Source organism: Oncorhynchus kisutch, linkage group LG5 (assembly GCF_002021735.2).
Source record: "Oncorhynchus kisutch isolate 150728-3 linkage group LG5, Okis_V2, whole genome shotgun sequence".
Lineage (NCBI taxonomy): Eukaryota > Metazoa > Chordata > Actinopteri > Salmoniformes > Salmonidae > Oncorhynchus > Oncorhynchus kisutch.
Window position 1 is genome coordinate 24,601,302 of NC_034178.2, and position 212,249 is coordinate 24,813,550.

A 212,249-nucleotide genomic window follows, 5' to 3' on the forward strand; every position below is an offset into this window, starting at 1 on the left:
GCCACCTACACCGGCAGTTCAACCCCCCCCACCAGAGCCGGATTCCCAGCTAGAGCCACGGCTACCGACACCAGAGGGTTATTCAGGTGATCCTGACTATTGCAGAGCTTTTATTACGAGATGTTCCATGCAATTCTCGTTGCAGCCACGGACCTTCAACCGTGAACAGTCTAAGGTAGCATTCGTACTCACACTGCTATCAGGCAAAGCGGCTCTTTGGGGAACGGCGGTGTGGGCGAACCAGGACCCATGCTGCACCTCTTTCCAGACACTCTCCGAGGAGATGAGAAGGGTCTTCGATCGGGCCGTGGCGGGTAGGGAGGCGGCCAGACTACTCGCTGACCTTCGCCAAGGAGACCGTTCAGTATCGGAATACTCCATCCAATTCCGCACTCTGGCCGCAGAGTGTCAGTGGAACGAGGAGGCGCAGTGGGACATGTTCCTGCATGGGCTGGAGGACCGGATCCAGAAGGAGATTTATGTTCTGGACCTTCCCAGGAATTTAAATGGACTAGTGGAACTAGCCTTGAGGGTCGACGCTCGTCTGAGTCGTATTGGCCGCCGAGCATGCCCTAACAGACCGTATAACGACACGGAGGGCTGGCATGCCAGCGGCGGGAACACGGCCAGTTCAGCCTCCGCTCACGAACCCATGCAGCTGGGGAGAGCTCGCCTCTCCCGGGAAGAGAGGGAGAGGCGGAGATCCCAAGGACTCTGTCTCTACTGTGGTAGAGCGGGCCACTTTATCCACTCCTGCCCGGTAAAAGATCAGGCCCGGTAGTAAGCATGAGGTGGTGTCACCACAGAGAAGACCTCATCTACTCTCCTCCCGGTAAGACTAAGATGGGCCACCCACACGCACGACACCCAAGCCTTACTGGACTCAGGAGCAGAGGGTAATTTCATGGACTTCAAGCTCGCTCACAAACTCCAGATTCCTATCACCTCACTCTCGCACAAGATATCCGTCAACGCTCTCAATGGTCAAGAACTCCCCAACATTTCTCACACCACTGAACCTATCACACTCATCACTTCTGGCAATCACACTGAGACACTATCATTTCTACTCATGGACTCACCCCTTGCACCATTAGTTCTCGGCCACCCTTGGCTCACCCAACACAACCCCAGAGTTGACTGGGGTCATAACTCTATAGCCATGTGGAGTAACAAGTGCCTTGAGTCCTGTTTGGTGTCTGCTTGCTCGTCTGTGTCTGATTCTGTGTTTCTAGAGAAGGCAGTGGATTTGTCTAACGTGCCCGTTGAATACCTCGACCTGAAGGAGGTGTTCAGTAAGTCCCGTGCTGCTTCTCTTCCTCCGCATCGTCCCTATGACTGTGCAATAGAATTATTGCCAGGTGAGTCTCCGCCTAAAGGCAAGTTATATTCACTCTCTGTTCCTGAGAGCGAGGCTATGGAGAGATACATCTCTGATTCTCTGGCATCTGGATTCATTCGTCCTTCCTCTTCTCCAGCGGGGGCGGGGTTCTTCTTTGTGGGGAAGAAGGACGGTTCTCTGCGTCCTTGCATTGATTACCGTGGGTTGAATAACATCACAGTGAAGAATACCTATCCCTTACCGTTGATGTCCTCAGCCTTTGAAAGGTTACAGGGAGCATCCGTGTTCACTAAGTTGGATTTACGGAATGCATATCATTTGGTTCGCATAAGGGGGGGGGGCGAATGGAAGACCGCGTTTAACACCCCCAGAGGGCACTTCGAATATTTGGTCATGCCTTTTGGGCTATCCAACTCCCCAGCGGTTTTCCAGGCACTCGTCAATGACGTGCTGGGAGATATGATTGATCAGTTCATATATGTTTACCTGGATGACATACTGATTTTTTCTTCTTCTCTCCAGGAACACGTTCAGCACGTCAGACGAGTGCTTCAGAGGTTGTTGGAGAATGGACTTTTTGTCAAGGCGGAGAAATGCATTTTTCATGCACAATCCGTTCCATTCCTAGGTTACATCGTCTCGACTGAAGGTATTCGCATGGATCCTGACAAGGTTAAGGCTGTGGTGGATTGGCCAAGCCCAGATTCCCGTAAGGCCCTACAGAGGTTTCTGGGATTCGCCAATTTCTACCGGCGTTTCGTTCGCAACTTTAGCCAGATAGTCGCTCCTCTTACCGCCTTAACCTCCCCCAGAGTGACGTTCAGGTGGTCCGATACAGCCGAGGCTGCATTCGCCAAACTCAAGAGCTGCTTTGTTTCGGCTCCCATCCTCATAGCTCCCGATCCCTCGCGTCAGTTCGTGGTGGAGGTGGACGCTTCAGAGGTGGGGGTAGGTGCGGTACTTTCCCAACGTTCCTCTTCTGACGACAAGATGCACCCTTGCGCGTTCCTTTCCCATCGGTTATCACCTGCGGAACGCAACCACGACATTGGCAACAGAGAGTTGTTGGCAGTGAAGTTAGCACTGGAGGAGTGGCGCCATTGGTTAGAGGGTTCGGGGGTACCTTTTATAGTTTGGAAATTTAGAATATATCAGAACCGCCAAGCGACTCAACTCCAGGCAGGCGCGGTGGGCACTCTTTTTCGGACGTTTTGACTTCTCTCTCTCGTATCGCCCGGGTTCCAAGAATGTCAAACCCGATTCCCTTTCTCGCATTTTTGACCATTCCGAACGCCCATCCACTCCCGAGTGCATCCTACCCGGGACCCTAGTGGTCTCCACACTCACATGGGAGGTTGAATCGAGGGTCAAAACGGCCTTAGAAGGGGTAACGCCTCCGCCCGGTTGCCCGCCTAATCGGTTGTTTGTGCCGGAGGGGTGTCGGTCCGATGTTATTCGGTGGGGGCATTGCTCCAACGTAGCGTGTCATCTAGGAGTCAGCCGCACTAGCTTTTTGGTTAAGCAACACTTTTGGTGGCCACTGATGGCTCGTGACATTCACAGTTTTGTCTTGGCTTGCTCGGTTTGTGCCACTGGGAAGACTTCTAATCGACCCCCAGATGGGCAACGCTGTCATCAAGGAAAAGGGTGGCTACTTTGAAGAATCTAAAATAAAAAATATAATTTGATTTATTTTTAGACTTTTTTTGGTTACTACATGATTCTATATAAGTTATTTCATAGTTTTAATGTCTTCACTATTATTCTACAATGTAGAAAATAGTCAAAAATAAATAAAAACCCTGGAATGAGTATGTCTTGTCCAAATGTTTGACTGGTACATTATATATACAGTACCTGTCAAAAGATTGGACACACCTACTCATTCAAGGTAAAAAAATAATAATAATAATAATAATTCTACATTGTAGAGGTTGGGTGATTGTGGAGGCCAGGTCATCTGATGCAGCATTCCATCACTCTCCTTCTTGGTCAAATAGCCATTACACAGCCTGGAGGTGTGTTTTGGGTCATTGCTCTGTTGAAAAACAAATTATAGTCACACTTAAGCGCAAGAGATCATCCGTTCACCTACTCTGCATCTCACAAAGATACAACGGTTGAAACCAAAAATATCAAATTTGGACCCATCAGACCAAAGGACAAATTTCTACCGGTCTAGTGTCCATTGATTGTGTTTCTTTGTTTCTTGGCCCAAGCAAGTCTCTTCTTATTAATGGTGTCCTTTAGTAGTGGTTTCTTTGCAGCAATTCGACCATGAATTCCTGATTCACACAATCTCCTCTGAACAGTTGATGTTGAGATGTGTCTGTTACTTGAACTCTGTAAAGCATTTATTTGGGCTGCAATCTGAGGTGCAGTTAACTCTATTGAACTTATCCTCTGCAGCAGAGGTAACTCCTTTCCTGTGGTGGTCCTCATGAGAGCCAGTTTCATCATAGAGCTTGATGGTTTTTGCGATTGCACTTGAAGAAACTTTCAAGTGGACTGTCGTTTCTCTTTGCTTATTTGAGCTGTTCTTTCCATAATATCAAATCAAATCAAATTCATTTATATAGCCCTTCGTACATCAGCTGATATCTCAAAGTGCTGTACAGAAACCCAGCCTAAAACCCCAAACAGCAAGCAATGCAGGTGTAGAAGCACGGTGGCTAGGAAAAACTCCCTAGAAAGGCCAATACCTAGGAAGAAACCTAGAGAGGAACCAGGCTATGTGGGGTGGCCATTCCTCTTCTGGCTGTGCCGGGTGGAGATTATAACAGAACATGGCCAAGATGTTCAAATGTTCATAAATGACCAGCATGGTCGAATAATAATAAGGCAGAACAGTTGAAACTAGAGCAGCAGCACAGTCAGGTGGAAGTTGAAACTGGAGCAGCAGCATGGCCAGGTGGACTGGGGACAGCAAGGAGTCATCATGTCAGGTAGTCCTGGGGCATGGTCCTAGGGCTCAGGTCCTCCGAGAGAGAGAAAGAAAGAGAGAAGGAGAGAATTAGAGAACGCACACTTAGATTCACACAGGACACCGAATAGGACAGGAGAAGTACTCCAGATATAACAAACTGACCCCAGCCCCCCGACACATAAACTACTGCAGCATAAATACTGGAGGCTGAGACAGGAGGGGTCAGGAGACACTGTGGCCCCATTGAATATGGACTTCAATTAAGAAGCAACTAAGAAGGAAAGAAATTCCACAAATGAAGTTTTAACAAGGCACACCTGTTAATTGAAAAGCATTCCAGGTGACTTACTTTTGAAGCTTTTGAAACTTTTGAAGCTGGTTGAGAGAGTGCCAAGAGTATTCAAAGCTGTCATCAAGGTGGCTACTTTGAAGAATCTCCAATGTAAACTATATTTTGATTTGTTTAACACTTTTTTGGTTACTACATGATTCTATATGTGTTGTTTCATAGTTTTGATGTCTTCACTATTATTCTACAATGTAGAAAATAGTTTTTTTTAAATAAAGAAAAAACCTGTAATGTAGGTGTGTCCAAACTTTTGACTGGTACTGAAACCTAGTGTAGGTTTGGGTGCTGACATGTAAAGTGTGAAATCATCTGCATACATAGTAATTCTATCTTCGTGTAAGACCAGTGGCAAATCATTTGTAAAAATAGAGAACAGTAACCACCCAAAGCAACTGCCCAGAGGGACACAGCACTGTATATATCTGATGCTAGAGAAGCTTCCATTGAAGAACACTCTCTGGGTTCTATTGGATAAATAACTCCAACCATGAGATGGCAATAGATTTTTTTAAATTAACAATTTATGATCATTAACATCTAAGGCTGCACTAAAATCTGACAAACAGCTTCAACTATAATTGTATTATTCATGTCTTTAAACCAATCATCAGTCATCAGTACAGTAGGACAAGTTGAGTGCCCTTCCCTATATGCATGCTGAAAGTCAGTAGTTGTCTTGATCTCTGAGAAATAGCATTGTGTTTGGTCAAACAAATTGGGGGTCTTTGTGTCTGTGGACATCATGTACTTATTTGTGTGTGTGTGTGTGTGTGTGTGTGTGTGTGTGTGTGTGTGTGTGTGTGTGCACCTACAAAATGTGAGGGGGCACAAAGTACATTAATATCCTGGTCAAGGACTGTCTTTACCCTTAACCAGGATAAGCTTAGATATTCTGAAAAATTGACATTCTTTACATAGAATTATACATAATGATTATGGCTCTAGATCGCATGAAAAAATCTGTTTGAAAAGTGCAAAAATTTCCGGACCACCCCCCCAGCCATCGACACATGCAGATGCACACATGGTGTCCACAGACACACAAAGACACCCAAACTGTACTGCCCACATGCCTGCACACAGACATTGTCCACACACACACTGTCCACACACAGCCATGCCCAGTGAATAAGATAGCTGATGTTCTGAAAGAGCTGCAAAAGGAGTACTTCAGTCTGTAATAAAGCCCTGGCCAGGCTCCACATTGGGTGGGTCTATGCCCTCACAGGCCCACCCATGGCTGCACACCTACCCAGTCATGTGAAATCCATAGATTAGGGCCTAATTTATTTATTTAAATTGACTGATTACTTATATGAACTGTAAAATCTTTGAAATTGTTGCATTTGCATTTTATATTTTTCTGTATATAAATATCTTTCTCTCTTGCCCCCCCCCACCCTCTCTCTCTCTCTCTTCCTCCCCCAGAGTGATGGAGCACGCTAAATCCAACCGGATGTCGACCCAGAACATCGGCATAGTGTTTGGTCCCACCCTGATGCGTCCGGAGCTGGACAACGCTAACATGGCCATCAACATGGTGTATCAGAACCAGGCTGTGGAGCTCATACTCAATGAGTTCGACCGCATCTTCGAACCCAACAACTCAACATCCCTCTGACACCCAGCCAGCCCAGAACACCGAACCCACCCAGCCCCAAGGAACCATTCGAGAGCTAAACCAATCTCCTAGCCCATCCAGCCCCCATCCCAACCAGTCTGAGCCCCGGGCCCATCCAGCCCTAAGTCCAACCAGTCTGAACCCAACTCAGTGACCTGAACCATCTTGGGGCCCAACCCCTATGGTACCCTGTAACACCTTGCATTGAACCCACCCAAACTCAGCCTGAACCAAACACCAAAACCAATAAAACCAACAGAACCAGTACACTGTGAAACTGCACCAGCATCTCCTCATGATGTCTCCTTAGCCCCTGTAGTAGCAACACCAGCCTAGTTTACCTCACCTCACGGAAAGGAGAAAAGCATGGGTAGAGATGGGAACAGGAGGAAAAGCCAGTATGGATGATATGTCTCCACAGCTCCTTTCAGTAGTGTAGTAGGACTGACTCTTCCAAACACAAGCAACAGCAGCAAGACTGTTGACTCTATGTGCCACTATCTATAAACGGTCTACAACAAAGTTAATGCAACGTTTTCAAATTCTATCCTTGTTGTACTAGACTTGTGTCGAACTTGTGTCGTGGCTGGAAAATGCATCCAGACTTCAAACTTCAAAGGACTTCGATTTTGTTATAATGGCAAAGCAATATAACTGAAATACTTACGTTATGTACTTACCTTTACTGAATAGTCTGTGTAGACCTTTGAATCCCCCTGGTGTTATATATATACTATTTGATTTGTATGTTTCAATTTTCATTCAAACGTACTGATTTATTTTGTGAAAGTTTGTACATAAGTGTAATATTCTGCCATCAACTTTCACTTTGGAATGTCCCTACCAGATGAACCTGAGGTAAAGCAAGAACTGTTGCTGTTAAAACTGTTAGAACTGTTAAAGTAAGAACTGTTGTGAAGTAGACAGTTAAGCAACGTAAAACATAGCTTTATTGTAGTAGTTCCTTCAATAAAGAATGTGGAGTAAATGACTTGAGTGCTATGTGATACTTCTTCAGCTTATTAATCAGTCAGTCATGGTTTTGGGTTGTCTGTTGTCGAACACCAGGCCTGCTTTAAAATACTATTTGAAATCATTTCAAATACTTTATCTGTGCTTGATTGAGATTTCCTGGTTTAATGGACCAATAGAATAGTTCAAAAAGAGAAAACCCTGCCCACCTGGCACTCCAGGCAGGCTAATGCAAATGCTAAAGCATTTAAAATGATTTAAAATAGTATTTGAACTGACCTAGGTCTGTTGAGGAGCAATGGGTTGTGTCAGCATGAGAGATACAGGAAGTGTGGAGGTATGTAACACCTCTGTAGAGACAGCTAGGGAAAACATCTCCCCTGTAATTGGTGGAAACACTGTTTTTAATAAATAGAACAAAAGAGGAACTAGAAATGCATATGTTTTTAAAAATGTGGACTTTCCGCAAACAAACTGCCTATGCAGGTTGGATACTTTTATATTGACTGGTTTGGCAGGAGAAGACAGAAACGAACAAGAAGGAAAATAAGAAAAGTAGAAGAAAATAGTGTGCGTTAGATTTTGATGTTTTATATGTTATATTTATTCATTTTAAGTATTATTGCAAGTCTCATGGGAGAGAGGGGAAGGGGGAAATAGTTTTGTGACATCAGAGAAGATTTGACTCAAGTAGGGTCTGTCACGGTTCATGAATCCACTGCCTCTCTCTTTCTCTCTCTCTCTCTCTCTCTCTCTCTCTCTCTCTCTCTCTCTCTCTCTCTCTCCCGTGTTTGTGTGGGCGTGGTTCCCAATCTCGGCCTGATTGTCTGTGGAATCACTTATCTTCCCTTTATATGTTCTGTAACCAGTGTTTCTTGTTGTCAGATCGTTGTTACTTCTCTGAGGTTGTGTCGTGTGTCCGTGCTCATCTCTCACCGCCCTTGTGTGGATTATCTGCTGTGCTCCCTCCTACCCATCCGGACACACTCCCCTGGATTTCTCAGCACGCTATCATCGGAAGATGCGCCCTAGTCCCTGGGTCGGATTCCGTCTGAGTACAGTCTGTCTGTCCTGTTGCTGCTGTAAACTGTATTCATTAAACCATCGTTGCTTGCATCTTGCATCCGCCTCTGTATTGTCACAGGGTCGTTATAACTTTTGAAAATGGGAAGAAAATTCTCCATTCCGTTTCAGTGCTGATTCTATTTTTTGGATAGTACATCTGAAGATGCTCCACATACTATCTACAGACCGTAACATTTCAACTACATACTAACCTTAACCCTTATTCTAACCCTAACACTTATTCCTAAACCCTAACTGCAACCTTAGCAAGCAGTTGATAGATAGTTTGTTGATAGTATGACCATCTGTAGAGCATCTAGATGGACAATCCAGACTCCAAATGAAGTGTGACCCTATTTTTTGATTGCATTGAGGACCACAACCATTTTGGAGTTTGGCAACGTATAGATTATGTAGGTTATTTAGGCCTATAGATTTACTTTATAACTTTACCTAGATTATTGACTTGCCTGCCTGCCTCTAATATCTGGCTTCTACACTCCACCCAAAGTTAGTGTTATATGTAAATATTATACATTTTTTAAACCTATTTCTAGAAGTTTGTGTTTTATTCCTAAAATGAGTTAATATATTAAACAGTGAACTCCAACAGTAATGGTACAGTTGTCACACCCAGTTGACCATAGTTTGCTTTGTATTTTTCTATGTTTTGTTTGGTCAGGGTGTGATCTGAGTGGGCATTCTATGTTGTGTGTCTAGTTTGTCTGTTTCTGTGTTTGGCCTGAGTCATTGACAATCAGTCATTGTCTCTGATTGGGAACCATATTTAGGTAGCCTGTTTGGTGTTGGGGTTTGTGGGTGATTGTTCCTGTCTTTGTGTTTGTTACACCAGATAGGGCTGTATTCAGTTTTTCACGGTTTCTTGTTTTCTTGTATATTGTTCTATTTTCATCTTTATTAAAGATGTATCACAATAACCACGCTGCGTTTTGGTCCACCTCTCCTTCAACAGAAGAAGCCCGTTACAATAGTGACCCGTTTTTTTGTTTTATCGAAGTACTACAGAACTTTGGATTTTAACTGATACAATAACTATGAGGTTAAAGTGCAGACTGTCAGCTTTAATTTTAGGGTACCCATATCAAGATTGGGAGACTGTCATATGGTCAGATGAAACCAAAATATAACTTTTTGGTAAAAACTCAACTCGTCGTGTTTGGAGGACAAAGAATGCTGAGTTGCATCCAAAGAACACCATACCTACTGTGAAGCATGGGGGTGGAAACATGCTTTGGGGCTGTTTTTCTGCAAAGGGACCAGAACGACTGAAGGGACCAGAACGACCCCATTCAAGGAAAGAATGAATGGGGCCATGTATCGTGAGATTTTGAGTGAAAACCTCCTTCCATCAGCAAGGGCATTGAAGATGAAACGTGGCTGGGTCTTTCAGCATGACAATGATCCCAAACACACCGCCCGGGCAACGAAGGAGTGGCTTCATAAGAAGCATTTCAAGGTCCTGGAGTGGCCTAGCCAGTCTAGCCCCATGGAAAATCTTTGGAGGGAGTTGAAAGTCTGTGTTGCCCAGCAACAGCCCCAAAACATCACTGCTCTAGAGGAGATCTGCATGGAGGAATGGGCCAAAATACCAGCAACAGTGTGTGAAAACCTTGTGAAGACTTAGAGAAAATGTTTGACCTCTGTCATTGCCAACAAAGGGTATATAACAAAGTATTGAGATAAACTTTTGTTATTGACCAAATACTTATTTTCCACCATAATTTGCAAATAAATTCATAAAAAATCCTACAATGTGATTTTCTGGATTTTTTTTCTCATTTTGTCTGTCATAGTTGAAGTGTACCTATGATGAAAATTACAGGCCTCTCTCATCTTTTTAAGTGGGAGAACTTGCACAATTGGTGACTGACTAAATACTTTTTTGCCCCAATGTATGTGCAGATGAGGATGTGCAAGTAGAAATACTGGTGTGCAAAAGAGCAGAAAAACAAAAACAAATATGGGGATGAGGTGGGTAATTGGTTGGATAGGCTATTTACAGATGGGCTGTGTACAGCTGCAGCGATCGGTAAGCTGCTTTGACAGCTGATGCTTAAAGTTATTGAGGGAGATATAAGTCTCCAACTACAGTGATTTTTGCAATTCATTCCAATCATTGGCAGCAGAGAACTGGAAGGAAAGGCGACCAAAGTAGGTGTTGGCTTTGGGGATGACCAGTGAAATATACCTGCTGGAGCGCATGGGTGTTACTATGGTGACCAGTAATATTCCTAGCATGCAATGATTACATAAACCTTGTGACTCTACAAACTTGTTTGCTGTTTGTTTTGCCCAAAATAAATTAATGGTAAATAACGCATTGTGTCATTTTGGAGTCACTTTTATTGTAAATAAGAATAGAATATGTTTCTAAACACTTCTACATTAATGTGGATGCTACAATGATTACAGATAGTCCTGACTTAATCATGAATAATGATGAGTGAGAACGTTACAGACTCACAAATATTATATCCTGAAGACATACTAACATCTCACCATTACAATAACAAGGAGGTTTGCGTTTTGAGGGGGGGGGGGATGATATTTGTGCATCTGTAACTTTCTTACTCGTCATTGTGTGCCCCTTTCCCACAGTGAAGTGTATGAAATACTGCACCGTAATGCAGAATTTAAGTTGTGTGGCCTTATAACTTGAAGGGATGAATCTTGAAGACGCAAGCCAAATTAGATGACAAGCCAAATCTGTGCATAATGATAGTCGGGCCAAATTTTAGGCCACATTTTTTGTGCTATACAATGTTTAAATTTCAGGCCGGAATTTGTGTCATGTTATATATTAGCCACTATTGGTAGCCACCATCAGTAATACCCACACACATTTTTGACTGTCACTTAAGTGTTAGTTCCCTTCAATTTGTAGGCTACATTTGGCATCATTCCATGACACCGTTGGTTTCCCTTTCTTTACTATGTCATGTCCGTGTGGTTGATCCTGAGGGTTGCTAGCAACAGTGGATAGTATTTAACGTATAACAAGTTGTTCAATAATTTGGGACATGTAGCCCACTTCATGGAATCATCATGGAATACAGACCAAGCCTGGCAGTTTGAACCTGGAGCCTGGCGCATGGTTTACGACGACTGGATCATTGTCATATCAGTTACATGATCAGTGAGGATTAGGGTAGATTTAAAGGACTATTGGTCAACTTTGATTGTTTTCTCCCTTTCCAATATTTAATATTCAATGGATTGAACATCTGAATGGCAACTTTCAGGATTAATCAAACCACTGTATTTTTGATGTACTAATATATTTTGTACGTAAAGGCTATCCAAACCTGTTTTTTAATGAATTGGTAGAGTACTGAATACATTCCTAACCCTAGTCTACAAGATCAGATCATTTTTAAATCTACCAATTGGTGCTGAAACGGAGATATTAATTATATTATAGGCCTATGTTTTGATGGCATTCTTTTCTTGATCCTTATTACTCTGATCCCATTCTCTCTATATATTACAGTGAGTATGTTGATAAAATTCTAATGAAACTGTATTTAAAGGGATGACTTTAGATAAATGTACTGAAAACCCTGTGAATTAAAAATCCATGGGGAAATCTGTTAGCCAGAAAGTGGGAAGGTTTTCAGTGGTTGAATTACATTTCAAACTATTACAGACTACAAAGGGAAGCACAGCCACTAGCTGCTCAGTGACACAAGCCTACCAGATGAGCTAAATCACTTCTATGCTCGCTTCGAGGCAAGCAACACTGAGGCATGCATGAGAGCATCAGCTGTCCCGGACAACTCCAATTTGCATACCGCCCAAACAGATCCACAGATGATGCAATCTCTTTTGCATTCCACACTCCCCTTTCCCACCTGGACAAAAATAACACTTACGTGAGAATGCTATTCATTGACTACAGATCAGCGTTCAACACCATAGTACCCTCAAACCTCATCACTAAGCTAAGGATCCTGAACCTAAACACCTCCCTCTGCAACTGGATCCTGGACTTCCTGACGGGCCACCCCCAGGTGGTGAGGGTAGGTAGCAACAGATCTGCCACGCTGATCCTCAACACTGGAGCTCCCCAGGAGTGCCTGCTCAGTCCCCTCCTTTATTCCGTTCACCCACGACTGCATGGCCAGGCACGACTCCAACACCATCATTAAGTTTGCAGACGACATAGCAGTGGTAGGCCTGATCACCGACAATGACGAGACAGCCTATAGGGAGGTCAGAGACCTGGCCGGGTGGTGCTAGAATAACAACCTATCCCTCAACGTAACAAAGACTAAGGAGATGATTGTGGACTACAGGAAAAGGATGACCGAGCACTCCCCCATTCTCATCGACGGGGCTGTAGTGGAGCAGGTTGTGAGCTTCAAGTTCCTTGGTGTCCACATCAACAACAATCTAGAATGGTTCAAACACACCAAGACAGTCGTGAAAAGGGCATGACAAACCTATTCCCCCTCAGGAAACTAAAAAGATTTGGCATGGGTCCTGAGATTCTCAAAAGGTTCTACAGCTGCAACATCGAGAGCATGGTTGCATCACTGCCTGGTACGGCAATTGCTCGGCCTCTGACTGCAAGGCACTACAGAGGGTAGTGCGTACGGCCCAGTACATCACTGGGGCAAAGCTGCCTGCCATCCAGGACCTCTTCAGCAGGCGGTGTCAGAGGAAGGACCTAAAAATTGTCAAAGACCCCAGCTACCCCAGTCTCTACTACCGCATGGCAAGCAGTACCGGAGTGCCAAGCCTAGGACAAAAAGGCTTCTCAACAGTTTTTACCCCCAAGCCATAAGACTCCTGAACAGGTAATCAAATGGTTATCCGGACTATTTGCATTGTGTGCCCCCCCCCCAACCCCTCTTGTTACGCTGCTGCTACTCTCTGTTTGTTATATATGCATAGTCACTTTAACTATACATTCATGTACATACTACCTCAACTGGGCCGACCAACCAGTGCTCCCACATATTGGCTAACCGGGCTATCTGCATTGTGTCCCACCCACCACCCGCCAACACCACTTTTACGCTACTGCTACTCTCTGTTCATCGTATATGCATAGTCACTTTAACTATATCTACATGTACATACTACCTCAATCAGCCTGACTAACCGGTGTCTCACTACTTTTATAGCCTCGCTACTGTACGTATATAGCCTGTCTTTTTACTGTTGTTTTATTTCTATACCTACCTATTGTTCACCTAATACATTTTTTGCACTATTGGTTAGAGCCTGTAAGTAAGCATTTCACTGTGATTCAGAGCTGGTGGAGATGTTTTACCCGGAAACATGTGGCTATGGCTGTGCCATGCAGACAAGACAGTGCTCAGTAACTGTTTTAACTCACAGATAGCTTAGTCATCAGTCCTTAGTGTTGCACACCTGTTGTATTTGGCACACGTGACAAATAAACTTTGATTTGATTTGTTCAGGGGAGCAACTCCCAAATAGTGAGATGTGCTTAAATAAAAATCCATAGGAAAGGCATACATTTCCTAAGTCTGAATCAAATGTATCTATGTACTATTTAGTTTTTTGTTTTTAGTACTGTTGAATGAAATATGTCCCTGCTGTCTTTCTAGTTACACTAGAGGAGTGACTAAGGCCTGATGACTAAGCTATCTGTGAGTTAAAACAGTTACTGAGCAGTTACTGTCTTGTCTGCATGGCACAGCCATAGCCACATGTTTCCGGGTAAAACATCTCCACCAATTCTGTACATTTAGTCCCCTTGAGCAGAGAATTGAGGCGGTGAGGTTACCATATACCGTAAGAGGGAACTGAGGTATTTTACCAAAACCACATAGGCCTACTGTGAACATTTTGATTGGTTTATCCCTGAAGCTGATAATGTGTGGTCCTATCCAGTGATGCAGTTTGGGAAATAATTAATCAAAGGGTAAAGCAAAATGTACATTTTTATTACAAATATATCCACAGGTTAAAAAACAATACTAAATGTAATTCAATACAAAAGGCATAGCTGAGTTGATTAAAAAAATACAGCCTGATAAAAGTATTTTTGTGCAGATATAAATATAATAAAATTAACAACAGCTGGTGGCATGAGGCAGTTGTAGGCTTGCAGTTCAATACTACAAAATCGGATCATCTTGAAGTTGGTTGACTGGATATATGACTACACTCTCTGTTACTAAATATAGACAAGCCCATGATGGGCTTTCAATTCATAGTGATAGAGTAAGTGTCAGGCATATTCAATTTGTACAACACAAATTCAGAACTATTGAACTCAAATTCACTTTCTGAATACAAAATTCAAAATTATTGTATTAAAATCTCATTTCTTTTGGCACTAGTATGGCTCCACACAGGTACCCTGGCTGACATGACTGACTTGACAGAGTCCAGGAAGAGCTGTGACACCAGTGGTGTCAGTTCAGCTAAACCTAAGGATATGGCAAAGTATTATTTTTTTTAGGAGGTTGAAGCTCATTTATTACATTTCTACACAATTGAAAAACTCTAAAATGCTATTTCGAGAACAGCAACAAAACAAAAAAACAACAACAAAATAGGCTGCAATGTCAACCACTACTCAACCTCATCATGAATTTAAACATTTACTAGTGGAACAGCGAATACAGTGAACATGAAATAGAGGCATAATACACAATATCAAGTCACTGCAAGGCCGACTTAAAATGCCAACATCAACGTGAAAGTAACCTGTGCATAAAACAGCTGACCGCAAATGCAAACTATGCCAGATAAATCCTACCCTGCAATTGAAAGAAAAGGCATAGCCTACATCAAAGGACCTACTTAGGCCTACAATCGACAACGACGCATGAAGACAAACAACACTTGACCAAAGAATGACGAAAATAACGAAACACAAAAGGAAAATCTACAAATGCATAACACTAGAGAGCTAGCTGATGTTAGCCACCTAGCTAAAATTCATAACATATCATTTGTTTGCAAATTCGTGACATATTTTGTACGTTTTGCAAATTTGTAACATATAATACAAATTATAATCACTAAAATATCATACGAAATGGGTGGTGGACATCCACAAATGAATACATACCATACAAAACACAGTGATGTAAAGTACATAAGTAAAAATACTTTAAAGTACTACTTAAGTCGTTTTTTGGGTTATCTGCACTTTATTTGACTATTTATATTTTTGCCAACTTTTACTTCACTACATTCCTAAAGAAAATAATGTACTTATTACCCCATACATTTACCCTGACAGGAAAATGGTCCAATTCACACACTTATCAAGATAACATCCAATTGCCATCCCTACTGCCTCTGATCTGGTGGACTACCTAAACACAAGTGCTTCATTTGTAAATTATGTCTGAGTGTTGGTGTGCCCCTGGCTATCCGTCAATAAAAAATTCTAAAATAATTGTGCCTTCTGGTTTGCTTAATATAAGGAATTTTAAATGTTTTATACTTTACCTTTTGACTCTTAAGTACATTTTAGCAATTCAATTTACTTTCGATACTTAAGTATATTTAAAACCAAAAACTTTGAGACTTTATTTAATCAAGAGGTATTTTACTGGGTGACTTTCACTTCTACTTGAGTCATTTTTTATTAATCGGGTATCTTTACCATCCTACCATTTCTAAAGAGCTGCGTGCCAGTTATGATTTTCAATAATGTATTGTAGGCTACCTAACCGTGCCCAAAAATGTCTAACTGCCCACCAACTGGAGATGGAAACCCGCACACTGTTGAAAAAAATGAATAAATCAAAAACTGAGGCTTGAATGCAAAATAAAGATATTTATTAAAACATCATGGTGCCCAAAAAACTGCCCACAAACGAAATAATTAAATTAGCTGGCCCTCTAGACAGAGGGCTGTCCATTCAGCACCAAGCCATGGAGCTCCACTATGCCTTTCTGTACCGAGTTGCAAAGTAGCTAAATGTAGTTAAAAAGTTGCTAATTAGGTAAAATGCTAAAAATGTCCGTGATGAGATTCAAACTCGCAGAAATTATTTGATATTGCAATAAAAACGGTTGCATTGGACCTTTAAAAATTATCTTGGTCCTGTGCAGTTATTAACCAAACAAATAAACGTGTGAACATGAAACTATTTTCAATTTCACCTTATTTGAGAAGAAATAGTGAATCGTGCAAGGGTGCTAATATATTCGAGGGCAACTGTAGTAGAACCTACACTGTGGTACAAGTATAATACTGCACTTATATTTCATAGAGCGAGACAATGTATTTGCGTTTTTCTAATAGAGACAAAGCAACTCCACATGTCTGTTAAGAGATATGGAACATTTTGTGAGGCAGTACAAGTTTCATTTATTTGCTCCTTCTTCAAAGAAAACAAAATAAAACCATTTTAATTTTGACTCTCGTTTTTCTGTTGTGTGTAGAAATATGGTAAGGTATGGATAAATCAATTGACTTTACCAGGCTTAGGGTGGCTACCCAACATTCAACTTCCTAATGGCTCAGTGTAAAAGTCAGTGAGCATTTGTAGTGACCGGCTTCCCCGTTGATCTTTTAGACAGTATATTAGCCATTCATTAGTCACCATGGAAACCCAATGGTAAATCTGTGAAACCCAATGGTAAATCTGTGAAACCCAATGGTAAATCTGTGAAACCCAATGGTAAATCTGTATGGAGATACAGTATATTAGTGCCAATATAACTAATTTACATAATTTGGCACTAATCTATCTGCATACTAATGTCCATAATTAATGCACAGCTGACCACAGTCATAATGGATATATCCTAAACCAATTTGTAGCTTTGGCAAAAAATAATACATCTTTAATCCTTTATTCTAATTTGAATAATAGTTATTATTTATTGCTTATTCATTTTAAAGCACAGAGGTCAATTGTTTGATTTACAGTAGAGACCTCTTGGTCTTTGGAGAATATGATGTCAAATCTGATATAAAAACCTTCAAAAGTGAATACTTGTATTGCCAAATAAAAAATACTGTATTATACTGATAAGGCAACTGGAAACACATTGAACAACACTGCTTGCTACAGAACAACATGACCAACATCACCTTGCAGTCCATACTCCTTTACCTTAAACCAGGCATAAGTGGTCAACTGGTAGCTGTGATGACAGATATGTAGTGGTCAACATTGCGCATGCTAACATACCGACCAGCGTGAATATCATACCCCATGGCTCTTACTATGCACTTTGTGTTATGCTGTCAGTTCATGTGGTTCTTATTTTGGTTGTGTTCATATGGCTTTGCATTGGAAGTCACTTCCTGTACTTGTACAGTATAAGTTTTGCTATATTTTGAACAGTGCATTTTTAAAATATATTTTCACACAGCTCTTAATCCTTATTTGTACATGTAGCTATATGCATTGTTTTGGCACACTTGTCCACTGTTGTGACACTGGAGCTTCCGGGCTCAGCTCGTATGTGTCTGTGTTCTGGTCTCCATTTCGTTCCAATGTGTCTTTGTCCCAGTGATGGTTGGTCTCTAGTCCGTGAGTCCCTAGACCAGCACTCTCTCTCTCTTCATTGTGTCTGTCGACCTGCTCTGTGCCTCTCTCCCTCTGTTCTCTCTCTCTGTCCCTCCCCACAGTGGACCCCTGTACCAGACTGGGGCTCGGCCCCAATCCCTCACCAGACCTTGACCCTGACAAACTACGTGCCTCCTTCATACGTTCGCCTTCAGTCTCTTCTGTCTCGTGCTCCTCTTCTTCCTCCTCTTCATCTACTCTCCCTTCTATCCCCCCATCTAGACTGGAGTCACTAAGAAATGTTGGGTTGTCCTCCATGGAAAGGGGGGTGTCCACGGCCATGTGGCCCACATCGGTGGGCCCTCCTGGGGTTAGAGGAAGCTCCTCACCCCCCTCCTGGTCCTGGTGCAGGCTGCAGTAGGCATACCGATGGTTCATGTGTTGGGAGTAGGAGCCCGAGTGGGAGAAGCGCTTGCCACACTTGTCACACTGGTAGGGCTTCTCTCCAGAGTGCAGGCGGCTGTGTTCAATTAGATGGTGCTTGTGCTTGAAGGCCTTCTTGCAGATCTTGCACTCGTGAGGACGCTTACCTGTGGGAATAGGACAAAACAGAGGCAGATGTGTAACTGTGGCAATTTCTTGATCTAGTACATTTGGTTTTTGTTTTGTTGCAATTGTTGAAGATCCTTTATGTGTATGCAGTTCAGTTCCTTGTTCTGGTTTGGATCATATCTGCCTGATCATGGAACACTCTGCTCACTTTAGCAACGCAACAGAAACATGATCTATCAATATCAATCACATGCTTCAAAATACATTGAGTAAGATAGTTACAGCAGACTCTGTATTTACCTGTGTGTTCGTACTTGTGTCGGAGCAGAGAGCTGCTCTTCTGGAAGGTTTTGTCACAGATGTCACAAGCGTACAGGCCTTCGTCTGTCTTCTGTAGTCTCTTCCTCCCCGGTCCCCCCTCGCCCTCTCCTCCCTCCTGTATCAGAGAGAGGTAGTCCAGACCCCCGCGGCCAATCACCTCACCCTGCAGGACACACACAGACTTACAGATGGAGAGGTCTCTACCCAACGGGCAAATGTTTGGCAAACCTTTGGCACATGACATCTTGATGATGTTATTTTCTAGTTGTATACTTGTTCTGACTGAGAAGACATCAACCAACTGGTCTCTATTAACTAGGTTAAGCCCTGTTTTTCATGACAAGATCCATGTAAAATCCATTGTTTGGAATATCTACACTTGGAGGTGACATGAAATACAGTTGCACTGTTGGAAGTGTACAGTATTTGTCAGCCCATCTAAGAAAAAACATCAATTTTACCATTAATGCTCGTCTCTCCTGGTGGATCCTCTTCAGCACAGCGTCTGTGTCTGACTCCATCATGTAGGTCATGGGTGAGAGGAATCCCTGGTTGCTAACTGGACGGCTGAGGGGCAGGGAGGGAACCCCATCATGCTCTGAGCCAGCTAGCCCAGCAGGCATCATAGGGTTAAACAGAGGGTAGGCACTGTAGATGGAACCTCCGACAATATGAGCGCCGCTGTAGACTGCATGATGCTGGTGGGATTAGAGTAGATTACTGTAGATTGTAGTTTAAGGAGGCAATTCTTACCAGTGCTCACACATTAAATACATAAACTGCATAGAAACACAGCACGAAACAAACAACAGTCCATAGTCAGACATAAACAGTACCCCCTCTTCCTGCCCCACATCTGCACACGCACATGGTTTACTTTATTAGGATCCCCATTAGCTACTGCACATGTAGCAGCTACTCTACCTGGTGAGGAGGTGGACTGAGATTGACACTCAGCCTCCGGTGGTGCTGGTTCTCTGCCTGGTCTCTCTGGGTCTTCTGTCTCTTCTCTTCCCAGTGAGGGTGTCCATTATAGGGCTTGCTGTCCTCTATGGCTTTCCCCTCCTGGGACTTGGGGAGGGAGAGATCCAGGGGTTGGTCATTCTCAGAGCTATATGACCGGTGGGTCCTTCCCTGGGGGGCGGCTCGGCTTGCAGGAGTGTTGAGGATGGCAGAGGACAGGTCCAGGCAGAGGTGCGAGCCGAACCCTGAAGAGGGGACCCGTCTTCGCCCCAATGGGGGAGGGGATGACATGTCTGTAGCAGGGCTGGTTGGTGCTGGTTGGCCAGGGCTGCCGTCACTCCTGCCACTCTCCTGGCTGGACCAATGGGACCTCATGGCAAGTGAGTCTGGGCTGGGCGGGAAGGGGGAGTGCATGGCAACCAGCAGCTGCTGAGGGACAGAGTTCCAGCTGGGTCTCTGGAGAGGAGACTTGTCTTTCGGGAAACCGTTGGTCATCGCTGGGGGTTTGTGGTTATCTGGTGATGGTGGTGGGTGGAGAGGGGGTCTGGTGGAGAAGTAGAGGGGGGAGAGGTGTTTTTTACTGTGAGGATCCTCAGACACCTCCATGGCCTCTCGGTAAATCTTACAGAGGTAGCGCTCGTGCTGGAGTAAGATGGCGGGGCTGGGAAAGAGCTGGGAGCACCAACGACATGTTACCCCTCCACTTACCCCCTGGCCATCACCCGAGCCGGCACGGTGGCGTTTTAGTTTCAACGGAGCCTCCGGTGATGCCTTCCCATCTCTCCCGCCATTGTGAACCCCCAGTCTTCCTTCTTCCCTGGCTGAGCCTGACCCTCCCTCCTCCCTGTGCAGCATCGCCTGCAGCATCTGCTCAAACTTTTCCCCGGTGCCGGCGTGGAGGTACGGCAGCAGGGTGGACTCCTTGAACACACTGGCCCGGAGAAAGCGTTCCGGCGTGGGGTCCCACCGCCGGCCCAACTCCCAGCCTAGCTCCTGGCCCCGGAGGAGACGCGTACCATGGTCTCTAGGGAGATACAGGTTCCTCTCTAACCCCATTGGAGGACGTTCCTCCTGGGTGTGGGGAGGGTAGGGAGAGCCCATCCTACTGCTGTTCCTTCCACTACCTGCAGAGGGCGACGCAAGGGAGGAGTAGTAAGCCCCATGGTGGCCATGTCCGTTGTTATAGCTCCCTTCTCCTCCTCCTCCGCTGCCTCCTCCTCCTCCGGTCAGGCACTTCTTACTGCTGAGGTGTGAGCTGTAGGAGCCAGAGTGAGAGAAACGCTTCTTGCAATTGGAGCACTCGTACGGTTTCTCACCTAAAGGAAGCAGCGCAGACAGGGAATATCAATCCAAGATACTACAGTTCAGAAAACATTTAATCGTAAAAAAAAACTGATTAGACTTCATAGAGGAGATCATGCTCTTCTGCTCTTGATTCTACCCTCTTAACCACCTATCCTTAATAATAAACCTGTTGTACATAAGGCACTACCTATATAAGATTCTACTGAACCTACAGTACCTTATCTGACACGACGTAAAGTTGACGGGATTGATTTGGATTGTCCATTTCCTTACCACTGTGGATGCGGAGGTGCTCCTTGAGATGGTGTTTGTACTTGAAGGCTTTCCCACACTGAAGACACTTGAACTTCCTGCTCTCTATGCCATGGTCGGACCCAGGGTGCTGTACCAATCACACACAGACATAACCATACATACAGTCAAATCAGTAGGCCTGCCTACAAGAGATTAAGAATTCACATGAGATCGGCATTACATGTTCAACAGTCAAACTAAATGAACTAACACAACACTCTTTTCGGAGTCATTTTCGGAGCTGGTTCATATCCAGCTCAAAATACCATTAAAAAGAGTGTCACCTTATAGTAGATGGACTCCAAAATAATTATTTTATATTTCTTCCAGTGTCTCACCTTATCCTCTACCTGACTGTGCAGTGCCATGTGTTGTTCCATCTGTGCCCTATAGCGGGGAGTGTACCCACAGACCGGGCACACCATGTGCCCCCCGTCCCGCTCATGGCAGAACTTGATGTGCTCGCGTAGAGACGCACCAAGGTGGTAGGTGCGCTGGCAGAAAGGACATGCCTGAAGGTTCCTCATAGCATCCGGACTCAGAGGGATGCCATCTAGGGTGCACACACACCAGAGAGAGAGAGGGTGAACTAAACCTTCAGGAAGATACAATGTCCAGTCCTCAAACTATATCTACATTCAGTTCAAGTCCGAAGTTTACATACACTTATGTTGAAGACATTAAAACTCGTTTTTCAACAACTCCGCAAATGTCTTGTTAACAAACTATAGTTTTAGGAAGTCGGTTAGGACATCTACTTTGTGCATGACACAAATAATTTTTCCAACAATTGTTTACAGACAGATTATTTCACTTATAATTCACTGTATCACAATTCCAGTGGGTCAGAAGTTTACATACACTAAATTGACTGTGCCTTTAAACAGCTTGCTTTAGAAGCTAGTGATAGGCTAATTTACATACTTTGAGTCAATTGGAGGTGTACCTGTGGATGTATTTCAAGGCCTACCTTCAAATACAGTGCCTCTTTTCTTGACATCATGGGAAAATCAAAAGAAATCAGCCAAGACTGACCTCCACAAGTCTGGTTCATTCTTAGGAGCAATTTACAAATGCCTGAAGGTACCACGTTCATCTGTACAAACAATAGTATGCAAGTATAAACACCATGAGACCATGCAGCTGTCATACCGCTCAGGAAGGAGACGCGTTCTGTCTCTTAGAGATGAACGTACTTTGGGGAAAAAAGTGCAAATCAATCCCAGAACAACAGCAAAGGACCTTGTGAAGATGCTGAAGGAAACAGGTACAAAACTATCTATATCCACAGTACAACGAGTCCTATATTGACATAACCTGAAAGACTGCTCAGCAAGGAAGAAGCCACTGCTCCAAAACTGCCATAAAGAAGGCAGACTACAGTTTGCAACTGCACATGGGGACAAAGATCGTACTTTTTGGAAATATGTCCTCTGGTCTGATGAAACAAAAATGGAACTGTTTGGCCATAATGACCATTGTTATGTTTGGAGGAAAAAGGGGGAGGCTTGCAAGCCGAAGAACACCAACCCAACCGTGAAGCATAGGGGTGGCAGCATCATGTTGTGGGGGTGCTTTGCTGCAGGAGGGACTGGTGTGCTTCACAAAATAGATGGCATCATGAGGTAGGAAAATTATGTATATATATATTGAAGCAACATCTCAAGACATCAGTCAGGAAGTTAAATGGGTCTTCCAAATGGACCCTAAGCATACTTCCAAAGTTGTTGCAAAATGGCTTAGGGACAACAAAGTCAAGGTATTGGAGTGGCCATCACAAACCTCAATCCCATAGAAATTGTGTGGGCAGAACTGAAAAAGTGTGTGCGAGCAAGGAGGCCTACAAACCAACTTATTGTGGGAAGCTTGTGGAAGGCTTCGCGAAATGTTTGACCCAAGTGGGAATGTGATGAAAGAAATAAAAGCTGTAAAAGCTGAAATAAATAATTCTCTCTACTATTATTCTGACATTTCACATTCTTAAAATAAAGTGGTGATCCTAACTGACCTAAAACGGGATTTTTTACTGGGATTAAATGTCAGGAATTGTGAATAACTGAGTTGAAATGTATTTGGCTAAGGTGTATGTAAACTTCTGACTTCAACTGCACGTATATCTATAGGCCTCTAAAGATAGGCATCACATTTCCCCCCCCTGCCATTTTGAAAAAAAGTAGCTCTATGAATCTTGTAGCAAGCCTTAGTTTGCTTAGTTTGCAGTAGATAGAGACATGCAGTGTGTTTGCGTCAAAGCAGGCAGAGAGTAGCCTACAGTACCTTGTCCCTCAGGTGAGCGCTGCGTCCCAGGAGACCAGATGGGAAGGGGGTCATCGTGAAGGTTCAGGCTGCCAGGGTGATACATGGCTGGGGCTGTAGCGCTGCCGTTAGGGGGCTGATGGTGCTGGTGGTAGTGGTGGGAGGCAGGGTGGTGGGAGGATGCCTTTCTCAGCTGCACCAGGAAGTCATAGTGGGCCATGTCCTCCAGGGCCTGACTGTCTGACCTGTGACCTGCTGGGAAAAAGAGGGATAGGGGATAAAAACGTGTGCTGTGCCTAAGGACACCCAACAAATAAACCATAGGCTCTCATGCCCTATTGCTTAAATATGATGTAATGATATGAAATGAACAGAGACTGTGAGCAAATCCCAAATTACAGTATTTTATGTGTAGTGAATTTAATTAATAGTCAACTGGTCTGGTTCCAGATAGTAAACAAAATAGAACAGATAGAGAGGGCACATTCACAATGACACTATTTTCTATGAAGGGCACTACTCTGGTCGAATGTAGTGCACTATCTAGAGAATATTTCACCCTTGTGCTTGCAATGTTTTAGTCATTGTTTAACACTCTTAGATAAAATACATAGTTATACTGTGTTTTGAATTTTATGAACAACTATGAAAGAGAGAAGTTGTCTGCTCTGGGCATCCGCGGGAATAGCCAAGAAGCTTTTGTCATTGACCTTGAGTGCTGTAACAGGCAGCGAAACCCACAGACGTAATGTCATGTGAAGAGAAGACGAGAGACGAGAGGGCGCTTTGCTTTCTATCACAATCAGAGTGCTCTGCTCTGCACTGAGTTGCCTGCCTGTGACAGACTTTGAGGAAGTTTTTTCAAATGTTTGCAGATGTTGGCATATTTTGATCCGTTCTTCATGTGGCGAGGGAAGAGCCTGTGTGGTTGAGTGTTGTAAAAATTGGGCATTGCATTCATCAGGCACAGCCAAATCACATGAGGTGAGAGAGGAGAGAGGGAAAGAAAGGGAGAGAGAGAGAGATAGAGAGTGTGTGTGTGTGTGTGTGTGTGATAGAGAGAGAGAGAGAGGGAAAGAGAGGGGGAGAGAGAGAGAGGGAAAGAGAGGGAAAGAGAGGGGGAGAGAGAGAGAGAGAGAGAGAGAGAGAGAGAGAGAGAGAGAGAGAGAGAGAGAGAGAGAGAGAGAGAAAGAAAGAAAGAGAAAAGGTAGCAACAAGTGATTGTTAGGAGGCGAGCTGTGTGAGCCTTTGATCTCCTATCTAAATAAAAGGGAAGTGTGTGTGAGCGTGTGTGTCTCTGAGCAAAATGAAAGGGAAAGCCTCTCAGATTCTGCTCCGTTCTGATTTCGGTACGGTAACATCACTTCTTTGGTACATGGAAATATTGCGACATTGTGGTGGGATGACTCTTTTGTCATGCTGCAGCATATTCAAAGACTATGCTTGTATCTTAAATGACATTTAATACCTTATATATACTGAACAACTATCTAAAAACAACATGCAGCACTTTCAATGATTTTACTCAGTTACAGTTCTTATAAGGGGATCAGTCAATTGAAATAAATGTATTAGGCCTTAATCTATGGATTTCATATGACTGGGAATACAGATGTGCATCTGTTGGTCACAGATGCCTTAAAAAAAGGTATGGGAGTGGTTCAGAAAACCAGTCGGTTTCTGGTGTGATCACCATTTTCCTCATGCAGCGTGACCCATCTCCTTTGCATAGAGTTGATCAGCCTGGAATGTTCTTCAATGGCTGTGTGAAGTTGCTGGATATTGGCTGGAATTGGAACACACTGTTGTACATGTAAATCCAGAGCATCCCAAACATGCTCAATGGGTGACATGTCTGGTGTGTATGCAGGCCATGGAAGAACTGGGACATTTTCAGCTTCCAGGAATTGTGTACAGATCCTTGTGACATGGGGCCATGCAATATCATGCTGAAACATGAGGTGATGGCGGAAGATGAATGGCATGACAATGGGCCTCAGGACCTTGTCACTGTATCGCTGTGCATTAAAATTGCAATCAATAAAAATGCACTTGTGTTTGTTCTCCATAGCTTATACCTGCCCATACTAAAAGCCTACCACCACCATGGGGCATCTGTTCACCATGTTGACATTAGCAAACCGCTAGCCCACACAACGCCAAAAACGTGGTCTGCGGTTGTGAGGCCAGTTGAACATACTGCCAAATTCTCTAAAATGATGTTGGAGGTGGCTTATGGTAGAGAAATTAACATTAAATTCTCTGGCAACAGCTCTGGTGGACATTCCTGCAGTCAGCATGCTAATTGCACAAACTTGAGACATTTGTGGCATCGTGTTGTGTTACAAAACTGCACATTTTAGAGTGGCCTTTTATTGCACAAGGGGTACCGTTGTAATGATCATGCTGTTGAATAAGCTTTTTGATATGCCACACCTGTCAGGTGGATGGTTTATCTTGGCAAAGGATATCTTGGCACTAACAGGGATGTAAACAAATTTGTGCAAAACAGTTTTGAGAAATAAGCTTTTTGTGCACATGGGACATTTCTGGGATCTTTCAATTCAGCTCAAGGAACACTTTACATGTTGCGTTTATATTTTTGTTCAGTATAGTACACTACTTTTGACCAAAGCTCTATGGTAGTAGTGCACTATAGGGTGCCATTTGGGATATATGGGACAAACAAATCTTGGTTAACCCAGAACTAAAGTCTTGCATAATTGGTCAGATGCTCAATTAAGTTCTGGATCATATGTGTTAAGAGAAGGCATAGAACGAGTATCGGAACCGGAACGAAAAGCTCCACCCTTTTTCTTTCTAGTTGCAGGTAAGTCTATAGGCCAAATGTCCCCTCCCCTTCCAAAATTCGAAAGATACAAAAACCTGCGAAATCGTGATTTGTCCAAAGCACCGGAAACTAATACTGCTCGTTATCTCGCGCATCCCGTTGTATCATGACAGATCTATGGTACCATCCTTGTTTAAGTAGTCTGTCCATAAGAGAATAGGGACAAACCAAGACTGAAGAAGAAAAAGTGTGACCTTTGTTGATAAGCTTACTATAGGTCTTGAGTGATCCCTGCTCCCTCTCTCCATCCTTGTCCTCCATGGTTAGCCCACTCCCAGGGCTCTCCTCCTCCTCGGCCCCCTCTGCCCAGTGGCCCCCTCTGGGGCTGGGGCTGAGGCTTAGGTTGTGGGGCCGAGTTGAGAGGCCCCTAGGGCTGGGGCTGCCTGCTGGCTCAGTCCCCTCCCCATCACCCTCTCCCTCGCTGGGGGTCAGACTGGTCTTGTCCAGGCTGTCCTGATAGTCCTGGACCTCTAGGCTCCACAAACCCACCGTATCATCATCCTTCCCCTCCGAGCCCAGCGAACTGGCCTGCTCAATGTCCACTGTCGAGAGAGAGAGAGAGAGAGAGAGAGAGAGAGAGAGAGAGAGAGAGAGAGAGAGAGAGAGAGAGAGAGAGAGAGAGAGAGAGAGAGAGAGAGAGAGAGAGAGAGTGGAAAGAAGGTTTCTAAGTTACATATTAGGTCATTTTATTTCACTCTCGTTAGAATCTAAATTAATTAAGAGTCTACTTAAATAAAGTACAAAAACAATTACATTATAAAAGAAACCTTACATTTAAAACCTTGCAATCATGTAATTACCCTCAATTCCCCTCAATTATTAGTTCAAGTGGTGACTATTTTCACAGGGTTAATAGAACTCTCCTCTCATTTTTGACATTGCGTTACTGACATATCTAACACAGTGAGAGAACATTTTAAAAGGCAAAATGCACAGACATAACTGGAGAGTGTATAAAACAGCAGAGTACAACACATCAAAGTGTGAGAGTGCTATTGTATCCAGGGCCACTTTTTCCCACCGTGGAGACAATGAATGATTATCAAACACACACACATGCAAGTACACACACACACATGCAAGTACACACACACACACATGCAAGTACACACACACACACATCTGAGAGGGACCGTATAAGCCACTTTTTTCCCATCGTGAAGACAATTCATGTGGATCACAAACACATGCAGGGGATTTCAACTGTAGACTCTTATTTCCCAAACTCTTCTGAGGTCTCTCTCTTTCTATCTCTTTCCCCTCACTCTGATTAGCAATATCTAATCCTTACTACATAGAACCATGCATTCACTTTGATGGGTTAATATAGAACTTTACTTTTTAACGGGGCAGCTCTTTTAGGCACAGGGTTGGCACATGAAAATATGTGTTTATGTTTCTCTATGTAAAACAGTGTAAGTCACTTCAAACAAAGCCAAACAGAAACACAACAGTTCATAAACTATAAAATTCAGCTCTGCAACTTTGACTGGGTATGGCGGGGACATTTCCACATTCTGAAATGGCATTTTTGACCCCCCAGTTGTTTCATTAGAATGTGATACAAAACGTGGCAACTTGTGCTTTAGGACCATGTGGACACCTCCTAGCTGTCGGGTAGGCTGTTTGGAGTGTTTATCCGGCTGGATATTTAAAAAAATAAATAATAATATTTAGTTATGTCCCCCTCAATTCTAAAGCAAATTTACGTCCCTGTTAAAATTAGAACTCGCACATACGGTTTTGTAGAGCATGTATGTGTACAGACATTGAACGAAAGTATTGCGTCTGAATTATGAATTGTAGCTCAGTTGGTAGAGTGTGGTGCTTGTAATGCTAGGGTACTAGGTGCAATTCCTGGGCCCACCCATATTTAAAATATATGCAGGCGTGACTTTCAGATGCTATGGATAAAAGCGTCTGCTAAATGGCATTGATATATAAAGTGGGAAACATTTTCAGCTTCGCTCTGACCGCATTGGCAATATCTAATCATTACCACATAGAACCATACATTCACTTTGATGTGTGTAGCACTGCACAGAACCATTCACTTTGATGGGTTTATATACAGTACATCATTGCATATAACCCTTCACTAAAGACGAGGCTCTGATGTGTGTGTGACTTTGACAATATTTTCCACTAGATACAGTATGTGCTGAATTGGCACTGATAGGAGCAGTGTTGGCAAAGTAAAAATGTCATCCTACAGTTTGTTTCCTCGTGTATTGATTGTTTAAAACTCCTACTGTTCATGTGACATCAAATGAAGGCAAACACACAAGCTGCATATGAAATATCCGTGAAATAAACACAAACATACAACCTAAACACAGACGTCGATACCTTAGCAAATGAGAACTCGGAGAGGGATGTGTACAGTACAGCATGTGTACACACTTTTGAATGAGATGTTTTTGTGATGTATTTACTGTTATGAAGTCATGGAATTAATCACTGGCCTGTATTCAGTTCATAGGCATGTGAATTACTTGCAGCTTTGCTACGAGTACATCGTAAATGGCTATTTATGAAGCCGTTTTACATTTACATCTCCAAGGAATGACTCTAGGCATGACTGGATTTCTATTCTCTTCTCATTTAAAAATAAATAAATTGAAATGACCCCCTAGGTTTTTGTCTTACGTTATGTGATTGTGTTCACACACGGTGAGAAAGCAGATTGAGTTCATGTTTGGGGAACCCACTGCCATTTTAGAAGAAAAAACATGTATTGGTCAAATGAGTAATCAAGATGGGACACACTTGTATCATTCTCACTGACTGCATATACAGAAGAGCTGAGGTGAGTAAATTCAGACGTGACCTTTATAGTTATGACTGTGATGCTTTGACTGTCGTGGAGAGGTGGGCTGGTGGGCTCGAGGGGCAGCCCAGAAATGCAGCTATTTCATTTCCAGCATCCTCAGTTTCGCTCTGCTCTCTCACAGTAAATGCATGCTCCGGCTGACTTGCAGGGAGCGTGGTTCACAACGCCCCATGCTAAATTCACTAGTCATCAACTCCGTATTAAACAAGATTACTCTTCACTGCCGTACCAGATATTAGAAGCACAGAGGGAGCTATTTTTCTGCTCTGCTTATGAGCTGAGAGTGTGAGATAACTCCGATAAAGACTTTGAAGAGCCAAAATGAGGATGTGCTGGGCGAGTTGTTAGGCATCTCCTCTGTCTGTCTAATCACTGAAGTTGGTGTCAGCACAGTGATGTAGATATTAATATGGTGAGTGTTCTTGTTCTCAGACAGTCCTCCAAACAGTCCCCTGAGGACTCACTGATCGACAGCCTCAACCATGTGATGCAGCAGAGTAGCGCGATTAAAGGTTACAATCCCATCCCATGAAACATGCAAAATGACAGTTGTCCTGTGTTCTCACTTGTGTTCTTACTCTCCAATTCCTCTCCTCTCCTTCTCTCTTTTTCTCCTTCTCTCCTGTCTCCTCCTTCCTAGCCCCTGCACTGTTCAGCCTCTCTTGGATTTATTGGTTCTTACCCAATATAAAAGAGTTTGTGAAGAATGCACTTGCTATCCAAATAAATAAATCAAGTGTGCAGATAATGAAAGCAATCCCCAGGCCAGGTTGTGTGATGCTGCTTTAATGACAGCACATGCCGTACAGTGTCAATCACTGTTATAGGAGAGAAAAATGTAATCCAATTTGGGAGGTAATGTGGACCAGACCAAAGTTCTCTCTCTCACTGGTAGATTGGGACTGACTGTATGGCTGAGCCCAAATGGCACCCTACTCCCTACATAGTGCACTACGTTTGGCCAGAGCCTTATGGGCCCTGGTCAAAAGTAGTGCACTTATATAGCGAGTTGGGTGTGATTTGGGGTGTACTATATGTCTTACAGAGAAATCCCAGCAGGAATTAGAGTCTCGTCTCAACAACATGCTGCAACATGGGCCATATAGTTGTACCTCTCTATCTCCCGTCGTTTCAGGAAACAGATTGGATCACAATTTCATCCCATGTAAAAGGAACGTAATGTAGTCTCTCTGTCTTTCCACAGTTCAGCTAGATCTCAGTGAAGGGAGACAAAGTAGGAGCGACCAAGCCTAACTCTGGAGCCATATACTGTACTGAAGCAAGATATTATACCATGTGGTGTGGCAACAAAGTTGACGTTAAATTGGACAATAAAATAGATTAAAATAAGAGTTTAAATATAAAGCAATTCTGCAGCCTACTCCATTCTCTGTCAGTCCATCATTACAAAGCTATATAAATGCAATATTAGCAAAACTTTTGATAAGTCAATTATGCCATTAATCATTCATATTGGTAAAAGTCCTAATTAAATTGGTACCTTTCATAAATTAGATCAATAATAATAATATATAATATAATAATACACCTGCTCAGAGAAAGAGATTTCGTTTAAGAAGTCATTATTTACAAATCTAAAAAAGATAGGGCTAACAATGATTAGCACCCCTGTTTTCAGTACTACAGCACCCTACCCTTGCGAGGATAACGACAACAATACTTTTCCTAAAATGTTTTATGAGATTGGAGAACAAAATAGCCCAATAACATCAAATATGCACCACCATATTTTACCATAATTGATGAAAAAAATATATATATATGTATATATTTGACCATATTTGGTGGTAAAATACGGTGGTGGATCTTCGATGTTATGGGGCTATTTTGCTTCTACTGTCGTGGGGCCCTTTTCAAGGTCAACGGCATCATGAACTATACCAAGATGGCCGCAAGTGGATCTTTCAGCAAGACAATAACTACAAGCACTAATCAACATCCACAAAGAAATAGTTAATTGACCACAAAATCAACGTTTTGCAAGGGCGATCTCAAGTCTCCGGACATGAACCCTATTGAAAACCTGTGGTTTGAATTGAAGAGGGCTGTCCATAAGTGCAGATGAAGGATATAAAGGATCTGGAAAAATTCTGTATGAAGGAATGGTCTAACATCCCTCCCAATGTGTGCTCCAATCTCATAAAACATTTATAAAACAAGGCCAGTGTCATTATCCTCGCAAGGGGAGGATGCTAGAGTACTGAAAACAGGGGTGCCAATCATTTTGACCACAACATTTTTGAGATTTTGTTTTATATAACTTGTTCAAACAAATCTCTTTCTCTGAGCAATTGTATTTGTACAAAATAATATCATTTCCCAAAATGTTTTACAGTCTTTTTTGCTCATCTATATCAAGGGTGGCAATTATGTGAATTTCTCAAAATACTTTTAGTTCCCTAAAATGGGGGACTATGTACAAAAAGTGATGCAATTTGCAAGTGCCACCCGATATCGATGGAAGTCTGCACTTTAACTTCATAGTCATTATTGTATCAGTTAAAATCCTAAATTCTGGAGTACAGAGCCAAAACACCGGCATGTGTCACTGTCCAATTACTTTTGGAACTCGCTGTATATATTTCAAACTCTATTATTAAAATGTCATTCTAAAAGTGAAATTGGTTCACTCAAACATTTTCATTTTTATTATAAACCTAAATTATACTCTGACAATATTTGAGGTACCGAGATTTGCATAGACTTGATGACTTCCAAGGAAATAAAATACCAATCTACGAAAAGGAGAAGAAACCATGTGGGCCCCATATTACAGTAAATTAATTCATCACTACAGCTAAAAAGATCAATGAAAAAAAGAGGGAATTATGCATATTTTGTTGATTTCAAATGGTGGAGGGGAAAAGGAGTCACTCACTATTATTGATCTTGAGGAATCTGACATGCAACGCAATGATAAAACAACAAGGAAATGCTAATCAAATGGCTACTATTTGGCTACCCGGACACACTCTTTTACGCTGCTACTACGCTCTGTTTATTATCTATGCATAGTCACTTTACCTCTACCTACATGTACATATTACCTCAATTAACCTGTGCTCCCTGCACATTGACTCTGACATTGTCTCGGTACCCCCTGTATATAACCTCGCTACTGTTATTTTACTGCTGCTCTTTAATTATTATAAAAAAAAATTTTGTTCGATTTTTACTTCACACTTGTTTTTCTTAAAACTGCATTGTTGGTTAAGGGCTTGTAAGTAAGCATTTCACTGAAAGGTATTTGGTACACCTGTTGTATTCGGCGCATGTGAGAAATACAATTTGATTTGAAGGCAACAGTAAACATGCCGTACCCCACAAATTATGCAGCGCCCCCCATGGGTCAATTGAGATTTGCATGTGACTACCACATTTGTGTTAATTACTATAGGTCCCACCTTGGGCCATTCAGTGTAATTTTGGAAAGGCCAAATCTCTGTGGCTAAACGCATCATTCACCCAAGTATCGTCCTAATCAGGCCAGTGGTGTCTGAGATATCACGTGTGACTAACGTCCTAACGGAGAGAGGCAGATCCACTGTCACCTCCCCGATTTCCTCGTGGGGGACAGTTAAATTAGTCAAATGGCTAAGTATTTTTAAACGTATTTCAGATTAATTAAAGGGGTGATGCTAAAGGGGTGAACGATTTGGATAAAATGTCAAATGTACACTTTTCAAAATATCTGAATGCCTTTACTTAGCAACAATCAGACATGGCAAAGATGCCATTGGGGCAGTCGTAAACAAGCACTTTCACACGGCCAACTGTTGTTCAACATAACGTCCAGAAAATCCGTATGTTTCTCAACTTTCTGAAGAAATAGAAATGAAATTCACAATTTTACAGCCGTGTTACCACATGAAGGTATAGGAGAGGAGGCAGGAATTGACAGGAATGGCAGCAGCATTTCTCAAGACACAGAGGAAATTGTAATGGTGGGGCGAGCAAAACACACGCTTGTGCAGTATAGAACTAAAACTCATAAAAGCCATCTACATGAATGTACTTTTCTTGTGCAAGTTCAATAAAAAAACATCTTATTGATACAGGGAACGTATTAGAAGAAATGCGCGAGTTACTTTAAAATATATATATATAATGTTTTGAAAAACAAACAAACTCCCTAATAGACAAGATACCATTTCTCTCACAATAACCAAAATGTGAAATGCTATGTTTACACAAGACACATATTTAGACAGAGACACACATGCAGGAGCAAGCAGGAAATAGTTACAGTAGCCTACCTATGATGACTGTAGCACAGGCAGAATATCCATACTGTATTAATCTTCAAGTTCCACAATGATGATGATGATGATGAAGATGATTTATTTAGGACATTTTAGAGATCAACTAGCCCAAAACACTAACGCAACGCAATGTCTGAATTATAGCAAATACCAAAGCAGCTATTTGACATTCTTGCAATGAGTCAGAGGCACCACATCTAAGAACAAACACCTCCCACTCCAACGCTTCTATCAACACTGTCAGTCTGTCAGGGAGGCAGGCAGGTCCATCGCTCTCTCTGCCCTCGTTTGGCCTGGTCTGATAGCACACAGAGAGAGCAAGGCCACATTGCAGAGAGGGAACCAGGACATTATAGCAAAGCATTCAGTATATCAAAGATGCCTATTTGCCTCTAAATTATTAACTGGTAATAGATTAGACATCAACTACGGTACTGGCCACGCATATTCAACTAATATGCAGAACAACCATTCGTATTGTTCAATTGATTGGTGGTAGAATAAATCCTTAATAATTACTCTGCATCAAATGCATGTCGATAAAGCTTTTAAAACAGCCTTATATTTAGCTGCAGCTTTACAACATTCTTACTGTAGAGTAAAGGGTAGAACAAGTGTCTGTCTAATTGATGGTCAAATAAATAACCTACAGGTTATTAACAGGACAGATACTGTACAGTAAGTGTGTACATTTTAGGCCCACTACCGTAAGTGTGTGTATTTTAGGCACACTACCGTCAGACTTGCAGAGACACTTGCCCTGATGTACTGTGCAGTAGGCCACACTGTTGTATTGCTGCAGAAGAGTGAACGTTCATGCTATAAAACTGTGCTACTGGGATGGACTCCCTGGAGGCGAAAGAAAGGCAACACCTGTTCAGGCCTGGTGCTGGCATGCAGAGAAGAACAATTGAAAAAAAAGAAGATGAGAAGAGCTGAACACTCTGGGAGCTCAGATGCAATAATTTTATAAGCAATGTTTCGACAGCTAAGACCTTTGCTCCCTTCGGTCTCAGTGTAGAGATCCATGTGAAGCCAGTCGTGTGATTAATGTCTTTATTGCTATCCATTGTAAATCATGTTTGCAGGCCTATGTAGCCAAATTGTATTTATGATCTAATGTTATCCATTCATGCTTTTTTTAATATGTTCTATTTATATCACTAAATCAACCAATGAAATCAAGCCACAGCCAGCCATGATTACACACACCTGTGTGTCCTTTCAGACTACATAATGTTTCGAACATTATATGTTTGTCATTATACCCTGATGAAGACGGCTTGTCTGTCGAAACATTGGTTCTAAAAATCTGTGCTCCTAGAGTGCGCGGGTCTCCTTTTCTTTTTCTGCTGGGAGGGCCAACATGTGTCATATCAGTTTCATGCATGATGGGGTGGAGAGCATAAGTTACCATTAGTAATACGTGGGTGTTGATCAGTAAATGTCTTTGTGGAGTGTGTGGCTTCTCTCTGCAACTGCGTAGGCGTGAATGTGTTTGTGGAAGAAAGAGATAATGAGATAGAGAGACAGAGAGAGAGAGATATATACAGTGGGGCAAAAAAGTATTTAGTCAGCCACCAATTGTGAAAGTTCTCCCACTTAAAAAGACGAGAGAGGCCTGTAATTTTCATCATAGGTACACTTCAACTATGACAGACAAAATTATTTTTAAAAATCCAGAAAATCACATTGTAGGATTTTTAATGAATTTATTTGCAAATTATGGTGGAAAATAAGTATTTGGTCAATAACAAAAGTTTATCTCAATACTTTGTTATATACCCTTTGTTGGCAATGACAGAGGTCAAATGTTTTCTGTAAGTCTTCACAAGGTTTTCACACACTGTTGCTGGTATTTTGGCCCATTCCTCCATGCAGATCTCCTCTAGAGCAGTGATGTTTTGGGGCTGTTGCTGGGCAACACAGACTTTTAACTCCCTCCAAAGATTTTCTATGGGGTTGAGATCTGGAGACTGGCTAGGCCACTCCAGGAACTTGAAATGCTTCTTACGAAGCCACTCCTTCGTTCCCCGGGAGGTGTGTTTGGGATCATTGTCATGCTGAAAGACCCAGCCACGTTTCATCTTCAATGCCCTTGCTGATGGAAGCAGGTTTTCACTCAAAATCTCACGATACATGGCCCCATTCATTCTTTCCTTTACACGGATCAGTCGTCCTGGTCCCTTTGCAGAAAAACAGCCCCAAAGCATGATGTTTCCACCCCCATGCTTCACAGTAGGTATGGTGTTCTTTGGATGCAACTTCAAACACGACAAGTTGAGTTTTTACCAAAAAGTTATATTTTGGTTTCATCTGACCATATGACATTCTCCCAATCTTCTTCTGGATCATCCAAATGCTCTCTAGCAAACTTCAGACGGGCCTGGACATGTACTGGCTTAAGCAGGGGGACACGTCTGGCACTGCAGGATTTGAGTCCCTGGTGGCGTAGTGTGTTACTGATGGTAGGCTTTTGTTACTTTGGTCCCAGCTCTCTGCAGGGCATTCACTAGGTCCCCCCGTGTGGTTCTGGGATTTTTGCTCACCGTTCTTGTGATCATTTAGACCCCACGGGGTGAGATCTTGCGTGGAGCCCCAGAGAGAGGGAGATTATCAGTGGTCTTGTATGTCTTCCATTTCCTAATAATTGCTCCCACAGTTGATTTCTTCAAGCCAAGCTGCTTACCTATTGCAGATTCAGTCTTCCCAGATTCAGTCTTCCTATTTCAGATTCAAGTCTTTGACAGCTCTTGGGTCTTGGCCATAGTGGAGTTTGGAGTGTGATAATTTGCAAATCATTTCATTAAAAAATCCCACAATGTGATTTTCTGGATTTTTTTTCTTCTCATTTTGTCTGTCATAGTTCCTATGTGTTCCTATGATGAAAAGGAACACATAGGAGAACTTGCACAATTGGTGGCTGACTAAATACTTTTTTGCCCCACTGTATATAAAGAGAGACAGAGAGAGAGACAGAGAGAGCGAGAGAGAGAGAGAGCGAGAGAGAGAGAGAGACAGAGAGAGACAGAGAGAGAGAGAGAGAGAGAGAGAGAGAGAACAAGAGAGAGAGAGAGAACAAGAGATAGTGTGTCACGCTGCCCCTGTCTCAGATCCTCTGTTGGATATTGAAACAAAAAAATATAGCAGGGGAAATTCCCTGAGCTCTCTCAAGTCAGCTAGAGACCAGACCTACTGCATCAAAAGACACAGTGCAGCATCACAGATCAGTCACTCCTTCTCTCTTTTGATGTCCTCAGAAAAGCATGATGTAATAATTAAAAAGACATCACCCTATCAAGTAATCCACACACAGATTGCTGTGTCAGAGATGAAGAGATGAACATAGAAAGAGAGAAAACTAGAAAGAAGGGAGCTGCAGGGAGGAATTGAGCACCTTGTATCTCCCCTGCCAGTCATGTTTAGCCCATAGGTTTAGTCTGTGCAGAGCAGTGTCTAAGTATGAGTTCATGCCCACATAGTCGACGATGTTACTCACTAAACCCAGTACAGGAAGCAGAGTCGGCACCAGAAAGAATGAGTTGGACAGGCCTTTGATTTCCATAGGCTGTCAGGTTTTTTCGCAGGACTTCCTATGTGTGTACGTGCTTGCTTGTTCACAACTTGTTAAAATGGGCTTTGTATTAAAGACCGTAGGTAGCTCGTGAGTTTCAAGTTTGGGGAAGTTTATAATTTATCCAACCATTTCTCCCGATCAGCGTGCCAGTTACGTTTTCGTTTCTTATAATCATTATCACATGGTTAATCATAAAAATCATAAAAGTTCAAATTCAACTAAGGCGAGAGCACCAGCCTCTGCCATATGGACACATTGATACACTGTGATCGATTGGCGGCTAAAGAAATTAGTGCATAGAACTCAGAGATAGCCTTATAGGCCAATGCAGCAGTAAGCCTATAACTTCATCGTCAACTAAGTAAAATATGTAAATAGGCCTAAAGTCGACAAATAAAAACAGTCGAAAATATTTCACATTCATCTCTCTACTCCGCCTGTCTGCCTTCATCTATATCTGTCTTGACTTGAGCTATTAATTGTGAAGTGCAACATTGTATCAAATCATCAACTGGAAGCTGTAGCTGTAGCTAGTGAACTTGCAACATTCCATCAACTCACCTGTTCCGGGCCCTCAGAGTTTCCCGCACCAGTGAGCTCAGGACAGACCGTCGGGACAGACAGCTCTTTTTTTAATGACGTTTCCACTGGATATATGGAATCATCAGATCATTATGCTCTTTCACACCAAGGCTTGGTGATTATCGAAGCCGAGAGTGTTGCTAAAAAATATATTTCAAATACTTAAGAACTATCATTCACAATGGATGTTAAAAACTTGACTGGCCTGCACAGATCCCTGACCTCAACCCCATCGAACACCTTTGGGATGAATTGGAACGCGAGTCAGGCCTAATCGGCCAACATCACTAATGCTCTTGTGGCTGAATGGAAGCAAGTCTCCGCAGCAATGTTCCAACATCTAATGGAAAGCCTTCCCAGAACAATGGAGACTGTTATATCTCCATATTAATACCCATGATTTTGGAATGAGATGTTCGATGAGCAGGTGTCCACATACGTTGGGTCATGTAGTGTTTGTCACCAGAGAAAGCATCTGAGTGAGTGAAACATGTACAGTAACAGTCAATATTTTGGACACCTGCTCATTTCAACGGTTTTATTTTTTTTTATATGAAGTTAATGTATCTGATGCTGTCTGGACAGAAATAGTATGACTCTTCTGGTCCAGACAGTATCAGATACAGGTGAAGTCGAAAGTTGACATACACCTTAGCCAAATACATTTAAACTCAGTTTTTCACAATTCCATTTAATCCTAGTAAAACAATGAATTCTAGTAAAAATCCCCTGTCTTGGGTCAGTTAGGATCTTTATTTTATCTTAAGAACGTGAAATGTCAGAATAATAGTAGAGAGTGACTTATTTCAGCTTTTATATCTTTCATCACATTCCCAGTGGGTCAAAAGCTTCAGGTAGCCTTCCACAAGCTTACCACAATAAGTTTGATTTTCCCATGATGTCAAGCAAAGAGGCACAGAGTTTGAAGGTAGGCCTTGAAATACAGGCACAATTACACCTCCAATTGACTCAAATTATGTCATTTAGCCTATCAGAAGCTTCTAAAGCCATGACATCATTTTCTGCAATTTTCCAAGCTGTTTAAAGGAGCAGTCAACTTAGTGTATGTAAACTTCTGACCCACTGGATAAGTGAAATAATCGGTCTGTAAACAATTGTTGGAAAATGTACTTGTGTCATGCACAAAGTAGATGTCCTAACCGATATGCCAAAATTACAGTTTGTTAACAAGAAAATGTGTGGAGTGCTTGAAAAACGAGTTTTAAAGACTCCAACATAAGTGTATGTAAACTTCCGACTTCAACTGTACATGGTCTACACAGACTGAAACAGAGGTGCACTGTTGCGTCTTTCTGTAGGCGCGTGTCTTGCTCAAATGAACTGTTAATATTTCTATATTTTATTTGGACAGGCAAGGTGGTGCGGTAGGGTGGACCAGGCCTCCTAAGGCCCACCCATAACGCCGGACCTGACAGGAAGAGGCTTTAATAATTGTCTGAACAAACCAGAGCTCTCCTCTGGTTGGCTCTGGTGGGACAATATTATATGGTTGCGACTGTATGTATGCTTTGGCGTATGCAGGCAAGGGAATGTCATAAGGATTTGTTTTTGTTAGCGGCTATTGCAATGAGAATTGTAGGGATGTAAAGTTGAAACAAAAAAGTGTGAAAACTCGCTCTTAAAAAATCCTATTGACTACAGTTAAGTTAGCCTCTCATGTACCACTGGAAGGTTTTAAATATACAACAACAACGAAAAGTCAAAAAGTCCACACGCATAGCCTACAAATGGAAAGAGACCCGCAGTGCACGATATTGATGTTGGGGATGCTGTCCCTACTAAACAACGTTTTTATCGTGACTCATTGGAGAAGCTACGTAACTTGGACTCAGAGATGTAGTACATGCTAGTTAATGATATGGTTCTGGTTTTTGATCAGTTGTATTTGTGTACTTGTGTGGTGTGATTGTAGGTTTTGTTTTCGGGTCCTTGTTAGTCCCCGATTTTTATGGGACGGTGTGTTATGCCCCCCTCGCTCTCCCTGCCTCCTTCTCCTTGTTTGTGTTTTTATTTTCAGATTGGGGACAGGTGGAGCTGATTGGGTCGTTAAGGTGACAAGTTGCACCTGGATTTGAGATCAAATAGGAGATAAAAGTTTATGGTGCCCAGGCATCTCTACCAGCACCATTTTGTTTTGTGATCTGGTTGATTATGGTTTTTTGATTAGGTGCACCCTTCAACACTTACCCACATTTTACCTCATGCATCTCCATCCATCCATGCATCTCCATCACACCCCTCACATGCCTACTTTCACACTTCACAGGTTAGTTTTCCTTTGTAGTTTTATACTTCGTTAGTTATTTAATATTTTTGTTTCTCCTTAATTGCCAACGTGTGGACTCCCTTGTCTGTCACCATCTAAGAGCCAGGTCTGTTGGCATCGACAGCATGCAACATATTTCAACCAGATCTTCTTCAGGCAAATGCAACATGACTGTGAGCAGGAGGTCTAGAGGATTAGAAAGTGCAGAGCACCAATCTACTGTATCTATCTATCTACATCAGTGATAGGGGATCGGGGTCTCATGAAGGAAATGCACAGCAACAGTCCAAACCACAGAAAGGGTTAACAACGGATGTACCTTTACTGTTGTTCAGTCTCATATTGACTCATTTCACTCACTGTGTTGTGAAGCGAGGGGAGGCTGAGAACAGAATGAGAAGGACAATAGGAGAAGGAGAAGATATGCAAATACAGTGGGGCAAAAAAGTATTTAGTCAGCCACCAATTGTGCAGGTTCTCCCACTTAAAAAGATGAGAGAGGCCTGTAATTTGCATCATAGGTACACTTCAACTATGACAGACAATGAGAGAAAAAAATCCAGAAAATCACATTGTAGGATTTTTTATGAATTTATTTGCAAATTAAACTTGCACAATTGGTGGCTGACTAAATACTTGTTTTGCCCCACTGTAGATAGAGTGAAGAGTTTTGGCTTAAACTCCCAGTTTGATTTTAAACTGAAACCTTTTTTCATCTTTGTCTTTCCAAGTCTTCGACAGGGACTTCACATTAGGTGGTTACAGTGTAACACCTGATCGTATGGCAACGTACACAAACAACAATTATCCAAAATCATCTAGATAGAAAGCCAAGAAAACCTCACTTTCTTCCCACCATTTCCCCTAATATTCTACATTTGGAGAAATGGAGAGATATGGTGTGAGAGATTAGCCTATAAGGATCTGTTTGTGTGTGTGTACTTGGGTGAATGCATGCACTTGTGTATACAGCGCAGTCGGAAAGTATTCAGACCCCTTGACTTTTTCCACATTTTGTTAGGTTACCCCTTTTTTCTAAATCTACATACAATACCCGATAATGACGAAGCAAAAACAGGTTTTTAGAAATGTTTGCTACAGAAATATCACACTTACATAAGTATTCAGACCCTTTACGCAGTACTTTATTGAAGTACCTTAGGCAGTAATTACAGCCTCGAGTCTTCTTGGGTATGACACTACATGCTTGGCACACCTGCATTTGGGGAGTTTCTCCCATTCTTCTCTGCAGATCCTCTCAAGCTTTGTTAGGTTGGATGTGGAGCATTGCTGAATAGCTTAATTCAATGTCTCTCCTGAGATGTTCGATCGGGTTCAAGTACAGGCTCTGGCTGGGCCACTCAAGGACATTCAGAGACTTGTACCGAAGCCACTCCAGGTCATTGTCCTGTTGAAGTTTGAACCGTCGCCCCAGTCTAAGGTCCTGAGCACTCTAGAGCAGGTTTTCATCAAGGATCTCTCTGATGAGTCCAAATGTTCGATTTTTGGTTCCAACCGCCATGTCTTTGTGAGACGCTGAGTTGGTGAACAGATGATCTCTGCATGTGTGGTCCACCATGAAGCAAGGAGGAGGAGGTGTGATGTTGTGGGGATGCTTTGCTGGTGACACTGTCTGTGATTTATTTAGAATTCAAGGCACACTTAACCAGCATGGCTATCACAGCATTCTGTAGCGATACGCCATCCCATCTGGTTTGCGCATAGTGGGACTATCATTTGTTTTTCAAAATTACAATGACCACAAGCACACCTCCAGGCAGTGTAAGGGCTATTTGACCAAGAAGGAGAGTGATGGAGTGCTGCATCAGATGACCTGGCCTCCACAACCACCCGAACTCAACCCAATTGAGATGGTTTGGGAGGAGTTGGACCACAGAGTGAAGGAAAAGTATCCAACAAGTGCTCAGCATATGTGGGAAATCCTTCAAAACTGTTGGAAAAGCATTCCAGGTGAATATGGTTGAGAGAATGCCAGGAGTGTACAAAGCTGTCATCAAGCCAAAGGGTGGCTTCTTTGAATAATCATAACATTTAAAATATATTTAGATTTGTTTAAAACTTTTTGGGTTACTTCAAGATTCTATGTTGTGTTATTTCATAGTTTTGATGTCTTCACTGTTATTCTACAATGTAGGAAATAGTTCAAATAAATAAAGACCCTTGAAAGAGTAGGTGTTCTAAAACTTTGACTGGTACTGTATGTATGTGTGTGTGTGTGTGTGCATGCATGTGTCTGTGTGTGTAATGAGAAATGGGATACCTAGTCAGTTGCACCACTGAATGCATTCAACCCAACCACTCTGAATCAGAGAGTTGCGGGGGACTGCTTTAATCAACACCCACGTAATCCGGGGTGCAGTTGTTGTTGGGTTTTAACTGCCTTGCTCAAGGGCAGAACGGCAGATTTTTCCACCTTGCCAGCTCTGGGATTCAAACCAGTGCCCTTTCGGTTACTGTCCCAATACCTGCCGCCCCTCAAATGTCAGTGAGTGGAGTTGTGCACATTATTTTGAGGTGTCTTGCTCTATCCCTGTGCAGCTGTGCCTTGCCTGAGCTCTGTTCTATTCCGTGTAGAGTGGTGGGATGTTGGGTTGGGTAGGAATGCAAGGACACATGGAGGGACCAGTCCCACACACTCACCACACACATACACACAAACATACACCACACCGCATATGAATCAAAAACCCAACTCCAGTTCAGTTCATTAACTGCTCTGTCATCTCAAAAGTCTCTCACACCACTCTATAAATACCTTACTTTCCCCCAAAAATTTGTTTTCCCTTTTTTTCAGCACATGAAAATGCTTCACTGCATCTTCCAGTTCTTTCTGATGTGGGCTCTTTATTTTGTACATTTGAACAAAACCACACAATGGTGGTTCTGAGTCTAGAATATTAAAACATTCTCCTGGGGGAAGACAAAAGGTTTGAAGTTTTAATAGGGTAGTCTTAAATAAAACTCCTCTTTGAGTTTAACAGCTATATAATGTGGGACAGTTATGGGTTTAGTTTCTAGTTGAATTGCAACTTCTTTTCTGTTACGGTCCGAGAGATCAGGGGGCTGAGGTCTGACTGGTATGCCTGGTATCCACAACACTGGGTGAATCCCAAATGGCTCCCTATTCCCTATAGAAACCTTTTGTCTCTCTACAACATCTTTATGATCTAAGACATCTTTATGAGATTAGGAATGAGGTGTTTTCACAGCAATACAAACACAGACACAAAGGAATAAACACAATGGGATGAAATGTTGCATTAAAATCATCAAAAGCCTTTGCTTTATCGACCAAAACTAAATCTAGGCAACAGAAGGATCAGATTTAAACATAAAGTAAACATCTATAAAGGTTGTTTCTCTGAGTTGTTCTTTGCTGCATGGTACTCTTGGGTGACTCAGCACATCAGCAAGGAGAAAAGGAAACACTGGACATTGTTGGTCACCGCCTTTCAAATTGTGTTGCTTTATGGGGGAAAATGGTCTAACTTGCACCTACATGTGACTACATGAACTTTACAGAAATCATGTGATCAAAGTTCGACTGCAAGTTGACTGCAAGTTTCTGCAGTTGCTCTTCACCAACTTCACAATAGAGCCTGTGGGAGGCTCTATTGTGAAGCAGTCATTAGGGTATTTTGTTTGACTCAAGCGAACGTGACCAAAGAAGTGACTGAAACAGGAACCAACTTTGCCGCAATTCATGTATACAGTGGATATGCTCTAATGATGATATTTGGGGCTTTATCTCTCACCATTTGATTGATATTTTCCGTTTATGAGACTGTGATCTGGGGGTTGGAGACATGTTTATTCCGACATTAAAAATAACACCTTTTATAAACAATGGCAACACTGCTATGTTGCACTGAGCCTTGCTGTTGGAAAACCACATCAGTGTCCGACTTTTCGGCTGTCGCAGACGCACCTCCCCCGACTTCACTCCTCTACAGCCGGTTGCTTTCGCCTTACCACTCAAACGAGCCCCATGACTCTTCCACTCTTTCCCTCCTTTTACACACATACTGGGCACACCCCTCTGGTACATACTGGTATTACATTGTTTCAATAGACCATCTTTCACAGTCATGACACAACTCAGCCTCTGTTTATCATTTTTCTTGGTGATGCCGCCCAGGTGAATATATGAAGAGATTTTTCACAATTCATCTTTCCTAGATGCATCCTCTCTCCTCTCCATCTCAAAACGCATTGGAGAAGAAAGTCTGAGGGGCGGGACCATGGACCTTCTCCTTCAATACGGTTGAAGGAGGAAAAAAAGAGAATGCAAGGAATCGTCACAAGACGAATTGAGCCATGGACTATCTGGCTGATGTTGTACTTAATTTAACACCAATATATAGGGCCTTGCTATAGATATGACCACACACACACGCACGCGCACGCGCACACACACACACACACACAAGCACACATGCACGTTGTTGGTAGGATCTCACACACACTCTGATAGGATACAGTGTAAACTGAGTCATGTGCTTTCTGCTCTATGAGAAAACGGCAGTTTAGTGAGCTGCTGAAGTGTTGAAGTGCTTTCTAGAATTTTGAGTTGATGTCTAATAAAACGACATTAAGGACTTTTAACCTCCCAAACAACCTGGCGTGTTTGTGTGTGTGAGTGCGTGTGTGTGTGTGCATACGTGCATGCATGTGTGTGTAGTCATGTGTGATTGCGATTGTGAGCGTCTGCCATATGTGAGCATGCTAGCAACTGTGTGTATGTGGGGGCATGTGTCTGTCTGTATGTGTGTGTGTGTTCTAGCAACAGTGCATTTATGTGTGTGTATTTGTATGTGTGTGGTGATGTGCGTGTGAAACAGAGCCAACACCTTAAAAAATCTACTAATTAAACTGTGTGAAAAGTGCAGAACCACCGCACCAGAGAGAGAATATGTGCATGTCATTACTGCTTGCATTGCTGACACTGACCCAGATCGAAAAAAAAAAGAACAGAACAAAGAAAGAGTGAGAGAGAGAGAGCGGGAGAGAGTGTGTGTGCATGTGTCCATGCACGCGTGTGTGTGGCAAGGGATAAAAAAAAAATATTTAAAAAAATCTATGGAATAAAAACTCAAATTCAACTAGAAAAAAAGGGTTCGGTTTAAAAAGCAAACTGGGAGTTTAAGAGTATCTTTGAAGTATATCACAAGCCCTGTGACTGGGATTAGAGCTGTGTTAAGTCGAAGCAGAAGTTGTGTGCCTGGCCATGGGGCTTTGATGGCTGTGCTGTGGTGTTTGAAGTGGTTAGCAGAGGGATGGGAGCAGCGTGTGGCGTCAGTGGGACAGACGGGAGGCAGGGGGGGGGGGGGGCAGGTGGGAGACATGGGAGAGTTAGGGAGGGGGAGGGAGGGGGAGGGAGGGGGGGAGAGGCAGGGTGGCGACAGCACAGGGCTGGGGAGCGGGGGGTGGAGGAGAGGTAGAGTGTGGGGAGACCCAACCATGGGGCAGGGAGAGAGAGAAGGAGGAGGAGAGAGAGTGTGTGACAGAGTAGCTCCGGGGGGGAGCCAGGGTGGCGACAGCACCGGCTGAGGGGGATTCAACCAGGGTGGAAGGAGACTGAAGGAGGGAAGGGGAGTGAGAGAAAAGGGATAGAGAGAAGGAGGGAGGAGGAGAAGGAATGCTAGAGAAGAAGAAGAAGAAGGCTGAGTGTGCGTGCCACTGCCGGCTGGGTGGTTTTCAGATCCAGGATCTGGGACCAGGCACAGTCAGAGCTCTGATATCATCCACACACACATACTGTGATGATGCAACCATCCTCAGATACACGTCCAATACGTGGTAGAACCCTTCCCCTCCAATGTGTGTGTGTGTGTGTGTGTGAGTGAGTGAGACCACTGCTCCATGACCACCGTGACAAGAGCCTGAAGAAAATTCATTATAGGTTTCAATATGTGTTCTCTCTACCTATGACGGAAAATCCTGCTATTAGGTACCATGACGAGTGCATTAAAAAAGTAATTTGGGGTTTCATATTCATGTTAGCTATACTGCAACTATACATTTAGCTTACGTTGAACACCCCTGTGAGCTCTCTCGAATTTGTTTGATTTCTCAATAAAAATCAATAAAGATAACTGTTTTACGTAAGCAATTCAATTCCTCAAATGTCAGATAATCCTGTTATTTCACAGTGATAACCAGAGGTTCCCTTTCAGTCAGTCGGTCAACTCGGTACAACAGCTATGGGGAGTTTGCTCGCTAGCGCCCTCTACGGAAAAACATTAGAATCATGCCTGACAATGCCAATGAACACCGTGCATCGCCTGAAGTCTTCCACAGCTGGTACAGTATTTTTTTGTGCACGTGCACGGGATCACTTTTCACAGCGTGGTAGCCAGGGGTGCCCTGGCCATACACCAAAAGAGCAGAGAAGTTGAGCTTCGCGCATTAATGCTCTTAGTTGTTGTGGAAATCGACACACTATGCTGTTTGTTTTCTGCATCTAAGTCATATCGCTGAGTCAATCTTTACAGAGGGTCAATTTGTTAGTTATTCTTCTGCCTGTTTAGCCTCGCTAACTTGTTGTAAGTAAAATGACTAGCAGGCTGTTAAGTTCAGGACCTTGCCCACAGTCACCTGGTTTCACAGTGTCTTTGAATGGTACTCACGAGTGTTGCTTTGTATTTCTCATCTCAGGCTTCCCTGGATCAAACTAGCTCGTGCGACAACTGTTGCTGGCTGCGTCCAAGCTCACTCGATAGGCATGTGGCCTTCCTTAGAAGGCTTGGTGGGACTGAAGTTGACTGAAGTTGACCTTCCTCTCCTGAGTGCCTGTAACTCTGTGGAGCTGGCTGACATCTTGTTCTCCTTCAGTGTTACACAGGACTCATGTTCGGATGACAACGCGTTTGTTTTCTGAGACAGGCTTCGGGGTCGCTCATTGAGCTATGTCGCCGAGCGGCTGTTTCCGCCCCCTAAGGCAGAATGTGTCTTGGTTTGGTGGGAAATAACTGCCACCGGTGCAGGCCGCAGTCAAATCAAATCAAATTGTATTTGTCACATGACCCGAATACAGGTATTACCTTACCGTGAAATCCTTACTTACTTACAAGCCCTTAACCAACAATGCAGTTCAAGAAATAGAGTTAAAAAAAGATGTACTAAATACATGAAAGTAAATAAAATAACAATAGCAAGGCCATATACAGGGGGTGCTGGTACCAAGTCAATGTGCAGGGGGTACAGGTTAGTCAAGGCAATTTGTACATGTAGGTAGGGGTAAAAAGGGACTATGCATAGATAATAAACAGTGAGTAGCAGCAGTGTAAAAACAAAGCGACTATAAATAGTCCGGGAGGCCATTTGGTTAACTGTTCAGCAGTCTTATGGCTTGGAGGTAGAAGCTGTTAAGGAGCCTTTTGGACCTAGCTCTGGTACCACCTGCCATGCGGTAGCAAAGAGAACAGTCTATGACTTGGGTGACTGGGGTCAAGTTTTTGGGCACTGCTTAGCTCCGCTTGTCTCTTTTTCCAGACTTTGTCGATGAGCTAAAGACCTTAATGGGGCCCAGCCGCATTCAGCAAACCTGATGTTGCATGGGTCTCCCACTTCATGGATGTGGAGGGGATGGAGGGGGCTTGTCTACACGTCTCCGGTGGAAGGGAAGCTAGCTGGCTACCTAGCTCCGTTGGCTAATATAGGGATGGCTAACCATAACCCGTCACTGCCGAATAAGCGTAGTCGTTTTTCGGGGGAGCAGCACTGGGCCCGGGGGGGTGGTGACCGAGTCCCTGAACATGGTCACAATGCTGCATGTTTGCCAGACTGAGCTGTTGGCTGACCTGGCCATGGTTCTGGCTGCCCCATGCTGAGCTCCTAGATGTTCCGTTGCGCATGTCCCTTGGCATGGGGGCTAACGTGGATGGGGCAGCGGCAACTTTGATTGACTTTGTTGCAGGTTACGCCCAAGGGTGAAGTGAAAGCTGGTCCCTGCGAGGAGCTGGGAAGGCAGCAGCCCTTGCTCAGCTGTCGCAATGAGAGTGGAGGTGGCACGGACTGGAGCTCCCCTTTTCCCCCCTCCCCAGATGTCCGCTGTGACAATAGTAAAAAAAGGATCCTATGTCTAGCATATTTAAGCCTTAATTTCTCACACACAGTTTCCGGCCTCAAGGATCCTGTTCCCCCTATCATACCTGAACTACACTGATCATTAGCAATGATTATCTAATCAAAATGTCTCGTCTTAATTCTGTAGAAAGCTGAAAAAAGACCTCCTTCTGCAGTTCATTCCATTCACAACATTACTGTTTGTATTGCTCTCTGCTATTGATTAGCAGTTAGAACTTCTTTGGTTAAAACATATCCTTAACCACAGATCTAGGGTCAGATTATCCCTAACCAGATTATCTGACTCTGTATCAGTGATTATGAGCAGCAACTTCGACCTATTTAGTTAGAATCAAGCAAAATGTAACAACGTAGCACAAGAGTTGAAGCGCTTTTCAATATATAAAGAAATATGTGTGACATTGTGGTTGGGAACAGCAACTTCTACCTACCTAACTTCTAAAAACTTTATTTAACTAGGCAAGTCAGTTAAGAACAAATTCCTATTTACAATGATGGCCTGATGGCTCTACATAAATACAAATGTGTTGTTCAGGTAAGCCCGCTGAATTGCACAACATAAAGTGCAAGAGTTTTGACCATGGCTCTGGCCAAAAGTAACACCCTATATATTGAATAGAGTGCCATTTGCGATGCACAAAGTCTTCCTTTATCAGTAATACCACAGGTGAAGGGCAGCTGATGGAATGTGTTCTCTCCCTGTAGGTGGGAGTGAGGGCATGGTAGAGCAGCTGGTCTACAGGGCAGCTAGTGTACAGAGCATATCTAGGTGGTACCTGTTGATCACAGGTACTGAGAGGTAGGAGTAAAGTACACCCAACAGTCAAGTCTCTGCCAATGCCACGCTCTCTCACTGTCAGCTCTGAGTTCACCTGAACTGCACTGTAGCAAAACCTCAGAAACTGGTGTGTTTGTATGTGCATGTGTAAGTGAGAGTGCGAGAGAAAACTGATGAATAGGTAAAGAGGGAGAAGAGGGAGGAGAGAGGGAACAAGCGATAGTGGGAACAATGACAGAGAAGGATTGAGGGAGAGAGAGACAGACAGGGCCATAGAGGGAGACACCAAGCAGCAAACATTCACAGGGCCAGATTAACAAATCATATGTGCCTGTTTTTTTTGGGGTGGGGGTGGGGGGGGGGACTCAGTCAGGCTCTCAACCTACTGTTGACAGTTAGAATACACAAGGTGCATTTTTAAATGCTGTTACGCATCAGCAGTTTCAGTGTCACTCAATTAGCCATGTCAGCTAAAATTGATAAATGAGTCTAGCCAGCTATCTAAACTTGTAGTAAAAATGGCTGAATACCGACCGGGCCCCCATTCATTTTTTTGTAAGTCATTCTCACTCCATAATGTCACAGTGGAATTATGTTTTTTGATTTTTTTTTGATTACAAATGGAAAGTTGAAATGTCTTCAGTCAATAAGTATTCAATCCCATTATGGCAAGCCTAAATAGATAGGTTCAAGAGTAAACGTAAAAATGTGCTTAACAAGTCACATAATACGTTCCATGGACTCACTGTGTGCAATAATAGTTAACATGATTTTTGAATGACTACCTAATCTCTGGACCCCACACATACAGATAATTGTAAGGTCCCTCAGTCAAGAAGTGGATTTTAAACAAAAACCATAATGACCAGGGACGTTTTCCAATGCCTTGCAAAGAAGGTGTTACACGGAGTGGAACAGGGGAACCCAAGAGCAGACTCAGATGAGGAGACTGGGATGAAGCAACCAAGGTATTTATTGAAACACAGGAAGAAGATGGAGTGCAGGCCAGGGGAAGCTTGGGTGGGTTGCATGAAACCAGGTGCGAAGGCTAAGGCTGGAGCGAGAGGAAAACAGCGTCAGGGCAAGGGAAAACAGGCCCAACAGGATCTTAACAGGAACAAACGGCTAGAAACATAGACTGACTGAGCAGAGATTACGATCTGGCAGCGTGGAAGTGGCAGGAATGAGTATTTGTGGAGGTCTTGATTATGGAACAGGTTGCAGTTGGTGGGGATCTGCTCTGACTCCAGCACACCTGTCTCCACCCACACAATCACACAGAGAGGGAGAGAGTACTGGGGGAGTGGCGGCAGGTCAAGGAGACACATGACGAGCAGCAGAGCAGATGTGACAGAAGGGTACCTATTGGTGGATGGGTAAAAAAAGCAGACATTGAATATATTTTTTTTTAAATTTTTACCTTTATTTAACTAGGCAAGCCAGACTTCTTAAGGCTAGGCTTCCTGCTAGTGGGACAACTTCCGGTGAAACTGGAGGGCGCACAATTCAAATACAAATCATACAATTTATGGATATTAAACATGTAGGTACATACAAGTGTCTTAAAGCAGTTAAACACTTAAATTCTTGTTAATCTAACTGCACTGTGTTACGTGGAGCAGCACAGGGGAACACAAGAGCAGACTCAGACCAGGAAACAGGGATGAATGAACCAAGATATTTATTGTAACACGGGGAGAGATGAAGTGCAGGTCCAGGGAAGCTTGGATGAGTTGTAGGAAACCCGATGTGGAGGCTGAGGTTGGACTGAGCTGGGTTGGGACAGGGTAAACAGGTCTGGAGGGGAATCCAAGGGAGTGATGATGAGTTGAATTCAGAACAGGGTAGCAGAGTGGTGAGATGTGGAACAGGAGACAGGAACCAGAGTCAGAGCAGCAAAACTGAAGTGAGATGAGAAACAGCGTCAGGCAAGGAAATAGGCACAGCAGGATACAGGATCTTAAAAAACAACAAATAGCTAGAAGCAGGACTGACTGAATGGAGATTACGATCTGGCAGAGTGGAAGTGGCAGGACTGAGTATTTATAGAGGTCTTGATTATGGAACGGGTTGCAGCTGGTGGGGAACTGCTCTGACTCCAGCACACCTGTCTCTAACCACACAATCACACACAGAGAGAGAAGAAGAGGGAGAGAACTGGGGGAATGGATGCAGGTCAAGGAGACACCGGATGTCCACTAGGGGGCGTAGCAGGATCAGATGTGACACACCATCCGATTTACAGTAGACTTTAAAGCGAAAGCACGCCATGCGATTGTTTGAGGATGGCGCCCCACATCGAAATATTTTTCCACCAGTACAGGTTTCATAAATTCACAAATAGTGAATAAATATTCACTTACTTAAGAAAAAATATTCCTCTGATTTGTAATCCAAAGGGTCCCAGCTACAGCATGTAGTGTCGTTTTGTTAAAATCCTTCTTTATATCCCTAAAAGTCTGTTTAGTTGGCGCCATCGATTTGAGTATTCCACTCGTTCAACATGCAGAGAAAGGAATCCAAAAAGCTACCGCTAAACTTTGTTAAAACAAGTCAAAATACGTTTCTATATAATCCTTAGATACCCTAAAATGTAAATAAACTATAATGTTTCAATACGGAAAGAAATATGTTCAATAGGAAAACGATATTAGCAGGTGTGTGTCCTCTTCGTTTCGCGTGCATACACTAATTTACATTGATCAGCCCTACGTTTTGGAAGAAACAAGCCTGAAACCTTGAACTACTGACACCCAGTGGAAGCTATAGGAATTGCATACTGGGAGTGTCACGTTCTGACCTTAGTTATTTTGTTATGTATTTGTTTTAGTATGGTCAGGGCGTGAGTTGGGTGGGTTGTCTATGTTCGGTTTTCTATGTTGTACTTTGAGTTTGGCCTGGTATGGTTCTCAATCAGAGGCAGGTGTCGTTAGTTGTCTCTGATTGAGAATCATACTTAGGTAGTCTTTTTCCACCTGTGTTTCGTGGGTGTTTATTTTCTGTTCTGTGTTTTGTATTTCACCGTTCAGGACTGTTTCGTTTCGTTCTCGTTGTTTTTGTTTTGTGTTCATATAATAAATACAATATGGACACTTACCACGCTGCGCATTGGTCCTCCGATCCTTCTTACTACTCCTCCTCAGAAGAAGAGGACGAGAATCGTTACATGGAGCTAGATTGGGGTCTCAAAAAAGATCTGGTTGTTTTTCTTTGGATTTTCTCCTACCATATCTATTGTGTTATAGTCCCCTACATTATTTAAAAATTTCTACAAACTTCAGAGTGTTTTCTTTCCAATGGTACCAATTATATGCATATCCTGGATTCAGGGCCTGAGCAACAGGCAGTTTACTTTGGGCACGTTAGTCGGGTGGAAATTGAGAAAAATAGACCCTAGGCTGAAGAAGTTTTAAGAACATATTCTTATTTACAATGGCGGCCTACACCGGCCAAACCCGGACAACAACCAGTTGTGATACAGCCTGGATTCAAACCAGGGTGTCTGGCACTAAGATGCAGTGCCTTAGACCAATGGGCCACTCCCTTCGAGCATGGTGAAGATATTAAAGAAGCTTTGGATGTTACCTTCAATACACCCAGGCACTACAAAGATACAGGTGTCCTCCCAAACTCAGTTGCTGGATAGGAAGACAACCGCTCAGGGGCCATGAGGCCAAAGGTGACTTTAAAACAGTTAAGAGTTTAATGGCTGTGATAGGAGAAAATTGAAGATGGATAAACAGACATTGTGTTTACTCCACAATACTAACCTAAATGACAGAAAAGAAGGAAGCTTGTACAGAATAAAAAATATTCCAAAGCATGCATCCTGTTTGCAACAAGGCAATAAAGTAATACTGCAGAAAATGTGGCAAAGCAGTTTAACTTCTGTCCTGAATAGAAAGTGCTATGTTTGGGGCAAATCCAATGGAACACATTACCGAGTACCGCTTTCCATATTTTCAAGCACAGTGGTGGCTGCATCATGTTATGGATATGCTTGTAATTGTTAAGAACTGGGGAGTGTTTCAGGATAAAAAATAAATGGAATGGAGTTTTCCTAGAGGAAAACCAAAATCAGTCTTTTTTACACCAGACACTGGGAGGACAATAACCTAAAACACAAGGTTAAACCTACGCTGGAGGTGCTTACCAAGAAGTCAACGAATGTTCCTGTGTGGCCATGTTCCAGTTTTAACTTAATCTGCTTCAAAATCTATGGAAAGACTTGAAAATGGTTGTCGAGCAACCAAATCTCGCTTAAGTGCCCCCAAAAGGCTTGGGCCGGCCCTGAATAAAAAGGCTAGGTCTGGCCCTGTCTCTCCCTCAGTTACACACATAGGGACCTCTTCTCCTCCCCCATCTGATGATTAGCAGAGCGGCATCAGGCAGCAACAGGCTGTCTACACTCATTGAGAGCGGCCTCCTAAGTCCTCCTGTGGTTGGCAGTTGCAGTAAAAAAAAATATATATATACACTAAGTTGACTGTGCCTTTAAACTGCTTGGAAAATTCCAGAAAATGATTCCATGGCTTTAGAAGCTTCTGATAGGCTAATTGACATAATTTCAGTCAATTGGCGGTGCACCTGTGGATGTATTTCAAGGCCTACCTTCAAACTCAGTGCCTCTTTGCTTGCCATCATGGGAAAATCAAAAGAAATCAGAAAAGACCTCTTGTAGACTTCCACAAGTCTGGTTCATCATTGGGATCAATTTCCAAATGTCTGAAGGTACCATGTTCATCTGTACAAACAATAGTACGCAAGTATAAACACCAGCTGTCATACCGCTCAGGAAGGAGATGCGTTCTGTCTACTTGAGACAAACGTACTTTGGTGCGAAAAGTGCAAATTAATCTCAGAACAACAGCAAAGGACCTTGTGAAGACACTGTAGGAAACAGGTTCAAAGGTATCTATTACCACAGTGGAACGAGTCCTATAACCTGAAAGGCCGCTCAGCAAAGAAGAAGCCACTGCTTAAAAACCACAATAAAAAATACAGACTATGGTTTGCAACTGCACATGGGGACAAAGATCGTACTTTTTGGAGAAATGTCCTCTGGTCTGATGAAACAAAAATAGAACAGTTTGCCCATAATGATCATTGTTATGTTTAAAGGAAAAAGGGGGAGGCTTGCAAGCCGAAGAACAGCATCCCAACCTTGAAGCACTGAGGTGGCAGCATCATGTTGTGGGGGTGCTTTGCTGCAGGATGGACTGGCGCACTTCACAAAATAGATGGCATCATGAGGCAGGAAAATTATGTGGATATATTGAAGCAACATCTCAAGTCATCAGTGAGGAAGTTAAAGCTTGGTCGCAAATGGGTCTTCCAAATGGACAATGACCCCAAGCATACTTCCAAAGTTGTGGCAAAACTGTGGCAAAAAGCAAAAAACTTCTGACCCACTGGAAATGTGATGAAAGAAATAAAAGCTGAAATAAATCATTCTCTCTATTATTATTCTGACATTTCACATTCTTAAAATAAAGTGGTGATCCTAACTGACCTAAGACATGGAATTTTTACTAGGATTAAATGTCAGGAATTGTGAAAAACTGAGTTTAAATGTATTTGGCTAAGGTGTTTGTAAACTTCCGACTTCAACTGTATATAATATATACTATGTTTTATTTATATATATATATGTATATATATATATACAATGCCTCTTGGGGCACCTATGGGCCTGGCCCCAGGGGCTTCACCCACTGTAAACCCCTGCATTAATCTGGCCCGGTACATCCATGTCCACTCCTAGCAGGTGTAATGTTTACAGCACTGTTGGGGTGATCAAGACAAACGTCCTGAGCAAATGCCCACCTGCTGCTCTCTCTGTTTATACAGTCTAGATCAGAGCAAGATCCTACTCACAACATGCCCATCCAACCTCTAGTTCAACATCTAGTTCCCTTGCTAGTCAACACTGACATCAGCTTAGTAAACAAGTCAGTTAGGTGAAGTTTGGTTAGTTAGGTGAAGTGTTCACCTCTCATTCTCTCTCTCTCTTTGTTCTTCTCTGTCTCTCTCTCTAGCTCTCTCTCTCTCTAGCTCTCTCTCTCTAGCTCTCTCTCTCTCTTTGTTCTTCTCTGTCTCTCTCTAGCTCTCTCTCTAGCTCTCTCTCTCTAGCTCTCTCTCTCTCTAGCTCTCTCTCTCTCTCTTTGTTCTTCTCTGTCTCTCTCTCTAGCTCTCTCTCTCTCTAGCTCTCTCTCTCTAGCTCTCTCTCTCTCTAGCTCTCTCTCCCTCTGTCTGTATCTGTGTCTCTCTCTGTCTCTTAATTCAATTAAATTCAAATGGGCTTTAATGACATGGGAAATATGTTTACATTGCCAAAGAAAGTGAAATAAACAAGAAAAGAAATAGAAGAAAAATAAATAAATAAATAAATTAACAGTTTACGTTGCAATCACAAAGGTTTGAATAATATAAAGGTATTTCAAATGTTTTGTTAACAGCTTTGTCTCTCTGTCTTTCTTTCTCTATTTCTCTCTCTCTCTCTCTCGCTCTCTCCCTCTCTCCTGCACCCATCTGGGTCTTGTAACACATGACAGCTGAAGTAGGGTTTCCATGTTTAATTTGAGGTGTGATTAAACGGCACATATCTATAAATTGCCAGTCAGCTAGTCAGCCAGCCAACCCTAGCCGGCTGGCTGTTTGAAAAGCCTCTCTCTGCTAAACACATGTACATGAAACACAGTCTGCAAAGTTAATGCAGATTATTTTCACCTGCATGGGGCATTCAGGATGGAGCATCCAAAATAGCAACCCCAAATGGGACGTGTTGGCAAAGTTGTGTCATTGCAGTGGTAGCAATTGTCCAATGTGTGCAAATGTATCAATATGATGTGGATTTTTTATCTTCATACTGAATGAAAATAGCTACATCTAAATGAGTGAGAGACCACAGGAAATACAGTTGAAGACTTGAAGGTGTGAATATTGCCTATGACAGTACACACACCTCCCCAGTTATGTTATCTGTGAGATCTACTGGTCCCTGCTACAAAAAAAAGAAAGAGAATAAATGCTGCTCTAGTTGGTCTTCAGTTCTATCCAATTCTGCTCTGTTCCCACCAAACCCCCTCCACCCCTCCTGCGCTCCTTCACTCCATCCCTCACCCTGACCACAGCACTTGATCCTCTCTTATCTTCCTCCTCTCCCTCCATCCCTCTCGCTCACTGGGTCTGATGCCTGTGTCGAGCCTCGTGAAGAGGGCTAGTAAATAGGGCCTGGTGCCAGGGCTTGTTGCTGTCTCACTCTCCCCTGGTCTTGCCTTCCTACCACTGTGGGAATCTGGCCTAACTCAGTGCTGCAGCTACGCAATTTGAGAGTATCTTACAAGCAGCTTAGTGATGAGTAAAAGTCTGTATTTCATATTACAGCACACCTACTGTAATAGAAATACATTATCAAAGCAAGTACTGTGTGATGACAAACAGTACAATACCTTAGTATTGACTGTATTATACTGTAAAAAGGTCAATGCTAGCATAATCAGAATGAAAGGATGAGGGGAGGGGTTTGTATTTCACAGTATTTTACTGTAATTACAAGGGATTGGTGCAAGCAGGTTGGCTGCTAAGGTAAGGTGTTTACACATTACAACATATTATTGAATATTTGGTGTTTTATATCACCTTAACAAAGGCTTCCAAATTTCTAAAATAAAATTGTATTGGTCACATACACATATTTTAGCAGACGTTATTGCGGTTGTAGCGAAATGCTTGTGTTCCTAGCTCCAACAGTATAGTAATATCTAACAATTCACAACAATACTCACAAATCTAAAAGTAAAAGAAGAATCTATAGCAGTCTATAAGGTGCATGGTTGAGTAGCCAGGTGCTAGCCGGCTAGTGATGGCTATTTAACAGTCTGGTGGCCTTGAGATAGAAGCTGTTTTTCAGTCTCTCGGTCCAAGCTTTGACGCACCTGTACTGACCTCGCCTTCTGGTTGATAACAGGGTGAACAGGCCATGGGTTGGGTGGTTGATATCCTGTGACAGGATGGCCTTCCTGTGACATCGGGTGTTGTGGATGTCCTGGAGGGCGGGCAGTGTGCCCCCGGTGATGTTTTAGGCAGACCACACCACCCTCTGGAGAGCCCTGCGTTTGCGGGCGGTGCAGTTGCAGTACCAGGCGGTGATATAGCCCGGCAGGATGTTTTCGATTGTGCATCTGTAAAAGTTTTGAGGGTCTTAGGGGACAAGTCAAATTTCTTCAGCCTCCCGAGGTTGAAGATGCGTTGTTGCGCCTTCTTCACCACACTGGCTGTGTGGGTGAACCATTTCAGATGATCGGGGATGTGTACGCAAATGAACTTGAAGCTTTTTACCTTCTCCACTGCAGTCCTGTTGATGTGGATAGGGGCGCGCTCCCTCTGCTGTCTCCTGAAGTCCACGATCATCTCCTTTGTTTTGTTGACTTTGAGGTTATTTTCCTGGCCACTCCGCCTCCTTTTCCTGGCCGGCTCTCACCTCCTCCCTGTAGGCTGTCTCATCATTGTTGGTAATCAGGTACTACTGTTATGTTGTCTGCTAACTTGAGGATTGAGTTGGAGGTGTGATTGCCACGCAGTCATGGTTGAACAGGGAGTACAGGAGGGGGCTGAGCATGCACCCTTGTGGGGCCCCGTGTTGAGGATTAGCGTAGTGGGGGCAGCCCAGGACCCAGGTGGACAGAGTTCAGACCCAGGGCCTGAGCTTAATGATGAGCTTGTAGGGTACTATGGTGTTGAAGGCTGAGCTTTAGTCAATGAACAGCATTCTTACGTAGGTGTTCCTCGTGTCCAGATGGGATAGGGCAGTGTGCAATGCAAGGGCGATTGTATCGTTTCTGGATCTATTTTTGTACCTTTATTTAACTAGGCAAGTCAGTTAAGAACAAATTCTTATTTTACAATGTTGGCCTACCCTGGCCAAACCCTCCCCTAACCCGGACGACACTGGGCCAATTGTGATACAGCCCAGGATCAACCCAGGGTCTGTAGTGACACCTCTAGCACTGAGACGCAGTGTCTTAGACCGCTGCGCCACTCGGGCGGATGTGAGGGCCCTGATCTATTGGGGTGGCTGGCAAATTGAAGTGGGTCTAGGGTGTCAGGTAAGGTGGAGGTGATATGATCCTTAATGACAGAATGATCGATATGATCCTGATGGCAGAAGTGAGTGCTACAGGGCGAAAGTAATTTAGTTCAGTTACCTTTGATTTCTTGGGTACAAGAACCATGGTGGACTTCTTAAAGCAAGTGGGAACAGCAGACTGGAAATATATGTAAACACTCCAGCCAGCTGGTCTGCGCATGCTCTGAGGACTCAGCTAGGGATGCCGTCTGGGCCGGCAGCCTTGCGAGGGTTAACACGCTTAAATGTCTTACTCACGTCGACCACAAAGAACGAGAGCCCATAGGAGGGTGTTGCGTCGGTGGCACAGAAGGTGTTTAGATTGTGGCAGCGACTACAGGGCAAACAGACCAAAAGGACATGGCAAAATGCTCAACCATTTCATGTTCAAGACTTGCTGCAACTCTAATCTGTCCCCTATACATTTTCAATTGATGGGGCACTACAACCACATAGGAGTTAAATTGGTACTGCATTCTCACTTACAGGTGCAACAAATATAGCCTCTTACAAGGCACGCCTCCAAATATATTAATGAGCCAGAAACAACAATACCATACACCCACTAGTGGGTCAAAAAGTTTTAGACGCTCTAAATATACACTGTATTCTGTGGGGTGGAATTAGAGTACCATTCAAAATATAGTAATTTTCCCACAGTGCACCATAATTCATAGTATGCTGCAGTTAACTATTTCAGAGTTGTTTACTTTTGATATTTACCTAAAATTACCATATAAATTAAAGTTTTTCGTTACAGTGCTGCTATAGATATATAGACTTTCACTCACTCTGCTGCTCACATAATACCACACCATCTCCCTCTCTCTCTCTCGCTCTCTCTTTTCTCTCAATGTGTTTTTCACTCATTACGACTCTCTCTTTCTCCCTTCGATTCTCTCTCCTGTACTCATGCCCCCTGTGACAATTCTGTGCCAGAGAAAGACACATTTGGGCACACACACACACGCACACACACACCACACACATATACGTGTGTGCACATGCACACACACAGCTGGGCCCCAGCTGCACACAAAGACTGGGGTTTGGAAATCAATGAAGGAGAAAGAAGAAAAAGTGGAAAGAGTTTAAATAAATTGGCACTTGACAAAAGAAGAAACCGAGAAAGAGTGAGTGAGGGAAAGAGAGAGCGAGGGAAAGAGTGAGTGAGGGAAAGAGAGAGAGAGAGAACTGTGAGGAAAAAGTTAAATTGACTATCAGCTCAACAGTACAGTACAGTTGTAAATTAATCCAAGATCAAGTAGTAAGGTAAAGAGGTCAAAGGGGGGGGGGGGGTGACTCTTGCTGCACCATAGCACAACGTGAACTCAGAGAGTTCAGAGTTCAGAGACTACTCAGAGACAGTGCTGTGAGATATAATGTGTACACTTCATGAATGTAGTCATTTATTTAGGCAGTTGTTATTGCGATGCCATACATTATAATGCACCACACACCGTTCACGAGGCATTACAAATGTGCGTATATGCATTATGAAGAAGGTATTCATAGGAAGTGTTAACAATGTCACACATGGAGTGCAAACCCGTACCTGCATCACCATGCTTACAACCATTCTCATATCAAACTAGGGAAGTCACATCTTATTGAAATTGTACACCATTTTCAATAAGACTTGTCTACATAAATACCCCATAACATGATCTCCTGCATTCTGGAGACAATAGACAGCAATAATCTCAACTTTGGTTGATATCTGTGGACATTGACAGTTTTATTTGGAAGACAGAGACTGTAATCAATAAGCGTCTTGGAGACAGAAGAAACGATGTCGTAGCATCTCTTTTTTTGGACAGACACTTTAATCCCTGTCTGTTGAGTTAGTGTTGCCAAATTCATTTGGTTATATATGGGGCCCCACTCCTCACATACACATTCTCTCCAGAGGTTTCCGCACACACACACGCATGCACACACGCACACTCAAGCACACATGGCTCAGAGAATGAAAGCTACAAAAAAAGGGAGATACTGCAAAAAATAAATACTCCCATCACCTGATCATTCTTTAGACGGCAATTAAAAATGTCCCTTCACCATCTCTTGCCATTAATATTTGTCTATTATGAAGCAAACTATGCAAATATACATTGTCAAAAAAATCTTCGGAAATGTTGAATATTTAGGACTGTTTTCATGTATGTTCTTCTCTAACTTCCATCTGTTGTGCATTTGCATTAAGTCCTGTACCACCACAAGAGGAAACATCAGCAAACATCTGAGGCGGCATGTGTCGGAGCCATTTCACCTCGTCTTGTTGTGTGAATGAACAAAACACATATCCCAGGCATTATAGTCCTCTAAGTCGTATTGAATCACATTGAATTTAGTCACAAAATTGTGTTTGCAAAACCACCTCCTTTTCTGTTTCATGGTAGGAATATCTCCTTGATAGTAGTTGCGACAGTCACAACACCATTTCACTTTCAACTATAGCTGACCCCTAAATCCACAAAGAAAAGTCGTTGAACTTATTTGTCTCAGAAACAACGAGCAAGTTCTGACCGTGCCTCTAAACACAACATGCATCATCAAATTATACACACCTCAATCTCTTGGTTTGACGAGAGGAACTTCCCTGATCTACAAGTAATGTGGTGGTTGCTGTTTCTAGTTCCTTGTAAGTAATTACGGTAATATGTATTTTTTTGTGACTATCTTTACGTTAGTGTGAGTAGAACTGTGAAAAGGAGGTCCTGGGAAGACAGGTGCTATATTTAACAAGGAGGGGACAGTGATGGGAGCACGCACGCAACCACACACATCTCGCTCTGCATCAAAATTGGGGAACACTCCTAGCAGTCAACTGTTGTGTGTAGCCTTCATCTCATCACAGCCATAGTTAAAGTCAACATTGCATGAATTTAACAGTAGCCTACAAGCAGCCCAGTGGCAAATAAAATTAAGTACACCTGCTGTAATAGAAACACGGTAGCAAAGCAAGTACTGTGTAATGACACAAAGTACAATACCATAACATTTACTGTATGATATTGTAAAACAGTAAATGCTACCGTAATCGGAATGAATGAATCACATCCATGAATGGATGGATGAGGAGGGGTTTGTATTTCATAGTAGAGGCCTTAACAAAGGCTTCCAAACTTGCAGTGACTACAGGGCAAAACAGAACAAAAGGACATGGCAAAATGCTCAACCATCTAAGGTTTAAGACTTGCTGCCACTCCAATCTGTCTCATATACATTTTACATTGACGGGGTACTATAACCACATAGGAGTTCAATTGGTATTGCCTTCTCACTCATGGGTGCAACAAATATAACCTCTTAAAGGCACGCCTCCAAATATATTCATGAGCCAGAAACAAAGCCATGGAGGCATGCCAAGCATTTTTTTTAATGCTCTCTACTTGTCAGTGTTCCAAATGGGACATTACCTACTTTCTACCTAAACATGCTAACACCATCTGATAGAATTCATAGCAAGCAGTGCATTGGAATGACATTCAGATGAACTGGAATGACATTCACTCTCATGGGATGGGTGGCCGAAAATAAGTAACTGAAAGCCACACCCCCAATAAGTCATGAATATGACCGTACTCAGGCATATGTCACTATGTTTCTATGGCTATACGCACCATGCCATTGCCTTCTTCATCTGTCCATTTCGCGAAAAGACAGCTCAAAATCCTGAGTGCAAAGCAGCTGTCTAAGGCACTGCATTGCAGTGCTAGAGGCATCACTACAGACATGGGTTCGATCCCAGGCTGTATCACAACCGGCCGTGATTGGAAGTCCCATAGGGTGGTGCACAACTGGCCCAGCGTTGTCCGGGTTAGGGGAGGGCTTGGCCGGGGTAGGTCGTCATTGTAAATAATAATTTATTCTTAACTGACTTGCCTAGTTAAATAATGGTTCAATAAAATACAATTAAAAAACAATCCAGTGCCTTTATCACAGTCAACACCTACAGTATATTTTAGCTGTAAAAAATGTTATATTTCTCCCAGCCTCATGGCAAAATGTGTAGAATAGAATGTAACTATCTATAAAACTGCACATTTTCCTTTCTGCCCAATGGCAAAATGTGTAGAATTGCAGGAAATTTGCTTTAAAACAGCAAATTCTTCTCTCAACCTCATGGCAAAAAGTGTAGAGTAACATAAAATTATCTAGAATACTGCAACATTTTCTTGTTGCCCCATGGCAAAATGTGTAGAATTGCTGCTGCTACTGTACCATGCACCACTAGTGGTCAAAAGTTTGTTGGAGCTCCAAAGATAAGGTATCATGATAAAGCGATTCTTTCCCCCACACAACATTTACAATCATGCATTTACAGTGTTCTGCAGTAAAACGTTTCAGAGTATTTTATTGTTGATAATACAAAAAAATTGTAGTATAATTTACAGTTTGTCATTACAGTGTGTGTGTGTGTGTGTGTGTGTGTGTGTGTGTGTGTGTGTGTGTGTGTGTGTGTGTGTGTGTGTGTGTGTGTGTGTGTGTGTGTGTGTGTGTGTGTGTGCGTGTGCGTGTGTGTGTGTGTGTGTGTGTGTGTGTGAGAGAGAGAGAGAGAGAGAGACCCTATCTGACTCACTGTAGCACTCTCTGGCCTCAGCTCCACTTGTCACTGTTAAGTGATTGACATCATCAGTTTGATGAGAAGCTATTCAGTATTTACATATGAAAACACTGAGCTACCTCAGTAATAACCTACATACATTACAAATAGATTGTTATAATATGCATGTTTTAATTGTAGACTACGAGTGTGGGGAAATTAGGTAGGACTTGGATATGGCATTGGTACATCTATGAAATGTAGTTATTTTTGTTTGTTTGAAAATACAGGTAATCAAATAGATGAATATATTAACTTGCAATACTCGCGCAATAAAATAAAAAGAATTGTATATTATAATACAATGCGTTTTTATTTGGTAAAGGAGTCAAAAGTATTTATCTGTTCTATTTTTCAACTCATTTGAATTATGTTATTCTTAATAATTTGCTAAATATAAATGATGCAGGAATACGATGATCTATTTTTGATTAATGTATCACAATAGTAGGCCTCTTAGGATTTTTGTAAATAATCGTTTAATTTGTTTGTATATCTACCCTGTCCAACTCAGTCCCTTTGCTCTTGGTGTCTTTTGTCGTGTCTAGAATAAACGGGGGGTTTTCTGTTTGGGTGATATAACCAAAACAAAGCTTTTAATAATTGTAACATATGTTTCAATTGAGTTATTATGTTCAAAGCCAGTTATTATTATGAGCGCAATGATCACTGTAAACAAAATGTAAGCATGTTATACATTGTTGTCTTGGAGGAAATATTGCTTGCGACATGTTGCATTTCAAATGCTGCTGTTCATGTCTTTCCCTTTCTTCTTTAATATATACTTTACACGTGTTTTAAAATAAATACTCGGATATACTACAACAATCACGGAGAGACAATTAAAACGAACAAAAAACGTGGGTGCAAAATCCTATGACAATAGGCTATAGTTCAAAATATGTACTCATTTTCAAACAAGGCATTATACTTAAATATAAGAACGTCTTATTATAATTCATTCTAATATCAACACTTGGAAACATATGGGTATATCAGTAAGTAGCCCAAAGATGTGCAGTTTCGCACTGCATGCACTGCATTCACTTTGCCGCACAATTCTGGAATTGTAGGGTTATTTCTTGAATGGCACGTGTCTACTGGTTAAATTTAGCATGTTTCGCTGTTTTGCAAATCTCTCTCTAAACATGCCATCAATTGCTGTTATGGCAACAAAAAAAATGCATAATGACAATATCAGTGACATCGAAACCACATTTTTATACTTCTCTAGAATGTGCTGCTATTTCCCAAAGTTTTTAAATAAGAAAAACGTCTACTTAGAGAAACCAACCCGAGTCATGTACTATTCAATACCGTCTCAATAATGAAAGATCCGCTACATCATGAGATGTGAACGACATCACAAGGACGTAATGACAATGTGTTCAACAACTTGAACTACATAAAGTCATATTCCATACCTTGATTCCTTCTCGGGTTCGCTTGCTTCCTTCGTTTGCCCCTGCTCTCCTCTGCCATCATGCCCCCAAAGGCTCCCTTTGCCCGAAGAAGCACTTTTTTGGAGTGTCGGTGCGTGACAATTGACAACGAATGGTGTGAAACATTGCCTGCGTCCGCAGCGGGTGACTATAACCCTTCTGTAACCTCAAGTCGATGAGCTGAGCGCGAGGAGAGAAGTGAGTGATGTCATTGGAGAAGGTTAGTCCCTCCTGTCCGTGATATAGTGAGTGGATTCTCTCCACTCACTCATTCGTTGTGGCATCTAAAAACGCAATTAAAAAGTTATGGTTTGAAGTTATACACAGTCAATTCTAAGTTATCATCTCTCAATTCTATCGAGTTCCAGACACAAATAGAGCACGGCTTGCACAAAGAAGCAGCAAGCCGCGTGCGTAAAGCGGAGAGTTCACATCGCAACAATTCGTTTTGGTGGTCTTTATTTAATATCTGATATGTTTTCGTATCGGTTCTTGACAGTCTTGTGTTTTTTTCTTTGGAAACATTATATTGTCCAATAATATTTTAACAAATTCTTGCAGTAAATACATTTAAAAAAATAGGTTAATATGCGAACAACCCATTCTTTGTCATTTATTTGTTAAATAATTGTTCATGTTGAGCGCTAGGCTGCATATGGCCAAACATATGGCCAAACGGAGAAGTTTGACATTGCAAAACTTGCAAACTATCCCAAACACCACACAACAAATCGGCATTACCAAATGCAAACATGTTTATATGGTCACTGTAGGTATTCGAAGGGAATGCATAGCCCCCCTGATGCTTTGTGGCCTGAATGTTATAGGCATCGCACCTGCACTTAAGTGCCCTGTCGTGCCCCCTGCCCTGCGCCCTATTCACCCCTGGATAGCTCGAGGAAGTGGGGAATTGTCAGTCTTTTGTGTGAAGAACTGGACCGTAATCTGTTTTGCAACTGAAAAAAAAAGAAATTCGAAAAAAAAAAACGCTAACACGGTGTTGAGGACCCCTACCTTGGCATTCTAACCCTTGTAGAACCAATAGAACCCCCACTTCTCCCAGGTGTCCTTTAGAATATTTAGAAAACCCCATGATGCTGTTTTTCGATCATGATAATCCGAGTGGGACATGGGAGTCAACCTTTTACATTGATACAGAAGGACAAATGTCATGGTAATGTTTCTTTCTCTTGTTATACATGTTTTATTATGCATTTTAATTCCCCCTGTCAACTTGTCAGTTTGTCATTTGCAAACGTGTTGAAAACACAGCATCATATCTGTGCAATTTGCAATCACTCATATTATTGTTGTAGACCTTTATATTATTCTTTTTTTCCCAATCACCCGTATTCTCAAATTAAGAATGTTTTCTCTGTGGCCTTCACAGCTATCCTCTGACTTGTTAAAAGTCATCTCGATTCTAGATGCATCCTAGCTGCATGGAGAGAGAGGGAGGGGAGCAGGGAGAGAGAGAGAGAGAGAGAGAGAGAGAGAGAGGGAGGTCATGGCCCTTTTGTCCAGGGATGGAAGAGGGCAGTGGGGTGCATCATAAACCCAGTAGGTCAGGGGACTGAGCTAGGAGTGCAGAACTCCTGGGAGAGATGATAACAAGCACACCACCACCGGCAGCAACCCAAGAGTTGACTTTGTTTTATAAAAGATAACTCTTGCATACACATTATTACCTCTCTCCATGCTTTTGATTGTGTCGACAAAACACACCAAGCTGCTCCCTCTACTTCTGTGCCTGTACATACCAGTAGTGTGGATCTGAGTGTACACATTGATGGGTTAAGCATCCAAACATATCGTTGGCATCCTGGATTTTTGAAAAACAAAAGTGCATTTTCAGATCCATAGCTTTGAAGTCACAAGGTGTTTGAATTACCTTGATTAGTTCTAGAGTCATGAAGTGTTCATCTCTCTCTCTCACTCGCTCACTCACTCTCACTGGGGTTTGGTCCCTGTCTGTGGCCAGGGTTCAAAGCTAGTAGCATGGGGAGGAGACCTCTTTAACCGCATATTAAGCACAAGTTAATTATATGCCAACCTTTGGGACAAAGGCAGAGAAAAAGCTTTCGCTTGAATAGATGGCAAGACAAGAAAATAAAAAAGTGATTATTCTCAGCCTATTAAACTTTTTAGCATTTGAAAAAAATAACTTATTTTGGGATATTTACATTTGTATAAGTCACGTTGTTGCAGTTGTGAGGGGAAAGGGCCTCAGTACTGCTCACGCTATCCTCTCATCAATATTATTATGTTTAAAAGATAGATACCAATTGCATACAGGATGACATTGAGTTGTTCAGATAACTATTTCTCTCTTATTTACATGATCAGATGGGCCCAGCATCAGATCTTCTCTGTGTGGTGTTACATGTTTATTAAGGCAGATTGCTACTCGGGAGAATAGGCCATCAAAGTCACCTTTCAAATCTCTTGGTCAGGAGTGTTGTTAGGTTCACCCTTTATAATCACTTTGCAACTCATAAATCGAACCCTCATTCACACAGGAGAGTAGTTAGACGAAGTGGACTCCAGAAATATGCGGTTTGATTTCAGAGGAACAACCCAGGGTGCCAACTCTACTAACTTCATAGGGCCAGCAACCAGGGACCAGGACCAATGAGGAGCCTAGGGTCTGCCAGCCCCTGTGGCCCCAGAGCACCAGGGTAAGGCACTAGGTTTATAAGGAAGGACCATGGACCAGCTCAAGGTGCCAATCCCTACTGGCCTCAGAGGAACATGCCTGCCAGCCCCACTGACCACAGTGGATCCCATTCAGAAGCTGATGTCACTTTCAGTGGTCACCCTCACGCTGGTCTGCTTTTATAACCACTTTATAACTGTCTTCTAATGGGAAAAGAGGAAATGGCTTTTTCTAATTAGCGTTTAAGACATTTTAAAAAGAAAAAAGACAATTAAGTAACTAAAATTGATTCATTTGAGATTGTTTGTCACTGGCCTACACACAATACCCCATAATGTCAAAGTGGAATTATGTTCTTCGAAATGTTTACAAATTAATAAAAAATGAAAAGCTGAAACGTTTTGAGTCAATAAGTATTCAACCCCTTTGTTATGACAAGCCTAAATAAGTTCAGGCGTAAACCTTAGCTTAACAAGTCACATAATAAGTTGCATGGACTCACTCTGCGTGCAATAATAGTGTTTAACATAATTGTTGAATGACTACCTCATCTCTGTACCCCACACATACAGATAATTGTAAGGTCCCTCATTTCGAGCTGTGAATTTCAAACACAGATTCAACCACATAGATCAGGTTTTTCAATGCCTTGCAAAGAAAGGCACCTATTGGTAGACACGGAGTACCCCTTTGAGCATGGTGAATCAATACACCCAGTCACTACAAAGATACGCTCAGGGATTTCACCATAAGGCCAAAAACAGTTACAGCGTTTAATGGCAGTGATAGGAGAAAACTGAGGATGGATCAACGACATTGCAGTTACTCCACAATACTAACCTAATTGGCAGAGTGAAAAGAAGGAAGCATCATGTTATGGGTATGCTTGTAATCGTTAAGGACTGGGGAAAAGATGAGTGCATCATGTTATGGGTATGCTTGTAATCGTTAAGGACTGGGGAGAATTTCAGGATAAGAAAGAAAGAATGGAGCTAAGCACAGACAAAATCCTAGAGGAAAACCTGGTTCAGTTTTCTTTCCACCCGACACTGGGAGATGAATTCACCTTTCAGCAGGACAATAACCTAAAACACATTTACTCGAATATCTATGGTAAGACCTGAAAATGGTTGTCTAGCATTGATCAACAACCAATTTGAACTTGAATAATTTTTAAAAGAATTAATGGGTAAATGTTGTACAATCCAGGTGTGGAAATCTCTTAGAGACTTATCCAGCAAGACGCACAGCTGTAATCACTGCCAAAGGAGCTTCTACAAACTATTGACTCAGGGGTGTGAATGCTTATTCAAATTCGATATTTATGTATTTCATTTTCAAAACATTTGCCAAAATGTCTCAAAACATGTTTTCACTGCATTATGGGGTTGTGTGGACGCGTGAGAAGAAATATAATTTAATCCATTTTGAATTCAGGCTGTAACAGAACAAAATGTGGAATAAGTCAAGGGGTATGAATACTTTCTGAAGGCACTGTAGGTTTGTGTTGGCTGCAGGAGTGCAGGAGTCACTCCAGGAACCCAACAATGAAAAATTGTCCAATTCACCTTAAAATGCACATTTTAACATGGCAAAATGATTTCCCTGCCAGAATGTGGTTCCCTCAGGTTCCCCCATAGACCTAAATAATGGGGTTCCCTATATTTCTACATCTGATTGGCTGCCCATCCAAATATACAGTTACTGTCGCTCCCATTTGTATCGTACTCCACTGACCTCTGGTGGCTGTATGGAGACAATACATGTATTCAGACATTCTCAAGAGAGGCGGTGTGGATCCAAGTCAATAAAGGACAATGAGAACCTCTTACAAATACAGTAAGATCCAGTAAGTGAAATATATAGCAAGATACATAAAGTTCTAACAGACATTTTTCATCCATCCCAAGCTGAACATGTGTATTTTTAATTGGTAAAATATAGTACATTTGTATAAAATTTAGAAAATTGTACACAAAATATATCACGTGTAAATAGAAAACGCTACGATCATAACCTTTGTTGCTTAACAGAATATTATTTTGCCAGCAAAAAAGTCTGATTGAACGGTGACAGGCAGGTATCAAAACACACAACACAGAGAAGAAAGGCAAATATCCATGATAAAGTTCATTCTTATAGAAACAAAAAGAGGACATGTTACTTTTATACAAAACATTTCATACATTCTAAGTAACAGCACTATCAAACAATTCACACCTTCATAGCTGTGACTATGAGCTGTGACTATGAGTATTGTGCATCTTCTTCTTTTTTTCTCCTTGAATATTGTTAGTTCAAATCGTCTTTGGTTGGTTGATAGGTTGTACACAGTTTTCCTGACTAGATGAGTTTTTCCTGACTACTGACTCTAATCCTGCATTAAGAACAACAGTAAAGTACTAGAAATAATAAAGCATGATTGAAAAGGCACCAATACTGAGATATTACTGCACTGTTGGAGCTAGGAACACAAGCATTTCGCTACACCTGCAATAACACCTGCTAAATACATGTATGTGAGCAATACATTTTGATTTGAAATACAGCCTCATAAGATCTCCTGTAGTTGCGTGTAAACGTGAGCTAGAATAACCATCCAAACAGATAGATACTACTGTAAGATACATTCCATCATCCTCCAAGCTGATGCTACATGAAATCAAAGCCATGTAGGCCAATGTGTTGGCCTCTAGACAGTCTCTATGTCACAAAGTCAAGGAGAGAGACTCGTCCACGTCCACGCAATGCTGCAGTCAGTGCAATTCTACAGTATGATGTCATGTGATATCAGCTCTTCTGGTCATGGCTGCGGACAGGCTGTCAGAGGTAGAGGCTCTAGAATCTATAGAAAGGACCTCCCCATTCAAGTCAATGATGCAATAATAGGTGGACTGATTCTATGTCTATGGTCAGAGAGCCTCACCGCCATATACTGTGAACGCTAAAGTACCTCAACGCCGTACCCCCAATCCATTATGAATCCTGTTTAAGGTTTTCCGAGGTGAGGGAAGGTATCTTTAAGACCCTGTCAAATATGTGACCAAGTTGGGTCGTATGATACTGTACCAGATGCAATATTTGATTTCATTCAGAAGTTCCACCTTTCTTTCTCTCTCTCCCTCTTTTATTCTCTGTACCTCTCTGAGCATCATGGATAGGTTTAGACAAAGGCACTTTTTGATATTCTTATCCTATAACCCTTATACTTGTAATAATTGTGAGCTGCTTTAAGAACACTTAGGTATAATAAACATGTAACAGGTCTAAAAACATGTACTTTACCGTACAACAGATTCAGAGTATGGAGGCAGATTAATGCCAAAAAGGCCTCTGAGTGAATACTGATATGATATGTCATCATTACGCTATGTCTGTCATCATTATGTACAGTTGAAGTCAGAAGTTTACATACACCTTAGCCAAACACATTTCAACCCAGTTTTTCACAATTCCTGACATTTAATCCTTGTAAAAAATCCATGTCTTAGGTCAGATAGGATCACCAGTTTATTTTAAGAATGTGAAATGTCAGAATAATAGTAGAGAGAATGATTTATTTCAGCTTTTATTTCTTTCGTCACATTCCCAGTGGGTCAGAAGTTTACATACACTCAATTAGTATTTGATAGCATTGCTTTTAAATTGTTTAACCTGTGTCAAACGTTTCGAGTGGCCTTCCGCAAGCTTCCCACAATAAGTTGGGGGAATTTTGGCCCATTCCTCCTGACAGAGCTGGTGTAACTGAGTCAGGTTTGTAGACCTCCTAGCTCGCACACGTTTTTTCAGTTCTGCCCACACATTTTCTATAGGATTGAGGTCAGGGCTTTGTGATGGTCACTCTATACCTTGACTTTGTTGTCCTTAAGCCATTTTGCCACAAATTAGGAAGTATGCGTGGGGACATTGGCCATTTGGAAGACCCATGACTGATGTCTTGAGATGTTGCTTCAATATGTCCACATAATTTTCCCTCCTCATGATACCATCTATTTTGTGAAGTGCACCAGTCCCTCCTGCAGCAAAGCACACCACCAACATGATGCTGCCACCCCTGTGCTTCACGGTCGGGATGGTGTTCTTCGGCTTGCAAGCCTCCCCCTTTTTACTCCAAACATAATGATGGTCATTATGGCTAAACAGTTATATTTTTGTTTCATCAGACAAGAGGACATTTCTCCAAAAAGTATGATCTTTGTCCCCATGTGCAATTGCAAACCGTAGTCTGGCTTTTTTATGGCGGTTTTGGAGCAGTGGCTTCTTTCTTGCTGGGCGGCCTTTCAGGTTGTGTCGATATAGGACTTGTTTTTACTGTGGATATAGATACTTTGTACCTGTTTCCTCCAGCATCTTCACAAGGTCTTTTGCTGTTGTTCTGGGATTGATGTGCACTTTTTGCACCAAAGTGGTCCCATGGTGTTTATACTTGCATACTATTGTTTGTACAGATGAACGTGGCACCTTCAGGTGTTTGGAAATTGCTCCCAAGAATGAACCAGACTTGTGGAGGTCTACATTTTTTTTCTGAGGTCTTGGCTGATTTCTTTAGCAAAGAGGCACAGAGTTTGAAGGTAGGCCTTGAAATACATCCACAGGTACACCTCACCTCCAATTGACTGAAATTATGTCAATTAGCCTATCAGAAGCCTCTAAAGCCATGACATAATTTTCTGGGATTTGCCAAGCTGTTTAAAGGCATAGTCAACTTAGTGTATGTAAACTTCTGACCCACTGGAATTGTGATAAAGTGAAATAATCTGTCTGTAAACAATTGTTGTAAAAATGACTTGTGTCATGCATGAAGTAGATGTCCTAACTGACTTGCCAAAACTATAGTTTGTTGACAAGAAATTTGTGGAGTGGTTGAAAAATGAGTTTTAATGACTCCAACATAAGTGTATGTAAACTTCCGACTTCAACTGTATGTGTGCGTGTGTCATCACTATCGTGTGTGTGTCATCATGTTTTGTGTGTCACTGACAGGGTTGTGCCCCTAGGGATATAGATACAGCTTCAAAGCACTGATGCATTTTTCAGTCAATATTTTTTTTCAGGCACACTTTCTACAAAACATTCTTCCTCGGAACAGATTTGTTGACCTCAGTTCTCATTACGGAACCAGAATGAGAATCTAGAATCTGATCTGTTGGTCTCGGAATTCCCTTAGCAATCCACAAAACAGTAGAGTTCCGTCACTGTCACTGTCAACATTGTCATATAAACTACATGACCAAAAGTAAGCGGACACCTGCTCATCAAACATCTCATCTCATCTCCAAAATTATGGACATTAATAAGGAGTTCATCCCCCCTTTGCTGCTATAACAGCTTCTACTTTTCTGGGAAGGCTTTCCACTAGATGTTGGAACATTGCTGCAGGGACTTGCTTCCATTCAGCCACAAGAGCATTAGTGAAGTCGGTTACTGATGTTGGGCTTTGTGCAGGCCAAAGGAATTCGATGGGGTTGAGGTCAGGGCTCTGTGCAAGCCAGTCAAGTTCTTCCACACCGATCTCGACAAACCATTTCTGTATGGACCACGCTTTGTACATTGGGGCATTGTCATGCTGAAACAGTAAAGGGCCCTCCCCAAACTGTTGCCATAAAGTTGGAAGCACAGAATCATCTAGAATGTCATTGTATGCTGTAGCGTTAAGATTTTCCTTCACTGAAACTAAGGGGCCTGGCCCGAACGACGAAAAACAACCCAACACCATTATTCCTCCTCCACCAAACTTTACAGTGGGCACTATGTATTTGAGAAGGTAGCATTCTCCTGGCATCTGCCAAACCCAGATTTGTCCGTCGGATTACCAGATGGTGAAGCGTGATTCATCACTCCAGAGAACGCGTTTCCACTGCTCCAGAGTCCAATGGTGGCAAGATTTACACCACTCCAGCCGATGCTTGGCATTGCGCAATGGTGATCTTAGGCTGCGTGCGGCTGCTTGGCCATGGAAACAAATGACATGAAGCTCCCTACAAACAGTTCTTGTGAAGGACATTGCTTCCAGAGTGCAACACTCTTCAGCACTAGGCAGTCCCGTTCTGTGAGCTTGTGTGGCCTACCAGTTCGCGGCTGAGCGTTTGTTTCTCCTAGATGTTTCCACTTCACAATAACAGCACTTACAGTTAGCCCGGGACAGCTCTAGCAGAGCAGAAATGTGACGAACTGACTTGTTGGAAAGGTGGCATCCTATGACGGTGCCACGTTGAAAGTCACTGAGCTCTTCAGTAAGGCCATTCAACTGCCACTGTTTGTCTATGAAGATTGCATGGCTGTGTGCTGGATTTTATACAAATGTCAGCAACGGGTGTGGCGCAAATAACCAAATTCACTAATTGGTATTGTTGTCCACATACTTTTTTATATGTAGTGTACACAGCATACAGTACCAGTCAAAAGTTTGGACATACCTACTCAAAGTTATTGAAATGTTTTGCATTGATTGACCTTCATGTCTTAAACCAATGATGGACTGTCATTTCTCTGTGCTTATTGGAGCTGTGTTTGCCATAATATGGACTTGGTATTTTACCAAAAAGGGCTATCTTCTGTATACCTCCCCTACCTTGTCACAATACAAGTGATTGGCTCAAAACGCATTAAGAAGAAAATAAATTCCACAACTTATCTTTTAACAGGTCACACCTGTTAATTGAAATGCATTACAGGTGACTATCTCATGAAGCTGGTTGAGAGAATGCCAAGAGTGTACAAAGCTGTCATCAAGGCAAAGGATGGCTACTTTGAAGAATCTCAATTATAAAACACTTTTTTGGTTACTACATGATTCCATGTGTTATTTCATAGTTTTGATGTCTTCACTATTATTCTACAATGTAGAAAACAGTAAAAAATAAGAAAAACCCTTGAATGAGTAGGTGTGTCAAAACTTTTGACTTGTACTATATATGTAAATGTATAACTTATTTACATATTATCCTCTGTTGCCCTATAAAACCTCTGTGACTGGAATGACTGTCGTTATGGGGATTAAATCATTATGGAGATGACATCACTATGGTGTTGGTGTCATTATGGTGACACTGTTATTACGGTGATGATGTCGTTATGCTGATGACGCCATTATGGAGATGATGTCGTTATGGTGTTGACGTCCCATGGAAACATTCTGCAAGCCATTTTAGGCAAACAATTCTGTCACCCTTCCCCTTCTCTGCGAGCCAGAAATGTGAGTAGAGTATAGTACACCGTGAGCAAGATCAAGATCGATAGGTACCTTTGGTTTGGGTTGAAAGTCTCTAGGAGTAGCTGGGAAAAAGTGTGTGGGAGGTCAAGAAGGAAAGGTAATATTTACAGTACCTTTATCTTTATAGGTGACCTAACACCAGAGCCACCGAGCTGAGCCCCCTAGTCTAGTCTATGACAGTGTGTCCATCCACACGCACGTGTTCTAGAACAATGTGTTTCGGTACTTGTCTAGTAAATGACAAATGTTTCAGTACTTGTTCAGTGGAGTTGAGCCTAGGAGAGTATGTCTAGGTACTCCCCCCCCCCCCCCCTCCGGGGGAGCTTAGCCCATCTAGTTAACTTTATGAGCGTATTCAGGTTCTGTTCTTGTTCTAGAACCGAGTCTTTGGGTTCTAAGACAGTGTATTAAGGTACTTGTTCTCTCCGGCCAGAGATGTCAACATGGAGGTCATGTCTCCTACAGCCATGTTAGGGAGCCCAGAGGGGGGCATGGTGATGGATGTCTGAGGGGTGGTGAGGCGGGACGAGGTCTGGGACGAACCCCCGTGGAGAGGAGGGTTGATGGGGCTGAATGACGAGGGGTCTGGATCATCGATGATGGAGGTAAAGTCTATCTGGGCGTTGTCCAGATCTAGGTTCTCCAGAGCATTGGAGATGGGGGTCGACTCATGAAGGTAGGCTAGGGACGCAGACTTATTGCCCTGGTGATCCATGTGGGTTACCATGTGCTGTTGGTGCTGGTTGAGGCAGGGCCCGGTCTGAGTTGCGTCCTGGTGAGGGTGGCTGATTTGTTGGATCTGCTGCTTGTCCATGTCAGAGTGCTGCATGTGGATCTGGCCAGAGTAGTACATGTTATTGTTGATGTTGTTTAAGGGGGGGAAGATCTCCTGGTGGGTCTGATGGGGGGTCATGTGGCCCTGGACAGGGGGCAGACGGACCACACGTCTGGGGCTGGAGGTAGAGTGGACTGGGCTGAGGTGGGGAGGACTGCCCAGGTACGCTCCACCTCCCTGGGACTGGAGACTATTCTGCCTGCTGACGGGCTTCCGGCACTGGGGGGGTCTTGGGACTACAGGAGCCCCCATATCCTGGCCGTAGCAGGACCCTGGGCCTCCAGGCAGACCCGTCATGGATACCTCCGTCGGGGGGATGGAGGAGCTAGAGCTGGGGACTCGGTTTTGTGCTGGGGGGCTCACCAGGTTCTGGTTGGTAGGGTAGCCTGGGTAGCTGGAGCCTGGGTTGGGGTAGAGATTATGTTGGTGTTGAGGACTATGCTGTTGCTGCATCATGGCCACCTGAAACAAATCAAATGAGATCAACATTTAGTTAAAGTGCTACGATAAATACTTCAAGACAAACAAACACACACATTTTCTTCAGGAAATTTCTTTGAAAATGTCACAAAACACTTTACAAAAAGAGGGGGAACAAAGAGCAGAAGAAAAAGGGAGAGGGAAAACAAGTCACCTGCTGTCCTGTCATGACCATGCTGTCTGACAGAGGAAGAGGTTTCCCGTCCACTCCTATCCCCCTCTGGTCCTGCTCCTGACCCCACATCAGAGCCTGCTGCGACTGCACATAGTTCCTCACCATCATCTCCTTCACCTGCATCATGGGTGTCTGGGAGCGACCCCCAGCACCCAGCGCAGCCGACCCCAGGCTGATGCCGCCGCTTTGGGGGAAGGAACCCTGCTGCTTCCCTTGCTGCATGGAGGCCTGGTTCTGGTTCTCCATACCTCCTCCATGGAAGTCACAGCTGGGGTTGGTGGTCCTCATCATGCCCTGGCCAGGCTGCCCTTGCTGGGGGTAACTGCTCTGGGAGGACATGGGTCGCATGGGCATGGGTGTCTGCCCTGGATGGGGCCTCTGCTGCTGGTGTTGATGGAGTTGCTTCTGGCAGGCATCTGGGTTGGCTAGGGCTGGGTGGTACTGCTGCTGTTCTGGTTTGATGATCAGTTTGTGTCCGCCATCAGGCTCTTGGGTGTACAAACCCTGTGTCTGGCCCTGCATAGAGCCCTGGTCCTGATACTGCATCTCCGTCTGAAGAACTCCATGAGTGGTCTGGACCTGGCTGCTCTCTACCCAGGCCCCTGTACCTCCATCGGGGCCACCTTGGTCCAGGCTGGGGTAGTGTGGTCCAGAGGGACTAAGCTGGCAGGTACTCATACTGTACTCAGCCTGCTGCAGCAAGATGTTGGACATCCCCTCTGGGTGAATGGGTCCCCCCTGCCCCACCTGGCCCTGACCTGGTCCTCTGGAGGTACCCTGGTAGTGCCCACCCTGCATGAACATCTGTCCCTGTGTCTGGTAGACCTGCTCTGGGCATCCCAGGCTGTCGTGGCTGGGTGATAACAGGCTGGTGGGACCCCCCATGTGGTGGGACTGGTAGCCCAGGAAGCCTCTCTCTCCCGGGGAAAGCATCATGCAGTGGTTCCTGGAATCCATGGTTCCTCCATGGTAGTCTGTAGCCATGGCCTCCATCATGACATTCTCTGTAATGCTGGGTGGCCGCGGCGAATACATGTGGCGTGCGATGTTGGCGTCTGACCCACAATGCTGCAGGGCGTTCCTCCGGCCCATCATGGCCACATTATTCAGGCTGTTGAAGCGTTGCACCTTGGGAAACAAAATCAAATCAACATTTATTTAAAAAGTGTAAATACTCAAATACATAGCTAGCAACAACAATAAAGCAGTCTTAGTAATTGAATCTACTACTTCTACCAAGAACAATGACAACCTTGGGAAGGGCCTGTGGGTCGCCGGTGGAGCGGACAGGGTCGCTGGCACGCCGGGTGGCATTCCCTGGGGCTTGGTGCGGGTAGATGACCCCAGTGCCATACTCCCCCGTGTTGGCACTGTGTCTCCTCTGACCCCCCTGCTGCAGGAACGCAGGTAGCGGCTGACCCTGGGGATAATAATAATTGGATAGCACATTTCATAAATTTACATTTTTGTCATTTAGCAGATGCTCTTATCAGGAGCAACTTAAAGGAGCAATTAGGGTTAAGTGCCTTGCTCAAGGGCACATAGACAAATTCTTCACCTATCAGTTACTGGGCCAACGCTCCTAACCGCTAGGCTACCTGCCTCCAACTCAAGTTGCTGTCCATAATAAAATAAATAAAAGCAAAGAATGCTAAAACAAATACATAGGAATAAGATATTCAAAAGAATACAAAACTAGCCATATTGAGAGTTGCAAAATTCCCAAATTCCCAGGTTTTCCAGAATTCAGAAAAGCTGGACATATTGAGAAAGTTACCAGAATTTTGCAACCTAAGCCAGACTAATTAAAAACAAAACTAACAAGATAAGTCTGCACCTGGTACTCGCTGAGGAGCACTCCTCGTCTCCCGGGTGTCCCTGCTCCCTGTTCCATACTGGACAGTGGGGTAGGGGGTGGGCCGCCAGTTGCTGCTGCATACTTAGCCTTCAGGCTGTATTGCTGAGCGGGTGTTAGACAAGGCAGACCTGGCAACCCTCCTCCCCCTCCAACACCATGGCAGAGCCCTCTTCGGCGGCTGGTCTCAGGGGAGAGGGGGTCACCTCCTCCCTGGTCAGGACCCAGGAACCCTTAAATTGAATTAGAAATTGAGTTATTAAACTAAACTAGAAGGTCATTTTCCATTAAGAAAAATTGTGGGACTTGCTTCAGCTCTTTAAAAGTATTTTTGCGGTAGTGGAGGAAGTTTACATTTTTTTATTGAAGAAGTGAAAATATGGTCAAAGGTTAACATATAAATAAATATATATAAACCTTATTACTTTGGAGTATGGGGTAGTTAGATCACATATTAGAGCGCAAATAACTATACTTGTACTCATAAGGAATTAGAAAAGTTTTAAGCTATCATTTGGGGAGAGAAATATGATGGTGCGTCTAGTGGAAGAAGTTTAGAAGTTAGTTTGTGTTGAAAAATGTAGGCTGGTGTAGTAGATAATTGATTGGAGCCTTCAGTGGGAGACTAGATAATAGTATTATTATTAGTAAATAGCCCAGAAGTACCAGTAGCAGTATATTTTGCCGTACTAATAGTGCATGTTTTAGTTACAGTGCATTCAGAAAGTATTCAGACCCCTTGACTGTTTCCACATTTTGTTAAGTTACAGCCTTATTCTAAAATTGATTAAATTATTTTTCCCTCATCCATCTACACACAATACCCCATTATGACAAAGCAAAAACAGGTTTTAGACATTTTTGCACATTAAAAAAATAATAACAAAAATACCTTTATTTACATCAGTATTTAGACCCTTTGCTATGAGACTCAAAATTGAGCTCAGGTGCATCCTGTTTCCATTGATCATCATTGAGATGTTTCTACAACTTGATTGTAGAATGGATGGAGGTACAGAGCCCTGGGTAGAGAGCAGCCAGGTCCAGACCACTCAAGGAGTTCTACAGACGGAGATGCAGTATCTAACCCTAACCCTTTGGTAAATTCAAGTGATTGGACATGATTTGGAAAGGCACACACCAGTCTATATAAGATCCCACAGTTGGCAGTGCATGTCAGAGCAAAAACCAAGCCATGAGGTCGAAGGAATTCTCCGTAGAGCTCCGAGACAGGATTGTGTCGAGGCACAGATCTGGGGAAGGATACCAAAACATTTCTGCAGCATTGAAGGTCCCCAGGAACACAGTGGCCTCCATCATTCTTAAATGTAAGAAGTTTTGGAGAACCAAGGCTCTTCCTAGAGCTGGCAGCCCGGCCAAACTGAGCAATTGGGGGAGAAGGGCCTTGGTCAGGGAGGTGAACAAGAACCTGACGGTCACTCTGATAAAGTTCCAGAGTTCCTCTGTGGGAACGGGAGAACCTTTCAGAAGTACAACCATCTCTGCAGCACTCCACATATCAGGCCTTTATGGTAGAATAACCAGACTAAAGCCACTCCTTAGTAAAAGGCACATGACAGCCCGCTTGGAGTTTGCCAAATGCCACCTAAAAACTCTCAGACCATGAGAAACAAGATTCTCTTGTCTGATGAAACCAAGATTGAACTCTTTGGCCTGAATGCCAAGCGTCACATCTGGAGGTAACCCTACAGTGAAGCATGGTGGTGGCAGCATCATGCTGTGGGGATGTTTTTCCGCGGCAGGGGCTGGGAGACTAGTCAGGATTGGAGCAAAGAACAGAGAGATCCTTGATGAAAATCTGCTCCAGATTGCTCAGGACCTTCCAACAGGACAGGACAACGGATAAGTCTCAATGTCATTCAGTGGCCCAGCCAGAGCCCAGACTTGAACATGATCGAACATCTCTGGAGAGACCTGAAAGTAGCTGTGCAGTGACGCTCCCCATCCAACAAGACAGAGCTTGAGAGGATCTGCAGAGAAGAATGGGGGGAATTCCCTAAATACAGGTGTGCCAAGCTTGTAGCGTCATACCTAAGAAGACTTGAGGCTGGAATCGCTGTCAAAGGTGCTTCAAGAAAGTATTGAGTAAAGGGTCTGAATACTTATTTAAATGTGATATTTAAAAAAATTGTAATACATTTACAAAAATGTCTAAAATCCTGTTTTAGCTTTGTCATTATTGGGTATTGTGTGTTGATTGATGAGGGGGAAAAACGACAGAAACTATTTTAGAATAAGGCTGTAACGTAACAAAATGTGGAAAAAGTCAAGGGATCTGAATACTTTCTGAATGCACTGTATGTAGGCCATGGGTTAGCTATAGTAAGTGAAGTCGCTATTGTAGTTTGGTTAGTGAGTGTGCGGGTTGTTATAGTGTGTTAGTTTAGTGGGTTGGAGTGAGCTGTGTGGCATAATCAGTCATACTGTATATGCTCCCTCAGCAGTGATCCCCCTGTTAATGATTACAGTTACAGGTAAAATAAAGTAATTAGCAACGTAATCCTTTGGATTAGTCAAAATTATACACTTTTGATTACTTTTTGATCACTATAGAAACTATAGCATTATTTTGTTTAGTAGCCTAACATGACTATTTACAAATTGGGGACTAGTGTGAGAGCAGAAATATCTTATAATTCACATTTTTTATATATGTGTGAAAGCATAAATGTGGTAAAGAGGTCAATCAAACTCGATCAAAACAATGGAATTGCATGGAAACGTGTGGGGGAAAGGGCCGTGGGGGTAAGATCCCGAACTCCTCATTGCCCAAAGTGTCATGCCCTGATCTGTTTCACCTGTCCTTGTGATTGTGTCCACCCCCTCCAGGTGTTGCTTATTTTCCCCGGTGTATTTATCCCTGTGTTTCCTGTCTCTCTGTGCCAGTTCGTCTAGTATGTTCAAGTCAACCAACGTGTTTTCCCCGTGCTCCTGCTTTTTCGACTCTCTTTTTGCTAGTCCTCCCGGTTTTGACACTTGCCTGTTTCTGGACTCTGTACCCGCCTGTCTTGACCTCGAGCCTGCCTGCCAATCTGTACCTCCTGGACTCTGAATTGGTTTTGACCTTTTGCCAGTCCATGACGATTCTCTTGCCTACCCTTTTGGATTGTAAACAATATCAAAGACTCAAACCATCTGCCTCCCATGTCTGAATGTGGGTCTCGCCTTGTGCCCTTATACATATCAACATTTGGCCACATTTAGGCTATTGTTTGTGTATTCAAATCAAACCAATTGTATTAGTCACATGCACTAAAATGCTTACTTAGAACCCCCGAACCAACAATGCAGTTTAAAAAATATGAATAAGAAATAAAAGGAACAAGTAAAGAGCAGAAGTAAAATAACAATAGCGAGACTATATACCAGTACAGCCAATGTGCGGGGGCACCGGTTAGTTGAGGTAATATGTACATGTAGGTAGAGTCATTAAAGTAACTATGCATAGATAATAACAAAGTAGTAGTGGCGTAAAAGAGGTGGTGGGGGGAGGCAATGCAAATAGTCTGGGTTGACATTTTGATTAGATGTTCAGGAGTCTTTTGGCTTGGGGTAGAAGCTGTTTAGAAGCCTCTTGGACATAGACTTGGCACTCCGGTACCTATTGCTGTGTGGTAGCAGAGGGGACAGTCTATGACTATATGTCTTTGACAATTTTTTAGGGCCGTCCTCTGACACCGCCTGGTATAGAGGTCCTGGATAGCAGGAAGCCTGACCCCGGTGATGTACCGTGCACACTACCTTCTGTAGTGCCTTGCAGTCGGATGCCAAGCAGTTTCCATACCAGACAGTTAGGCTGGTGGTGCCACTGTAGAACTTTCGGAAGATCTGAGGACCCATGCCAAATCTTTTCAGTCTTCTGAGGGGGAATAGGCTTTGTCGTGTCCTCTTCACGACTGTCTTGCTGTGCTTGGACCATGTTAGTTTGTTTATGTGGACACCAAGGAACTTGAAGCTCTCAAACTTCTCCATTACAGCCCTGTCGATGAGAATGGGGGGGATGCTCCTTTTCCTGTAGTCCACAATCATCTCCTTTGTCTTGATCACGTTGAGGGAGAGGTTGTTGTCCTGGCACCCCACGATCAGGTCTCTGACCTCCTCCCTATAGGCTGTCTCGTCGTTTTCAGTAATCCGGCATACCACTGTTGTGTCATCGGCAAACTTAATAATGGTGTTGGAGTCTTGCCTGGCCATGCAGTCAAGAGTGAACAGGGAGTACAGGAGGGGACTGAGCACGCACCTCTGAGGGGCGCATGTGTTGAGGATCAGCGTGGCGGATGTGTTGTTACATACCCTTACCACCTGGGGGTGGCCCGTCAGGAAGTCCAGGTTCCAGTTGCAGAGGGAGGTGTTTAGTCAAAGGATCCTTAGCTCTATTGATGAGCTTTGAGGGCACTATGGTGTTCAACGCTGAGCTGTAGTCAATTAATAGCATTCTCACGTAGGTGTTCCTTTTGTCCAGGTGGAAAGGGCAGTGTGTAGTGCAATAGAGATTGCATAATCTGTGGATCTATTAGGGCGTAATGCAAATTTGGGTGGGTCTACAGTTTCTGGGATAATGGTGTTGATGTGAGCCATGACCAGCCTTTCAAAGCACTTCATGGCGACAGACGTGAGTGCGACGGGTCAGTAGGCATTTAGTCAGGTTACCTTTAGTGTTCTTGGGCACAGGGACTATGGTGGTCTGCTTAAAACATGTTGGAATTACAGACTCGGACAGGGAGAGAATTCACTGACATTGAAAATGTCAGTGAAGACACTTGCCAGTTGGTCAGCGCATGCTCGCAGCACATGCCCTGGTAATCCGTCTGGCTCTGCGGCCTTGTGAATGTTGACCTGTTTAAATTCTTACTCACATCGGCTGCGGAGAGCGTGATCACACACTCGTCCAGAAACAGCTGGTGCTCTCATGCATGTTTCAATATTTGCCTCGATACAACATTATGGTCAGATTTGCCAAATGGAGGGCGAGTGGAGTGTAAGCGTCTCTGTGTGTGGAGTAAAGGTGGTATAGAGTTTTTTTCCCTCTGGTTGTACATTTAATATGCTGATAGTAATTTGGTAAAACTGATTAAGTTTACCTGCAATAAAGTCCCCAGCCACTAGGAGCGCCACCTCTGGATGAGCATTTTCCTTTTTGCTTATGGCAGAATACAGCTCATTGAGTGCGGTCTTGGTGCCAGCATCGGTCTGTGGTGGTATGTAGACGACTACGAAAAATACAGATGAAAACTCTCTAGGTAGATAGTGTGGTCTACAGCTTATCATGAGATACTTTACCTCAGGCGGAAAAAAAACCTTGAGACTTCCTTAGATGTCGTGCACCAGCTGTTGTTTACAAATATACATAGTCCGCCCCCCTTGTCTTACCAGATGGCGCTGTTCTGTCCTGCCGATACAGCATATAACCAGCCAGATGTATGTAGATAATGTTACAGTTTTTAATGTCCTGTTGGTAGTTTAATCTTCCTCGTAGGTCGTCGATGTTATTTTATTTTCCAATGATTGCATGTTAGCTAGTAGAACTGAAGGCAGTGGGGGTTTATTCGATCGCCTACAAATTCTCAGAAGGCAGCCCGACCTCTGTCCTTTTTTGCTCCGTCTTCTCTTCACGCAAATGATGGGGATTTGGGCCTGTTCCCGGGAAAGCAGTATATCCTATTTCACACTATGTTGAGGTAAAAATAGGAGTATAATGCTTTATGGATGTTAACCTTAACACATTGTCATTGTCACCAATCAACTGCATTACAGTTAAAAACGATCTTGACTACAACCACTGATTTCTGTATGGTAGCTATGCTAACCAGCTTATACGAACAGGAGTTAGCATTTAGTAGTCACTTCTTCTAAACCTGAAAAGGGACAAGGTCTAAATGTTATACAGCGAAAGCGGTCAAATAGTGTATATCCAAATCAGACTTAACATTATGGGTCTGTTACAATACACCATGACAGATTTGACAAATATCTACTTTGTTAGATAAGATTTGTTGAATGTGTGCCAATCTGGTCAATGGAACGTCTGCATTCCATTGACCCCTTTACTGCATCACAGTGTTCCATACTAAAGTTTTCAGTGATTTGGTCACACCAAAATTTGGTTCCAGTGTCACGCAATAGAAAAAAATTATAGCTCTTCATTAAGAAGTGATCTAGACTATGATGGTATGACTCAATAAATTAATTGTCTAATCTAACAAGTTCATGCAGGAAATTCCAGATATTTTGATGCACAACCTAAACCTGTGATTGTCATGAATTTTGTTGTATTATTTTACTGCCAAAATAGGGTTCCTGATTTATAAAAATGTTTGTTCAATAGAGATAGACAAATGTATCTTTTGGGGCACTAATATCCCATAGGCTAATTCATTTGGGGCTAATTCACCACCTGAGGAAGTGGTTAGCTAGATCAGTTACTCTAAATAATATAGACTAATATTTAGGCTACTTATAGTTAGCAGCATAATTTATATCAGTAAATTGAATGCACTCACCTTGAGTGGCCTGGCGTGTTCAATATTAAGTTGATACATAATATTCAGACCTACAGAAAGCTTGGCCCTCTTCTCCTCTACAGTAACAACAGTGCTTGCGTTCAAGACAGTGTTTTTCCCTCTATCGCATTGAGCTTTTTTTCAGATGTCCAGATGACTGTTTGATTGACCATTCGGCCTTCATTAAACGTGTTCGAATACAAGATTAGCTATCAACCCTTGATGGACAATCAGCAGAACAATAAAATCTTTAAGCATGTGAGATGTCTTGAGGGTGCGCTAAATGACAGCAACGCTGACAGTTTAATAAATTCCTCCTTTTGATATTAGGTGAAGTCTCATTTTCACCTCATATAACACCTGGTTTACTTCTCAATAGGTGGTCCTGGTAAATCATGACATAGCTGGAGTGGGGGGGGGGGGGGGCTCTTCTATTGTTCCTCAAGCAAGGGGGGGGGGCCGAAGACATCACAGATTCCTATCAGACCAACTCCTTGAACGCCCTACTCCTTGAAGTTTGTAGTTGTCTAAAAAAACACTAAAAACAAAATAAGCACTGGAAGACATCTTTAAGAATGTAACTGTAATCCGATTACACATTTTGAAAAAGTAATCCGAGCTGATTACAGTTCATATTTGTAATCGGTTCCATAGTCCCTGTTACATTAAATCCATTAGTACCCAACCCTGTCCCCCAATGCTATGATTTGTTTGGTAAAATATGTTTCTATTCTGATTTCAGATTGTAATAGCAGAGAAGTAGACTAAGATTTCATACCTCCAAGTTTTTATCTAGCTTGTTGGGAAAATGGTCAAAGTAGCTGATTTGTGTCAAAAGTCACAAAGTTAACTCATCGTCTCATGCTTAGATTGTGCTTACCAAGTGCAAAAATTTGAAATTTCTTAAAGCTCTATGAAAGTTAATTCAACAGTGGGTAGTTAGCTTAATGAATGTAATGGATGCGGTTGCTAAAACAGCCGTACCTCCTGATTGGTAGAGGTTATATCTGATCTGTTCTTATTTCAGATGTAAATAACAGATGTCATACGCTCTAAGTTGTTGTCAAAAGTGCTCTTTCCTGATCCTTTCTCAGCGTTTATGGACGTCCCTCTTCAATTCAAACCACAGATTCTCAATGAGGTTTAAGTCCAGAGACAAATATTGCCATTGCAAAATGTTGATTTTGTGGTCAATTAACCATTTCTTAGTGGACTTTGATGTGTGCTTGGGGTTATTGTCTTGCTGGAAGAGCCACTTGCAGCCAAGTTTCAGCCTCCTAGCAGAGGCAAGTATATTTTTGGCTAAAATGTCCATGCGTCCTCCGAAACATGACCCCGCCAAGCCACACTGCTTCTTGCGGAGGAAACACAGTACAGCTGGCGACCGAGGTCAGCGTGCATGCACCCGGGACAAGGACATCCCAGCTGGCCAAACCCTCCCATAACCCGGACAACGCTGGTCCAATTGTGCACCGCCTCATGGGTCTCCAGGTCGCAGCCTGCTGTGACACAGCCAGGATCAAACCCGGAACTGTAGTGCCTTAGAACGCTGCACCTCTTGGGAGGCCAAGGAAATCCTTTTTAATGCAGCTTTTTTGAAAGATATGCAGTTCAACTACGTGATAAGTGTTGCTCTCCACTTTCTGGAGGACCGAGTTTTGAAATCAGTGGAATTACAGCATGATAGCTAAGGAGATGGAGAAAATTCTAGCGTTTGAATGCAAATATGCAGAGGGAGTTGAAAAGAGAACACACAGAAGGCTGCTGTATAAAACACCTGTCTCCGGATTACATCTTCAAACTAAGGGCCGCCATAGCATCCGTGGCAGAGAGGGAGAAGCGTCAGTCCATGTAAGATGGCTACATTTTCAAATATTACACATTTCTAATTTTATCAGAAAGTCGTTTTCATTTCAAGTTAGTGTACTGTTAGCTAGCTAACGTTAGCTGGCAGGCTCGCTAGCTAACGTTACATGTATGATCTGTGTAGTTATATTATTCGTATCTCAGAGCCATTTGCTATAGAAGTTATAGACTACTGTTAGCTAAACCGGAAAGGACCCTGTCTTTCAAAGATAATTCATAAAAATCAAAATAACGTCATAGATCTTCATTGTAAAGGGTTTAAACACTGTTTCCCATGCTTGTTCAATGAACCATAAATAATGAATGAACATGCACCTGTTGAACGGTCGTTAAGACACTAACAGCTTACAGACGGTAGGCAATTAAGGTCACAGTTATGAAAACTTAGGACACTAAAAGAGGCCTTTCACCTGACTCTGAAATACACCAAAAGAAAGATGCCCAGTGTCCCTGCTCATCTGCGTGCACGTGCCTTAGGCATGCTGCAAGGAGGCATGAGGACTGCAGATGTGGCCAGAGCAAAACATTGCAATGTCCGTACTGTGAGACGCCTAAGACAGCGCTACAGGGAGACAAGACGGACAGCTGATCGTCCTCGCAGTGGCAGACCACATGTAAACAACACCTGCACAGGATCGATACATCCGTACATCATACCTGCGGGACAGGTACAGGATGGCAACAACAACAGTCCGAGTTACACCAGGAATGCACAATCACTCCATCACTGCTCAGACTTTTTAATAGGCTGAGAGAGGCTAGACTGAGGGCTTGTAGACCTGTTGTAAGGCAGGTCCTCACCAGACATCACCTCCAACAACGTCACCTATGGGCACAAACCCACAGTCGCTGGACCAGACTGGACTGGCAAAAAGTGCTCTTCACTGACGCAGTTTTGTCTCACCAGTGGTGATGATCAGATTCGTGTTTATCGTCGAATTAATGAGAATTAGACCGAGGTCTGTATTCTAGAGCGGGATCGATTTGGAGGTGGAGGGTCCGTCATGGTCTGGGGCGGTGTGTCACAGCATCATCGGACTGAGCTTGTTGTCATTGCAGGCAATCTCAACGCTGTGCGTTACTGGGAAGACATCCTCCTCCCTCATGTGGTACCATTCCTGCAGGCTCATCCTGACATGACCCTCTAGCATGACAATTGCCACCAGCCATACTGCTTGTTCTGTGCGTAATTTCCTGCAAGACAGGAATGTCAGTGTTCTGCCATGGCCAGCGAAGAGCCCAGATCTCAATCCCATTGAGCACGTCTGGGACCTGTTGGATCGGAGGGTGAGGGCTAGGGCCATTCCTCCCAGAAATGTCCACGAACTTGCAAGTGCCTTGGTGGAAGAGTGGGGTAACATCTCACAGCAAGAACTGGCAAATCTGGTGCATTCCATGAGGAGGAGATGCACTGCAGTACTTAATGCAGCTGGTGGCCACACCAGATACTGACTGTTACTTTTGATTTTGACCTCCCCTTTGTTCAATTTGTTCAATTTATTCAATTTCTGTTAGTCACATGTCTGTGCAACTTGTTCAGTTTGTCTCAGTTGTTGAATCTTGTTATGGTCATACAAAATATTTACACACGTTAAGTTTGCTGAAAATAAACGCTGTTGACAGTGAGAGGACATTTATTTTTTTGCTGAGTTTAGCTAACATTGAACCTGGTTGGTTAGCTACCTCCAGATTCATGCAAGGTAGTAACGTTATGAGTTGGGATTATGGTTCATTGTCTGAACAAAAGACCGCACTATGCAAGTAACGATTTCAGTAGAATGTTAATGATGTCACTGCGACAACTGTTGATAGACGTAGCTGGTAAATTCGAGAGTGGAGAATAACTGACGAATTTACGAACGCTCAACACCTGTTGAATATGGCCGGTGTCAGTAAACGTTGGCAAAAAAGCATAATTATATTGTTGCCAGCAGCACAGTTGCATTCACCAACACTCTAGATAACATAAAAACAGCCACACCAGCTCTGCTAGGGCGAGTAACATGGTCAGTGAGCTGTTCTCTCATTTGTGTCTGGAAGTAGCTAGCAAGCTAGTCAAGGTTAACTTGGATGCTTGACTGCTGTAGTTAGGTCAGAACACTTGGATCAACCCTACTCCTCGGCCAGCGAAACGCTGTGAATTTACGAATTGACAATCTGACAACGCTCTGGGTTTAGGAACATCCAGAGGGCACTCTGAGCACACTCTGGCACTCCAGATTAAATGTACGAACACACCCGTAGTGTAAACCAGGCTTTAGTCTTGAAACTTTGGTTGTTTAGTACACAGCCTCACATGTGAATCCTTAAAGATATGGGTGGGGCTAAGGCTTTAGAGGGTGTGAACGATGCTGAATGGGTGTAGACAAAGAAGACCTGTCCAGTAGGTGTACCAAAACATTCAAGGGCCATTTTCTCAAAATTGAGGTTACATGTTTATCAACTTCCAAAGCAGAATTACTTTCCCATTGTTCCTCAACTGTAGTGTATCATATACCATTTTCTAGCTCTGTGTCTCTACTTTTATCCAATGTAAAAAAAACACAAGTTCTAGCCAATGAGCTTCAGCCCCCTGTAGAAAATAGTAAACATTAAAAAAAACTTGAATGAGTAGGTGTGTCCAAACTTTTGTCTGGTACTGTATCTGCACATATATCCCCCGGGAGACACATTTTGGCTCATGAGTACTACTTTCAGAACTACTGGCTAAAAACTATACAAAAGTACAAGAGAATCTCTTTAAAAACATTAATTAAAACAGTTGTTTACAAAGTGGTCCTCCAAGGGTAAACAAATAACATGTCATGATTAAAAGAAGACAGTTGCAAAACACAAATATTACCTCCTCCACCTCCTCCTAACTGGGAGACCTCGCTCGAGCGCCGGCTGGAGAGGTAGGGGGACACCATGGAAGAACGACGGCTCACTGTGTAGGCAGAGCTCAGGCTGCTGGTGCCACTCCCCCTCCGGTCACTGATAGGGGGGGGCATGCCAGAGGGTCCGCCACCCAGCTCGTGATTGGACAGTTCCATGACGCGCCGGTTGGAGAGGAGGGGCGAGGGAGTACACATCCCTCCCATCATCTCTCCTGGACAACCTGGAGAAACAAGACAGGATGAGAATCATCAGGTTCAATGACTGGCACAGAAAATACTGCTACAATTTGAGAGTGAATGTCATTTTTTGCATCTATGCACTGTAGTGCATATGTAAGGGGCTTAATACAGTAGTATTCCAGCCACTAGTGCGTACTCTGTTGAAGCCCATTGGAAATAAAGAAATATAGTTTAAGTGAATTGGGAAGAGTAAGAACCAAAAACTAAAGAAAGACTGTAAACGGCTGTTACCTGTGCTGACGTGATTAAAAGTGAAGTAAACCGTACTTTTCGGGTTGTAGTTTATATAAGCTCATTGGAAGGGTAACAAATTTGGAGGCACTGCTGAGATTTATTTTCATGTGAGCACCGGCCCATATTCCCGGAACGGACAACGAGTGAGAGACATTGGGAGAGTAGCTAGCTAACGGAGTGTAGCTATCTTGCCATTGCCTGCATTGTCGTTGTTACCACGTGAGTAGGACATATGAGTCAAGAGAGGGAAACATTGTTGGATAAAAGTTTATGGAATTTAACTGAAGACAATTTACGGCACTTGTGTGTACGTTGTGGAATAGGAGGTGTAGCTGACTCTGAAGTAAAAGGAAAGAGTCATCGCGCTTTGCGGCGCAAATTGACGGAAGATTACTGTGAGAAGGAGGATTTAATGGAATCAGAGGATGAGGGAATGTCTTGGCTGCTTCAACTGAAAGACGAAATCAAAGGAATATCGGACTCTGAGGATACTGTGAAAAGTCTGCCTACAAGTCCCAGCCAGTCGGCGCCAACAAGGCAAGTGGACAGCGAACCCAGTAGAGAGACGGGAGCAGCAGCAGAGCGAAAAGAAGAGGGAGGGGCTCCTCAGCCCAGCAGAGAAGTGGTCTCAGCTCCAGAAAGGCACCCGCCACAGAGAGAGAATGGAGTGAGTATGTTCAGTAATAAAGACTTTAAAATTCATGGACAGATCGGAGATCAGAATCAAAATGATAAGCTCAGCTTTAGCAGCCTAGAACATCCGATTGAAAAAGGACAGAGAAAAGGGTACCATGAATTAGAAATCATAGAAGCATTAATCAGAGCTGTGAGCCCAGGGCTTAAGATGATGAGGAGTTATTTTGGAGGGAAAAACAGACATGACACTCTACACACTAAGGCAAATCTTGAGGACACATTAAGCAGAGAAGGATGCTACTGAACTGTATCACAAGTTGACTAAAGAAACACAAGAGCCGGGAGAGTTTGCCATGGACTTCCTAGTCTGAGTCTTTGACCTGAGACAGAAAGTGTTATCAGCCTCAGCTCGTGCCCAATCAGGATTGAAATATGGCACGGAGTTAGTCAAGAGTCAATGCCTGCAGGCCATTCTTACAGGATTAACAAATGATAATGTCAGGGCAGAGATGAGAGTGCATCTCCAGAATATTAACACCAGTGATGAACTGTTGCTTGAGAAAATTATAATTGCCCAGGGCAATGAAAGCGAACAAATGCAAAAGGCCTGGATTTCCCGTAAGTTCACACCCACACGAGTGAACGCAGTACAGAATGAGGATAACGGGGGTAGCGGAGAGGAATGTGCACAGGCAGAGCCCTCACAGACCACAGTCCGAAAACAAAATAAAAGTAATCCTCTCCTGAGTAAAATTGATACGAGCAATGAAGCAGTCAAAGAACTGACCTGTCAGGTTGTCTCATTAGTACAGTCAGTGCAGGGCCAGGGTGACAGTTCAGTTAGGAATCTCTCCAACAGAAAACCAAGTCCAAACAACAGGGAGAAAAGAAAATGCAAAAGTTATGAGACTGGTCAACAGACTTGCCATCATTGCTACAAATGTGGCAGTAGGATGTAGGATCAGGGGCAACGCACGTCAATCGGGAAAACGCCTGGGGGTCACAACCATGGAACGGGGAGTGACCTCTGCTACATCTAGTTCCATCCAGTGTTGCAGTGGCTGCAGTGGCTGCAGTGCAAAGGTAGAGAGAATCTCAGCGTTGAAGTTGTGTTCCTTGTGTCATAAAGCTGCCTATTGTTCCAAAGTGTGCCAACAGGATCATTGGAAACAGCACCAACCTACATGTAAGACTTTCCCGCAAGACTGACCACAACTCCCCTTGTCCCATGACACAGAGAGAGTGGGGGCCAACTACCCCAGCCACCACAGGACATTGTAATATAGCACAGCTCATTGGTAAAAAAATGTAAAGCGTGGTGTTATATGGAGGGTGTAAAGACTCTAGCACAATGGGACACAGGGGCTCAGGTGTCCATCATAAGTGAGGAATGGAGAAAACGTAATTTGCCAAATTAGACCACTGGCAGAAATCATGTGCAATACAGAGAAACTGAAGGCAGCCAATGGCACTGAAATTTCCTTTCTGGGTTGGATGGGCATTTGCTTGAGTTTGCTTGATTCCAAAGCTGAGGTCATTACAGGAAAACAGTTGAGGGTTCCGATATTAGTCACAAATGAAAGACTGGAGAAACCAATCATTGGGTTTAATGTAATTGAAGAAATAGTTCAAACAAAAAGTAACAAGGAGCCCTCAGAGCTGATGTATATAGTAAAGATGCGTAGAAATGCACCTAAGCTAGGACAGGGAAAGGCAAAGACTCTACTCAATCTGCTTCAGCACTCAGAGTACACGGAGGAATGTTGCTTACAGCAGGCAGGCGTGACGTTGTCATTCCAGGTGGACAAACAAAATGGATTCATCCCTGTATCCCAAGAGTGACTCCTTTCAGTGATGAAATTGTGTTATTTGAACCGGACGTGAGAGTGATCTGGGACCTGGACCTAGGTCGTGAAAACAGCCATCTCGAAAAGTTGACATTGCAGTAGTGAATACTACCAAACATGACATTACCTTACCAAGACAAACAGTGATAGGGACATTACAGAGAGTCACCCGGTTCATGTGCCCAGTGGAGAAAAGGTTACTGTAGCACAGGCTCAGGACAGATCCCCACCGGAGCCTGGCCCTGACAACGGTCAAATAGAGTGGTGGGACACACTTGTAGAGGATCAGCACTTGAGCCAAGAACAACAAGAATTAGTCAAACGGATGCTCAGAGAGGAATCAGCTGTTTTCGCCAAAGACGACATGGACATAGGGTGTATTGAAAATCTCAGAATGGAGATAACATTGACTGATAACATACCCGTGGCAAAGAGAGACAACGGTGTATGCTGAGGTGAAAAGCCACCTTCAGGGGCTCCTGAACAAAAACTTCATCAGGAAGTCAACTTCATCATACGCATCACCTTTGGTCCGCGTATGAAAAAAGGATGGGAGTTTAAGACTTTGTGTTGATTTACAGGGGATTGAACAAGAAGACTGTTCTGGACAGGCATCCCATACCCCCGTATACAGGAAATACTTGATGGTTTGGGAGGGAACTCATGGTTTACGGAAAGGCAGACCACCAAGGCTTTGTGGGAGAGGAGTCCAGAAAATACAGTGCCTTCAGCACCCCTTGGGCCTTATATGAATGGAATAAAATTCCCTTTGGCTTATCAAGCAGTCCCTCTGCCTTCCAATGAAGCATGGAGGAAGGTTTAGAGGGGATAAGAGATAGAATCTGAATATCCATGTTTGGATGACGTTCTTATTTTTAGTCAGTCATTTGAACAACATGTGGAAGATGTCCGTCAGGTACTCAGGCAGCAAAAGAAATGGGGTATAAACTCAGGGCTGATAAGTGTGACCTATTCAAGAATGAGGTCCGTTAATTAGGAAAAAAACATTTCCGCTGAGGGTTTACAGAATGGATGTTAAAGAAATTGTAGCAGTGCAAGAACTGGTAAACAGGCCACCAACAAACGTGAGAGAGCTGAGGAAACTACTGGGGTTTCTAGGGTACTATAGGGGTTATGTACAGAACTTTTCACAACATGCTAAATGCCTCTATGACTTACTAGCAGTGAAGTCGGAGACCCCAGCATCCGGGAAGCAAAGGACCAATGCAGTCGGGACAGGCTCTGCTCCACCAGAAAGTTATATGGGAGGATGCTCACCAGAGAGCATTAGCACACTTGGAGAGTGCGTTGACTAATCCACCTGTGCTTGCCCACCCAGATTTCAAGGACCCATTTATCCTGCATGTTGATGCCTCCAAAGAGGGATTGGGAGGGGTGTTATACCAATGACAAAGTGGCAAACTGAGAGTCATTGGATAAGGCTCCCGCACCCTGACTCAAGCAGAGAGAAACTATCACCTTCGCTCAGGGAAACTGGAATTCTTGGCCCTCAAATGGGCAGTGACTGAGTGGTTCCGAGATGCCTTATTTTATGCTCCCTCTGTGACAGTGTCCAGTGATAATAACCCCTTGACATGTGTTCTAACTACAGCAAGACTGAATGCCACCGGCCATCGCTGTCCGACTTGAATCTCACACTGAAGTATCTTCCTGGAAAGGTGAAGACGTTCTGTCCCGCTCTCCTTTGCATGCTGAACATTACATGGAAGAAAGCACAGAGAAACACTCACTTGAGATGGTAAAAGCAACACTCAATAATGTTCAGAGACAACGGAATGACTGTGTAACGTGGATATCCGCGGTCACACTAAGGCCATCAGTGCAAGATGAGCTGTCATGGTGGGGGAGAACAGTTACAGACCGACTGTCTCCACACGATATCATGCAGGCTCAGTTAAAGGAAGTGGCTGTATGGAGAATCTTGGAACTGAAAAGCCAAAGGACTAAGCCTAAACCAACAGAATGTCAACAAGAGTCATACAAAGTCAAACGGTTACTGCAAGAGTGGAACAGGCTCCATGTCTCACCAGATGGATTATTACAAAGGAAAACAGCAAAAAGGACACAAGTTGAGGTACCAAATCAGTATAGAACACTGATTTACAAGTACTTACACACTGAAATGGCCCATCTAGGAACAGAAAGAGTGTTGAACATAGCACGAGAACGCTTAGCACGAGAACGCTTAGCACGAGAATGCAACATGACATTGAACACCAAAGTGTGTAAGTGTATCAAACAAAAGAAACCCAGTGTAATAACTAGGGCCCCAATGCAACATTGGGGCCCTCCTTTCCAGATGATTTCAATTGACTATGTGCATTTGGAGAAAAGCACAGGGGGCTACGAGTACATTTGAGTTATTTTAGATAACTTTACAAAATTTACACAAGCCTACCCCACCAGAAATAAGTCAGGGAAAACTGCAGCAAAAAAGCTTTTAGATTATTTTTTCCCAAGTTTGGCTTTGTGTCAAAAATCCATCATGATCAGGGAAGAGAGTTTGAAAATCAGTTATTCAGAGCCTAGAAGAACTGTACGGGAATAGCCAATTCCAGAACATCTCCATATCATCCACAGGGGAATCCGGTGGAGAGATTTAACCGTACACTGTTGTCAATGTTGCGCACACTAGATGAAGAAAAAAAGTCCAGCTGGGGTGATTATCTGAACAATGTCATTCATGCATATAATTGTACCACCAGTGATGCTACTCTGTTCTCACCGTATTTCCTGCTATTTGGAAGGGCTCCACTGCTACCTGTTGACCTTGTCTTTGGGTTACAGATAAAGGAACAGGAGAAATCATACCAGGATTATGCTAAGAAGTGGCAGCAACAGATGGCTGAAGCCTATGACATCGCCAGTAGAAACATGGAGAAGTCAACAGTAAAGGGAAAAGCCTACTACGACCGGAAGAAAATGAGTTTGTTTCTGGTCTCAGGGGATCGTGTACTGGTGAGGAACATGTCAGAACGTGGGGGGACGGGAAAGCTAAGATCACACTGGGAAGACCAAATACACGTGGTGGTAACCAGGAAAGGTGATGACAGCCCTGTCTATGAGGTAAAAACCTGAGAGTGGTACAAGGCAGGGCCAGGGTTCTGCATCGCAATATGCTCATGTCATGTAATTCCCTACCATTTGAAGAACCTGTTGAAACACCTGGTAGAGGTCTGTGGAGAAGGGAACCACCCCAGCAAAAGCAGCAAAATGGGGAGAGCGCTGAGTCTGAGAGCTCAGATGAGGATTCTTATCCAGTATTCATCAATAGGCCACGTAGGGATGAAGAAAGCAGACAGAGTAGCACACAACTAGTACCAGATAATAGTGAGGAACAGGGTCAGACTGATAGAAACTTAACTATGAAGGAGTGCCAATCCTCAAAAAGAGCCCGGAGAGGACAGGGGTAAATATGGAAACAGCTGAGGGCTCATGATGAAGTGGACACTGATTCATTGGGGTCACCCATGACCTTGCCCCGCCGTTCAGCCCGGCAGAGGAGGCCCAGAGACATTTAGGGCTGCCAAGCTCTTATCAGGATACCAACTAGAGATGCTCTGATGTGTATATATTTTCTTGTTTACCTTTACTAATCACAGTGTGATAATGTTTTGTGGGGGTTGTGTCTTTGCCCATTAAGGCAGACTAGACATTAAGGCAGACTGGACAGACTGGTCTAGATAGTTATATGGCTGTTAGGCCAGTTTTTCGCCGTTGTTCTCATGACCAGTACTTACATCTTCTGTTTGTTTTGAGGCCAGTGAAATGTTTGGGACAACATTTAGTTTTTGCAGGGGGGTGTTGTAAGGGGCTTAATACAGTTGTATTCCAGCCACTAGGGGGTACTCTGGTGAAGCCCATGGGAAATAAAGAAATACAGTTTAAGTGAATTGGGAAGAGTAAGAATGAAAAACTAAAGAAAGACTGTAAACGGCTGTTACCTGTGCTGACGTGATTAAAAGTGAATTCAACCTTACTTTTCGTATTGTAGTTTATATGATAAGCTCATCGGAAGGGTAACACATACATTTTAGTTAGCCGTACTCTTCAAGGGTTGTTCAAGAGGAAAGCATAAGTATTGTGAACTGAATCCAAGCTAAGCATCTTACTCCCAGGTCTGATTTTAGGTAAATGGTCCTCTATAGACAAAGACCAGGTTTAAAATCACTGGTTCAACCATAGTTTTTCAATCTATATAAGCGACTTTACAAACCTGTGAGTGCTGGTAGCTTGCTACTCCTACCACAGCGTCCGGGTGGAGTGGGCCTTCTGATCTGTTTCAGCTTGTCTATCTTCAGGTTCTCTAGTCTCTTTAGGGCCTGAGACGACGTGCCCCCCATCCCTGCCATGCCCTGCCCTCTTCCCCCAGCTTCCCCTCCTCCTCCCGCCCCTCCGTCCTCCAGAGCGGTCAGGTCCTCCAGACTCCCTGCTGCGTTCAGGTTCATCTCCACACCACTGTCGTTGTTGTTCGCGCTCCCCAGTGGAGAACGCTCGCTACTGCAGGACGACTGGCCACCCGGACTGGGCTGAGACTTCTGGAAGAAAGAGAGATGATAATGTAGCTTAATACATGTAGCTTAAAACATTTGGAAGAACTCTATAGCAGCTGGACAGCACAGAGGGCAGGAGTTGAGTAAAAAGATGATTTCATTCTCAGCTCTCCAGTCTAAATCACAGGAGGTTGGTGGCACCTTAATTGGGGAGAACAAGGTTGTGGTAATGGCTGGAGTGGAATGGTATCAAATACAAAAAAGACATGGTTTGGATGTGTTTGATGCCATTCCATTTGCTCCGTTCCAGCCATTATTATGAGCCGTCTTCTCCTTCCCTCACTCACCAGAGCAGATTCAGGCGCCAGCAGTTTGCAGTCCTCCCTGTGTCTAGTCTCCTCTTTCTCCAGCAGCAGTTCACCAGACTGTCCCCCAGGGGTCAGTGATGAGCCAGGCGGCCGGGGCCCAGTGTCCCCTCGGTGCTTCTTAGTGATGTGAGCCTCAGGGCCGTGGACTGTCTTCACGTGCTTCCGCAGAGAGCTGGGGTCTGTGTAGCGTTTCGTACACCCGGGGATCTTACACACATACGGCTTCTGTAGTGGGACAGGAGGACACAACATGATTGGACATGGAAACAATTCAGGTAGATGTCAGACATTTGTAGCTATTTTAAGTTATTTCTTATGCCATCCATCTTTCAAATAGTCTCCCATGATGTCAAAACATAAGATAAGTCTGTGAGATAAATCATAGATTTCAATGTAATCGATGCTGATAGATCATTCACTAGGCTATTCATAAAACCATTTAAAGCTATAATTTGAGTGAACAATCCCTTTAAGCAGGTGATGATGTCAGCAGTTGGAGATAGTGTGATTGATTGACTGAGTGATTGGTTGATTGATTGTACCTCGTTGGAGTGTGTGCGGTTCTGGTGCTTGGCTCTGTCTGAGGCATTGGAGAAGGCTTTGTTGCATCCCTCGTGTTCACAGACATACGGCTTCTCCCCTGTATGAGACCGCAGGTGGGTCTTCAGGTTCTCCAGGCGAGAGTAGGCCTTATTACAGCCCTCAAACTAAAAACAACACATAAAGCATTATAACACAGCTCAAACTGAAACACACAAGACCCATACTAAGAGTAGGCCTTATTACAGCCCTCAAACTAAAAACAACACATAAAGCATTATAACACAGCTCAAACTGAAACACACAAGACCCATACCGAGTAGGCCTTATTACAGCCCTCAAACTGAAACAACACATAAAGCATTATAACACAGCTCAAACTGAAACACACAAGACCCATACTAAGAGTAGGCCTTATTACAGCCCACAAACTGAAACAGAGGTTAACATTGTCTTATAATACCCATCAAACTGAAACACACATAACACATTACAACACAGCTCAATCTTACAGTACATTAGGAAAGTGTTCAGACCCCTTACCTTTATCCACATTATGTTACGTTATAGCCTTATTCTAAAATTGATTAAATAATTCCCCCCCTCATCAATCTACACACAATACCCCATAATGACAAAATGAAAACAAAATGAAAAGCTGCCTATATAAGATCCCACAGTAGACAGTGCATGTCAGAGCATAAACCAAGCCATGAGGTCGAAGGAACTGTCCATAGAGCTCCGAGACAGGATTGTGTCAAGGCATAGATCTGGGGAAGGGTACCAAAACATTTCTGCAGCATTGAAGGTCTCCAAGAACACAGTGGCCTCCAGTATTCTTAAACGGAAGAAGTTTGAAACAACCAAGACTCTTTCTAGAGCTGGCTGCCTGGCCAACCAGAGCCGTCGAGGGAGAAGGGCCTTGTTCAGGGAGGTGACCAAGAACCCGATGATCACTCTGAGAGAGTTCCAGAGTTCCTCTGTGGAGATGGGAGAACCTTCCAGAAGGACAACCATCTTTGCAGCACTCCACCAATCAGGCCTTTATGGTAGAGTGGCCAGACGGAAGCCACTCCTCAGTAAAAGACAGCCCGCTTGTAGTTTTTCAAAAGGCACCTAAAGGACTCCCAGACCATGCAAATCAAAATTCTCTGGTCTGATGAAACCAAGATCGAACTCTTTGGCCTGAATGCCAAAGGTCACGTCTGAAGGAAACCTGGCACCATCCCTACTGAAGCATGGTGGCAGGGACTGGGAGACGAATCAGGATTGAGGGAAAGATGAATGGAGCAAAGTACAGAGATCCTTGATGAAAACCTGCTCCAGAGTGCTCAGGATCTCAGACTAGGGCGAAGGTTCCCCTTCCAAGTCTCTGAATGACAAGTCTCTGAATGTCCTTGAGTGGCCCTGTTAGAGCACCCGATCAAACATCTCTGGATAGACCTGAAAATAACTGTGCAGCGACTCCCCATCCAACCTGACACAGCTTGAGAGGATATGCAAGAGAAGAATGGGAGAAATGCCCCAAATACAGGTGAGCCAAGCTTGTAGCGTCATATCCAAGAAGACTTGAGGCCGTAATCGCTGCCAAAGGTGCTTCAACAAAGTACTGAGTAAAGAGTCTGAATACTTGTGTAAATTTGATATTTCAGTTTACATTTTTTAATACATTTGCAAAGAAATAAAATAATGTTTTGCTTTGTCATTATTTGGGTATTGTGTGAGGGAAAAAAAACATTGATGAGGGGAAAAAAACTATTTAATCCATTTTAGAATAAGACTGTAACGTAACAAAGTGTGGAAAAGTCAAAGGGGGAGTCTGAATACCTTCTGAATGCATTGTATAATATCCCTCAAACTGAAACTATAGACGCACATCTTATTACAGCCCTCAAACTGAAACACACATAACACATTATAACACAGCTCAAACTGAAACACACATACTGTACAAATACCAATATGTAATGTAGACTGAAAGACAAGGTCTGATGTAATCACTGTTGGTAGCACATTTCGATTAAAGCCACATACATGCACTGTGAGTATACTACCTATACTGTGTTTCTCTCTCAAACTGATCTATGAAATTCATTATTTGATGAATTTGAGTATAAACTGAATTTGAATTCATTCAACAATCAATTTCAAAGCTCAGTTTGCGAGAGAGCGATCAGGATACTGTAGTATACTCACAGTACACTTATGAGGTTTCTCTCCTGTGTGCCTGCGCATGTGAACCACCAGCATGTACTGGGCCTTGAAAGGTCTCTGCTCCCTGGAACACTCCTGCCAGTGGCACACAAACTCCTTCTTCTCTCCATGGATGTGCTCGTTGTTTATGTGCTGTTGAAGACAAAGGAATGTTATTATTGATTTACACGGACCCTGTGTTTTGGACCATAGTTGGAGACCGCTACTCGAGACAGACTCAAACCAATGGTTCCCTTCCTTTCCCTTCTCTCATACAGTGTGTATATGTAAGGCCAATACTTTTTCCTCATGACCTGACCAGAAAAACTCTGGGCCCTAACTAGTGCCGGGGGCCCCGAGATTATCCAGGCCAAGTCACGTAGTCAGGAAAGCCTCCTGTCCTGTCCATACTCACGTGGACTAGCTGCTCCTGCGTGTCAAACTCCTTGCTGCAGCTCTCCCAGTGGCAGTTGGTCTCATAGATGGCCTCTGGTTCCGGTTTATCCTCCTTATCCAGATCCTCCCTCCCCTCCAGCAGACCCATCAGAGGATCCTGGGTAGAGGTCAATGGTCACGGGTCATTGGTTAGAAGTCAGGGTTCAACACAACAGGAAGTACATGGGCAGTTCTCAGATCAGCAACATTAAATACACATAGTTGAAACAGTTGTTGAAACACATAGCACACACACACATGCAGGTGCATACACACAATCTCTCTCTCTCTCACAATGACAATCTCACACATTTTGTTAGCAAAATGTTTTAAAATTGTGATTGAGTGTTACCATGTGTGATTGAGTGTGTTGTGTAACCTGTTACCTGTGTGTTATGTTCTTCATTAAATATGTACATTTTAGTCATTTAGCAGACACTCTTATCCAGTGCATTTAGTGCATTCATCTTAATTTTAGATACTCTTTAAAGGTAGGGTTTCAGATGATTTCGGAAGACTCAGCTACCCTAGCTTTAGGGGGAAGCTGGTTTCACCATTGCTGGGCTGAGCGGGAGATGCCCTCCCGTAGCGGTGGGAGGGCCAAGAGACCAGAGGTAGCAGAACGGAGTACTCAGGTTGGGTTTAGGGTTTGCTGCATGCTGCTCCATAGGCAAGTACCATGGTCTTGTAGTGGATGAAAGCTTTGACTGCCCAGCCAAGACAGAGTTGTAGTAGTCCAGACGGGAGATGACAATTGCATGGATTAGGGCCTGCGCCGATTCCTTTGTGAGGTAGGGTCGTACTCTACGGATGTTGTAGAGCATAAACCTGCCGGGGCAAGTATCTACTTTGATGTTTGCAAGGTTCTTTGCATTCTGGGAGGGGGACACCATAGAGTGGTCAACCATGATGGAGATGTTTTGGAGCCGGCAGGCCTTCCCACGGGAGCAAGAGCAGCTCTGTCTTGTTGAGCTGGAGGTGGGGGGACGACATCCAAGCTGAGACATGGGCCTAGAACTGAGCCCCGGGGGACACCAGTAGTGAGAGTATTTGGTGCAGACACAGATCCTCTCCACGTCACCTGGTAGGAGCAGTCTGAGATGCCCAGACATGAGAGGGTGGAGAGGAGGACATGATGGTTCATGCTGTCGAAGGCAGCGGATAGATCTAGGAGGATGAGAACTGAGGAGAAAGAGTCAGCTTTGGCAGTGCAGCAAGCCTCCGTGACACAGAGGAGAGCAGTCTTGGTTGAGTGACCCGTCTTGAACTGGTTAGGGTCAAGAAGATCGTTCTGAGACAGTTGTCAGAAAGTGTTTTGGAAAGAAAAGAAAGAGGGGATACCGGTCTGTAGTTGTTGTTTTTTTACATCAGAGGGATTGAATGTTTGTTTATTGAGGAGGGGAGCGACTCTAGCCATTTTGTGGTCAGAGGGGATGCAGCCAGTGGTCAGGGATGAGTTGATGAGGAAAGTGAGGTCTCCAGAGATGGTCTGGAGAAGGGAGACGGGGATGGGGCTAAGCGAGCAAGTTTTCGGGCAGCCAGACCTCACTAGTCGCAGGACAGACCCACAGAGAAATCACAGTTTTACCTCTGATTTTTGCTTCGCATAAATACTCCCAGCCACAAGGGGGCAGTAGCTTGTTTGGCTTGTGCCTGCTGTAGCTAATGTAAGCTAACTGGCAAGCTGCGCTAATGTTGTTGCTAGCTAGAATTTGTAGTAAGCCCTTATTGACACTAACCAGATGACCACAACTAAATAACTGGTGTAGGTAGCAACATTATAATTAAATCACAATGGATTTGTTTTTGAATGAAGCGGATGCCTGTTAGCTGTCGAGAGTCGGTGGAGTAGCTAGCTAGCTATGTTGTGCTAACCATTTAGCTAAAATTAGATAGCAAGCGAACTGGCATTGGCAGTACGGGATAATGGAAAGTGAAATCAATTATTGGTCGAAAGCTAGCTTGGTAAAGGCAAGCAGTTAGTGTTGTGTGCATTGTGCTGCACTTACCACCCCATTAGTTTCATATTTACTGTATGTGACTTCCTGGCTCAGTTATTAAGCTAACGTTAACTATTTAGCTAGCTAACAAAATGAGCAGGTGCATATTATCAAACTGAACCTAACAAACATATTTATTCAGACACAAAACTCCTTAGCTAGATGTAAAAGGAGTAAAGGATAAAAAAAAACATGTTTCAGTAAGAACAATACAGATGAAAAGGGGGTGGATAACACCGGGAAATTTGCCGTATTTTGTCCCTTTTTCTTGTCACTTCTGTCAGCTCCAGCACATGGAGGTTTGTGCTCTCTGATTGGCTCAAAGTCAAGTTCATGGCCACTGACGAGCGTTGCGATTCTACAAGCATAATAAACGGCAGGATCGTTGGTACCAGGTCAGTACACAGCAGGGATAGCTTTTGTTCTAGCAAGAGAAGGAACAGCCTCTTATTGTGCTAAGCACACTATCTGCAGTCAGATTTCTCGGTGTGCCTGTATCGGTAAGGGACCTACTATTTTTTTTCAAAAATGTTATGGGTCTAATCATAGAATTACATATAGAATCCCTATTGATTTACTATAATCTCCGTGGGCCTAGTAGGCAAGTAAAAATATTTCGTAACTTTGATCATGCATTACCTTTTAATGTGCAATAAATACAACCAGTCATGATGAATTTCATCTGATTGTCAAACAATCACTTCAAAAGGTCGCTCCTGTTGGCTACCCGCGCACGTTTTCCACTCACAAAATAAATCCAGCATCCAAACTGTGCACCCGCAAATTGATGAATGGAAAGACACATCTGTAACAAAAAACCTGAAGTTGTAATGTCATTCAGCGATTCATGCATCACGTGTCTCGGTCTCGGCTCACCAAACCACAACACAATTTGGAGGGTATACCGCCCGTTTTCAAGTAAGTTGTCATTTTTGTATGCAGCTGACATGTGGTAATGTTAAATAATGGTGTAATTGCCTATAGTTTTCTTGGCATTACATTTTAATTATTGTGATAGGCTCACGTATGACGTACCCCAACTATTTATTTTCCTGGGACACCATACCGGACCATACCAAACTGGCTTACTTTTTTATTGTTTTATTTCACCTTTATTTAACCAGGTAGGCAAGTTGAGAACAAGTTCTCATTTACAATTGCGACCTGACCAAGATAAAGCAAAGCAGTTCGACACATACAACGACACAGAGTTACACATGGAGTAAAACAAACATACAGTCAATAATACAGTAGAAACAAGTCTATATACGATGTGAGCAAATGAGGTGAGATAAGGGAGGTAGGTAAAGGCAAAAAAAAAAAAAGGCCATGGTGGCAAAGTAAATACAATATAGCAAGTAACATTCTTCCACTGCAAATCTACCATTCCAGTGGAAGAATGTGCAAAGTAGAAATAAAAATAATGGGGTGCAAAGGAGCAAAATAAATAAATACATTAGGGAAAAAGGTAGTTGTTTGGGCTAAATTATAGGTGGGCTATGTACAGGTGCAGTAATCTGTGAGCTGCTCTGACAGTTGGTGCTTAAAGCTAGTGAGGGAGATAAGTGTTTCCAGTTTCAGAGATTTTTGTAGTTCGTTCCAGTCATTGGCAGCAGAGAACTGTAAGGAGAGGCGGCCAAAGAAAGAATTGGTTTATGGGGTGGACCAGAGAGATATATCTGCTGGATCGCGTGCTACAGGTGGGTGATGCTATGGTGACCAGCGAGCTGAGTTAAGGGGGGACTTTACCTAGCGGGGTCTTGTAGATGACATGGAGCCAGTGGGTTTGGCGACGAGTATGAAGCAAGGGCCAGCCAACGAGAGCGTACAGGTCACAATGGTGGGTAGTATATGGGGCTTTGGTGACAAAACGGATGGCACTGTGATAGACTGCATCCAATTTGTTGAGTAGGGTATTGGAGGCTATTTTGTAAATGACACCAAAGTCGAAGATTGATAGGATGGTCAGTTTTACAAGGGTATGTTTGGCAGCATGAGTGAAGGATGCTTTGTTGTGAAATAGGAAGCCAATTCTAGATTTAACTTTGGATTGGAGATGTGGGTCTGGAAGGAGAGTTTACAGTCTAACCAGACACCTAGGTATTTGTAGTTGTCCACTTATTCTAAGTCAGAGCCGTCCAGAGTAGTGATGTTGGACAGGCGGGCAGGTGCAGGCAGAGATCGGTTGAAGAGCATGCATTTAGTTTTACTTGTATTTAAGAGCAATTGGAGGCCACGGAAGGAGAGTTGTATGGCATTGAAGCTTGCCTCGAGGGTTGTTAACACAGTGTCCAAAGAAGGGCCAGAAGTATACAGAATGGTGTCGTCTGCGTAGAGGTGGATCAGAGACTCACCAGCAGCAAGAGCGACATCATTGATGTATACAGAGAAGAGAGTCGGTCCAAGAACTGAACCCTGTCACCCCTGGTTGTGTGTGTATTGTGGATAGTGTAGTGTAGTGTAACCTATTGCTTGTATGTTATGTGTGTGTAATGAGCGTAGTGTTACCTGAGGTTGTGTGTGTATGTGTGTGTGTGTAGTGTAACCTGTTACCTGTGTACCAGTAGAGGATGGGCTGGCCACGTCACCCTCAGACCTTTCCTCCAGACTCTTAATGTTGATCCCATCCATCACACTACCCAGCACTGGCTCTGTCTTTAGCTACACACACATACATACATACACACACACACACACACACAAGCAAAGACAGGATTGTACTCAGTTACAACATTGGTACGTTAGAATGTCTGGTAAAACATCACAATGCCCAATACCACCTCTGTCTTTGGCTACACACAGAGAAACAGGTCAGGACTATATAGAGCCAATTCTTGTTCACCATCAAATGTTGCGTTCGAGTGATGCGCACATATCCTGACATCAAAAGATAAGCAGGATTGCTAACCCTATGCTTGTAAACATGCCATTAATAAGTACAATAATGATTGAGTGTCCATATTTGTTTTGCTACTAAGTAAACCTCCAGTTATTCTCCATTATTCCACCCATTAAAACTTCTCCCCATCCCAAGTTGGGTTGTCGTCCCAGTGACTGGCAGACCACCCCTGGATCCCAGGGCCCCTGAGAGCCGTCCTTCAAAAAGAGCACACAGTGAAAGTGGGCGGTATACCCTCCAAATTGTGTTGCAGTTTGACGAGAACATTAACATTTTGCCAAGGCGGAGAAAAGTGGCCAAGACCGAGACGCGTGTACAACAGTGGATGCATCAATCGCTGAATGCCATTACAATTTCAGTTTATTTGTTACAGATGTTTCTTTCCAAATTGCAGTGCACTGTTTGGATTTATTTTGTGAGTGGACAAACGTGCGCGGGTAGCCAACAGGAGCGATCTTTTGGAGTGATTCTTTGACAATCAGATGAACACATCATGACTGGTTGTGTTTAGCAGTGCAAATACCATGGTACAGCTATATGAACACTCAATCGTGACGGTACTTTTTAATGGTAAGTTTACAAACATATATTATGATAACTAGAACTGAAACTTTTCATTATGTTAAATTGTTAAAGTATAGCTAGTTATAATTGTAATGGCTTAGCAGATAAGAGAAGGAATATAATATCTATTGTTTACAGGAAACTCATTCGACAATTTCAGATGAGGTTTGTAGAAAAAGGACAGGGGGTATATATATTCTTCCATGGGCAAAGAAACTCAATTTATTAACAACTATTTTGATCAGAATGTGCAAATTGTCCAAACAGATTGGCACGGTAGATGGATTATTTAAAAAAAATATTGGACCGTAAACAGATTTGGATCATTAATCTATACAGTCCAAATAATGATGATCCATGCTTCTTTGAAAATATATATAATACTTTGTCAAACCTACAAGCAATACAATACTAAATTATTAGGGTGGGAGATTATAATAGGGTTTTAAATACCTCAATGGACCGTAAAGTAAATCACACTACGAACTTTCATGCACTTAAGGAAATCATGAACATCATGGATATATTGGAACTAGTGGATATATGGAGGCTTAAATATCCTGACCTAGTGAGATATACATGGCGGATGCTCAATCAAAGTAGTCGTCTTGACTACTTTCTTATGTCATTCTCGCTGGCACCAAAATATAAAAATGTTGATAGGGGACAGAATGCAGTTGGACCATAAAATAATTGGCATATACATTCCTCTTACAGAATTTCCACGTGGGTGAGGATATTGGAAATGTAATCAAAGCCTATTGGATGATAACATGATTTTAAGTAGGACAGAATCATTTTACCTGACTTTTTCCAACATAACATTAGTACAGAAGATCCCTTTATTGTATAGGACACTTTTAAATGTGCCTTTAGAGGCCATGCAATTCAATACTAAAACATAAGCAATTTAGGTCAAAAGAGTCCATATTAACAAAGGAAATAGAATTAACAAAGGAAATCCCTCGCCCTTCACTTGGCAAATCTGACCATACCTATATCCTCCTGATTCCTGCTTACAAGCAAAAATTAAAGCAAGAAGTACCAGTGACTCGCTCTATATGGAAGTGGTCAGATGAAGCAGATGCTAAGCTACAGGATTCTTTTGCTAGCACAGATTAGAATATGTTCCGGGATTCTTCCGATGGCTTTGAGGAGTTCACCAAATCAATCACTGGTTTCATCAATAAGTGCATAGATGAGGTCGTCCCCAAGGTAACCGTATGTACATACCCCAAACAGAAACCACGGATTATAGGTAACATCCACACTGACCTAAATTGTGGAGCTGCTGCTTTCAAGGAGCGGGACTCCAACTCTGATGCTTTTAAGAAATCCCTCTATGCCCTCCGACGAACCATCAAACAGGCAAAGCGTCAATACAGGACTAAGATTTAATCCGAGCATGCGCTGACCAACTGGCAAGTGTCTTCACTGACATTTTCAACTTATCCCTGACCGAGTCTGTAATACCAACATGTTTCAAGCAGACCACCATAGTCGCTATGCCCTACTTGATCCTGGACTTCCTGACAGGCCGCCCCGGGTGGTAAGGGTAGGTAACAACACATCTGCCATCCTGATCCTCAACACGGGGGCCCCTCAGGGGTGCGTGCTCAGTCCTCTCCCGTACTCGCTGTTCACCCATGACTGCTTGGCCAAGCACGACTCCAACAAGATTAAGTTTAATGATGACACAACAGTGGTAGGCCTGATCACCGACAGGGATGAGACAGCCTATAGGGAGGAGGTCAGAGACTTGGCAGTGTGGTGCCAGGATAGCAACCTCTACCTCAACGTGATCAAGACAAAGGAGATGATCGTGGACTACAGGAAAAGGTGGGCCGAACAAGTCCCCATTCTCATTGACGGGGCTCTAGTGTCCAAGTCACCAACAAACTATCATGGTCCAAACACACCAAGACAGTCGTGAAGAGGACACGACAATGCCTATTCCCCCTCAGGAGACTGAAAAGATTCTGCATTGGGTTCTCAGATCCTCACGGGTTGCATCACCGCCTGGCACTGCTCGGCCTCCGACCGCAAGGCACTACAGAAGGTAGTGCATACGGCCCAGTACATCACTGGGGCCAGCTTCCTTTCATCCAGGACCTCTATACCAGGCAGTGTCCGAGGAAGGCCCTAAAAATTGCCACAGATGCCAGCCTAGTCATAGACTGTTCTCTCTGCTACAGCACGGCAACCGGTAACGGTGCCAAGTCTAGGTCCAAAAGGGTTCTTAACAGCTTCTATCCCCAGCCATAAGACTCCTGAACAGCTAATCAAATGGATACCCAGACTATTTGCATTGACCATTGAACTTTTTCTTACCTCTCTGGATTACAACCAAATTATAATAAGTGTACTATATTACATATTGGATCACTAAAAAAATATATAACTTTTAGATTTACCAATAAATAATAAGGTCTGACGGTGATGTGGACATACTCAGTATTCATATCCCGAAATAAAAATGTCTCACTATGATACATTTTAATAGAAAGTTAGCAAAAAAAGGAAAATACCTGTCTATTTGTGGAACAATCACCCTTATTAACTCTCTAGTTGTTTCTTATGGCCTTGCCTACACCTAGCGACCTGTTTTTGTGTGTTAAAAAAGTAATAATTATGCGCAAAAAAATATTAAATTTGATTTGGAATGGCAAGCCAGTCCAAATGAAACAGGCCTATTTATATCATAAATATGAATTCGGAGGGTAGAAATTATTAAATATTATAGCATTAGACCTCTCACTAAAGGCTTCAGTCATAAAAAGTTATACTTAAATCCGAACTGGTTCTCTTGCAGATTAGTAAGAATGTCTCGCCCCATGGTCAAGAATGGCCCTTTTCCCTTCATTCAGATTAAAACCTCTTACTCTCAGTTATTTAAAAGTGAAATAATCTCCAAATTATATAAACTATTTTTAAAACAAGCCATAGGAAGTTGGTTGTAATTTCAGTTTAATCCACCAGAAAAGACACTCATATATAGTAATAGATAATAAACATTAGTTTTGGAATAAAAGTAAAACAAAAGGTATAATCTCTGTAAATTATAGCATAAATAGGACTGGTGGAGTTATGTCACACATGCAGCTAACAAAAATATCTGCTCTACCCAAAATTACAACCAACTAACTACAGCATTACTGCAAAAATGGTTAAAGAAAATTGTAACAAATAAAAAAAGTACACCAGTTTAATTTAAGGACCAGAAAATGTACAGTTATGCCATATAGATTGCAAAATAGTTAGGAAATTATTTTGATTTACCGATTCCATGGGGAATGGTTTATGAACTGATACGCAAAATGACGGCATATTCAAAACGTAGAATTTAAATTATTATAAAATGATTTCAACCAATAGAATGTTATATACTGTAAATGGGGGATACAACCATCCCAGCTCTGCAGATTTTGTTTGTGAAGAAACAGAATCATTAGATCATTGTTTTGGTACTGTTCATATGTAGCTTGTTTTTGGTCGCAGGTCCAGGAATGGCTGAAGAATTGCAAAGTTTATCTGGAGCTAACTCTGCAAATAGCACTGCTGGGTGATTTGAAAAGTCCTAGTCAATCGATCAATAATATAATAAATATAATAATACTTTTAGCAAAATGTATATTTAATTTATAATCTATAGAAACTATGAGAATAGAAAGGTTCAGAAGTTTTGTGAAACATCACAGCACAGTTGAAAAATATATGGCAAATAGAAGGAAAACAATTGTCTGTGTTAAGAGCGATTGGAGGGGTTGAGTGGAGCTGAAGGATGGGATTAAAAACGAACAAAGATAACTATTGTAAAATTAATTGTGTTCATAAAATGTTTATAGTATGTCTAAACTGGAAGTAGAAGCCTGTGTTGTTATCCAGTCAGTAGTTTACTCAAATTAGGGGATGGGTGGAAGGGTTAGGGGAAGATTTAAAGGAATGTTTATTATTTAAAAAATTATAGTAAAAAAATATATACACATATCTATGTATGTATGTGTGTATATATATATATATTTACAAAACATATATACGGAGGATTGGAAATGATGCAGATAATTACATTGATGGAAGCTTCAATCTATCTGCAATATTAAAGCTGATCTACGTAAGTGATGAGCATGAAAACACACAAGACTGATGGCTACAGCTATGTTCAACAAGTACAGATGTAGGATCATAATTTGATCGCTCTTTTGTTGCTGAGAATGTTTACGCTCAGCAGGTAATGCAAACTTGTAGCGTATTTGAGTGTATTGATTTCCACTTTGAAATTTTAGACTTGATTTGCCGTAACAAAAAAATGTATCAACCCCTACAAAAATTTCCATTAATTATAATCCACATAATAATTCACATTTATTTTCCTGCTTGTAGCATACTGGCTCAAATTAAGATCCTACATCTATATTTTATTCTTCTGGCTCTATTTGTGATATTTTACCTTGCCTCACTGGCTTACAAGCGTGCTAGGTAATCATTCCTCTGATAACATCTAAGAAATTGTAGTCAATAACCATCTGATGATGTGTTTTGTTAATTTGCACGATCTGCATTTGAAGTTGCATGTGATCGTATCCACTGCTAGGTAAACAGAGGTTTCTGATGACGAACTGCACGCACGGCTTTTCATGACGCGGCCGGGAAATGGGTCTACTCAAGTACATGTACATACAGTACTTTGGTACAAGCTTTAGAATGTCTCTCTATCTTTCTGTATACACACTCTCGAAACTGTTAGTAGCAGGTGAAGCCTATAGCAAGTGTCTGAAGACAATCATAAATAGTCTTACGTGTCCATGTTTTGGTGCGTGGAGGCGTGGGTTGTGGGGGGGTAGTCGGGGGGGAGGGGCGTGGCAGGGTCCAGGGGTGTGTCCACCATACATAGAGCTCTGTTGTCTGGACTGGTAGTTCATTGAGTTGGAGTAACCCATTGATGGACTACAATACAAGAGATAGGGGTATCATAAACAGTTTCACAGGTGCATGGGGGCATATTATATATATATATATATTTTATCATCATGATGTTTAAGAATATTACACTGATCACAGGTTATGTTACTGATTTAAAACTGATGTTAACATTTTTATTGGGAAAGTATGCATTTCAATACAAAGTGACTGATACCAAAGAATGTAAAGTAGTGTTGCGTTATAGATGATAGTATTCTGGATCCTGACCTCATGACAGACATATGTCCGTAGGAGCTGGCTCCTTTGTGTCAGCAGCGTGAGTACAGTGTAATATAGTATCGTGCAATACAATGTGGTGTATATGTCATAGCGTAGTATAGTGTAGGGCCCCTGCTTCTGACCTCATGGCGCCCACAGACAGATGTCCGTAGGAGCTGGCTCCGTTGGGTCCACAACGTGAGTTGACGAAGGCCACCAGGGAGTTAGGAGAGGTTCTGATGACCGTCTGTAGGTCCACGCTGGCGTCAGACAGCGGCGAGATGGACAAGGCACGCTTCTTACTCAGCTTCAGCATGGAGCGAGGCGTTGAGAACCGCGAGCCTGGGGAGGCGAAAGGAGGAGGAGGAGGGGGAGAGAAAAGAGGAGATAGGGAGTGGGGGAGATTGGGAGGTAAAGGATGGGTGAGGCGAGGAGATGAGGAGCGGAGAGGGGGCATTACAACGGAAAGCATTTTAAAGCGGTTTGCAGCGGAAATAAACACGATCCAGTTATTTTCTTACCGTCTCCCACATGGTCTAATCCCTGTCCATGGGGGAAGCCATGGTGGGATGACATGAGGTTGTTGTGACAGTAGGGGGTGCTATTACCACCTGGACAAACACAGAGGATAAGAAATAATACATTATTACAGGCTTTCGAACACAGCCATACTGACTCCTGAGGGACCGGAGCATCACGAAGAGGTTTCTTCTGTTTTTTTTCTCAATTCACCAGAGTCAGGAGGAATGGAGAAAATACTAATTGAGATAGAGCCTGTCTTTGGTTATAATGAGGGTAAGGTCAAGAAGTGTTTCACGTGACGCAGGACTGTTGACTCACCGTCGGAGGACTGATTCATGCTGCGGTGTCCCATCATGCTGTGCAGTGGGGGAGCCAGAGGGGGTCTCATGTACTGGTCCATGGGGTTGACACCGGAGTTAGGATTGATTCTGGGGTTAGGGGTCATTGGGTTATACATGTTCCTGCAGTCCTGAGGATGGCCATTGTGGAGCGGAGCATGCAGGGATGACACTTCACTGTAGGGAGACCTTCCTGAAGAAGCAAGGCTAGACATACGACAGACATTGACGGAGAGACATACAGACAGACATGCAAAAAGACAGAAAGGCATCCAGAGGGACACAGACATACATAGAAAGCAACATATCCATACAGACATTCAGTACAAAGAAACCAAGATAACAACTACTTCTTAGTCACTCCGATGTAAGGGTGAGCCAAGCTAAAGTATGGCTGGTACGTTCTCTAAGTCAGTATTTTTCGATTCTGGTCCTTCTAGCCTAACACTAACCCACCTGATTCATGGTTGTGATCATATGTTGATTGGTTTAATCAGGTGTGTTTAGTGCTGGGCTAGGACAAAAGCCTGCACACAAGGATTAAAGAACAGTGATCTAAACCAGTGTTTCCCAAACTTGGTCCCGGGGCACCCCCTGGGTGAAGGCTTTGGTTTGTGCCCTAACACTACACAGCTAATTCATTTTTTTGTAAGATTAACAATACAAAGCATACACGTACAAACGACAACATACAGACAGACGCACACAAACATCCACAACATCACCTCTGCCCAGACCCACCTGCTCACACCCCCATCTCCAGTGCCCGCATCACTCTCCGCCACATGGCCTTAAACTGCACCATTTTGTTTCTCTCCGTTGCACACACACTTCCAACATTTAGATAATTAAGCATTGACCTTTCCATTGTGTTAACGAAGGAGGATTAGTTGATTTACAGTTTTTAAGTATACGTTTTTTCAGGATGATTGATGAGAAAAGTATCGTCCAACCCATCTGGTATCTCACTATGCACCCCCATATGCCATGTCTTGAAATATGCAGACAGATTAATTAAAACTACATTTATATTTTAATACTTATGACAGCCAACCTTCTAAACCCACCCATAACTTTTGGACTTTATAGCATTCCGAGAAGGTATGGATTATTAAGTCAGCGTTAGTTTTACACTTATGATATGACACTGATGTTGTGCTAAAGAATTTGTGAATTTTTTCTCTTGTTTAACACATTCTATGCATTTGTTTATACTGGATTAAAACCTCTACAGGATCAGTGGGTCCCCCGCGGGACGGTTGAGCTAACGTAGGCTAATGTGATTAGCATGAGGTTTGTAAAGTAACAAGGTCATTTCCCAGGACATAGACATATCTGATATTGGCAGAAAGCTTAAATTCTTGTTAATCTAACTGTACTGTCCAATTTACAGTAGCTATTACAGTGAAATAATACCATGCTATTGTTTCAAGAGAATGAACAGTTATGCACTTGAAAATGTATTAATAAACCAATTAGGCACATTTGGGCAATCTTGATACAACAGTTTGAACAGGAATGCAATGGTTCATTGGATCAGTCTAAAACGTTGCACTGCTGCCATCTAGTGGACATAATCCAAATTGTGCCTGGGCTGACATAATATATTATGGCCTTCCTCTTGCATTTCAAAGATGGTACAAAAGAACGCATGTATTTTTATTTTTATTATCTTTTACCACCTCTAATGTGTTATTCTCCAACATTAATTGAACAAACTTCAAAGTATTTCCTTACAAATTGGTATCAAGAATTTGCATATCCTTGCTTCAGGTCCTGAGCAACAGGCAGTTAGATTTGGCTATGACACTTAAGAGGTTTTAAGAGTACATTTTAGTTAACTGTAATTTCGTTAGTTATGTTCCAACATTCCCTCCATCTTGTGCCAATATCAGTTATTTTTAAGTCTTGGTTCCAATAGTTTCTATATTTTTCTAAGAGACTGTCAGTTGGATATGCATTCTTTAAGGTTTTGTATATTTTCCCTATCATATGAACATCCTTCTCTGACTCAAATAGGATTCCCTCAATTTTGCTCTGATGTCCAAAACATGTCAAATAGAAACCTTTTAAGTTGCATGTATGAAAATACATTGGTCAGAAGTTGTTAATGTTCTTAGCTTTATCCTATCTATTTATAAAATAGACACGCATGCTCATCCCCAGAATATTTTCACCTATCTTCAATATGTACCCATCATTCCTCTTTAGTGCATTTAACTACGTTGCCTTCAGAAAGTATTCACACCCCTTGACTTTTTCCAGATTTTGTTGTATTACAGCCTGCATTTAAAAGGGACTCAATTCAAAATACCCCATAATGTCAAAGTGGAATAATGCTTTTCAATTTGTTTTACAATTTAATAAAAAATGAAAAGCTGAACTGTCTTGAGTCAATAAGTATTTAACCCCTTTGTTATGGCAAGCCTAAATAAGTTCAGGAGTAAGATATGCTTAACAAGTCACATAAGAAGTTGCATGGACTCACTCTGTGTGCAAGAATAGTGTTTACCATGACTACCTCATCTCCATACTCCACACACAAAAATCTGTAAGGTCGAGCAGTGAATTTCAAACACAGATTCAACCATAAAGACCAGGGAAGTTTCCCAATGCCTCGCAAAGAAGGGCACCTATTGGTTGATAGGTCAAAATGAATTATCTCTTTGAGCCTGGTGAAGTTGTTAATTACACTTTGGATGGAGTATCACTTCACCCAGTCACTACAAAGATACAGGTGTCCTTCCTATCTAAGTTTCCAGAGAGGAAGGAGACCGCTCAGGGATTTCACCATGAGACACCATGTGACTTTAAAACAGTTACAGAGTTGAATGGCTGTAATAGGAGAAAAATGAGGATGGATCAACAACGCTGTAGTTACTCCACAATACTAACCTAATTGACAGAGTGAAAAGAAGGAAGCTTGTACAGAATAAAATACTGTATTCCAAAACGTGCATCCTGTTTGCAACCAGGCACTGAAGTAATACTGCAAAATTGTGGCCTAGCAATTCACTTTTGGTCCTGAATACCAGTGTTGGAAAATGTACCCAATTGTCATACTTGAGTAACAGTAAACATACCTGAATAGAAAATGACTCCAGTAAAAGTAACCCAGAAAAATAATACTTCAGTAAAAGTTAAAGTATTTGGTTTTAAATATACTTTAGTATCAAAAGTAAATGGAATTGCTAAAATATACTACCAACAGTATCAAAAGTAAAAGTATAAATCATTTCAAAATCCTTATATTAAGTCTATTGATGCACCCGTGCATCAATCTAAGTAACATAATAAAAAAATCCCCATAGAAATCTGTCAGTTTAAGATAGAGATATCAGGTTTTTTGCATGGTCTGCGTCTCAATCGACCGCATCTGCGGTGGGAGGTGGCAGAGTTACAGTGGTGTTTTGTTAGACCATGAGACATACCGAAAATTGGTCTTCTCACGAAAACATCTGCAGCGTCTGAACGGTTTGGCCTACAAACTATTAATTAAGAGTTAAATATGCGTCAAAAAAAAATATATATTTCCAGAGCTTTCTAATATCTCCTAGATATAGGACAGACACTTCAAAACCTTAATTGTGATTCATTTGTTTTACTGTCTCTGTTGCCATGTTATTCAATGATTTCTATGGGGTACAGTAGCAGTAAAAGCCAAATTCAATATTTTATCAAATAATATTTTACTATTTTTTATATACCTAAAGGGCTCCTAAAATTCCAAATGAAATGGCTAAATGATCCATGGTATGACCATCTTAAAATAATTGCATTTGTTAGCTTAGTACCTACTACCATACCCCGTCCAAAGGTACTTACATTTTTTGTCTTGCCCACTCATCCTCTGAATGGCACACATACACAATCCATGTCTCAAGGCTTAAAAATCCTCCTTTAACCTGTCTCCTCCCCTTCATCTACACTAATTGGAAGATGATATAACAAAGTGACATCAATAAGGGATCATAGCTTTCACCTGGATTCACCTGGTAAGTCTGTCATGGAAAGAGAAGGTGTTCTTAATGTTTTGTATACTCAGTGTATGTAAGTAAAAGCCCTGGGAGGCGAGTTGATACAATTCCAAGTCTGGAAGGTTAAAACCACCCTCAGACTTAAGAAGATGTCAGACTTTGCTTTTCATTCTATTAGTTTTATTTGCCCATATAAAGTATGTTATGACCAAGTATACTTTTTGAAAGAATGTCTTCAGTGAGCTAACTGGTATTACAGAGAATAAATCTAAAAACTTTGGGAGCCATGCCATTCTGAAGAGGTTTATTCAGGCTTTCATTTTGTTGAGTAATGGGATAAAGTTATCTTTATTTATACAACGGGTGAGTCTAATTCTGGATGCTGATTGGTTAAAACCGCATTCCAGCCGGTGTCTATTGCACAAGTTACCACCGGCTAAAGCTATGATGTTGAAATGCTCCATCTGACAGCGCAATACACTGTCTCATTTGCCCAGCCAGACAATTTATAAACTTGATCTACACTGTAAAAAGCATCTAGATATTATCTCCCATTTCCTTTAGATTAGCAATTAGTTTTCAGTTGCGAACATTTGTATAAACCTGGCTGGCTGTCTCTCTGACATTTGTAACATTGTTTCAGTATTGAAATTCGATCTCCAGCTGTCCCACCAAAAGACCAGCCGGCTTGGGTAGCAACCATAGATTTGTGTCAGGACTGTATCTTGTAGAAGGCTGAAATTGTGTGAATTAATTCATTAACATAATTCTTATTTGAATATGTTGGTAACCCGTTGTATAAAAATGATAATGCCCTCAGTCAGTGTTTGGAGGATATATTGGCATGTTTTGACTTTGTCTCGAGCCTAACAAAACCCGTGCCAATATATCCTCCAATCACAGGCTTTTTGGCCATTATCACTTAAATGTTTGTTGTTTGTTGTCACTTATTAAGCATCCTAAGTATTTGATATTTTTTGTGGTCTACTTAAAGAATTGTTCTAGATAATGAGTTATTCTTTTTCCTATTGCCATTATGTCCTGGGTTTTTTTCACGTTCATTTAATATCCTGATATTTTAGAGTACTCTGAAAATATTTTTAGCAAGGGGGGCATTGAGTTTCAATACGTTTAGTTTATATTCATGTTTACCAATACTGATACCTGTTACGTTTGGGTCATGTCTAATTATTTCTGTAAACGGTGTAATTGCCAGTGCAAACTAAACAGCTGATTCAAATGACCATCTCATCATCAATCTTTGATTATATAAATCTGCTGTGTCGTGCTGGGGCAAAAACCTAAATGTGCACCGAGTTTGGGAACCCATGAATTCTGAGGTGTTGTGATGTTTCCCACTCCCCACCAGATGGTGATGTACTCTAATTCACAGTAATGTTGTTATAGCTGTAGCTACTAGCTACCCAGATGGGGGTTTCCCTTCTCAGCTGAACAGGCTAGGGAAGCCTAGCTGGAACGTTCCAAATACATTTCAATGTGTTCTTTACTCCCTTTTCTCTCTCACTCTCTTTCTGGATTCAGAACTTTTCTCCACTCACACACACTCTCTCTTTCTCACTCACGCTCCCCCTCTGTCTTTCTTTCTCTCTCCCTATATTCCTCTCCTGCAGAGCAGACTTCATTCATCCCTGTACCTTCTAAGTCTCCCTTTCAGCTCTCTAATTCTTTCTCCGCACTGTGTATTCCACCTCCTCCCGCTTTCTCTCCCCCTTTCTCTCTCCCTCTTTCTTACTCTCGATTTCTGGTAGAAGTAAATTAAGCTTTTCTTTCACGCTTTCTCTCTCTCTCCACCTCCCTCTGATTTTTCTCCCTCTGTTTCTCTCTGCCTCCCTGTCCCCCTTTTCTCTCTCTTTCTCACATCTTACTCTCTTTTTTCTCTCACTCTCTCTCCCTCCCTCCCTTACTTTCTCTCCCTCTATCCCTCTCTTCCTCTTACCCGCTATCAGAGTAACCTGAGCAGGGTACGGTAGGGTGGGAGGGAGGGCAGTCATGCAGAGCTCAGCGGGGCCTGGCCGGCCTGTAATTAGCAGCTGAGAGAGAGCGAGAGAGAGGCTCTCTATCTCCAAAACAATTGCAGCTTAGGCTTTTAGCTACTCAGAGAATGCCGTCTGTCTGTGAGGAATAAAGAGATTTGAGCCCCTGGACTAGACGAGTCGTCAGATTGTTTTACAGTACGTATGGAGGAACGAGAGTGAATCATTCATATCTGTCTGTTTGTTGGGGTCTTTACAGTCTCTTGTGTGATAAATGTTACAATAACATAATATCACAGTAAGAAGCTGGCCAGTGCACCAGATTTGATTTAAAGTTCAGGGATTATGATATAAAAGTGTTGATAGTTTTAGGTTAGACTGGTTAGACTAAGGACAAGGAGGAATAGTGGTTGTTGTTGATGGGGTTGTTGTGTTGTCTTACCCTCTGGATGGGATAGACAGGACAATTATTGACTTCATTCATTAACTTTTTGTTTTTATTTGGCGTTTTGTCTTGTATGCTTGTTCTTATTTTCTGTCTTTCGATTCTCTGTTTATGCATTTTTTTTGTATACACACCAAAATCAAAAGTTGGTCACAAAATATATCTTACCCTCTGGGCGGCTGGTTGGGTGTAGACTCATAATGATACAGCCCCTGATGTGGCTGCATGTCCACTGGCATTGGGGCTCTGTCCTCTGCTCAGTATTCTGTTCTGTGACGGAACAGGACAGCCAGCCAGCAGCCTTACGCCCTGAGGGAGCGACAACGAGAACCACCGTTAGGAGACGTAAACACAACAATAACTTTTAGAACTTAGAACCACCGCTAGGGAACACAATGACAGAAAACCAACATTTGAACTTAGAACCTAGAACTATAACCACCGGGTGGATCCGCAGCCATCTAACGACTTCTTGAAATGTGTCTTAGGCTAACGATAGCATTGTTCTGGAAAACACATGCTGAACTGAAATATGAATGAGTAGACACACACACACACACACACCATTGTACTTTTTATTCACAACCACCCTGTCATAGACACACTCTCTTGCCTGTACACGAGGCACAGAGTGTCTAAATGAGCTTTTTCTGATGCCACCCAAAGTGTTCGCGTGGTAATGAAGTCCTGATCCTACTGTTGACATGCCTGGACAGGCTATGAGAGATTAGCCTGTCTTTAGGGACACAAACAATGATTTACTGCATTAAGCTCTCGCCACACTGCCAATCTCTCTCTGTCTGTCTCCAAACCGAAGACACGGGCCAAAAGAGACATGCTTCAGTATACAGAGCCAATGGACTGTCTCTGTGTCCCCAAACTGAAGAGGAATGCCACAATGGAGCCTTACTAGAAATCAAGAGATCAACAGGCATGTTTTGGGCACTGTGCGTGTGCGTGTGTGTGCGTGTGCGTGTGCGTAGAATTGTATGTGGGCAATTAGCCTCAGAAAGCTAGTGAGCACCTGCTCATTACAACCACCCACATCACTCCAGGTACTATTACTATTATTGCTGTAGGCTCTGGTAGGCACTTAACACAGCAATTAGTGCAACATATTACAGTACACACAGAGTAGACATCAAACACAGTCAGCCAACAGAGAACTTCAGGACATGAGGAACTGCCATCCATCATAAGACAGCCCATTATCAGCCTCAAAAATGTATCATGTTACGTTTTTGCAAAAAAGTTAGGTATCAACTGATTGACGCTTATGTCAACTAGCCATGCTCCCAGCAAGCTTTGCGGTGCGAATGGTAAAAGATGAGCATCAACCAATTGACGCTTATGTCAATACATTGCAGTCAATGGGAAAAGATGAGTGTCACAGGGTTGAAGCTTATTATCAATATATTTGCAGTCAATGGGAAAGGACGAGTGTATTGACGCTTATGTCAATACATTGTTCTGGGGGAGACGCTTTAGACCCAAACTGTTACAGACCTATATCCATCCTGCCCTGCCTTTCTAAAGTCTTTGAAAACCAAGTGAACAAACATATCACCGACCATTTCGAATCCCACGTACCTTCTCCGCTGTGAAATCCAGTTTCCGAGCTAGCCACGGATGCACCTCAGCCATGCTTAAGGTCCTAAACGATATCATAACCGCCATGATAAAAGACAGTACTGTGCAGCCGTCTTCATCGACCTGGCCAAGGCTTTCGACTCCGTCAATCACCGTATTCTTATTGGCAGACTCATCAGCCTTGGTTTCTCTAATGACTGCCTCGCCTGGTTCACTAACTACTTATCAGATAGAGTTCAGTGTCTCAAATCGGAGGGCCTGTTGTCCGGACCTCTGGCAGTCTCTATGGGGGTGCCACAGGGTTCAATTCTAAACATTCAACATCTGGCCCTTCTTTGGACACTGTGTTAGCAAACCTCCAAACGAGCTTTTTCACCATACAACACTCCTTCCGCGGCCTCCAACTGCTCATAAATGCTAGTCAAATGAAATGCATGCTCTTCAACCGATCGCTGCCCACACCCGCCCGCCAGCCCGACCAGCATCACTACTCTGGACGGTTCTGACTTTGTGGACAACTATAAATATCTAGGTGTCTGTCTAGACAGTAAACTCTCCTTCCAGACTCATATTAAGCATCTCCAATCCAAAATTAAATCTAGAATCGGCTTCCTATTTTGCAACAAAGCCTCCTTCACTCATGCTGCCAAATACACCCTCATAAAACTGACTATCTTACCAATCCTTGACTTCAGGGATGTCATTTACAAAATAGCCTCCAACACTCTACTCAGCAAATTGGATGCAGTCTATCACAGTGTCATCTGTTTTGTCACCAAAGCCCCATATACCCATAGACCTGTGCTCTCATTGGCTGGTCCTCGCTACATATTCATCACCAAACCCACTGGCTCCAGGTCATCTATAAGTCTTTGCTAGGTAAAGCCACGCCATATCTTAGCTCATTGGTCACCATAGTTACACCCACCCATAGCACGCGCTCCAGCAGATATATTTCACTGGCAGCATACCGATCGCTGCAGCTGTACACAGCCCATCTGTAAATAGCCCATCCATCCAACCAACTACCTACCTCATCCCCGTATTTGTTTTTGTTCTTCTGCTCTTTTGCACACCAGTATTTCTACTTGCACATCCTCATCTGCACATCTATCACTCCAGTCTCTCTCTATCGCCTCTTCTCTCTCCCTCCACCTTCTTTCACACCCTCTCGCCCTCTCTTCCCCTCCTCTCTTTCCCTCCCTCTCTCTCCCCCCTCTCTCTCTTTCTTCCCTTCTTCACCCTGTCTCTCTCAAGAGCTTTGTCCAAATACTGATGGACAATCTGACCAAGACCTTAAGAACAGCTTGCAGTTCTCCCAGGCACAGGTGGATGTCCTGAAAGAGACTTTCGGCAAGATGACAGCAAACTGTAAGTCCACGCGAGAGCACATCAGCACTGTCTGTGAATCATTATTAACAATGACTTGGAAAACAGACTGTCTAGAGGGACAATCCAGGAGGAATAACATTGTTGTGGATGGCATACCAGAGTCTTCACATGAGAACTGGGCCAAGTCTGAGGAGAAATTAAGAAAAATGATCACTGAAAAGGTGCAGATGGATCATAAGAAGATTGAGGTGAAGTGCACCCACAGGTCTGTAAAACCTGCAACCAGCCCAAGTAACAGACCCAGGACGATAGTGGTCAAATTCCTGAGGTTTAGGACAAGATGGCTGTTCTGGAGAGAGCTAGGAACTTGAGAGGAACCAACATGTTCCTTATTAATGAGGACTACTCAGGAGATGTGCGCCAGAGGTGGAAAGAACTTATTCCAGCCATGAAAGCTGCCAGAGAATGTGGGGACATTGCTTACATCCCCTACTATGGGCTCATTGTCCACTCTCCCTCCCAAAAGACTGGGAGGAGGGAGAGAGCTCAGCTTCCAGGTCAGTAGCTTAAGCACAACATCACACACACACGTACACCAACTGTCACTCACAAGTGCCTGATTGACTGACTCTATTAGGCAAACCACGTTCTTGTCATGATTTGTGTGTTTTCTTTCTTCTTATTATGTCCATCTTCGATGAGCTACCTAGGAAAGGCCTAAAAATAGATCATATTACATCAATAACGTGCTAACATTGGATGACATTCATATATTGGCCATCTTTGAAACTGTCTAAGATCCATTCCTTTAATGATAAAGCAGTAGCATTACAAGGATATCACAACTACAGAAGAGACAGGGATGCCTATGGGGGAGGTGTGTTGCTTTATATGTTCATAGCCATATTCCTATAAATCTTAGAGAGGACCTCATGACAAATGTCTAATGTTGTTGAAGTGTTGTGGTTACAAGTTTACCCGACTCATCAAAAGGTTCTTATTTAGGGATGTTGCAATCAGCCTACCAGAGTATTTACAAATAGTGCAGGACTTACATCCTTCACGTGTGTTGATCACATTTTTACCAATGTATCCATACCCATTGGATATAGTGACCGTAGTGTAATGGTTACATCCAGAAAATCAAAAGTTCCAAAGGCTGGGACTAAAGTAGTGTATAAGAGATCATACAAAAGTTCCAAAGGCTGGGACTAAAGTAGTGTATAAGAGATCATACAAAAGTTCCAAAGGCTGGGACTAAAGTAGTGTATAAGAGATCATACAAAAGTTCCAAAGGCTGGGACTAAAGTAGTGTATAAGAGATCATACAAAAGTTCCAAAGGCTGGGACTAAAGTAGTGTATAAGAGATCATACAAAAGTTCCAAAGGCTGGGACTAAAGTAGTGTATAAGAGATCATACAAAAGTTCCAAAGGCTGGGACTAAAGTAGTGTATAAGAGATCATACAAAAGTTCCAAAGGCTGGGACTAAAGTAGTGTATAAGAGATCATACAAAAGTTTTGAAATGATTCCTATGTTGAAGTTGTGATTAATAGTTGCTGGTCTGATGTCTGTGAGAAGGAGCATCTAGAAGCAAAAGGAGTGGCTAAAGTCTGGCTGATTAGCAAGCCTTGAACTACTTTAAATAAAAGTATGGGCAGAAAGACTAATTCAACGCCATCTTTCATTGAATTAGAAGGCTCATTCATCACAAAACCTTTTGTTATTGCCACTTATTTTAATATTTCATTGGCAAAGTAATCAAACTCAAAACTGTGAACCATCATATTCATGCATAAAAAAACGAATAATTAAATAAAAACGTAATTTTGAATTCTGTAAAGTTAGTGTGGCAGAGGTGGAACAATTATTGTTGTCCATCAATAATGAGAAACCACCTGACATTGACAACAGATGGAAAGCTACTGAGGATGGTATTGGACTATATTTCCAGTCCTGTTTCTCATATCTTTAATCTGAGCCTTTGCATTCCTCTCAGTACCCTAACTACTGTACATGCAGTATGAGGACACCGAGGTCCAAACCTACGTAATAATTAATTTTTTTAATAAAATATAATAATACAATAAAGAAAATTAATTATGGGTCAACATCTGACTATAGCTCAAAGCATTGATCAAAGCTCAGAATGCTTATATTCTTGATTTGCTTGAGTCCCCGGATTTGCCCTTTTAGCAACACATTAACCACTTCTCAAACGGCGCCAAACTACGCCTTCTCGCGGCATAGTCCGACGGCCTGAGATGTGAAATGAACTACCCCAGGTCGGAGTCAGCTCCAATAAGCAACTTAGCAAAGAGACGTTGATGACTGGGTTTTTGCGAGATGCCGGACAAAAGGCCATTTTAAAACCGTCCTGCGACTTCTGCCATGTCTATAGACATCCCAAACAACCAAAAACCTTCTTTCAGAGAATGAGTGGCTAGTTTTACTTAGCCAGCTAGGAGGATGAAGTAAGAAGCTAACGTTAAATGGAGCCTACCTCAGCAGGAGCAAAAAATAGGCTACCAAGTTCTTATAATAACTGCTTTACAGAGAGTAGGCTACTGAGACAGACAGTGATGTGGTAAGCTGAGGCAGGCAGCGATGCATGCAAGAGGAAGCAGAGGAGACAATCAAAGAGAGAGGTTAGTACAGTGGTTCCTGAACTTGGGGTCGGGGCCCTAAGAAAATCTGTACTAATCTTATGAAACAAATTAGGAACTTTATAAAAAATAAGATATGTTTCAATTTGAACATCTCAACATGGCCCGTCTTCCATAATGCCCTAAGGCCTACATTAAAATGCAATCCAAATGTAATACATTTTGTTTATATCTGTGGTTGTTTGTCATATCTCGATCACCCTCTAGATTTTTTAGTTTACCCATTAACCACTTTTTTTTTTACCACTACATCACTGATATTAATAAAGAATCGTAAATAATATTTGAATAATTCACGTGACTGTCATGATCTGTGTGCTCCATTGATGTCTGTTTGATCAGAGCTTGATTAGTAATGCCTAGGAATACAAATGTGAACGCTATATAATTTAAGAAAAGAGATATCTATGTAAAGAGTTGATGATTTCATGCAATTCATCATTACAACTGACTGAACAGTCGCTGATGCTACGTATCATTGTGAATGATTTCCCATATTTCCCCCATTTGAGGGGTATAACATTGCAATTGTATAGCTAATAGGCTATGGACTGATGTGAATGAACCTACAGCAGTCAAGGTGATAATGGATGGGGTCGTTTTTGCTTTTTGCTGTTCTCCAAACAGCATTTTAACGTGTTTTTTATTATTATATAAAGGACAATTCCTGGGGACACACCCTTTCGGACCACACTAAAACTCAAACCCTGGTTACAGCCCTGATTCCACTACCCAAGAATGGTTAAGTGCCCTTTATTGGTTCTAATAGCCGACCAAACAGCTCGCTGCATGCAGGCCCTTCGCAAACTTTTGAAAATAATTGTTTGACCAGATACAATGCTATTTCTCTGTGAACAAATGACATTAAATTGCAAATGAACAACAGACTTTCAGCATCTTTGTAGAGAAGGGCACTCAACATGTACTGCGCTGACACAAATTACTGATAATTGGCAGAAAGAAATCGATAAAAAGAAAATTGTGGGATTGCAGCCTTTGATATCACTGACCATAATCTGTTATTGGAAAAACGTATGTGTTATGGCTTTACACCCTCTACCATATCATGGGTTGAGAGGGTCTTCTTTAATTGAAGCTTATCTAACGTAAAGCATGCAAAGTGTGGTATTCTGTTCTCTATTTTTACTAATGATCTTACCACTAGCCTTAAACAAAGCCTCTGTATCTATGTACACTGATGATTCAACATGATACACAGCAGCAACCACAGCTATTGAAATCACTGCAACCCTAAAACAAAGAGTTGCAGTCAGTTTTGGAATGGGTGGCTAGTAATAAACTAGTCCTGAACTAGAACTAAAAGCATTGCATTTAGTTAAAATCATTCCCTAAGTTCTAGACTTCAGCTGAATCTGGTAATGAATGATGTGGCTGTTGAGGAAACTAACATTCTTGGTGTTACATTAGATTGTAAATTGTCATGGTCAAGGCATATTGATTCAATTGTTGTAAAGATGGGAAGAGGTCTGTCTGTGATAAAGATGCTCTGTTTTTTTAACACCATATTCGACCAAACAAGTCCTGCAGGCTCTGGTTTTTATCACATCTTGACTATTGCCCGGTTATATGGTCAGGAGCTGCAAATAAGAGCATAGAAAATCTGCTGCTGGCCCAGAACAGAGCAACATATCTTGCCTTTCACTGTAAACAGATGGCTAATATCAACAAGATGCATGCCAGTTTCACATTTGATAGCGTTATTCTCATCACATGTGAAAAGTTGGTGTTAACATGTGGAAACATTGCTACTGCAACTGTGCATGCAAAACCAGTAATGCCATTTTGTAAAAATGGTTACTTAGCCTACCCGAGTATAATAATTTGTGTATTAAAAAATAATGATTTCTTATTTCTGAGCCATCCACTCCTATATTACTGTAGTCCTCCACGGTGTTGCATTGATATGCATGTACTTTATACTTTGTGGTACTGCTAGGGGGAGGCATTCGGAGTGTTACTTCTGCAGGCGCGGGCCTCTCTTCTTTGTGCATTTGTCCCATGACCGTTGGAAGAAGCCCAGTGAAAAGAAAAGAGAAGTTGTCTATCTCTCCATGTCTCCTTATATTTCTTTATGCTGTTTTCCGGGTTTGTATGCACGGTTACGTTTTCAAAAATCCAGAGATAACATGTTTAGCAAAACTGTGTTGAGTTTTCTGGTCATTTCGGTGTATGTGTGATAGCTAGCCTTCCATTTTGTCCTAGCTAGCTATTTTTAGCTTCTGTTATTGTTAGCTGTCCATTTTGTTTTTTGCTCCATTTAACACACAGGCCTAAAAGGGATTTTAAATGTATTTGAAAATGTGGGATTGTGTTTGCTACTGGAATGAATGTAAACGGATACTTTTATATAATATATACAGCTAACAACAACAATGCAATGTCAAAACAAATTGACATTGTGGTTAAAGCTTTATCAATTCGCCTGATTTTGCACTGCTTTGGACCAAATCAAGACGTCAATATTCTTCAATTTCAGCAAATTCTGCATTTGTTAAATAAAGGTTAAATAAATAAGAAATAAAATGTGTGATTAATTGTGCCTTGATTATGTATTTTTTGTATTTTTACATTTGACAGTCCTACATCGAATTGAACAGTCAATATTCTGAGATTGAGACAAATTTATAATAAATATACATTGGGAGAGAAATCCAGTGTCAGCCTTCTTGGTTTAATTGGCATCTCCCTTGGGAGACTTGGGTTCTAATCCTGCTGGTCACAAAAGCACACATGAAACTGAGAGTATCACATGTGGAATGTTGGGAAATCGCATGTCTGAGTCATGTGAAAAGCCATGGGAAACTGCACACGTGTCTGAAAACGACATGTATTTTTCATGTTTCATTTTGTAAAGGTATTTAGCATATGTCTACGCCAGAGAGTGTGTGTATGACAGGGTGGGGTTGTGAATGAAATCTCAATGGTTATGCATGTGTGTGTGTGTGTGTGTGTCGGAGTATGTGACAGAAAATTGTGTTACAGTGGGACAACTTGCCTGTATATAGAGGAGTTAAGATCTATAGAGAAGTGTGTGTGGCATAATCATTTGGTGGGTGCTCATATTTGACCTATGTTTTTTTGCATATGCCTACTCCCCCTGAGACACCCTTCAGAGAGTGGGGTTATGGCCAGGGTCAGCCATTATCAACAGCAACCCTGGAGCAATTACAGTTAAGTGCTTGCTCAAGGGCACAATGACAGATTTTTCACCTTGTCAGCTCGGGGATTCAAACTAGCAACCTTTGGGTGACTGGCCCAACACTCTAACCACTAGGCTACCTGCCACCTTATGTGTGCACACACGCATGTCCATGTGCGTGTGTGTGATGGCATATTTCTCTGGAGAGAGGTAGGTGGTGGGCCGTAGCAAGCTATCTGCTTTAGATGATCGATCTCTGTCGAGAGGGGATCTGTTTTTTACATATTGTGTATATTTATTTATTCGAAACACATTTCCGTTTGTTGACAAAGTCAACTCTTTATTTCAAATTATTATTTCAAAATACTTTTATGGTCGCTAGCAAAACAGTACACAAGTTTTGATTGGTTTACAATCTCTGCTGGTCAAGTCTGCCAATCACGTTATCCGCATCTAAGATAGTAGACAGCTGGTGACATCTCAACTTAGAACACAGCAACCTTGGTAATGTAGCTAGCTAGCAGGAACTGATCGCTTTATCACTAGCTAACATGTCATATATACCTGTACATGACCATCTGATCATTTATCACTCCAGTGTTAATCTGTAAAATTGTAATTATTCGCCTACCTCCTCATGCCTTTTGCACACAATGTATATAGACTCTTTATTATTTTTTTCTACTGTGTTATTGACTTGTTAATTGTTTACTCCATGTGTAACTCTGTGTTGTCTGTTCACACTGCTATGCTTTATCTTGGCCAGGTCGCAATTGCAAATGAGAACTTGTTCTCAACTAGCCTACCTGATGATTACAGAGCACCCTCCCTCAGACTGTTGGGATGTTCATTTTCTAGCTCATAAACACATTCCATTGCTGTGATGATTTATTAATTAATTCTTGTCTCTCACTTTTGCTCACATGATCTATTCAGCTCTCCTGTGTCCAGCTCCCAGAGATCAGCCAAGTTACACTACTCCCTCCTTTCAAAGAGCGCGTCCTCGCGCTAGCTTGCGGCTCTACGTCTTACAGGAACGCGCTCGCCGGCCAAGCACACGCACTGTCGTGGTTGCGAGGTCCGATCCCACTTCTGACACCAATGTAATGAAACAGCAGGGAGCAGGTCTCGAACCCTCGACCTTTGAGCCTGAGGCCCGGTGCGCTATCGACTGTGCCGCAAAAGCATGCTCGTGCGGCAGGGTCGATTTCCGTGCTTATATACCCAGGGTCGTTACAATATATAGAATCAGGCCATTGGCTGCCTTCATCATGAGGGGTAAGTACGAGAGTTCTGATTGGTTCCAAGTTCAGTAGTTCGTCAAATTCGCCTGAGCGGCAGAGTGTTGAAATCTACTTGTTATGAGAAAATGTTCAGGGATTGAAGGTGCCAACTATTTTGTTGTCATCTTAAGAATGTTTTAATGTTACAGTGTATTCGGAAAGTATTCAGAACCCTTGGCTTTTTCTACATTTTGTTATGTTACAGCGTTGGTCTAAAATGTATCAAATCATTTCCCCCCACATCAATCTACACTCAAATACCCCATATTGACAAAGCAAAATCAGGTTTGTAGAATTTTTTGCAAATGTATTAAAGATTTTTTTTTTAAATGAAAGATAACATTTACATAAGTATTCAGACCCTTTGCTATGAGATTTGAAATTGAGCTCGGGTGCATCCTGTTTCCATTGATCATTCTTGAGATGTTTCTACAACTTGATTGGAGTCCACCTCTGGTAAAGTCAATTGATTGGACATGATTTGGAAAGGCACACACCTGCCTACATAAGGTCCCACAGTTGACAGTGCATGTCAGAGTAGAAACCAAGCCATGAGGTGGAAGGAATTGACAAGGGTAAGATAATTGACTAGGGTTGACATATTGGTTATGATTAAGAGTGAATGCATTTCAATCTCACAAAATTAGAGGCATGATGCAATATATAGTTAGGATTCCAAACATACAGTAAATTACACTTATTGGCTAACCAGCAAGCTAGCTAGCTAAGTTTACTAACAATAAATAATAATACAACAATTTACTGTTGTAAATCTCTAAAACTCATGATCTGGTTTTACTAGAAAAATATTTGCCTAAGCATGCCTGAGACATGTAGCTAGGTACTGTCTGGCTACCTAGGTACATGTTCACTGCCTGGCCACTGTGCAAAAGTTGAGGGCTATGCCTCTATCAGCCACTTATTGTTCTAAATGTAATTGCTGTGCATGTGCACATGTATGCATGTTCAACTAGCCTACCCTAATGTTGATGTTATGTTGGCCCAGTTCCTCTGTATTTCAAACTGTACAATAGTGTAATTTATTTTATTTTTTGTCTGTGTTGCCTGGGCTTCTTCCTGGAGCTGATTCTAGGTACAGAAACAGAATTCCTTTGCCTGCGTGTGTCATTGGAGCAGAACAGTATCCCGTGATCTGTATCCCTCTCAATGGACTGGACATTATGCTGGATTTCAAGCAGAAGATGAGGAGCTGAATGGCAGTTTGATCACGACCACACCCCTCCCGTCATTTGTTGATCAGCAGATGTCTGCACTTTTTTACCTCCGACACGCTCACACACGACACAGCAGCTGTTGCTAACTCACACAGCTGTACAACTACTCCCTGAACTTTACTGCACTTGTCGTACTGTACGTGTCTTTGAATGGCAATTTCATCATGACCACTTTACTACACAGGAGACATACTCGGACACACTGAAATACACTACACTGTTCATCTTGTAGTTTTTTGTATGTTACTTTTACCACACAACATTCTTGTTGAATACCCAATTCTCTTTTTGAGTTAGCATTAGTGTACATTCCCCTTGACAAATGAACATTATTTGGATACATCTAAATGTCTAGCATCTGTTTGATGCTACAGAGCCCTGCACAGTTTATATACACTGAGTGTATAAGACATTAAGAACACGGATGGACTCTACAAGGTGTCACAGGCATTCCACAGGGATGGTGGCCCATGTTGACTCCAATGGATGTCCTTTGGGGGGTGGCCCATTCTTGATACACATGGGAGCTGTTGAGGGTGAAAAACCCTGGCACCTACTACCACACCCCGTTCAAAGGCACTTCAATCTTATGTCTTGCCCATTCACCCTCAGAATAGCACACAATGTCCCACCTGTCTCAAGGCTTTAAAATCCTTCTTTAACCTGTCTATTCCCCTTCTACACTGATTGAAGTGGATTTAACAAGTGACATCAATAAGGGATCATAGCTTTCACCTGAATTCATGGAAAGAGCAGTGTTCATAATGTTTTATACACTCAGAGTAAATATCTTCTGTGAATCTATACAGGAAGACATATTTAGAAGATTGATAAAAAGCCAGGCCAAACACATTTTTGGTTTCGCTTTCATTTCCATTTAAAAATCCCAGGAGCCAATACAATACTTTCAGCTGTAGGTTGCATACTTCTTGTTCTGCCTGGTTCAGCTTAGTTATCTTATTCTGGTTCTCTAGTATGAGAACATTGCCAAATCGGGCTGAACTAGAATAATGCAACCTACAGAATGAAGGAGAAAATATCCTGTAGGATTCTGGTACTGTAGTGGTTCCCATCCTGTAGTAGGGAACTGGCATTAGACGGTTAGGTCTGTTAATCAGATAATGAATCAAAACATTTTTTATCACAGTTTGTAAAAAGCTATAGATGTTCAAAGTGAGACCTTTCTCTGTACAAAAATCGATCAACATTTTCAAATACAAAGGAATAGCATGATTTACAAACAGTATCGGTTACAGAGTCCCTGCTGCAAAGAAACATGTCACTGCTAGCTAGCTAATGTTGGTCAAAGATAGAACTAACAAACATGTGTATGTTACTCTGCTAAAGGTCTAGAAGTGACTACCATAGCATAAGCTAAATTGACGGACACTGTATCTAAAATATATATGATTTAGCTGATGGCTTTCAGAAGTCAGTTAAGAATAGAAGTTAGTTAAGAACACATTCTTATTTTCAATGATGGCCTAGGAACGGTGGGTTAACTGCCTTGTTCAGTGGCAGAACAACAGATTTTGACCTTGTCAGCTCCGGGTTTCAATCTTGCAACCTTACAGTTAACTAGTCCAACGCGCTATAACCACCTGCCCCTCATTGCACTCCATGAGGAGCCTGCCTGTTACGCGAATGCAGTAAGAAGCCAAGGTAAGTTGCTAGCTAGCATTAAAGGTATCTTATAAAAAACAATCAATCATAATCACTAGTTAACTACACATGGTTGATGATATTACTAGTTTATCTAGCGTGTCCTGCATTGCATATAATCGATGCAACACAGGGGGATGGTTTAACAAAAGCGCATTTGCGGAAAAAATCACAATCGTTGCCTGACTGTACCTAACCATAAACACCATACACATATACACATACACATATATTTTTATACCTGCATATTTAGCTAAAGGAAATCCAGGTTAGCAGGCAATATTAACCAGGTGAAATTGTGTCACTTCTCTTGCGTTCATTGCACACAGAGTCAGGGTATATGCAGCAGTTTGGGCAGCCTGGCTCATTGCGAACTAATTTGCCATAATTTTATATAATTTGAGACTTGAAGTAGTTGTTCCCCGCGGATTTTGTGGAGCGATGGGTAACGCTGCTTCGAGGGTGGCTGTTGTCGATGTGTTCCTGGTTCGAGCCCAGGTAGGACGGAGGAGAGGGACGGAAGCTATACTGTTACAATGGCAATACTAAAGTGCCTATAAGAACATCCAATAGTCAAAGGTATATGAAATACAAATCATATAAAGAGAAATAGTCCTATAAATACTATAACTACCACCTAAAACCTCTTACCTTGGAATATTGAAGAGTAAAAGGAACCTCCAGCTTTCATGTGTTCTCATGTTCTGAGCAAGGAACTTAAAAGTTAGCTTTTTTACATGGCACATATTGCACTTTTATTTTCTTCTCCAACACTTTGTTTTTGCATTAATTAAACCAAATGGAACATGTTTCATTATTTATTTGAAGTTAAATAGATTTTTATTTATGTATTATATTAAGTTAAAATAACTGTTCATTCAGTATTGTTGTAATTGTCATTATTACAAATAAAATTTAAAAAAATGGCTTTTTTTGGTCCTCCAATAATCGGTATCGGCATTGAAAAATCATAATCGATCGACCTCTAGTCTGCATGATTTTGTGAATGAGTTTCACACCCAGTTTGATATGGGAGGGGTGTTTTGTCTGTTTAGTACGTACAAGTAGGAGAGTCACACAATATATTATTGTAACAGTGGTTGACCCTGGGGTTATGTTACGCCCCCCACGTTCTGTATTGTTCAGTTGTCGTTACGATTAAAAGAGTACAGTTAGCTCTGACACCTGTGGTTGCGTCTATCCTTCAAACTTAACAGGGTTGAGAGAGGTGGGCTAGGGCTGCATATTAAAAACCCAATCCCACAAATCAAACTGCTAACCAAACAACTCTCGCTTTCCTGAGGGTATAGGAGCTGGTCAGTGAGGGCAGGCCTGGATGTTCAGCCTCTATCCACACCCAACCAACCACCAACTAGCCCCCAGCCAACCCCATTCCCCAAACCATCTTCTAGCCCTAAGCCCCAAGCCCAGAGACCCAAAGCAAAGTCTCTCTGCCAGACAGCCCCTAGCACCCAGCCGCCAGGCCTCAGTCACAACCTGGTGCTAAACCACCACAAGAGACACAACAGGAGGATCTGTCAACCCCTTTAGCATATTCCACATCTTCTACCTGTGCCTACCTCACCACAAAACCTGGCCAAATACACTCCTCAACATCATCACACACACACTCCTCACCACAGACAGCCACCATTGTCGTTAAAAACCTAGCAGGAAAATCAACAACAACTTTGGCCAAATTACTATTGACTTAATGACATTAATATTTCCACGGTGTGTGTGCGTGTGTTTGTGCATGTGTGACTGTGCGTGTGTTCTATATTCACTTAGCTGCTCCTCCAGTGACTGCATAGGCCAGTGACTTCGCGCACACAAAGTACTACCCAAATATAATACAGCCCTGCTCTCTCTGACCACCTCGCTGCCAAGGTAACACAGAACTACCTCTCACATAAGTCACATGTTATAACTGCCTTATAGCCCCTTCTTCTGTCTTATTCAGGCCGTGTGTTGCTCCAGGAACGAAGAGGCTTATGTGGGGAAATAAGTTTCTTTCATTCCAATTTGAGATTTGAGAGAAATGTGTCTACGTGATAATTTTTTGGGGGGACAATCCCACATTAGCTCCAAATCCTTTTGGCCCATTCCTCTGTTACATTTAATTACTCTTTGGGAGAAAATGTGTGAATTTAATTTAATCTTATTTTACAAATAAGGCATACATTAACAAGATGTACATTTGCAATGTGATAAAACACGTATTTACAAAGTGGTCAAAGTGATAACCAATTTATATATCTGCCCCGCAGACAGACAGGCAGACGTACATACTGCATAAAACTAAAGCACAACTTTGGAACGGGTTAAGGAACATAAACAGTCATCTGAAAGTATTTTGTTCTCCTCTTTCACTCCCCTTTTTTTTCCATCTCTCTCTCTTTTTCTCTCTCTCTTTCTCTCTCCCCCTCTCCGCTCCCTCCCTCGCTCTTTACATCTCTCTGCCTTTTCCCCACCGTCTCTCGGCTCATTCCTGCATTTGCAACCTGCCTCCTCCCCTCTCTGGGCTGAGCCTCTGAGCGGAGCAGCAGTCAAAGTGGGTGTTCTCAGGCTGTTATGACTTGGGAGACGATAATGGGAGCTATAATGTAGCCAGCCGTTCCTGATGTGGCTGCACTTGTGGGGGATTCTGTTGTGTTAAGGCCAGAGAGGGAGGGAGAGAGAGAGAGATGTCCGGCTTTATGCCTCTCTTTTTCTGTCAATCTCTCTCTTTCTCTTCTTGCTCCCCCACTTTTTCAATCCTGTTGATTTCCTTCAGTGGTAAACTTTGTTTTTAAATGTATCCCCCCCCCCCTTCCCCTTCCCTGTCAACCCCCCACCCCTCTCTCTTCTCTCCCTCCTCCCCCTGGCCACTCCCTCTCTGAATTCCTGTCAGCCGGGGTAATGGGGGCCAATCAGTGAGTATCTACAGGACTAAAGGCCAGTGTGGAGACGCCATTGTATCATACTGTATACGCCCTGCCAGACAGTCCAGCCACCGGACTACAGTAACAATATAAAGGACAAAAATTCAAAACATTGTTGCCCTGCTGGGCAAGCCATCCTCAAACAACACAAGTGAACAGTTAACTGTTGTAAAAAATTATACAAGAGGAAGCATTGTAGCCAGTATATTAATGTATGATTCATATTAATACTGCATTTGGAGTTGGACCCATTGGCAAGAAATTGCAAGAAATTACAAAAATGTGGCTATTAATGTATAAGTCTATGTGAATCTCCCTGTCCAAGTGTTCCACCTACTTAAGCTCATGGATGTATGTGTCCATATGTGTGGTCCTGTGTGACTCAGTTGGTAAGAGTGTGACGCTAGCAAAGCCAATGTAGTGGGCTCAATTCCTGTTGGGATTAGATAGATGTTAGTGATGCATGGGTCAGCTGTTTGTTCACCCGCACCCGCCTGCAATTGCTAATAACCTGTCTGAGTATAAGAAACATCAGGAACACATCCATAGCATTGAGTTGCAATTGTCTCTATACTTAAAAATCCTTCTTTAACCTGTCTCACCCCTTCACTTACACTGATTTGAAGTATATTTAACAAGTGATATCAATAAGGGATCATAGCTTTCGCCTGGATTCACCTGGTCAGTCTATGTCGTGTGTTCTTAATGTTTTCTATAATCAGTGTATGCCGTACATTGCCATAACTGTTTCTGCATACTGTTATGTGATTAAGTGAAGATCTCTCCATAACCTGCAAATAGGCCGATAGAAAATGTGCTGTACCGTCAGCGATGGCGGAATGTTTTTTGACAGGGGGTGCGTGATTTAGTTTTTTTAAGCCTAATTCAGATATGTTTTGGATGATAATTTCCAATATTTTGGTAGACTATTTGTTAGTCTATAATTAGATACATGCAGCTTCTCTTCTGTCGTTACTGTCCTAGAAGACTAAATAAACTAAAGACTAAAGTCGATGAATGCTTCAATCTAGTTGGCATCGGTAAAGTTCTCTTTCATCTCTGCTTCTATCGCCCAAGTGACGTTTAGGGACCTGGGAGAAAAAGCAATAACCCCACCCCCCAAAACAAAATCTGGACACATCTTTCAGCAACATTTCAAAATGACATGAGTTTGAGCGGTATTAAGGAAATGAAAAGCTGCGAAAATGACCCAACATGTTTCTGATAAGATTCCTGGTCAGCTTGGATACATATGGTTGAAATACTATCAGCTTTTATGATGCTGATAATGATTGCACCTTTACAGACTTTCCCTAACTGCGCATTCACATTCTGTCAAGATGCTGAAAGAAAGAAATCCTATTTGTCCACTCCTGTTTCCGAGTCAAAATGTACATTTGGTGTATAATTTTACTGCAAGAAATGATTAATTCTGCAGGAGTTAATATTATATTATATTAGGTGTGAGATTATAGACCTACATTTCAGTTCGTATTCCATTTAACCCATCTGAACAGAAGGCTACAGTTCCCTTGACGTGCCATATTTGAAGTCCCCATCTAATTTGTATAGCACCTCACAATCATCACACATAAAATAGCCGGCACTACTATCATTCTCTTTTACCACCTCACAAAATCTTTCCAAAACATTAATGTTCTGGCCCTCCCTTCTCTTTATTTTCAACTCTCCATTTCATAAATTTCCTCTTATTAAATTCAACTCTTGAGAACTCCGACGTTGTCCTCACGGAATTCAACTCCGACGTTGTCCTCACGGAATTCAACTCCGACATTGTCCTTTTTGCCTCAGTGGATCGGCGGTAACTTTTTCTGCCGAAGTCCCCAAAAGGCATTTGGCGATTGGCGTGTATTTGGCGTGCGTACAGTTAGGCCCTAAAGGTTAGACCTATGCACTAATGGCAGATTAAAATAATGAAAGAAAAACTTCAATGTAGCCTTTAGGTATGAATTGCACAATAATGATATATTTATGGATTTTTTTTAAATGTATTGTTTTATCTGTATTCAACCCGCCCGCCAACCACCCGCCTTTCATCCACACAATATTTCATGACCATAATCCCGCCTGCCCTGCGGATATAAGGATGTAACCGCGGGGACTGCAGGTTATGAGTCAATCCGTGCATCACTAATACACCTGAAAAAGTGTGTGTGTGTGTGTGTGTGTGTGTGTTATGACTACTGTTAACTCTGATAGGCTGGTAGGCTGCTGCTGATTTTCCCATGCTGTGTTCAGGATAACTGTCAGACTGAAACGTTGATCCCTTGTTGCTACAGAGACTGAGTGACTGATGACAGATCACATGCTGCTCAACACCTTTAAACACACTGCAAAACACACCTGTCCCTCCTGTCACCTGCTAGAAGCATATACCTCATGCTTGTTAATCGGTTAACACAGTAGCATTCATTGTACAGAAAGAGAGAGACTGCAGTAATACAGCAATAGCAAAATGTGACTAAACATTTTGTGGAGGTTTTCCTTTCCCTTCTTTTTCCCATTTCTACCGTCTCAATTTTCCCTCTCTCCCTCCTCTACTCACTCCCACTGCATTCCCTCTCTATTCCTCTCCCTCCCTACCTCTCTCCCTCTTTTCAGGCCACCCACCCACCATCCTGCACATACCGGTGGTTTCCTGCCGCCCTCTCCTCTCCTCCCTCTCTACTCCTCTTACTATACCTCCACCCTCTCCTCTCTCACTACACTCTCCTAACCTCTACCTTCTCTCTTTCTCCACTTTCTTAACCTCCACCCTCGCCTCCCTCTCTACGCACTCTCTCTCTCTTTACCTCCAACCACCTCCTCATCTCCTTCCATCTTACTACACTTTCCTCTCTACCAGAGCCCTGTAACCTATCAGGTTGGTACTATCCCAAACCACAAACATCTCTTTGAACTCTATTTAAGGAGGCGAGGGAGAGGAAATAGGGAAGGAGAGAAGAGGGCGGGAGGGTTGGTTGGATAGAGCAGATGAGGAGTGTGTGTTGGAATAGACTGATTCACAGCTGTGGACCAGCTGCAGCTCTCTCAGAGGGAACAGCACCAATGTATAAACAACCAAAACCCATCAGGGGAAAAAAAGGACTTTGTCATCGTTATTCCCCCCCCCCCCCCAAAAGCACTCCTCCTCAACTTCACCACCGCTTCTGAAAGTCACTGAGAGCCTCTCTCTCTTCTTCTCTGTGTCTCTCTCTCTCTCGCTTTCTCTGTCTTTCGCTGTTCTCACTCATTCTTCCCTTCTCTGTTGCCCTTGCCATACCCAGGTCGTCACTGTCACTTTGAGCTATGTACAATACTCATCAAAGCCTCAGCATACAATACTCACACACACGTGCTCGCAATGCAAACACATGCATACACAGAGCTTGCCCTTTAAGCAGGGAGTACTAGAGAAGCCAAACCAAATAATAATGTGTTCAGTTTATAGTTCACCACAGTGATTACAAGAGAAATAATAATCATAACGGTTGGTCCTGGGTGGCCAGAGCAGGGGAGTTTGGAACTAGGAGGGTATTTTTAGCCTGTCTGTTTCCACTTTTATAACAGGGCCCAGAGTAGAGTCGGCTATAACAGGGGAATATTAGGCAGCTGTTAGAAACCTCTGGACAATAGAGAGAGGAAGAGGGATTTCAGGGGTACGGGGGTGGACACAGCGGAAATACACACCCTGAGTGTGTGTGTGTGTGTGTGCGAGTGTAGAGGGCAGACTGTGGGAGAAACCATGATGGACGTCGACCCAAATCTTTAGTTTACTGCGGCAGCATGACAGCATGGCGAACATGAGAAACTTCCTGATATCTCAGGCAGGGCCCAAAGTTTTCGTAGTTATAACCTACGGGCCCTTTATCAGCAATTTGAAATAAGTAAAAAAAATTGCCAAAAATGTCTACTTCAAACAATGTTGTCCTCGAGAAGCATCGGCAAGGACTCCTTCTCTTCCTGCAGCAGTCTGCCTATGTCTCTGCATGATTTCCTTGTATCTGAACTAGCAGCTGAAAGCACATGTTAAGACTTGTCTTCATCAGTTCACAGACAGACAGTGGAGAGTGTTTGTGTACCGTGTGTGTGCGTGTGTGCTTCTGGATACGTGTGTCTCATTATGTTATGTCACCAACACATTCACAAGGGCTCATGTCATTTTGCTACTCTCTCCCTACAGTGCGCATCGCCCCTTTCTCGTCTGAACTACTACACACACTTACTCGAAACACAAGGGAATTGTATGGAATTAGTAGGCCTATTACTAAAGAAAGTCCAGCTTGAGGTGTGTTCATGCTTGCTTCATTCCACAAACACTGAGAATTTTGCCAAGGGGATGGGCATGCCAACAGTTCTACAATAAAGGCCCATTTAAATAAATAAGAGGCAACAAATCACCTCATCAACAAAACAGGCTCTGGACTGGTAATCCTGTGTGTGTGTGTGTGTGTGTGTGTGTGTGTGTGTGTGTGTGTGTGTGTGTGTGTGTGTGTGTGTGTGCGCGTGCGTGGGCGCGTCCTCACAAAGAGAGATAAACAGAGAACAGAGATCATGAGTGAGAGAGCAGAGACCCACCTTTCACTATTTTAATATCAAGGCATATTTCACTTACTCTGGTATAGGAACAACATAAATTTGTGCATGAGGCAGAAACTCGAGTTTTGACATCAGGTGGAAGATGGTATCCCCTCCCTCTGGTCAGTCTCACCGGAGGAAAGGAAGGAGAGATCAGGGACCGTGAGAGGTGGACCCTCTGCTGCTCTCCCCCTCCCTACGCTGATACTAACACCGTGTTCAAAACAACTGGGAACTCAGGAAAAAACTAGATTAGACTATGAAAAATCATTTTTAACGTTCATCCAACTCGGAATTCCAAATCGGAAACTCTGGCATCTTTTTAGAGCTCTGACTTTCCGACCTGAAGATCACCATTTGTTAGCTAGCTAAGACCCTTTTTAATTAGCTAGCCATTTTACAAGCCAGCTAACTCTTACAAATAAATGTTCATTTTACTTATAGAACTACAGACCCAGTCTGACATTGGCAATTAGCTAATTGTTATTTTTATTTCAGTATTTCAAGGTGGACACGAATGGGGGGCCTATCCATTTTGCCGCTGAACTCAACTATCAGGCAGAGAGAGGATCCCTCTATTGGCTGATGCGGATGTCAACAGGCATTAACCCATACTGTACTGCTCCATAAAGAAGGCATAAACCCACTGAAGGCATCCAGAATGACCAATATTGGTGTTGGCTATCACTCAAACAAAGAGCCTCCCTGGCCACCAGTGCATATTTCCAAACAGTTTGAATTACCTAAACTGTTTTGTGTTTGAATGTGATTATAATGACATTCATTTTTGCATTATTTCATTACTTATTATATTATTTCCATAGTAATATTACTATTTTGTTAGTACAAAGGGGTTCCATTTAGAACTTTAAGGGGTTCCATATATGAAGGATTTGCTAAAAAAAAGAGTGTTTCTATGGAACTTGTTTTTCTAAGAGTGTAGAGTACGATTCATGCCAATTTTAAAATGCAACATAAGAACAATGTAGTCATCGTTTAAGACATCCAGTGATATAGGCTTTGCAGACAAAAGGCTGAATATATTATGACGACATTTTGTGACATTTTTGTTGAGGGTTTTTCAGGCTGTTTGGGCACACAATTTCTTTTTCTGGAGGCAAGACGAAGTTTGGAGCCGAAGTCTACGCCCCTTCGTTGGTGATTGGTCAACAGTAGGGATTCTTCAATAAAGTCTTTGTTGTCATTCAATGAGAGACGACTCGTTTTCAGACAAACTTTTTTTATATTGAAAAATACTGTCTTAGTTAAATGTAAAATTGCGTGACAAAGATATGACCGGTGAAAACATTATCTTAGATTAATTCGGACTATTTTGAGGAATTGTATACTAGCTAAGGCATCTCAAAAATAACAAACAGTACTATTTCTACTTTTTAAGGGAGTATGCGAGCACACTCATTCAGTTCGGCTAGCTGAGCTCACACACCATCTTAGATTAATTCGGACTATTTTGAGGAATTGTATACTAGCTAAGGCATCTCAAAAATAACAAACAGTACTATTTCTACTTTTTAAGGGAGTATGCGAGCACACTCATTCAGTTCGGCTAGCTGAGCTAACACACCACTAATCCCTCCCTCATCACCATGTGTGCACACAGATGATAAAGGCATGAGTGTTTACCCTCTGTCCCCCTGTCCTCTAAGAAGGACACCTGTAGCCAGTGTTGTGACACAGTGTCACAGATCTCCTCTCAGCCACTGAGCCCAGCCAAACTCTCTCAGAGAACCATTGTTCTCCCTCACACAACTCCTGAAGCCCAGAATGTCTCCTTTCACACAGGGACAGAGGGTGGTGAGGGGTTAGGCAGTGGGGGCATCCCAACAGTTCCACAATTAAGGGCCATTTACATAACTAAGAGGCAACAAATCACCTCATCAACAGAACTGGCCCTGGACTCTGGAAATGCAGAGTGTGCGTGTGTGTGTGTGCGTGTGTGTCCCCTCTCAAAGAGAGATACACAGAAAACAGAGATCATGAGTGAGAGAGCAGAGATCGACTTGCACCTCTCCAGAGAAGTGTCACTTGGAGAAGCTCTTGTCTGGCCTACTGCCGATGGAAGCTAAACAGCGGGAAACTGATCTAAAAACTGAGTTACCACTGCAGTTTTGGCCGAACAATTGCCACAATGTGTGTATAACACAGTTCTCCAGTCCAGTTGTTTCCAACTCTGGTCTTCGTGTACCTCCAACAATACATTTTTATTGTGGGAAGTCAAGGGCCGGAGTTGGGAACCACTGCTCTAGTCTAATAGTTTGTCACAAAAACCTGTAGCGCATTACAGTGATTTACAAAACAAATTGTTAGTGCCCAAAACTGTAACTACATATAACATATAGACGAAGCTGAGAGAGTGTGAACCTGATGATGAGAATTTAATCGGAATCATTGAGATTGAGATTAGAATAAACTAGACTGTAAAATGCTGTGTATTACAATACGCCAGGTGGAATATATTCCAAACTCTGCTAACCTTGACCACATAACCAGTCTGATTGAAGAATGCATTTCTTTCAGAACACATCCCATCACATGAGAGTTTTGAAAGATTCAAATTAAAAATTCCTGACTCCTTGCTCTCTATCCAAGCATTAGTCAGTGAAGCATAGGGTGCAGGCAGACGAGCAGGGGTGGAGGAGTAGAAGGGTTGAAGGGTGGCGGGAGGGATAGAGCAGCACATCAATCAACACAAATGGGTAAATTATAGGGATAATCCTCGTCAGCAACTAACTGGCAAATGAACCATTCAAACCAACCATAACACGTGGAGGTGGACTTGTCATAATACACATGCTGGCACGCACGTATAGGCACACACACACGGAGCAACCGCACAGACTCACAGAGAGAGGCAGAGGAATCCTCCAGTCAAGGCCTTGGATCAAATAAGGAGTAATTCTGCCTCTTATGTGTTTCAAGCCAGTATCCCCAATGTCTGCTTGGTACAGCATGAGAAAGAGCAGGCTCGACTGTTCAATTCAAAGAAGGGCTGTCAAACGTTGAAAAATGTAAATCAAGATAATCGCAGGAATTTGCTTTGATTAATCACGATTCATCTCAAATTCAGAATATGACCAAATTGAGCTGTAATTTAGGATTGTTGTATATATACTGTAAAATGCATTTCAAGAATATTGGTGTCCTGCTTTTGTCCAAAGTAACGGTTAGCCAAATCAGGTAAATAGTTTTTCACTGTATAGATTACGCATTTTGAATGTTTTCAGTATATTTTGAGTGCTCCCAGACAATGTGATTAATCACGTTTCAAAATAAATTGTGGACAAAAATGACAAAAAGTTAACTAGAGTTAACTGATTAACTCTGACAGCCCTATTTAAAAAGCATATCTTTGTAGAAAATTATTTGTTTACATTCATTCCAAAAGCAAACACATTCACACATTTGACTGGCGGCAGGGTAGCCTAGTGGTTAGAGTGTTGGACTAGTAACTAAAAGGTTGCAAGTCAAATCCCAGAGCTGACAAGGTACAAATCTGTTGTTCTGCCCCTGAACAAGGCAGTTAACCCACTGTTCCTAAGCTATCATTGAAAATGAGAATTTGTTCATAACTGACTTGCCTAGTTAAATAAAAATGTTAAAATACATTAAAAATCCCTTTTAGGCCTGTCTATTAAATGTAACAAAAACCAAAAGCTAGCTAACAATAACAGAAGCTAAAAATAGCTAGCTAGGATGTAATAGAAGGCTAGCTATTGCCTATCACTAATCTAGCTAGCGGTTAGCATGCCGCCATTAGATACAAATGAAATATATGTACACATATAAATACACACAATACACATACACACACATGCAAAAGAGTAGAAAATATTTTCCCTATCTGAAAGGAAGAAGCAGAGTGCTTCACAAATCTGTCTGTGAGTAGAGCACTGTTAGCTGTGCAGGGTGGGTGAGTCAATGACTGTGTGTGGCATTTATGCCCCCCTCTTCTTTCTCCCACAGAGAGAGCGATAGGGGGACAGAGAGAGAGAGAGGGAGAGAGAAGACGGGGGAGAGAAAGAGAGCAAGAGAGAGAAAAGGGAGAAAGATTGAAAAGTAAAGGAGGGAGAGAGAGGAGAGAGAAAAAGAGAAGTAGAGTGAAAGAAATAGGGAAGGAGAGAAAGTGAGAGAACGACACAGAAAGAGAGTGAGCCTTCGTCCTCCTCTATGCTTGAACGATCCTTTTGAGTGACGTGAGAGACTGAAGGCTATTGTTGGAGGCCGTTCCTCACTGTATTGTCTGACCTTATAAATGTAGGGTCATCAGCACAGCCCACCCCATCCTACAGCTGTGTGTTTGTGTTTTTACCTCATTGAGTCACCCAGCAGCTCACATTGTGTCAGCAATTTCTCCATCATTTTACATTCAGATTCAGATTCATTTATTACCACAACCATAGGCTGGTGGTATTTGCTTTCAGTATAGTATGTTAGGATAAATCTATAAAATATTCACTCATATAAAGTGCTGGAAGGAATGCAGACATTCATATGTGCATTTGAATCAGTATTAATTTCCACAAGATTTAAGTTCCACAAGATACAAGATTTAGAAAAATCGGGAATCGGGAATCTGTGTGATTAAAAATAAACATTTTGGGACATCCACCATTTCCTATTCATTAGCTACTAGAAAGACAGACAAAGAAAGGGGGCTTCTAGTCCTTCATCTGCTCTCTCTCTCTACCGTCTCTCTCTCTCTAGTCCCTCTCTTTCCTTCTCCCTCCAGCTCTTCAGAAAGAAAAGGAGGGAGAGGAGAATCATTCACCAGCTGAAAAGGTTCAACTAGAGCGAGCGGGAGGAGTGTGTGGCCAGAGTAGAGAGAGCGACTGCCAGACAGGGGTACCTGAAAAGGGCCAAACATTTACCCCTAAGGACCTGGCTCATCAATAAAGGGGTCTAGAAAAAAATCAACAGTGGTCCCAAGAGTCCGGAGGCTGCCATGGGGGCTGTGTGAGTACATGGTGTGTAGGGCCCAAAAGAGGACGGGGGCAGTGTATAGAGGGCCCCTTGGAAAGTTTGTCTAGTAATCGAGTCAATTGTTGACCTCCTGTTCAGCAATGAGAGAACTTTGGTGAGGGGTGGGGGGGGGGGGGGCTGTGGAATAATAAATGTTCTCTCCCTCCCTCTTCATCCATCCATTCCCCTTCTTCTCTCGCCTCCTCTCTTCCGTTTTCTACAGGGGTAATTGTGTTTTGAGTCAAAGGGTTGTGATTTAGGGGGAACTGTTCAGAGATCCGCAGGGTTACAAGGGAGGCTTACAATCTTTTCTTCACCCAAATCTTTTCCCCCCTCTCCACTCTCTCTCTCTCTCTCTCTCTCTCTCTCTCTCTCTCTCTCTCTCCTGCTGCATTCTCTCTCTTTTCATTCCTTCTTTTGTTTGCACCGTGGGATGAATTTGAATCACCCTGCCTTTCACCTCTTAGTCTGAATCCTCTCTCTATCTATCCCTCTCACTCTCACTCTCTATCGCTCCCTCTCTCCCCTGAGTCTCCCCACTCATCCCCTGCTTCTAAGCCCATATCTTATATACTGTAACGCCTCCTTTCCTCTCCACAACGAGGCACATCATTTCCCTCCAGACCCAAAAAGGATGGAACTATTTTCCCATTTAAAGTTCAGGGATCCTGTCCAAATTCCTGTCTCAAACGGGGAGGGAAAGTGATGGTCATGATCTGACAGTGGAGGCTGAAGAGAGAGATTTTTTTTATGTCCCCTTCATTCAAGAACTCTGTTTGCACAAGAGCTTTAGCATTCTAACCCTAACACCCCCTATTGTAGTAGTTTATCCCAAGAGACAGTGCAGCCCAGGGGCAGGGCCAAACCACTACTATGGGGATGGGGGGACTACAACAACATTACTCCACTCCACTCAGTCTTATTACGAGTGAAACTTTCTATGAGGCTCCACTTTCCTTTCCCGTCCTCTCTCCTGACCTGTCCTCAGCCCAACCGATAGAGCAGTAACAGTTGCTGCTGTCACATAATCATCAGGCCAACATCCCGGTAGTACACAGTAGCCTCACCCTGAGGACAACTCTTCTATTTGGGGGTGCGTGAGTGTTGCCATGCCGTGGACAGACGGGGAGTGTGCAAGCGCACACTTTGGGAGAAGGGTAGAGAATCGGGGCGTAACCTAAGCCGGACCCTGCCGGCCGCTCTCTCCCATCCAAGGCTCCCTCTGTCCCTCCCTCTTTTCTCCCTCCATCAATGTTCCCTCTTTCTCTCTCTCTCTCTCTCTCTCTCTCTCTCTCTCTCTCTCTCCCTCTCCATTGGACTCTCTCCCTCTCTCTCCTTGTGGAGTGTTTGTTAGGAAGTCCTGAGCAAACCACTGCTGTTTGTTCACTCTTTGTCAATGAGTTTTATATAGACTTCCACTATTGACAATCGCACAACTCCTGTTGGCCCCACACAAACTGGATAACACTGTGCAAATATGTGTATGTACACACACCCGACCGACCCGCAATCTCCCAAACACACACATTCAAGTGCACCGCTATTGCCTGCGGACGTAAGTGGCGGAGAGAAAAGCTAGCGATTTATGACACCAATCCTTTAGGCTTTTTGATAGGATGTGAGAATTCACTAGGCCACCTGTTGAGTGACACTAGCTAAACCTAGCTACTTCATCATACAACTATACGTATGTTTCCATTGTAAATAGGCATTACACAATAGGTCCCTGGGTTTTCCCTGACTAGGTCGCCTGGTGAGGAAAAATTCAAGGCCATATATATAAATGATGAAATGCGTCTAAACTGGCAAATGGGACAATGACACACTGCTGAGAGACCGCAAGTGTCATCCCAAGAAAGTGTGGTGTTAAACTGTGAATCCTGCCCGTTGCTGTGGCTGTGGTTTAGCAGGTATGTTGTAAATCCTGAAAGAGAGTGTATCTCATCTCCAGGCAGAAGGAAGGGAGGTGAAGAGGAGGCTGTTTGGGACAGCATGTCAATTACGGAGGAGGGGAGAAGATACAGGGAGATACAGAGCGAGAGAGAGAGAGAATGGGGGAGATCATGGATGCTGGTAGGGGGGGGCTCAGCCTGTCACACAATGGACCCCCGACTGGGATAAGACCCTTAATACCAATGCTCCCATTTCACACCATCTTTACAAAGCCTCTATAGCAGCTAACACCCACCACCTCTCCATCAACACCTCCCTAGATCCCACCAGACCTGGTTTCAAATACTATTTGAAATCATTTCAAACAACTCTGCTTGATTGAGCTTGCCTGTTGTGAGAAAACCAATAGAAAAGTCCCAAAAGTGTACATCCCACCCATCTGGCAAACGCTCAAAGTAATTTGAAAGATTTTGAATAGTATTTGAACCCAGGAAGGCTCCCCAGTCCCCGCAACCTCTCCACGACACCCTGTACCCCTCTATCCCACTACTCATCCCTGATCACAACCTAACAGCCAAATGACAATAGTGAGAACAGCAGTGTGGTAGTGGCCAACAGGACAGCTTGTCTTTGTGTATTGGGAGACAATGGTGCCATGTCACAGAGGTAATAATCACTTCCTTTTATCCCGTGGGGAGTAGAGGGGGACGGATAGGAGGAACAGAATACTAAGGAGGGGAATAGTGAGGTGAACAGGAGGGTTGACAGTCTCAGCTAAATGGACCATTATCATCAGAGTAGGAAGTCACAATGATGCCGTTATAAAGTACCAGGAACACCTGGTGGGACAGGGTGACTCCTCACTTAGTCACACACTCAGTCACTCTGGGGACGTAGCTAACATAGTCAGAGCATCAGTAGCCTTCTTTTTATCAATGTTTATCCCATATCACTGTTAATCCTCTATCACTATTCATTCTTTATCAAAATGCATCTTACAGTATTAAAATAATGCTTTTCATTATACACTATACTAATTTTCCACATATCAATGTAATTTTCCAGATACCAATTTATTATTCAAATACAATTTAATGTATGTATTTCCATTTTACAAGCATGAACCATTTCAAATTGGCAACAGTTTCCTAACATGTGGCCGTAACTCATCTCAATATAAACAGGTGAAATGTCCTAATGATGCCATGATTTGTACTGCTAATCTATCTAGCAGAGAGCTGTGTCAAAGCCTGTGACTAGCCAGACCAGGCTACCCAGAGGGCATTAGCATTTTAACGGCTTGGCCTGCATCCCAGATAACCCTCCCTGCCGGTTGGGTCTAGAGACCTCTCCTCTCCCCTCAACAAGCCCTCCACACAAACACCCTCCTTCTCTTCTCTTTACAAGGCTCCCTCTTCAGCAGCCGGCTGGTTGCTAGACAATGCGGCTTGGTTATGTGGGTTATGTAAAGACCCTCCTAACACACAAAAGACAATGTTAGAGCCTGTTTCATGCCTGTTATACTGCAGCTCTTCAGAGGGCCTGGGTCAGTTAGCGGAAGAGCTCTGAGGAGAGGACGCTACTCTCCGAGTGAAGTTAACACCGTTTGCTCTCCTCTTTTTTTGTGGTGTGTTTGCAAAGAGGAGAGGTGAGGAGGGATGAGGCAGTGAATTATCACTGTCTGCGGGTTGAGGACTGTGGTGGAGTGTGTGTGTGTGTACTTCTTCTTGTGTGAAGAGCGTGCGTGAGGAGTGGACGGGGAGCAGAGGTTAAAACAACTCTTGTTGACCAGTGTGTGTAGTGTGTATAAATGTGCCCGAAGGAGTGTTTGTGTGTGCATGTGTGTGTTTTACATGTGTGCATATGCAGTGTACAGTATGTGTCTGTCAGTCTCTCTCTGTGTGTGTGTGTGTGTGTGTGTGTGTGTGTGTGTGTGTACAGAAGAGAAAACCATCCCAGCATATCCTATGACACAGTGGTTAGCCTCACACCCACACACCTCAGATGTCCCAACAGTCAACTCTTAATGGGCTACCAAGAGAAAATAAGAAGCAAACAGGCTATAGCGCACTGTGTCTACAGATTGATTTAACACTGTACTTAACACCACACTTACACTTGCTCCAGAGGTATACAATTGATATTAGAGGTCGACGGATTATGATTTTTCAACACCGATACTGATTATTGGGGGACCAAAAAAGCCTATACAGATTAATCGGACAATTTTCTTTTTTTAAATGTGTAATAATGACAATTACAACAATACTGAATGAACACTTATTTTAACTTAATATAATACATCAATAAAATCAATTTAGCCTCAAATAATGAAACATGTTCAATTTGGTTTAAATAATGCAAAAACAAAGTGTTGGAGAAGAAATTAAAAGTGCAATATGTGCTATGTAAGAAAGCTAACGTTTCAGTTCCTTGCTCAGAACATGAGAACATATGAAAGCTGGTGGTCCCTTTTAACATGAGTCTTCAATATTCCCAGGTAAGAAGTTTTAGGTTGTAGTTATTATAGGAATTATAGGACTATTTCCCTCTATACCATTTGTATTTCATTAACCTTTGACTATTAGATGTTCTTATAGGCACTTTAGTATTGCAGGTGTAACAGCATAGCTTCCGTCCATCTCCTCGCTCCTCCCTTCGGCTCGAACCAGCAACACAACGACAACAGCCACCATCGAAGCAGCATTACCCATGCAGAGCAAGGGGAACAACTACTAGAAGGCTCAGAGCGAGTGACGTTTGAAACGCTATCAGCGCGCGCTAACTAGCTAGCCATTTCACTTCGGTTACACCAGCCTCATGTCGGGAGTTGAGAGGCTTGAAGTCATAAACAGCGCAATGCTTGACGCACAACGAAGAGCTGCTGGCAAAACGCACGAAAGTGCTGTTTCAATGAATGTTTACACGCCTGCTTCTGCCTACCACCGCTCAGTCAGATACTTGTATGCTTGTATGCTCAGTCAGATTATATGCAACGCAGGACACGCTATATAATATCTCGTAACATCATCAACCATGTGTAGTTAACTAGTGATTATGATTTATTGTTTTTTTATGAGATAAGTTTAATGCTAGCTAGCAACTTACCTTGGCTTACAGTATTCACGTAACAGGCAGTCTCCTTGTGGAGTGCAACGAGAGAGAGGCAGGTCGTTATTGCGTTGGACTAGTTAACTGTAAGATTGGCTCCCCTGAGCTGACAAGGTGAAAATCTGTCGTTCTGCCCCTGAACAAGGCAGTTAACCCACCGTTCCTAGGCCGTCATTGAAAATAAGAGTGTGTTCTTAACTGACTTGCCTAGTTAAATAAAGGTATAAAAATAAAAAATGTTTAAAAAAATTTAAAAATCGGTGCCCAAAAAAACGATTTCCGATTGTTATGAAAACTTGAAATCGGCCCTAATTAACCGGCCATTCCGATTAATCGGTCGACCTCTAATTGATATTATGCTACAGACTCTCTCCTAAATCACTCCTTGTAACTGATGATCTGGCTTAAATCTTGAGGGATAATTTGATGAGAAAACCTCCTCTGTACAGCCCAGCTATCAAGCTGACATGCCCTGTTTATTTTCCATTGTAACCAGAGATAGTAAATGTTTAACTGTCTCGTAGAAGACCATTGGCTGTCTGAGGGACAAAACTCACAAACAAAACGTTGTGTTTAGGAAACCTGAGACAGTCGATTCTGAGATATGGTGACCTTTTGCAAATTAATATAAAATGTTCATGTTGCAGACAGACAGACAGACAAACAGACAGACATGCTCCCCCACCCACGTAAGAAAACACCCCTATGTCTACCACACACATAGATAGACAGACACACACACACACACACACACACACACACACACACACACACACACACACACACACACACACACACACACACACACACACACACACACACACACACACACACACACACACACACACACACACACAAAGACACACAAAGACACACACAAACACACAGACACACAAAGACACACACACACACAGACAAGATTCAGCATGTGTGACTGAACTTGTTCTCTTTACCTGCAGGCGTATATCACACAGGAAGCCAGAGTGAAAGGCTTGAGAAGCAGAACACAAAAGGTGAGAGGCAGAGCTCCACTATACATAGAACATGTCTAGGAATTAAATACAATTTAGAAACATCCTTAAATACATAATATGTAACAATAAAGATGTAATAATAATTCGATAATGCAAAATTCCCCATGTGCTCACAGGCCAAGAGATTTCCATAAAACCCCTGGCTGATCATTTCTTATCGTCTACACTGAGGGCAGAGGGAACTCTCTCTCTCACTGGTTACCTTGGAGGACAAACACTGCACCCTGATTCTCGACAGAAGGAGAAGCAGTGAGTGAGTGAGTGAGTGAGTGAGTGAGTGAGTGAGTGAGTGAGTGAGTGAGTGAGTGAGTGAGTGAGTGAGTGAGTGAGTGAGTGAGTGAGTGAGTGAGTGAGTGGGTGAGTGAATGAGTGAGTGAGTGAGAGAAAGAGAGAGAGAGAGAGAGAGAGAGAGAGAGAGAGAGAGAGAGAAGGGTGTCGATTGCGCAAGACCAAAAGCGTAAAAGTAGCCCAAAAAAAGTAGACTCAAATCATTCCAATCTTGATTAAAATGCAACGGCAGCGTATTGGTTGGCTGGCTGTAGGATCACGTTTAGGTAGTTTGGCGATTGCTTTGAATTTGATGTCAGCATTTCAACTTGGCCTTGTAAGTCTCGCAGCCAGCTGTTTTATGCACTGGTTACTTTCACATTGATGACGGCATAGGTGGCGCGTCCAATAGGCTGTATAATATACAGTACCAGTCAAAAGTTTGGACACACCTTTTTCTTTATTTTTACTATTTTCCACATTGTGGAATAATAGTGAACACATCAAAAATAAGAAATAACACATATGGAATCATGTAGTAACCAAAAAAGTGTTCAACAAATCCAAATAGATTTGAGATTTTAGATTCTTCAAAGTTTGCCCTGATGACAGTTTTGCACACTCTATTTGTAGAACATCAAAAACAAACTACAATTACATTAATTAGGTTTAAAGCTCTGTGGAACTGCGTATGGGCTCAACAAGAAATAGAGGCATAATACACGCTATAGAGTCACAACTAGGCCGACTTCAAATGCCACCATCAATGTGACAGGAACTGCTGCATAAAACAGCTGACCTCGAATGCAAACTATGCCAGATAAATCCTACACATGCATAAAAGGCATAGCCTACATCGAATAATTGACTTTGGCCCGCAATCAAAAAGGACGCATGAAGACACAAAAGGTGAGAGGCAGAGACAAACAAACTAGACCAAAGAATGACGAAAATCATGAAATACAAAAGGAAAATCTACACATGCCTTTTTAAAGGGAGCCAAGACCGCGCCTGTGATTCAGCACCGCTGAATGGACAGTGCCTCGGTACAAGTAGGCATAGTGGAGCTCCGTGGCATGGTGCTGAATGGACAGCGCCTCGGTACAAGTAGGCATAGTGGAGCTCCATGGTGTGGTGCACAATCGATTGAGCCTCTGTCTAGTAGCCAGCTATAGAATCATTTCATTTTTGGGCAGTTAAAAAATATTGGGGGCCACAGTTAGGTAGCCTATAAATCATATATGAAAATCATAACTGGCTCACAGATTTTTAGCAGGATCAATTGTAAATTGCCACTCCACATGAAAAAGTTTCCTGACCCCCTGCTATAGGTTATATGAAGCCACCCTTGTGGAACGGAGCATTGGCCTACAGTGTACCATGACAGTGTTATTGTCTCGTGCGCTTCCCACCAACATTTTCTCGTTGAGCTGGATTGAGATGTTCCTCATGTGTACGCCCAGCTAATTTTTGCAGTTGCATTATTCACCAGGGACAGGAAACATCCTGCGAATATTGAAGCGTCAACAAGGAGGCTTTGAGAATATAGAAACATTTTGTATGAACAATGTGGCGCCAAGAATATTGATTTCAAAATACTAGCCTCGAAGGGCCGGCTTGCATATTTTTCACGGGCCAGCTTGTCTCTGTCTGATATTATTGTATTGCCTATGCAGGAGTTACACTATATGGGTGATTATTATACTTAAAAAACAACCCTACATCCACACTATAGCTAAATAACTTAGCAATACTCAATGACGTTTTGCCATCAAGATTTATCTGTAAAAGTATCTCATTTTAATTGAGGAAGATGGACAAACAAGACTGATAGAGTAAAAGGTGGAAATGTATTGTACCAGAAGCAGGTGGGCTACAGGTAAGGATTAGGGATGCAGGCAGAGGATGATGATGAAGTAGGCCTACAGCAAGAAGTTAAAAAAAAATGTTAATCCAATTAAATCATTAATGATTTGCATCAATTATCTTTCCGCCACTGCATGACAACGTACATGTGTTATAGCATACAATTTTTAAACGTCTTTGAAGCCAAAAACAAGACATTTATTTTGGGGAAATGCTCTAAATAGCAAGTTGTTCAGTTGTGTTAATTTTCATTACCAATACATGAAACCAAAATTGTGCTAGCCTACTGGGCAAATTAATTGCAGATATCAATTAGGCCTACAGATATCACAGCCTATATTTTAATAGCAAATAATAATAAAATAGCTTTGGTTTAGAATGGTCACCAAAAAGAGTTCAAATGCCGACAACAAATTCAAAGGAATCGGCGCACTGCCTAAATGGCTGACTAGCAAAGCAGACTGGCAAAAAAAAAAGTTTGAGAAAAGGGAGCAGGCTGGCAGCTGCTCTCCGAGCGATGCTCTACGTGGTCCTACAGCCAGCCACTAATACGATTAAAAAGCTGTTGCATTTTAACCTGGATTGGAATGATTTGAGTGAATTATTTTTTGACTACTTTATATTTTTGGTCTTGAGCTAGGGTATGGAAAGTTACAATTAATTTGTACTTTTCCCATTATGACAACCTGGGGCGGCAGGGTAGCCTAGTGGTTAGAGCTTTGGACTAGTAACCGGAAGGTTGCAAGTTCAAACCCCCGAGCTGACAAGGTACAAATCTGTCGTTCTGCCCCTGAACAGGCAGTTAACCCACTGTTCCTAGGCCGTTATTGAAAATAAGAATTTGTTCTTAACTGACTTGCCTAGTTAAATAAAGGTTAAAAAATAAATAAAATAAAATAAATAAATAAAAAACCTGATCCTTCTTGCCCTCCAAGTGGGAGGATAAACACACTAGTACACCACATGTTACATTTACAGTATAATGTCATTACTACGTGTTAAACAGTATTTAGCTAGTTAAAATGAAATGTGTCTTGAGGGTACTTAATTGTAATTAATGTGTACCTACAGTGGGGCAAAAAAGTATTTAGTCAGCCACCAATTATGCAAGTTCTCCCACTTAAAAAGATGAGAGAGGCCTCTAATTTTCATCATAGATACACTTCAACTATGACAGTCAAATTGAGAGAAAAAATCCAGAAAATCACATTGTAGGATTTTTTATGAATTTATTTGCAAATTATGGTGGAAAATAAGTATTTGGTCACCTACAAACAAGCAAGATTTCTGGCTCTCACAGACCTGTAACTTCTTCTTTAACTTCTTGGATATAGGGGGCGCTCTTTTAATTTATGGATAAAAAACGTGCCCGTTTTAAGCGCAATATTTTGTCACGAAAAGATGCTCGACTATGCATATAATTGGCAGCTTTGGAAAGAAAACACTCTAAGGTTTCCAAAACTGCAAAGATATTATCTGTGAGTGCCACAGAACTCATGCTACAGGCGTGAGATGAAACTTCAACCAGGAAATGGGCAGAATTTTTGAAGCTCTGTTTTCCATTGTCTCCTTATATGGCTGTGAATGCGCCGGGAATGAGCCTGCCCTTTCTATCGTTTCTCCAAGGTGTCTGCAGCATTGTGACGTATTTGTAGGCATATCATTGGAAGATTGGCCATAAGAGACTACATTTACCAGGGGTCCGCCCGGTGTCCTTTGTCTAAATTGGTGCGTAATCTACAAGCTGCACGCAGTCATCCAGTGATTGAGAGGAGAGAGGAGGCTTTCAACGAACGATATATCATGAAGAGATATGTGAAAAACACCTTGAGGATTGATTCTAAACAACGTTTACCATGTTTCAGTCGATATTATGGAGTTAATTTGGAAAAAAGTTCGGCGTTTTGAAGACTGAATTTTCGTTTTTTTTTGGTAGCCAAACGTGACGCACCAAACGGAGCAATTTCTCCTAAACAAATCATCTTTCAGGAAAAACTGAGCATTTGCTATCTAACTGAGAGTCTCCTCATTGGAAACATCTGAAGTTCTTCAAAGGTAATGATTTTATTTGAATGATTTTCTGGTTTTTGTGAAAATATTGCCTGCTAATGCTAACGCTAAATGCTACGCTAGCTGGGCTAGCTGTTACACAAATGCTTGTTTTGCTATGGTTGAGAAGCATATTTTGAAAATCTAAGATGACAGTGTTGTTAACAAAATGCTAAGCTTAGAGCTAGCATATTAATTTCATTTCATTTGCGATTTTCATGAATAGTTAACGTTGTGTTATGCTAATGAGCTGCGGGGATAATTACACTCCTGGATACAGGTTTTTTTCGTAGCTAAATGTGACGCACCAAACGGAGCGATTTCTCCTAAACAAATAATCTTTCAGGAAAAACTGAGCATTTGCTATCTAACTGAGTCTCCTCATTGAAAACATCTGAAGTTCTTCAAAGGTAATGATTTTATTTGAATGATTTTCTGTTTTTTGTGAAAATGTTGCCTGCTGATGCTAATGCTAAATGCTACGCTAGCTGCGCTAGCTGTTACACAAATGCTTGTTTTGCTATGGTTGAGAAGCATATTTTGAAAATCTGAGATGACAGTGTTGTTAACAAAAGGCTAAGCTTGAGAGCTAGCATATTAATTTAATTTAATTTGCGATTTTCATGAATAGTTAACGTTGCGTTATGGTAATGAGCTTGAGGCTGTATTCACGATCCCGGATCCGGGATGGCTAGAATCAAGATTAAGACAAAACAGGATGCGCTCTTAGGCCTAGAGCTCGGTGGTGGTTATACAAGGCTGCTATACTAAGCCTACTAATGATAATGACATGACTTATGATCATAACAATAATAGTAATAATAACAATAAGAAGGCGATCAAGAAAAAGGAGCATTGTAATTAGTATTATGAATATATGTTGAACATTTGGAACAGTGTATACAACACTAAGTAAATTATCAATAATAGCAGAGAGGCTGTTCTAATGAAAAAAGTGTACCGTGGACAGCAACCACTATCCAACACGGGAGAAAGCGCATTTTTACAAGATAATATGATTTTTTATTTGTGTTGCTCCATTGTTCTTATGTAATGTAACCATATACTGTACAATTTCAGCAGCGCATGTCTTTATTAGACTGATGGACTGTGACATCCCCACGGACTCCACAATGGATCAGTCCACTCAGACAGACGCAAATCAGACTTGTACACCACAATATTTTTTCTTACTGTTCGTCTAAAGAAATCTCGGTCGACCTACAGCCTATCGACCAAACAATCGACCAGTTGACTGAATGTGGTCCGTCCCTACGGAAAACGCTTATGAGGCTGCTTTGAGCCACAGCTCATTCTAGCTATCTAATCACATCACATCTTTGTTTTCGCGAGACAGCGTGGTATTGACATTCCTTACAACCAAGTGAAGAATCTTGCAGTGTGTGGCCCTCAGTTAGTGCCACATCGTTTAGTGTGCGCACCACTGCGTTGGCAAGACAAAAAATGACAGGAAAGACGGTTCTTTAATGTGATAGGATTAGCGATGTTAGGATTTTAAATGTAGTGTAGTGTCAGCCAAGAATTTACTTGTAATTCATGTGTACCCATCCTGAAAATCTAGGCCTGGTTGCTTAAAACACATTACCTAAATTAATTTCCCCCTCATATTTTCCCTTAAAGTTTCCTTAACTTTAAGTCAGTTGCACAAAATATATTAAGGTTAATTTCCACCTTAAATTAAGTTAAATAGTTAAGGCTGCCAATGAGGTCTCTTTACTGCTTCATTCAGTATGGATATCAATGTAAAACAGCATTTGTGGAGGTGAATGTTGCTTTCATCTGCTCTGGTTAAGTACAAAAGAAAAACAATAACCAGCTAGCTACTAAGATAAACGATGAAAGGTGCACAATCCATGGCTACAAAGCTAGCTGGCTAGTTAGCTATAGCTAATTTGTAAACTAGCTTGATGTACTAGAAGTAATATAAACAATTTGAGAAAAAAGTAACCACAAGAAACACGGTTTATTATCTTCAGAAGCAATTTGGTTATCCTGTCTTGATTGTAGTTGCCATGTCACAAAATTAAAGAGATCTCTTTTAGTCAGGCCGTCTCCATGGTAACTATATACTCTTTCTTCACATGCCTTCAAACTACCATAAAACCCATTGCCCATCTTAACAGCATGGTCCTCATTTTAAAGCTTCTAGATGCACCATCCATGTAAACAGAGAATACATGTTATATCTACCAGTACGATGTAATTGCTAAGTGTTACACATAACTTATCTAGTTAAACAGAAGTGTATCTTGAGGGGTACTTTCTTGTAATTATTGTGTACCTACATGGTACCTTACCTACATATATAGTTAGGCTGCAGGTAGCCTAGTAGTTAAGAGTAACCAAAAGGTGTCCGCAAAGGCCTGCAAGGTGGAAAAATATACCGTTCTGCGCTTGTTCAAGGCAGTTAACCCACAAAAAAAACTGCTCCCAGGGTGCCGGTGACGTGAATGTCAATAAAGGTAGCCCTTACACCTCTTTGATTCAGAGGGGTTGGGTTAAATGCGGAAGACACATTTCGTATGAATGCATTCAGTTGTGCAACTGACTAGGTTTTCCCTAGTTACCGATGAGCAATTACCATACTTACTTACTCATTACCAAGTGAAAATACAACTTTATTGCAACATATCTTAAATTTCTTACAAAATAATATTATTTTGTATTGTTGTATTAATAATTTGATGAATTAGATTAAACAGAAATATAGGCCTACTCAATAACATAAAATAACTATTTGGTGACTCAAATCTTCAGTCCATAGTAAGTATGATGAGTAGCCTAGCTAGCTAACATTTGCTAATTCCCCTTTAAACATTGCATGTAGTTGGTTAGATAGCTAGCCACTATTTCTGTATCCAAAAAGTTAACAAATTACATGGAAAACCTACCTTCGCTCTCGTGTGTGGACATTTTTTTCAGCTTTATTCAATCTGCATTGCGGAAGTTCGGCTTTACAGCTAGATTTAAATGTATAGGCAATGTTCCCGCTTTAGCGGAGGCTACATTCACGGTATAATGTCGGTTCAAACGAAAAAGACATTTCAATTTCTATCTCAGAATCTTTAATGCTTCAGCTTTACAGATTGAATAGAGCCCTTTGTTTCTTTCAAGGCCATCTATTATGTCTGGATTTTGCACAAAACCTTCTTTTCGATCTCAACCCAGTTCTTTGTGCACTGTCACTCAGTGGCATGTATTCATGGATGCCAAGGAAAGCCTGGCTTCCCCACAAAATTGACCAAGAAAAAAATAAAACAACATGTAAAAGAATGTATCTTTCATCTCTCTTTGTTTCCTAATTTTACTTCAATTTGCAAGAGGCAGAATGTATCTCACCGAAGAAAGCCTCCAAGCGAGTGAAACAGCGCTCCTCTGTCTTTGTATGTATAGCCCATCTATCTGATGCTGTCTGGCCAAAAAGTGTATGGCATCGTTGCCACCCGTAGCATTGAATGCAAAGGAAGCCAGCAAGCCTTTGGCCTCCCTTGATAAAAAGGTATGAAATCATAGCCAATCAACGTTGAGCTAAACTGAGTGAGCTCAACTGTGTCAAGGGAAGCCAGTTTGGATTTGGCTTCTCAGCAATCACATCAAGAGCAAAATGTCATTAACAGAAAAAAACTTGAATTGTTGCATCTCGTTGTGTTAGTGTCCTCCGGTGGCTAGCTAGCTAACTAAAATTGGCCCTTTCCTAAATTAGCCATGGATGGAGATAGGGATTTGAATTTGTAGTTTTACTTAATTATCCATACTGTCTAATGATTATAACAACAATTCTGTTCCTACCATCAATTCATACGTTGTGCCCCTGGGTGGAAGTTGAATATGTAGCTAGATGTAGAATCCTAATGTTAACTAGCTGGCTCATCGGTGCCCATGAAAGGAAGTTAGGCTACCGAGCAAGGCTTTTAGCCAGGTAGCCTAGGAAAACAAAAACTAAAGGCATGTAATTATGAGTCATAGACTGTTTCGTCAACATGAAAGAGATTTAGAAGAGATTTAGACACTCTCCGTGGTTCTAAATCAATTGTTGTTTAGTAGTCAAAAAATGTTGGAAACATTAACGTGCTTGACTATGTTTTAGGTCATGTAACTGTTTGTTTAATGCAATATGTTTTGTGGACTTCACCGGACAGAGGTTCCTCTCCAGGTTTGTGATGTTACAAAAGTGTGGTTGAATTTATTCTGACTCTGTGTCATCTTATTTTCTCAGCTTTAGGCCTATATATAACGGTGGCAAAGGCATATGAACTAACAGGTTATGGAGCAAACAACGTAATTAGCTTCCCTAGTGATTTTACCCACACACCGCTATTGCTGTCACTAGGATGTCAGTGTGAATATAATGGGCACATTCAAGGTTGTTGTTATTTCGAGCATGTTGCACAAATGGGCAGATCTTGACATGATGCCTTAATTCCTGAGATAAATAAGTCCACCAATGCATCCCATCGAAAAGTAAGAATGTTCTTCAACTGCGAAACCCATGCAAGGTTACATGATGAAATAAGAGGTTGTCTTATAACCATTTTAAGTGCATTTATAAACCATTATTCAACCAAGCTTAAAGGCTCAGTGCAGTCAAAAACGTGATTTATCTGTTTTACATATATTTCCACTGTCACGACTTCCGCCGAAGTCGGTCCCTCTCCTTGTTCGGGCGGCATTCGGCGGTCGACGTCACCAGCCTTCTAGCCATCGTCGATCCACTTTTCATTTTCCATTTGTTTTGTCTTTGTCTTACACGCCTGGTTTCAATTCCCCAATTACTTGTTCAATATTTAACCCTCTGTTCCCCCATGTTTGTTTGTTGTGAGTAATTGTTTATTGTATTGCGGTCTGTATTTGTGGCCTTGGTATTTATACGACGTGTATTGTTACATTATTGAGTAAAATTGCTTTCATTACTCATATCTGCTGTATCTGCTGTATCTGCGCCTGACTCATCTCACCAGCTACACACAGACGCATTACATCCACCCTACGAGGTTGTTATAATACTGGGAAATTGTGAAAATGATGATAATGCCCTTTTAGTGTAAGAGCTGTTTGAAAAGACTGCCTGAAATTTCAGCCTGTTTTGAAGTGAGGGTGTTTTGGCCTTTCATGGTGAAGAATCTTAAAATACAGCTCAATTTGATCAAATTCCGAATTTTGTGATTAATCGTGACAAATCACAGCAAATTCCTGCGATTAACTCGATATCATTTTTTTTTCCGTTTGACAGCCCTATTTTTAACAGTCAATATTCTGAGAGAGAGAGAGAGTTGCTGTTCAAAACAAACATTGGGATACTGGCATGAAACAAATAAGAGGCAGATTTATCCCTTATCTGATCCAAGGCCTTAACTGGAGATTTATGTGTGTGTGTGTGTGTGTGTGTGTGCGTGCATGTGCGCGTGCATGTGTGTGTGTGTGCACGTGCGCATGCGCGTGCGTGTGTGTGTGTGTCATTTCACTTAGTATACCATCATGTAGTTTCTTTGACCATTGGGTAAACTGCTTGCTTTCACTTATGGAAAAGTACATAGTTATTCTGTAAACACATGTCATTTGGACTGGCGAGCATATTTCAAAAGGACACACACAAGCACACACGCACACACACTCCTTCTCATTACTTTTCTGCATGAGTTAACAAGAACACACTCCAGCCTTGAACAACATTAAAGACCCAGCGCACTCAAAACTGAGATTTTCCTGTGTTTTATACATATTTCCACACAAAGTTGAAATAATACTTTGAAATTGTGAAAGTTATTATAATGCCCTTTTACTGTAAGAGCTACTTGAAAATACAGCCTGTTTTGTTGGAATGGAGTTTTGACCTGCCTGGTGGCGGTAAATTAATTAATAAACCAAGAAGAAAGAGAGTTCCAAACGTCTTTGCCAATAACAGCTAGTTTTCAGTTTTCCCCTCGCCACTCAGACCACTTCCAGACAGTCCTAGCTAAATTCTTGCTTGAGGAATTTCTATTTTCTAAGAAGCTAGTTTCCATTTCAATTGAAAACAATCACAGTAAGCTTCTTAATTGTTAACCAGAAATGATTTGATATTCCGATAAAACTGCTGCATTGGACTTTTTATAGGCTCACAATTTGGCAAGCACTGAATGACTTGCTCACAGTGTTAACTGTAACTGTTAAAAATAAAGTAAATCACCCATTGTTAAGCCCCGCCCGCCCTCCTTAGCTACTGTTGCTATTCAGGTCAAATGCACTGTTTATTGCCATAGGGCTCATAAGCTGCCATGCATTTCAAATGAAAGCTTGACCTGGGGGTGGGCATCAGTCTCCAGAGTCCTTTATAGCAGAGCTGTGTCAATGAGGTGGTTGGTTTTCAATTGGCTAACACTTATGTGGTTTATGCAGGCTGAGACATTGTGCAGTCGGATGCTATCGGAAACGTGAGCATTTGTAACAAGCATGGTAACAAGCATTTGTTGTTACACCTTTGTAATTGCAGACTGCAATTACCACCAGTTACATGTTGTTAGTACAGCTTAACTATTCATTATTACAATTAATTACAATACTTGTTCAGGTGGGCCTTCGCACTATAGCAAACAAAGGAAAGGGGAGGTGCTCAACAACAATGACAAAAATGAGAAGAACTTACCAAAAAGACTTCCTAAAGGTACAATGGATTAAAGTGAGCTAAAACAAATCAATCTCTGCTTTTTTTGTTGAGTGCTCCAACTCCTTCTACCTCGAATCAGTCCTTTTGGAAGTTTTTTTTTTGGTAAGCCCATCTCATAATTACAATAGTTGTTACAGTGCAATTACATATGTATTTAAACTGTAGTAAGGACCTCCCCTGTTACCGAGAAGACAAAGAAAATACTCTAATCTGTCTCTAGTTATCCAAATTCTCAACTCCCAATTGAGCGAACAGTAGCCTACCTTATTGCCACCAACAAAGAGCATCAGCCATAGTGCAAGTATATTCACTCTCTTTATCATTGGAACAGTACCACTGGAAAGTGTTTTGGCCAACAATAATTTCCTCCCCCAGGCTAGACGGATGTCATATCATACAATTTGTGTTCCCCCTTTTCGTAGACCTAGATTAGATGGTTGCATTCGAGAAGGCGGTTTATACTGATCTGTGTGTCAGCAGAGCAGGCTTCTAATTTCTGTTGTATTAAACAATATGCTGCTTATGTCTCCAGTCATATAAAGTGTAGTAGAAATGGATGAAAGGCCACATCTTTCCCGTGCAACGAAAGGAGAAGAAACGTCTCTGATTAGGCCCACTCTATGTCACTACGCGCTCAGGCATGCATTGTTCAGAGCTGTCTGTTCTGCTCAAAGCAAATCAAATGTTATTGGTCACATACACATGGTTAGCAGATGTTATTGTGAGTGTGGCAAAATGCTTATGCTTCTAGTTCTGACAGTGCAGCAGTATCTAATAGAGGTCGACCGATTCATCGCAAAGGCCAATTAGTTAGGGCCGATTTCAAGTTTTCATACAATCGGTAATCAGCATTTTTGGAATCAGCCTACTTCGGCCTACATTGAATCAGCCTACTTCGGCCTACATTGAATCAGCCTACTTCGCCAAATGGGTGATTTAACAAGCGCATTCGCGAAAAAAGCACTGTTGTTACACCAATGTGTACCTAACCATAAACATCAACGCCTTTCTTAAAATCAATACACAAATATATATTTTTGAACTTGTATATTTAGTTAATATTGCCTGCTAACATTCATTTATTTTAACTAGGGAAAATTTGTCACTTCTCTTGCGTTCTGTGCAACAGAGTCAGGGTATATGCAGCAGTTTGGGCCGCCTGGCTCGTTGCGATCTGTGTGAAGACTATTTATTTCTAACAAAGATATCCAACTTTGCCAAACGGGGGATGATTTAACAAAAGCGCATTTGTGAAAGAAGCACAATCGTTGCACGAATGTACCTAACCATAAACATCAATGCCTTTCTTAAAATCAATACACAGAAGTATATATTTTTTAATCTGCATATTTAGTTAAAAAGAAATCCAGGTTAGCAGGCAATATTAAACTAGGGAAATTGTGTCACTTCTCTTGGGTTCACTGCACGCAGAGTCAGGGTATATGCAACAGTTTGGGCCTCCTGGCTCATTGCGAACTAATTTGCCAGAATTGTACGTAATTATGACATAACATTGAAGGTAGTGCAATGTAACAGTAATATTTAGACTTAGGGATGCCACCCGTTTGATAAAATATGGAACGGTTCCGTATTTCACTGAAATAATAACGTTTTGTTTTCGAAACGATAGTTTCCGGATTTTGACCATATTAGTGACCTAAGGCTAGTATTTTTGTGTGTTATTATGTTATAACTAAGTCTATGATTTGATATTTGATAGAGCAGTCTGACTGAGCGGTGGTAGGCAGCAGCAGGCTCGTCAGCATTCATTCAAACAGCACTTCCGTGCGTTTGCCAGCAGCTCTTTGCTGTGATTCAAGCATTGAGCTGTTTATAACTTCAAGCCTATCAACTCCCGAGATTAGGCTGGTGTAACCGATGTGAAATGGCTAGCTAGTTAGCAGGGTGTGCGATAATAGCATTTCAATCGATGACGTCACTCGCTCTGAGACCTTGAAATAGTTGTTCCCCTTGCTCAGCAAAGGCTGCGGCTTTTGTGGAGCGATGGGTAACGCTGCTTCGAGGGTGGCTGTAGTCGTTGTGCTCCTGGTTCGAGCCCAGGTAGGGGCGAGGAAAGGGACGGAAGCTATACTATTACACTGGAAATACTAAATGCCTATAAGAACATCCAATAGTCAAAGGTATATGAAATACAAACGGTATAGAGAGAAATAGTCCTATAATTCCTATAATAACTACAACCTAAAACTTCTTACCTGGGAATATTGAAGACTCATGTTGAAAGGAACCACCAGCTTTCATATGTTCTCATGTTCTGAGCAAGGAACTGAAACGTTAGCTTTCTTACATACTTTCTTCTCCAACACTTTGTTTTTGCATTATTTAAACCAAATTGAACATGTTTCATTATTTGAGGCTAAATTGATTTTATTGATGTATTATATTAAGTTAAAATAAAAGTGTTCATTCAGTATTGTTGTAATTGTCATTATTACAAATAAATAAATAAAATCAGACGATTCATCGGTATCGGCTTTTTTTGGGTCCTCCAATAATCGGCATCGGCGTTGAAAAATCATAATCGGTCAACCTCTAGTATCTAACAAATAATATCTAACAATTCCACAACAAAAACCTAATACACACATCTAAGTAAAGGAATGGAATAAGAATGTATAACTATATGGATGATTGAGTTATAACAGTGATTGAGTTATATTATTAGCCTAAATTATGACTATGCAATCTACTCATCACATTCGGAATAGTAGCCTAACATTAGTCTGCAAATGTGATGATAGATAGAGTCCTTTATTTTAAAGGTGCAATTTTATGGTGATTTTTTTCTCTCTCCCCAAACTTGAAACTGCCGCCGCCTATGGATGTCGGCATTTGAAGTCGGCCTTGTATTATGCATCTATTTCATGTTGCACTGTCTGCGCTGCTCCACAAGTAAATACAGTTTACATTTACGATGAGGTTGAGTAGTGGTTGACATTGTATGTGCCATTCCACAGACATTTAAACCTAATATTGCGGTGATAATTAATGGCTGGGGTCATTTTTGTTTCGTTTTTGCTGTTCTCCAATTATAATTTTAGAGTATTTAAATTGTGTAGAAATGTAGTAAATGACCCCCCCCCCCCCCCACACATACACACTTTTCCATACCCTAGGTTTAGCTGGACATCGAGTCCATGACCCTTTAACCCAAGGAGGAGTCCAGTACACTACGGAACCTAACGATGACCTACCCTTGGCTGAGCCCTCTCCCTGAGGACCTGGACCTCAGATCTCTGCCAGTAATGAACAAACGTCCTTTTTATTGCACAACATCCCCCCTCCCCAAACACCCAGTCACACACGGCACATGCGCTGAGCAGATCTCTCTTTTACAGCTGCGGTGAGAGACAACCATCGATAAATACCTTTTAACTACATGAGAGGGCATGTGCTTACATGAGAGATATTTCCTTCATATGATGACTTAACTCAGCTTAAGAGTATGGGATCAATATCATGCCAAATGTATTCACAAATGTAAACCACCAATCCACAAATGTAAATCACTTTCCACAAATGTAAATCACCAATCCACAGATGTAAATCACTTTTCACAAATGTAAATCGCTAGCCACAAATGCAATTCACTATCCCCAAACAAACACCTTTTGATTTGTACTAGTAAATCTACATATTGCGGAAGATTTTTTTTATAACTACTGATATGCAGGTCATTTCCAAGGGCTTAAGTAAAATGACTGCCATAAAGATTTGCACATAGGAGAGAAATGCGCAAACATGACAGATAGGGAAAACCTGCACCTCCATATTTGGAAGTGCTTAGGTCACCTGACATTTGACAACAAGAAAGAGACAAAAAGTTATCATGCGTAGAAGAAAAGTTCTCACGCGTAGAAAGCGATTTGCATTCATAGAAAAAAAGGTTTGTACCCATAGAAAGTGATTTCTATAAATTGATGGCAGCCTCTAGTTCGACCACGTTGATGCCTGCCTTTCAAGGCTGCAGACATTATAGTACGGTAACCATAATATGTTAACCATACGTACAACCATAGTATGTCCAACATAAATAATCGAAACCATATCCCTAGATTACTCTATATTTGCAACACTATTGCGGTCTACACCCATTCATCACCCAAATAGTTGAATTAGCTGGCCAGTGTGATAGCACCACTAAATGTGAAGGATATGTCATACATTGTAAGTGGTTATAAACCATCCGCTGTCTCATGTTGCACAGACGATGAGCATTAAGGAGACATAAGTATTCCTGAGGCCTCTAACCGTTTCCCCAGGAGAGGCATATAAAAGGTAGAGGGGAAGGCTAGGATATGGGATCAGACTTTGTAACAGTATTGCTTCCATCCCTCTCCTCGCCCCAATCTGGGCTTGAACTAGGGACCCTCTGCAAACATTAACAATAGTTACCCTCGAAGCATCGTTACCCATCGCTGCGACCAATGCAGAGCAAGGCTACTTCAAGGTCTCAGAGCGAGTGATGTCACCGATTGAAGCGCTATTAGCGCGCACCGCTAACTAGCTATGCATTTCACACCGCTATTAGCGCGCACCGCTAACTAGCTATGCATTTCACACCGGTTACACTCACCCCCTTTGACCTCCTCCTTTTCCACAGCAACCAGTGGTCCGGGTCAACAGCATCATTGGGATAAACTTTTCTTCTACGGCTACAAAACGCTTTCTATGTGTGAGAACTATTTGTCTTCATGGCAGTCATTTTCCTTAAGGCCTTTGGAAATGACCTGCATATCTGCAGTTATAAATAAATTATAATGCAATATATCGATTTACAGATACAAATCAAAAGGTGTTTGTGGATAGTGAATTGCATTTTTGGATAGCGATTTACATTCGTGGAAAGTGATTTACATTTGTGGAAAGTGATTCACATTTGTGGATTGGTGATTTACATTTGTGAAAAGTGATTTACCTTTGTGGATTGGTGATTTACATTTGTGAATACATTTGGCATGATATTGATCCCATATAAGAGCCTTACAAACAAATGAAAATGACAGCAACACCAAGAGATGAACGCAACTTTTAATTTGATTTAACTAGGCAAATCAGTTATGAATAGATTGTTATTTACAATAACGGCCTACACCGGCCAAACCCGGACAATGCTGGGCCAATTGTGCCTTTGGGTCTCCCAATCATGGCCGGTTGTGATCCAGCCTGGATTTGAACCAGTGTGTCTGTAGTGACCCCTCTAGCACTGAGATGCAGTTTTTTAGACCCCTGCGCCAGTCGGGAGCAATATTAATATATTAATATATATATTAATTTAATTACATGATGCTCTTTTAAAAAACATGTGTGGTCTTTGTCAATGCTTAACTTTCACCAAATCAAACCAAAGCAGATAATTTTCACTAAATTAGGGCCTGGTGGAAAGGAAAGGGACAAATAATTAGGGTCCATAAATGATTATAAATGTGCCACATTGGAGCAACTGTCCATCCAAAGTGGACAAAACAAGACAAGTGAACTAGACAAGTGGACTGAACCTGCTACTCGGGCTGTGGAAACACTCAGCTCAGATCAAAACCCTGGGAAACAGGACCCGGGGTCCCGGCCCGCAGTCCCACAGTTCCTGCCCCGGCAAGTGCACTGTCATCCGCTATAGAGCACTTGCGGCCCCATGTGGGTCAGGGTTTGGGTCAATTCAGTTTTCCATTCAGTCAATTCAGGAAGTGCAGTAACTGCATCCCTGTTCATGTTTGCAACCCCACAAGACTGAGTGGATAGGTGCCAGAGCTTCCCTCATGTAGGGAAGGAAGCATCTGAGATTGTAAGATAGAATGTCAATATGGGTCTGTTACCTGGCGGGCCATACATGGGGGTCTCAGGTAGCCTCGCAGTGTTTGTTCAGGTGTGACGGGAATCAACATGCAAATCCCCAACACACACACACCTTTATCAACTATAAAGAACAATAGACTCAAGATACAACACAGATAAGAATCTTTCTTCATCTCTCAGAGTGAACTCTTCTGTGAAAACGTCCTGAATCTACTATTCGACAAGCAACATTGGTACAAACTCCTACTCTGGGAAGATATTTGCATTGCACAGAAGACATGAAAAGAGATGGGAACCCAGAAGAACTTGGGAACTTGCCTATGAGAAGCAGAGCAGGGCCGAGCACAGTGGAGCGTAGCAGAGGTCTTGTTTTGACCCTGTTGTATTAAAGCCAGGCAGGGTGAGCAGGGTGTAAACGCCCAGCAGGAGACTGGGATCTACACAACAGGCCAACACTAAGAGAGAGACCTGCATCACAGGGCCACAACACAATCTCACAGCCTCCCACACACATACACACACTTTCCCTTTCACTGTCTCTCTCGCACCCTTCCACTCCCCTTACACAGACACGCACACGCACACACACTAACTGAGCTTCAACACACACACACACACACACACACACACACACACACACACACACACACACACACACACACACACACACACACACACACACACACACACACACACACACACACACACACACACACTAACTGAGCTTCAACACACTGTCACAGGCTATGCTCACACACACACTAACTGAGCTTCAACACACTGTCACAGGCTATGCTCACACACATACTGTTGGTTGTAATATATATATAAGGGCTTGTACGTAAGCATTTCACGGTAAGGTCCACATGTTGTACACGGCGCATGTGACAAATAAAAATAAAGTTTGATTTGATTTGACTAACTGGGATAATTTCCCTCCTCTCCTTTTCTCTCCCCCCCACCAGTTTCCATTCCTTCCTTCCTTCCTTCCTTCCTTCCTTCCTTCCTTCCTTCCTTCCTTCCTTCCTTCCTTCCTTCCTTCCTTCCTTCCTTCCTTCCTTCCTTCCTTCCTTCCTTCCTTCCTTCCTTCCTTCCTTCCTTCCTTCCTTCCTTCCTTCCTTCCTTCCTTTCCTTTCCTCTTTTACTTTCTCTCTTTCTCTCACACTCCCCCGCTCCTCCAATGGCAGGTGCACTCCTCCTGTCCCCTTGGAGAGGTAGAGGAAGGAGAGAAGGAGGAAAAGAGCGGGGGAGTCTCCAGGAGAGGAGAAGATGACAGGTTGGGAGGGAGGTTGTAACAACAGCTGCAGAGGGAAGGACAGTTACACTGTCTTTCCAAAATTAGCTTCAAGCAGAGCGCAGCCACAGGTCATCACACTAAGGGTCTGAGGAGACTAGAATGACAGGGTCAACTCCATTTAAATCGAGTACAGGGTTAACTGAATGACAACAGATACAGAATACAATATGGAATATAATTAAATAGTTTGTGGTAGACCTCGTCTCTGAGGAATGCTCTTCAGAGCCAGATGCTGATAACAGGTTGCCCTATGCTGGGCAGCTGGAATCGAGCCCTAATATTGACTTGCACCCCCTTTTGCCCTCAGAACAGTCTCAATGGCATGGACTCTATCTCTTCAAGGTGTTGAAGGCGTTCCACAGGGATGCTGGCCTATGTTGACTACAATGCTTCCCACAGTTGTGTCAAGTTGGCTGGATGTCCTTTGGGTGGTTGACCATTCTTGATAAACACGGGAAACTGTTGAGCGTGAAAAACCCAGCAGCGTAGAAGTTCTTGACACACTCAAACCAGTGCGCCTGGCACCTACTATAATACCCCGTTCAAAGGCACTTAAATCTTCTGTCTTGCCCATTCACCCTCTGAATGGCACACATACAGTACACAATCCATGTCTCAATTGTCTAGAGGCTTAAACATCCTTATTCAACCTGTCTCCTCCCCTTCATCTACACTGATTGACGTGGATTTAACAAGTGGCATCAATAAGGGATCATAGCTTCCATCTGGATTCACCTGGTCAGTCTATGTCATGGAAAGAGCAGGTGTTACTAATATTGTGTACACTCAGTGTAAATACTTTCTATGCTGATGAGTGAGGAACGTCCTAGGAAGCAATGTGAATTATATGAGATTTCTCATTTAAAAAATGGGTGAGCCATTCAGACCAGCCTTCCTGATTGAACTTCCTAAACTACATTTCACTTCAGGCAGTTCAGGAAGGAAACTGAAATTCCAATTTCCCTCCATTTCTTTTCAATGTTACCATACATTTTGTTTTCATAAAAAAAAAAATTCTTAGATAATTTAGTAAACAAAATAACAAAAAAATTGTTAGGTTTGGAGACTTACTAAGAGATTTAGCACAAATTAGTCAACCAAAATAGCAAGTGATGACTGTAGACCTGGTAAAAGTTCTCGCTCCAGTAATAACATGCACACAGTAGCGAGACAGTCGCTGTCTCTAGCCAGTCAGTGGTGTGAAACCTACTGCTCCTTCATACCCCATCGCATCAGTCTCCAGCCAACCACAACATGCAGGTGATGAATCTTATACCCTGAGAGGAGACCTGCGGAGCTTGGTGTGTGGTCAAAAAGGACCCGGTCCCCAAAAGGCCAGACTCACTCTCTAATTTAGTCAAACTAGCTGCCGTGTCTCTTTTAATGCCCTGTATGTACTGAAGAGGCATGTGCTGTTTACTGAAGACACATTTTGCTATTGAGGTTGTTGTGTGGCATTCATTGATGTGTTCTGCCAATGATTTGTCTTCAGGCTATTGCATCACGGTTGACTTGGGCCGTCACATTCCTATCGGCTGCAGTCCAATAACTTGACACTCTTTAAATTCCCGCACTTAAACAAGTTTTTTTTTCTCCTTCAGTAAGGCACTACACCAGAACCAGTTACATTTAATAGACAGGCCTAAAAAGGGATTTTTTATGTATTTTGAAAATGTGTAAATGCGTTTGATTAATAACATTGTCTGGAAGTGTTCTAAGTACCCTGTAAACATCCAAAATGTGTCATCTCTACAGTGAAGAACAACCATGTCAAAACAAGTTGACATTGAGGTTAAAGAAAGTGTGCTTTAACAATTGACCTGATTTCGCTAACCGTTACTTTGGACAACCAACTATGATGACTTCATTGCTGTTTGAATCCACTGGCTCAGCTGAATGAATGAATAATCTGAAGTTAAGACGTTGGTTTCACCACAACATACGCTGACAGACACACTACACTGAAACAAGTGCCATGAGAAGTGGTGAAAACTGGAGAGAGAGACATTTAAAAATGTTTCACTTCAATATTTGTTCAAGGCCTTAGTTCAACTACCATCTTTGTCAAAGCACAGCAACCCCGGCACATATTTCACCCTCCTGCGCCAGCACGGCCAAGCCTGTCTGTCTACATCTCTGTGAGGTAATTCAACATGAGGGTATTATGGTTATTGAAAGACTTGTAAACCATTAAGGGGTGGTTATTATTTACTGTCGTAGGCCTCTGGGGGATAGATTGACTGGGGTGGACTGGGCTACCGAGGGCTTGGCTTGCATCCCAAATGGCTTCCTAATCCCTATGTAGTGCACTACTTTGACCAGGACCATTGGAGTTCTGGACAAATGTAGTGCACTGTAGAGAATAGGGTTCCATTTGGGAAACAGCCATGGTATACAGGTTGACCCCACTGTAAGTGTTTGAGAACAATTGAACTCTTGAGAGACCAGACCCGGGCCAGGCAGGGAGGCATCTGGTATTCATTGCAGAGTAGAGAGCAGACCCCCGAGACCCCTCTTCTCCTCCTCCATTGCATCCATTGCATAATTGTGGCCATTAATTACTAGAAAAGGTTCTCCACTTCATGCTAGCCGATAACCAACAACACAGGGCTAGTAAAATGGTCTCCAGGGCCCATAGGTTGGTGTGCAGAGAGGGAACAGAGAACATGAAACATGGCCCTTCAATGTAAGAGAATGCAGAAACTGAGATTACTCAGAAATCTATTCTACACAAGAACATCTATTTTAGCTGTTAGTCAGGATATCGAATGGAAATGATTGTACTACACGGTTTTTCACCATTTCATTCCAATGACATCATTAGACAGTAGAGCCATTTCACTCTGGACCGTCGTTTTGGACCATCCTTTCTAAATCTTGAAAGGAAAACATAATTTCATAATTTGTTTGTTGCTGAGTGAGTTAACATTGCCCAGCTCATATAGAAATAGAGCAACCAATGTGGAGGTGGAGAGAGAGAGAGAGAGAAATAAAGAGAGCACATTGAGGGAGAAACCCTTACAAAAGACGTGTGAAAATCGCATTTTAAGCTAGCTGGTTAACTAGCCCTCTATGCTATGCTATCCAATATACCTAGCACACCCAGCTTGGAAGATAGAAAAGCTACATCCAGACATTGTGAGTACGTGCTTATAAGATACACATACAGTTGAAGTCAGAAGTGTACATACACTTAGTTTGGAGTCATTCAAAGTCGTTTTTCAACCACTCCACACAAATTTCTTGTTGACAAACTATAGTTTTGGCAAGGCGGTTAGGACATCTGCTTTGTGACACAAGTAATTTTTCCAACAATTGTTTACAGACAGATAGGCGATAGCTAGCCTTCCATTTCATCCTAGCTAGCTATTTGTATCTTCTGTTATTGTTAGCCGTCCATTGGTTTTTGTTACATTTAATAGACAGGCCTAAAAGGGATTTTTAATGTATTTTGAAAATGTGTAAATGCGTTTGATTAATAACATTGTCTGGAAGTGTTCTAAGTACCCTGTAAACATCCAAAATGTGTCATCTCTACAGTGAAGAACAACCATGTCAAAACAAGTTGACATTGAGGTTAAAGAAAGTGTGCTTTAATATTTTACCTGATTTTGCTAACCGTTACTTTGGACAAGATCAAGACGTCAATATTTTATATATACAAAAATCGGGAATTACAGCACAATGTGATCAAATTCTGAAATTGCGATTAATCATGATTAATCAAAGCAATCGATTACATTTTTTAAAAACATTTGACAGGCCGATTTTGAGTTGAGCAGGCGAGCCTGATCTTTCTCATGCTGTACAAAACAAACATTGGGATACTGGCATGAAACCCATGAGGCAGAATTACTTCTTATCTGATCCAAGGCCTGATTGGAGGATTTTTTTCTCTCTGTCTCTGTCTCTGTCTCTCTCTGTCTCTCTCTCTCTCTCTCTCTCTCTCTCTCTGTCTGTCTCTCTCTCTCTCTTTCTTACTCCCTCTCTCTCTCTCTCTCTCTCTCTCTCTCTCTCTCTTTCTTGCTCTATCTCTCTCTCGCTCTTTCTTTCATTCTACTCCTCCATGGAGCTTGTTTTTTACCCATCCCTTTAGTCTTAATGTTAGTATTGTCTCTGAAATAGTATTTCCTTTAGGTTAAGACCACAGACCACAGGCACAGACCTGGGGGGAGGGGGGGGGGTGCTCAAGATGAAGGAGAAAAAAAGCGGCACCCCCCTTCCCCCCGAAAATGTTTGACTTTTTTGATCAGAAATACAGTGTAGATGTTGTTAATGTTGTAAATGTCTATTGTAGCTGGAAATGGCAGATTTTTTCATGGATTATCTACATAGGCGTACAGAGGCCCATTATCAGCAACCATCACTCCTGTGTTCCAATGGCACGTTGTGTTAGCCAATCCAAGTTTATCATTTTAAAAGGCTAATTGATCATTAGAAAACCAGTTTGCAATTATGTTAGCACAGCACCGGGGCCTCCCACTCCTCTTTCTATTCTGGTTTGCGCTGTTCTGTGAAGGGAGTAGTACACAGCGTTGTACTAGATCTTCAGTTTCTTGGCAATTTCTTGCATGGAATAGCCTTCATTTCTCAGAACAAGAGTAGCCTGACAAGTGTCAGAATAAAGTTCTTTGTTTCTGGCCATTTTGAGTCTGTAATCCAATCCACAAATGCTGATGCTCCAGATAATGAACTAGTCTAAAGAAGGCCAGTTTTATTGCTTCTTTAATGTGCTAACATAATTGCAAAAGGGTTTTCAAATGATCAATTAGCCTTTTAAAATGATAAAATTGGATGAGCTAACACAACGTGCCATTGGAACACAGGAGTGATTGTTGCTGATAATGGGCCTCTATACGCCTACTATGTAGATATTCCATAAAAAATCAGCCGTTTCCAACTACAATAGTCATTTACAACATTAACAATGTCTACACTATATTTATGATAAATTTGAAAAATGTGCTTTTCTTTAAAAAAGTGACCAACTTTTGAACGGTAGTGTACTTTGTTTACAAACATTGGCGTAAAATAAGCTTGTATTTTGAGTTCTGGTGGGGTACGACAGTTGAACTAATCCATAACGCATTTCTAAGTTATATTCTTCAAGAATCAATGGGTACATATCATTCATTTATAAATCCAAAAATGTATGTAGCAACTACAGATTGTCCCTATAATGTTATTCAAGGCTGGAGTGTGTTCTTGTTAACTCATGCAGAAAAGGAATGAGGAAGAGTGTGTGTGCGTGAGTGCGTACGTGCCTGCGTACTGACGGTGTGTGTCCTCTTGAAATATGCTCTCCATTCCAAATAACATGTGTTTACATAATAACTATGTTCTTTTCCATAAAGTGAAAGCAAGTAGTTCATCCAATGGTCAAAGAAACTACATGATTTGCCAAACTTCTACCTCGCTGAGAAGAGGGTATACTAAGTGAAATGACACGCACACACAGACAGACAGACAGACAGACAGACAGACAGACAGACAGACAGACAGACAGACAGACAGACAGACAGACAGACAGACAGACAGACAGACAGACAGACAGACAGACAGACAGACAGAGAGAGAGAGAGAGAGAGAGAGAGAGAGAGAGAGAGAGAGACAGACAGAGAGAGAGAGACAGAGAGAGAGAGACAGAGAGAGACAGAGAGAGAGGGGGGAGAAAGCAGAGGTGGGCTGCCAGTCAGACCAGGACTGTTGAGATGTAAAATGTGTTCCAGCAGGAAAGCTGAAGCTGAGTAGTCTGGAATCAGTCGGCAACTTTCCCTTCCCCTGCTTTCCTACTCCAGCCTCTCCCCGCTGCTGCCTGCAGCCCACCCAAGAAGCAGCCTATGGGCATAAATTTGAAAGCTTGACTCACTGTGGATTTAAAACAATCTGCGTCTCTAGCTCCCCCCTCTCCCGTTCTCTCTGCTTTTCCTCTCTCCTTCTCTTTCTCCTACTCCCTTTCTCTAAAATGCACTCTCTTTCTCACTCCCTCTCCCTCTCTTTCTATCTCTCCTCTCTCTCCTTTCCCCCCCTAAAATGATCTCACTTTCACTCTATTTGGTTCCGTCGTTATCAGAGAGAGAATCCCAGCGGTAATGAAACAGAACTCTTTCTCAGTTCCTGCCAACAATATTATTTTTCTAAGCTTAATTGGGTTTGTCTTGTGAGTTGCATTGAATGAACAGAAACAGTATTGGTATTGGTGTATAGCTAGCTACGTGTGTGTGTCATCAGTGTGTCTGTAGCTAGCTGTGTGTGTGTGTGTGAGAGACTTGTATTGTTCGGCTTTTGCCACATAACGTGTTAGATAAAGATTTGAATGTACGTTGGTAGACGCGTTAAGAGCAAAAGGGGTAAATGTAACTTCCATATAGTTTCCCCCCCCCCTTAAAAACTACTAACAGTTGTCTGTCTCAATGTTTAATATTTTTTTCAAAGAGGAAGTTAACTATTCCTTTATACATTAATTTACTAGTTTCATTTACCGGTTTGTATACAACATGAGTAAACAGAAACGTAATACAAAGCACAGATGTAGCTTGAAAGAGCAAACAACTTATTCAACTTCTTTCAGTCTATTTAATCCCCCCAAAAATTACAATGAGGGCTTTATTGTGTTTGCTGTTGTGTTGTGTATCCGGTTTTGGTTTATCTTAAAATTATGTCTGAATACAAATATCGCTAAAATAGTAAATCTATAACTAAACACAATCACCTGGACCTTGCTTGTTGTTAAACGTTTAATTCTGAAAATCATAAAATCATACAGATTTTGTATTTTTTGTAAATATTTGTAATCTTCAGAAGTTCCTTCGTTTAGAAGGTATGTCAGACAGATAGAGAGGTGTAAATCTCCTCCTGTCACATCAAAGCACTGTGTACAATTAACAGTTTAGAACTCTACAGTCAGTTCTAATTCTAATCACTCTAGAATCAGATGTAGTCTGCTCTATAAAGTCAGTTCTAGAGTCAGTTCTAATTCTAATCACTCTAGAATCAGATGTAGTCTGCTCTATAAAGTCAGTTCTAGAGTCAGTTCTAATTCTAATCACTCTAGAATCAGATGTAGTCTGCTCTATAAAGTCAGTTCTAGAGTCAGTTCTAATTCTAATCACTCTAGAATCAGATGTAGTCTGCTCTATAATGTCAGTTCTAGAGTCAGTTCTAATTCTAATCACTCTAGAATCAGATGTAGTCTGCTCTATAAAGTCAGTTCTAGAGTCAGTTCTAATTCTAATCACTCTAGAATCAGATGTAGTCTGCTCTATAAAGTCAGTTCTAGAGTCAGTTCTAATTCTAATCACTCTAGAATCAGTTGTAGTCTGCTCTATAACGTCAGTTCTAATTCTAATCACTCTAGAATCAGTTGTAGTCTGTTCTATAAAGTCAGTTCTAGAGTCAGTTCTAATTCTAATCACTCTACAATCAGTTGTAGTCTGTTCTATAAAGTCCGTTCTAGAGTTCTCTAAAAGACACTTTTAGTAAATAGTAGGAATCTTCTGGACATGGTTTCATACTGAGTGCTCTTCTCAGCAGTAGCAACGTGTGGGTATAATCACCCTGGGAAGCCAATCCAGAAAAAAATCCATATTACAACCTATGTGTTAATAATAATTACGTTTTTTTGCTCTATAACCTGTTAGTACACATGCTTTGACACTGTGACAAATAGGCCGAAGGCCGAGGCAATAAGAAGACACGGTGGCAGAATAAATTCAACCACACATTTGTTTCATTACAAAACCGGAGAACAACATCTGTTCGGTGAAGTCCACAAAACATATTGCATGTAACAAACAGTTACATGATCTACACGATAGTCAAGCACGGTGATGCAAAAATATTTGCTCATTAGCCTAACTTCCTTTCATGGGCATGATTTGAATGCATTTCAATGGTCTGAAACTTGTCTGCCTGTTGAACACACATCTTCAGCCTTTGCCACCTTCTATAGGAATTTAACGACTGCATAGGGCTGTGTTTTGGATGACTGGCTGCGAATGTTTATTGAATTGTTTTATTTCTGCCTTTTCTATTCCAGACATTCTGAAATTCACTAAAGCATCCCATGTATGTAACTTTAGTCTTTCACTTTTCAATTAATTAACATTAGCATAATTAACATAATTAACAGCTAGTTAACATTAGCATACTACATCTAGCTACACGTTTAACTTTTATCCTCTCAGGCCAGGAGTACAATGTATGAATTTATGGTTGGATCAGAATCCCCTTTATAACTATTGGCCAGTACGGAGAATTAAGTAAAACCACAAGTCCAAATCCCTATCTCCATCCATGGCTAATTTAGGAAAGGGACAGTTTTAGCTAGCTAGCTAGCCACCGGAGGACAACAACACAACAAGGCACAACAATTCAAGTTTTTTTTCCTGTCAATAATGGCATTTGGTCTGAAGCCAAATCCAAACTGGCTTCCCTTAACACTTTTTTTGGGGTGTGCCAGGACCATTCACATCTGAGCTCACTCAATTTAGCTCAACGCTGATTGGCTATTATTATTTTTTATAAATGGAGGCCAGATGTTCACTGGCTTCCCTTGCATTCAAATATTATTATTTATTTTTATTATTTAATCTTTATTTAACTAGGCAAGTCAGTTAAGAACAAATTCTTATTTACAACCCGGACGACGCTGGGCCAATTTTGCGCCGCCCTATGTGACTCCAAATCACGGCCTGTTGTGATACAGCCTGGAATCAAACCAGGGTCTGTAGTGACACCTCTAGCACTGAGGTGCAGTGCCTTAGACCACTGCACCACTCAGGCAGCAACAATATCATAGTATTTCTGTCCAGACAGCATCAGATAGACTGTGTACACATACTGAGACAGAAGGGCACTGTTTCGTTCTCTCGAATGCTTTCTCCGGTGAGATACATTTAGCCTCTTGCAAATTGAAGTAAATGTATAAAACACAGAGAGAAGAAAGATACATTATTTTGTATGTTTTTGTATTTTTTCTTAATAATTATTTTTCCCTTGGAGATGGTACGTAATAGTTCTTGTGGCATTTAGTTGCATGTTTGTGCCTCACCTTACTTCCGACATTGCTAACGATGGCCACTGGTTGTCTGAATAGACCATAACTCTATCTACAACTTTTTTGGGGTGACTGTGCTTGTGGCATTTAGTTGTCATGTGTGTGTGTCCTATCACTCTATCTACGTCTAGTAAAGTATCTAGTCATGTGTGTGTCCTTTTACTTACAACTAGTGAAGTACAGTTTCTAGTCTTGGGTGTCACCTTTAAAAAAAATGTTTAACCAGGTAGGCCAGTTGAGAACATGTTCTCATTTACAACTGTGACATGGCCAAGATAAAGCAAAGCAATGCGACAAAAAAAACACAGAGAATTACACATGGGATAAACAAACGTACAGTCAATAACGCAATAGGAAAATCTATGTACAGTGTGTGCAAATGTAGTAAGGTTAGGGAGGTAAGGCCATAAATAGGCCATAGTGGCAAACTAATTACAATTTAGTATTAACGCTGCATTGATAGATGTGCAGATGATGATGTGCAAGTAGAGATACTGGTGTGCAAAAGAGCAAAAAAATAAATAACAATATGGGTGAGGTAGTGAGTATGTATGAGGTATGGATGAGTATGGATGAGGTAGTTGGGTGTGCTATTTACAGATGGGCTGTGTACAGGTACAGTAAGCTGCTCTGACAGCTGATGCTTAAAGTTAGTGAGGGAAATATAAGTCTCCAGCTTCAGTGATTTACTTTACTTTTGACATAAATCTATCTATAACTACCTGGTAACTTATCTAGGTGTGTGTGTGTCATTTACAACGTTATGACCACGTGTGCTGATTTGATCTGATTTAAGAGGTGTGCGGTCATGAGACTTTGCACCCAACAACCTATTAAAACAACATATTTTGAACCCAACAAACATATTAAAGCTACTATTTTTACTACTAGTCACCGAAAGAGCGAAACAGAATATGAACGACAAGTAAATGGAGATGCATATGAAAGTGATACAAAGTCTGAGAAGGATCGAGAGAGAGAGAGGTAAAAAAAAGGGTAGAGAGATAAGGAGAGAGAGGGCAACAGACAGAGACAGAGGTAGAGGACACACACACACACACACACACACACACACACACACAGAAGAGAAAGGACAGAGAATCTTCTTCCTGTAGTCAGTGGGACTGGTGAGGACAGAACAGGGCTGTCAGTTCAGGAATCAGGACCTCTGCCAGCCAAGTCACTCCCTGATCTGGATCATTATCTCGGAGCTGTGATAGTAGATTTGTTGTGGAGGGTTGGAGGCCCATCGACACATGCAATGTGCTAACCGCCGAGGCTATGAAGAGAGTGTGTGTGTGTGTGGGCGTGCGTGCATGCGTGTGTGTGTGTGCGCGAGCGTGCGTGTGTGTGTATGCGAGCGTGCGTGCGTGTGTGCGTGTGTGTGTGCGGAAGTCTGCGTTCCTTCCAGTTCCACTGGAAGTCGGCAATAATTGTTCCAGCAATAAAAATGTAATAGCTTATCACATAAACGCTGTGGAAATTAAGTGACTGTGTATGAACTTCTCTATTGACTTGAGTTTAGCAGTCTTATAGACCCGTGTTAAATGTTACTGAGGGCATTTGGATTAGTGATCTGTTTCTGGAGGATTCTCCGATCTGTTCAGTTTTTACAGAAAGCTGGAAGAGAAGAGGAAAGAGAAGAGGGGAGAACATCAACATTCAAAATTCAGAGTGTTCTAATCACTCGGATGACGGAACCCAAGCGCATGGTTGCCATTGCAACAGAAGGAAATAAAAAACACTGTCTCGTCGTCTCTTTTTTGTCTGCAGGGAGAACGATACCGTGTGAGTCATCAACAGCATTTCATGAGAGAACACACAAACTCACACACAGATTGCATGCGCACGCACTTACACATATGCACGCACACAGACACACACACACACACAGTTTAAAGATAAAGCGATCACTCAGCAACTCAGCAACCCCAAATAGAATGTCTTCATTGTATTTCGCGTCAATGTTTTCAATCAAGTGCGGTATAACCTGTACAAGATATGAAGGGATAAGGACTTATTGTTAACTTACAAATATTCCAATTCAATCATTTAGATATGCTTGTTTAGCTCAAAAGTGAACACAATCGGTACAGATACGAAGCTCTGTCTTGCATGTGCCCTTCATATTAACATCAACTGGATGATGGAGGATGTTGACAATTTATGGCTTCAACCTGTTCAGCCAACCATTATTCAAAAGTCAGGACAATGCAAGTTGTGATCTGAAGAAAATAAATCCAAAGAGGTGTAGTTATCTCCTCCTCTCTACCTCCTCTCTCTTTCATCACACACAGATAGAACATGTTTCATTCAGCTTGTGCCCTGGCAGGCTGTCAAACCCCAATTCACTAGACTACCATTTACTCCACTATAGACTTCCATTTCATCCACTGAGTGCCATTTCATTTCATAATGTTTCACTCTGCTTTAGTCCTATTCTATCTGACCCCGGTACAATCCACTGACTGATCCTGATCAGTACCAGTCTGTAAACCCTGATCAGTTCCTAGGACCTCATTGTGATGGGCTATGCTAACACAACAGGGAAATTAGCTAGGATCACCGTGGCGTACGACTCCCATGGGTGTGTGTGTGTGTGTCCCTCACCTGGTTCCTATTACCACCCGCTTTATTTTTAATATCAACCACATGGGAATTAGCAGCCTCTCTCTTTCTCTCCATCTCTCTCTCCCTTTGTCTCTCCCTGCCCGCCACCTTCTTTCAAAGGCCTGTTGGATCAGAGAGAGAAGAGGTGGATCCAGTCCACTGTCCCCCCCCCCCCCCCCCCCCGGGCACCGAAGACGTGGATGTCGATTAAGGCAGAACCCCGCATCTCTCTGATTCAGAGGGTTAAATGCGGAAGACATTTCAGTTGAAGACATTCAGTTGTACAACTGACTAGGTATCCCCCTTTCCCCTTTCCACATGTTACTGTGAGCAGCAGTACTCTCTCTCTCTTTTAATTCAATTGTCCCCTCTCTCTCTCTCTCTCTCTCTCTCTCTCTCTCTCTCTCTCTCCCTCTGTCTCTCTCTCCCTCCTTCTTTCTCCCCCTATCTCTATCTCTCTGCCTCTCTCTCAACCCGAACTACTACACCACACATTCCGTTGACACATGCTACTACACTCACACACACACAAGTGCATGCCAAACATACGCACACAAACGTACGCACACACGTTTGTGTGGCTCTGAACATACACATCTCACTGACACACACACTTTGAGCTTCCTCTGCTCTTAACTACTTGGAAATCATTAAGGTTGATTGTGTTACAACTGATATAGAAATAGATGCTTAGAGAGACACAATCATTAGGCATTGATGAAAGGTTTTGTGTTCTCAACTGACTTGCCTGGTAAAAATGAACATTAAATAAATACAATTTTGGGGGATGAGAATATGTAAATTAAATGTCTTTAATTGAAAGTTCATTTAATTTAATTTCTCAAACCATGTTCCAGATATTTCCCATGACTATGACGTTTCTCATTCCATTCTGTGTGATCCACAGCTAATGCCATTCAACCTTTCAAAATGTCTAATGCCTTTGCCCTCTTGTGTCAACCATCTACTTAGTAAAGCAAGTGCTCCTCCGCCACTTCTATTCTCTTTCTCTCCCCCACTCCTCCCCTCCTTCTGAGGCAGAGTAAGGACACTAGCTTTTTCATCAAGGTTTTATGGGGAAGAAGTTTATAACTAAGTTAGTACGCAGTAGGCGTTCAAGGAATGTGACCAATAACTTGGTTATTACATTAGAGCAACAAAAGAAAACTACAACAACTTTCAATTGATCGACAGGAGGCATTCAAGGAGATGGAGAAAGGGAGGGAGCGAGAGCGAGAGAAAGAGGTGGAAAGAGAGGAACAGACTGAGAAACAACTGCCACCGGGCACGCTTTAATGCCAAAACACCACGGCAAGAGAGAAGTGAACAGGAAAAATCCTCACAGAAAATGAGACACAATTATGAAGGGAGAAAGGAAGAGTTGCAGGGGGATAAAGAAAGAAAGAGAGGGGTCTCGGAGCATGGAGAATCATGTGCTAGCACGTGTGTGTGACTCCCCTGGTGCATCCACAGCCCAGTCCCAGTCCCTGGCTCTCTGCACCACACAGCACTAGGCTAGCTGCAGCCGCTCTGCTCTGAGAGGGCCTATGGCAGTGCTGCAGCCGCTCTAAAGGTCCATGGGCCTGGGAAAGACAGCTGCTATTAAAGCCGGATTGTTTCAGGTTCACAGGGTGTGAAAGGGCCTGATTGAGGGCCTCTGATCCCAGTGAGGGTGGTCTCTCTCTCTCTCTCTCTCTCTCTCTTTTGGAGATGTGGGAGGGGGGATGTTACCAATGCTGCGAGTCACGTGACGTGTACCACGCTTTAGCGGACTAAAATGGAATCTGCTGGACAAAAACACACCACTTGTTGCTGCTTGCCTGGTCTGCCTGGCAGTGGTCTGCCATGGTCTTGTCTGGCCTGAGGTCCAGTGTGTGCTAAGTGCCAGCTTCCAAAATCTGGTTCCTTCTACATCTTTACCTGGACTTTCGATTTGTATTCACTTTGATTTGTGTGTGGTCTTCTCTTGTAGGAAAGGGACTTCCAGACTAACACAATCCCTGGAGTGTGTCTAACTCCGCTGAAAGCTCGCCTCGTTGAAAACTCCAACCATAATTCAATACCACTTCCCTATGTTTCCAAAAACATTCACCCGTTAGTCACAATATGTATGTATATGATAAATAGGTTTCTAAAAACATTATAGTCTATGTTTACGATCAAACCGTTTTCTTTAATGATGAATAATAATACAGTAATACAAATATTGCCTCTCAATTACATCATCTAAATAAGAATGCGCTTCTTAGCTGAGCCACCTGGTTATATAAATAGGATAGATCAACTCTGGGGTAAAATGAGAAAACAGACGTTTCAGCTAGCTGGTGATAAAACAGAGTACAAGTCATCTTACTGCTCCGATAGGTAGCCACCATATAGGAGGAAGAGAGATACTTCCTGTATACTTTATTTGTTTAGGCCCTGTCCTAGCGGGGAGCCTTTTGGACCATAACACAGGCCCATCACACTCTGACAAAGACTAGGGGGAGGAGGAAGATCCTTTGCAGAGGTTTTCACACCAACCAGACCACAGTGGGACAAGTGCAACTCTCTCCTCTCCTATTTTCTCCTCTCCTCTCTCGCTCTCATCCTCTCTGTTCTTCTCCTCGGTCCTCTCCTCCTCTCTTTTCCTCTCCTTGCTGCTCTAAATCTCAATCCCTTTCCATTTCATCATTTCATCATCAATATGTCCCATGTTGTCCCATAAAGCCAGGAGATTTTTTTTGTCAGGTCGCAAGGTTAGGTTTTCCCTGACTGTGTGACCAGACCAGATAAACATTCAGGCATTATTTGTTGATGTGGAGCGATATTGTGGCTGTGGAGTGTGTTGATTGCCATACAACAGTCTTCTGGCTCTCCTCCTTGTCAATAAAGGATACAAAGGTGTTTGCCTGTTGAGGTCAGTCTAGTATTGACAAACCCTCTATATTAGTTTAAAGTTGTCTAAGGGTCATAATCTGAACATATTAGCAGATCAACGCCTAAAAACTATTTTAAGAGTAATTACTGAGATTAACAAGCTTCATGTGTGATTTCATATTATGGTTTTGGCCATTTCTCAAGAAAGAAAGAAAGAAAGACAGTTTAAAAAACATGATCACCAAAGGACTTGGATCTTATGTCATAGGCCTACATATCTGGTCAATAATTATGTTGTTTTGCTGTGGCTGTGGGTGTCCTGACAGATGACATTTGAAAAATATATTGGCACCTCAAGTATTTCAGGTTACGAGAAACAGCTGTTATCATGCGCCCCTACAACCCCTCTGTGGAATTCTGGGACACACATGGCGAGGAGCTGTGCAGGCCGATGGCTTTTGAGTCTGTGTGGCTGTGTCACAGGCCGAATAGACTACCAAAACCTCTACTAGCATATGTTGAGGTAGTGGTGGGACATGTGAGACGTGTAATTCCAAAATGTTCTAGTTATTTTTTTTAGGCACGATAAGCAAAATCTCTTCAAGCAAAGACAAATCCCAAAACATGCATTGACTCTTGAAAGGCTATTCTCAACCATCAACACTTTGAAAGAATTACAAGCCAAGAAAAGAAGTGAGAGATGAGTTGGGAACGTCCAATGCTCAGTTAAAAATGATAGGCATTCTTCACTAGTTAAAATAAGGTAGGCTATTGAAATGTACTATTCATTGAAGATATTTCAGATGTGCTCCACTGGCAGCAATAGCCTATAATCAATAAACTTAAATAACTAAAGACAATGAATTTGCAGAATTTTGGCTAACATTGATTAATTCTGTTTATTAATTGTAAACACCACACGCACCACCATCACCTATTAGATTGAATGTATCCCAATTAGACCATCCTCACCCGAGGTGACAGCAATCTGACAATAGCCATAAATATATAGTCAACATGACATTACGTGACTGGGAAATCCAAATAAGACTTGCATAGAAACAAACAACAAAGACACCTTCAGCACCCCTTTTCCTTCCAAAACCACTCATATCGACGAATGTTGGTACCGTAGAATGGAGACGGAATAGATTAAGCATGGCAATACCTTCTATGAAAAGTTGAAGACGTCTGCATCAGTTTGTTGACTTGATCCCAAGACTTTGGAAGTTTTGGAAGTTTGGGGGTGAGATCTCTTGCGTCCCGCTGGGGGTTCAAGAATTTCCAATAAAGCTCCCTCTCTCTGCGTTCTGGCAGACATACAGATGGAGCTGCAGGAATGATCCTTTAGTTCTTTCTTCTATTCCTCCCGTGTTCAATTCATGTCTTTGTCCAATTTTTAGGAGCTTCTTTCCATCGTTTTCTTTATAGGTAATTCTTGAAATCAGTGTGCAGGACAGCATTGAACAAACCCCATATTCGGTAACCAAACTCCCGCAAACCCGAAGTTGGTTGCACAGTCAATGGTGGAATGCGAGACCTCTCTTCTCCTCCCCACTCCCTCCCTCCCTCCTTTCTCAAAGTATGTGGACCACCCCGAAACAGGAAGTTCACTTTTTGTTTTTCTTATAAAAAAGAAAGACCATGCTGGCTGCTTGGAGTGCAATAATAGTTTCTTCCACTAGCTAAAGACCATGCAATGCAAGCGAACAGAATAAACCATATGGTAAAACAGATAATAGTACAATTACATATTCTTTTTTACATATTCATTTGTTTTACTGACTATTAAAATCATAATTCACTATCATATTAACCATATTATACCTATCTGTAACCGTTTATTAAATTGTTTGGTGATATGGTGGTTTTAAAATGATACGGGTCTCATTTGACGCTTAGGTATAAAACGTTTTATTTCTTGAACAGCAGCGTGTGTGGCACTAGGGATGCTGATTCCTGCATGTTACGCCTTACTGGATTCCAAGGTGCACCGCAAAACCTGGAATGGAGTCAGACCATCACGTTTTAGGAGGGAATGCATACAGTGGGTTAGGAACGCAATACATGTGAAGATTGAAGGCGCATTGCAATAATATTGAACTAGAACCAGGTTTCCAGCCGACCTTTTTGTGCGAGTTAAATATGTCGGATAAAAAAATGTCACCCCAGGCCTGTTGGAAACAGCAAATGCTATATGGTATCTTTTTGTGTCGGTAAAATTAATTATGCGAGAAATAGCGAAGGAAATGCCTTTATGCGCACTTTACGCGATTATATGTTTCCCCATTTGGGAACGAATGCAGTTTATTAGGCTACAGATTAAACCAATTATGATCGATTTCACAATGTGCTGTGAATGAGCACGCGGTGATTGGTGCTCCTTTCCAATACATATTGAGGGTCTTCATCTGGAAAAATGATGATCGATGCTTGGCTGCCTTTTGACAGATAAAAAAAATCTCGCTATTTTATCCATAATAATCTCATCATGTAGGCTATTCTCCCACACTGTATTTGCCAGCTGTTCGGTATAGCACATGTGTCAAGACCAGAGTGGGCACATTTGGAATATAACACACGTTGTGTTGTTATTGACAAATAGAGTTGAAAATACAAGGAAACCCATTTAATTTGTATTCTTTATTCGGTACATGGGAATTTAACTGCAAAAGTTATTTTTATGTGAACTATGTCATCACACACAGCCTTGTATCTGCAACAGGTCCATTTGATGTAAACATCTCTGTTGGGATTTTTTTTTAAATGTTCGCATGAAAATCTGTTGCTAAACAGATGGAAAAATAGTCATAGTAAACTTGTACAAATACATACAGAAAAATGTGAGATTCAACATTCATAATTGCTATACAGCATGTTAATATACATTTGTTACTAGAGTAGGCTATTGTATTTTGGTAACACTTAACATCAAGTTATTTTACCTGAGTAAAATTGTAATTACTCTAGTAACAACATTGTAACATATCACATATTAAGATCAACTTATAATATAAAGTGTTACCAAAAGTGTTTACATGAAAAGCTAACATATATAGCTTGCATCTATTGTAACCTAACATATTAGCAGTATATTTATTGTTCATGTATATCAAGAATTCATGAATGTATATCATTAATTAATGAATGTATATATATATATAGTCATTATATATATGCATTCATGAATATGTATATATAATTATATCTTAGTATAATTATTGTTTGTTCATGATTACTCACCCTCAGGTGAAAGATGAGAGGTGAGCCAAGCCAGTTGGTGAGCTGACTAAGGAATGAAGAGTCAATTGACAACATATGGCCAGTGTTTAAATCAGATTGTGAATGAATGTCATGGCTTTGGTCCCAACATAGGATAGGAGCTTACAGACTCAACAGATGCAGCAACCATATGCTTCACCTGACTCTGCAATTTGGCAGGAGATCCCACACAGTCAGTGCAGAGACGTTTCATTCAAGTCAGGTGGACTTATGCTTTTCAATAGGAGCACATTAGTGGGCCTTAGTAACATGTCCTATGGGTCTACTACTGGTCTAGTTTTCCTGAGCTAGCTGGAATGGTTACTATATGTCTATGTGTGTTATAAGTTGTGTGTTTTTTTTTTACATCTGTATGCAATAGTTTAATATAGTTAGTTATGGTAGATGTACATTTATATACTTAATATATGGTAAACATAATATTGACCTGGCCTCCACAATCACCCGACTTCAACCCAACTGAGATGGTTTGGGATGAGTTGGACCGCAGAGTGAAGAAAAATCAGCCAACAAGTGCACCGCATATGTGGGAACTCCTTCAAGACTGTTGGAAAAGCATTCCTTATGAAGCTGGTTGAGAGAATGCCAAGAGTGTGCAAAGCTGTCATATAGGCAAAAGGTGGCTACTTTGAAGAATCTAAAGTAATATATATTTTTATTTGTTTAACACTTTTTTGGTTACTACGTGATGTCTTCACTACTATTCTACAATGTAACAAATAGTACAAAATAAATTTTTTAATTTGTAAAAATTGAATGAGTAGATATCAACTTTTGATTAATACTGTATATAAACACATGTATATACAGTATTAATGCAGTATTTGATGTCTATGGCACTTCCAAAATGCACTTAATAAAACACACTGTCTTTAACTGCCATTTTCTGAATGTCAGACTCTTCCCACACAATTTTTTCTCAGCCTCAGAAGCATATGCATTCATTAAATTGTGTGTGGTTATCCACACACATATGTATTCTAAGTCTGGAGATGTATTCTCCAGACTTATTCATAGGGAATTGTTGAAATGTTGTAATTTTTTTTATTCTAGATTACATTTTCTTCTGAAAAATATGCCCCAAAAACATTTGAGTATATCTTTAGTGTTTTACAAAGAAAAAACATTCATCCAAAATCTGCTATGTATAAGTCTGTTCCTGGAGTATCTTAACAAAATGAAACCAAAATATTTAGACTGGCTTCATCCAGTGTCCAGAAAAATGTATTTGCGTCATATGCAAATATGTACATATTTAACAAGGTGTCACCGAATTTGCATATTTTAATACAATATGTCAGAAGAAAAAAGTATACAAAAAGCCTTCGTGTCCATATTCAACTGGTAGAAGTTGATTGTGATATGATAAGGGGGGGGGGGGGGGATTACCCTATTAGAGTATGGTCCTTCTGGCCTTAAACCTAACAATTATAAAATACATATACTCTTATGATACATAAACGTAAACTTTTCCAGGATAAAAGGTAATTTAAACATAATACAATTTGTTTTCTCATCTAACTTTTGATGATCATACAAATGACAAATAGTACTGCAAATGTATTATATAACCATGGGTATGGGACAAATACTTCTATTCAATACAATCTCTGTGCTTTAGTCACCGTCACCAGAGGGCAGTGTCACACAGAGAAAGCAGGTATACACAAGTGACACACATCTCACATCCTCTGTAACTGTGATTGTGTGCTATGAGAGTAATCAAGGTGGAACTTTAGGAAAGATGCACTTGGTATTAAAAATGTAAATCAATAGAATACTATAATCTAATATACATCATGTATTATAAATCATTTATACATACCTCCTCTTAGTCTGCAACATTCTTCTAATGGTGTCATGAAATATAGGCCAATGTCAGGCTAGGTCTGTAGCTCTATTTGGCCTATCCCATAATTTTGTAAAATATGTTTATTTGAAAGAGTTTGCTGGCTAGCTTGTAAAGTGGCAAATTAAAGTAGCCTAGCTTTTTCAGTTTAGCTAGCTAAGTTACTTTAGCTAGCTAGCTTACAAACGTGCTAAATTCTAAGAATATTTAACTGTATTTATCTAGCCTATAGTTTATCATATGACTTTGGCTCCATATATATTAATTAAATTATCAACTTTGCTTAACTTAATAACACTCAGTTTGTGTTTCACAGTGAGGTCAAGTGTACCACTTGTGTATACTAGGTCTTGGTGATTCAAATACCAAGTTATTCATTATTTGACTTTTAACACACACAATCTATGTTTTGCTCAGTCTGGCTGTAGGATTTTTTCAGAAATCTGGGGTAAAATTAAATGAACAAATTATTGAAAAGACTTGCATCATTATTTAATGGTGGGGGGGAATCCAACCACCAGGCAAAAGGCCTTGGTGTCTTTCTGCCACCAGACCAACCCCTTCACCTCCAGGATCTGAATATGTAGGAATGTGTAATATCATAGGTAAGTAATAGCATAACACAAAATACATAACACACCTCATTCAGAGTCCACAACTATATACAGTTGAAGTTGGATGTTTACATACACCTTAGCCAACTACATTTAAACTCAGTTTTTCACCATTCCTGACATTATAATCCTCGTAAAAATGTCCCGTCTTAGGTCAGTTAGGATCACCACTTTATTTGAAGAATATTAAATGTCAGAAGAATAGTAGAGAGAATGATTTATTTATTTCATCACATTCCTAGGGGGTCAGAAGTTGACATACACTCAATTAGTATTTGGTAGCATTGCCTTTAAATTGTTTAACTTGGGTCAAACGTTTCAGGTAGCATTCCACCAGCTTCCCACAATAAATTGGGTGAATTTTGGCCCATTCCTCCTGACAGAGGTGGTGTAACTGAGTCAGGTTTGTAGGCCTCCTTGCTCGCACATGCTTTTTCAGTTCTGCCCACACATTTTCTATGGGATTGAGGTCAGGGTTTGTGATTGCCACTCCAATACCTTGACTTTGTTGTCCTTAAAGCCCTTTTGCCACAACTTTGGGAGTATGCTTGGAGTCAATGTCCATTTGGAAGACTCATTTGCGACCAAGCTTTTACTTCCTGACTGACGTCTTGAGATGCTGCTTCAATATATCCACATAATTTTCCATCTTCATGATGCCATCTATTTTGTGAAGTGCACCAGTTCCTCCTGCGGCAAAGCACCCCTCAACATGATGCTGCCTCTGTAACGGATGTGAAACGGCTAGCTTAGTTAGCAGTGTGCGCTAAATAGCGTTTCAATCGGTGACGTCACTTGCTCTGAGACCTTGAAGTAGTAGTTCCCCTTGCTCTGCAAGGGCCGCGGCTTTTGTGGAGCGATGGGTAACGATGCTTCGAGGGTGACTGTTGATGTGTGCAGAGAGTCCCTGGTTCGCGCCCGGGTATGGGCGAGGGGACGGTTTAAAGTTATACTGTTACACCTCCCCCATGCTTCATGTTTGGGATGGTGTTCTTTGGCTTGCAAGTCTCTCCCTTTTCCCTCCAAACATAACGATGGTCATTGTTCCAAACAGTTCTATTTTTGTTTCATCAGACCAGACATTTCTCCAAAAAGTACGATCTTTGTTCACATGTGCAGTTGCAAACCGTAGTCTGGCTTTTTTATGGCGGGTTTGGAGCAGTGGCTTCTTCCTTGCTGAGCAGCCTTTCAGGTTATGTCGATATAGGACTCGTTTAACTGTGGATATAAATACTGTTGTACCTCCCGCATCTTCACAAGGACCTTTGCTGTTGTTCTGGGATTGATTTGCACTTTTCGCACCAAAGTATGTTCATCTCTAGGAGACAGAACGCGCCTACTTCCCAAACGGTATGACTGCTGCGTGGTCCCATGGTGTTTATACTTACGTACTATTGTTTGTACAGATGAACATGGTATCATCAGGCGTTTGGAAATTGCTCCGAAGGATGAACCAGACTCCAATTGACTCAAATTATGTCAATTAGCCTAACAGAAGCTTCTAAAGCAATGACATCATTTTCTGGAATTTTCCAAGCTGTTTAAAGGCACAGTCAACTTAGTGTATGTAAACTTCTGACCCACTGTAAATGTGATACAGTGAATTATAAGTGAAATGATCTAGTCTGTAAACAATTGTTGGAAAAATTACTTCTGTCATGTACAAAGTAGATGTCCTAACCGAAATTGCCAAAACTATAGTTTGATAACAAGAAATTTGTGGAGTGGTTGAAAAACAAGTTTTAATGACTCCAACCTAAGTGTATGTAAACTTCCAACTTCAACTATAGATACCCCATATTGATATAAAGGCAAAGTTACACCACCATTTGGCCTCTAGCCATGCATATATGTCATTTGGATTGTAAAACAATTCAAGGTTAAGTTTATTTGCCTTTTGTTATGAATACATTATAAATCGTACTCACAAGAGCACTGATATTTAAAACATTAATAATGTGCAGGACAAATTGACGGGTTGGTTGTTTAGCAACAAAACTGATGAATGTGTAACTATGGGGCAAAACAGACAGAGTTGGCTTTGGTTGTTGACGATATGTAAGCTATAGTTCGTCTCCAATGTTTACTGAAAAAAGAAATACATATGTATGAGACTTGTTGTCTCTCAAATACACCATTACAGTTGTTGGTTAGCTAGCTAGCCATATTAGCATTGATATGAAAACAGTCAAAACACCTCAAAACAAGACATGGTATCAAGAACAAAATGAAACTAGCTGACACGAACCACTTACGATTCCCCACATGGCCATCCAGAATCACAACAACACGCTGGCTTCTGCCCCATGAAAGCGCGCACATAATTCTTGTGACCTTGTCAGATAATCCATCTATACCAAATATACAGTAGATACAGATACGGTATACTACCACAACCAATAATGTCATGATGAAGCTGATATAATACAAGTAAAATAATTAAACACAGGCCTTTGTGCAAATAAGTGCAAATAAATTGACTGCAACTACAAATCCTATTGTTAATCCTTAATATCACAGAGAATAACAGTTAATATACAACATGCTGTGTAGCAAATAATCTAAAAGCTGTTTTTACAGTACATGACCTTTGTATATTATGTTAACATAGGCTATATCTTATATTGTATCTTCTATTTCCTTATAGTCCACTAACAGGTCTTAAACAGATCACGATGGGGATGTGAGCTTAGTAGATATACAGTGCCTTGCGAAAGTATTCGGCCCCCTTGAACTTTGCGACCTTTTGCCACATTTCAGGCTTCAAACATAAAGATATAAAACTGTATTTTTTGGTGAAGAATCAACAACAAGTGGGACACAATCATGAAGTGGAACGACATTTATTGGATATTTCAAACTTTTTTAACAAATCAAAAACTGAAAAATTGGGCGTGCAAAATTATTCAGCCCCCTTAAGTTAATACTTTGTAGCGCCACCTTTTGCTGCGATTACAGCTGTAAGTCACTTGGGGTATGTCTCTATCAGTTTTGCACATCGAGAGACTGAATTTTTTTCCCATTCCTCCTTGCAAAACAGCTCGAGCTCAGTGAGGTTGGATGGAGAGCATTTGTGAACAGCAGTTTTCAGTTCTTTCCACAGATTCTCGATTGGATTCAGGTCTGGACTTTGACTTGGCCATTCTAACACCTGGATATGTTTATTTTTGAACCATTCCATTGTAGATTTTGCTTTATGTTTTGGAGCATTGTCTTGTTGGAAGACAAATCTCCGTCCCAGTCTCAGGTCTTTTGCAGACTCCATCAGGTTTTCTTCCAGAATGGTCCTGTATTTGGCTCCATCCATCTTCCCATCAATTTTAACCATCTTCCCTGTCCCTGCTGAAGAAAAGCAGGCCCAAACCATGATGCTGCCACCACCATGTTTGACAGTGGGGATGGTGTGTTCAGGGTGATGAGCTGTGTTGCTTTTACGCCAAACATAACGTTTTGCATTGTTGCCAAAAAGTTAAATTTTGGTTTCATCTGACCAGAGCACCTTCTTCCACATGTTTGGTGTGTCTCCCAGGTGGCTTGTGGCAAACTTTAAACAACACTTTTTATGGATATCTTTAAGAAATGGCTTTCTTCTTGCCACTCTTCCATAAAGGCCAGATTTGTGCAATATACGACTGATTGTTGTCCTATGGACAGAGTCTCCCACCTCAGCTGTAGATCTCTGCAGTTCATCCAGAGTGATCATGGGCCTCTTGGCTGCATCTCTGATCAGTCTTCTCCTTGTATGAGCTGAAAGTTTAGAGGGACGGCCAGGTCTTGGTAGATTTGCAGTTCTCCTTCCATTTCAATATTATCGCTTGCACAGTGCTCCTTGGGATGTTTAAAGCTTGGGAAATCTTTTTGTATCCAAATCCGGCTTTAAACTTCTTCACAACAGTATCTCGGACCTGCCTGGTGTGTTCCTTGTTCTTCATGATGCTCTCTGCGCTTTTAACGGACCTCTGAGACCATCACAGTGCAGGTGCATTTATACGAAGACTTGATTACACACAGGTGGATTGTATTTATCATCATTAGTCATTTAGGTCAACATTGGATCATTCAGAGATCCTCACTGAACTTCTGGAGAGAGTTTGCTGCACTGAAAGTAAAGGGGCTGAATAATTTTGCACGCCCAATTTTTCAGTTTTTGATTTGTTAAAAAAGTTTGAAATATCCAATAAATGTCGTTCCACTTCATGATTGTGTCCCACTTGTTGTTGATTCTTCACAAAAAAATACAGTTTTATATCTTTATGTTTGAAGCCTGTAATGTGGCAAAAGGTCGCAAAGTTCAAGGGGGCCGAATACTTTCGCAAGGCACTGTACATGTGATAAAAGGTTTATTCCTTAAAAAAGCATGTTGCAATCATTTGGTTGACTCAAGAGTTCAGGAGAAGCCTTCACATTTAGACATGGAATCACTGGCCACTTTAATAATGGAACACTAGTCACTTTAATGTTCACATACTGTACTGCTTACTCCTCTCATATGTACCTACTGTATTCTATTCTACTGTATTTTAGTCAGCAAACATTGCCGCCAACATTGCTCGTCCTAGTATTTATATATTTCTTAATTCCATTCTTTTACTTTTAGATTTGTGTGTATTGTTGTGACTTGTTAGATACTACTGCACTGTTGGAGCTAGGAACACAAGCATTTCTCTACAACTGCAATAACATATGTTAAAATTGTGTATGTGACCAATACAAATTTGATTTGAATTGGAAACCCTCCCTACCTGCCACTTACCATTAGCTGTCAAATTAAAGCAGCAGTCTGGGATTCAAAAAAACAACGAACGGCCTGACCTGCCAAGTTAATACAGTGCTCTAGATACAAGGACTAACAGTTTTAACTAGCTAGTTTGTTAGTTTACAATGACATTGTTTACAAACAACAAAGTAAAGAAATCTTATATTTTGGGGCTCTGGTGGGGTAAGACAGTTGAATTAAGATCTTTAGTTATATGACATAAACTCATAAATTATATTCTTCAAGAATCAATGGCTACGTTTAAAAGTCCATAATGGATATACCAATCACGGATGGCCCCTTTAAGAGGTTGCCAGGTATTTCCATTCACTTCAAACTGAAAGAATTTAGGTCTCCCCAAGAAATTCGGTGCTATAAGAGCTGTAACGGGCTCAGACAGACCAATAACGTTTGCTGACCGAGAGTAGGCATACTTAGCACTTCTGAATGTAATTTGCGAACCGACTTAACACCGTTTTTACATGTAGCATCGCGTGAAAAATGTCGCCAGTCAGACATCTACAGAGGGTGGTCCGTTACACACAACCCGCTAAACGATCGGCAGACGAATGGTAGATCCACATTCGGTGCGATGTGTGGTCTGCAAGCCTCAAGACTGTAAGTGAGGGTTAAGGTTGGAAGAACAACAAGACCATAACATTAATTCCTTGAAGTGTGCTGATGCAGGGTCTCGCTGGATCATTGGACTATTTAAATCTAGTAGCCCCTGTACGTTGTCCTCGTTGGAAAATAAACTGGTGTTGAAGGTGTTGAATCTACTTTTTAAAAACAAGACAACAAGAAGACACTAAATATTAATGAGTTTATGTAAATTCCTATTTTTAACGAGTTGTTTGAATTTACACAAATAAAGTAAGCCCAAGGAATTAATGTACACAGGCAGCCCAATTTTGTTATTTTTCCCACGAATTTGTCTTTTGACCAATCACATAAAATCTTTTAACTTCCAAAAAATTTCAGAGCTGATCTGACTGGTGAAAAAATTGGGCTGCTGGTGTAAATGAAGCCTAATAGCCATTAAAATGTGTTGGATTTACTGATCATATAAATCAAATATGAGTTGATGTGACACACATATTTCGTATACCCAACAATAGTGTTTCAAAAACACTTAATGTTTAACATTGGCAGGCGCTGTTGAACACAGTACCCAATCCACCAGCAGTAACTTGAGGTAGAGCCACAAGTTTTGCTGGATGCTGCATTGAACTCTGCCAAGTAAGAGTGCTAATGGTGGGAAAGGGTGGTCTCATCATTAAAAGTCCATTTCCCTGATGGTTTCGAAATCCACTCATCAGGATCCATTACACATGGCAGAACAAGCTGCTTAAAACTAACATAGAAATATTATTTTCTTTCTTCAAACACGCACACACAACATTGTGTAAAATAATCGAAGTTGAATTACCCACAATCCTGTAAAAATAGAGCCACGTGGAAAGTTGTTTCAAGAATTTAAAATTCTTAAATTAATGTAACCTATAAGTATGTTACAAGTATCTTATAAATAACATTTTTGTAAATTAAAATCCAATTTTCTCTGTCTTTTTTTGTTTCCTCATAAAGATATTTACATTTTGTAACGGCTTTCTAGGTGTGGTGAAGGAGAGTCGGACCAAACTGCTGCATGTAAATTGCGATCCATGTTTAATGAAAACAAACGTGAAAACAAACGTAAATACAAATAAACACAAAACACTACAAAACAATAAATGTAATGAAAACCGAAACAGCCTATACTTGTCAACTAAATACAGCACCAGGAACAAAGACACTAAGGACAATCACCCACGACAAACTCAAACAATATGGCTGCCTAAATATGGTTCCCAATCAGAGACAACGATAAGCACCTGCCTCTGATTGAGAACCACTCCAGACAGCCATAGACTTTGCTAGATAACCCCACTAGCTACAATCCCAAATACATACACACCAAAACCCCAAGACAAAACACACCACAATACAAAAACTCCATGCCACACCCTGGCCTGACCCAATACATGAAGAAAAACACAAAATACTTAGACCAGGGGCCTGTTGCACAAAAGTAGAATTAAGACATCCGGGATAAATGACTCAGCTGAGCTCAATGAAGCCAAAACATGTGCGTCCAGGCTTAATTGGTTGCACAAAGACCAAGCCAGGATGAGCAGACACGGATTCATTAAGCCAGGTGAAACAAATCCTGGATAGGTGCGCGCTCACGGCTCACTCAAATAGACCCCGCCACAGATCACAGATTAACTGATTTACCATGGCAACTAGAGCCGCGTACTTTTCCCCGTCGGAAGCACAAATCCTCATGGAGGCATACGAGGAGGTAAAATATATAATTAAGAAGAAAGGCAACACCGCCACAGTGATAAAGCAAAGAGAAAAAGCGTGGCAAATTATTACGCCTGAATGCGTAAGTAGTGCACAATTACACACTCACCGCTCCGCTGAAACATCACAATTACAATTCAAATATTTAATTCACATCTCCAAAAATGCAGTTGTACTGTAATTATGAAACGGTTACATTTTTTATTGAAATGCACTGCAGATATGAGTGAAATTGTGTAAAGTAACTCCATCACACTGTATAAAGCTATGATACATTTTTTGATATTTTTACTGAAATAAAGACAAAAATACCAAGTAATTTTTTGCAGTGTGACTCCATTAAATGTGTGTGTGTGTGTGTGTGTGTGTGTGTGTGTGTGTGTGTGTGTGTGTGTGTAGATTAAACATGAATGGGCCAAAACGGACATGGCAGCAGGTCAAAATCAAATACAAGAACATTCTGCAGAATGGTATGGTCCCTGACTAATATTTAACAAAGCACAAGCATATATTGTACCCAGAAGGTGCCTGCTCACACATTGTCTGTACTGTTTTAGCAGTGAAAAAGAATACCCACAGACAAGGCACGGGTGGTGGGTCACCAAAGGCTGACCTTACCCCAGCAGAGGACATGGCCTTGGAGCTAAATAAAGGCAGGCCCTTCTTAGAGGGGATCCCTTGGGGGAAAGAGACGAGCATAGGTTCCTCCCAAGATGCCACCCGCTTCATTCAAGGTATGTCCTTCCATCTCTACATGGGATACAACCACATTCATATTGAATCAATTTGGACTGTCTGACTTTGGTTTACCTATTGCCTTGCAGTGTCTGGCAGCACTGTGTTCCTGTTAGAGCCACCAGCACAAGCACCAGACGATGCTGATCCAGTGAGTACTCCATCAAAGGCATACTGTAGGCCTGGCATGTCTTGTCTACTAGCTTCAATATGAATCCGATTAAATGTGATAGGGTGAAGGCCCCAGTGCAGCAGCAACAGCACATGATGGAGACGATGATGAGGAGGAGACCATCTCTCTGGATTCCAGAAGGCATGAGGTATCATGTTAAGACTGTGAAAGTACTATTTACTCTACAATGGTGAGGAGTCCTCATCAAAATCAAAAAATCTAATTTCTTTTACAGGACCCAGATGCTATACAGTGGGAAAACCAGCCTGGCAACATAGTGCGTATTAATAAAAGGACACCACATCCTGCCAAATTCCAGCTGCGCTAATTGTATTGTGTTCACAGAGCTCACAAGCTATCAGAAAGTTGTATGGCAACCACCTCCGGCGCCAAATAGAACTGGCAGACATAGACATTCAGTACAAGAAGAAAAAGATGGAAAATCTTGCACTGGAGTTCGAAATAAAAAAGAGGACAATTAGGAAACAGGACCTTGAAATAAAAAAACTTGAGAGGGAGGTGAGATATGCCTTCAATGTATGCTAACACTGTATGCTAACTGTAACACAAATGTATTAATCATTATTTTTTTATTTTTCTTTCCTCCCCCAGCTCCAAGAAGATGACACAGCTCAAAATAAAAATGAGGTATATTCTCGTAAAGTCAAGTGAGCCATGACATATGAGCTCTTATTGTGAGCACACAGGACGGTGGCATCTTTCTAAGGTTTTTTTTATTTTCCCAGCAATCAGTACAACCAAGTCATCGTTATAAGGCATCGCCCTCTTTTGCCCACCCCCCCAGCACCAGGTGTGGCCACTAGCCTATATGAAGGCCCAAAATTGTGTGTTCCTTTCTGCTCTGACAATGGCATGCCATTCGTGCGAGATGTGGTGGATGAAGAAGCACTTGTGCTGAGGAGAGCCTTCAGGCGAGAAAGGGTCTTCAGGGACCGGTTGGACCCACTGGCCTTCCCTGATGACCATCTATATGAAAGATACAGGTTTTCTGCAGATGGCATCAGGTATCTATGCAGACTACTGGGTCCCAGGATTAAGCACCGCACTGCACGGAGCCATGCACTGAGTGTGGAGCAAATGGTTTGTGTGGCCTTGCGCTTTTTTGCTAGTGGAGCCTTCCTGTACTCAGTGGGGGATGCAGAACAGCTGAACAAGGCCACAATTTGCCGCACAATAAGGAGTGTGTGTCTGGCTATCAAAGCATTCGCAGATGTCTTCATCTCCTTCCCTGGCCACAGAAGACTCTGTGACATCAAAGAGGAGTTCTATAGGATTGCAGGTAAGAGGATCTACAAATTACAGGACAACTGTTAACACATAGTAGGATACTCATTACTTTGTGTGACAGGTTTCCCCAATGTCATTGGTGCAGTGGACTGCACACACATAAGGATAAAAGCCCCCTCAGGTGCCCATGAGGCCGATTTTGTGAATAGGAAATCCTTTCACAGCATTAATGTTCAGGTGAACATAACTTTTTGATATTGTCCATTGACGAACACTCTGCATTGCCAGTGATGTGCATTGATTGGTGTAATATTCCTCATCTTATGATTTCAGATGGTCTGCAATGCTGACTGTGTGATCAGCAATGTTGTGGCAAAATGGCCTGGCTCAGTCCATGACTCCAGAATCTTTCGGGCCTCTGAAATCTATCAGTGCCTATCACAAGGTAAGCCACACAACCCCTATTTATAACCATCATGGCTGTGTCAAGAATATCACTGTGTTTATGAGGTAGTAATGATGAGATTTTGTGTTGACAGGTGAATTCTCTGGTGTGTTGCTGGGAGACAGGGGGTATGGCTGCCAGCCTTTTCTCCTGACACCTTTCACAGACCCCCAGGAAGCACAGCAGGCCTACAACCATGCCCATGCCAGGACCAGGGCCAGAGTTGAAATGACCTTTGGCCTCCTGAAGGCACGCTTTCACTGCCTTCACAAATTAAGGGTCAGCCCTGTTAGGGCATGTGATATTACTGTGGCTTGTGCTGTCCTCCACAATGTGGCCTGCCTGAGGAAGGAGAGGGCCCCCAGAGTGCCACCAGCCATGGACTGGGACAATCCGGCAATCTTCCCTGATGACGACAGTGGTCGGCTGCTGAGGGACCAATATGTGTTGAATTATTTTAGTTAGTATGTGTGCTTTCAATTTTGGTTAAATATGTCCTGCGGTGGCAGAGGAATTTGGGTTTTTTTGGGTTCGTTTTTTGACGAATTTGGCTTCTTATGATGTTTGTGCGGTATACTGTGTGTAATACAAGGCTGCAGGGAGGCTACTGCATCCATTCATTTGTCTGTTCAGTTGATGTGTATGGATTTGTCCTGCATTTATTTTAGTGTGCAGACATGCAGGGTGTGTTATATACAGACCTTTGAATGTGTATGTATCATTTTGTATAATATGCTTGGATTCTGTGCTTTCCATCTTGTAGAGTCACTGTGACTTCAGTTTCGAAAGGAGCTGATGGTTTACCTGCTTTGTTTTGTCCTTATTCAATAAAGGAACATAATGTTACACATTGTGTTTTTATATTCATATGGAATGTGTATTTGTTTATATGACAGAGTACTAGGGCCACACTGAAGAAAAAGGATAAAGTCATACATTTATGAGGCTGGTTCTTTCTGCAGAAAAGCTACATATTGTTTTTACAGTTTTGATACTTATGACAATGTGATACTTAATATTCTGGCACATCAGCATGTCTTTGTTTATGAAACCATACTGAAGTACAATTTCACGAAATGCCCCACATCTGTCATTTTAACAACTGTCCTCCTTTAAAACAACTGGTTACAATAATATGACTTGTTTTTTTCCCCTCTGTGGCCCTAATATTCTATCATTTTATATATATAGCCTTATAGTCTATGGGAAACTGTAAATTATCTAATGATAGCAACATCATCTAAAAATCATTTTTTATCCAAAATCATTGAAATTAATGATCACAAACGTTTAAATAATAACAGTGGGTCTAGTTATATGTGATAACAATGTATAGTGAGCAGTGAAATAACTATTGGTTTCCATTTGTGGTGACTGCTGACTGACATTAGGGATGAGATTAAATAGATCCTGGAATTTAGCCTGGTCTGGAGCAGGCTAGCTCCACAGAATAAATCTCCATGGTAATTTATACCATAACATATCCTCCTGCCCCCTATCCATCTTTAGTGCAACTGGATTACGGATCAATTGAGCCAGGATCACCAAGATATCCTGGCTTAATCCCTTATCCTAGTTTTGTGCAACAGGCCCCAGGGCGTGACACATTTTGAGCAACATTTGTTTGATTTTTTCAGAAATTTTTGCATAAAATTTCATTACGAAATTATTGAAATGGCTTGCATATTTTTATTATGTAAGTATATATTTATTTATATATATATAGTACCAGTCAGAAGTGTGGACACCTACTCATTCAAGGGTTTTTCTTTATTTTTTCGATTTTCTACATTTTAGAATAATAGTAAAGACGTCAAGACGCACGCATCGCGATGGCCATCCATCTGTATAACCTACTTCGGGAGCGTCGGTATCCTCATCATTTCTCTCCCTCCCTCAGTGACCACACTCTATCAGAGCCTGAAACTATGGAGGTAGGGGTCACATGCGTCCCTCTCGTCTGAGCGACGCAGACGGAAAAAGCTGGGGCTCTGTCCCTATTTTGGTCAAGGGGGCACCAGCTTCAGCAGTATCTGGTACGTCCCAACTCAGGATCCACGAGAGCAGAGGGACGGTCACGTGATCTTCCAGAAGTGTGAAGCTGTCACGTCTACTCCCTCCCCCTCTCCGGGACTCGACGTCGCTAGTTTTCTAATCACTGGCTCTGACAACCATCATTACGCACACCTGGCACAGTCGTTACATGCACCTGCGCCCCATATTGAGACACACCTGGACTCCATCACTTCACTGATTACCTGCCCTATATCTGTCACTCCCTTAGTTTTATTCCACAGGCAGTATTGTTTATGTGTTTCATGTCCAGACACTACTCGTGGTTTGTATTGTTCCATGTTCATTGCATTATTAAACTCACCGCCTGGACCTGCTTCTCGGCTCCCAGTGTCTCCATTACAATTCCTACCAAGGCTTCCTGATTGCATTGGTGTGCAGGTGTGAGCACTTATGGTGCATGTTGATGGTATTGAGTGACAGTCAGAGACAATAAGATCAATCACAGTTAAAGTCTGTAAAATTGTTGCTGCTGTACACACTGTATAGGTTCATATACTGTTTGGTTTCATAATGAGGCCAAGGACCAACACTTCAGCTTCTGCTGCAGTCGTCACGAAGACTAAACAAAATGTTCTTGACATAGATCCACACATGTCTTAAGGCTCACACGAAACTGGATCTGCCATTCGTCTGCCGATCGTTCGGCGCGTTGTTTTAGGGACCACCTGCCGACATTTTTCATGTGATTCTTCATGTAAAATTAGTGCGCACTTAGTTAACAAATTACATTCAGAGGTGCTAAGTACTCTCAGGCCATCAAACGCTATTGGTCTGTCTGAGCCCTTAGGCTGTGATTGCATAACTGCAAGAGTGGGAGGGTTAAGGTATTGTAGGCTATACTACAAGGTCTGTCATTCATTAGTAATCTACATTTCCAAGACTCATTGTGGACAAACATTATTAGAAACTGTGACTCAAACATAGTCCTGTACTATAATCAGAGATGTAGAGGTAAAACATATGTGTAATCTGACTGCCAGTCAAGTGGACAAATGGTGAGTAATATAAAATGTAAATAAAAATTTTTTTTGCGATTTTTGGATTTAACCTTTATTTAACTAGGCAAGTCAGTTAAGAACAAATTCTTATTTACACCGGCCAAACCCAGACGACGCTGGGCCAATTGTGCTCTTCCCTATGGGACTCACAATCACATCCGGTTGTGATACTGTAAGGTTCTGCTTTTCTTTTCTTAGTCAACCTTGTGTTCTTTTTCTTTGTGTTCTTGAACGTAGCCCTGTTTCTTTGTGTTCTGGAACTTAGTCCTGTCTTTCATTTTTTTTCATTGATTTCACCTGTATTCGTTTCTTACCTGGTCTCATCAGCTCCCTATTTAGTTCAGTTCTTTCTGTTTGTATAGTTGTGAGGTTATTGTTTGTTTTTGACTACCTACATGTGTTTGACCATTGCCTGCCTGTGACCACGATTCCTTCCTGCCTTCTATGATGGCTCAATAAACATCTGCCTCGCTCTGCGCGTGAACCTACACCTTTTCTCCATGAGTACTCATTACAGGTACAGCCTGGATAAAAGCTAATAAAAGCGAATACTAATAACACAAATTTGGCACAATATGTTTGTCAAGGCTATTAAAATAAAAAGGGGCAAAATAAATCTGCCATGTTATCAGGGTCACAGCACCAATGTCACGAGTCAAACCAGTCCAAGATCTGAGCAAACCAAAACGTAAGGTTACTTGCGTAACCCAGGTTCTCTGATATTAGTGAGATATCTCACATGGGGATCTGTTAAGGACGGCCTACTCTTGGAAGTAGGCCTACCTATCAAAAGTGTCTGTTGGAGACAGACAGAGTGGCGAATAGGGCTGGGACAATACTAGTATCGCAATATTTTTTCGAGAGCAGAAATGAAAACACAATGCAGACACAACTCTTTGGTCCTTTAAAAACCTGCTGTATGTAAAATATTGTGTGCTCTAGTTTGGAAAATATATAAATGTGACATAATTATGTTTTCTTTCAACATTAAGGGGGTTTTCCTAAAGAAGTTAGGCTGTTTTGTTTCCTTGCCAGGACAATACGGAGTATCGTTAATTACTGGTATCGTCCCGACCTTAGTGTTGAATGAAGTTAAAAGAACTCGGTTCACTTTGTATTCACAGTGTCCTTGCCTTTTAATGAAGACTCAGACCTCTTGCTGGGTTTTTTTCACCTTCGTTGAGGTCTCAGTCCACTTTGCATTCACATTGCGATGATTTACAAATGTGAATTTAGGGTATTAGCACATGGAAAAAGATGGCAGCCGCTGCTGGATTTACTGTCCTTTCAGCATTGCTTGTGTACTTTTTTCTCTGAATTAAAAGCAGGGACAGGGAGAAGCTAAATTTGATTTCTCACATTGACACAAAATTTGCCACCACCAACTGAGGAGGAGACAAGCATGGAGGAGAATGATTTTGATGATCCAGAACCAAAAACTGTCCAGAGTGCAGGTGATGCTGCTCGCAACATTGGCACTCCAATGTTCTCCAGAAGAGCTAGTTTATTTAATTTAAAATATTTGTTTACATATATTATGTTATTACATGTCAATATTTAATTCTACATTACAATATTATTTATCAATGGACTTCGGGACAAATAGAGATTCCCATAATGTGCAGGAGCCATTGATGGCACCCATGTGCCCATCCTTGCCCCACCTATCAACAAAGCAGATTACTCTGTTGCAGGGTGTGGTTGACCACAAACATCAATTCTGGGACATACATGTAGGACGGCCTGGAAAGGTGCATGATGTGAGGGTCGTTGCAACTCTGCAATCTTTCACAAAGGCCCGTCTGGGGAGCTTTTTCCACCATGGACTGAAGAATTCCAGAATGTTCATGTCCCTATATCAATTCTAGGAGATGGAGTATATCCACTCTTGTTAAATCATTTTCAGAACATGGGGTAATAAACGAGCAAACAAGTTTAAGTGAAATACTGTGTGGAGCTAGAATGTGTGTTGAGTGTGCTTTTGGCAGGCTTAAAGCTCAGTGGAAGATCCTACTGAAAAGAAATGATCACAATATCAACAATTGGAAGACCATCGTAGCAGCTTGCTGTATACAGTATAATATATGCGAGAGCAAGAAGGGAGGCATTTGAGGCACATATTCTGGAGAATAGGGATGAAGAGGAGGAGCAGCCCCAGGAGTAGCCTATTTATGCAGACCTCTGACGGAGTATTTTGCACAACTATGAAGAGATTAGCTAAACGTATCTGTAATAGCCTACATAATGTGTATGCTTATCCACTGTACAATGCCGTTGTCATATTCTGCTTAAAAAAAAGTAATTAAGGCACAGTGTTAATATTTTATTAACCCAAATTACACTAACAAATAGATTATTTTCAGTTCATGTCCAATTAAATAAGTTCACACCTTCACATTATACTTGTTTTGATGCACTGTAGACATAACCTTGTGTATGCTGACAGATTTGACGTCATTTTATCTGCCTTCTTGGATGGGCACTTCTAATGTAAGTCTATGGCAGCACCCAAGAGGCTTGAATTTTTTAGCTCTACCCATAGATTTTGCGGTAATGTAGTGTCCCCATGAGTGACAGAACACTGAGCAAATCACAGCGCAACTAGAGAACATTACCAACCCGTACGCTCCGTATTTTCCTCTGGCAGCCCCACCACCACGAAAATCACTGAGCTAGGCTGAAACATCTGCATTTTGGAGCTGCCTTACTCAAGAAAGCAAAAAAAATACCATGTTTGAATCCGGCTTTATTAACTCATTATTTGTATATATTTTTTTACATTGTTTGCAAACTGATATGTGACACGTAATAACGGCAAAATAACATGCAAAACATGGACACAAAAAAGGCCCCACCTGCCCTGAATGACGCGTTGCCAATGCCTGAAACAACATATCTAGTTGTGTTAATTATACTTATTTAGCTCATGCAAGGCAGACAAGAGTGGTTGCTCACTTGTACTGGCAGCAGAAGTTTCCTGACTATGATCTTTAGGCTGGTGCATGGGGTTAGGCTCATGCATGGCGGTAAGGGAGAGCAGAAGCACTGCTTGAAGCAACAGTGCTCATCACTTGAGTGAGCATCTTGATCATGGCTTGGTGCAAAAATTAATCATGAACTTTTCTCTGTCAGTCGGGAGGAAGTTTTTTAAATTTTTTATGAGCATTTCTATTATTTCTATTATAGCATATTGGATGACTGTCATTCATGTTCCCTTCACCCAGAACAATGTAACATTGAAAGGTTTAGGTTACTACATGATACTCAAATATTCCCTATACCCATCATGAGGAGCGCTACAACCTAGCCTATGAATGAAAGTTTGCAACATAAGTGCATAGTTCAAGAGAAATTTGAGTAATCAAGGTGACAGATATCGGCACATTCAATACCGCCTTGCACGCTCTTGCCTGCATCTAGCTGATCTAGGGTGTAATCATTAGTCCAACAGTTGCAAACGAGAGTTTATATTGGAAAAATTCAGGTATGTTTTTTTCCGTTCCGTTTACTTTTCTTTAAGAAACGTTTTTCAACAAAATCGGTGGAAGGAACACACCCATGATCACACGCAATCACCGTTCACTTTCATAGCAGGCACATATAGTTGATGTCAGAAGTTTACATACACTTAGGATGGAGTCATTAAAACTTGTTTTTCAACCACTCCACAAATTTCTTGTTAACAAACTATAGCTTTGGCAAGTCAATTAGGACATCCACTTTCTGCATGACACAAGTCATTTTTCCAACAATTGTTAACAGACAGATTATTTCACTTGTAACTCACTGTATCACAATTCCAGCGGGTCAGAAGTTTACATACACTAAGTTGACTGTGTTTTTAAACAGCTTGGAAAATTCCAGAAAATTATGTAATGGATTTAGAAGCTTCTGATAGGCTAATTGACATAATTTGAGTCCATTGGAGGTGTCCCTGTCCATATATTTCAAGACCTACCTTCAAACTCAGTGCCTCTTTGCTTGACATCATGGAAAAATCAAAAGAAATCAGCCAATGCCTCAGAAAAGAACCTCCACAAGTCTGGTTCATCCTTGGGAGCAATTTCCAAACGCCTGAAGGTACCACGTTCATCTGTACAAACAATAGTACGCAAGTATAAACACCATGGGACCATGTAGCCGTCATACCGCTCAGGAAGGAGACGCGTTCTGTCTCTTAGAGATGAACGTAATTTGGTGTGAGAAGTGCAAATCAATTCCAGAACAACAGCAAAGGGCCTTGTGAAGATGCTGGAGGAAACAGGTACAAAAATATCTATATCCACAGTAAAACGAGTCCTATATCGACATAACCTGAAAGGTCGCTCAGCAAGGAAGAAGCCACTGCTCTAAAACCACCATAAAAATCCAGAGTACGGTTTGCAACTGCACATGTGGACAAAGATCGTACTTTTTGGAGAAATGTCCTCCAGTCTGATGAAACAAAACAGAATTGTTTGGCCATAATGACCATCGTTATGTTTGGAGGGAAAAGGGGAGGCTTGCAAGCTGAAGAACACCATCCCAACCGTGAAGCATGGGGGTGGCAGCATCATGTTGTGGGGGTGCTTTGCTGCAGGAGGGACTGGTGCACTTCACAAAATAGATGGCATCATGAAGATGGAAAATTATGTGGATATATTGAAGCAACATCTCAAGACATCAGTCAGGAAGTTAAAGCGTGGTCACAAATGGGTCTTCCAAATGGACAACAAGCATACTTCCAAAGGTGAAACAAAATGGCTTAAGGACAACAAGGGTAAGGTATTGGAATGGCCATCACAAAGCCCTGACCTCAATCCTATAGAAAATGTGTGGGCAGAACTGAAAAAGCGTGAGCGAGCAAGGAGGCCTTTACAACCCTGACTCAGTTACACCAGCTCTGTCAGGAGGAATGGGCCAAAATTCAACCAACTTATTGTGGGAAGCTTGTGGAAGGCTACCCAAAACGTTTGACCCAAGTTAAACAATTTAAAGGCAATGCTACCAAATACTAATTGAGTGTATGTAAACTTCTGACCCACTGGGAATGTGATGAACGAAGTAAAAGTTTAAATAAATAATTCTCTCTACTATTATTCTGACATTTAATATTCTTCAAATAAAGTGGTGATCCTAACTGACCTAAGACGGGGAATTGTTACTAGGATTAAATGTCAGGAATTGTGAACAACTGAGTTTCAATGTATTTGGCTAAGGTGTATGTAAACTTCCGACTTCAACTGTACAAACAGCATGATCCCTTTGCTCTAATCCTCTCACTTTTGCCCTTTGCTTGTGGACTTTAGTGCACAACACATCAGCTCTGTGACCAGGCGAAAAACCCTAACAAACCAAACCTTCTTATCATAACTGCAACACACCTACATTTTTGTCACACTTTTAACATCATAGTTCTCGTAGCTATGTTGACTAATGCATTATAAGGTTAGCAGTTGCAGTGGCGAGTCCCGGTGGCAATAAATTTATCAAACCAAAAGCTTACATTGACTTGGAAGATATCCAGTGTTGGATAGCCATAGCCATAGCCAGCTAGCTAACATAGTATCCCTCCCTATTTGAGCTGGGTGTTTGAGTAAGCTAAACTAGCTAGCTGCATTAGTGAAAGGGAAAGTAAGTGAAAGTGAGGGAAAAAATACAGCAAAATATAGATAGCTCTCTCTCTCTCTCGGTCTCTCTTGCTTCTCCTTCATTTTTGAAGAAATTAATTTGTTAACTCTTTCTCCCTCTTTGTGAGACTACTCACAAACATTTTCATAATTTTCGGCTTGATCATCAACAACGACGAGACACCCTACAAGGAGGAGATAAGGGCCCTCAGAGTGTGATGTCAGGAAAACAACCTCTCACTCAACATCAACAAAACAAAGGAGATGATTGGGGACTTCAGGAAACAACCCCCCTTTCCACATCGAAGGCAGTGGAGAAGGTGGAAAGTTTTAAGTTCCACACATCACAGACAAACTGAAATGGTTCACCCACACATACAGTGTGGTGAAGAAGGCACAACAGCGCCTCTTCAACCTTAGAAGGCTGAAGAAAGTTGGCTTGTCACCCAAAACCCTGACAAACTTTTACATATGCACAACCGAGAGCATCCTGTTGGGCTGTATCACAGCCTGGTACGGCAACTGCACCGCCCTCAACTGCAAGGCTCTCCAGAGGGTTGCCGGGGCCAAACTACCTGCCCTCCACGACAGCTACAGCACCCGATGTCACAGGAAGGCCAAAAAGATCATCAAGGACAACAACCTCCCTAGCCACTGCCTGTTCACACCGCTATCATCCAGAAGGCGAGGTCAGTACAGGTGCATCAAAGCTGGGACCGAGAGGTTGAGAAACAGTTTCTATCTCAAGGCCATCAGACTGTTAAACAGCAATCACTAACTCAGAGAGGCGGCTCCCTACATTGAGACCCAATCACTGAACACTTTAATAAATGGATCACTAATCACTTTTAACAATACCACTTTCCACTTTTCTAAATAATGCCACTTTAATAATTTATACATATCTTACATTACACCTATCATATGTAAATACGGTATTTTATACCATCCACTGCACCTTGCCTATGCTGCTCGGCAATCGCTCATCCATATACTTATATGTACAGTGGGGCAAAAAAGTATTTAGTCAGCCACCAATTGTGCAAGTTCTCCCACTGAAAAATATGAGAGAGGCCTGTAATTTTCATAGGTACACTTCAACTATGACAGACAACATGAGAAAAAAAATCCAGAAAATCACATTGTAGGATTTTTTATGAATTTATTTGCAAATTATGGTGGAAAATAAGTATTTGGTCAATAACAAAAGTTTACCTCAATACTTTGTTATATACCCTTTGTTGGCAATGACAGAGGTCAAACGTTTTCTGTAAGTCTTCACAAGGTTTTCACACACTGTTGTTGGTATTTTGGCCCATTCCTCCATGCAGATCTCATCTAGAACAGAGATGTTTTGGGGCTGTTGCTGGGCAACACAGACTTTCAACTCCCTCAAAAGATTTTCTATGGGGTTGAGATCTGGAGACTGGCTAGGCCACTCCAGGACCTTGAAATGCTTCTTACGAAGCCACTCCTTCGTTGCCCGGGTGGTGTGTTTGGGATCATTGTCATGCTGAAAGACCCTGAAAGGCACTGCAGGATTTGAGTCCCTGGCGGCGTAGTGTGTTACTGATGGTAGGCTTTGTTACTTGTTACTTTGGTCCCAGCTCTCTGCAGGTCATTCACTAGGTCCCGTGTGGTTCTGGGATTTTTGCTCACCGCTCTTGTGACCATTTTGACCCCACGGGGTGAGATCTTGCGTAGAGCCCCAGATCGAGGGAGATTATCAGTGGTGTTGTATGTCTTCCATTTCCTAATAATTGCTCCCACAGTTGATTTCTTCAAACCAAGCTGCTTACCTATTGCAGATTCAGTCAGATCCAGTCCATTAATACAGGTAACGAATGGAGGACAGAGAAGCCTCTTAAAGAAGAAGTTACAGGTCTGTGAGAGCCAGAAATCTTGCTTGTTTTTAGGTGACCAAATGCTTATTTTCCACCATAATTTGCAAATAAATTCATTAAAAATCCTACAATGTGATTTTCTGGATTTTTTTTCTCATTTTGTGTGTCATAGTTGAAGTGTACCTATGAAAATTACAGGCCTCTCTCATATTTTTAAGTGGGAGAACTTGCACAATTGGTGGCTGACTAAATACTTGTTTGCCCCACTGTACATGTTATTCAATCATTTCATCCAAACTGCTTGCATCTGCATAGCTAGGAGGTAAAATAGAACTTGGTTCTATTTTTTACGCTTGATACGCTGCAAGTCCCTACTCTGCCAACTCATTGGTTTTTAGGAGCATAAACCCACGTGGTGATTGAAAGATGAACTGAGGTCCACAGTCCAGTCCAGTTGGTGGTGGTAATGTACCTTAAAGTTGGTTGCCAACCGCCATATAAAGTCAAAATAAGAACAAGAATGAAGGAGGAGAGATTACTAGAAACAAACTCGGTTTACCCTTTTTATCTGTGGATTAATTGTTAGAGTAAAGGACTTTGTGCATTTCAGGTAAAATAACAATCCAATGTTTATATCCAAGGACAAATGAGCTAGCAACAGCAAGCTAGCTAGCTAAATTGCCATGAATGTTTAATGCCTTTCGATCTGTCCCCAAATTATTATAGTTGGTTCAGAGTTCATTTTGATATTTCAAACTGCGTGTCCTGATCGTGTCTGGTGTGGATGGACAAAATCAACATGCGCGCGATGGAGGACACACGTGCCCGTTCTAGTCAGTATGCTGGTCTATACTGCTTTGGTGGAGGATGATGAAAAGGTTCCTATGGGTGATTGAGTACACCCTGTAGACGTGCAACTGTGAGAGTTGGAACTAAAGACAAAATGGAATCAACAGATTTTAGACCTTGAGCACAAGGAAATGGAAAGAGGTACAGGCAGACTAGAACAAGAACTAGGAGAACGTGCACATACCATCTGATTAAAAGAGATGGAGCTGGAAGCGCGACAAAAAAGAGATAGATCTGGAAGTACTCCGAATCAAATCAGGCCATCCTACACCCTCAACAGAGTTTAATCTTGGTCGGAACAGCCGGATTGTACTGCCTTTCAACAAAAAAGGAAATGGATGTATATTTCACCCTGTTTGAGCAGATTGCCACATCCCTCAAACGTCTACAAGATATTTGGTCACTGCTCCTCCAAAGCATTCTTGTGGGAAAATCCCAGAAAGTGTACACTGCTTTATCTCTTGACCAGAGCTCAGATCATAACACTGTTAAAGCTGCTATCCTTCAAGCATATGAGTTGGTCTCAGAGGCATACAGACAACAGTTCCATAAACTACGAAAGACCAAATCACAAAGCCATGTTCAGTTCGCAAGGGAACAAGCATGACCTTTTGATTGGTGTTGGGGTTCTCAAGAGGTCAAGGACCTTGAGGATTTAATTAAAGACACTCGTACTTCTCAAGCAGTTTAAGAATTGCCTTTATGAAAGGGTTGGTACCTACATTTATGAGCACAAGGATCTCACTCCTGAGAAATCTGCAGTCTTTGCAGATGAGTTTGTGTTGACACATAAAACTACCTTCACAAATAAAGCACCCAGTAGTTATCATTACTCAAAAAGCAATCCAGAGAAGCCACGTCCTACTGTGAGGTTTCAGTCTTTTTTCAACAATCCCAAAAGATAAGGATCAGCAGAAAACTGGTTTGAAGTATCCACCAGTTTGTCATTACTGCTGTGACAAAGGACACAATGTCCTTCCGTGTTCAAAGTTGAAATAGAGAGAGAGGGAGAGAAAAAGCAGTTTCTTCTTGTGGGAGCCCTCCAGCCCATCAAGTCTCTGGTTGGGACTGGTGTATCACCTAAACAAGATTTTGGATCGGATGTGTATGAACCCTTTGATTCAGATGATTTCGTGTCTCTGCCAAGTGGCAATTATGTTAAGCAGCCGGTAAGATACTGCGAGACATTGGGGCAGCCCAATCCTTTATTTTGGAGGGTGTTATGCCTTTGTCTGACCCTTCATCAACTGGTTACAGTGTGTTAGTGGACCTCAAGTCTAATCTTGCTTCTGGTTTCGTTGTCCTGGCTTCTGGTTTCGTTGTCGTTGGAGTGAGGCCTAGCCTAGCAGTGAAGGGGGTCCCATTAATTTTGGGAAATGATTTGTCTGGAAGGAAGGTCATGCCAAATCCTCTTGTTTGTAAGGAACCCAGAGTAGAGGAACCTGATCCCACCATGGTCGATCTGTCCAAGATGTTTGTGTGATCCTGATTTTGGTAAACCTCCTGAGTTGACCTCTCCTTTGAAAACCCCTAAGGTGAGCGAGTTTGTAGGACCAGTGAAGACAGAGAGGGTCCCTGCAGTTGGCACATCAAAGTCTAGGAAGCAGCTCATTGCTGAACAGAGTAAAGATGTTTCCCTCTACAGACTCTTTTCTGAGAATCTGTTTGTCCGGTATATGATGACGTTTGTGTGGGTTACTTTGACAGAGATGGTGTTCTAATGAGGAAATGGCATTCTCGCTCCACTTCTGGGAAAGACAATTGGTCCAGTGTATCTCAAATTGTCGTTCTAGTTACACTTCGACAATATATGCTGAGGTTGGCTCACGACGGTAGTATGGCAGGCCATCTTGGGGTCAACAAGACGTATGACCATATCATGCGTCACTTCTTTTGGCCTGGTCTGAAACAGGATGTTGTGGCTTGCTGTAAATCTTGTTGCATTTGTCAGAGGATGGGTAAACCAAATCAAGTTGTACCGGTTGCACCTTTGCAGCCTATTCCTGCTTTTGACAAACCTTTGAGCGAACTGTTCTCGTGGACTGCGTTGGTCCTTTGCCCAAACCAAAGAGTGGTAATCAGTTTCTCTTGACCGTCATGTGCGCTGCCACTAGATTCCCTGAGGCCATTGCACTGAGGAAAATCACAGCTCCCAGTATTGTTCAGGCCCTGGTAAAATTATTTTCAATGTTTGAACTTCCGCAAGTAGTGCATTCAGACCAAGGTTCGAATTGTATGTCAAATAACTTCCAGGAAGTGCTACAGCAGTTGGGGGTTATATCAGACTTTGAAGTCTATGTTGAGAGCTTACTGCTTTTGAGTTTGAGAAAGACTGGAATGACGGGATCGCTCTTGTGCTGTTTGCAGCATGGGAGGTTGTTCAGGGAACTCTCGGTTTTAGTCAGAATGAGCTCATGCTAGGATATCACGTCAGAGGTCCTGAAAGAGAGGTTGTTGCAGGGCAATACCTTAAACACAAAAACACATCTGTTGGAGCATGTTAGCGCTTTTCGATACAGATTGAACCGTGCCTGTGAGTTTGCCAGTGAGAATCTGGAAAGGGCGCAAATTAAAAGGAAAGTTTGGTACAATCAAAAGGTCAGAAGCCGCACTTTAGATGTGGGTGACCTAGTCCTGTTTTTGTTGCCAGTTCTGGGGTTGCAGTTGGAAGCTCGCTTTTCAGGCCATTACTCCATAGTGTAAAAAAATTGTAATTTGGATTAAATCATCAGTACAGGAAAATTAGTGCCTGTCATGTCTGTGTCATGTCAACATGTTGAAACCATACTTCACCCTCTGTGATCGGGTGGAGATGTTGGTGGGGACCGGTAGTGATGTTCTGCCTGTGGCCACTGCTGTCACCGTTGACAATAGACTTCCACTAGAGCATGAGGAAAGCTTAATACACCCTGTGCCTGTGGGGCGGCAGAGTAAAAAAACACCTTGATGTATTTTTGACGCACTTGTCTCTGACATGCCTATTATTAAGTGAATCCCGAAAAGAGAGAAACTCCCAAGTGATGTGGAATTCATGCTTGAGCACAGCACTGCACAACATGGCAACAGTATTTGGAGTTCGCCCTGTATTCAGACCCCTTGACTTTTTCCACATTTTGTTACGTTACAGCCTTATTCTAAAATTGATGACATTGCTTTTTTCCTCATCAATTTACACACGCTACTCCATAATGACAAAGCAAAAACACGTTTTTAGAAATGTTTGCTAATTTATCAAATAAAAAAACCTGAAATATCACATTACGTAAGTATTCAGACCCCAGCAATTACAGCCTTGATTCTTCTTGGGTATGATTCTACAAGCTTGGCACACCTGTACTCGGGGAGATTATCCCATTCTTCTCTGTAGATCCTTTCAAGCTCTGTCAGGTTGGAACCACTATTTTCAGGTCTCTCCAGAGATGTTCAATTGGGTTCAAGTCCCGGCTCTGGCTGGGCCACTCAAGGACATTCAGAGACTTGTCCCGAAGCCACTCCTGCGTTGTCTTGGCTGTGTGCTTAAGGTTGTTGCCTGGTTGGAAGGTGAACCTTGCCCCAGTCTGCAGTCCTGAGCGCTCCGCAGTTAGCTTTCATTCATCTTTCCTCGATCCTGACTAGTCTCCCAGTCCCTTCCGCTGAAAAACATGCTGCCACCACCATGCTTCACTGTAGGGATGGTGCCAGGTTACCTCCAGACGGCACATAGAATGGCACATGATTCTGTCTATTGTTTTCGATGCTTTTAGAGTGACACTTCTGGTTTTAGCGGGAAAATACCTGGAAAATATGAAACCCTACTGAGTACTGAGCTAGTTCACCTCAATGTGGGGCAACTAGCCCTTTAGTGATGTAACACAGGGCTGATGTATATCAGATAACTGGGTCTGTCTGTCGTAATGGGATCAGCCTGGTGATTAAGAGTTATTTGAAGTGGCTAGCACATCACAAGGCAAAAGCAGCCTTAACCGTAGGTCTTGTATGTTTACATTGGCTGTTGTATGTGTACATTGACAGAATTTGTTAGTGAATAATGGTGCACTAAGCTTAAGAGAGAGGATCATATGTGCATGATTCAAATATTCTGTAATGTGTAGGCTATATAACATCTATATTTTGAACATATATTTGATTTATCTTTTCATTTGCATGCATGGTTGAGAAAAAGAGCCC

At 42.1% G+C, this 212,249-nt stretch overlaps 2 protein-coding genes across 3 annotated transcripts; both read right to left on the reverse strand.

The window, feature by feature from the left end:
• Window positions 1-14,193: 14,193 nt before the first annotated feature.
• LOC109890795 (zinc finger E-box-binding homeobox 2) lies at window positions 14,194-64,132 on the reverse strand. 2 transcript variants are annotated; one of them, XM_020482832.2, is made up of 9 exons: window positions 63,906-64,132; window positions 26,509-26,838; window positions 23,467-23,697; window positions 21,528-21,742; window positions 21,169-21,277; window positions 19,552-20,906; window positions 19,089-19,325; window positions 18,607-18,790; window positions 14,194-18,344 (listed from the first exon to the last, which is right to left on the reverse strand). In XM_020482832.2, exons 1-9 carry the CDS (start codon window positions 63,964-63,966, stop codon window positions 17,644-17,646), a joined length of 3,423 nt encoding a protein of 1,140 aa, XP_020338421.1. In that variant the 5' UTR covers window positions 63,967-64,132; the 3' UTR covers window positions 14,194-17,643. The 2 variants fall into 2 exon arrangements, with proteins under 2 accessions (XP_020338421.1, XP_020338420.1); XM_020482831.2 differs by having other exon boundaries at window positions 23,467-23,700.
• Window positions 64,133-73,395: 9,263 nt separating this feature from the next.
• Window positions 73,396-182,764, reverse strand: LOC109890135 (zinc finger protein GLI1). Its single transcript, XM_031824712.1, has 17 exons — window positions 182,425-182,764; window positions 117,493-117,633; window positions 110,889-111,115; window positions 110,570-110,659; window positions 110,192-110,390; window positions 109,667-109,814; window positions 103,961-104,068; window positions 99,388-99,525; window positions 98,976-99,125; window positions 96,782-96,946; window positions 96,219-96,464; window positions 95,595-95,916; window positions 88,367-88,621; window positions 77,120-77,370; window positions 76,535-76,702; window positions 75,262-76,410; window positions 73,396-75,089 (listed from the first exon to the last, which is right to left on the reverse strand). Exons 2-17 carry the CDS (start codon window positions 117,561-117,563, stop codon window positions 74,187-74,189), a joined length of 4,590 nt encoding a protein of 1,529 aa, XP_031680572.1. The 5' UTR covers window positions 117,564-117,633; window positions 182,425-182,764; the 3' UTR covers window positions 73,396-74,186.
• Between the last annotated feature and the right edge of the window lie 29,485 nt (window positions 182,765-212,249).

Coding starts and splice junctions, on each gene's coding strand:
- LOC109890135 (XM_031824712.1), bottom strand. CDS start 117,563: ATGCCAGTGGACATGCAGCCACATCAGGGGCTGTATCATTATGAGTCT. Junction 99,526..103,960: donor CATCCTCTACTGGTACACAG/GTAACAGGTTAC, acceptor ACCTCTACCCAG/GATCCTCTGATGGGTCTGCT. Junction 76,411..76,534: donor ACCCACAGGCCCTTCCCAAG/GTTGTCATTGTT, acceptor TTGTTTCCCAAG/GTGCAACGCTTCAACAGCCT.
- LOC109890795 (XM_020482831.2), bottom strand. CDS start 63,966: ATGATGGCAGAGGAGAGCAGGGGCAAACGAAGGAAGCAAGCGAACCCG. Junction 21,743..23,466: donor GCGCTCACCTGAGGGACAAG/GTACTGTAGGCT, acceptor TGTGCACCCTAG/ATGGCATCCCTCTGAGTCCG. Junction 18,791..19,088: donor AGGAGAGACGAGCATTAATG/GTAAAATTGATG, acceptor TGTGTCCTGCAG/GGTGAGGTGATTGGCCGCGG.